The sequence below is a fragment of the Mobula hypostoma genome, chromosome 12, assembly GCF_963921235.1.
Source record: "Mobula hypostoma chromosome 12, sMobHyp1.1, whole genome shotgun sequence".
NCBI lineage: Eukaryota > Metazoa > Chordata > Chondrichthyes > Myliobatiformes > Myliobatidae > Mobula > Mobula hypostoma.
Genome location: NC_086108.1, coordinates 45,818,806 through 46,059,365, shown reverse-complemented (window position 1 = coordinate 46,059,365; position 240,560 = coordinate 45,818,806). Strand labels below are relative to the sequence as shown.

The following is a 240,560-nucleotide window of genomic DNA, read 5'->3' as shown; positions in this document are numbered from 1 at the left end:
GCCCTCTGAGTTCCTCCAGCATTTTGTGCGTGTTTATTTGGATTTCCAGCATCAACAGATTTTCTCATCTTTACTTAAATAATGTATTACAGATTATATGTCATAGAATGTGAACAGCATATGTCATCACACTGCCATGCCATACATGTCTTCCTCGCTTAAAGTAAGACCCATCCTCCTGGGCTTCTGTCTTTTTCTTGCAATTAGTTTTTATTTTCTGGAGTTCCAAAACGTAACAGAAGGAGTGCAAGCTGAGGGTGATAGGTAAAGCCAGTTGAGGGGGTGGGGTTTGAGTGAGAAGCTGGGAGGTGATGGGTGGAAAAAGTAGAAAGCTGTAGAAGAAGGAATCTGATAGGAGAGGAAAGGAGACCACGGGAGAAAGGGAAGGAGGAGAGGCACCAGAGAGAGTTGAGAGGCAGGTGAGGAGAACAGAAAAGGTAAGAGGGGAGCGAGAATGGGAAATGGAAAAAAGAGAGATGGGGGAAGGAGAGAAATTGCTGGAAGTCACAGAAGTCGGTGTTCATGCCATCAGGTTAGAAGCAAGCCAGACGGAATATGAGGTGTTGCTCCTTCAATCTGAGAGTGGCAATAGAGAAGGCCATGAAGCGATGTGTCAGAGTGGGAGGCTGATTGGCCCTTTATCTCTTTCATCAATCAACTTCCCAGGTCCTTACTTCACCCCCTTCCCCTCTCCCGGTTTCACCTATCACCTACCACCTAGTACTTCTTCCTCCCCTCCCCCACCTTCTTACTCCGACTTCTCCTCTTCCTTTCCAGTCCTGCTGAAGGGTCTCAGCCTGAAACGTTAACTGTTTATTCTTTCCCGTAGATGTTGCCTGGCCTGCTGAACTCCTCCAGAATTTTGTGTGTATTACTTCGGGTTTCCAGCATCTGAAAATTTTCTTGTGCTTGTGATATCAGAGTGGGAATAGGGATTGGATTTTAAATGGTTGGCGACCGGGAAATTCTGTTTGTTTCGGACTGAGCAAAGGTGTGCCTGTATTCCTCCCCTCCCCCCTCCTTTTTCTACCCTCTTCATTTCCGGACCTGATGAAGGATCTTGGCCGGAGACATTCCTTCCCACAGATGCTGCCTAACCTGGTGAGTTCCTGCAGCATTTTGTGTATACTACTTTGGATGTCCAGCATCTGCAGAATCTCGTGTTCAAAAAATTTTAGCAATGGGAAGTAACTGATCTAACAATTACATTTTGTTTAGATTTCATCTGCACATAATTACTTTCTCAGTACATTATCCCTAACATCTACTTATACTGAGGAAATCAAGCATTTACTGACCACAAATTTATGTTCATTAAAATCAGAAATTTGTGTATAACATATCCATAGTTCCTGAATATGCAGGACCAGCTGGCCACATTTCTGCTAGAACTTCATATACCTGTATATAAAATCAGCTCACATAATTACGGAAACCCATCATTGCCTTCTCAGCCCATTTATGCATCAGACTTTAACAGCCTTCCTTGGTAGACAGCAGTTGCTTTGAGCAAAAAAAAATCCCTGTCTTTCCCCATTACTTGTAAATGTCTCAGTGTGAATTTGAGTTCCTTCATTACAGTGAATTATTTTCTCAATCCTGCTTTATAATCCTTTTCTTCAATTTGATTTCTCCTATTCCAGATGAAAAGTAAAGATTGTAAAAGGTAATTTATTAAAATAAATGTCTTCTGCTTCAGTATAAATGTCAGTGAATCCTAAAGTCAATTCAAAGAAATGTTTCTTGAAATGCGATGCTGAGAGCACAATGGCAAACTCAATAGTATTTGGAAACGTTTCCTCATTTGTTGCAAACACACAATGGAAATGATGTAAAGTGTACTCATGCACATCACTCACACAACTAGCACACAGCTCTACATCTGCTTCTCCCGCAGGTATTTGTTACTGAAGCATTTTCACTTTAATAGGAGATGACTAAAGCTTTTGACTGGCAGGTGATATTTGTATTGTAATTAAGAATGATTGATTTCTTTTTCAATCTGTTCACTACTCTGCTTATCACTAAAAATCTTTAAAATGTTTTAATGTAACTGAACTGTTTTTCTTTTCATTCAAATTGCCTGAGTTGACAACAAAAGGAAAACAGTATAAAATACATGTTAGTTGCTACTTAGAAATATGAGACTTTCTGTGGTGTGTACTATTTCTGTAAGATGGCAAATCATTTCAGGTTGTCTTCAAGACCGGTTCTGGCCAATTATAACAATTTTGCTCTCTGCTTGTTAATCCCATTCCATGGATACATGCAAATTTGGGAATACAGTTTGCAAATGTCAGCTGCGCCTCTGTGGGATGATCACGTTGCCTATTAGCCAAAATGGATTTTGTTTGTTAAGTCATAGATTTTGGAACAAAGCCGTTTATCCCTTTGGTCCTGGCAATTTTAAAGAGCAACTAATTGGAAGATCTTTCAAACCGTACAATTAGTCCCACACATCTCTGCTTTTCCATAGCTTTGCAAATAGTCCTTGAGTAAAATTATATTCTGAACGTTGCCATTGAGCATCTGAGCTATCAGATAGTAAATCCCACATCACTATACGCAGTCCAGAAATGTTCTCCGTGTTTTTCCTATGGATCAATTGCTAAACATTAACTATTATATTAAAATATCTAATTTAATCAGAATTTCCAAATCACCTTAGTCTCTTCAGATGGTTGTATGGGTTTGCTTTACTATGTCTCCAAACACTTAAATGATTATCATTGTTGATAAACCTGTTAAAAGTGGGCACTAATTGGAGACCTAGAGCACATTTTGTGTCCAGACCTTGAAAGAATAAATTTGTTTAGTATCTGTCATTGACACTTGTTCTTCAAGTACTGACACTTTTTCAAAGAAGCCACTTTTCATTGATATCATCTGAAACTAAGTTATTTAAGCAGTGTTTTAATTTCAATAAAGTAGAAATTGTTCTAATTTAATTTATAATGTTAATTTAAAGAAGCAGGCTATCCCTCAACCTATATAATAACCTATCCCTCTACGTCAGCAAGACGAAGGAATTGGTTGTTGACTTCAGAAGGAGTAGCGGACCGCATGATCCAATTTACATCGGTGGTGCGCAAGTGGAACAGGTCAAAAGCTTTAAGTTCCTTGGGGTCAATATCACAAATGACCTGACTTGGTCCAACCAAGAAGAGTCCACTGCCAAGAAGGCCCACCAGCGCCTTTACTTCCTGAGAAAACTAAAGAAATTTGGCCTGTCCCCTAAAACCCTCAGTAATTTTTATAGATGCACCGTAGAAAGCATTCTTCTAGGGTGCATCACAACCTGGTATGGAAGTTGTCCTGTCCAAGACCGAAAGAAGCTGCAGAAGGTCATGAACATGGCACAGCACATCACACAAACCAATCTTCCGTCCTTACACTCACTTTACACCGCACGCTGTTGGAGCAGTGCTGCCAGGATAATCAAGGACACGACCCACCCAGTCAACACACTTTTCATCTCTCTTCCCTCCAGGAGTAGGCTCAGGAGCTTGAAGACTCGTACGGCCAGATTTGGGAACAGCTTCTTTCCAACTGTGATAAGACTGCTGAACGGATCCTGACCCGGATCTGGGTCGTACCCTCCAAATATCCGGACCTGCCTCCCGGTTTTTTTGCACTACCTTACTTTCCATTTTTCTATTTTCTATTTATGATTTATAATTTAAATTTTTAATATTTACTATCGATTTGTAATCCAGTGAGCGGGAAGCACAGAATCAAATATCGCTGTGATGATTGTACGTTCTAGTATCAATTGTTTGGCGACAATAAAGTATAAAGTATATATTGCCATTGTATACACCAATGGTTTGTTAATACAGTAATCATATCCATGTAGTGAAATGAAAACTAAACAACCCTAATGGTATTAAGATTAATATTTTTTAAACAGACTGACTGTCCTTCTCTTGTCTTGGTAATTTCCTTCAGTCCAACAACCCTTGCATGCCCCCACTCTAGAAATATTTCTCCACTAAGTGTATTCTGATTCAGTCCTTTACCATCAGCAGCTTTGCCTTCAGGTCTTCCTCTCTTTCATCATCTTTTCTCCTTTAAATGTTCTTTATAGTTCACTATAACCAAGCATCTTCCTTGATATCTCCTCATTCGATATTGTTTGCTTATAGCCCTGAGAAACATCCGGGGACGTTTTCCAAAGTTATGCATTGTTCTGTGATCTAAGTGTCATACTGAATAATGGTCAATTGTCTGAGCCAATGGGATATGTATTTTTAGTAAACATGCCATTTATTTTTGAATATTCCCACCAGAATTGTGGATATAAATACTGGATCCACAATGCATATTTATTCCAAGTTCGAACAGCCATTCTTCATGCATCTTAGTTTATTCTGGTCCACTCCGATCCAGTCCTCATCTAACATCCAGCAGGGATCACATCCTCCAAGACCCAGGATGAATTAACTTCACTGTGTAAAAGGTCTACAACCTAACTAAAAGACAAAGGATGGCCATATTAACTCTGGATCTTCCAGTTTGTGTGGTTCAACTAATTATCACCCTTTCCAAATCAGCCCTGAGAGCTGATCTTGCTAGGACAACAGTAGGAGCATACCTCCTGACTTGAGAAGGAAAATGAGTCTGCTGCCAATTATTTTCCAATGAGTTGCATGCAACTACTCAAGTGGAGATCATGTGAACACAGGAAAAATTGAGGGTGGAAGAGACAGGATGTCAACAACAGGTTTTTCTGGACAATGGAAGGCACTTTATCTCATTGTGTGTCACGTATCTCTTGGTCTTTTTTACTGAAACAAATTAATTAACAGGACGATAGCCAACAAATAGTCAAATGAGCATTTAGACCTTGTACATTACAACCCCGCTCAGTACCTCCTGAGACACAGACGTTGTTAAGATTCAGTGTGTGTGTTTCCACTACTGTCAGAGGGTGAAGGAAATAGGCAGACCTATGTTTGTTATTATATTAATTATTTTATTGCAATGCTTTAGTTAAATTCATCATTTGAATCATATTCCCTGCTGACTTGGTGAACAAAGAGCCAATCATTTGTGCAAATGATTGTTTCCTCTTCATGAGCTCTGAGGTGCCACAGCAAATGTCAAAGGGAAGTGTTATGATAAATACTCAAATGAATTGCTGCAAGTTGCAAAATGACTTGCTGTCTAAGTTGTTAAGCTGCACTTAGGAAGATAGAATAATGCTTTTGTAGAAATGTATTCAGTAGAGTTAGGAGCTTATTTCCGGAGAATGAGAGTTCTTATGAGGCTTCAGTTTACAATCTACCCATCGAGCATATGAGGGCATTGTGCTAGATAATGACAGGCAATATTCAGGTTGCTCCAGTGTAAGGCTTCCCATGCCTGCATCCGAAATCTAACTTTTAATTCATCCTCGTGCCTGGTTTACATAAGCACAGTCTCCCTCTTTCCCCAAGCCAGCAGCCTCAGTGTTTCTGAAATAGGTTGTCAGTGATCAAATGGACACATTCCCGGGAAACATTTGTCAAGCTAAATTTTGGTGTAAATTAAAATTTTGGGGTGAAATGCACTATGGAAATTCCTGGCATGAAATCCTATTTGTGGAGAGTGATGCGCTTTTTGTGATGTAAAGAATATTTTCTTTGACAACTTACAATGACCAATTAACTTACAATGACTAATTAACTTACAATGACCAATTAACTTACAATGACTAATTAACTTACAATGACCAATTAACTTACAATGACTAATTAACTTACAATGACCAATTAACCTACTCACTATAGGAAGGATGTGGAAGCATTGGAAAGGGTACAGAAGAGATTTACCAGGATGCTGTCTGGTTTAGAGAGAATGCATTATGATCAGAGATTAAGGGAGATAGGGCTTTACTCTTTGGAGAGAAGGAGGATGAGAGGAGACATGATAGAGGTGCACAAGATAATAAGAGGAATAGATAGAGTGGATAGCCAGTGCCTCTTCCCCTGGGCACCACTGCTCAATACAAGAGGACATGGCTTTAAGGTAAGGGGTCGGAAGTTCAAGGGGGATATTAGAGGAAGGTTTTTTACTCAGAGAGTGGTTGGTGCGTGGAATGCACTGTCTGAGTCAGTGGTGGAGGCAGATACACTAGTGAGGTTTAAGAGACTACTAGACAGGTATATGGAGGTATTTAAGGTGGGGGCTTATATGGGAGGCAGGGTATGAGGGTCGGCACAACATTGTGGGCCAAAGGGCCTGTACTGTGCTGTACTATTCTATGTTCTATGATCTATGTTCTAAGAAGATGTACGCCAAAAGTCAATGATGTGCTAACAAACATTTGTAAATTAAGCTTTTTGAAGTTGAAGAATACATGTACAGATAACTTTAAATGATTTATTTGTTGGTTTATTTGTTGAGATACAGCACGGAATGGGCCCTTCCAGCCCTCTGAGCCGCACCGCCCTGCAACCCCAATTTAACCCTAGCCTAATCACGGGACAACTTACAATGACCAATTAACTTATAATGACTAATTAACTTACAATGACCAATTAACTTACCAACTGGTATGTCTTTGGACTGTGGGAGGAAACCAGAGCACCCAGAGGAAACTCACACGGTCACGGGGAGAGCATACAAACTCTTAAACTCAGCAGGAACAGATTTTAGACAAATCTACATTTGACTGATATTCCTACCTTTCTTCATCCTTTAGTACTGAGCATGGAATCCTGGGGTAGTTCCAATTGTACCAGCCACCTCGTGTAATTGATAATGCCTTATCTAATATTTTGATAACTTCTATATTGTACAGAGGCCCCACCGTCAGTTGTACAGGTAATCTGAGGCTGTGAAAAGTACTATGTAAATGCTCATATTTCTTTCTGTTTTAGCTTGGTCAAGGTCCATATTTAAGTACAGAGCTGGGGTTACCTTACAATTGTAACAATCCAATTTATCCAAGCTGACCAAAGTGTCCCTCCAGGCTCGACCCATTTGCCTGCATCTGGCCCATATCCCTCTAAACCAGGATTCCCAACCTTCGTTATGCCACGGACCCTACCATTACCCAAGGAGTCTGTGGACCTCGGGTTGGTAACCCCTTTTCTATCCATGTTCCTGTCCACATATGATTATTGTATCTGCCTCTGGCAGTGACAGTCTTCATGCACCTGCGCTATTCTGAATAATATTACACCCAGCGATCCAAGGTGATGTCAGCAGAGTAACCAGTCTCCACTACAGGCTCTGAATGGCCAACAGCAGGGGGAAAGTGAGCTCCGAAACCATAATAATCTGCCAACTTCACACCTTTCCAGTAGACTGTCGGCTGTTTCATTCCTTTCATTTGAACAAAAACAAAACAGCTGCTGTCGTCATGGCAGCAGTGTGGCAGGTTTCACGCTGCATCTAACACTCCGTTTGCGAGATTTCAGTTAACGAGAAGAAAAGTGTCTGATAATTTGAGTAGAAACACACAGTCAGCCACAATCCTGAACCAGTCCAAGCAGTTTGATGCTGAGAACTCATCATCGTCTGACTGGAGTAGGCGAGGAAACCTTAACAAGATTATATGTGGAATATTTACTGTTCATGGTCTGAGAAAGCTATTGTGTAAACTGCGATGAATCTATTTGCCAATAGATCTGTTAGCATTCTACCAAGCAAGAAAATAAGTCCTCTTCCAGTAGTAACTGCAGAGGTGGCACCAAGCATACTTACAATGTTGAGATGGCGCCTGGTAAAGTTGCAGCAACAGGACTACAGCAGAGGAGTATCAGAGACACAAATAGTGAACTGCAACATCCCAACCAGCAGTTCAGATGAAAGCTCTGAAGTCTTGTCTCATCTAATTATGAATGGCGGAAGGCAAATAGACATCCAATAAGAGGAGACAGCTCCAAAAACAGTACCGTCCTCACAATTGGTTAGGTCCAGCATGCAAGTGCTAAGCAAATGGATGAAACATTTGCATCCATGTTCAGCAGGAATTGTGAAATAGATGAACCATCTCACCTTCCTCTTGCACAGCGCAATTTTCAGCCAATAGCATTCGCTCCAAACAATGTTGAGAAACAGCTGAGTGAAGTGGATACGGCAAAGACTATAGGACTGGACAAGATGGTGAGGAAAATCTGTGCCCCTGAACTAACTGTTCCAATTCATTCACAATACTGGCATCTGCTGACAGTATAGGAAATTGCCCAAGTAAGTCCGTTCTCAAAAAGCAAGACAAATGCAATCAATCTATTCTCAATCACCAGTAAGGTGATGTAAGCTGGTACTGACAGTGCTCTCAATAACTTACTGATACAAAGCCCAAATGGGGCATCAATTGACTCCAGACTTCATCGGAGCCTTGGAACAAACTTGGACCAAAGAGTGAATTTGAGAGGTAAAGGGAGACTGAGTGCCTTTGACATCACGGTTGCATTTGACCAAATGTGGCATTAAGGTATCCTGGTGAAACTGAATGTAAAGGACATCAAAGGGGATGGGCTAATAAACGGTAAGAAGCATGTGGCTGAAAAGGCTGGGAAATTACCACCCTCAACATGGGAATCTAACCACCTTTCCCTGACATTCAATAGTGTTACTATCACAGAATCCTTCGTCAAATTCCTGGTGGTCACAATTAATCAGAAACTCAACCGGAACAGCCCTACAAATACTGTGGCTGCAAGCAAAAGTCAGAATTTGAGTGTCCTGCTCATCTGGTATCTCAAAGCCTCTCCACTATGTACAAGACAGAGACTACTCTCCACTTGCTAACAACTTTTAAGAAACTCAACAATACATAGGACAAATCAGTCTACTTGATTGGTGCTCCATCCAACACACTAAACATCCTTTCCCTCCTCTACTGGCTCATATCAACAAAATGTACTGCAGTTACTTAATAAGGCCATACCAGCCACTCCTTCAAGGCCTAGGATTTCTACCACCTAGGCAATGACAAGACGCATGACAACACCAGCTTCTGCAGGCTCCCCACTGGCAAGACCTGGAAACATACTGATGATCAATCAGCATTACTGAGTCAAAATCTTGGAACACCAAGCTCACCAGTGCAGTTGGAGCACTTTCATCAGAAGGACTGCAGCAGTTTGAGAAGACAACTCATCACTACCTATTCAAGAGCAATTTGTGGATGGCCAATAAATGCTGTCCTTACCAACAATGTGCAGATCCCATAAAGTGAATTTTCAAAATAAAAAAAAATCAGAAATCTATACCCTTTAGGCTTCTCTTATCCACATCCACTTCTGACAATGGAAATGGTGTCTGAGTTACTCCAACAAACAAGTTTGAATATTTCTGTTGTGCTAATTTTACTTTGGTGATGGCAGCATTAAATCAAGGCGAACAGACTTACTCCGTCCAGACATCTCTAATTGTGGTCAATTATCTTTATTGTTTTTGGGTGTTACTGCTAACAAATGCTCCAAAAGCAAAATACTGCAAAAGCTGGAAACCTTAAGCACCAACAGAAAATGCTGGAAATACTCAGCAGGTCAGGAAGCATCTCTGGAGAGGAGGAGGGAAGCAGAATTAATGTTTCTGTGTGCTGATCTTTTGCTAGAACTGGGAAAGTTCGTCGTGAAAGAGGTTTTACGTTAACATTCAGCCAATAACTCCAGAAAGCTGAGAAATTAAGATGGGGAAATGAAATTACAAACCTATTCATTCTGCGATAGAGCAGTTTAATAAAATTGAACATAGACCATGAATAAGTAATTCCTCTTGCATAATAAAGAGTTGCATCATTTCTTGGATGTAATGTCACTTGCTGATATATCTATACAGTTGGAGTATACTTCAACAATTCATGAATAGAAGATGGGTTATTTCTATATGGTCTAGAATTATTGCATTTTAACAATTACATGCGGTTTTTTGTACAGAATCTAGGCAACACTAGCAAACCCAGTATTTATTGTCCATCCCTAATTGCCCTTGCAGTGAAGTTCTGCTTTGAACCACTGCAGTTCTCTGAGTGAAGGCAGTTCCCATGCACCTGCTGACTTTCTCCTTCGTGAAGGTGAAAGTCACAAGATCACAGTAATCTCTGAGGTTCTACACTGAATTTTGTGGACAATAAACACCCAAGGCAATGCTTTTGGGATGGGGGGTGAATATTTTTGATGATCGATGAGGTGCCAGCAAATTGGCTGCTGTTTCCTACGTTATGCTGGGTTGTTGGAGCCGCACTTACCCAGGTTAGTGAAGAATATCCTAGTTCACTCCTCATGATAGAAAGGGTCTGGGATGTCATTTGGTGAATCATTCACCAGCAGACTTCGGCAGAATGTTTGAGTAGCTGGCCCTGTTATTTTTCTAGTCATGGGATTGTCCAGGATGATAGCACTGGGAGATTGTGTATTCGTAAAGCTGTTAAAAGTCAAAATAGTGGTTAGAATCAAGATTCAAAAATCAAGATTGTTTAATGTCATTTCCAGCACACAATTGTAAAAGAGAACAAACTAATTGTTACTGCAGATCCGATGCAGCACAAAAAAGACACAATAAGGTAAAGATAGTGTATATACAGATGTAGATTGATTGAATGTTCAGAGAGTGACACTAGGCCCAGAAATATCTGTACATAAGGTGTCTCTGATAGGAAATGATAATGTAGCGATGGTGGGGGTGTGTGGAGGTGTTGAACAGCCTTACTGCATGGGAAAAGTAATTGTTTTTGAGACTAGTGTTCCTGCTGTGAACTCTCCCTTGTTGGAGAGGTCATTGCCAAACACTTCCATGTCACAATGGACCCACCAGCCTGTGCCTAAATGTTATTGAATTTTGCTGCACTCAGGCCTGGGTGCTTTTTCGCTGTACCTTCACAAATGGAGATGAGTATATGACAGTATCTCTATCTATTTGCACTGTTTCTATTTCACTTGACAATACCGACTTGGGACCTGGGACAGGAGGTCAAGCCCAAAGGGAAAATAGAACACTTGTGGATGGCAAATCAAGACTTTTGTGAAATCACATGTTCTACATTTGGAATGATTCTGAGGTATATAAGATGTCTGTCCATAAACTTCCCAGATAATCAATAACTGCCCTCATGTCCCATGTCTTGGGTCTCTATGGTTCTCTAACGTTCTTTCTTGGGCCCCACTTTAGAAATGTGATTTCATTCTGCTCCCTTTTCCCTGTCCAATCTAATTCCAGACAATTCTCCTTACTAATGAGAAATGAAATGTAATATTGTTCCTCCCTTTGAACTATATTATGCTCTCAGTTTGAAAGTCAATCTTTCATTGTCCTGTAATGCCCTGGTACATACTTTTTTGCTGTTTTGCTGTTCTGTATTTCATTCTGTGCTGTTCTGTGCGAGCTGCTTGTTTTCTGCATATGTTTGTGTTATTGGTGAAGGTAAGAAATAGGAGAATTGTGTGCCATCCAATTAGGATGGTCAGATTAAGGGGAGGTTTCTCTGTTGAGGGACACTAAGGTTGGGCTTGGGGCTTTTGTTAGAGAGAGAGATGATGAGAGAAGACACCAGAGAGAAGAGGTTGTAGGATTCGGCCCAGAGTGGGGCCGTGATTCGATGAAGCCTGGGGTGATGGAGGGAGGTTCGACGAAGGGGAAAATGTGAGCTCCAACATGTGCACATTAGACTGTTTCATTAAAATGGGCCCTGTTCCTTTTTTTCCTTCTTTCTTTACTAACAGGTATATTAAGAGCAAAAGGATTGTAAGGGATAAAATTGGTCTTCTTGAAGATCAGAGTGGTCGGCTATGTGCGGAACCAAAGGAAATGGGGGAGATCTTAAATAGGTTTTTTGCGTCTGTATTTACTAAGGAAACTGGCATGAAGTCTATGGAATTGAGGGAATCAAGTAGTGAGATCATGGAAACTGTACAGATTGAAAAGGAGGAGGTGCTTGCTGTCTTGAGGAAAATTAAAGTGGACCTGACAGAGTGTTCCCTCGGACCTTGAAGGAGACTAATGTTGAAATTGCGGGGGCCCTGGCAGAAATATTTAAAATGTCGCTGTCTACGGGTGAGGTGCCGGAGGATTGGAGAGTGGCTCATGTTGTTCCGTTGTTTAAAAAAGGATTGAAAAGTAATCCGGGAAATTATAGGCCGGTGAGTTTAACATCGGTAGTAGGTAAGGTATTGGAGGGAGTACTAAGAGACAGAATCTACAAGCATTTGGGTAGACAGGGACTTATTAGGGAGAGTCAACATGGCTTTGTGCGTGGTAGGTCATGTCTGACCAATCTATTGCAGTTTTTCGAAGAGGTTACCAGGAAAGAGGATGAAAGGAAGGCAGTGGATATTGTCTACATGGATTTCAGTAAGGCCTTTGACAAGGTCCCGCATGGCAGGTTAGTTAGGAAAATTCAGTTGCTAGGTATACATGGAGAGGTGGTAAATTGGATTAGACATTGGCTCCATGGAAGAAGCCAGAGAGTGGTGGTAGAGAATTGCTTCTCTGAGTGGAGGCCTGTGACTAGTGGTGTGCCACAGGGATTAGTGCTGGGTCCATTGTTATTTGTCATCTATATCAATCATCTGGATGATAATGTGGTAAATTGGATCAGCAAATTTGCTGATGATACAAAGATTGGAGGTGTAGTAGACAGTGAGGAAGGTTTTCAGAGCCTGCAGAGGGACTTGGACCAGCTGGAAAAATGGGCTGAAAAATGGCAGATGGAGATTAATACAGACAAGTGTGAGGTATTGCACTTTGGAAGGACAAACCAAGGTAGAACATACAGGGTAAATGGTAGGGCACTGAGGAGTGCAGTAGAACAGAGGGATCTGGGAATACAGATACAAAATTCCCTAAAAGTGGCGTCACAAGTAGATAGGGTCGTAAAGAGAGCTTTTGGTACATTGGCCTTTATTAATCAAAGTATTGAGTATAAGAGCTGGAGTGTTATGATGAGGTTGTATAAGGCATTGGTGAGGCCGAATCTGGAGTATTGTGTTCAGTTTTGGTCACCAAATTACAGGAAGGATATAAATAAGGTTGAAAGAGTGCAGAGAAGGTTTACAAGGACGTTGCCAGGACTTGAGAAACTCAGTTACAGAGAAAGGTTGAATAGGTTAGGACTTTATTCCCTGGAGCGTAGAAGAATGAGGGGAGATTTGATAGAGGTATATAAAATTATGATGGGTATAGATAGAGTGAATGCAAGCAGGCTTTTTCCACTGAGGCAAGGGGAGAAAAAAACCAGAGGACATGGGTTAAGGGTGAGGGGGGAAAAGTTTAAAGGGAACATTAAGGGGGACTTCTTCATACAGAGAGTGGTGGGAGTGTGGAATGAGTTGCCAGACGAGGTGGTAAATGCGGGTTCTTTTTTAACATTTAAAAATAAGTTGGGCAGATACATGGATGGGAGGTGTATGGAGGGATATGGTCCGTGTGCAGGTCAGTGGGACTAGGCAGAAAATGGTTCGGCACAGCCAAGAAGGGCCAAAAGGCTTGTTTCTGTGCTGTAGTTTTTCTATGGTTTCTATGGTTTAACTCTTTAGTGAAATTAAGGATTATAAAGCTAAATCATTTAATTGTATGCAGTGTACTGTCTTGTTTGTAACAGGGTAAGGAGCCACGCAGCAGCCACACGAATGGGGTGTCAGTGGGCTCGCACCTCAATCTGACACGTTTGGCGGGGCCAGAGACGGTCTTCCCCAGACCAACATAACCAAGGAAACCAGTGAGTTTCCATCATGGCAAATTTGTTTCCATCAACACTATTAATTGTGCAATCTTGGACCTAGAACCTTCTATTCCTTCATCTCAGTCTGTGATAAATTTACTGAGAATTTGAGATGTCCATGAAAGATTTCAGGGATGTCACCTTTCACATCCCACCCACTCAAGGCCACACCTACCAACCACTTTCTTACCTTTTGCTTCCAATTCATCTGATTGACTTTAAAAGGTAGTACTGGGTAAGGTGCCCATACTTTTCCCCCTCAGGAAACTCAACTCATGAGTGACGATATCGTGACCAGTGCCGGTGAGTGTGGGCAGACTGATGGGGGATTGTCTCTTCCTATTCTTGTATTCATCAGACTTAATTAAAGGTGCAGAGACTCCATCAGGAAGCTTTTTTTTCTTTTAGTGTCCTGTTTCCTCTATGCTTAATGATGCCACCTAACAAAGACACATAGTATACATGTTGTACAGCTGTCAGCTTGAGACTGTACAGTGTGGAGAAGGAATTGGTCCAGTTGTTGTCTGTTCTCACATTGTAGTGCTTTAAAAGGATGATAATGACTGTGGAACACAGAGTGTCATAGAACATAGAACATAGAAATTTATAGCACATTACAGGCCCTTCGGCCCACAATGTTGTACCAACCATGTAACCTACTCCAGAGACTGCGTAGAATTTTCCCAATGCAAAGCCCTCTATCTTACTAAGCTCTATGTACCTACCTAAGAGGTTCTTAAAAGACCCTATTGTATCCGCTTCCAACACTATTGCTGGCAGCCCTTTCCACGCAACCACCAACCTCTGTGTGAAAAACGTACCCTTGATATCCCTTTGGTACCTACTTCCGAGCATCTTAAAACTATACCCCCACATGTTAGACATTTCAGCCCTGGGGAAAAGCCTCTGGCTATCCACACAATCAATGTCCCTCATCATCTTGTACACCTCTGTCAGGTCACCACTCATCCTCCGTCACTCCAAGAAGAAAAGGCCAAGTACACTCAACCTACTCTCATAAGGTACGCCCTCCAATCCAGGCAACATCCTTGTAAATCTCCTCTGCACTCTCTCTATAGTATCTCCATACTTCCTGTAGTGAGGTGACCAGAACTGAACACAGTAGTCCAAGTGGGGTCTGACCAAGGTCTTATATAGCTGTAACATTACTTCAGGGCTCTTGAACTCAATCCCACAGTTGATGAATGCCAGCACACCATTTGCCTTCTTAACAACACAGTCAACCTGCACCGCAGCTTTGAGTGTCCTATCGACACAAACCCCAAGAACTCTCAGATCCTCCACACTGCCAAGAGTCTTACCATTTATATTACATTTTGTCTTCAAATTTGACCTACCAAAATGAACCACTTCACACTTATCTGGGTTGAAGTCCATCTGCCACTTCTCAGCCCAGTTCTGCATCCTATCAATGTCTCGCAGTAACCTCTGAGAACCCTCCAGACTGCCCACAACACCCCCAATCTCTGTGTCATCAGCAAACTTACTAACCCACCCTTCTACTTCTTCATCCAGGTCATTTATAAAAATCACGAAGAGGAGGGGTCCCAGAACCAGATCCCTGCGGAACACCACTGGTCACCGACCTCCATGAAGAATATGAACCATCTACAACCACCCTTTGCCTTCTGTGGGCAAGCCAGTTCTGAATCCACAAAGCAAGGTCCTGAGAAACCTTCCTCTCCCTCCAACACATGGGTATCATAGTTGAGGTTCACTGTTCTGACATTACTCAGTGTAAAGTAGTTATGATCATAAAATAGCAATCTATTGCACTACTTTAATGAAGGTGATGGTGTATTGTCATACACATTTCAAAACTAGTGATGCCTGCATCAGCATTGAACTTTACAACAAGGCTTTGCCCTTTGACTTGGGTGGGGGTGGGAGGGTCTGTGGAAGAGAAGAAACAATAATGTGCTTTTCTTGGAACATCTAACAAAAATGCAACCATACACTTTGATGGTGTATACGGGCAACAATCACAATTCCAAATACTCTTTGACAGGAGGAATGCTCAGGTGAGGAAAATCATACATTAAGATCATGTCATTAAATCAAATTAAGATTATGTCATTCTTCAAATAAATAGCTGGTTACCATTTATCGACTGTAATTATATTAGCTCCCACACTGCATTAAAGTGCTACCCTACCCAACTTTTTCCTGTAACTAAACCCACCTATCACCAATGTGACAATTATTGGTCGCCTGGAATCATGGAAATTGCAACTTACATCCATATAATATCTTTAAACATAACAAAACTTTCAAGTGCCTTCCCAGTTCCAGGCCCCAGAGTGTATCGAAGCTACAGAACCCAATGGTTGGACGATGATTTAAGCACAGGGCCAGATGGAGAAGGTCAGGGTGTCAGGGCTCAAGGCTCACTGCTGTACGACGTTTACTCAGCTCTGCACTGAACTGAGGGTCTGTCGCTTTGTGTCAGTAGACAGACTTTCTTTCGCGGATTTCAATTCTGACCTCCGTTAGCTTGCCTTTATTGTTTGTGCGATCTCCTTTTTTTCTCTCTGTACACTGAGTGTTTTACTGTCTTTTTTCCGGGATCTTTGAGGTTTCTTTGTTTTGTGGCTGCCTGTAATGAGACAAATCTGAAGGTTGTATAAAGTATACATACTTTGATAATAAACGTAATTTGAACTTTAAACTAGATAGAAGAAAGGGAATGGGTGCTGAATCATAGACTGATCAAAACTTTCATTCACAGCATGGGCTTTCAGAAAGTTTTTAAAGATTGTAAAGTGACATAAGGATTTAGTGATCTGCAAAGTACCAATGCAGCAGCCGAAGAATCTGCCATTATTTTGAGTGCTGAAGTCACTTTCCACAGTTAGAAAGTGAGAGTCAAAGTTCTCGAATCATCATCTAGCCGTGGTTTAGGTGGAGCTCTGCCAGATGCACTATAGTGCTTGACAGCAGCTCTCCTCCACCTTATCAATGACAATTAGCAATTGAACAGACCAACAGGAAGACAAATATCAAAGGTCAAAGATGTATGACCTTCAAACCCTCTGCTAAATTTTGATGTTTCAATGTTTGTTGCTAAAACAGATATAACCTTAGTGGGGTACTAACAAACATACACAAAATCATACCACTATCAGTCTGCTGGTTAATCAATAATCTGTTCAAGGTCAAACACCTATTCAAACTCACTCTATTAAAATGTAGTAATACTAAGCCTTAATAGCTGTTGAAAAGATAGGACCCTATCAGCATGGATTTAATTAATTTGGAAAACCATGGTCATATAGATTTCAGTCTTAACTGATGCCTGATGTTGTTAAAGATACTCCCCAAATCCTTCCCTGTTTTTGTATGTTACTTGAGTTCCTTGACATTAAAACCAACATACATCCTGTGTTGTTCACCTAATGTTAAACAAGCATTTCAACAATAAGAATGCAGAACAGTTGAGGAGCATATGGTTTTCCTCAACTTTATTCTTGCCTTTGTTGGCAGCCTCTTGCACTCCATTGCATAGTTTGTTAATTAAACCTTGGATCTCAACTGCTTGAGATACTTAATGAGTGCAGTTTTAGAGATGGTACTGAAACCTCTAGTCAAAATGCATAGATGTTAAGAAAAATCTGTTAGTTATGTCCTGGAAGACCTATGCCCTACTACCAAGAATTTGCTGCACAAGCAGAATCCCTTTTGAAAACTAGGTCTCCTGCTGTGTGAGGAACCAGGTTTTCTCTGAGGATGGAGGATGCTGTTTGTACTTTAGATATCCTTAGCTGCCTTTAGCCTTCAGGTTTCTTTCGATTGAGTATGCACAGCATTCCCCATTACTGTCTTACCTCTCTTAGTTAGACAAGGCCATCACTTTTATTTCAGTTTAGTTACCTGGGTTTCATGATGCACAAATAAATCTAAGTGCCACGTTTCTATCATATCTAACATGGAATGCTGGTGGATTATTGAGCAGCTAACAGGAGGAGCAGGTTGCAAGAAAATCCCAATTGTCAATATTAGTGGGGCCTAGAATATGACTTAAATCCTTGATGTTCAATGACATTATTGTCAACGAGGTTATCTCCATTGTGTCTAGAGGGAGGTGCATTAGCGATGACCATAATTCATCTGGAGCAGTTACATAGCGACTGTGGCTATAGGAACAGATCAGAAGCTGGATATGCTGTGGTACATAACTCACATCCTGACATACCAAAGCCTTTCCATCACCTACTGAGCACAGCAGCAGCTTTGAGGATAAGACACCTAATGAGGGATTTATTCACAGAGCAACTTTTGTAGAGTGTGCTGATTTAATGGAATATAATCTTACAATCTCTTTTTTAGGTGTAGGGAGAAAATTATATCTGATACTTCAGTGTTACCAGTGCTCTATATAATTGTATTAAATCTTCCTTACTCCTGTGATGTGTGATAAATGCACGTTACTCCTGTAATATGTGTCATTTACCCTCCTAATCAGTTGCCACATGTGCATGTGACTTGTGTATAAGCACCCAGTAACACGACCCAATCTTTCATATTTAACAAACACTGGTTTTCTGTGAGGTAAGTAAGGTGAATAACTGCGGTTTTGTATCACCCACCATGTTCTCATCCACCTATTTGGCTTGTATGAATTCATTTGAAGTCTTTGTACGTCCTTCCACACATATGACAATCCCATCAATTAGTGTCAACAGTTTGGAAATCTACTTCATTCTTTGGCCAATCATAAATGGCTTGGGCCTCGGGGTATCTTGTTCGTCATGCGTGCCAATCTCAGAAGTTCAGATCCATTCATTCCCAGCCTTTGCTTTTCATCCAATAACCAATTCTCAATCCATGTCAGTAGATCACTCCCAGTTCCACAAGCTTTGACCTTGTTTATGGGACTTTACTGTAAGTCTTTTGAAAAACCAAATACACCATTTTCACGGGATTCCTTTTATGCTGGTAAATCTACTATCTTACAACTCCATAGAACTCGGATCAGTCTTAACCTCTCATGGTGGTTCTGTAGGGTTTGTGTGCTTTAGAAACATAGAAAATCTACAGCACAATAAAGGCCCTTTGGCCCACAATTCTGTGCCGAACATGTATTTACTTTAGAAATTACCTAGGGTTACCCATAGCCCTCTATTTTTCTAAGCTCCATGTACCTATCCAGCAGTCTCTTAAAAGATCCTATTGTATCCACCTCCACCACCGTAGCAGGCAGCTCATTCCACACACTCACCACTCTCTGTTTAAAAAAAAACTTGCCTTGACATTTCCTCTGTACCTGCTTCCAAGCACCTTAAAACTGTACCCTCTCATGTTAGCTATTACAGCCCTGTGACAAAGCCTCTGACTATCCACACTAACCTATTCTCATAAGGCATGCTTGCCAATCCAGGCAACATCCTTGTAAATCTCCTCTGCACCCTTTCTATGGTTTCTCATCCTTCCGGTAGTGAGGTGACCAGAACTGAGCACAGTACTCCAAGTGGGGTCTGACCAGGGTCCTTTGGGTGATCTGGTTCCTTCACACATCACTCTATAAGCTAGTAAGTTAATTGGACACTGTAAATTGCCCATAGGGTATAGGTGAGGACCGGAATCTTGGACAGGATGGGTGGGGTTTGGTTAAAGTAGCGATAGTTCAGTGAGGGGCATGGACTTGGTGGGCTGCAGGGACGTCATTTGATCCAGACTCTGATATCCTATAAGATCTGCAAATAGGTTAAATGTTAGTTCTCCTTTAATAGATCCATGCTAACTCTGCCCAATCCTTTTATTTTTCTTCAACATGTTTGTTAATACATCTTTCATTTCAGATTCCAACATATATTCTTAGTAAACACTTTCCCATTATCATCACCATGAAAACTGAGGAAGGAGATGCATTTGTTTGAAGCTTGGCTACTTCCATATCCACTACCTATAACAAAGTCCCTCGGGTTGAAATCATTAACTTTGATAACTACAGTCGTCCTCCAGCTCACCGGCCAGCCAGTGAAAGGTTTGCACCTTCCTTCCCATTGACTTGAAATTTTGACCATAGACGGTTAGACGTAGGAGCAACATTCAGCCATTCAGCCCATTGAATCTGCTCCTTCCTGCCTGATTTATTCCCTCTATTTCCCTCTCATTAGCATCTTCCAGCCTTCTCATTATATCCTTTGATGTCCTTACTAATCAAGAACCTAATAACCTCTGCTTTAAATATATCCAGTGACTTGGCCTCTGTTTCAATAAATTCCACAGATTCACCACCCTCTGGCTAAAGATATTATTCCTCACCTCTGTTCTAAAGGGATCTCTCTCTATTCTGAGGTTGTGCGCTCTGATCCTAGACTCCCACACTGTAGGGAACATCCTTGCCACATGCATTCTATCTAGGCCTTTTAATATTCGATAGGTTTCAATGAGATCCCCCTTCCCTTATTCTTCTAAATTCCATCAAGTACAAGTACAGGCCCAGAGCCATCAAACATACATTAATCCCTTCATTCTTATGAACCTCCGCTGCATCCTCTCCAACGCCAGCATGTTTTCTTAAATAAGGGGCCCAAAACTGCTCTCAATACTCCAAGTGCGGTCTGACCAATCGTTTAATTTTACATTCTAGCCCTCTCAAAATGAATGCTAACGTTGCATTTGCCTTCCTTATCATCGACTCAGCCTGTGAAGAGGGAGTTCTGCTATCTTTTCCTGATGATACAGGGCTTATTGTTGTGTTACATAGTACCTATGCATTAGAACAGTAGCTTAAAAGATTTTTTTTATACTCTTAGATGTTTTTGCTACAATTTAAAATCCTGCTGCAAGGTACTATAGATGGTATGTTTGTAAGTTTGCCGTCCTTATCATTGACTCAACCTGCAAGTTAAACTTCGGGGAATCCTGCACAAGGACTCCCAAGTCCCTTTGCAATTCTGAACTCTAAATTTTCTCTCCATTTAGAAAATAGTCTATGCCTTAATTCCTTCTACCACAGTACATGATGATAGATTTTTTAAAAAATCCTTGATGCCAGATTTGTTCAAAAGCTGCTGATGGCAAGGGCAGATGTTTTCACCATAGCAGCCAACATTTTTAGACCTTAATCAAACCTAGACCGTGCACAGGTTTACAGCAAAGTAATTGACATAAAAATGAAAAAGCTAGTGGAAAATAAATGACATATGATAGAAAGGACAACAGTTTTGGTCTCTGTGATAGATTGATATAATGGTAATTAGCCACATTGGACTGACCTGTTAATAAATAGAGCATATGCTGAGAAGTTTTCTGCCAAGTTGTCTGGTAAATGGCAGCATTGTTGCTGCTCTTTAACAGTTTCCAACGACAATACACTAAAACTCTATTAATCTGACACACCTAAAACTTGGGTACCAGAACAGCAAGTTTTCTGGACTCTTGGATGTTAGTACCAACGTCCTTTTACGACACTTTTCAGATGTTGCACAATAGAATAATGTGCTTTTCCTTTGTGTCTGGTGATTTTCAGTTGAGTATGGGAAACAGATCCAGGTGAGTTTCAAAGAGAATCTTAGAACCTGAGCGTGTGTGAGTTTAAAGATGATGTGAGCACCAGGATCCAGGGGAGTTTAAAGGAAGTGAGGGAACAAGGGCCCCAGTGTGTAAAATAGATTGCGAGGATTGCTCCCCACACACTAGAAGCTGAGCTATCCTGTTTTCAATTGCGGTATTGTAGATTAATGGAGTTTTGCTCAGTTCATCCCTGTTGGCTGCGATACTATCACTTTGCATGTCAGGAGCTTGGCTAATAGGCACCTTGATGTCATTTGGTTTCAAGCTTTTTCTGTACCCATTATGGACAGTCATTCCTTGGTGTCACCAATACCAAATCAAATCAGTTGTACACTAGCTTGTACAGATAGAGTTCTTAAGAACACGTTGGGATTTTAAAAAAGAACCCTCTGTTGAATTTATTCTCTGCCTTCCACCTCATTAGAATCTTTCTTTCAACCACTTGCTCAACACAGTTCTCCTCCCCAGTCCTGATATGATAATTTTAGTTCCAGAGCAAAATGGAATGAATCTGTGTAATGGAGCATAAACCAATTCCCCTATCATCCATACGAAGGCAGATGGTCCATTGGGAGTTAATAGAAGTTTGATTAAGAAAGTGTGTCAAAGGCATATATGATATGGTCCAATCATTGCTGGGTGCTCTGCAATGAACACGAAACTCGAGATCAATAGGTCAATGAAAACTGGACATAAAGGTTACAAATCCTCCCCGCCCACACTCATATAAAAGCTCACCTCACACTATGCTGCAAGGTAGCTGTGCTGAGAATCTATCTAGAAAATGAACTCTGTTCTAACTAGAAAGCTGTGTTTGACCTCCCTTAAACCCTGTGATCTTGCCAACTGCACAAAAGAGTAAGTATATTGATATCTGTAGTGCTTTATGTATCTGTCTGAAGATCTGAAGAGTAGTGTATTGTGTGGCAATAATATACAAGCATTGACTCCTGTGAAGAGGGAGTTCTGCTATCTTTTCCTGATGATACGGGGCTTATTGTTGTATTGTATAGTACCTATGCGTTAGAACAGTAGCCTAAAAGATTTTTTTTATATCCTTAGATGTTTTTGCTACAATTTTAAAAAAATCCTGCTGCAAGGTGCTATAGCTGGTATGTTTATAAGCTTGTTTTACACTTGTATATTTCAGGGATATTTTGGATTACTTTGAGAATACTTATGATTTGGATGAAACATTGTTTAGTGCCCTCAAAGGTAAGGCTGGATATTATTCAGGGTTGTTTGTTTTTCCTCTGTCAAATGTGCTTTGGATTGTGACTGGCTAAAAGTTGAGACCTGGGAGAAGTTTGCTTTTAACAGTTTCCTTGTCTTTTTCTTTGTTTCAGTTATTTAATCAGGGGCTTTTTCACAGGAAGCACACTGGCTGTTCAACTTAGAAGCTACTTTTTATGTGTTGGTATGGACTATGGAATGTTTATCTATGAAAAATTTGAAGATTTCAGGTGATCCTGGTCTAACAGACAATAATGACACAGATTATATACTCAGGGTTGCAGTGGGAATTTAAATTCGATCTGGGAAAGCATCTAGAATAAAATAACAAATCTAAAGTGGTTGCTCATAATATTCACCAATAAATCCAATAGATAAACTGGAGAAAAGTCTCTAAAGAAAAGGATGTTGAGTCAAAGAACCTCACAAGCATTTAGTGTATGAGGCACAGAACTCTTTAGGGATAGCTGGATAGGAGAAGTTGGGGAATCAGGGGTCATTCTGTAGTTTGAAATGAAGAGGTGGTTGGAGGACCTTGTCTTTCTTTTTCAATCTTTTTATTAAGTTTCAAGATTAATAAACGTAACAATAATAGTAATGATACATGGAGATCGGGATTACAATAATAACAGCTAACATGTACAAGCACAGATTCCAAGTAACAAATATAATTTAACCTCCCAATCTCATAGTAACTGACCATGAAAAAGATATTTTAACAAAGTAAACTAAAAAAAAAGCTTGGGCTCTCATATTACATCGGCTAAAATTATTATTTGTTGTTAACTCCGCTCCTCTATACATGAACAAAAAATTACTACAAAGGATTTAGAAAGGGTCAACTTACATCATGTGAAAATATTGAATAAATAGCCTCCAAGTTTCCTCAAATTTAACCGAAGGATCCATAGTACCACTCCCAATTTTTTCCAAGTTTAGGCATGCTATCGTTTGGGAAAACCATTGAAATGTGGTGGGGCGATTAGAATCTTTCCATTTAAGTAAAATGGATCTTCTGGCTATTAATGTAACAAATGCAATTAGATGGCAAGCTAACAAGGATGAGCGACTAGAGTCTATCACTGGTAGTCCAAAAATTGCAGTAATAGGATGAGGTTGAAAATCAATACGCAGAACTACTGAAATGATATCAAAAATATCTTTCCAATATTTTTCTAGAAGAGGACAAAACCAGAACATATGTGTCAAGGAAGCTACCTCAGAATTACATCTATCACAAACAGGATTTATGTGGCAATAAAGATGAGCTAACTTATCCTTGGACATGTGAGCCCTCTAAACCACCTTAAATTGTATCAGGGCGTGTCTGGCGCACATTGAGGAAGTATTGACTCATTGAAGAATTTTCTCCCATTTCTCTGTAGATAAAGATATTTGAAGTTCTCTTTCCCACTCATTCTTCATTTTATCAGATTTACCTAGACATATTTTCATAATCAGATCATAAATAATTGCTATTAAACTCTTCTGATTGAGGTTTAAACCTAAAATTTTTCTGTAACTTCAATTTGATGCAATATAGGAAAGATAGATAATGTAGCGTTCAAAAAGTTTCTAATCTGTAAATATCTGAAGAAGTGTGATCTAGACAAATTATATTTATTAGACAACTGTTCAAAAGACATAAAACAATCATAGAACATAGAATAGTACAGCACAGTACAGGCCCTTTGGCCCACAATGTTGTGCTGACACTCAAACCCTGCCTCCCATATAAGTCCCCACCTTAAATTCCTCCATATACCTGTCTAGTAGTGTCTTAAACTTCACTAGTGTATCTGCCTCCACCACTGACTCAGGCAGTGCATTCCACGCACCAACCATTCTCTGAGTAAAAAACCTTCCTCCAATATCCCCCTTGAACTTCCCACCCCTTACCTTAAAGCCATGTCCTCTTGTATTGAGCAGTGGTGCCCTGGGGAAGAGGCGCTGGCTATCCACTCTATCTATTCCTCTTATTATCTTGTACAGCTCTATCATGTCTCCTCTCATCCTCCTCCTCTCCAAAGAGTAAAGCCCTAGCTCCCTTAATCTCTGATCATAATGCATACTCTCTAAACCAAACAGCATCCTAGTAAATCTCCTCTGTACCCTTTCCAATGTTTCCACATCCTTCCTATAGTGAGGCAACCAGAACTGGACACAGTACTCCAAGTGTGGCCTAACCAGAGTTTTATAGGGCTACATCATTACATCGCAACTCTTAAACTCTTATCCCTTGACTTATGAAAGCTAACACCCCATAAGCTTTCTTAACTACCCTATCCACCTGTGAGGCAACTTTCAGGGATCAGTGGACATGTACCCCCAGATCCCTCTGCTCCTCCACACTACCAAGTATCCTGCCATTTACTTTGTACTTTGCCTTGGAGTTTGTCCTTCCAAAGTGTACCACCTCACACTTCTCTGGGTTGAACTCCATCTGCCACTTCTCAGCCCACTTCTGCATCCTATCAATGTCTCTCTGCAATCTTTGACAATCATCTACACTATCTACAACACCACCAACCTTTGTGTCATCTGCAAACTTGCCAACCCACCCTTCTACCCCCATATCCAGGTCGTTAATAAAAATCACGAAAAGTCGAGGACCCAGAACAGATCCTTGTGGGACACCACTAGTCACAATCCTCCAATCTGAATGTACTCCCTCCACCACGACCCTCTGCCTTCTGCAGGCAAGCCAATTCTGAATCCACTTGGCCAAACTTCCCTGGATCTCATGCCATTTTGACTTTCTGAATAAGCCTACCGTGTGGAACCTTGTCAAATGCCTTACTAAAATCCGTATAGATCACATCCACTGCACTACCCTCATCTATATGCCTGGTCACCTCCTCAAAGAACTCTATCAGGCTTGTTAGACACGATCTGCCCTTCACAAAGCCATGCTGACTGTCCCTGATCAGACCATGATTCTCTAAATGCCCAGAGATCCTATCTCTAAGAATCTTTTCCAACAGCTTTCCCACCATAGACGTAAGGCTCACTGGTCTATAATTACCCGGACTATCCCTACTACCTTTTTTGAACAGGGGAACAACATTTGCCTCCCTCCAATCCTCCGCTACCATTCCCGTGGACAACGAGGACATAAAGATCCTAACCAGAGGCTCAGCAATCTCTTCCCTCGCCTCGTGGAGCAACCTGGGGAATATTCCGTCAGGCCCCAGGAACTTATCCGTCCTAATATATTTTAACAACTCCAACACCTCCTCTCCCTTAATATCAACATGCTCCAGAACATCAACCTCACTCATATTGTCCTCACCATCATCAAGTTCCCTCTCATTGGTGAATACCAAAGAGAAGTATTCATTGAGGACCTCGCTCACTTCCACAGCCTCCAGGCACATCTTCCCACCTTTATCTCTAATCGGTCCTACCTTCACTCCTGTCATCCTTTTTTCTTCACATAATTGAAGAATGCCTTGGGGTTTTCCTTTACCCTACTCGCCAAGGCCTTCTCATGCCCCCTTCTTGATCTTCTCAGCCCCTTCTTAAGCTCCTTTCTTGCTTCCCTATATTCCTCAATAGACCCATCTGATCCTTGCTTCCTAAACCTCATGTATGCTGCCTTCTTCCACCTGACTAGACTTTCCACCTCACTTGTCACCCATGGTTCCTTCACCCTACCATTCTTTATCTTCCTCACCGGGACAAATTTATCCCTTACTTCCTGCAAGAGATCCCTAAACATCGACCACATGTCCATAGTACATTTCCCTGCAAAAACATCATCCCAATTCACACCCGCAAGTTCTAGCCTTATAACCTCATAATTTGCCCTTCCCCAGTTAAAAATTTTCCTGTCCTCTCTGATTCTATCCTGTTCCATGATAATGCTAAAGGCCAGGGAGCAGTGGTCACTGTCCTCCAGATGCTCACCCACTGAGAGATCTGTGACCTGACCCAGTTCATTACCTAGTACTAGATCTAGTATGGCATTACCCCTAGTCGGCCTGTCAATATACTGTGACAGAAATCCATCCTGGACACACTTAACAAACTCTGCCACATCTAAACCCTTGGAACTAATCAGGTGCCAATCAATATTAGGGAAGTTAAAGTCACCCATGATAACAACCCTGTTATTTTTGTACCTTTCCAAAATCTGCCTCCCAATCTGCTTCTCTGTATCTCTGTTGCTACCAGGGGGCCTATAGAATACCCCCAATGGAGTAACTGCTCCCTTCCTGTTCCTGACTTTCACCCATACTGACTCAAAAGAGGATCCTGCTACATTACCCACCCTTTCTGTAGCTGTAATAGTATCCTTGACCAGTAATGCCACCCCTCCTCCCCTTTTCCCGCCCTCTCTATCCCTTTTAAAGCACTGAAATCCAGGAATATTGAGAATCCATTCCTGCCCAGGTGCCAGCCACGTCTCTGTAATGGCCACTATATCATAATTCCATGTATGTATCCAAGCTCTCAGTTCTTCACCTTTGTTCCTGATGCTTCTTGCATTGAGGTACACACACTTCAGCTCCTCTACCTTACTGTCTTTACACCATTTATTCTGCTTCTCTTTCCTCAAATCTTCTCTATATGTTAGATCTGGCTTTACTCCATGCACTTCTTTCACTGCTCTATCACTCTGGGTCCCATCCTCCTTGCAAAGTAGTTTAAACCCTCCCGAACCATGCCAGTGAACCTACCTGCAAGGATATTGCTCCCCCTCAAGTTCAGGTGCAACCCATCCAATCTGTACAGGTCCCACCTTCCCCAGAAGAGATCCCAATGATCCAAAAATCTAAAACCCTGCTCCCTGCACCAACTCCTCAGCCACGCATTCAACTGCCATCTCCTCCAATTCTTACCATCACTGTCACATAGCACTGGCAGCAATCCTGAGAATGCCACCCTTGAGGTCCTGTTCTTCAGCCTTCTGCCTAGTTCCCGAAACTAACACTTCAGGACCTCATCCCTCTTCCTGCCTATGTCGTTGGTCCATACATGTATCACAACTTCTGGTTGCTTTCCCTCTCATACCAGGATGTCGTGCAACCAGTCAGAGATATCCCGGACCCTGACACCCGGGAGGCAACAAACCATGCGGGTGTCCTTCTCACGTCCGCAAAATCTCCTGTCTGCTCCCCTGACTATAGAGTCTCCAATGACGACAGCTCTCCTCTTCTCCGTCCCACCCTTCTGCACCATCGGGTCAGACTCAGCACTGGAGGCCTTGCCACCGTGGCTCACACCTGGTCGGTCGTCCCCGCCAACAGTATCCAGGACGGTAAACTTATTATTCAGGGGAATGGCTACAGGGGTGCTCTGCACTAGCTGTCTGCTCACCTTCGCTTTCCACCCTCTGACTGTCACCCAATGACCTGCTTCCGACAGCCTAGGTGTGACTACCTCCCTGTAGCTCTCATCTGTGACTGCCTCATTCTCCCTTATGAGTCAAAGGTCATCCAGCTGCTGCTCCAGAGTCCTTACACAGTCTTCCATATCGCCCAGCCGTATGCACTTCTGGCAGATGTGACTCTGAGGGAGAGGGGCGTTCCCCCAAGACTGCCACATCTCACATGAGAGGCACATCACCGTCTCAGGAGACATTGTAAAAACTAACTGCGAGCAAGCTTGTCCTCCGCCTCTTCTCGTCGAAGCCTCTCGAGTCAAAGCCTCAAAGTTCCACTCCTTCACTGGCCCACTCACGCTCTGGCCGCTTCGCTTGAGCTATCCCTCTATTTATCTGTTTGAGCTTTTCAAAATGCTTGGTCACCTGACCTCGACTGCCCAATCAGCTGCTTTCTGCTGAGTCTGAGTTTATTCATCATCTATGAATTAATCACGAAAACATGTTATTCCCTTTGTTTTCCATAGAAGAAAAGCTTGATCAATTCTAGATGGTTGAAAGAAAAAATAGACATAATAGAACTTGACAGGATAAATTTGTTCAATCCAAAGAATTTATGAAATTGAAACCATATTCGTATTGTATGTTTAAATATTGGATTTATCATTTGTTTATTCAATTTAGTAAGTGCTAAGGGAATCGCAGTTCCTAGAATAGAAGCCAGCGAAAAACCCTGTACAGACTCCCGCTCAAGGTTCATCCATCATGGACATTTGAGTTTCGTCCAATTCTTGTGTCCAAAGCGTTAAATATCAAATGTTATTTGCCCAGTAGTAAAATCTAAGATTCGGCAAAGCCAAACCGCCTTCTTTTTTTGATTTCTGTAAATATTTCTTACTTAATCTGCTATATCTATGAAGAAATTTTAGAATCAATAATACCAAAAAAAGATATAGGGATAAAAAATTGCTACCACCTAAAATAGATACAGAAATTTAGGTAAAATAATCATCTTAATAGTATTAATTCAACCAATAAAAGATAAGGACAATGGGGACCAATTAATAAACAGTTGTTTAACATGATCATTATGGGTAAAAAATTAACTTTAAATAGATCCTTATGCTTCTTAGTAATCTTAACACCCAAATAAGTAAAATAATCAGTAACAAATCTAAATGGTGATTGTCTATAAATTGGAACTTGCATATTTAATGGGAAAAGCACACTCTTATCAAGATTCAGTTTACAACCAGAAAAACTACTAAACTGAGCAAATAGTGTTATTACTGCAGGAATGTATTTCTCTGGTTTAGAGATATATAGTAACAGGTCATCTGCATATAGTGATATTTTATGCATCCCATTCCCACAAAAAATGCCAAATATATTAGGTGAATCATGAATAGCAATTGCCAAAGGCTCCAGGGCAATATCAAAAAGTAAAGGGCTTAGAGGATAGCCCTGTCTCATACCTCGAAAAAGCCTAAAAAATGGGGATCTCTGATTATTGGTAAATACAGCAGCCAGAGGTGTACAATATATCAATTGAATCCAGGATATAAATTTTGAGCTGAAATTAAATTTCTCAAGTATATCAAATAAATGTTCCCATTCAAGTCTGTCAAATGCCTTCCCGGCGTCAAGCTAAATAACACATTCTGGAGTTTTAACTGACGTAGTGTACACAATGTTCATTAGCCTCCTAACATTAAAATGTGAGTAACGATTTTTAATAAATCCTGTCTGATCTTCTGAGACTATTTGTGGTAGTATCTTCTCTATTCTAATTGCTAATATTTTGGAAAATAGATAGATAGATAGATAGATATACTTTATTAATCCCAAGGGAAATTTCAGGATCCACATTCGACAAAGATATAGGTCTATATGATGCAGGTTGGTGGACCTTGAGAAACATAAATAAGAATGTAGACTGAATCTATATTTCGGGAGGTAGGCTGCATAGACTGAATCTCAAGTACTGACTTTTTGGGAGCTGAAGGACAGTGGTAGATGGAAATCCAGGAAATGTCAGTAGGTCCTCAACCCATCTAACTCAATTCCAGCTTGTCTGACCATTTGCACTAGGTTGAGCAAACACAGTTGATCACCAGTTGACTTCAACTCCAGAACCTACAGATACATTCTCATCGTGTAATTTGATGCATCCTAGAGTTGAGGAGACAATGAAGAGAGTATCTAGACATTCAAGGAATCCACCTCACTTCAATAACATTCTCCTGGAGGTGCTATATGAAGATCTATGCAGGGACTCTTGGATGTAGGAGAATATACAAGGAATAGTTTTCAGATGATAGATACTAAAATAGGTGGTGTCATAGACGGTCATAAGGAGTATCAGGAATTGCGCTGGCATCTTGATTGGTTGGGTATATTGGCTGAAGAATGGCACTTTTCATATAAACGTGAAGTATTATATTTCAGAAGGTCAAATCAAGGTTGGACATTGAACAGAAGAGCACTGCTTATTGTTGTACATAGAACAGAGGAGCCTTGAACCAAGCTTGGTACATTGTTCCCTCCAAGTGGAGTCACAAGTCAACAAAGCAGTGAAGAAGGCCTTTAGCGTGCTTGCCTTCATCAGTCAGGGCTCTGAATGTAGATTTGGGAGATTGTTATGATTGTGCAAGGCGTTGGTGAGACCACACAGAGTACTGTGTTCAGTTTTGGTTACACTGTTATAGGAAGGAAGTGATTAGACTGGAAAGAGTCAAAGCTAAGACTTACAAGAATGTTGCCAGGAGTCAAGGAACTGAAGTTACACAGGCTGGCCCTTACTCCTTGATGAACAAGAGACTGAGGGATGATCTCATTGAGGTGTATTAAATTATTAGGGGCATAGATAGGGGTGGTGAACCTATTTCCAGGGTTAGTGAGTCAAAAACTCGAAAACGTAGTTTTAAAGGTAGTTTTTCATTGACTGATCGTTTCCACAGATGCTGCCTGACCTGCTGCGTTCCTCCAGCATGTTGTGAGTGTTAGTTTTAAGGGCAGGGGTGAAAGGTTTAATATGATCCTGAGGGATAGATTTTTTACACAGTGATGAACCAGCTGCTAGAAGAAGTGGTTGAAGCAAATGTATACCTGCTGACATACATTTAAAAAGTATGTGGTCAGGTTTGTTAGGGAATATCCTGTATTTATGTGAATGTAGCAGATATTAAAATCCAGCAAGAACTAATATTCAGTTCTTAATGTGAATTGTAAATTGCAAGCAGTAAATTGAGGTTAAAAGCACAGCTTTGCAAATAAACAATCCTGTCCATAAGAGAGATGGTTTGCAAAATGGTGACCATGAGATGTTTGTATATACATCAGCCAAACATTAAGACAATGGGGTTGTGTTAATTGCCCTGCATCAAACCAGGCAACATCTAACAACTAAGTTATCTGCATCCTGACTTGAGTTCCAGTTGGCAGACCAGACTGATGTTGTCAATTAGCATATCAAACATGGTCACGGGTATAGGCAATCAATATTTTTCTGTACTTAGAACATTTGTTTATTCAGTAACAGCCTTGACAACATTAATGTTGGGTAAACACAAGGAATTCTGCAGATGCTGGAAATTCAAGCAACACACATCAAAGTTGCTGGTGAACGCAGCAGGCCAGGCAGCATCTCCAGGAAGCGGTACATCCGATGTTTCGGGCCGAGACCCTTCGTCAGGACTAACTGAAGGAAGAGCTAGTAAGAGATTTGAAAGTGGGAGGGGGAGGGGAGATCCAAAATGATAGGAGAAGATAGGAGGGGGAGGGATGGAGCCAAGAGCTGGACAGGTGATTGGCAAAAGGGATATGAGAGGATCATGGGACAGGAGGCCCAGGGAGAAGGAAAAGGGGGAGGGGTGAAAACCCAGAGGATGGGCAAGGGCTAAGAGGTATAGTCAGCGGGACAGAGGGAGAAAAAGGAGAGAGAGAGAAAGAATGTGTGTATATAAATAAATAACGGATGGGGTACGAGGGGGAGATGGGGCATTAGCGGAAGTTAGAGAAGTCAATGTTCATGCCATCAGGTTGGAGGCTACCCAGACGGAATATAAGGTGTTGTTCGTCCAACCTGAGTGTGGCTTCATCTTTACAGTAGAGGAGGCCGTGGATAGACATGTCAGAACGGGAATGGGATGTGGAATTAAAATGTGTGGCCACTGGGAGATCCTGCTTTCTCTGACAGACAGAGCGTAGGTGTTCAGCAAAACGATCTCCCAGTCTGCGTCGGGTCTTGCCAATATATAGAAGGCCACATCGGGAGCACCAGATGCAGTATATCACCCCAGCCAACTCACAGGTGAAGTGTCGCCTCACCTGGAAGGACTGTCTGGGGCCCTGAATGGTGGTAAGGGAGGAAGTGTAAGGGCATGTGTAGCACTTGTTCTGCTTACAAGGATAATTGCCAGGAGGGAGATCAGTGGGGAGGGATGGGGGGGGACGAATGGACAAGGGAGATGCGTAAGGAGCGATCCCTGTGGAAAGCGGGGCGGGGGGGGAGGGAAAGATATGCTTAGTGGTGGGATCCCGTTGGAAGTGGCGGAAGTTACGGAGAATAATATGTTGGACCCGGAGGCTGGTGGGGTGATAGGTGAGGACAAGGGGAACCTTATTCCTAGTGGGGTGACGGGAGGCTGGAGTGAGAGCAGATGTGCGTGAAATGGGGGAGATGCGTTTGAGAGCAGAGTTGATGGTGGAGGAAGGGAAGCCCCTTTCTTTTAAAAAAGGAGGACATCTCCCTCGTCCTAGAATGAAAAACCTCAAATGAGAGCAGATGCGGCGGAGACGGAGGAATTGCGAGAAGGGGATGGCATTTTTGCAAGAGACAGGGTGAGAAGAGGAATAGTCCAGATAGCTGTGAGAGTCAGTGGGTATCTGGCTCTCTGTTGTCAGAAGTTTTTTTTAGAATATTTGTGTTAGTTAATTTCTCCCAGCCAGGGCTTTTGAACTTCAGATGTGTCTTATCAATTACAAAGTACTTCCACTGTAAATATATACCTCAGAGGAACAATTTGTCAATGCAAAGTATAGAAGTAAACAATGTCATTGTAACTATTGAGATTGTATTAAATCACCAGCTGTTACCTTTGATCTTAAGGGTACAATATTAAAATGTGATGTGCTTTTGAGTTTAAAGAACTACCAGGAGAGTTGTGGACTTCAGAAAGGGTAAGAAGAGGGAACACACCAATCCTCACTGAGCAGTCAAAAGTGGAAAGTGTGAGCAATTTCATGTTCCTGGGTGTCAACACCTGTGAGGATCTCTCCTTATTCACAAAGAAGGCACTACAGTGGTTATATTTCATTAGCAGTTTGAAGAGATTTGGTATGTCACCAGAGAAACTCACAGATTTCTACAGATGTATCATGGAGATCATTCTAACTGGCTACAACACCGTTGGGTATGGGGGGGCGGTGCACGGCACAGGATCAAAATAAGCTGCAGAAAGTTGTAAAATCATTCAGCTCCACCATAGGCACTCCTCTCCCCGCATCCCTAGGACACCTTCAAGCAGTGATGCCTCAGAAAGGTGGCATCCATTATTAAGGATCCCAGTCATCCTGGACATCCCCACCTCACATTGATACCATCAGGCCGAAGGTACAGGAGCCTGAAGGAGCAGACTCAATGATTCAGGAGTAGCTTCTTCCTCTCCGCCATCGGATTTCTGAACGGACATTGGACCCATGAATACTACCTCACTACTTCGTTTTCTTTTTGTGCTACTTATTTAATTTAACTTTTTAAATATATATAAACTTACTGTAATTTGCTGTTCTTAATATTATGTTTCGCAATGTACAGGCTGCCATACAACAACAAATTTCATGATATACCAGTGATATTAAACCTGATTCTGAGGGTCTTTATGAGAATGTCTGTTTGTTGTGATGAATACAGACTTTCATATCTACAACTTCTCCGGTCAGTCACTACAAAGTATATGGGAGATAAGAGTGTTGAGGTACATGAGTCAAGTGTTGGGAATTGGGATTAGCCATGAAGCTTCTGTTTGGTCAGAATGGACACTTATGGACCAAAGGGCCTTACTTCTGTGCTGACTCTTATTGATAAAACTATATTGCACACCCTGACGGAATGCTCAGTTGCTCCATTATTGCTGTACAGACCATTGAAAAGAACTTAAAATACCTCTCTCCTTGCCACTGAGCAGCTGCAGAAGGAGATGTGGGAAAACAGGTCAGGGAGGAAGCAGCTATCTTGGGTGAAGCCACTGCCAATGCAGTCCTGTACGCTGTTTGGTCCCACACCACTGTCAGGTATGGCTGATGTTGCAGCATTTCGCACTGAGTCACAGAGTCATAGCGCACCACAGCACAGAAGAAGGCCCTTTGGCGCATCCCATCCATGCTGTTCTGGTCTTCTGCCTAGTCCCATATAAGTGCACCCAGACCATAATCCTTCCAAGCCTTCTCATCCATGTACTCATCCAAAGTTCTCTTAAATGCTGCAATTGAACCCACATCCTCCACTTCTGGTGGCAGCCCATTCAACACTCGCACCACCCTCTAAGTGAAGAAGCTTCCCCTCAGGTTGCCCTTAAATATTTCACCTTTCACCTGGCCAATAACCTCTCGTTCTAGTTTCAGCCGACCTGAGAACAAGCAGCCTGTGTGCATTCACCCTATCTAAACTGCTCCTCTCATAACTTTATATCCCTCCAAAAGATCGCCCCTCATTTTTCTGTGATCCAAAGAATAAAGTCCTAACCTATTCAAACTTGCCTCCAGGAGCATCCTTGTAATTTTTCTCTGCATCTTTTAATCTTATTAATAGCTTTCTAGGAGGTAGATGATGAGAACTGCACACAATCCCCAAACGCAGCCTCATCAGTATCCTATACAACTTCAACAGAACTTTCCAATGAAACCCAGTGCGGTAGAAGCTCCCTTTATAAACCTATCTACCTGCGATACCACTTTTAAGGAATTGTGGATCTGTATTCCCAGGTCCCTTTATCTTATTGCACACCTCACAGCCCTCCCATCCACTGTGTAAGTCTGAGGGATGTGCAATGCTACATTCTTTGAAGGAACATAATCATGCTTCAGCAACTAGACCAAGCAAGTACAAAGCCATCCCAAGAACCTCTCTGCTGCAAGGTCTAGTCTTTGTATTTTTTGTGCTTAAATAAACAAAGGTTGTGAGTTGCACCTTAATGCACAATAACACATGCATGAGATGTTGTCAGTGGGCGAACTCAGGGGCATCATGAACAGACATGACCAGGCCAGGCTCCTGAAAGGTGCTGAACTGAAGGGAAATGAATGGTTGCGTGATTTGACTTGCAGAAAGCTAATTTATTTGGGAATTGTGCATAACATGAGCGGATGGTTCCAGTTTCACAGCACTGTTTCTTCGTCGCTCTATCTACATTTAACAGTGACTTGTCATTGTCGCTTTTGGGTCTGATTGTTTAAATTCTAGCACGCAATGCAATTGTGAAGTGGCAGAGTCACTAATCTCAGAGCAGCCTGCCTTTTCCCACTGGAAAGAACAGTGGAAGGAAAGGCTAAGCTTGAGCTTGTATCTGTTCAATGCATGTTGGGAGCAGCAAGCATTGAATTATTTCCTACTCATATCCACGACTGACTGAGTAACAAATGCTCCCGGCTCTCACTCTGTACTATTGCTGAACCCTACATGGCAACTCCACTCAAAAACAGAGTCCAATCTGATTGGGATTCCCCAGCGTTGTGCCAGTGAGACCTGAGGAAAGATCATTTTAATTGGAATTCTTAGTCCACAGAAAAGGAATTAGTTTACTCAGGTTCAATATTTTTACTGGTTTGCAAATGTTTTAATGTGATTTAGTTAACTTCATTTTGATATTTTTCTTAACCAGTTGCATTAATTTTATATTTTTAAATGCCTGTGAATGTCAAAGATATTTAAACACTACAAAGTAGTCTTACTTACAGTATACAAGTCTACACTCCCCCCCCCCCCACCGACCCTCACCCTCTCCCCCTCTCCCCCTCTACTTTGTTAAAGATTGCAGGAGCAGGACTTCCAAGGCATGCCCACTGTGGCTTGTCATCATTGAGGTCTCGACACCCTTCACAAGTGTAGAGGCTCCACCCCGCCCCCCCCCCAGGTAAGGGCAAGTGGGTGGGGACCATAGTCAACAAGCCAGATCCAACGAGATTAGACCCAGACCGACCCATTCAACCACAAGGTTATAGGTGTAGTTAAACTGCCTCTCAAACATGGGTCTGAAACTATTTTGGTTGCATCTTTGATTCCATTCTTGGTACTGTGTTAGAAATAGTTTGCTGAGACACACCCGAGAGGCAAGGTGCATAACCTTGGCTTCCCCTCTAAGAGCCAACAGCACTAGATGACAATAAGCCAATTCTCGGATGATTTGGGTGAGATTAGAGGTTTTACTGGTTGTGGTCCAAAAAGAATGCAGTGGATAATCCCGTTTCACAATAGAGACCCGGTCTCCGGTTATTTTTCTGTCATTCAATGATTTAATTCTGTACTCAGTTTTAATCTGCAGTTTGAATTGTTTCTCTTCACTTTTGTTCACCATTTTTAAACTTACTATGATGTCCTTCTTCTGTGTTAACCGCCTGAGCCAACCCCACCTATTGTTGGTTAAAAGTGATCCCTTTTATTTTCTTGGAAGAGCAAATGTATTTCAAAAAATACTTGAAACATCTGTTTTTTTCCAGTGTAGATGTAGGATATGCAGTGAATTATTAATATTTTGTTCTGTTTATTCTTCCAGGTGAGTCCAGCTTCAGCCTGTGCCCAGACCAACTACGGCTACCTCTCATCTTCTACTTCTGCCATCCTTCCGTGTTTTACATCAATAAACTGCTGCTCTCTGGACTCATTAAGGTAAAAGTGACAGAAATCCATGATTATTACAGATCATCTCCTGGAAAACTAGAATAAATGCTCTATATGGCATTAATCTTGGACAAACACATTTAAAATCAGGTCAAGGAAAGAAATAGTATTGCATCCTTTTATTTATTTTGTCCAATCCCTTGTGCTTAATGTGATTGCTAGGTTGACATGAATAATCAAAGTCCTGAAATATTAATAATGTTGCATGGTGCTGTCAGTGAGAGAACTTGACATTTCTTTTGAATATTCTCCCTCTTGTTTTCTCAAGGCAATGCCTGCAGTCAAGGTCTGATTGTGCTGACTCTCCCATCGTCCCAGTGGTAATTTTTCCCCTAAATGATCCAGCTCTATGAATGCAATATAGAAGAAACATCACTGTAAAATCTGATCCTGCCATTAGCAGAGAACCATTTGGAAAGAAGACGATAGTCAAATGTTCATGGTTCATATTAACTGCTTCCAGGGACAATTCCAGGGGACAATTTGAGTGAGCTTTAATTTTGATTTGATGTGTCATTCACCTGTAGTTGGTTTTAGTTTGAAAATGGCATTACATAAAAATGAAAAGTGTTGCATTTCCGCAATTCCCGGATGCCCAGGACTCCTAACAGGCAACTCAGTACTTTTCTGAAGCACAGCCACTGTGAACCTCAGAAAAAAAAATGTAATAATGACAGAATAATCTGTGAATTGTCACCTGAGGTATAAAATTAGTTTGTCAACCAAGGAGAACAGTCCTACTTTTTTGAATAAATCTCAAAGGGATTTTGTTTTACATCCATTGAAATGTTTTGGCATTTTGTCTGCACGACCATGCTTTCAACTTGAGCTTCAGTATTGATTTTGGTTTCAGGCCTCTGAAATGGGACACTGGACTCTGATTTACATTCAGAGTAAAATATGCAGTCAACAGAGCCAAAGTTCACACCAAAAATAAAATGTGGAACAAAGGTTGCCTTCTCATTCTAGAGCATCAACAATAAAAGATCAGGTTGCAAATTAATAGGGTCAAGACCTCTGCCTGATCAAGTCTTTAACTGAAAGGCTGGTGGTGAGGGGGCTGACAGTTCCAGTTGTCTACTTTTGGTTTCAGCCAGGCACCAACAAAATTACTTACCTGTGCCACCTACTGCCTATCAGCCTGTCCAATTATAAAGCCTAGTCCATCCATGTGGCAATACTTTCTTTTCCTGATGGTCCATCTTTGTGCTGATTGAAGTGTGTGAGCATGGTTATACTAGAGTGCATCTGGATAAAACACCTTCCAAATTTGACTTTCATTCTCAGAATATAAAGAACTAGAACTTCCAAGTCCCCTTGCTCTTCTGATTTCTGAATTTTTCCCCCATTTAGAAAATAGTCTATGCCTTTTTTCCTTCTACCAAACGGCAGGACCACACCCTTCCTTCCAATCTATTCCATTTGCCACTTTGCCCATTCTCCTAATCTATCCAAGTCCTTCTGCAGACTTCCTGCTTCCTCAACACTACCTGCCCCTCCACCTATCTTTGTATCATCTACAAACCTGATGACAAAGTCCATCAATTCTACCATCCAAATCATTGACAAATAACATGAAAAGAAGTGGTTCAAATTATGTATATAAACCAGATGACATGAAAGTGTATAATCTATATAATTACATACATGCAGTATACACAGATACTTACACTTTCTGTCCTGCCCTGTGCGGAACAACACTAGTCACCAGCAGCCAAACAGAGAAGGCCCCCTTTATTCCCACTCTTTGCCTCCTGCTAGGCAGCCAATCTTCTATCCATGCCGGTATCTCTTTTGTGATACCATGGACTCTTATCTTGTTTAGCAACCTCGTGTGTGGCCTTGCCAAAGTACTTCTGAAAATCCAAGTAAATAACATCCACAGACTCTCTTTTATTTATCCTGCCTGTTATTTCCACAAAGAATTTCAACAGATTTTTCAGACAAGATTTTCCCTTAAGGAAACCATGCAGACTTCAGCCTATTTTTATCATGCGCTCCAAGTACCCTGAATCCTCATATTTAATACAGCACTCCAACATCTTCCCAACAACTGAAGTCAGGCTAACCAGCCTATAATTTCCTGTCTTTTGCCTCCCTCGCTTCTTAAAGAGGGGAGTGGCATATGTAATTTTCCAGTCCTGCTGAACCATTCCAGCTGCTCCCAGAAACTCTAACCATTGCTGTTCTGTAACCATCCTTAGTGTTCCCTTCCAATCGACTTCGGCCACCTCCTCTCGTGTGCCTCTGTAATCACTTTTACTCCACTGTAAGCTCATACATCTGAGTTTAGCTTCTCCCTCTCAAGGTTGTAATCACTGCTCTAAGGGTTCCTTTGCCTAAAGCTCCCTAATCAAATCTGGATCATTACATAACATCCAATCCAGAACTGCCTATTCCCTTTCCCTCTCCTGACAGTAACCTTGCTATCTGCCTCCTGCAACTTAGAGGTTGCTACCACCCTATTGCTCCTATCTATCATCTCTTCATTCTCCAGTGAAAGCCAAACGTTGGCCAGCTGCAGCTCCTGTTCCTTGACATGGTTTGTAAGGAGCTACAGCTGGATACCCCTCGTGCAGATGTAGTTATCAGGCAGATTGGAGGTTTCCCAGAGTTCCCACATCTCACATAAAGTACATACCACTGACCCTGGATCCATTGCCACGGCACTAGGTATGTAGTAATGTGCAAAGAAAGATGTAAACTTAGCTTGGCCTTTGCCTCTTCTCGCCCAAGCCTCTTGAGCCGAAGCCTAAAACTAAACACTCTAACACTGATCAACTCCAACTATGATCACTCCCACAATGGCCATTCCGCTTAAACCCAACTTCTTATTGACGTTTACCAAATGCCTAATAGATCACTATGACTGAAGCCCATCAAAAAGTCCCAAAGGGCCCTGAGCTCTTTTTAAATCTCTCATTGCTTCATTTGAACAAGCAATTGCTTGCATCGGAACAACATGGGTCAAAGGTTTCATCCTGTGCTGTACTTTTCGATGCTTAAACATGAGAAGATGTACATCGTGGTTATACAATTTGCTGTTTGTTTTGTCGTCCACAGGAGCAAGTAGAACCCAGCTTTGAAACTCTCTTTGAGGCGGGAGTGGATGAGATGTCCTGGGATGACACGGTGTGTAAAATATTTTCAATAGCGGGCAGGGATTGGGGTGCAGAAGTTTCAAATGTCAAGTTGTATTTATTTACAGTTTATTGACTGGGTTCCAGTGTGGATACTCAAAGGAGCAGTAGCATGAGGATTGGAAATTTTTCAGAATTCAGCAAAGGGAATGCCATGGCATTGGTAAGGAAATGGGAAGAATAATATGAGTAGATGAGTGAGAAGCTTTAAAACAGACTCAAATGTTTGTGGAGAAAGGAAATGATTAGCAAGAACTAATGTGAATCACTTACGGGTTGAAAAAGGAAAAAATTATATCAGTGAATGAAGAATTCACTGGGAAATTAAACAAATGTAGAAGACATAAAAATTCCCAGAACTAGTAGAGAATAGTAATTCTGGAGTGAATAAAGAACTGTAAAAGAAAAGTAACATTAGATTTCCTGGGCTAATTTCTGAAATATGGTTTGATCTATAAACCATTTATATTGGATTCTTTGGGGTTTAGGAAACTATAGGATAATCTAATTGATACAAAGGGTGGGGCAGGAGGTGGTGGTGACAATGTACTGTTGTTGTTGAGATGGTTTCACTAGTGGTAGAGTCTCAGATGAGGAAACGTCATTGCATTATAAGGAGTGATTATTTAAAACTGAGGTCCACAGGAGTTTCTTCTCACAGAGGGTGATGAGTCTCTGGAATTCTCTACACCAGCACATCATGGAGGAAGGAGCACTGGAAGCATTTATAGATGGGATGGCTAATATTTTGAAAAATTGATGTAGTGAAAGCTATGGCAATCAAGCATTGAAGGGTAGCTGAGGCCTGGGGCTGACCAGTCATGACTATGCCAAATGGTAGGGCATAAAATACAGAGTCCATCCTTCTACAGGTCATTATCTTCTAGTCTTCAAACCATCAATCAGTGAGCAGCTTCCCCAAGGGATAGCAAAACTGATCTCTTCTGCTGAATGTAGTTGTGCATAATTAAAGCAACAATTTCCTTCTTTTCTAAAGTTAAATGTTCAGATATGACAATATTTAAAACCAAACATTTTGACCTGAAGATATACTTTGGGACTCTCAAATAATCACAGTAATCCCTTTCTTCTTCTTCCATTCCCCATTCTGGTTATCCTCTCACCCCTTCTCTTCTCCTCACCTGCCCATTACCACCTTCTGATTCTCCTCCTCCTTCCCTTTCTTCTTTTTCCATTCCCCATTCTGGTTACCCTCTCACCCTTTCTCTTCTCCTCGCCTGCCCATTGCCACCTTTTGGTTCTTCTCCTCCTTCTCTTTCTTCTTTGGTCCACTTTCCTCTCCAATTAGATGCCTTCTTCATCAGCCCTTTACCTCTTCCACATCGTCTCCCAGCATCTTAATTCATTTACCTTCCTCTCGCCTGGTCTCACCAATCATCTGCCAGCTTGCACTACTTCCTGTCCTCCCATCTTCCTGTCCTGGCTTCTGCCCTCTTCCTTTCCAATCTTCATGAAGGTTCTCAGCCTGAAGCATCAACTGCTTTTTTTCCCCTATGTACTGTAGATGTTGCCTGACCTGCTTAGTTCCTCCAGCATTGTGTGTGTATTGCTCAAGGTTCCCAGTGTCTGAAGAATCCCTTGTGTTTAGGATGTAGTTTAAATATATTTCTACCTTCAGTGAGCTCGATGAGCATTTTCCATGTGCATCCAGGCAGTCTTGGCCACCTATTCTATTGACAGCAGTTCATCAAGTCAAATCTGACCCTATCCTTGCCTATCATCCACTTTCTGCTTAAGATTTCCAAATTACACTGAAAGGGTGCATCGATGGCTGGTTTTAGATCTCTGCCAATGTTGTCTCCACTCTCCTGGTGATCTCAACTCACTCAGGTCAAAGGCTGGCCATCCAGTTGTTTCAGCTCTCAGATGATATGCCTTCCTTTGAGGCCCGGTAGTATAAGTGCACAAATTGCCTTTTCAAATGCTTCATAACTTTGAAGTTTGTCAAAAGCTGTTTCAATATCATCAGGAGAATTGTCGACTGGGGGGAAGTTTCAACTGGCCTACGTTAAAGGAATGTGTTGAGTACCGGAAGAAGATACGGTATGTAGTTCGTAAAGTCATTCAGGAGACTGTACTAGAGCTTCCAATAACAATGGACAGTCCTTGGGTAAGGAGATAAATATTCTTCCATTTGATTTAAGATACAAAGAGTTCTATGGTGGAGGAAAATGTACTGTTTAGTCAACTCTGTTCATCCCTCATTCAAACTCTCTGCTACTATTAACAAAAATAAAGCAATATGGAAGTTAGGCTGAAGTCAGGGAAATTCCAGGTGACGTTATGTTGGTGGCATACCTTAGCGAACTTTACTAATAATAATTAATAATATTATATATTAACTTTATTACTAATAATAAGCCTTCCCCAGGGTGGAGAGTGCTTCAATGGACAATATAGAGGCAACTTTAAGTGCACCTTATTTCATAGCCTGAGAAGGTCTGATGTACAAGTGTAAAAGGAGGCTTGATTTTCACCCGATCCATGCAATATCTGACTTGGGTATTTGACACAGGATGGGAAAGGAGACTTGTACCGGCATTCTTCCATGCTAGCATGGGGTACCTGAAATAAAACCCTGTTCCATTCCCCACACTAATGACCTCACTTTAAAGGCTCTGGACACTAACAATGATGTAATCAACAATAAAAGCTGTTGGATGGGAGTTTTTCTTTGTGACTAAACAGGTTGTCTGTTTCTTGTAAAATGAACCTAATCAAATGTGAAACTTCAGCAAAGGCACAACTTCGAGGTTTGAAGGGCCTTTTCCTGTGCTGTAATTTTGCACGTTTTTAAGTCCCTTAACCCAGAGTTCAGCTCAGCTCTTAGAAGGGACATCTCTGTGATGAACTTTCTCCTTTTCTTAAATAAGACTATAAGACTATAAGACATAGGAGCAGAATTAGGCCATTTGACCCATCGAGTCTGCTCTGCCATTCAATCATGGCTGATCTTTTTTTCTATCTCCTCCACAACCCCAGTTCCCAGCCTTCTCCCCGTAACCTTTGATGCCATGTCCAATCAAGAACTTATCAATCTCTACCTTAAATACACCCAATGACCTGGCCTCCACAGCTGCATGTGGCAACAATTACCACAAATTCACCACCCTTTGGCTAAAGAAATTTCTCTGTATCTCTGTTTTGAAAGGACACCCCTCTATCCTGAAGCTGTGCCCACTTGTCCTAGACTCTCCCACCATGGGAAACATCCTTTCCACATCTACTCTGTCTAGGCCTTTCAACATTCGAAAGGTTTCAATGAGATTCCCCCTCATCCTTCTAAATTTCAGCAAGTACAGACCCAGAATCATCAAACATTCCTTATGTGATAACCCTTTCATTCCTGGAATCATCCTTGTGAACCTCCTCTGGACCCTCTCCAATGCCAGCACATCTCTTCTAAGATGAGGAGCCAAAAACTGTTCACAATACTCAAGGTGAGGCCTCACCAGTGCCTTATAAAGCCTCAGCATCACATCCTTGCTCTTGTATTCCGGACTTCTTGAAATGAATGCTAATATGGCATTTGCCTTGCTCACCACCGACTCAACCTGCAAGTTAACCTTCAGGGTGTTCTGCACAAGGAATCCCAAGTCCCTCTGCATCTCAGATTCCTGGATTTTCTCCCCAGTTAGAAAATAGTCCACACATTTATTTCTATTACCAAAGTGGATGACCATGCATTTTCCAACATTGTATTTCATTTGCCACTTTCTTGCCCATTCTCCTAATCTGTCTAAGTCCTTCTGCATCCTATCTGTTTCTTCAGCACTACCTGCCCCTCCACCAATTTTTGTATCATCTGCAACTTGGCAACAAAGCTATCTATTACATCAACTAAATCATTTATATACAGCATAAAAAGAAGGGCTCCCAACACTGACCCCTGCAGAACACCTCTAGTTACCAGCAGCCAACCAGAAAAGGTTCCTTTTATTCCCACCTGCTGCCTCCTACTGATCAGCCAATGTTCTAGCCATGTTAGTAACTTTCCTGCAACACCATGGGCTCTTAACTTAGTAAGCAGCCTTATGTGTGGCACGTTATCAAAGGCCTTCTGAAAATCCAAATATGCAACATCCACTACATCCCCTTTATCTATCCTACTTGTAATCTCCTCAAAGAATTCCAACAGGTTTGTCAGGCAAGATTTTCCCTGAAGGAAATCATGCTAGCTTTGTACTATCTTGTCCTGTGTCACCAAGTACTCCATCACCTCATCCTTAACGATTGATTCGAACATCTTCCCAACCACTGAGGTCTGTCTAACTGGTCTATAATTTCCTTTCTGCTGCCTTCCTCCTTTCTTAAAGAGTGGAGTGACATTTGCAATTTTCCAGTCCTCTGGCACCATGCCAGAGTTCAATGAGTTTTGAAAGATCATTTCTAATTCCACCACAATTTCTAATGCTACCTCTTTCAAGGAGTCTGAGAGTCTGAGTGGGAGTGCCGAGAAAGACATTTTTGAAATTTTCGTTATTTTTTTTCTCCAACGGTGTTCTGAGAGGCGGGACTGCGCAGGCGTGTGACGTTGGGCAGTGCAGCGCGGCAGATTTAAAAGGAACAGAGCCTCATAGAGCGGGCAGCGTAGTTTGCGGGCTGCGGAGTGAGCCGGGAGCAGAGTGAAGACTTAAGGGCTTCGGCTCAACGGGCTTAGGCGAAAACAGGTGAGGCGAGGAAGGTTTGGCATTCATTTTCTGTTGCTATTTGAGGAGAGGGGCAGTATGAGTGTGAGGGCAGTTTGCTGTTCTCGGTGTCGGATGTGGGAGGCCCTGGAGTCTCCAAGCCTCCCGGACGTCTACATCTGCGCCAAGTGCATCAAGATGCAGCTCCTAAGGGACCGCGTTACGGAACTGGAGCTGCAGCTCGATGACCTTCATCTGGTCAGGGAGAGTGAGGAGGTGATAGAGAGGAGTTGCAGGCAGGTGGTCACGCCGGGGCCACGGGAGGCAGACAAGTGGGTCATGGTTAGGAGGGGGAAGGGGAAAAGTCAGGTAATAGGGAGTACTCCGGTGGCTGTGCCCCTTAACAACAGGTACTCCTGTTTGAGTACTGTTGGGGGGGACAGCTTACCCGGGGGAAGCGACAGTGGCCGTGCCTCCAGCACAGAGTCTGGCCCTGTAGCTCAGAAGGGTAGGGCAAGGAAGAGGAGGGCAGTTGTGATAGGGGACTCAATAGTAAGGGGGTCAGATAGGCGATTCTGTGGACACAGTCCAGAGACCCGGATGGTGGTTTGCCTCCCTGGTGCCAGGGTCCAGGATATTTCTGATCGTGTCCAAGATATCCTGAAGTGGGAGGGTGAGGAGCCAGAGGTCGAGGTACATATAGGTACCAATGACATAGGTAGGAAAAGGGATGAGGTCCTGAAAGGAGAATATAGGGAGCTAGGTAGGGAGTTGAGGAAAAGGACCGCAAAGGTAGTAATCTCCGGATTACTGCCTGTGCCACGCGACAGTGAGAGTAGGAATGCGATGAGGTGGAGGATAAATGCGTGGCTGAGGGATTGGAGCAGGGGGCAGGGATTCAAGTTTTTGGATCATTGGGACCTCTTTTGGCGCAGGCGTGACCTGTATAAAAAGGACGGGTTACACTTGAATCCTAGGGGGACCAATATCCTGGCAGGGAGATTAGCAGGGGCTACTGAGGTGACTTTAAACTAGAATGGTTGGGTGGTGGGATTCAAATTAAAGAGGCTAGGCGTGAGGAGGTTAGTTCACAGCAGGGGGATGGGAACCAGTGCAGAGAGACAGAGGGGTGTAAAGTGAGGATAGAAGCAAAAAGTACTAAGGAGAAAAGTAAAAGTGGCAGGCCGACAAATCCAGGGCAAGCATTAAAAAGGGCCACTTTTCAGCATAATTGTATAAGGGCTAAGAGATTTGTAAAAGAGCGCCTGAAGGCTTTGTGTGTCAATGCAAGGAGCATTCGTAATAAGGTGGATGAATTGAAAGTGCAGATTGTTATTAATGATTATGATATAGTTGGGATCACAGAGACATGGCTCCAGGGTGACCAGGGATGGGAGCTCAACGTTTAGGGATATTCAATATTCAGGAGGGATAGACAAGAAGGAAGGGGAGGTGGGGTGGCGTTGCTGGTTAAAGAAGAGATTAACGCAATAGAAAGGAAGGACATAAGCCGGGAAGATGTGGAATCGATATGGGTAGAGCTGCGTAACACTAAGGGGCAGAAGACGCTGGTGGGAGTTGTGTACAGGCCACCTAACAGTAGTAGTGAGGTGGGAGATGGTATTAAACAGGAAATTAGAAATGTGTGCAATAAAGGAACAGCAGTTATAATGGGTGACTTCAATCTACATGTAGATTGGGTGAACCAAATTGGTAAAGGTGCTGAGGAAGAGGATTTCTTGGAATGTATGCGGGATGGTTTTTTGAACCAACATGTCGAGGAACCAACTAGAGAGCAGGCTATTCTGGACTGGGTTTTGAGCAATGAGGAAGGGTTAATTAGCAATCTTGTCGTGAGAGGCCCCTTGGGTAAGAGTGACCATAATATGGTGGAATTCTTCATTAAGATGGAGAGTGACATAGTTAATTCAGAAACAAAGATTCTGAACTTAAAGAGGGGTAACTTTGAAGGTATGAGACGTGAATTAGCTAAGATAGACTGGCAAATGACACTTAAAGGATTGACGGTGGATATGCAATGGCAAGCATTTAAAGGTTGCATGGATGAACTACAACAATTGTTCATCCCAGTTTGGCAAAAGAATAAATCAAGGAAGGTAGTGCACCCGTGGCTGACAAGAGAAATTAGGGATAGTATCAAGTCCAAAGAAGAAGCATACAAATTAGCCAGAGAAAGTGGCTCACCTGAGGACTGGGAGAAATTCAGAGTTCAGCAGAGGAGAACAAAAGGCTTAATTAGGAAAGGGAAAAAAGATTATGAGAGAAAACTGGCAGGGAACATAAAAACGGACTGTAAAAGCTTTTATAGATATGTAAAAAGGAAAAGACTGGTAAAGACAAATGTAGGTCCCCTGCAGACAGAAACAGGTGAATTGATTATGGGGAGCAAGGACATGGCAGACCAATTGAATAATTACTTTGGTTCTGTCTTCAGTAAGGAGGACATAAATAATCTTCCAGAAATAGTAGGGGACAGAGGGTCCAGTGAGATGGAGGAACTGAGCGAAATACATGTTAGTAGGGAACTGGTGTTAAGTAAATTGAAGGGATTGAAGGCAGATAAATCCCCAGGGCCAGATGCTCTGCATCCTAGAGTGCTTAAGGAAGTAGCCCAAGAAATAGTGGATGCATTAGTGATAATTTTTCAAAACTCGTTAGATTCTGGACTAGGTCCTGAGGATTGGAGGGTGGCTAATGTAACTCCACTTTTTAAAAAAGGAGGGAGAGAGAAACCGGGGAATTATAGACCGGTTAGCCTAACGTCAGTGGTGGGGAAACTGCTGGAGTCAGTTATCAAGGATGTGATAACAGCACATTTGGAAAGCAGTGAAATGATCGGACAAAGTCAGCACGGATTTGTGAAAGGAAAATCATGTCTGACGAATCTCATAGAATTTTTTGAGGATGTAACTAGTAGAGTGGATAGGGGAGAACCAGTGGATGTGGTATATTTGGATTTTCAAAAGGCTTTTGACAAGGTCCCACACAGGAGATTAGTGTGCAAACTTAAAGCACACGGTATTGGGGGTAAGGTATTGGTGTGGGTGGAGAATTGGTTAGCAGACAGGAAGCAAAGAGTGGGAATAAATGGGACCTTTTCAGAATGGCAGGCGGTGACTAGTGGGGTACCGCAAGGCTCAGTGCTGGGACCCCAGTTGTTTACAATATATATTAATGACTTGGATGAAGGAATTAAATGCAGCATCTCCAAGTTTGCGCATGACACGAAGCTGGGTGGCAGTGTTAGCTGTGAGGAGGATGCTAAGAGGATGCAGGGTGACTTGGATAGGTTGGGTGAGTGGGCAAATTCATGGCAGATGCAATTTAATGTGGATAAATGTGAAGTTATCCACTTTGGTGGCAAAAATAGGAAAACAGATTATTATCTGAATGGTAGCCGATTAGGAAAAGGGGAGGTGCAACGAGACCTGGGTGTCATTATACACCAGTCATTGAAAGTGGGCATGCAGGTACAGCAGGCCGTGAAAAAGGCGAATGGTATGCTGGCATTTATAGCGAGAGGATTCGAGTACAGGAGCAGGGAGGTACAACTGCAGTTGTACAAGGTCTTGGTGAGACCACACCTGGAGTATTGTGTGCAGTTTTGGTCCCCTAATCTGAGGAAAGACATCCTTGCCATAGAGGGAGTACAAAGAAGGTTCACCAGATTGATTCCTGGGATGGCAGGACTTTCATATGAAGAAAGACTGGATGAAGTGGGCTTGTACTCGTTGGAATTTAGAAGATTGAGGGGGGATCTGATTGAAACGTATAAGATCCTAAAGGGATTGGACAGGCTAGATGCAGGAAGATTGTTCCCAATGTTGGGGAAGTCCAGAACGAGGGGCCACAGTTTGAGGATAGAGGGGAAGCCTTTTAGGATCGAGATTAGGAAAAACTTCTTCACACAGAGAGTGGTGAATCTGTGGAATTCTCTGCCACAGGAAACAGTTGAGGCCAGTTCATTGGCTATATTTAAGAGGGAGTTAGACATGGCCCTTGTGGCTACGGGGGTCAGGGGGTATGGAGGGAAGGCTGGGGCAGGGTTCTGAGTTGGATGATCAGCCATGATCATAATAAATGGCGGTGCAGGCTCGAAGGGCCGAATGGCCTACTCCTGCACCTATTTTCTATGTTTCTATGTTTCTAAAACCCTAGGGTGCAGTTCATCTGGTCCGGGTGACTTATGTACCTTTAGGTCTTTCAGCTTTTTGAGCATCTTCTCTCTTGTAACAGTAACTGCACCCACTTCTCTTCCTTCACACACTACAACATCAGGCATCAGCATATAGCAGGTCTAAGATCTTCTTCAGCATCCAAACCACCAGCTATGCTGAGACGAGCCGGTTTGTGACATTTGGGATTAAAACCTGACTGAACTTCCAAGTGAATTGCAAAAATAAACCTATTGCATTTTTTCAGATTGTTTCCCAAAGACTGCAGTGCATTGCAATACTTTTCTTGTAAGGACAATAACAAAATGAAAGCCAGCTCATTTTTATCTTTTTTTTTCCAGTGGGCAATTTTCATGGGATTTGAACATGAGCGAATTCATTTGGAAACTTCATCCGTGCTAATTCGTCAGCTGCCAATTCACCTGGTTCAGAGGCCTCTAAACTAGAAATATGCCCCGTCAAAGAGTGGTCAGTGGATTTCTCATATTCACAGTGTAGCATTCCTAGATGGCAAAAATATCTCCCTAGGCTGGCACTCTCTTGTGTGATTGGAAGTGGCCTCTCGTGTCTTACATCTTGTGACCACACTGGACACATTAGTGAGTTGGTCATAAGGTTAGAGAGATCAGTGCCCAAGCCCAGAGAGGATAAATAAAAAGGAGGTAAAGGAAATTGTTCTGAAGAAGCTGCAAAGGCCAGCTGAGATGATGGTGGATGAGCACAGTGACAAACTAAAGTGACAAAGGACGGAAGAAGATGGAATCTGATAGTAGACTGTGGATAAAGGGAAGGATATGAAGAGGGGAACCAGTGGGAGGAATGTGTGAATGATGGGCAGATCAAGAGAACAGGGGAGGGGGAAAGAGAAGGGATAATGGGGGCTAGTGAGACAAGGGGCAAAAAAAAGGGTCAGAGGGGAGTAGTTTCCTGAAATTAGAGGAGTTGATGTTGATGCTGTCAGGTTGGAGATGACCAAGGTGGAATATGAGGTGTTGTTCTACAAAACTGTGTCTAGCCTCAGCCTGGTAGTAGGGGAGACCATGGACAGATATGTCAGTGTGGGAATGGGAAGTAAAATTTAAAAAGCTAGCTCAGGGAGATCCCGACAGGTGGAACGAAGGTGCTCAATGAAGTGATCCTCCAACCTGCATCAGGTGTTGTAGGGTAACCGATGACACATATTGTTAGTCATAGAAACTGTTCCACATAATTCACAAACACCGTCATTTCACTTCAAGAGATGACGTCTGATGTAATGATGTTAGAGGAAGGTGACTGTTTTTGGTTTGTTCATAATGGAAGTAAAGTTCTGCAGCTTTTGTTAAGCACAGAAGATGACTCTCGCATGTTTTAGCTGCAAAATCCTACAGTCTCACCAATACAGAGGAGCACCGGATGCAATAAATAACTGTGGATTCACATGTGAATAACTGCCTTTTGGCAAGAAAGACAGCATTATAATTGAACTGCAATGTTGACTAAATGCATAAATAGTTTCACAGCAGTTGGAATAGAAATGTATAGTCTTGGCCTGGTTCTACCGGAAAGCCAATGAGCGAAATATAATAGGATGTATGGAAAGAAAACATTCTTTAATGTTTTTGTTAAATTAGAAGTTGATGGTTCAAAAAGGTGTGTGGAATCCACAGTGATATTGTTGCGGAAAGAGGAATGGAACATTTCTACTAACAAAAAGTACTGAACAAATACATCCGTGTCTGAGGACAGGACTGAAGGGTGATGAGATTGTATAAACCACTGTCTGAGTTAGTGACGAAAGCAATGACCAAGTTGCTTTAGACAATGCAAGGAGTGCTTCCCCCATGACTTGGCATCAGTTCAGGTGAGATCAAGGCAGAAGCAGTAAGGAATCAGAAAGCATTTTCCTGTGGACTGTTTTAGAAACAGACTGGCAGGGGCCAGATGGCTTCAAACGCTTTGTGCTCTGGGAGGATCAAAGGAAAGAGAGGGCAGAAGGGACTCAAATAGAACAGTTTAAAAGTTGCACAGATTCGGATATACAGTAATGCTTTTGTTTTCATTGCATGTCATTATTTTAAGCAAAAAGGAAATGAGTGTTCCCGTAGCAATCATCAATTTTTTTTGATTTACATCTTCATTCTCACCTGTAGGTTTCCAGTCATTGGCCAACCCCCTCATCAAAGTCTCAGCTTCCAGAGTTACTTTTGGAAAACCAAGGAATTTCCCATCTTATGGCTGGGACAATGAATATGGACAAAAGATACTAGAGTATGTATACAAACTTCCTATTAGATAGCACAGAATGCCTTTGCACAGTCAAATTGCATTAAACACACACACACAATATACTTAGCCAAGAAATGGACAAAGAAAGGAAATCAGAAAAACCTGTCAGAGACAAAAGTAAATTGGCTGATTGCCTTTGAATAGGAGTAGCAGACTCAGGAACAGTTTTAAATATAGTGAGAATCTAGTAATTGGGAGTAACCCTTTCCCAGAAGTTATAGATGTGCACACAAGCAGCCAAATATGCAAATGAATAAAGCTTTCAAGAGAAGTAGGTGATTTATTTCCTTGATTGTTAAGTAACAGGGTATGTTCCTGTGGAACCAATGGTCAGTTTGATGAACTGCAGTAACTTGCCAGGTCTGTTTGGAGGTCAGTAAAGAACCAACATCTATGGTGTAGACTCAGAGTTCATAATAAATCAATAATAAAGACACTATTATGTCTACTGGTTCTGAATTTAGTAAGAGCTCTGAATAACCAGTCCACATCTACAGCCCATTTTCTGTCTAAAAGTGGGCTGGCTGCAACAATAGTAACAATATCATGTTCTGCCTAAAGGACACATTTTAATCAGAATCAGAATCAGAGCCAGGTTTATTGTAATGGGCATGTGTTGTGAAATTAGTTAACTTTGCAGCAGCAGTTGAACATGATAATATAGAAACAAAAATAATAAATAATTCAATTACAGTAAGTGTGTATCTATGTGTGTTTTAAAAAAAGTGAGTTAGTGTTCACAGGTTCAATGTCCATTTAGGAATCATATGGCAGAGGGGAAGAATCTGTTTCTGAATCACTGAGTGTGTGCCTTCAGGCTTCTGTACCTCCTTCCTGATGGTAGCAATGAGAAGAGGGCATGTCCTGGGTGACAGGGGTCCTTAATAATGGACAGCGCCTTTCTAAGGCACCACTCCTTGAAGATGTCTTGGATACTACAGGGAATAGTACCCAAGACAGAGCTGACTAATTTTATAACTTTCTGTAGCTGCTTTTGGTCCTGTGCAATAGCCCTCCAACACCCCACCTACCCCCACACCAGACAGTGATGCAGCCTGTCAGAATGCTCTCCATGGTACATCTGTAGAAGTTTTTGAGTGTTTTAGGTGACAAACCAAATCTCTTCAAACTCCTAATGAAATATAACCACTGTCTTGCCTTCTTTATAGATGCATTGATATGTTGAGACCAAATTAGAGCCTCAGAGATCTTGACAGCCAGGAACTTGAAATTGCTCACTCTCTCCACTTCTGATCCCTCTATGCTGCACCAGAAAACATTGTGAATAAAATTAATGTTATTCCTCTTTGTGGGAGCATGCTGCAGACAAATTGTTCGCTGATTTCCTCAAGTAAACTACATCCCAAAAAGCACTTAACTGTGGAGCTGCAGATTCACAGTCCCAGCAACCCAGGTTCAATCCTGGCCTCCAGTGCTGTCTTCTGAATTTGCATGTTTTCCCTGTGCCTGCTTGGTTTTCCTCCTGGTGCCCTGTGTTCCTTATGGATGTAAGTTGCCTCCAGAGCACAGGTGACTAGTAGGACCTGAGGGGAGTTGAGGTCGTGGATGATGGACATACAAAAAGGACCTGGGAATACAGATCCATAATTCTTTGATGTGGTACCACAGTAGATAGGGTCAAAACGCTTTTGACATATTGGCCTTTATAAAGCAGTGCGTTGAGTACGGGAGTTGGGCTGTTAATGCTGACATTGTACAAGATGTTGCTGAGGCAGAGTCTTCAGTATTATGTGCAGTTTTGGTCACCTATCTGCAGGGAAAACATCAATAAGCTTGAACGAGTGCTGAGAAAATTACAGGCTGTTGCTGGACTTGAAGACTTGAGTTATGGGGAAAGGTTGAATCAGTTAAGACTTTATTGCCTGGATCGCAGAAGAATGAGGGGAAGTCTTATGGAGGTACTGTGTACAAAGTTATGAGAGGTAAGGACTGGTGCTTCTCCTCTCAGGCTGGGTGAGAGTAGAACTAGAGACCATAGGTTTAGTGTGAAAGGTGAAATATTCAGAGGGAATTCTGGAGAGAAACTTCTTCATTCAGAAGATGGTGCGAATCTGGAACAAGCTGCTAGCAGAAGTAGCAGGTGCAGGATGGGTACACAGATGAGAGGAGATTGGAGGAATATGGTCCAGGTGCAGGATAGGTACGTAGATGAGAGGAGATTGGAGGAATATGGTCCAGGTGCAGGATAGGTACATAGATGAGAGGAGATTGGAGGAATATGGTCCAGGTGCAGGATAGGTACGTAGATGAGAGAAGATTGGAGGAATATAGTCCAGGTGCAGGATAGGTACATAGATGAGAGGAGATTGGAGAAATATGGTCCAGGTGCAGGATAGATACATAGATGAGAGGAGATTGAAGGAATATGGTCCAGGTGCAGGATAGGTACGTAGATGAGAGGAGATTGGAGGAATATGGTCCAGGTGCAGGATAGGTACGTAGATGAGAGGAGATTGGAGGAATATGGTCCAGGTGCAGGATAGGTACATAGATGAGAGGAGATTGGAGGAATATGGTCCAGGTGCAGGATAGGTACGTAGATGAGAGAAGATTGGAGGAATATAGTCCAGGTGCAGGATAGGTACATAGATGAGAGGAGATTGGAGGAATATGGTCCAGGTGCAGGATAGATACATAGATGAGAGGAGATTGGAGGAATATGGTCCAGGTGCAGGATAGATACATAGATGAGAGGAGATTGGAGGAATATGGTCCAGGTGCAGGATAGGTACATAGATGAGAGGAGATTGGAGGAATATGGTCCAGGTGCAGGATAGGTACGTAGATGAGAGGAGATTGAAGGAATATGGTCTAGGTGCAGGATAGGTACGTAGATGAGAGGAGATTGGAGGAATATGGTCCAGGTGCAGGATAGGTACATAGATGAGAGGAGATTGGAGGAATATGGTCCAGGTGCAGGATAGGTACATAGATGAGAGGAGATTGGAGGAATATGGTCCAGGTGCAGGATAGGTACATAGATGAGAGGAGATTGGAGGAATATGGTCCAGGTGCAGGATAGATACATAGATGAGAGGAGATTGGAGGAATATGGTCCAGGTGCAGGATAGGTACGTAGATGAGAGGAGATTGAAGGAATATGGTCTAGGTGCAGGATAGGTACGTAGATGAGAGGAGATTGGAGGAATATGGTCCAGGTGCAGGATAGGTACATAGATGAGAGGAGATTGGAGGAATATGGTCCAGGTGCAGGATAGATACATAGATGAGAGGAGATTGGAGGAATATGGTCCAGGTGCAGGATAGATACATAGATGAGAGGAGATTGGAGGAATATGGTCCAGGTGCAGGATAGGTACATAGATGAGAGGAGATTGGAGGAATATGGTCCAGGTGCAGGATAGGTACATAGATGAGAGGAGATTGGAGGAATATGGTCCAGGTGCAGGATAGATACATAGATGAGAGGAGATTGGAGGAATATGGTCCAGGTGCAGGATAGGTACATAGATGAGAGGAGATTGGAGGAATATGGTCCAGGTGCAGGATAGGTACGTAGATGAGAGGAGATTGAAGGAATATGGTCTAGGTGCAGGATAGGTACGTAGATGAGAGGAGATTGGAGGAATATGGTCCAGGTGCAGGATAGGTACATAGATGAGAGGAGATTGGAGGAATATGGTCCAGGTGCAGGATAGATACATAGATGAGAGGAGATTGGAGGAATATGGTCCAGGTGCAGGATAGATACATAGATGAGAGGAGATTGGAGGAATATGGTCCAGGTGCAGGATAGGTACATAGATGAGAGGAGATTGGAGGAATATGGTCCAGGTGCAGGATAGGTACGTAGATGAGAGAAGATTGGAGGAATATGGTCCAGGTGCAGGATAGATACATAGATGAGAGGAGATTGGAGGAATATGGTCCAGGTGCAGGATAGATACATAGATGAGAGGAGATTGGAGGAATATGGTCCAGGTGCAGGATAGATACATAGATGAGAGGAGATTGGAGGAATATGGTCCAGGTGCAGGATAGGTACATAGATGAGAGGAGATTGGAGGAATATGGTCCAGGTGCAGGATAGGTACATAGATGAGAGGAGATTGGAGGAATATGGTCTAGGTGCAGGATAGGTACATAGATGAGAGGAGATTGGAGGAATATGGTCCAGGTGCAGGATAGGTACATAGATGAGAGGAGATTGGAGGAATATGGTCCAGGTGCAGGATAGGTACATAGATGAGAGGAGATTGGAGGAATATGGTCCAGGTGCAGGATAGGTACGTAGATGAGAGGAGATTGAAGGAATATGGTCCAGGTGCAGGATAGATACATAGATGAGAGGAGATTGGAGGAATATGGTCCAGGTGCAGGATAGATACATAGATGAGAGGAGATTGGAGGAATATGGTCCAGGTGCAGGATAGGTACATAGATGAGAGGAGATTGGAGGAATATGGTCCAGGTGCAGGATAGGTACGTAGATGAGAGGAGATTGAAGGAATATGGTCCAGGTGCAGGATAGATACATAGATGAGAGGAGATTGAAGGAATATGGTCCAGGTGCAGGATAGGTACGTAGATGAGAGAAGATTGGAGGAATATGGTCTAGGTGCAGGATAGGTACGTAGATGAGAGGAGATTGGAGGAATATGGTCCAGGTGCAGGATAGATACATAGATGAGAGGAGATTGGAGGAATATGGTCTAGGTGCAGGATAGGTACATAGATGAGAGGAGATTGGAGGAATATGGTCCAGGTGCAGGATAGGTACATAGATGAGAGGAGATTGGAGGAATATGGTCTAGGTGCAGGATAGGTACGTAGATGAGAGGAGATTGGAGGAATATAGTCCAGGTGCAGGATAGATACATAGATGAGAGGAGATTGGAGGAATATGGTCTAGGTGCAGGATAGGTACATAGATGAGAGGAGATTGGAGGAATATGGTCCAGGTGCAGGATAGATACATAGATGAGAGGAGATTGGAGGAATATGGTCCAGGTGCAGGATAGGTACATAGATGAGAGGAGATTGGAGGAATATGGTCCAGGTGCAGGATAGGTACATAGATGAGAGGAGATTGGAGGAATATGGTCCAGGTGCAGGATAGGTACATAGATGAGAGGAGATTGGAGGAATATGGTCCAGGTGCAGGATAGGTACATAGATGAGAGGAGATTGGAGGAATATGGTCTAGGTGCAGGATAGGTACATAGATGAGAGGAGATTGGAGGAATATGGTCCAGGTGCAGGATAGGTACGTAGATGAGAGGAGATTGGAGGAATATGGTCCAGGTGCAGGATAGATACATAGATGAGAGGAGATTGGAGGAATATGGTCTAGGTGCAGGATAGGTACGTAGATGAGAGGAGATTGGAGGAATATGGTCTAGGTGCAGGATAGGTACATAGATGAGAGGAGATTGGAGGAATATGGTCTAGGTGCAGGATAGGTACATAGATGAGAGGAGATTGGAGGAATATGGTCCAGGTGCAGGTAGATGGGACTCGGCAGGAGACCAGGTCGGCATGTTAATGGGCTGAAGGGTCTGTTTCTATGCTTTCTTTCTTTTCAAATCTTTTTATTATTATTATCCAAAATTAACAAGAGTACATCGAAGTAGACAGCACTTACAATGTCTCAAGAAAAAAAACATTATTTTAAAGATTGAAAAAATTTTGGTGACAAAAAAAAGAAAAAAACTCCTACTAAGCAAGGTAAAGTGAGAACAAAACCCCCATTAGGTGTTCAACCCCGGAGCCATGCGTCATACAAAAAGCTTCTAAAGATAAACATCAAACCGCCAGCAGTCTGTTTCTATGCTATAGTATTCTACGACTGTAAGAGATAAATGAGAAAATAAATGAAGGAATGGAATTGCTCTTTAGACCAATGTAGACTTGACTGACTGGCTGTCCGACTCTGTCCTCCAGAAAGATGTGTGAGGTGGGTAGGGGTTAGTAATTGTGTATGCAATATGCATGCAAATATTTCTCTTTAACTATTCTAAATACATTCCTGTAGTGTGCCGGAGTTTCAAGCTAGCAAGTACCTGATAACAAACGGAGAATATTGGAAGTTTGTGCAGGATGGAGGATATGTAAAGGAAAACTACTGGACTAAGGAAGGCTGGGAGTGGAGGAAGTTTCGTCAGGCTCAGCATCCTACGTTCTGGGTCTGTACTAAAGGTACGAATCAGTTGGATTCTCCAACTCCGGAAGAGTTAGAACAATAGTTCAGAAATTGTACTGTTTCTTTCATTACCTGACATTGAACCTTGTGGAGCAAATGGTAAAAAATATATTAACAAAAGAAATATTTGAAATGAAACCAAAGTAAGTCAGTATTTTGACAATAAAAGGAATTAGTATTAAGCATGCGTTAGGGAACTGGAGCAGGAGCTGGATGACCTCCAGATCATTCGGGAGAATGAGGAGATTATAGATAGTAGCTACAGGGAGGTGGTTACGCCAAAGGAGCAGAGCACAGGAAATTGGGTCACTGTCAGGCGAGGGAAGAGGAAAGGGCAGGCAGAGCAGAGTTCCCCTGTGGCCATTCCCCTCAACAACAAGTATACCGTATTGGATACTGTTGGGGGGGATGACTTACCTGGGACAAGCTGCAGTAGCCGGATCTCTGGCACTGAGTCTGGCTCTGCAGTGCAGAAGGGAGGGTGGAAAAAGAGGAGAGTGGTAGTGATAGGGGACTCGATAGTTAGAGGTGCAGATAGGAGGTTCTGTGGTCATGACAGAGAATCCAGGATGGTTTGTTGCCTCCCGGGTGCCAGGGTGAAGGATGTCTCTGATCGCTTGCATGACATCCTGAAGTGGAAGGGTGATCAGCCAGATGTCGTGGTGCACGTCGGTACCAATGACATAGCAAGGAAGAGTGAGGAGGTCCTGGAGAGTGAGTATAGAGAGCTTGGTAGGAAGTTGAAAAGCAGGACCTCGAGAGTGGTAATCTCAGGATTGCAACCTGTGCTAGGTGCCAGTGAGGGTAGGAATAGGATGCTCTGGAGGATGAACAAGTGGCTGAGGAACTGGTGTAGGGGGCAGGGTTTCAGATTTCAGGATCATTGGGACCTCTTCTGGGGCAGGTGGGACCTGTACAAGAGACACGGGTTACACTTGAACTACAAGGGGACCAATATCCTTTCAGGGAGGTTTGTTAGTGCTGTTGGGGTGGCCTTAAACTAGATTTGCAGGGGATGGGAACCAGGGTGCCAGAGCTGACAGTGTGGTTGGGGTGAAAATAAATGATATTAAAAGTTCAAGCACAGCCACAAATAGAAAGGTTGTGAGTGGTAGTGAAAAACTTCTGAGGTGTATATATTTCAATGCTAGGAGTATTGCAAGGAAGGCAGACTGGTTGAGGGCGTGGATTGACACGTGGAATTATGACGTTATAGCAATTAGTGAAACTTGGCTACAGGAGGGGCAGGACTGGCAGCTTAATATTTCAGGGTTCCGATGTTTCAGATGTGATCGAGGCAGAAGAATGAAAGGTGGGGGGGTAGCATTGCTTGTCAGGGAAAATGTTACAGCAGTGCTCAGCCAGGACAGATTAGAGGGCTTGTCTACTGAGTCCTTATGGGTGGAGCTGAGAAACAGGAAAGGTATGGCCACATTAATGGGGTTGTATTATAGACCACCCAATAGTCAGCGAGAATTGGAGGAGCAAATCTGCAGAGAGATAGCAGACAACTGCAGGAAACAAAAAGTTGTGGTGGTAGGGGATTTTAATTTCCCACATGTTGATTGGGACTCCCATACTGTTAGGGGTCTAGATGGTTTAGAGTTTGTAAAATGTGTTCAGGAAAGTTTTCTAAATCAATATATAGAGGTACCAACTAGAGGGGATGCAATATTGGATCTCCTGTTAGGAAACGAGTTAGGACAAGTGATGGAAGTGTGGGTAGGGGAGCACTTTGGTTCCAGTGATCATAACACCATTAGTTTCAACTTGACCTTGGACAAGGATAGATCTGGTCCTAGGGTTGAGGTTCTGAACTGGAAGAAGGTCAAATTTGAAGACATGAGAAAGGATCTAAAAAGCGTGGATTGGGACAGGTTGTTCTCTGGCAAGGATGTGATCAGTAACTGGGAAGCCTTCGAAGGAGAAATTTTGAGAGTGCAGAGCTTGTATGTTCCTGTCAGGATTAAAGGCAAAGTGAATAGGAATAAGGAACCTTGGTTCTCAAGGGATATTGCAACTCTGATAAAGAAGAAGAGAGAGTTGTATGACATGTGTAGGAAACAGAGAATAAATAAGGTGCTTGAGGAGTATAAAAAGTGCAAGAAAATACTTAAGAAGGAAATCAGGAGGGTTAAAAGTAGACATGAGGTTGCCTTGGCAGTCAAATTTGCCGATGACACAAAGCTGGGTGGCAGTGTGAAATGTGAGGAGGATGTCATGAGAATCCATGTGACTTGGACAGGCTGGGTGAGTGGGCAGATGCATGGCAGATGCAGCTTAATGTGGATAAATGTGAGGTTATCCACTTTGGTGGTAAGAACAGGAAGGCAGATTATTATCTAAATGGAGTCAAGTTAGGAAAAGGGGAAGCACAACGAGATCTAGGTGTTCTTGTACATGAGTCACTGAAAGCAAGCATGCAAATACAGCAGGCAGTGAAGAAAGTTAATGGCATGCTGGCCTTCATAACAGGGGGAATTGAATATAAGAGCAAAGAGGTCCTTCTGCAGCTGTACAGGGCCCTGGTGAGACCACACCTGGAGTACTGTGTGCAGTTTTGGTCTCCAAATTTGAGGAAGGACATTCTTGCTATTGAGGGCGTGCAGCGTAGGTTCACAAGATTAATTCCTGGGATGGCGGGACTGTCATATGTCGAAAGATTGGAGCGACTGGGCGTGTATACTCTGGAATTTAGAAGGCTGAGAGGGGATCTTATTGAAACATATAATATTATTAAGGGATTGGACACGCTGCAGGCAGGAAGCATGTTCCCACTGATGGGTGAGTCCAGAACCAGAGGCCACAGTTTAAGAATTAGGGGTAGGCCATTTAGAATGGAGTTGAGGAAAAACTTTTTCACCCAGAGAGTGGTGGATATATGGAATGCTCTGCCCCAGAAGGCTGTGGAGGCCAGGTCTCTGGATGCTTTCAAAAAAGAGATGGATAGAGCTCTTAAAGATAACAGTTATGGGGATAAGGCAGGAACTGGATACTGATAGTGGATGATCAGCCATGATCACAGTGAATGGCGGTGCTGGCTCAAAGGGCCAAATGGCCTACTCCTGCACCTATTGTCTATTGTCTATTGTCTATTGAAGGATAATCCAAGAGCTTTTACGGGTATTTTAAGAGTAAAAGGATTGTAAGGGATAAAATTGGTCCTCTTGAAGATCGGAGTGGTCGGCTATGTGTGGAACCAAAAGAAATGGGGGAGATCTTAAATGGGTTTTTTCTGTCTGTATTTACTAGGGAAACTGGCATGAAGTCTATGGAATTAAGGGAAACAAGTAGTGAGATCATGGAAACTGTACAGATTGAAAAGGAGGAGGTGTTTGCTATCTTGGGGCGAATTAAAATGGATAAATCCCCAGGACCTGACAGGGTATTCCATCAGACCTTGAAGGAGACTAGTGTTGAAATTGTAGGGGCCCTGGCAGATAAGTTTAAAATGTTGGTGTCTACGGGTGAGGTGCCGGAGGATTGGAGAATGGCTCATGTTGTTCCGTTGTTTAAAAAAGGATTGAAAAGTAATCTGGGAAATTATAGGTTGGTAAGTTTAACGTCGGTAGTAGGTAGGTTATTGGAGGGAGTACTAAGAGACAGAATCTACAAGCATTTGGATAGACAGGGACTTATTAGGGAGAGTCAACATGTCTTTGTGTGTGGTAGGTCATGTTTGACCAATCCATTGGAGTTTTTTGAGGAGGTTACCAGGAAAGTGGATGAAGGGAAGGCGGTGGGCGTTGTCTACGTGGACTTCAGTAAGGCCTTTGACAAGGTTCCGCATGGGAGGTTAGTTAGGAAAATTTAGTCGCCAGGTATACATGGAGAGGTGGTAAATTGGGTTAGACATTGGCTCAATAGAAGAAGCCAAAGAGTGGTAGTAGAGAATTGCTTGTCAGAGTGGAGGCCTGTGATTAGTGGTGTGTCACAGGGATCAGTGCTGGGTCCATTGTTATTTGTCATCTATATCAATGATCTGGATGATAATGTGGTAAATTGGATCAGCAAATTTGCTGATGATACAAAGATTGGAGGTGTAGTGGACAGTGAGGAAGGTTTTCAAAGCTTGTAGAGGGTCTTGGACCAGCTGGAAAAATGGGCTGAAAAATGGCAGATGGAGTTTAATACAGACAAGTATGAGGTATTGCACTTTGGAAGGACAAACCAAGGTAGAACATATAGGGTAACTGGTAAGGCACTGAAGAGTGCAGTGGAACAGAGGGATCTGGGAATACAGATACAAAATTCCCTAAAAGTGGTGTCACAGGTAGATAGGGTCATAAAGAGAGCTTTTGGTACATTGGCCTTTATTAATTAAAGTATTGAGTATAAGAGTTGGAATGTTATGATGAGGTTGTATAAGGCATTGGTGAGGCCGAATCTGGAGTATTGTGTTCAGTTTTGGTTACTAAATTACAGGAAGGATATTAATAAGGTTGAAAGAGTGCAGAGAAGGTTTACAAGGATGTTGCCGGGACTTGAGAAACTCAGTTACAGAGAAAGGTTGAATAGGTTAGGACTTTATTCCCTGGAGCGTAGAAGAATGAGGGGAGATTTGATAGAGGTATATAAAATTATGATGGGTATAGATAGAGTGAATGCAAGCAGGCTTTTTCCACTGAGGCAAGGGGAGAAAAAAAGCAGAGGACATGGGTTAAGGGTGAGGGGGGGGAAGTTTAAAGGGAACATTAGGAGGGGCTTCTTCACACAGAGAGTGCTGGGAGTATGGAATGAGCTGCCAGACAGGGTGGTAAATGCGGGTTCTTTTTTAACATTTAAGAATAAATTGGACAGATACATGGATGGGAGGTGTATGGAGGGATATGGTCTGTGTGCAGGTCAGTGGGACTAGGCAGAAAATGGTTCGGCACAGCCAAGAAGGGTCAAAAGGCCTTATTCTGTGCTGTAGTTTTTCTATGGTTTCTATGGTTTCATACACAATGACAAAAGCTGATGTATTACTATCCTCAAGTTAACACATGCCAAAAAGGCAAAGTTCAAAAGGGTGAAGACTGGAGGGCTGAGAGTGCTGTATTTAAATGTGCATAGCATTCACAATAAGGTGGATGAACTTATGCAAGTATAGATTGGTTGTTATGATATTGTGGGCATCACTGAGTCGTAGCTAAAAGAAGGCCATAGATGGGAGTTTAACATCAAAGGATATACCTTGTATTGAAAGGACAGGCAGGAAGGCATAGGCGGTGGTGTAGCTCGGTTGCTAAGAGATGGAATTACATCTTTAGAAAGAGGTGACATAGGGTCAGAGAATGTTGAATCTTTGTGGGTGGAGTTAAGAAACTGCAAGAGTGAAAAAAACATTCTGGGAATCACATTTAGGCCTCCAAATAGTACCCAAGATGTGGGGTTGGGATTGCAAAGGGAGCTGGAAAAGGCATGTAATAAGGGTAGTGTCACAGTTGTAATGGGGGACTTCAATATGCAAGGGGATTGGGAAAATCAGACTGGTGTCAGATCGCAAGAGAGGGAATTTGTTGAATGCCTGCAAGAAGGCTTTTTAGAGCAGCTTGTGCTTGAGTCTACTAGATGAAAGGCCATCTTAGACTGGGTGTTATGTAATAACCCAGAACTTATTAGGGAGCTTAACGTAAAGGAACCCTTAGGAACAGTGATCATAATATGATTGAATTCATACTGCAATTTGAGAGGGGGAAGCACAAGATATATGTAGCAGTATTGCAGTGGAATAAAGGGAATTACAGAGGCATGAGAGAGGAGCTTTCCCAGGTGAATTGGAGGAGGATATTGGCCGGGATGATGGCAGAGCAGAGGTGGCTGAAGTTTCTGGGAATAGTTCACAAGATGGATATATCCCAGGGAAGAAGCAGTTCTCAAATGGCGGGGATAGTTAACCGTGGCTGACAAGGGAAATTAAGCACTGCATAAAAGCCAAGGAAGGGGCAAATAAAGGGGACAGTATAATTGAGTTTCTCAAACAAATGCAGGGTGCAATAGTTTCAATAGGTTTCAATAGTTCAATCTAAAACCAGTGTATTATGCGTTAACAATGGAAACTACAATGGGATGAGGGAGGATTTGGCTAGTGTGGACTGGAAACTCAGGCTATATGGTGGGATGGTTGAGGAACAGTGCAAGACTTTCAAAGAGATTTTTCACGGTGCTCAACAAAAGTATATTCCAGTAAAAAGCGAGGACAGTAAGGGTGGGGAGAGCCAGACATGGGTAACTAAGGAAATAAAAAAAGGCATCAAACTAAAAGCTTGTGTGTACAGTCACCAAGAGTAGTGGGAAACTGGAAGATTGGGAAGACTTTAAAAAGCACTAATAAACCGAGCAATAATGAAAGGGAAGCTGGAATATGAAAATAAAGTAGCACGAAATATAAAAACAGACAGTAAAAGTTTTTTATAATTATATAAAGCAGAAAAAGGTGGCTAAAGTGAATGTGGGTACCTTGGTGGACGAGAAGGGGGAATTGATATTGGGTAATGAGTGTTACGAGAATACACATAAAATTAAGATGTTTGCTGGCCTGGGCTAGCATCAGTGGCATCAGCAGTTGGTCTGCCACCTGCCCTCAGGGGAAGGAGAGATAAGGAACAATGGAGCAGCGTCTGGAGATGTGTAATGGAGGGACGTGGGAGAGGGAGCTGTCTGGAGCGGCTCCCCCTTTGAACCCTGAACTGTTTGAAGTGATGGACAGGCGATACCCCAGCAGGGGGATAAAAAGGGACAGGTTCGCTAAGACAGACACACACGCCACCCGAGGTAACGAGACCCTGGAAGCGGTGCGCCTCTCACGAGTGGTGAGAAGTACCGGACAACGCACAGGGTGGAAAGGTACGATCAGCGGGAACCCGGTGTGTGTCCGCCCTTGCCTGGGTGCCGGGTTCACTGCAGAGGATCGACCGCATCTGGAGGAGGGGTCACAGTCGGTGACCTCAGGTGACATCACCAAGGACCCGCCCAAAAGTTGCTCGTGAGCAATCTCGCTGGTCTGTGAGTGAAGCTGTGCTGAATGATGAGTTGTTCTCTCTGTCTCTCTTCCCCCACCTTGTCCATCGCCATGGAAACGATTACTGCGAACTGAACTTTGAGTCATTTTGAAATTTGGTCATTTACCCCTAGACAACGATAGAGCTTGATTGATGCTGTTATCTTAATTCTGTGCACATGTGTGGTTATCATTGTTGAATTGTTGCATTTATTATCCTTTCGATTACTGTGTTGCTTGTTTCTTTAATAAAACTTTCTTAGTTCTAGTACTCCAGACTCCAACTGAGTGATCCATTTCTGCTGGTTTGGCAACCCAGTTACGGGGTACGTAACATGAGGAATTTTCAGAGGCTTTGAATGACTATTTTGTGTTGGCCTTCAGGGTAGAGGACACGTCGAACATACCAAAGAGAGATGTTGTGGATGCGATGGGAGGCGAGGACCTTGATACAATAGCTATTACTAAGGAGATAGTGCTGAGCAAACTTGTGGACCTGAAGATAGATTATTCCCCTGGTCCTGATGAAATGCATCCCAAGGTACTGAAAGAAATGACAGAAGTTTTCACACCGTGAAAAATCTCTTCGAAAGTCTTCCACCGTTCCTCAGCTGTCCTACCATATAGCTTGTGTTCCCAGTCTACACTAGCCAAATCCTCCCTCATCCAATTATCAGTAAAGAGGTAATGCTGAGCAAACTTGTAGGCCTGAAGATAGATCAGTCCCCTGGTCCTGATTGAATGCATCTCAGGGTACTGCAGGAAATGACAGAAGTTACAGTCGAGGGTTTGGTGATAATTTACCAAGATTCTCTGGACTCTGGGCATGTTCCAGGGGATTGGAAGACGGCGAATATCACGCCATACCACTGTTCCAAAAAGGATGTAGGCAAAAGGCAGGTAACTATAGGCCAGTTAGTTTAACATCTGTAGATGAGGAAATGCTTGAAGCTATCATTAAAGAAGAAATAGTGAGGCATCTGGAAAGAAATGAATCCATCAGGCAGACGCAGCATGGATTCAGCAAAGGCAGGTCTTGTATGACAAACAATGGAGTTCATTGAGGATATAATGAGCGAAGTGGATAGAGGGGCACAGATGAATGTTATTTACTTGGATTTCCAGAAGGCATTCGATAAGGTGCCACATAAAAGACTTATCCATAAGATAAGGACGCATAGAGTTGGGAGTGATGTATTAGCATGGATAGAGGATTGGTTAACTGATAGAAAGCAGAGAGTTGGGATACATGGGTGTTACTCTGGTTGGCATTCAGCGGTGAGCGGTGTGCCACAGGGGTCGGTGCTGGGCCCACAACTGTTCATGATATACACTAACGAAAGGACTGTGTAGTGTATCTAAGTTTGCTGATGATACTAAATTGAGAAGAAAATCAAAAAGCAAAGATACGGAGAGTCTGCAGAGAGATATGGATAGGTTAAATGAGTGGGCAAGGGTCTGGTAGATGGAGTACAATGTTGGTAAATGCGAGATCATCCACTTTTGAAGGAAAAATGGAAGAGCAGATTATTATTTAAATAGTAAAAAAATTGCAGCATGCTGCTGTGCAGAAGGACTTGGGAGTGCTTGTGCATGAATCACAAAAATTTGGTGTGCAGATGCAGCAGGCTATCAAGAAGGCAAATGAAATGTTGGCCTTCATTGCTAGAGGGATTGAATTTAAGAGCAGGGAGATTATACTGCAACTGTACAGGGGTCTGGTGTGGCTACACCTGGAATACTGCGTGCAGCTTCGGTCTCCTTACTTGAGGAAGGATGTACTGGCTTTGGAGGCAGTGCAGAGAAGGTTTGTCAGGTTGTTTCCAGAGATGAGGGGGTTAGACTACGAGGAGAGATTGAGTCGCCTGGGACTGTACTCTCTGGAATTCAGAAGGATGAGAGGAGATCTTATATAAAATTAAGAAAGGGACAGATAAGATAGAGGCAAGAAAGTTGTTTCCACTGGTAGATGAGACTGGAGCTAAGGGACATAGCCTCAAGATTTGGGGGAGTAGATTTAGGTGGAGATGTGGAGGAACTGCTTTTCCCAGAGAGAGGTGAATCAGTGGAATTCTCTTCCCAATACAGCAGTGGATGCTACCTCAGTAAATATATTTAAGGCTAAGTTGGATAGACTTTTGCATAGTAGGAGAATTAAGGTTTAAGGGGAAAAGGCAGGTAGGCAGAGATGAGTCCATGGCCAGATCAGCCATGATCTTATTGAATAGTAGAACAAGCCAGATAGCCGACTCCTGCTCCTATTTCTTATGTCCTTGTAATGTAACAAAAGTGAATGATGATTGGGAAGCTTTTAAAATCCAACAAAAGGCAACTAAACAAGCTATAAGAAGGGAAAAATGAAATATGAGGGCAAACGAGCCAATAATATAAAGCAAGATACTAGAAGTTTTTTCAATTATATAAAGAGTAAAAAGGAAGTGAGAGTTGATATTGGACCACTGGAAAATGATGCTGGTAAGGTAGTAATGGGGGCAAAGAAATGGCAGATGAACTTAATGAGTACTTTACTTTCACTGTGGAAGACACTAGCAGTGTGCCAAAGGTTCGTAAGTGACAGGGAGCAGGAGTGAGTGCCATTGCTATTACAAAAGAAGAAGTTCCAGGCAAACTGAAAGGCCTTAAGGTGGATAAGTCACCTGGGCCAGATGGACTATGTCCCAGAGTCCTGAGAGAGGTTGTTGGAGAGATAATGGATGCATTAGTCATGATCTTTCAAGAATCACTTGAATCTGGTGTGGTCCCAGAGGACTGGAAATTTGCAAATGTCACTTCACTCTTTAAGAAGGGGAGAAAGCAAAAGAAAGGAAATTATGGCCAGTTAACCTAACCTCAGTGGCTGGGCAAACACAAGGAAATCTGCAGATGCTGGAATTTCAAGCAACACACATAAAAGTTTCTGGTGAACGCAGCAGACCAGGCAATATCTCTAGGAAGAGGTACAGTCAACGTTTCAGGCCAAGACCCTTCGTCAGGACTAACTGAAAGAAGAGCTAGTGAGAGATTTGAAAGATGTTCTCCTTTTTTAAAGAAAGGGGCTTCCCTTCCTCCACAATCAACTCTGCTGTCAAACACATCTCCCTCATTTCATGCACATCTGCTCTCACTCCATCCTCCCGCCACCCCACTAGGAATAGGGTTCCCCTTGTCCTCACCTACCACCCCACCAGCCTCCGGGTCCAACATATAATTCTCCGTAACTTCCGCCACCTCCAACCGGATCCCACCACTAAACACATCCTTGCCTTCCCCATCCCGCTTTCCGCAGGGATCGCTTGCTACGCGACTCCGTTGTCCATTCGTTCCCCCCCCATCCCTCCCCACTGATCTCCCTCCTGGCACTTATCCTTGTAAGTGGAACAAGTGCTACACATGCCCTTACACTTCCTCCCTTACCACCATTCAGGGCCCCAGACAGTCCTTCCAGGTGAGGCAACACTTCACCTGTGAGTCGGCTGGGGAGATATACTGCGTCCGGTGCTCCTGATGTGGCCTTCTATATATTGGCGAGACTCGACGCAGACTGGGAGACCGCTTTGCTGACCACCTACACTCTGTCCGCCAGAGAAAGCAGGATCTCCCAGTGGATACACATTTTAATTCCACGTCTCATTCCCATTCTGATATGTCTATCCATGGCCTCCTCTACTGTAAAGATGAAGCCACACTCAGGTTGGAGGAACAACACCTTATATTCCGTCTGGGTAACCTCCAACCTGATGGCATGGACATCGACTTCTTTAACTTCCGCTAATACCCCACCTCCCCCTCATACCCCATCCGTTATTTATTTATATACACACATTCTTTTTCTCTCTCTCCTTTTTCTCCCTCTGTCCCTCTCACTATACCCCTTGCCCATCCTCTGGGTTCTCCCCCCTCCCCCTTTTCTTTCTCCCTGGGCTTCCCATCCCATGATCCTCTCATATCCCCTTTGCCAATCACCTGTCCAGCTCTTGGCTCCATCCCTCCCCCTCCTGTCTTCTCCTATCATTTCGGATCTCCCCCTCCCCCTCCCACTTTCAAATCTCTTACTAGCTCTTCCTTCAGTTAGTCCTGACGAAGGGTCTCGGCCTGAAACGTCGACTGTACCTCTTCCTAGAGATGCTGCCTGGCCTGCTGCGTTCACCAGCAACTTTTATGTGTGGTGCTCAGTGGTTGGGAAAGTGTTGGAGTCTATTATTAAGGATGAGGTTTTGGGGTACTTAGAGACTAATGATAACAAAGTCAGCATGGCTTCTGTAAAGGGAAATACTGCCTGACAAATCTGTTAAAGTTCTTCGAGGAAGTAACAAGCTGGGTGGGCAAAGGACAGGCAGTAGATTTCATTTACTTGGATTTTCAGAAGGCATTTGATATGGCGCCACACATGAGGCTGCTTAACAAGATAAACTCCTATGTTGTTACAGGAAAGATACTGAAATGCATAGAGGAATGGCTGACAGGCAGGAGGCAGTGACTGGCCTTTTCTGGTTGGCTGTCAGTGACTAGTGGTGTTCCTCAGGGGCCAGTATTGGGACCGCTACTTTTCACAATCTTTGTCAATGATTTAGATAATGGAATTGCTGGCTTTGAGGCAAAGTTTGAGGATGAAACAAAGATGGGTGGAGGGGGAGATAGTGCTGAGGAAATAAAGCAATTGCAGCAGGACTTAGACAAGTTGAAAGGTTGGGTAAAAAGAGGCAGATGGAATACAGTGTTGGGAAATGTACGATAATGCAGTTTGGTAAAATGAACAATCGTGGAGACTATCATCTAAATGGGGAAAAAATTCAAACATCGGAGGTGCAAAGGGACTTGGGAGTCCTCATGCAAGACTCCCAGAAGGGTAATTTACAGATTGAGTCTGTGGTAAAGTTGGCAAATGCAATGTTGGCATTTATTTCAGGGGGAATGGAATATAAAAACAAGGAGATAATGCTGAGGCTTTGTAAGACACTAGTCAGTCTGCACTCGGAGTTTTGTCAACATTTTTGGGCCCCTTATTTCATTGTCATTGGAGAGAGTCCAGAGGAGGTTCACGAGGATGATTCCAGGATTGAAGGGATTAACATATGAGAATCATTTGGCAGCTTTGGGCCTGTACTCACTGGAATTTAGAAGAATGTGGGGGAATCTCATTGAAACCTACTGAATGCTGAAAGGATTAGATAAAGTGGATATGGAGAGGATGTTTCTATGGTGGGGCTATCCAGAACTAAAGGGCACAGCCTCAAAATTGAGGGATGAACTTTTAGAACAGAGGTAAGGAGGAATTTTTTTTAGCCAGAGAGTGGTGAATCTGTGGAATGCTCTGCTACAGACTGCAGTGGAGGCCCTCTGGGGGTATATTTAAAGTGGAAATTGATAGTTTCTTGATTGGTCAGGGCATCAAAGGATATGGCTAGAAGGCAGGTGTATGGGATTGAGTGGGATCCAAGATCAGCCATGGTGGAATGTGGAACAAACTCGATGGACTGAATGGCCAAATTCTGCTCCTATATCTTATGGTCTTAAATGTAATTTAAATATTCCTAAAGTTTATTGTGCAGGGAACATTCTCAGAGTATAATTTTACATGTGCCCCAATTCTCATTTGCAGTTTTGGATCAGTATTTATTACTTCAGATTACTTAGTCCACATGTCCCATTCATTTTTACCATATTAACTGTCTCTGAATCAATAGGTAATTGGAAGATTTTGGAATCTTTCACAAAAAATTTACTTGCAGCTTCCATATTCAAAATTACCATCTACACCAACCAGGTAGCCGTTTGTTTTTAAATGAACTAATCAACCTAGTTCTACGTCAGGCAATTCACTCACCTGGGATGGCACTTTGAAAATAAAATGGATATAACTGACTAATAACTTAGACACTGTGTTAATTGAGCAACTTGGTTTATTAGAATTTAGTCCATGAGCCCTCAATCCCTGTGGAAAATGCGCATATAATGGAGTTAGGTTTGAAAGTGCTATCTTTAGCATTACGACTCCAATTAGTTGCTCCATAGTCCTTGTAGGGCAGGGTCTCCCAGCCTAGGGTCCACCGACCCCTTGCTTAATGGTATCAGTCCATTGCATAAAATATGTTGGGAACTTGATGGAGAAGATCATTGTGCATGCTTAATTACTAATTTATTTTTATTATTTAAGTACAAGTTCATAAATTGTGTTTCAGGTAGACACTATTCCCTCCTGTCCTCTAAAAGCCCTTTATTCTAAAAATACCTGGCATATTAAACTGATAAAATTTACGTTCGTGAGCGAACATGCAAGTGCAAGCTTCCTTATCTAGTGTAGGTAACGTCAGTAACTCATAGTCTCGAATGTTTCCTGTGGAATTTCAGAAGCAACTGAAAGTACTGGCAATGACTGGACCATTGTTAAGTATTTCCTGTACGATGTAGAATTCCAGTTTTGCGAGACCATGGATCTGCGCCTGGAAAGTCTTCACTCTCTCTCCAGGGCGCAGGCCTGGGCAAGGTTGTGTGGAAGACCAAAAGTTGCCCATGCTTCAAATCTCCCCTCTCCACGACACCAATGTTGTCCAAGGGAAGGGCATTAGGACCCATACAGCTTAACCCAGACAAGAGAAAATCTGCAGATGCTGGAAATCCAAGCAACACACACAAAATGCTGGAGGAACTCAACAGGCCAGGCAGCATCTATGAAAAGAATACAGTTGATGTTTTGGGCTGAGACCCTTCAGCAGGACTGGAGAAAAAAAGCTGAGGAGTAGATTTAAAAGGTGAGGGGAGGGGAGAGAGAAGCACAAGGTGATAGGTGAAACCTGGAGGGGGCAGAGATGAAGTTAAAAGCTGGGAAGTTGATCGGTGAAAGAGACAGAAGACTATGGAAGAAAGAAAAGGGGGGAGGAGCACCAGAGGGAGGCGATGGGCAGGCAAGGAGATGAGGTGAGAGAGGGAAAAGAGAATAGAAAATAGTGAAGGAGAGGGGGTGGGGACATTCATCCCTCCCCCTTTAAGTTTCACTTATCACCTTGTGTTTCTCTTTCCCCTTCCCCCACCTTTAAATCTACCCCTCAGCTTTTTTTCTCCAGCCCTGCTGAAGGGGTTTAGCCTGAAATGTTGACTGTACTCTTTTCCATAGATGCTGCCTGTTCTAAATGTACCAAGCCATATATATATCAAGATTAACCCTTAACTGATCTCAGTGAGGTTGGAACTTGGAGGATGATAATTTGCCTCTTGAAGGAGCAGTGTCGCAGGGTTCGCAGAAGTTGTAGTGCGGTGGTTCCTGGGTAGGCCTTTGTAAGGAGGAAGCCAGTGTCAGTGTCACCTCTCATGTTGGAATAGCTCAGCAACGTTCTCTGTCAATGTTTGCAAAACAAGCAGTCATGTGACTAATTGTGAACAGTCCTTATCAGTCACTTCATGAATTATCACCTTCAGAAAAGGGGGAAAAAAGATTTGGATTTGGCCATTCTTTTCTACAATGCAGACAATGTTTTAACTTCATTTTTCAATAGGATGCAAGTCTGGCTGTGGTGGTAGCCTTGCAGGTTACTCTCATTGTCAGCCAGATAAAGCTAACGTTAAAGCTGTTCGCACGGATGAACCTCACAGCAACAGTCTAAATGGACACTGGAATGGTATCGAGAAGAACTGGAATGGAGAAGAATTGCCAGAGTACAGGTAGTTACCATGGAATGCAATTAATTATCACAAGTTCCTCTAAGTCTAAAGCTCCTGTCAGCATTGCCACAAAACACAAACTATTCATTCAATTATCTCCTAGTTGTTTTGACGGAATGGTCTCCACCTTGCATTTATTTCATGTTTGTGATTGCCAGTGTTGGTAACTGTGAGTGTCCCATGCAAGAGCTACATTCCTGTGGGTTCCTTGTCAGTAATGGATAAGCTTTGTGCCACAGATTTCCCCAAGCACTCGTGATAATTACAGTGCCCGCATGAGGTCATTGGTTTATGGAGGTGGGGGCACAGCTTGAATCCTTCTCGAGCCCGAATCTGGTTAGTGAATAGCAGAAAGGATCAGAGGAAGAGCAATTGAAAGTGACTAAATAAATAATTGATTAATTTGTCCAGCCCATCAACAATGACATGTTATAGTAACGGCAATGAAATCTGCATAAGAAATGGAGTGGGAGAAAGCCATTCAGCCCCTCTAGTTGCTTTTCCATTCAAGCCTCGGGCTTGCCTGTTGCTGCAGGCCAAGTGAGAGACACGGAAGCACTGAAGTGAGGTGCCCGTGCTCAGCTCGGGCCGGGCCTCTCCTCTCAGTGCTGCCTTCCCGTGTTGGAGTGGTGGAATGACAGGCTGGATTGTCTGCACATTGTACCATCGATTGTCAGATATTGTCGCTCCAGATCTCGGACTATATATATGTTTTAGTTTTTGAGTATGCTTCTATTATGTTAGTTGTTATTTTGCATGTTACTAGCTACTTTGAAGTTTGCTTGCTATTTTGAATGTTTTGCACTTTGGCCTCTCAGGAACACTGTCTTGTTTCTCTGTATCTATGTATGGTTTGAATGATATTTAAACTTGATTTGAATTGATTTGATTTGAAAATGTTAGTCTTTTACCCCAACACCATTTTCCTACCCTACCCAAGATTCTGTGATTCATTGCACAATCAGAGAATTTATCAACAACTAGTTTGAATGCAGTCAGTGACTAAACCTTAGATCTCCAGGTTGAGAACTCCAAAGCCTGTTCATCTCCAAATGAAGAAGGCTCCCCTTTCAGTCCTAAATGACCTAATCCATATTTTGAGACTGTAGCCTCCGGTTCAAAATTCCTTAATCAGAGGAAACATCCTCCTCACATTAATCCTGTCAAGCCTTCCAGGTATATTGTTATGTCTCAATTGGGTCAACTTTTATTCCTTTGTGGAGAACGCAGACCCATCCTACTCAACTCTTTCCTGATGTACATACAGTTAGTACCTAGGCACTGATCTGTGGTACCACATTAGTCCCAGCCTGCCAGTCTGAGAATGTCCGTTTATGCCTTCACTGTGTTTGTTCACTGGTAAACAGCTCCCAACCCATGCTTCTATATTTCCCCCCACTTTCATGTACACCCGTCTTGATCAACAACTTTTTGTGAAGATATATTTAAAAACTGTTTGAAAATTCAAATACAGCACGTCACTGGTTCCCCGCACCCCTCCCATCTACTAGATATATCCTCAAAAAATTCAAATGGATTTATCAAGCATGGTTTCCTTTTCACAAACCCATACTGACTCTGTTCAATCATGTCATTCTTTTCCAAGTCTCCACACACTGTATTCTGTCCTTTATAACCAGCATTTCCTGACAACCAATGTCAGGCTGACAGGTTGCTGGTTCCCTTCTTTCTCTCTTCATCCTTTCATAAATAGTGCATCACATTTGCTGCACCCTGTTTGTAGGAACCCTTCCTGCAAGTCGGTAGGATTTTAGAAGATACCTGCTTGGCCACCTCAGGGATAGATTGTAAGGCAACAGGTGTTTGGGATGCCTCAATTTTTATCCTCATTAGCATGTTCAGCAGTATCCGTTTTACCTCCCTTCTGGAGCAGACTAGAATCAGGCAATGTTTCTACTTCTAATTGTTGTTGAAAGGACACCTATTTGAACGAGGTATAGAGACCTGGCGAACCCTGGACCAAGTATGCATTTCCTTGGTGGGAAGGGAGAAACTGTGGGAAGACTATGTTAAACTGGTGTCAGAAGTTGAGAAGCCCGTTAACCTCTACAGGTATAGAGCTTTGTTTGATATCCTCCCAATGCCCTGGGATTGGCCAGTGGAAGTCAACTATCACGAAGCAAAGGCCTTTTGTAAGTGGAAAGGCAATGGATATCGCCTCCTCACTGAAGCTGAACATCATCGGATTCGATCTGGCAGTCAGGTACGCAATCGAGTTTTCTGAGGAGTTGAATATATGCAAAATAACCATGCACTTTTTTGTGTTTGTGACTTCATAAAGGATTTGCTGTCACTGTAAATACAAAGGGAGATACTGCACATAAAATTTAATCCAATAATGCCTTCATTTTATCCACTGTTTGCAAACTTCAGCCATTCTGGGTCTTCACATTTCAAAAGCCTTCCTTGTGTCTTCAGATAAATCTTTTTAATCAAAGAATCAGGGGATTTATCTTCGGATAAAATCTTCTTCACCTGTTTGTTGTTGGGCTTGACTTGGGGAAGGGTGCAAAGGTCAAATTAAATTTATTATCAAAATTAATATATGTCACCATATCCAACCCTGAGATTCCAACACCTCCCTCCCCTTTCTAGATCTCTCTGTCTCTATCTCTAGATCCCTGCACGCATGCTGAGCTCGTTGACTTCGTTAACTTTGCCTGCAACTTTCACCCTGCCCTCAAGTTTACCTGGTCCATTTCCGACACCTCCCTCCGCTTTCTAGATCTCTCTGTCTCTTTCTCTGGAGACAGCTTATCCACTGATGTCTACTATAAGCCTACTAACTCTCACAGCTATCTGGATTATTCCTCTTCTCACCCTGTCTCTTGCAAAAATGCCATCCCCTTCTCGCAATTCCTCCATCTCCGCCGCATCTGCTCTCAGGATGAAACTTTTCATTCCAGGACGAGGGAGATGTCCTTCTTTTTTAAAGAAAGGGGCTTCCCTTCCTCCACCATCAACTCTGCTCTCAAACACATCTCCCCCATTTCATGCACATCTGCTCTCACTCCATCCTCCCATCACCCCACTAGGAATAGGGTTCCCTGGTCCTCACCTACCACCCCACCAGCCTCCGGGTCCCACATATTATTCTCCGTAACTTCCGCCACCTCCAACTGGATCCCACCACTAAGCACATCTTTCCTTCCCCCCGCTCTGCTTTCCACAGGGATCACTCCCTACGTGACTCCCTTGTCCATTCGTCCCCCCCCATCCCTCCCCACTGATCTCTCTCCTGGCATTTATCCTTGTAAGCGGAACAAGTGCTACACATGCCCTTATACTTCCTCCCTCACCACCATTCAGGGCCCCAGACAGTCCTTCCAGGTGAAGTGACACTTCACCTGTGAGTCGGCTGGGGTGATATACTGCGCCCGGTGCTCCCGATGTGGCCTTCTATATATTGGCGAGACCCGACGCAGACTGGGAGATCATTTCGCTGAACACCTACGCTCTGTCCGCCAGAGAAAGCAGGATCTCCCAGTGGCCACACATTTTAATTCCACATTCCACTCCCATTCTGACATGTCTATCCACGGCCTCCTCGACTGTAAAGATGAAGCCACAATCAGGCTGGAGGAACAACACCTCATATTCCGTCTGGGTAGCTTCCAACCTGATGGCATGAACATCGACTTCTCTAACTTCCGCTAATGCCCCACCTCCCCCTTGTACCCCATCCATTATTTATTTATATACACACATTCTTTCTCTCTCTCTCCCTTTTCTCCTTCTGACTATACCCCTTGCCCATCCTCTGGGTTTTCCTCCCATCTCCCTTTCCTTCTCCCTGGGCCTCCTGTCCCATGATCCTCTCATATCCCTTTTGTCAATCACCTGTCCAGTTCTTGGCTCTATCCCTCCCCCTCCTGTCTTCTCCTATCACTTTGGATCTCCCCCTCCCCCTCCTTATTTCAATGATGGGGCGAGTGAAGTTGAGAAAAGTCGTCCCCTTTGGTTCCAGAATTTCATGGTTGAGGGGTAATAACTGTTCCTGATTCTGATGGTGTGAGTCCTGGGGCTCTGTACCTGCTTTCTGATGACAGCAGCAAAAAGAGAGCATGTCCTGGGTGGTGGGGGTCCCTGATAATAAATGTTGCTTTCCTGTGACAACAGGAAATCTGCTTTCATGTAGATGTGCTTAACAGTGCAGAAGGCTTTACCCGCAATGGACTGAGCTGTATCTGCTACCTTTTGTAGGACTGTCCATTCAAGGGCAATGGTGTTTCCATACTAGACTGTGATGCAGCCAGTCAGTATACTCTCCACCACACATCTATAGAAGTTTGTCAAAGGTTTGGATGTCATGCTGAATCTTGGCAAACTCCTAAGGAAGTAGAGGCGCTGCTGTGATTTCTTCATAATTGCACCTGCATGCTGGGCCCAGGACAGACCCTCTGAAATAATAACACCAAGGAATTTAAAGTCGCTGACCCTCTACACCTCTGATCCGCGATGAGGACTGACTCATTGACTTCTGGTTTCCTTCTCCTGAAGTCAATAATCAGCTCCTTGGTCTTGCTGACATTTTGAGTGAGAGGTTGTTATTATGTCACCACTCAGCCAGAGTTTCAATCTCCCTCCCATATGCTGATTTTTCACAACCTTTGATTCGGCCTATGACAGCGGTGTCATCAGCAAACTTGAATATGGCATTGGAGTTGTGCTTAGCCACACAGCATTAAGTGTAAAGTGAGTAGAGCAGGGGCTAAGCACCCAGCCTTGTGGTGCACCTATGATGATGGAGATTGTGGAGGAGATATTGTTGCCAATCCAAACTGAGTGATATCTGCAAATGAGGAAATCGAGGATCCAATTGCACAAGGAGGTATTGAGACCAAGGTCTAGGAGCTATCATGGTTTAGAAAGTTAAAAGAAGTTCGCCTAATACTGTTAAGATTTAAGCTGTCAGTTCAGTTCCCCTTGTGGTCCAGCTTGAAAATATAGTGTGTGTTAGATATTGAGTCATTGAGATTTCGGGAGGCCCTGGAGTTCAGGCTCTGCCCAGAATTTAATGATCCAAACTAGTTGCAGTAAACCACAGCAACCAACCTGCTGAGGAAGAAAACTGTCTGCTGGAATTCTGGCTTCAAACATCTGGCCTCCAAAACAACTGTATGGAAAGCAACACACATCAAAGTTGCTGGTGAACGCAGCAGGCCAGGCAGCATCTCTAGGAAGAGGTACAGTCGACGTTTCAGGCCGAGAGCCTTCGTCAGGACTAACTGAAGGAAGAGTGAGTAAGGGATTTGAAAGTCGGAGGGGGAGGGGGAGATCCAAGATGATAGGAGAAGACCAGGAGGGGGAGGGATAGAGCCAAGAGCTGGACAGGTGATAGGCAAAAGGGGATACGAGAGGATCATGGGACAGGAGGTCCGGGAAGAAAGACAAGGGGGGGGGGACCCAGAGGATGGGCAAGAGGTATATTCAGAGGGACAGAGGGAGAAAAAGGAGAGTGAGAGAAAGAATGTGTGCATAAAAATGAGTAACAGATGGGGTACGAGGGGGAGGTGGGGCCTTAGCAGAAGTTAGAGGTCGATGTTCATGCCATCAGGTTGGAGGCTACCCAGACGGAATATAAGGTGTTGTTCCTCCAACCTGAGTGTGGCTTCATCTTTACAGTAGAGGAGGCCGTGGATGGACATGTCAGAATGGGAATGGGATGTGGAATTAAAATGTGTATCCACTGGGAGATCCAGCTTTCTCTGGCGGACAGAGCGTAGAAGTTCAGCAAAGCGGTCTCCCAGTCTGCGTCGGGTCTCACCAATATATAAAAGGCCACATCGGGAGCACCAGACGCAGTATATCACCCCAGTCGACTCACAGGTGAAGTGTTGCCTCACCTGGAAGGACTGTCTGGGGCCTTGAATGGTGGTAAGGGAGGAAGTGTAAGGGCATGTGTAGCACTTGTTCCGCTTACACAGGTAAGTGCCAGGAGGGAGATCAGTGGGGAGGGATGGGGGGGGACAAATGGACAAGGGAGTTGTGTAGGGAGCGATCCCTGCGGAATGCAGAGGGGGGGGGGAGGGAAAGATGTGCTTAGTGGTGGGATCCCGTTGGAGGTGGCGGAAGTTACGGAGAATAATATGTTGGACCCGGAGGCTGGTGGGGTGGTAGGTGAGGACCAGGGGAACCCTATTCCTAGTGGGGTGGCGGGAGGATGGAGTGAGAGCAGATTACGTGAAATGGGGGAGATGCGTTTAAGAGCAGAGTTGATAGTGAAGGAAGGGAAGCCCCTTTCTTTAAAAAAGGAAGACATCTCCCTCGTCCTAGAATGAAAAGCCTCATCCTGAGAGCAGATGCGGCGGAGACGGAGGAATTGCGAGAAGGGGATGGCGTTTTTGCAAGAGACAGGGTGAGAAGAGGAATAGTCCAGATAGCTGTGAGAGTCAGTAGGCTTATAGTAGACATCAGTGGATAAGCTGTCTCCAGAGACAGAGACAGAAAGATCTAGAAAGGGGAGGGAGGTGTCGGAAATGGACCAGGTAAACTTGAGGGCAGGGTGAAAGTTGGAGGCAAAGTTAATAAAGTCAATGAGTTCTGCATGCGTGCAGGAAGCAGCGCCAATGCAGTCATCGATGTAGCGAAGGAAAAGTGGGGGACAGATACCAGAATAGGCACGGAACATAGATTGTTCCACAAACCCAAGCAAAAGGCAGGCATAGCTAGGACCCATACGGGTGCCCATAGCTACACCTTTAGTTTGGAGGAAGTGGGATTTAGTTTGATGTGTGTTGCTTGAATTTCCAGCATCTGCAGAATTCCTGTTGTTAACTGTATGGAAAGTAGTGTCCTCCACCAGAAGTACTCCATCAGATACTTGGGTCAGGGCAGAAGATGGTAAAGATACCAACTAATCCTGCGAATTAGTGGGTCATGGAAAGATGGCAGGGAGTGTGCAAGTCACACCGTCTGGAGCAGATCAGTGTTCAGAAAGGTTTTTGATCCAGTAATCTTTGCACCTGTTGCCTGGGAGCTGAGTGAAGACAGTGTAACATTTTATTGTAATATTAGGGAACTACGTGTACTAAGTATAACAATGCTGTTTTATGATACGAGATCCCCTGTTTTCTAGTCTACTGCTGGAGTATGCAAACCTAATTCTTTATGTATCCATCTGTCTGCACAAGCCTGATCTGAGATTTTTTATTACTGCTTTTACCTCTCGGCCTTCTCATTCATTCCCTCCCTTTCCTCTCCTCCTGTTCCTGTTACCGGGTGATTCCATCTGCTACTTCTCTCCTATTGGGTACTTTATGCCTCTCCCAATCCCAGTTCATTAATATTCACTTGTACAGGTATTCATTTTTCTGGTTCATGTTCCGGATATAAATGCCCTGTGGGTGAACTGAAGGTCACTTGCTTGGAATCTGAAGAGTTCATGGTATCACCTGTTGATGCTTCTTATAAACAGCGACTCCACATCGCCACTGCTTAACCACCACCCCTGAATCCTCACATCCTCACACGTGCCTGCACTACCAAACCTCAGCTCACCCTACACCATGACTCTTTATGTAATTCTGGACAATTAAACACTTAGTTCTCAACTCATTTCTTTTGAGAACAACTTTCCATTCACAAACAAGGCCCATGTGGATTCTTGTATTGCAGTCCAAACTTTAACTGAAATATGGCTGCCAGGTCATTTGCTTCTCGTAGATTTTTCCCTGTGATTTCACTCTCAAGTTGAAGGACAATATTTCCGAGTATTTCTGGCTGCTTCAGATCAAGGTTTATCATGTCTCCTTCTCATCTGTCTGTTTGCGTTGAGCATCTCTGCAAATTCACGGACGGTGGCGCCAGTTCTGTTGGACTAAGGTTCTACCACTAGAGGGCATAGCTTTAGGGTGAAAGAGTGAAGATCAAAGGTCATGTGCTGGCTGAGTTATTTTACTCAGTGGTAGGTGCCTAGAATGTGATGCTGGAGTGGTAGTGGAAGCAGGAACAAGAGTGGCATTTAAGAGGCTTGTAGGGAATGGAGGGATATGGATCATGTGCAGGCAGAAGGGATCAGTTTAATTTTGCGTTGAGCTCTGCACAGACATGGGGAGAATGGCTAAAAGACCTGTTCCTGAACTGTACTGTTCTATGTTCTGATGGAGGACTCCATGTAGGAAACCATTTAGGGCCATTTTCCATGCACTACATCTTGGAAGTCCTGTAATTCCCTTTTGTAAATGCACATTCTCTATGTGGACTATGCAGGAGTCAAATATTCTACCAAATGAAAGGAATTTATCAGGAGATTAAATATATGCAAGAAGGTAGTAACAAAAGTCTAGTTTCCTCTCCGGCTGTTCATCAGTTGATAGCAATTTTTAATCTATTACAAAAGGTATCTACAGTGTAAAGTTGTGGGATAGCTAACTGACCAGGGCTTGAACTCTAGGCTTTCCCCGTTTCAAATGTTCATTGTCACATTGAATAGTACTGGTAATCAAGTCTTTCTGTGAACTCAGGATATAATGCTTGCATTGCCATGAATATCAGGCTTTGTTTTCAATGACTGATGTTGTTCTCTGTGGCTGGCTGACTGAATAACTTCAAATTAACCTCATTGTGGTAATTGTGCCAAGGGTGATGATGTAAAACAGGCCTTAACCTGTTTTGGCGCTTTTGTATCAAGCTCAAAGTTATTCCTTTTGTCCTTTTATGTATGGAGTTTTAATTTCTATTTGTACAAAGCCAAAATACAGACAGTTATCCTAATAACATTCCCACACACTCTTCATAGAAGCCTTTGGGAGGTGATGTTACTTCTGATCCAATATTTTGTGATAATGTAAAGGAGAAACACAACATCAACCTGACTTTTGGATCACCAACGGTAGGTAAAACTTTTCTCCTAACCCACCTATCACTACATCCCTTGGAAATAGTGAGTTGTAGATTATTTTCTTCTCAATACTTTATGAAACTAAACACTAAATAGTCATAAGATTAACTTTTAGGAAAATTTGAGATTTTCAGTGCTAATAGTTGCAAGTTATACAAGCAAGTCCTCCAAGAGGACACAACCTTGTCACTGGGTTTGGAGGCTTGCATTCCTCAATGACCTGAAGAGCTATGCTGACTGGAGTCACGGCTTTATGCTTTGGCTCTTGGTAGGGTCACCCATGCCAACAGGTCAAAGTGCAGAGGCCAGACTAGGGGTGATCCACCGATCCTCCAGGTTCGGGGGTTCAGCTTGGGGCTAACAACGCTGACTGGTCAAACAAAGCTGTCACAGAAACAGCAATGAAGAATCCTTGTATATTCATGTGCCATGGAATTCCCAAGTCTCCACCCGGGACTTGCATGGCTGACAGTAAACTGAGAGGAACCTACTGACATGATGAAGGAAGCCGTGAACACCGCCAGAGATGGCGGCCTTTCATTGCTGCCCTAAAGGCCAGCGGTGTAACAGACAAAAGAAGATTACCACCAAGCATACATTGCTATCTGCCTGAGAGAAATGGGATTCACCAGTTAAGTGTTATCGTGAGTATGCGATTATTTTTTACTAACCCTCAAGAAGATTCGTGATGCATTAGAAATGAAGGTTCATCCAAAGATTCAGCAGCTTCAAATTCACTAATGGTGTGCTTATTCACTTCAGTGCTTTGACATCCTTCCTGTAGTGGAAATTCAGTGTGTGCTTGACGTTGTTCTTTCTTCTGTTACCCTGCAGCCTGTGACTATGTATCCACCCAACGAGACAGGCTTTCATGACGTGTTTGGTAATGTCTGGGAATGGACAGAAGATCATTTTAATGGGCTTCCAGGCTTCGAAACCACATACCTGTACGATGACTTCTCCACCCCCTGTTTCGACGGCAAGCATATGATAATTCTGGTGGGTTCATTGTTACATAAATCATCTCTGAAGGATTCATTATAACTCACCATTACATCACAGAAACCATGTAGTTGTGTGCGAAAATGGGGAGGAGAAAAAACTGCCAGTGCTGGACCTGTGAAATAAAAGCAGAAAATAACTAGGTTCAAAATAAATAGGCTGCATAATTGTTCAAAACTGGATCACTCCCATTAATTGCGTGCTTGTGGTAAATGAGATTCCTTCCCAAGGCAGGCAGATTCACCTAAAATTATGCCTATGAGGATCTCATTGTGACAATAGAACTTTGATTGAAGTTTTCACCAGGGATTCAGGAAGACCTGTTGTGGCATTCCTGATTGGCAGAATCAGATCTGCACCCATGCTCAGACAGAAAACTTTCATTTGGATGAACTAGGATGAGCAAGTGTGCAAAAGGTAAGCTACGAAATGTAACAGTGATGACAAGGCATTTTTAAAATGAAACTGAAATGCTCAAGTTAATAAAAAGCAGCGGAGCACTTGTTCTTCAGAAGAGAAGATACGGTCAAATTTTAAAAAAGTAAGGCAGAAAACCGAAGGGTTCATGGGTTCATAAACAATGAGTATTGGCTGATAGTAATCAATTTAAAATAGCAGAAATGGCTGGCTACATTACGTCATTCATTACATAACACGTAACAGATAACTGGATATTGTATACGGAGTAAATTGAACAGTATTTTAAAGCAAATAGAATAGCCAATGAGAAGCAAGTACCAATTTTGCTGAATGCATTGGATTTAAAGACATACAGTTTGCTTAGGAGCTTAACTACTCTAACTAACCAGCAGAAATGAGCTTTGCTGATATTGTAAAATTAAAGCAGAAACATTTAGTACTGAGCAACACACACAAAATGCTGGTGAATGCAGCAGGCCAGGCAGCATCTATAGGAAGAAGTACAGTCGACATTTTGGGCCGAGACCATTCATCAACTGTACTTCGTCCTATAGATGAGTCCTGACGAAGGGTTGACACGCAGGGGTTTTCAAGTAGTCATCCTCCTTCCTCGATTAGCCCACTATGTCTCTGAAGGGCTCGATGATGACTTCTGGCATCCTAGAGTCACCTCCTGTTATGTCTTCCGACTCTTGATGTAATCTTGGAGCCCAGGAGAGGACCTTTCACTTTGATCCAAAGCCATTGACTGCTTCTTACCACGCCTCTGATGTGGCTCTGATGGTTTGCTGTAGAGTCTGACCATGGATCCCGAGCATCTTCAGCAACTTGATGGTGGATGTGGCAGAGTGCTTTAGGTATCATAAGTAGAATCAAAAGGAAGAGGAGCCAATTTCAGCGTATGTGCTGAGTTGAAGGGATTGTCTGAGCTTTGTCAGTTCGGTAATGAGCTTAATGATGCACTGAGAGATTGTTTAGTTTGTTGAATCTTACAAGAAAGCATTTAAAAATGGCTCCTAACTGAAGTACAACTTACTTTAAAAAGAGCATTTGAAATTGCTGTAGTAATGGAAACAGTAGAAAGAAGTGTAATTGAGCTGTAGTCAGGAATGAAAGTGTGCATGAACAAAACTGAAATGTCTAAACAGAAACCTGCCCAGCCAAACAAATTGTGTTACCGTTGTGGCAGGGCCTCACATACACCAGAACAATACAGGTTTAAAGTTAAAACTTTCAGAAAATGCAACAAAGTAGGACACATACGAAAAGCATATTGGACAAACAAAAGTAAATGGACTGCCCGGGGAAGAGATAAAGATAAAAAGTTAAGTTGCAGTTTCAAAAAGAGCACTAATCAGCATGCTGCTAATGAAAAATCTGATAATGATGAGAATGACACAGACTATGTAGCCTTGAGATTTACAAAGTGAAAACTAACAATAGACAAGCGATAAGTTACACCAGAAATGAAAGGCAAATTAATTCAAATTAAGTTGGGCACTGGCTCAGCTGTTTCAGTCATTCCACAAAGTGAATTAGAACAGCATTTCAAAGATATTGAACTGAAGCCTGCAGGTATCCAACTAAGAATTTACAAAGGAGAATAGATAACCTCTCTGAGAATGGCATTCGTAACAGTGAGATACTATAACCAACAAGCCACATTGGGCTTGTATGTGGTAAAAATACCACATACCACATGAGGGGCAACAATGTAGGGTGTGATTGGCTGATCCATACACAATTTCCATGCCACATCCCCTGCAAAAGCATCAGCTGAAAGCAAATTAAGAAAGGTACTGGATAGGACCACAGCAGTGCTCAAGGGTGGCAATGGAAAACTTAAACATATCCTCACCAACAGGGATAGGGTTTCTCTTGTCCTTACCTACCACCCAACCAGCCTCCCTGTCCAGCACAAAATTCTCCAAAAATTCCATCACCTCCAATTGGATCCCACCACCAAACACATCTTTCCCTCCCTCCACCCACTTTCCGCGGGGATCGCTCCCTACGTGACCTCCTTGCCCATTTGTTCCTTCCTACTGATCTCCCTTCTGGCACTTACCCTTGGGAGCAGAACAAGTGCTTCATCTGCCCCTACACCACCTCCCTCACTACCATTCAGGGCCCCAAACAGTCCTTCCAGGTGAGGCAAAACTTCACCTGTGAGTCTGTTGGGGTCATTTACTGTGTTCGGTGCTCTCGGTGCGGCCTCTTGTATATCGGTGTGACCCAATGTAGATAGGAGACTGTTTCACCAAGAATCCATGCTCCGTCCACCAGAACAAGCGGGATCTCCCAGTGGCCACCCATTTTAATTCCACTTCCCATTTCCATTCCAATATGTCCATCTATGTCCTCCTCCACTGTCAGTATAAGGCCATACCTAGGTTGGAGGAACAACACCTTGTATTCCCTTTGGGTAGCCCCCAACTGATGGCATGAACATTGATTTCTCAAACTTCCAGTAATGCCTTCACCCACGCCACACCCCACCCCGTCCTTCACCATTTCCCATCCCCTTGTCCCTCTCATGTTATCTCCTTGCCTGCCCATCACCTCCCTCTGGTGCTCCTCCGCCCACCCTTCTTCTTTCTTCCATGGCCTTCTGTCTCTTTCACCAATCAACTTCCCAGCTCTTTGCTTCATCCCTCTCCCTCCAAGTTTCACCTATCGCTTGCCGTTTCTCTCTGCCCTGCCCCCCACCTTTCAAATCTACTCCTCAGCTTTTTTTCTCCAGTCCTGCCGAAGGGTTTCAGCCTGAAATGAAGACTGTACTTTTTTTTATGGATGCTGCCTGGCCTGCTGAGTTCCTCCAGCATTTTGTGTGTATATCAAGGGTAACATTGCGTTAAAAGAAAATGGCACACCCAAGTTCTACAAAGCCTGTCTGGTTCTCCATAGCCAGTGAGCTAGATTTCATGGAGAGGGGATTCTGTCCAAGGTTGAGTGGAGTCCATAGGCAACACCAGTGGTCCCAGTAGCCAAGAAGAATGTGTCTGTCAGGATCTGTGATGATTTTAAGGTCACTGTCAACCCAGTAGTGTTTTGAGGTTATAAAATATAACAAACCTCACCTGCCCCTCTGTGGCTTCCCACACCACATGAACATGGTGTGACAGTAGAACATGGAACAGCAGAGCCCTTTGATCTAACGTGGCTGCTGTGACATAATGCCAAATGAAACTACTCCCTCTATTCTCACCTGCACGTGGTTTATATCCTTCCATTCCCCTCACGTTCATGTGTTGATCTCAATTCCATCACCATTTCTGGCAATGTGTTCCAGGCTTCCACCAATCTCAATGTGTAAAAAAAATCATACCTTAAACGATCCGCCTCTCTCGTAACTATGCTGTCATGTATTTGGTATTTCTGTTCTGTGAAAAAGACTCTGACTATATACCCTATCTATGCTTCTCATAATTTTATGAACCTCTATGGGTCAACCTCAGCCTCTAATGCGCCAGCAAAATAATCTAAGTCCGTTCAATCTCTCCGTATAGCTGATACTCTCTAATCTAGCCAGCATTCTGGTGAACCTCTCTAAAACTTTAACATTCTACCTGTAATGGGACAATAGGAGCTGAACTCTACTCCAATTTAAGCCTAACATTTTGTACAGCTACAACACAATTCCCTGATTCTTGTACTCATTGCCCCAGCCAATGTAAGCAAATATACTGTGTGTTTTCTTTACTCCCTAACCTATGTGTGCTGTGGATTTTCAGGGAACTATGGACTTGGACACCAAGATCCCTATATACAACAATTCTTTTACGAGTTCTTATAATTAAAGTGTACGTTACCTCTATACTTCAGCTCCCAAAATGCAGTACCTCGCACTCGCCCAGATTAAACTCCGTTTGCCATGTCTTTGCTCATATCTACAATTCACTATCCTTTGAAAACCTTCCTTCTTATCCAACAAGTGCACCAATTTTTGAGTTATGTCTGTAATTATTTTGGCTGAAGGTGTATGGAAATTCCTGAAAAAAACATTTTACAGACTCCGTCGTCTATCTGGGCTTTAAGTTCCTGGCAATCTGCACCAATTCACATGCAACATCCTGGACGTTTATTTGAAAGACCCTGATGAACTGACCCTTCCTCTTGTTGAGTACCGCCTGGGTGACAGCTGATTTCAAACACAACTAAAGTTCATATGACAAAATTCGCTGGAAAGAAATGTTGCAGATGGTCTCACATTTCATCATAATGAAGTACATGAGGCTGATGTTTCCCTGAACAAGTAAATCATTTCAATGCGCTGAACACTTTGGAACTAGGTGTTGGTGGGATGCGGTCAAATATGGTCTTGAGCAGCATGGTGAGAGAAGGATTTTCTATCAAGTGGTGCAGGCAAGGGTTAAGTGGAGAAGTTTAGAAAATGATTAAATGTGTAATTGTTTGATTTGACAATTAAGATGAAGCAGATTACATCTGATTTGACATTTCTTTCCCTCTTTAAAAGTAAAGACAGTTTGAATTTGGTAGGGAAACATTTTAAGAGGGGAGTTGTTGATCCTTTACATAATTATAATATTCCTGTTTTTAATGTTACCACCATCTCAAGAATCAGCTGAAGTAATTGGTTCAGGTCTTGTACACAACATCAAAGCCAACACTGCCTTGCTTACCGAGTTGTGCTGCTGAGTTGATGCCTCAGGGATAAGATTAATTAACCAGTGTCACTAAGGTTACAGATATGTTTTGGGAGGGGAAGTATTTTTCATTGTATTGAGTAGTAGCCTCAAGTTCTTCCTGGTGCATAAAGGCTCTTTGCACACAATCTCACCTCAAGCACTAGAACAACAAAATCATTCTCAATAGTGTCATGTTTCCTTTTCCCATGCTTACATTTTTTGTGTTTGTCAAGTTGATGACAAATTAGACTTGTTCCTTCCTTAACACAGGCAAAAAATACAATGGAGTAATTAAAAGAACAGAAATAAACTTGTCTTTAAATTCTGTGCAGGTTTGAAATCTTTAGCAACCCACACAAAATGTTGGAGGAAGTCAGCAACATCTATAGAGAGAAATGGGCAGTCAACATTTTGGGCCAAGACCCCCTCCCCCTATATTATTATTCCGACTCTGTACTCTTCCTTTCCGGTCCTGATGAACAGCCTCAGCACAAAATGACAACTGTTTCTTTCCCTGCACAGTTGCTGCCTGGTCCACTGAGTTCCTCCAGTATTTTCCTCCACTATAAGTGTCCACACTTCATAAATATTTCAATGACTGTTTTAGTGATTTCTGATTTTGTGAGGTAACCTTGAATGCTGCAATATTTATCGTATCATAGTACCATTATTCTCTCTAATTTTATTTCTGTATTCATAGGGTGGATCTTGGATTTCAACAGGTGATGAGGCTTCAAGATTTGCGAGATTTGCTTTTAGAAGGCATTTTTTCCAGCACTTGGGCTTCCGCTTGGCCAGAACCTGCCATGGGTTACAGACTCCAGTCACAGTGGTGAATGTTGAAGGATTTGCTCCAAGGATGGCAGGTAAAAGCACACAGTAATCATAAGCACAAGAGATTCTGCAGGTACTGGAAATCCAAAGTAGCACACATTAAATGCTGGAGGAGCTCAGCCGGTCAGGGAACATCTATGGAAAGGAATAAAATGTCAATGTTTTGGGCTAAAACTCTTCACCATTCCTAATGAAAGAACTTGGCTCAAAAAGATCTTTATTCTTTTCCATAGATGCTATCTGACCTACTGAATTTCTCCAGAGTAAGTCAGGTCTCTCATCACTCTAAGCACTTCCCACGGCTTCCCTTGATGATTCTAATGCATCATGTTTGTATAAAGCATAACAAATACAATTTCAGCTCAGGTTGAGTCTTGATATCCAGAAACTATTAAGACCATTAAAACATCTCTCCTGGTTACCTGAAATTTCAAGGGCAAAAAATCATTAGATATATGATTTTTGCTTGCATAAAACAAGAGAAATTTTTTTTTCATGTAAGTGCCTGAGTCACAACAAGAAAGTCACTGAACAGAGCATCACTGGAACCAGTCTGGCCACAATCATTTAACTTCAATTCGTATCAAGGCTTTATGTATCATTTGAGAGGTATAAGAAGTTGCATTTGATAATGGGAAGTGTAATGACATGATCACATTATGGTCTGTTCTGGTGGTAGTTGCTTCAGCAGGTGATAATGATCATCAATAAATTGAGACTGTCACGTCCCTCATTGCACCTTTGACTGTAGACTTTATTCAAATATTGCTGATATGGTTCAGTGTTCCTTTAACTGTGCAAATGTTAAGCAATGTGATTAGCATTTCTGACAGGTAGTACTAATAGTTTATGAAATAAGAAGTAGCTAGCAGAGAAAAGAATCCTTTACGCTTTGAATTACAATTACTTGGCATTTTCCTCAGTAACAAGATTTCCACTGAAGGAGCTTGTGTTTTCTGCAGATAACTCCATCGCTCTCCCCAAGGAGACGGTACAACTGATACCAGTTCCCAGCAGTAACACTCAATTGAACTACGAGACAGATGTTGCTGTGCAGGTAGGTCAATCATGCATGCTTATGAGGAAAAACAGTCCACAAGGTCATTTGATACAAGTTCAAATAGCTGGATGCTCTGAAGATAAATCTTTTACAAGCTTTCTGTGTGAGATGAATTAAATACCCTCACTTCAAACAGTCCTGAACAGAACTGGTTTAATGTTAAGAGTGTTAGTAATAAGTCTTTTGGCACCATGTAGAACAACCATATATAATTGTAACACTAAATCCCAAGTGGGAAACAAAAAGTTTTGCATATTGATTCCATAGTATTTGAATTCCAAGTTTCTTTTTCCCTTTGAAGGAATGCTTCAGGCAAAGCTCACTGTAATCCTTTCATTGAACCACTAGAAAATGACACGAAAATATTCTGCTCTTACCTCAAATTTTCTTTTATTCCTTTCACTGAAGTGTGGCACACCCATGCAAAGCTCCACATAATCAGATCCACCCTCCCCATCAAACACCAAGCTACATTAGCTATTGCTTCACTCTGTGGCCAGGCTATTATTTCATGGGAGAAGGAGTGGGGTGAGTGTGGCCGAGACCCAGCTGCATTCTCACTCACTATATATATTGCCTGCAATCGCGTGAACTTGGCTCATTTTCCTGTTCTTAGCCCTGGGGTATAAGACCATTCATACTGTCACCTACAGATGCCCCAGATAAAATCAGTGGTATCATACTCACTTGAGTTCGAGGAGCCGTAACCCTAATCAGTGAACTCAGAATCTCATCATCGGTTAGCATTTTCATCAGTGTGGTAGGGTTTTCTTTGTGAAGGAAAGACAACATTCTTCCTCCGACTCTTTGGGCAAGTGAAATCCTTTAGTTTTGGTTCGGAGTTTCATGAAATAATGAACCCCGAGAAAGAGCTGCGTGCTACTGTCAGCCTTGGAAAGGGTGAGGAAGATCACACAACCCAACAGCAGCATCTTCCACTTGGCCGTTGTATCAGAATCAGCGCAAGCTTCCTTCACATAAATTCCAGTCCAGTCTTTGAAGAGCTGGAGATGGTGTGACTGTAAGCACATGTGTATTATCATCAGGGAGACATACAACAGCACTTGGGGTCAATGCTGGTAGAGAGCTAATTCTCCGTTTAGTCACCATGAAACAGCAATTATTTTGTCATTACCTTAAAACCAGATGGAAAAAATGAGAGAAAGTAAATAGTTTTAGTATATTTCATTAATGTGCTAACTAAATTATGAAATGGTTTTGCTACTACACTTAACACCTAATGCAGATTAGCATAGAACTGCAGCTAAATTAATTCCCGCTCGGAGAGACAATTGGGTGTCACATTTCTGTAGGAGGAGCTGTGGTTGGGGTGGGACTGGGCATTCCTCTCTCCCTTGCACTGGTACCTGATCTGAGGGTTACCAGCAACAAACAACTCTGACTTTAATAAACAAGAAGCAAAAAAGGTTTAGCATACCTTCTTTTGCTCTCAAATGCTTATTGTTAACTTTGTACTTAAATCCTTGTGTAAAGCCAACCACTTGACAGGGTCAGTGTTGTAAATGCCCTGCAAACCCTAAATTTTAGTCCAGCAAGTCATGAAGATGTTATTTAGATCATTTAAAAGTTTTTGAGTTTTACTCCAGGACCAGTTTTCTTCAAATTCTTATCATATTTTCAGGCCTCATAACCAGAAATTTTGTGCAGGTTTTGCTCTGATCATATTTCATCTCACAATTACACTTCATGTATAATCACGTGGGCAGGCGAGTCATTGGGCTGTTGGGCACAAAGTAGAGCAAATCGCCATCTGTAATGATCCAGCAGAGAATGCTAGTAATGTCCAGCATAGTACTGCTTCCCCCAACAAGCCTGTTCTTAACGCCAGCGGAATCACATGCTCACCACACAAACACATTTCATTTCTTACAATGAGCTCATTTGCCGAAATTAGAAATGGGGTTTAGGAGAAAAGAAAAGGTAGAGATTTTTCAGTCCATGGAGGAATAACTATGACCTTTGAAATTAATTCTCAACAAAGATTCTTGAAGCCAACCAAGATCAGTGGATATATTTCCAGAACAGTGATTCATAGGGAGGATACGATTTAGCACAATCATAAATTAATCCTTTTTACAATCTGCCCATTTTGGCGTCAGTCTGAGGCTTCACTGAATCTTGGTCAGTGATAATATTCATTCCTTGTTTAATACTTCATTCCTGATGCCAAGGAAGGCTCAGAGGGGGGTCTGAGCCTGTTATACTGCTGTTGCTGAACATTTGTGAAATTTTAGTCTAGGAAGTTCTGAAAACCTTACTATTTTGTCTGGTTTACTCAGGAGCAGTTGGATTTGGAATACAGAGGCCTGAGTGAAAGTGGTTACTGCAGCCAGGTGTTTGGAGTGTGCAAGCAGGTGATCAGGGAACATCAGCTATTTGGGACAACAGGCCTTGTCCTGGGCAGTGGAACTGGGCTCTTGTCGTTCATGTTGACACAGCTGCTTCATAAGGTGCTGTTTGAATTGACTTTATTTATTGGAATTACAAATAAATTGTTTCTTTCCATTTCAATCCTGTGATGAAGTTACTGAGGCTCATCCCATTATTAGTGGTTATCTGAACCCGAGTAATTATTCTAGAAGGTGGGGATTTGTGTTCAATGAAATTGCAGTTTTCCACAGAACAGAAAGCTTTTTCCCCATCATTAACCCTTACGCTATGGCCTGATAAACACCGGCCAATGAGGGGCAGCCGGTTGTTTGTAGATCAGAGACTGAATCCGGGACTGCCACTGTTCTCAGCTACAGCCCTTCTCAGCAATGAATGCCAACTCTCGTAGGTGGGGAGCAATTTTCTTCATTCTTCAAGCTGGACCATTGTAGAAACATAGAAAACCTACAGCACAATACAGGCCCTGCGGCCTACAAAGCTGTGCCAAACATGTGCTTACCTTAGAAATTACCTAAGGTTACCCATAGCCCTCTATTTTTCTAAGCTCCATGTAATGTCCAGGAGTCTCTTAAAAGACCCTATTGTATCCGCCTCCACCATCGTCGCCGGCAGCCCATTCCATGCACTCACCACTCTCTGCGTAAAAAAAACTTACCCCTGACATATCCTCTGTACCTACTTCCGAGTACCTCTCATGTTAGCCATTTCAGCCCTGGGGAAAAGCCTCTGACTATCCACACGATCAATGCCTCTCATCGTGATGAACTTTGTGATGAACAACTGAAGGAAATAATGGGAAAAATTATATTTGTGCATGTAATGTGATAAACTTCCAAATGTGTTTATAAAGAACATTTATACAACTTGATTGCAGGTTTTGGAAACCCCGACCATCCTAGTCTTTCAACATGAGTAAGCCTGTGAGCCAGGAATGTTTCCTCATCATGAACTGTCCAATTCTGAGTACCCAGCAACACCATTCTTCACATAGATTGTTTAAAATGTTTCTTTCATAGGTCATTGGAATAGACTACAATGGAAGGTTCATTGATGCTGCACAGCAGCTAAAACAAACGGGGCACTGGAATACTGAGATCAGGGTTCCAGAGTACTTGGACAGAGACAGGGTGATGTTCAAACAGGTAAACATTTTGAGTGTTGCAAACATTGTTTATATAAAAGTACGTATCTAGTGTACAATCGTGGAGCAGAGAATTGTTCCTTGACTCCTGAAAGCCTCTCCGCACTTCAATAGAATCATGGTATATCTAACTATCTCCTCAACTCTGAATTTCTGCCTGCCCACTCAACCTTTCACCCCTTCTGTCTCTGACTGAAAAAACAATCCACTGCCCTTTGAGAAACAAAATTCCAATGGTCCTCAACTCTCTGGGGGATGAAATTTAGCTTCAACTCTGTCTTAAACTGGAACTCTTTATGTTTTAAACAGTGACACTATGAGTGTTCGCTCCACATCTATTTTGTGTTATTCTTATTGATATACACATGGAAGTCAATCTATTTTTAAAGTAGGACTATGTGATTGCCCATTCCACAAACCCATGTACCCCATTCTGTTGGCTTTCACTTTTGACATTTCCTTTTGGATTTATCACAACTCCACTGATCTGTGCTGCAATGTTTCCTGTTTTTTGTATCCTTTGCACTGGAGAACAATTTGTCTTCTATATGTCACCCTGTCTAGCCTGACTGCAGTGGCCTCAGTGTGTAACAAGGAATTCAGTGGGTAGCTCGATCTATGAGACAGACTCCCAAGGGGGCTCCAGAGCCATTTATATGCAAATTTGTTACATTTTTAATGCAGCGCATGAGTAATTGGAGACATGACATGTACATGCCTTAGAACTTCTTCAATTAGGCAACCAGGTAAATGTGGTGCTCTATGAAATGACCCGTACTTGATTCCAAACTCCCTAGAGCCCCAATTCATTTACATTAATTAATAGAGACCAGGTCAATTCCGGAGAACTCCCTTGCAGCATGAGTGGGAGGAACAGATGACCTTGGACCTATGGTTCACCATGTAGTGCTCTTCCTCACCAATCTCATAGGTTAGTTATGGATTAGTTGATAGAGGTCGAATGCTTTGAATGTCCACATTTGCATAGTTGTTGTATCACATGCTAGTCATGACAGCAAGGGACAAAGTGACCTTTTTTGGCTCCTCAGTTTAACCTTATTCTTTTCTAGTTGCTGCAGTACTCTCACGGAGGCAGCTTACTGATAATTAGCACAATTAGGATATTAATGGAAGGACTCTTGATTTTTCAGCTTACTTGGATTCCTAATGAAGTTGGACATCATAGTTTTATACTTCTTGATTTCCTTGATCGTACCCTCAATCCCTCAGGTAAGATTTACTGAATTTTTATACAAGCCATGATTAGGACAGTGCTAATGTTATCTTAATGATGTAATACATAATGTTAAGCATAATTTATTAATTTAACAGATTGCCAAATCAAAGATCATCCAACTCTGCCACCTCTGGAGAAAACTGTTTTAATAGATTGCTTATTTCCATGAGTTCTGAAAGGTCTCTTGAAGCTTGAAATTCTGTCATTTCAAAAACAGTACAAAAATATATAAGGTTTCTGCTGTGCGTTTTGAGTTCCTCTGCTGTTGAAAGTTGACAGCAAATGTCCCCTCTGTCTCAGAAGCAGAACTTGCAGTCTCAGCATTTCTAACCGCAGGTCTTCCTTTAGCTCTGAGGATGCTGACTGGATCCATTAGGATATACACCCAGTGGCTACCTTATTAGATACACCCAGTGAAACCAGTGTGGCCTTCTGCGGCTGTCACACATCCACTTCAAAATTTGTGTGTTGTGTGTTCAGAGATGCTCTTCTGCACATCACCATTGTAACGCATGGTTATTTAAGTTACTGTCGCCTTCCTGTCAGCTTGAACCATTTTGGCCATTCTCCTCTGACCAATCTCACAACGAGGTGTTTTCACCCACAGAACTGCTGCTCACCGGATTTTTTCTTGCTTTTCACACCATTCTCTGTAATCTCTCGAGACTATTGTGTGTGAAAATTCCAGGAGGTCTCTGAGATACTTAAATTACTATGCCCGGCACCAGCAATCATCCCACGGCCACATTTTATTTGAACTGAACAATACCTGAACGTCTTGGCCATGTCTGCATGCTTTTATGCATTGAGTTGCTGCCACACAATTAGCCAATTATAAATTTGCATTAATGAGCAGGTGTACAGCTGTACTTAATGAAGTGGCCACTCACAAGAGGAGAAGCGATATTTAATGAACCAATCTTAAACACTCAGTATTCGTAACGCTAAGAACATTTTTAAAAAGTGGAATGTTATTTCACAACAAGGACCAACTTTGACCTTGTAAGCAATAACAACATTTTAAAAACATTTGGACAGTTACATGGATAGGAAAGGCTTAGAAGAATGTGGACCAAGCATTGTCAATGGGACAATGACAAAGCTTAAATGCAAATCTTGGTTGGTGTGGACTAGATGAGCCAAAAGGCCGGTTTTTGTGCTGTATTACTCTATGGAAACACTGCATTTTAGCCAGCTGTGATACCAGACTGTATGTGGTAGACTTTTAGACAGATTACTTATTCTGTATGCAACATAATATTTATTACACTTTAATACACTGATATTTTGAAACTTGCTTTGTTTTCACATAAAGTTCCTCCACTACCACCTGCAATTTATGGAAAAGTGGGTGCTACAATTAATCCCATTCCCCATTAGTGTCAAGAACTTCAACCCCTGTGGTGTTGCCAAATATACTTAAAATTGTGTGGACACATTCATTCCCTGTCTCGAAATCTTGAGGCATTTATAATATACTCACACAATGTTGTAATCTGTTTAGCATTGTCTTCAGGAGTGAGCTTCCAAATGCAGTAAACATAAATAACTTTTACTGGAGGCTAATTCCAGAGAATTATTCCATGTAGAGGCTAGAAGTCAATTTCATAAAGCCTCAAATATAACTTAAGGTACATTAGTTACAAGACTGTGCACTGCTGAAGGTATCCTTTGTCAAGGCTTGGCACAAGTCTTATTATAATTGCTAATTAGAGCATACAGTATGAACCATAAAGAGGACATTGTTCACAAACCAGAGATTCAAGCAAAACTGAAAATGGTCTCTCAGATCTGTACTCAATAAAAGGATATGCTAATTATGGTGCTAAACTGGCACTGTTATTAGATCTATTGCATTCAATATATTAGTAGTTGCTAAAATTATAATCCAATTGGGATCTAATAAAATCATAAAACATTAAAAATTTACCACTGGGTGGACCAGCATAGTTTATAAAACTTGTGTCTGCAGAATAGAAATTGACTGCCCTAATATTTGCTAGTGCTGGTTTAGCATGTCTTTTTAAGCTTGTAAGAACTTTTTTGATTAATGTCTAAACCCCACACATGCAAGGTAACCAATGAAGGCAGCTACTGAGAGGTCTGCTTCGTGGTGTGACAGTCTTTGGCACTGTGTCTTCACAAGAGAAGGAGTTAAGAAAGAAAACAAAATATATTCTATATATCTGTACCTGAGATTTATTATACCCATTTGTTTGTACTCTATGCTTCTATTTAGAATCCCAGGATCCCATGTTTTTCTAACTGTGACCTGCAGTTTCATTACTTTACACCCATGTCCCTCTGCTACGATGGCAAACCATTCTGTCTGTGTTTACCGTGTGAGCTCACACCAGGAAAATACTTAAAGCAGCAAACTAAAATCGCCTGGAATGAAAGCAAATCACTCAGACAAACTCTTGAAAAGTAATAAATGTTAATGGAGATCACACAAATTGGTAACAAACATTGCAATGGATGTGAAAGATTTAGAAATGTTTTGATTTACTGATTGTTTCTGATTCTTCATTTTAGAACAGCGTGTTGGTCTCTGAAATTTGTCTTCACATTTTGCTTAATGTTTTCTTTCCTTTTCACAGAATTTGTCAAGCCCTCTCAATTCTTCCATAAAATAGTAAAGTCATTTTGAGTTTGACCTATCTTCCCTGCAAGTCCCAGCAGAGATTTATCTTCCCTGCAAGTCCCAGCAGAGATTTATCTTCCCTGCAAGTCCCAGCAGAGAGTTATCTTCCCTGCAAGTCCCAGCAGAGAGTTATCTTCCCTGCAAGTCCCAGCCGAGTTATCTTCCCTGCAAGTCCCAGCAGAGAGTTATTTTCTCCATGTGTCTGTGTTATTCAGAACTTTGCTGTACTATTTGAATGCATCTTCACAAAGTAAACAAGACATTATAAACTGCAAATGATGGAAATACTTGGCAGATTAGGCAGCTGGGGAGAGTGAAATAGAATTAGCACCTGTCGTTGATGACTTGTCATCAGAACCAAGAAGAATTGGAAATAAACAGGTTTAATACTGCAGAGAAAGAAGAGAGCAAGCTGTGTAGAATAAACTCGAGATCACGAGAGACAGATGGTAAGAGTGGTGTCAGTGTTATCAGAGAGGAGTTGATAAAAGTGGGTAATCACAGCTGATTGCTCTGGTGGAAATGTAAATAGAGGGAAATGACTGAGAAAAAGCTAAGGAGAAAAAGCAAAACTGGAACTGTGAGACACAAAACACTATAAATCTGAGATAAAATTACAGGATGACCTTTCATTAATAACCAGTAAATTGTGACACAACTGAGTAATCTGGTTATCTGAGATTGTTATCAGTGTTGAATCCTGAGGGCTGCATTGTGCCTTGTTAGAAGGTGAGATGCTGTCGCTGGGGCTAAAATGTTGGCTTTCATTAAGCTGAAAAGGCCAATGACAGAGAACTCAGGGTGGGAGCATTATAGAGAATGAAACTGACAGGCAACTGGAACCTCAAGGTTGCTCTTGCCAACTGAATAGGGGTGTTCTTCACACTGGTCACCAAATCTGTCAGAGGTTTCTTCTTTATGGGGGGACAACAGTGTGAACAGTTTTCTCTCTGTTGTTATGTGTTGCATTGTACTGCCACAAAGCTAACAAATTTCACGACATATACCAGTGATATTAAACCTGATTCTAAATGCAGCACAACAGATTGGAATTAATACAAGTAGGTGACCTCTTCACCTGGAAGGACCTTTTGTCTTCCTGGACTGTGGAAAAGGAAGAGGCAAAGGGCAATGTTGACTCTTGTGAGATTGCATAGGAAAGATGCTCTGGGGAGAGGGCTCAGCTGGAGACAGAAGAGTGAATCAGAGCATTAGAGTAGTTGAACCTTTAGGAATGCTGTAGGGGACAGGAGAGGAAGATTTGTTTGGGGAGCCAACATATAGGTGTAGTGGAAATTGCATAGGATCTATTGAATATCGGGGTTAGAGGGGTAGAAGGTTCAGTATTTACATGGGAGAAGTGGGGTGAGAGTAACAGTAGAGGTAACTGAGTGGATACAGCTGAGAGCCCTGACATATTTAAGGAAGCATCAATGTAGACGATGTGGTCATCAGAACAGTTGCAACAGTCCCAGAAACACTAGGGAATGGAACGGGAGTTCTTACCAACCAGCACACATCTAAGTTGCTGGGGAATGCAGCAGGCCAGGCAGCATCTCTAGGAAGAGGTACAGTTGACGTTTCAGGCCGAGACCCTTCATCAGGACCCTTCCTGATGTATTAATTTCTGATGTAATGATGTAATAAATTTATTAATTTATTTATTTAAAAAGACTGCAAAGTAAAGAAAGTAAGAAGATGTTATTTCAATGCCTCATTATTTTTACTTCAGCTGCCTAAGTATTTAGTCAATAGAACCATTATTTTGGGATCTGAGCTGCTGCAAATTGAATGTGGAGATGAGATGGCATTTGCAGGGTAAAGAAATACGAAGCATTTCTGCCTAAAACATTGAGATTGTTCTCAGTCAACTACATAAAAATCCTAATCAAAAAACCACTACAATTGGATGCTGTGCTAGGTGACCATCTCCTATTCCACCATGGTAGTCCACACCAAATGGCATAGACAATGAATTCTCCAATTTCAGGTAACTTACAGTCCATCTGTTCCTTTCTCTATTCTGACTGACCCACATCCTGTTACACAAACCATTCTTTCCAGCCCTGTTACGCAGTTTCTTTCCACTCTCACACCTGCTTCCATCTGACTATCAGCCCAGTTGATCACCTATTATTTCCTACTATCATCCAGTTGATCCCCTATTACCTTCCCTACTGTGTCTTCTGCCTACCAACCCTTTCTTATCTGATGTCACTCATCACTTTCTTTTCTTATCAAATTCCATAATCTGCAGCCCATTGTCACCTCCAGGTATCACTTCCCAACCTCTGTCAGCATCTTCATCCCTCCCTACCCCATCTGTCCAACCTCTGTCAGTATATTCATCCCTCCCTATCCCATCTGCCCAACCTCGGTCAGTATCTTCATCCATACCTATCCCATCTGTCCAACTTCAGTCAGTATCTTCATCCCTCCCTATCCCATCTGTCCAACCTCAGTCAGTATCTTCATCCCTCCCTATCCCATCTGCCCAACCTCAGTCAGTACCTTCATCCCTCCCTATCCCATCTGTCTGTCAGCATCTTCATCCCTCCCTAGCCCATCTGTCCAACCTCTGTCAGCATCTCCATTCCTCCCCATCCCACCTGTCCAACCTCGGTCAGTATCTTCAACTCACCCCATCCCACCTGTCCAAGCTCGGTCAGTATCTTCATCCCTCCTTATCCCATCTGTCCAACCTCTGTCAGTATCTTCATTCCCTCCCTATCCCATGTCCACTCTCTGTCAGTATCTTCATCCCTCCCTATCCCATCTGTCCAACCTCGGTCAGTATCTTCATCCCTCCCAATCACATCTGCCCAACCTCTGTCAATATCTTCATCCATCCCTATCCCATCTGTCCAACCTGTCAGTATCTTTATCACTCCCTATCCCATCTGTCCAAATTCAGTCAGTATCTACATTCCTCCCTATCCCATCTGTCCAACCTCTGTCAGTATCTTCATTCCCTCCCTATCCCATGTCCAACCTCTGTCAGTATCTTCACCCCTCCCTATCCCATCTGTCCAACCTCTGTCAGCGTCTGCATTCCTCCCTATCCCATCTGTCCAACCTCTGTCAGCATCTTCATCCCTCCTCATCCCACCTCTCCAACCTCGGTCAGTATCTTCATCCCTCCCCATCCCACCCATAGAACCTCGGTCAATATCTTCATCCCTCCCCATCCCACCCGTACAACCTCGATCAGTATCTTCATCCCTCCCAATCACATCTGCTCAACCTCTGTCAGCATCTGCATTCCTCCCTATCCCATCTGTCCAACCTCTGTCAGCATCTTCATCCCTCCTCATCCCACCTCTCCAACCTCGGTCAGTATCTTCATCCCTCCCCATCCCACCCATAGAACCTCGGTCAATATCTTCATCCCTCCCCATCCCACCCGTACAACCTCGATCAGTATCTTCATCCCTCCCAATCACATCTGCTCAACCTCTGTCAGCATCTGCATTCCTCCCTATCCCATCTGCCCAACCTCAGTCAGCATCTTCATGCCTCCCCATCCCACCTGCCCAACCTTGGTCAGTATCTTCATCCCTCCCAATCACATCTGCTCAACCTCTGTCAATATCTTCATCCATACCTATCCCATCTGTCCAACCTCAGTCAGTATCTTCATCCCTCCCCTATACCATCTGTCCAACCTCTGTCAGTATCTTCATCCCTCCCAATCACATCTGCCCAACCTCTGTCAATATCTTCATCCATACCTATCCCATCTGTCCAACCTCTGTCAGCATCTCCATTCCTCCCTATCCCATCTGTCCAACCTTTGTCAGCATCTTCATCCCTCCCCATCCCACCTGTCGAACCTCAGTCAGCGTCTTCATCCCTCCCCATCCCACCTGTCCAATCTCGGTCAGTATCTTCATCCCTCCCAATCACATCTGCCCAACCTCTGTCAATATCTTCATCCATACCTATCCCATTTGTCCAACCTCTGTCAGCATTTTCACCCCTCCCTATCCCATCTGTCCAACCTCTGTCAGCATCTCCATTCCTCCCTATCCCATCCGTCCAACCTCTGTCAGCATCTTCATCCCTCCCCATCCCACCTGTCCAACCTTGGTTAGTATCTTCATCCCTCCCTATCCCACCTGTCCAACCTTGGTCAGTATCTTCATCCCTCCTTATCCCACCCGTCCAACCTCACCTGGATCCACCTATTACTTGACATCTCCTGCCTCAGCTCTCCGCTTCACAATCTCAGTCCTGATGCAGGGTGTTGACCAATAATATCACCTGTCCTTTGCCTCCACAGATGCAAATTTCCTTTGGCAGTGTGTTTATCTGGCTCCATATTCCAGCATCTGCAGTCACTTGTATCTCCAAAGATGAGAAAAGGATACACACTGTTATCAACAGACATATCTGTTGTGTCATGAATTTGCAACAACTTGGAATTCAAATTGAGAATACCCACAAATATAATCTGCTTCAGAGAGTGCTAATCCACTGCACTTCCTTCCCCTTTAAATAAGTTTCGTCTGTGTATTTGATCTGTGTTGTGATGTGTGTAAGATGTCTTTATAATGGTTGCACTATAGTTCTGGAAATTAATGGGCAATTTAATTTGCAACAAGGTTTTTCCTGAGATGGGAAGGAAGGAGAAATAAAATCAATAAATGAGTCTTCGTTTTGAAGACTCAATCTTGCATAACATGATCTGCATTTTACTGCAGTTTCTGTCACCAACACATTATGATTTAAATGTTTTGAAAATACATTTGCCACTTGTTCATTAAAGCAGTGTCCCTTTTAAATAGTAAAAAAGACAACTGCTTAATATTTTATGGTATAACATCAAAAGTAATAATGTGAATCAAAGAATTTAGTCGTGGACATAATTCCAATGAATTGTCTGTTAGTTTTTGATATAATAAATGGCAGTTGAGGAATTAACAATGATATAAGCACACATGATTGAACGTTTTTATCTGTGGATGATATATGGGAAAATGTATTCACAGTTCAGTTACTCCGACCTGATAAGAGACGACAACTGGAGAATGACAGGATGGGAGAAGCCCTTCATGTCACAGGAGAATGAAATTTTTCATATCATGTCTACTTTCAGCCAATGCCTATTGGTGACATTAAACAGAGCAGTGCAAGAGTCTACGAAAAACAATGATTGTGTTGTCATCTCCCTCCATTAAGGAAATTTAACTGAATAAGATCCCCTTTATCATTTGCATTAATTTCCTATGAGCTGATTAGATTTTTTTCTTCATAAACAAGATTCTTTGTTTTTCAAGTTTCTTAATGATGATGAATACCTTAAAGTTAAGTAATAATCTGAATATTTGATTGACTCCATTTCAGTTTTATTTTCTAGGCTCTTCTAGAAATGAACCAAAAAAATCAAATAACTCAATTTTTCATTAGCAAGGAGAAGGCTGGAATGACTTTTTAGAGGTGTTTAAAATATGAAAATGAGATGCCATTGTGAGGTTAGAACATGTTAGGAAATCCTTTACAGACGGTCACTAATAAGGCGATCAGGCTCTCCTCTGTCCAGGGAGAAGCAGGAACATGGTTCTTGATATCACATTGAATAATTGAGATAAACTTAAAGGGAAATCTTGATAAATATGAAAAAGGAGTATATTTGTAGAGGTTATTTTTTAGAGATATGATAAGAGGGTAAAATGAAGGAGGATATTGACAGACTCTTCAGGGGTCTCCCCAGCAGCTTGGACCAATTTGGTAGAATAATCTACTTCTGTGCTGAGAGTTCCAACATAATTCATGGTTTATCCTATTTCATGAAAAGGTGATTGAAATACTCTTTTTGTTTGAGGAGAATTAGAGTTGCCGTGGGTTGCCTTTTTGTGCTTTATTGGTCCATTCAGGGATGACATGTCATTCCATCAAAGGCAAATGAGGGAATGATTGTCAAGTCCTTTTTCACAAAAGTACTCACCTTTAAATTCTTGAAGGTATTGCTAAAGTTCTCTTTTTGTTTTATATTTTGACAAGTCTCGTTGGAGAACTAAAGACATCATTGAGAATGAAAAGGGTATTGGAGAAAAATAAACAGCAACTGACAACCAGATGCCATAGGCTTGAATTTTAAAAGCCTGTCATTTGCAAAGCAAAGACAGAAAGGAATGAAATCTGCATTTTGAAATAAGCTGCAGTGAAAGACCTTGCCATAAATATCGACTCCACCACAATGGGGATCCAAGGAGTGGGGTAGTGGATTTGGAGTTTAAGATCAAGGAAAAATTTTGTTGCAAAAACTGCTTAATGAAATGGGCAAAAATACGGTATTGGGAGTTTGTGAGAGCATTTGTTGAAGTGTTTCAAGAAGAAGTAACTTGGACTTCCAACTTACCTATTATAGATCGTTTAAAATATTTTACACCAGGTTTATTGACTTGTGCACTTCATAATTGAATGTGGAAGTCTCTTTGTCACTCCCTGTTGCTTCACAATCAAATAGTGTTTGTTTCAGGACATGGCGGTGTTTGAGTGTTGCTAATATTTTATTGAAAAGCTACCTTCTTTATTTGCCAGCTTGGCTAGCACGCTTGTCTGGTGTCGTGCAATCAAAAGGTTTGGTCGTCATCATCTCAGAGAAGTGGAAGAGGAGCAATTTGCATCAAAGGTTTCAAGAACTCAGAAAACAGTAAGTGACCAGATTATTTCATGTTGGAATGGGATGGACTTGGCTGAACTACAGAAGAAAATGGGAGCAGTGGGTGATGGGAGGCCAGGCAGGCAAAGAGGAAACTGTTAATTTTCTTTTGCAGTCTTCCTTTCCTCATTCTTCACAGTTCTGATTCAAAGTGATGTGGTCTCATAAAATAGCCAAGTGGGAAGTTTGCGATCCATTTCTTCATCTAGGTACAGTACATCACTGAGAGAGATATATTATTGGATAAAACGGTGAATAGAGGCCTCAACTACTTTCACAGGCAAAGAGGGGAAATCAAAGACAAAAAAAAATGAGGGAAATTATTTATGCCTGATGCCCTAGCCAATTTTTATCCTGCAATTGAACATCATAAAAATAGATTATCTGCCTCATTGTGACATTACTATTTGCTACATAAAAATCAGCTGTCCTTATTTTCACCTTTGCATCCCCAAGATTACTTAGGTTAATTATAATTCCTACCATTGAAGAATTTTATTTTTAAAAATATTTAAATCAATTTAGTCATAGGAGCAAAGCAGCCCTGGATTGTTTGCATAAGCTCTTCAGCTCAGCTCAGCCATTAATGAGTAGTGCTGACAATAATTCTGGGAGGTAAATCGTAAATTAATTTGGGACCAGCAGATATTTTATTCTATGGGTTGTGCTGGAAAGGGAACCTTATGAACCTTTCCTTCATTCCACAGTACAAAGCAGGGGTCAAAATTTACCTGCTCTGAGTTTCTTTTACTAAATGCCTGACCTACGTTAAATTATTATGTATATATCAGGTAAATTAGAATGCCTAACATCACAAAGTGCATTAATTTCTTTTGCCAGACCAAAAAGAAAAGTTGCATATTTATGAATTTACTGCTTCATAAATAGATCTAATAATATTTGTATTATTATAAAATAATTAATCTATTATTTCAAATATGATTTGTGTTGAGGTTCATAATATTTTTTAAAAATATGCATCATTGTGTAAGCTGGGAACTTTATTTAATCAGCAGAGTGAGTGATTCTAGTTATAAGGTACAGCTTTGAACAAATCAGGTATGTTAGATGTTCATATCACTTGTTATCCTTGGAATAACAGAGCTGTGTGGTAAGATTGGGCTAAAGTGTTTCCATCTGTAACAAGAGAAAATCTGTAGATGCTGGAAATCCAAGTAATACACACAGAAAGCTGGAGGAACTCAGCAGGCTAGGCAGCACCTATGGAAAATGAGTACAGAAAAGAACCTTCATCGGGTCTTGTCCCGAAACATCGACTGAACTCTTTTCCATTGATGCTGCCTGGCCTGCTGAGTTCATCCAGCATTATGTGTGTGTGTTTCCATCTGTCATTGCTCCTGTTGATATCCTTCTGGTAAATATAACCTTGTTGCTTATTAGATTTGCTTCTTTGTAGACTAGGCTTATGTGTAGGTAATGTATTAAAATTACTTGCTCTTGTTTTAAAATGTTTCATACTTTAATAATCAACTCATTGAGAATTATGTTTCTTTGAGACTCCATTTTCAAATTAATCTCAACCTTCCCCAGACTTTATCTTTTGCAACTAATTAGCTTCAATGATTGAAATTAAAAATAACCCCAAATAAAATTGAATACTGAGAAATAGAAGAAACTAACAGAGAACAATGTAATAGAGAAAGATTTAAAATGGTGCATGAAAAGAAGCGTAGATAAACAGATTAAGGGAATAATTCAATGGCTTTAGTCTTTATAGATTTAAGGCATAGCTATCAATGATAGTATGTCAAATGCAGAGAAGTTTAAGGTGTCCAAATGGAATAGAGATCTTGAATAATTAAAGGGGTGGAGATGATTATAGCAATAGGATTAGTTAAGGCTATGTAGGGATTTAAAAGCAAGTCTTGGAAACTTGATGTCAAATATTGATTAATTTGAAGAAAGTGAGGGCCAGTGAGTATCAGCGTGATGAGCCAATGGACATAAGGTTATGACAAGGTTATACACCAGTTTTAAGGATGGTAAAACAGAGGTCATCAAACATGCATTGGAATACTGATCTACAAGTAATATCGGCATGAGTGAGGGTTCCAGCTGCAGATAAGCTGAGGCAAAGGCAAAATCTAGAGATGCAATTGTATGATCTCCATGATAGTACAGAAATATAGTTTAGAACTCGTGTTGTTTGTGACCTCATCAGGCTTGACCAATCAGATCTGAGAGAGTTGCCTGTAGTAGACAATAGACAATAGGTGCAGGAGAAGGCCATTCGGCCCTTCGAGCCAGCACTGCCATTCACTGTAATCATGGCTGATCATCCGCTATCAGTACCCTGTTTCTGCCTTCTCCCCGTATCCCTCGACTCTGCTATCTTTAAGAGCTCTATCTAACTCTTTCTTGAAAGAATCCAGAGAATTGGCCTCACTGCCTTCTGAGGCAGAGCATTCCACAGAGCCACAACCCTCTGTGTGAAAAAGTTTTTCCTCAACTCCATTCTAAATTGTCTACCCCTTATTCTTAAACTGTGACCTCTGGTTCTGGACTCCCTCAACATTGGGAACATGCTTCCTGCCTCTAGCGTGTCCAATCCCTTAATAATATTATATGTTTCAATCAGATCCCCTCTCAACCTTCTAAATTCCAGTGTATACAAGTCCAATCGCTCCAATCTTTCAACATATGACATTCCCGCCATCCCTGGAATTAACCCAGTGAATCTAAGCTACATTCCCTCCATAGCAATAATATCCTTCCTCAAATTTTGAGACCAAAACTGCGCACAATACTCCAGTTGGGTTCTCACCAGGACCTTGTACAACTGCAGAAGGACCTCTTTGCTCCTATACTCAATTCCCCTTGTTATGAAGGCCAGCATACCATTAACTTTCTTCACTGCCTGCTGTACCTGCATGCTTACTTTCAGTGACTGATGAACAAGGACACCCAGATCTTGTTGTACTTCCCCTTTTCCTAACTTGACACCATTCAGATGGTAATCTGCCTTCCTGTTCTTGCCACCAAAGTGGATAACCTCACATTTATCCACATTAAACTGCATTTGCCCACTCACCCAAACTGGTCAAAGTCACCCTGTATTCTCATAACATCCTGCTCACATTTCACACTGTCACCCAGCTTTGTGTCATCTGCAAATTTGCTAATGTTACTTTTAATCCCTTCATCTAAATCATTAATGTATATTGTAAATAGCTGCAGTCCCAGCACTGAGCCTTGCGGTACCCCACTAGTCACTGCCTGCCATTCCGAAAAGGACCTGTTAATCCCTACTCTTTGTTTCCTGTCTGCCAACCAATTTTCTATCCATGTCAGTACCCTACCCCCAATACCATTTGCTCTAATTTTGTCCACTAACCTCCTATGTGGGACCTTATCAAAGGCTTTCTGAAAGTCCAGGTACACTACATCCACTGGCTTTCCCATGTCCATTTTCACAATTACATCCTCAAAAAACTCCAGAAGATTAGTCAAGCATGATTTCCCCTTCATAAATCCATGCTGACTCGGACCTATCCTGTTACTGCTATCCAAATATGCCGCTATTTCATCTTTTGTAATTGATTCCAGCATCTTCCCCCCACTGATGTCAGACTAACTGGTCTATAATTGCCTGTTTTCTCTCTCCCTCCTTTCTTAAAAAGTGGGATAACATTAGCTACCCTCCAATCCGCAGGAACTGATCCTGAATCTATAGAACATTGGAAAATGTAATCTCGGAAAGGGATACCCAATAGCACTAGCAGAATTTTTTTTGTTCATTTGGTTTTGGGTGGAAGAGAGAGCCAGAGAAATTTTCTGTAGTGGAGGAGAAATTGAGGTTGGGGGGGGGGGAGAGGAGGCAAGATTGGGTGATGGTAATGTAAATGCAGAAATGGGCACTGCTTTTGCAGGATGATCTTGACCAAATGAGTAATGAGGGAGGCCCAGCAGAAATCGTATATAATAGTGTAGGATTGAGCCAAGACCTAGAGGAGGCAATCTTTGCCAAGACTGGATAAAGAAAAATAATATTGAGAGAAAGTGGGTTTACTCAGCTGGACAACTGGAGAATGATTGGGGAAAGGGTGCAAAGGTTGAGAAGAATAAGAATGTTTAATTTTTGTGATGTGGCCAGCAGCTTGAAAATGAGACACATAATATTAATCCGTGCAGAACACAAAAGGCTCAAGTCCTTTAGGATAAACATCAACCCATAGTGATTCAAATCTATTATTCTTGACCCAGTGGGAGCCTCTGAATCAGAAATAGGAGCATGTAAACAAGACAGATGCATTAGAACATGGAATAGTGTAGCAAAGGAACAGGCCCTTTGGCTCGTGATGTTGTGCTAAACTAACTCAGATAATCACACCTAGTTAAAGTAAACCCTTCTACTCGCACATTAATGCTATAACTGGGGAATGTAACCGTCTGAAATTCCATATTTTGTGTTGAGTGTCCCCCTCCAGAAATCCCAATACAGCAGTTGAGAATGAACAGAGTGGTTGCCCCCAGTGTCTGAATTTCAATCCACATCACAAACAGGTTATGTTTACTGATGCTCACATCTAAACATAGGGCAGTCTGGGTAAGCATCATGCTGTACGGCTATGCTGACTGAAATTTACTAACACTCCCTGGCTGTGAGACCTTGATCTGGAAGATCAGGTAAACAACAAGAACAAGGTTAACTAGGAAGAGGTGCAGTCGACGTTTCAGGCCAAAGGGTCTCGGCCTGAAATGTCAACTGCACCTCTTCCTAGAGATGCTGCCTGGCCTGCTGTGTTCACCAGCAACTTTTATGTGTGTTGCTTGAATTTCCAGCATCTGCAGAATTCCTGTTGTTTGTAGAACAAGGTTAAAGAGCCTTTTGTCAAAGAAGGATGCCTGAACTTGCCCAGGTGCCTTTTCTGTTTATAGTTTTAAAAAAGTGTTTTAAACACAGTTTGGAACAGCTGGGGCGACTATCTGACTTATAACCAGGCAATGATCTTTATTTTGTGGAGGAAATTAAAAGTGGTGGTTAAAAAAAAACGTAATTGTAGGGGAATTATTCAAAATGCTTCTGGTAAAATGTGAACTTGTCATGTAGGTGGTCCTTTGTGGAAGAAAGGGAAATCGAGAGCAGAAGAAACCAAGGCAAAGGAGTTACTTTTGTTACCATCTGGTAGCCGCACCATCCCACAGACTCCAGTATCAGTGACAATGAAGATTAGTGACAAAGTCTCCAAGGAGCTGCTGAAAGAGTAATGTTCATTTCTGAGTATTACAGTAAATGCCTATGGAGAAATGATTTGTTTTTATTATATTCCTCCAGAATTATGTTTTGATTGAATTTTGCCTAGGTTTATTAAGCTCTCACAGAGATGTATTGTGTAAGTTTTTGGCCTTGCTGAGCATGTTCCTTTTAATGACCATACATAATACTGGTAGATGATAAAGTAGCTTCATTATTCCTCAGTTCCATGAACTTCTTGTGTGTAACTAGCGAGTTATTAACCATACACTTTGCTGGTGCTGCTTTTGGGGCAATCATCATAAGGTCTGTATATAACCAAAAAAAAAACTCATGACCATTGATATAACCTTGTTTGAAACTTCCTGCATAAATTATTTTCAACACTTAATCATCTATTGTACTTTGAAATATGATTTGTGTCCTTAAATAGACATTTCTAATTTCAGTGTACAAAATACTCTTTACTAAAAGGTTACAGTTACAGTGAACATTAATCTGGTCTGGTCTCTCATTACACCATATGTTTACCTTAAAACTCTTTGTTTGGTTAGTTATTTGCCAATGTTGCCTTAAGGATTTTGTATCTTTAAAATGATCCTAAAAAAATGTGGAAAGATTTATTTCAATTATGTTTTACTTGAAAATTCTCATCAGTACAGAAGTAACAAAGTACAGAAAGGAATCAACGATCTGTAGAAAATTAAGAATTTAATAGCAGTTCATAAGTGATACTAAATTAATTATTAGGATTAAATTAAATTCTCACGTCCTAACCCATAGAATTTTAGAAGAAACTAGTAGAGGAGATGATTACGTTGTTTTGCTCTTTAAAACGCTGTATATTTTAGGATTGAGAATAAACTGCATACATTTTGTAAGGAAATAGCAGGTACATTATAAAAATTATAAATAATTTTGAGTTACTATACCCATTAAAAGTAACAAATGCAACCTTAATTTTCCAAAGAGAGAAGGTAGGACAACTTTCCAGCACTTGTAAGTGCAAGTGCTACACCTGTCCCTACATCTTCTCTCTTGCCACCATTCAGGGCCCCAAACAGTCCTTCCCAGTGAGGCAACACTTCACTTGTGAGTCTGTTGGGGTCATCTATTGCATCCGGTGCTCCCGGTGCGGCCTCCTCTACGTCGGTGAAACCCGACGCAGATTGGGGGACTGCTTCGTCGAGCACCTCCGCTCCATCCGCCACAACAGACAGGATCTCCCGATAGCCATCCACTTCAGCTCTGCTTCCCATTCCCATTCAGATATGTCCATACATGGCCTCCTCTACTGCCATGATGAGGCTAAACTCAGGTTGGAAGAGCAACACCTCATGTACCGACTAGGTAGTCTCCAGCCCCTTGATATGAACATAGAATTCTCCAACTTCCGGTAATTCCCTTCCCCAATCCCTATTTCACTCTGCCCCCTCCCCCAGCTGCCTATCACCTCCGTCATGGTTCCACCTCCTTCTACTACCCATTGTTTTCCCCTACTCCTCCTTCACCTTTCCTGCCTATCACCTCCCTGCTTCCCCTCCCCCACCCCTTTATCTTTCCCCTTACTGGTTTTTCACCTGGAACCTACCAGCCTTCTCCTTCCCACCCTCCCCCCACCTTTTTTATAGGGCCTCTGCCCCTTCCCTCTACAGTCCTGACGAAGGTTTCCGGCCTGAAACGTCGTCCGATCTTTTCCACTGATGCTGCCTGACCTGCTGAGTTCCTCCAGCGTGTTGTGAGTGTTGCTTTGACCCCAGCATCTGCAGAGTATTTTGGGTTTACAACTTTCCTATAGTTTATTATTAATGTGTTATTAGGAACGAGTCACAGATTTCTCAGTAAAAGTTCAATACAATAAAATTGAGTTTCTTAAAGTTATGTCTAAGCTGGAGTGAAGGGTTAGCATAAAACCAGTGCAGAAATGACCGGGGAGTGTAATGGAACAGAGGGACCCGAGAGTACAAATGCGTAGGTCATTGAAAGCAAACTCTGCAGTGTGCTGAAAAAGCCATTTAGCACTCTCACTTCAATCAGTCAGGCCGTTGAGCGGAGGAGTTGGGACATTGTATTGCTGTTGTACAAGCCGTTGGTGAAGTTGCACCATGTACAGCTTTGGTCACCCTGTTTTAGAAAAGACTTGGTTAAACTGGAAAGAGGGCAGAAATGATTTAGACCATAAGACCATAAGACAAAGGAGCAGAAGTCGGCCATTCGGTCCATCGAGTCTGCTCCACCATTTTATCATGAGCTGATCCATTCTCCCATTTAGTCCAACTCCCCCGCCTTCTCACCACAACCTTTGATGTCCTGGCTACTCAGATACCTATCAATCTCTGCCTTAAATACACCCAATGACTTGGCCTCCACTGCTGCCCATGGCAACAAATTCCATAGATTCACCACCCTCTGACTAAAAAAATTTCTTCTCATTTCTGTTCTGAATGGGCACCCTTCAATCCTTAGGTCATGCCCTCTCATATTAGACTCCCCCATCATGGGAAACAACTTTGCCACAAGGATTTACAAGGATGTTGCCAGGACTAGAGGGTCTGAGAGGTTGGCCAGGCTAGATCTTTATTCCTTGAAGCACAGGAAAATGAGGGGTGATCTTAAATAATGAAAGGCCTAAATAAGGCGAATGATATCAACCTTTACCCCTGGGCAGAGGAGTCCAACACTAGGGGAGGTATATTTGCAGTAAGGTGGAAAAGGGCAAGTTTTCCCACATGGAGGGTGGTGAGTATATAGAATGAGCTGTCGGATGAGGGAGGTACAATTGTATCATTTAAGGACCACTTGGATAGGTACATGCAGTGGCAGGGCTTAGAGGGATATGGGCCGATGCAGGAATTTGGGACTCGATGGGTGGGCAACATGGCTGGCGTGCAATCATTGGACCGCAGGACCTGTACCCATACTGCGTTGCTCCAGGACGCAATGAATACAGTTTGGGCTTTCAAGTAGCGTTCAATAAGAAGCTGCAAACAAAACGTACAATCCAAAGTTAGCCTTCATGGGACTATGGAGCTTCTTATCTGGAAGTGAGGATTTTAAATAGACAGGAAAAAGTGGCTCATTTTTGAAATGACGCGTTGTAATTAGTGCGAAGAGGGCCATAGCTTGGCCCTCAGCGAGTTGATTTATTACACTTGCCTGCTGATAGAAAAACTAGATATCAAAGTAAGTGCATCTACTTTATAATGTCTTACCGGTGAGAAAGTAGGAGCATAGGGTTGAGAAGGATAATAAATCGGCCATGATCAATTAGATAGCGGAACAGAACTGATGGGCTGAGTGGCATAATTCTGCAATCCGTGTCTAATAATATAGACAAGCACAGATAAGAAATAATATACTGCTTAGAACATTAGTGGTTACGTTGTAAATCACAGGTTATGCTGAGTAATTGGGCTGGTAACTAATCGAAGTCTGATCATATTTGTTAGATCTTGCTGGATTTAAATTATGATTGGCTCTGTTATTGTGGATTTTGTACCCAAGGAGAAAACGTACTTTGATGATATATCCAAGAGGCTGTAATTTCCCCTTCACCTTTAGTACAGAGATAAGCAACATGCACTTCCTATGAGTTGTTCTTCTTATGAGCTACTACACCAAAAAAAGAGTTTAGCCAGGCTTGTTCTAGGTGACTACTTTAATGTTCTTAATCTTGGGTTACCAACTTCAAATTTAATACAAATACAAGCCATAGAAATCTGCTTTACAAGATATCCTGATCAAGGTAAAAACACAACCAAAATTCCCCTCTCAACATCAATACAGATCAAATATTACAAATATGCAAATATACAGGGAAACCAGATACAAATTTGATAGATTTCCACCTCACCTCAGAAAAATATTGTATCAGGTTTAGAAAAGAAAACCATTTTAATGCATCTCTTACAAAACCTTTGGCTATTTTAAGGAAATCAGTCTTAAAGTTATTCAAAAGGCAGACTTTTACTTGATCTGTACTGCAGATCCAATATGTACATTTTATACTAAATGTGTTTCCTCCTGACATCACCCTTCTCGCTCTTCAAACATCCCTTGAGGGTACTGAGAGATCACCCATAGCCCTTCTACCATATTTCCATTTCTCACCCATGAAACTTATCATAGGTAGAACTTTAGGCTGCACAAGTTCCACATCTGAAATTTCTGACAGTACTCACTGTGAATGCATTACGACTGATTGCTTTTTATCTCTCCTTTCTCCTCCTAAAGGGGCATTAGCCAATGCTCTGTAGGCTCAATACCAGGTTATTCCATTCTCCATTCAAATATCAGAACAGTTACATTTAAGTTATGAAATGAAAAACTTTTAACAACTGAACTACAAAAAATTGCAGAGATTTGAAAACAAAATTAAATTCATAGCAGAGCAAATATGCAGCGAGCATTCACTTATAGTTAATTGGACATTCCAGTTTGTCCCTTCAAAGAAATTTGCTCTGCTTGAGTCAGACAAATACATAAAGAAGCAAGCATCCACACATTTCCCAATTTTATAAATACATTCTCCTTTTGTATAAACATATGCAAATAAGGCTCCACTGTACAGAAAAGGCAAAATGCAGCAGCAGTAAAATATTTTCTATTTCATTTCATATGTACATAACCATGTCTGTCCAGGAAGTAAATCCATAAATAAATACCTGTTTTTTTTCAATCCTGTGTAGTTTATGCCAATGGGGAGCTTCAACAAATTAAGCTCTCAGCAAAACTTCAAACTGCAACGAGTACTGTTAAGACTATTTACAAAAAGATAGAAATATAGCTGTGAAGGGGTTCTGCGTGCAAGTGCAGCATTATTCTATACAAATGTAAGGAATTGGAGTTGACACTTATAGCCAGTGTCATTTCTTTCTGGTGTTCAATCAGTGCAAAAAAAAAGTCCCTTTTTTGTGTTTCATTTATAGTATAAAAATGATCTGCTAGTACAAAAATACACATCATTTAGATGTTAGAAATTTTCTCTCTGGTGACTGGGCATCCAATCTTGACTGGTACAGCTGCTGCATCGTTTGATGTGGGGAATCTGTAGGTCAAGTAGATGCGACACGATTTGTCTCAGGGTAATCCATCGTCCTCCATACTGAGAGCAACACGCTGTCAATGGAAAACAAAGTCATTTTTTTAAATAAAGACAATTAATTCAAATTCTACCTGAAGAGGTGATCTCCTTCTCACCTCTTTTCAGTCTAAAGCAGCAAAATTAAGAATGCCCAATTTTATTCAATTGCAGGAATAGGGCAAAATTATATTTTTTCCTGTATTTGTTAAGCCGGTTGCCTCATTCCCATCATGATTTTATTAACCTCCATTATAAATATGACCTAAAGAAAGCTGATTCTGATTAACTGTCACATTCAAGTTAATATGAAGCCCTCAAGCACACAGAAGCATTGAATGAAACAGCAGAAATAAAAGGACCTTATAAGCCATCGCATCTTTTCTGCTGTTCTTTATTACAAGGTAGATTATGCAAAAGAGAACATTAAAGCGAATATCTTACTGAATGGAGCCTCAGGCTCAGAGTGTCACGTGGCGTATTCCCAGTATTTTCAGGGGACACAGTTCTGAGTTACACTGTGAGGCTAGCAACCAGAGGGTACCACTTCCTTCTCCATTTTTCTCAGAAGTTAATAGCTTATAACAAGAAAATAGAAAATCTGGCTCGTAGCTCAGATTTAAAGAAAAACATCCATTTATTAGATATTATACAAAATGGGGATATACAGTTTTCCCTTTGTAGAGAAAATAAAATGAAAAGTTTTGAGGATGTGACTAAACACATTGATGAAGGTAAAGCCTATATGGATTTCCGCAAGGCTTTTCATAAGGTACCCCATGCAAGACTTATTAAAAAAGTAAGGAGGCATGGGATCCAAGGAGACATTGCTTTGTGGATCCAGAACTGGCTTGCCCACAGAAGGCAAAGTGTGGTTGTAGACGGATCATATTCTGCATGGAGGTCGGTGACCAGTGGTGTGCCTCAGGGATCTCTTCTGCGACCCCTAATCTTGGTGATTTTTATAAATGACCTGGATGAAGACGTGGAGGGATGGGTTAGCAAATTTGCTGATGACACAAAGGTTGGAGGTTTTGTGTATAGTGTGGAGGGTTGTCAGAGGTTACAGCGGGACATTGATAGGATGCAGAACTAGGCTAGGAAGTGGCAGATGGAGTTCAACCCAGATAAGTGTGAGGTGGTGCATTTTGGTAGGTCAAATATGATGGCAGAATATAGTATTAATGGTAAGACTCTTGGCAGTGTGGCGGATCAGAGGGATCTTGGGGTCTGAGTCCATAGGACACTCAAAGCTGCTGCACAGGTTAACTCAACACACATAAAAGTTGCTGGTGAACACAGCAGGCCAGGCAGCATCCCTAGGAAGAGGTACAATCAACGTTTCCTGATGAAGGGTCTCGGCCCGAAACGTCGACTGTACCTCTTCCTAGAGATGCTGCCTGGCCTGCTGCATTCACCAGCAACTTTTATATGTGTTGCTTGAAATTCCAGCATCTGCAGATTTCCTCGTGTTTGCACAGGTTAACTCTGTAGTTAAGAAAGCATACGGTGCATTGGCCTTCATCAATCGTGGGATTGAGTTTAGGAGCCAAGAGGTAATGTTGCAGCTATATAGGACCCTGGTCAGACCCCACTTGGAGTACTGTGCTCAGTTCTGGTTGCCTCACTACAGGAAGGATGTGGAAGCCATAGAAAGGGTGCAGAGGAGATTTACAAGGATGTTGCCTGAATTGGGGAGCATGCCTTATGAGAATAGGTTGAGTGAACTCAGCCTTTTTTCCTTGGAGTGACAGATGATGGGAGATTACCTGATAGAGGTGTATAAAATGATGAGAGACATTGATCATGTGGATAGTCAGAGGCTTTTTCCCAGGGCTGAAATGGCTGGCGTTGAGAGCGCACAGTTTTAAGGTGCTTGGAAGTAGGTACAGAGGAGATGTCAGGGGTAAATTTTTTGTTTAAAAAACGCAGAGAGTGGTGAGTGCGTGGAATGGGCTGCCGGCGACTGTGGTGGAGGCAGATACAATAGGGTCTTTTAGGAGACTCCTGGACAGGTACATGGAGCTCAGAAAAATAGAGGGCTTTGGGTAACGCTAGGTAATTTCTAGGGTAAGGTCATGTTCAGCACAGCTTTGTGGGCCGAAGGGCCTGTATTGTGCTGTAGGTTTTCTATGTTTCTAAAGGGAATTTAAATTAAGCTGAAATGAAAAGAAAACAGTGCAGAGCCAAGGAAGTGTGTAGGACTGATCCCCACAAGCAGAAGAGCTACACTTGTCCATTCACCTCCTCCTGCTCCTTCATTCAGGACCCCAAACTGTCCTTCCAGGTGAGGAAACACTTCACTTGTGAATCTGTTGGGGCTGCCACTGTATCCAGTGCTCCCGATGCAGGCTACCCTACATTGGTGAGACCCAACGTAGATTGGGCACTGCTGCGTTGAGCACCTTCACTCTATCTGCAAAAAACAGGATTTCCTGGTGGCTCCATTTTAATTTCAATCCCCATTCCCATTCCGACATGTTGGTCCATAGCCTCCCCTTCGGCCATAATGAGCTACAGTGTTGGAGGAGTTGCACGCTGGTCATCCAGGCAGCATAGTCAAAACAAAAGCATTGGCTTGAAGCTTTGTCTGGTGGCCTGTAATGGACCAGCAGATCGCCATGCACTGTTCACAAGTCGACACGCCCAGAAGAAAGGTGTCCAGAGGTGTCAAAACTAATTCCTGCAGATCCAGAGTCAATTCCTACAACCACCATGGAGGCGGCAAAGTCTCATCCACCAAGCAGCGTGACCCCCGGCCTTTTCAGGAAAGACAGTTTCCCACAAGAGTAAAAAATTTTCCACAGCAATTAAATCTTTAGGCCTGAATGGGGCAATTAAAAATTTGCTATTATATACTATATAATAGTTATACATTATATAATATATAACATTATATAGTATACTGTGTATACTGTTGAGATGTATTCTATATTGAGTTAGACTTTATATAGCTAATCAGGGAGGAGTGAAGAGCATTTAGTATTGAGTAATATTGTAAATATATTGTTTGATTAAGCATTCTTTGTTGTTTACATAATTCATTACGGGTTATATGTAAAAGTACATAAATGGCATACGTCTCTGTGCCACCAGGTCATATGAGCGTGCTTCACTAGAAGTAAAAATAAAGCGCACACTTTTTCCCTCTCTTTCTTTTGATTAGCTTTATGTTTTGGATTTACAAAACATAACATTTAGGACTGAAGATCTTGTTTGATGACTGCAGAAGGCAACGTACAGTCCATGATGTGGTTCTGACACCACAGGGAGAAACAGGAAAGAAAAAGAAACCTATGCTTCCTGGGAAAAGTTGAGCAAAATCATAGTTGCCGTAGTAATAGGTTATCAATGAGGTTGTGCAGCCAAGTCCACTCTAGTTTCATCAAAGGGCAATTCAGTTCATTTCACTCTTTGCTTTTTGCCTGAAAACACCGCACTCAGAGAGTGTAGCTGTGTGGAACGAGCTTCCAGCAGAAGTGGTTGAGGCAGGTTCGATATTGTCATTTAAAGTTAAATTGGATAGCTATATGGACAGGAAAGGAAAGGAATGGAGGGTTATGGGCTAACTGTAGGTCGGTGGGACTAGGTGAGAGTAAGAGTTCAGCACGGACTAGAAGGGCCAAGATGGCCTGTTTCTGTGCTGTAATTGTTATATGGTTACATTTATTGTGAGTTAAGACTTCTCATGACATCTCTGGCTCTTTTGTCAAATAACCTAAATTTATGCTGTCTAGTTTTTGGCCCTTCAATCACAAAACTGTGCTTTATTTACTGCATATAAACCCATCCTCATTTTTCAACTTCTCTTCAAATTTTCTATCTTTGTGCCATAAGGAGAATAACCCTAGCTTGTCCAAATAATTCCAATTCCTCATCACTGAAAGTCAACTGTACCCTCTACTTAATCTTCATATACTTCCTAGCATTAGATTACTAGAGGTTTAACAAACAACTGTGCCTTTCTCTATTTATGAAACCCAGCACTCTATATGCTTTACTAACTTGGCCTTAATAATTCTCTCTTCATACTTCTTTACAACAACAATAGTTAGCTTATGTGGTCTCTCCTCACCTCTTTCTTCTCAACACTGAACCTTGAGTATCCACCTACAGCACTAATCTGATCACCAAGCTTTTCTTTACATAACTTTTGTAAGTTTTGTAAACTCTGCATATTTTCCATCATATGGAAATTTTGAAATTGGGCCTGGTATGTTTAAATCAAAGATTTAATCTTCTTGAAGATTATGGTGTAAAGATCCTATGCTATAATGGTATTGAATATCTCTTTTCTATGCAGAAATACAGATAAACTTATTCCGTTGATACACTGTGAGAAGCACATGGTGGCCTTAAGTTTAGCACAGTAGTTACTTTCATATTCACTCGAAGGCTTGCCCTTACAGATTGCTGCTCCTTCTTTTAGGCAAACTATCAATAAGAATGCTACGGCAGGTCTTGTAATAAAGCTGTGGGCTAGTAAGTGCAATTAGGTTTTTTAAAAAAGTATTTGCACAGTGAGAAAACTGCAAACTCTCCATCTCCAGCTGCCTCTGCTGGGCCATTTCTGAGGTCAGTTCATATTTAATCACACTGGTGTGGCAGGAGGCATGTCTGGATGACCGATACCTTTCCCTGAAGGGTGTTATAGTTGATAACAACTGTCAGTTTCTGGATAGTTGATACCAAGGTTATTTTTTTAAATTCAATATGTGTGTAATTCCTTGTATTTAAATTCCCCAGCTGCTATGGGGCAGGTGGGGAACTTAGTCAAAGTTTGGGATATTACATATGCTTCTATACAGCTATTACAATGGAGTTATCTCCCGGTACACTTGCTTCTGTAATGTAGAGACTTCATCAAAACAAAGACTATTTTACTTACATTGGTTGCTGCAGGCAACCAAAAGACAGACTGATCTATAAAGCTGCTTCGAAGACCGAGCAGGCAGAAAGCTAAACAGCTAATATTAATGAACTAGAAAAAGCACACAGATCAACCTAACTAAGTGAGAAAGCCAGAGTTACATCTTTGCAATACCCCCAAATTTTTCAAAGACTTTTTATCAAAGACTGGGCCATTGTATATTTTCTATTTAAAATGGTGAGGAAAATGGCAAGAAAACTGCTATCTCTGGTGATTTTTTAGTTAAAGAAAATGTGTATGTATAACTCACTAGGTATCCCAGCATGGCCTCATTTGTCTCACTATCTTACCTTCTTGTAAAACTCAGTAGAATTAATAGCAGCATTTTGATTTTATATTTACTGCTTGCCTTCTTCCAGATACTGGGCACTAATTGGTGCTCTTTCACTTTCACTCTGCGTCATTCAAAGAGCCTTATTCACCCTCAGTATCTGTCAGCACCAAAGGGACCTTCCTCACCTCGGGCAGACACAGTATTACTTCTTTCCAGAACTTGGCACTGCCAACCACATTGAACACATTCTTGCCCAAGATCAGAACCAATGTCAGCAAAGTTCAGCAAAATCCAGCTAAATCCAGCAAAGTTGCACTCAGGTTTCAGACCACAGCTGTTAAACCTCAAAATACAAAGCTGCATTAAGAAGGAATCAAGAAGAGAGTTTGCTTCATCTGAAATGAACATAGGAGTTCCTTAGAACATTTGCAGAAGATGCCATTCTGCAGAGAGGAACGTAAGCAATTACTGAGCATTCTAGCTGGCAACCTATTAAATGACTTTGGGAAGGATAATAAAATTCAAACTTAAAGTAGTAAAACATTAGATACATGTTTATCATACAAAGCACAGTCTTGGATTTCAGATTGAAACATGTTTGAAGTGTCTGTGTTTAGATGTTTCATGAGTAGGCCTCTACTAAGAAGAAATATGCAACTAGTTTCCTGAGTGTTTTGCAGTCCAACAGCAGATCTAGTCTGTTTGGTGCAGTATGGCCAGATGTTTAAGAGGTGGGGAAAACTTACTGCAGGGTACACGTGGCCAATCTGCCCATTCCTTCCAATTTGGGTCTCCTCTATTTCTTCCTCTTCTGTTGTTTTTCTATAGACTGGATTGTCAAAGTTCATACTTTTAGTGTTCTTCTTTCTCCAGTTCCTCCATATCAGAAAGCCTCCCAGGCAAACCAAACTAATGATCACTGAAAAGAGCGATAGAAATTACAATTTAGTTGATCAGTACAGTTTATCAGTCAAAACACAGAAGAAAGATTAAGCAACACACATCAAAGTTGCTGGTGAACACAGCAGGCGAGGCAGCATCTCTAGGAAGAGGTACATTCGACGTTTCGGGCCGAGACCCTTCGTCAGAAACATTAGGCAATCGTTTCTTATTAAGGATCGTAGCTTGCTGCCCCTTACGTGCAGGAGGGAGAGGATTGGGGGGGTGAACTTTGGGGTTCTAACATTTAAACTGTCATTCAGTCTTTGGGGGCACCCCTCTGTTTTCGTGGATGTTTGTGAAGAAAAAGCATTTCAGGATGCATATTGTATAAATTTCTCTGACATTAAATGTACCTTTGAAACCTTGAAGCACTACATATAGAATTGATCAGCCAATGATGAGAACAAAATTCAAAGCTTAAATGTGTCACTGATTAATATAAATGATTGGCTCAATACATCTACTCAGACTAATTGAAAGTACAATCAACTTTTTACAAAATAGTTAATCAGACTGGTAGGCCACTACCCTCTCATTTCTGTGATCTCACTTTGATCATGGATGGGATCCAGCATTGATACACAATCAGAAAAGGAGTCCAGCCGGGGTAAGGAGAGAAGGGGAGGTGGGTAGCTGGTGTGGGAAAGAGCTAGTTATAACCATAAGGATTCTTCAGATGTAGTTTTATTTAATAAAAAACTGTGGCACCTTCAAGCAAGTCTATACCTTCTTCCTTGGTTTAACTGTTATATCCATGCAAGTCATTAAATGTCAGTGGGTCACAACCTCTAATCTAAAACTTAAAATGGGTTCTGTTTAATTCCAGTAGGAACTTCAGCGAAATTGAAAATTAAGGAAGAAGTGTTGACACTAAAAAGGAATGGAGTGACCTCAGGTTGTAAAACTGATGGTTTAATGTTGATGCCTCCCATGCATCATTTGCACCTGGTGATCACACCATAGTTCAATATGACATCACGTTCGATCTTTTCCCCCCCATTACGGGCAGCTATATATGGAGAAAATATCAAGATGGATTCTGGTATTTTTGATTTTTGAACACTTGCACATAATGTAGTTTGTTAATTTTACCAGGACGTCCCGATATTTTGAAGTATCAAGGCATCATATATCCAAAAATATTATCACTGCCATCCATCACTTGATATTACATTAGCTGACACTTCTACTTCTTTTAAGTACCTGCTGTAAAGTTATGTGTCAAAGGTTTGCATTCATTATGCCCCGCATGCATTTCTGATTCTATTCATCTGAATGTTTTTATTTGATCAGAAAAATAATCCATAGAAAGAATGTGCATTAAATTAACAGCACCAAATCTAGCCACTTGACCAAACGGCTACATTTTGTTCCACATGTCTCTGCTCCCATTACCACTTTAGCTAATCCCACTGTCATATGTTCCATTCTCTGTTGTGCAATCTGGCTTCACCACAAATGAATTTGTGTAATTTGCCAACATTATCCACGTAGTTCCACATTTTAACCACACTTGCATTTCCACCCCTTCCCATAGTTCCCCACTAAAATTATTAGTCATGAGCTTAAATTCACTATGTTTGGGTTATCCATCTCTATATTTATGCAATCAAGACCCTTGATTTTGATACTTTGACTTTTTTGATCAGTACCTCATAACATCACAAAAGAGGCAGATAATCTGGCATGAACAGAAGGCAAAAGTAAAATTATCCTTGGCCAATATTATCAGCACAAATTAATTGGGATTATATGGGTTTCTGAATCTTTTCAAGGCACTGGTTGTCAAACAAGTCTCTTCTAACAGTTACTGTTTAGGCACAGCTAATTAACTGTCACATAAGCACCAGGAGCAGGGTAGAAGGCCCTTGAGATTTGCTCCACCATTCTATATTAAAACTGATCAGATGTATGGTCTCAGCCCCATTTTTCTACCTGCTCCCTGAAACCCACAATTCTCTTGTTTAGAAAGTTATCTCAATCTTTGAAATATTCAATTACTCAGCATCCATATATCTCTGGAACAGAGAACTTCAAAGATCTGTAACCCTAGCCTAGATTGACTACCAAGGGAAACATCTTTGCGTCATCACTCTTGTCAATTGTGCTTAGAATTTCCTGATTCAGTGAAACCATCTTTGAGTATAGGGCATCTTGTTCAAATCACAAGACAACTCCTCAGTTACTCGATGAGCCATTCCATCTTCCATTCAGCTGAAGTATCACCAAGAGCATGACAGAGCGCAGATTAGTGTGAAGAATGAAGATTATCTGTCACATATATGTCATTTGCATCAAATCAAATAGGCAAGAATTGTGCTGGGCTGTTCAGAAATGTCGCTTACAGCGCCAGCAAAGCACGTCTACATCGTAATAACACTAACCCATACGCCTTTGAAACTGGAACACCCGAAAGAAACCCAGGCAGCAGCAGGGGGAATGTACAAACTCCTTACAGTGGTGGGAATCCAATCCCCATCTTACTGCCGACGCTAACCACTGCACTAACCGTGCTTCCTGTAATTCATAAGGTAAATGAAAAATATGGAATGCTTCACAAATCTGCACGTCATCTTTATGCAGGGGCCATGCTAACCTTCTCTGTATAGTTCCAACTTTAGTATATGTGCCGGCGAAGCGAAATGCTTGACATGAAGTACTATCATTCCCGTGGAGATGTAGAAAGGAATACAAAAATGGTCACAATCTTTTAATCCTCCACAGACTGCTGTAGCTCAGCTGATATGGCTGCATTTAGCACTACACAGGAATTCTCAGTTTTCAGGGAAAGAATACTTCCTGCTCCATCATAGGGACTCGATGATACAGGGAGCTGGTGACAAGTCTTTTATCTTTGTGACCTGAATTTGATGGCAGTTGTTGCAAGGTTATCTGTGAAATAGGGCACATATAAGGCTTCATTTTGCCTCTACCTAGTGGCGTCTGACAGACACATTAGGTGCACCAAGTTAAAATCTGTATTCCTCTTCAGCAAGACAAGAAAGAGATCATTCAACAAACAAGAAGCAGTACATCATAATTACCCACCTATAGGAGTGACAATTCCCACAATAGCATTGGTTGAAGTTGACTTCTTGTCTTTTCCCTGGTTGGCTGCTGGTGAGAAAAGGGAAAAAAAGGTTAGCACACACAAAGTGCTGGAGGAACTCAGCAGGTCAGGCAGCATCTAAGGAGAGGAATAAAAGGTCCGTGTTTTGGGCAGAGAAAAGGTCTATGCCAACGGGTATTTGAATGTTGGTACATGAACACTAGTGCAGAAGGAACAATTGCAAGGCCTATGCAAGTGCAGACACTGCTTTAGTTTTGCAATATTTTTGGAAAGTGCTGGAAAAGCTGTCAAGAGCGAGAGTGGAAGCAAATCGAGTAGTGGTGAGGCAACATCAAGCTTTGATCTTAAAAGCTCAGTCTGGAACATGACAGGGAAATTGAGAGGGATGACTTGTACCAGCTCCAAGGTATGGGAGCGGAAATGGCAGATTATCTGAAGAAATAAAAGTCACATGTGGAGGGGAGGGGAGGGGAGACGAGAAATTCAGTTTCCCATTAAAAGAACAAAATAGTGGATTTGAGAAGGAATAGATGCTAAAAATCAGGCCTGCCTCACACCCACACTAGATGTTATTACTTCAAATGATTTCCTACATGATTAAGCAGACCACCAAAATGGAATGTGCTGATGTCAATCCTCAGCCCCTTCTTTGCACAAGCAGAAAGCAGGTGGCCAAGTTGAATGGAGTATGAAATCAAGTTGCAAGCTTCACCTCGGTGTATGATATGAGCAGCAAATCGGAAGAGATTTATACCAATAGGACTTACATAACGGTGAGGACCTGTTACTGCGGATCAAGCTGTCTGCGTCAGTGCTGTTTGCCTCAAAAGGAAAAGGCCACTGAGGGCCTCCTGTGACACTGTTCAGAACCACTGCACCAGGCATTGTAGTTGTATCTGCAGGACCCCAGACACTGGAGAAAGGCGCGTCGGATTTTGGAGTTGACTTGTTGCTGGTCACTGAGGGAAGCCCTCCAACTATTATAAAATAAAGGTAGACAGAACTATAGACTGTGAAACCTCAACTTCAATGTAAACAGCTCAAAGCAACTACACAAGGCAAGTCGGGTTTGCAAGCAATATGAATTATATAGAATGTATAACAATGCAAACAGGTCAGTGATTTGCACAAATCATTTTCTGTTACTCTTCATCTAGCCCTTTATTCATACAACCTCCTGATTGCTGGTTTCAAGCTTTCTCTTAAATGGGAAGGTGCAAGGTGCCTTAACCTTCCCTGTGGCAAAGTTCTAACCATTCCTTAATTAATCAGATACAGGTTTACTATTATTGAAAGGTCATGAAATTTGTTGCTTTGCAGCAGTAAGTACAATATATAAATACACTGTAAATTATAATAAGAAATATATTTTAAAAGTTAAATTAGTGCAAAAAGAGTGCAAAAAAAGTAAGGAGGTGTTCATGGATTTGATATCCATTCAGAAATCTGATGGCAGCAGGGAAGAAGCTGTTCCTAAAATGTTGAGTGTGTCTCTTCAGGATTCCGTACCTCCCCTCTAACGGTAATAATGAGATGCAGACATTTCCAGAGTGATGAGGGTCTTTAAGGTGAATACTGCCTTCTGAGGCCTCATCTTTTGAAGATGTCATTGATGGTGAGGAAGCTAGTGCCCAAGATGGAGCTGGTTGAGTTTACAACTTCTGAAGATTTTTTCTGAAGAATACTTACAGATATTTCAACTTTAACAGTTAATGGGCAAGAAAATGTCAAGGACCCAGCACAGGTAAACCAGACTAAACGTGCACATAAACATTGGAGCTCATTTCTGGAGCAGTCAGGTACTTTGCTTTGATTACTCATGCACTGACCCCATGTTCTGCCAGCAGGACACCAGCCACAGTTCGAACTTTCCTCGAAGACCAATTCCAACAAACTGGCTAATTCAGGAGTATTGGCACTCCTTACTGGGAACCATTCGTCTGCGCAAAGCACTCCTGACAACGGGGACTCTCCTTCGAGTGGCATTCCGCAAGCATCTTCCCTTGTGCTCCGCTCCACACCTCCTCTTCCAACACCTCCCATCCCAAAAGACCAAAACCAGACTGCTGTCCTTCAGCAACCTGTTGCCGTTCAGCTCTCTCGAATGATCCATACCATCCCACTGGGAGAATGTTACAACATGTTACCAAGAGAAACGGAATTGGCTGACACAACATTCCCAAGTTGAGCAAATGGCTCCTCATCTCAGCTGAAGCCAAAACAGTAGTCTATGAAGCTTAACTAACAGAGCACACTCTTGTTTGCAGAAAACTGCCAAAATAAAATGCCTAACAGCATAGTGGTAGAAATACAATTTTAACCAGGGAATTACATGTATGTTGGGCCCAGGATAGATCCTCAGAGATGCTGACAACCAAGAACTTAAAAGTACTCACCCTTTCCACTGCTGACCCCTCGATGAGGGCCAGTGTGGGTCCCCTCGACATCTCCTTCCTAAAGCTGTTTATGAATTCTTTATTGCATTTATTAGTGAGTACCTTATTCAAACCCTTTAATAAACCTAAAGAATCCTGAAGGGCTTTAGCCTGTGAAGGCACTCCATTCTTAAAAGCTGAAAAAAAAGCATAATTAAAATGAGCAGAAAAGATACACATACCTCTGTAACACTTTCTCATATCGTGCCCAAGTTCCATATCGTCAGGGCAGGCACACGTGTACTTTGGAGAGTGGTTGCTGATTTGGGGAGCAGGCAAACACAGATACTGGCACCCTCCCTTAGTTGTACTGCCATGTACACAGAAGTTTACAGCTGGTTAAGCATAGAAAGATGTTGAGGTTAAAAAAAGACAAAATTTGGAAAAAAGATGCTCCATAAGATTGTATAGGCAACCACCACAATGCAGCAGTTTCAGTTACTGAAATTAACCCTTATGCAATTCACAAAATTTGGAAATACCAGGAAGTCTGGGAAATGGAATAAAAATTTGCTCTTATGAAATATATGTTGAAGGAGAAACCAGAGGGGAAATTAATTAACAGAGATTGGTGTTTCAACTCATATTTCTTGATTTGTGCAGATGATGAGATTTTGTGTTGCAGGAAGTCAAGAAACAGAGTGTTTTCTGGGAACACAACATCACAATGTGGTGGCTGCCTGCATAACATTTTGATGAAGCAGATTCTGACTGGAGTTACCTTTGGGTTGTTTTAGTTCATGAAGAATGACAACGTCGTGTACATTGTTCAGGTTATTTGCAAGTAACATAATATCTTCCCCATTCAGTCTATTTGCACAGTAGATAGAGTCATGCTCATTGTCAGTCCAGTAAATCTTGTCCTGTAACAGAAAGGTGATGTAGTAAAAAGCAGTCAAAATAAGTGAGCATGGGAACGAAACATCAAACACGTTTCAATATTGGCACGTTTTTCTTGGATCTCGTACAATGTTGCTCCAGTCATCTGCAATGCTGAGGTGCGTTCCCTCACTAATAACTAGTGGCTGTAGTTTATTCTCTCTCTTTAATATTAACACCTTCCACTACATTGATCTGAAAGGTTGAAAGATCAAACCGTGCAGAATCCTTGTGATCTTCGGGCCACCAACTGCAGCAGTTACATCTTGCATTCGCATTTCAAATGCAATTCAAATGCTGCGCCAAGCATAACTTTAAATTAGAATTGTTTCAATGTTGATCCCGGTTATGAACTGCTATTATTTTGAGATATGCAAAAACAGCACAAATAAAAATATTGTTCTAGAATCAGAAAACCACATCACCAGATCATGATGCAAAATTAAAACAGCCAATATAGTAACCAAAGTAAAAACCCAAGACATTGTGGCTCTTAAAAACTGTCTTTGAATCGAAGATAGGAAGAAATAGGAACCAAGCAGGAAAACCTGTCAACCTATCAAGTGTCACTTGCTTCAAACTGTACCCCTCCAAACAGCAGAGGAGAGGATTTGGCTACACTGTGAAACTCTCAACAATACTAATGAAATTCTGAAACCTTACTGAAATCCTCAGCCAGTCATTATCTTACAGATAGGAAAAGATGGACAGAGAAACTAAAATCTGGAATCAGGATTGATATTACTGGCATATGACGTGAAAAGAAAAACAAATACTGAGGCAGTGTTCATGGGCTCATTGTCCATTCAGAAATCTAATGGCAGAAGGGAAGAAACTGTTCCTTAAACATCGAGTGTCTCTCTTCAGTCTCCTCTCCCTCCTCGATGGTAGCAATGAGAAGAAGGCACGTCCTGGGTGATGGGGTCCTTAATGATGGACACTACCTTTCTGAGGCATCGCCTTTTGAAGATGTCCCTGATGCTGGAAAGGCTCGTGCCCATGATAGAGCCTGGTGAGTTTGCAACTTTCTGCAGCTTTTTCTAATCCTGTGCACTGGCCACTCCATACCAGACAATGATACAACCAGTTAGAATGCTCTGTACTGTACATTTGTAGAAATTTGCTAGAGTCTTTGATGACATAGTAAGTTTCCTCAAACTTCGAATGAAATATAGACGCGTCATTCCTTCTTAATAATTGCATCAATATGTTCATCCCGGATTGATCTTCAGAGATCTGGACATCCAAAAATTTGAAACGGTTCACCCTTTCCACTGCTGATCCCTCGATAAGGACTGGTGTGAGCTCCCTAGGCTTCCCTTTCCTAAAGGCCTCAAGCAATTCCTTGTTCTTACTGATGTTAAATGCAAAGTTGTTGTTGTGGCACCACTCAACTAGGTGATCCACCTCACTCCTGAACACCTCCTTCCTTGTCACCATTTGAAATTCTGGTAATAGTTGTGCCATCAGTAAATGGATAGATGGCACTGAGCTGGGCCAGGCCACACACTCACGAGTAGAGAGAGTAGGGCAGTGTGCTGGGCACACATCCTTGAGGTGCACCAGTGTTGATTGCCAGTGGGGCAATCAGACAAGACTGAATAAAGTCCATTACTTCCGTTGGCTAAAGTCCTGCTGATCAGAATTACAGCAAATCTGTGTGAGCTGTAATTATATTTAAACCCGGTAAGGCCTAAAGAAACTGACAACATATAAGCAAAGTCCAATTCAAAAATACTGTGCTTTGGTATTGAATGAAGATTAAAGAAAATAAACTAGTGATCTTTCGGCTTTGATGCTAGCTACGAGATTAAAATGACACAGAAGGTACAAGTTTTACCTCAAACACAGCAAGTGCAGATGGGTGAGTCAAGTATTCTTCTGAGAACAGCAATGTTTTTCTGTTGCCACCATTCAGGTCAACGCTGGACAGCTGGTGCAGTTTGGAGTCAACCCAATACAACCGTTGGTTCAGTAAATCTACAAGTAGATACCATCCTCCAGTTACTACAGATTTCTCAGCTCCTTTCGACAGCACTTAGAGCTATTTTCAATCCGAAATTTAATAACGAATATTGGAAAAAATATTACCCAGCTTTTGATATAGAATAGATAACCTCAGATTAAATGCCCACTATGTACACAATTCAGTATGTCTCAAGTTTCTTCAGATTATCTACGAATCTAACTTTGTTAGTTTTTACAAGTCTAGGAATCTATTGTTTACTATTTTGAATTTAATGACTGAGCTCTGCACAAGTCTGCATGGACAGTCCTAAATATTAACTAACCTTTTAGGTGGACAACAGTTCCTCCTTGTTTCAGTCTTAATCGGCCTGCCCTTTATTTTGAGATGTAACAGTTCAAAGCTCCTTAGCTAGTGTAAACACCCTTCCTGTATTTATCCCGATAAGCTCTCTCAGAATTTTGTACATTTCTATGCAGTCATTTCATTTTTTGAACAGAGGCCTAGTCTACTCAATCTCTCCTCACATGCAGGCCAACCATCCCAGGATATAGTATGGAGAATCTCTGAATCACTCTATTTATTATACCTATATATTTCTTCAAAGCTGCACAAAGCTTCCAGGTATCTCTTACCAACATCCTACTGAAGTGCAGAGACATACTTAATTTTCTACTCAATCATTTTGCAGTGAAGTATACCATACTAGGATCAGTTAAACTGGATTGGGTGTTATGTGATGAACCGGAGGCAATTAGGGAGCTTAAGGAAAATTGCAAATGTCACTCCACTCCTAGAAAGGAGGAAGGCAGCGGAAAGGAAATTATAGACCAGCTAACCTGACCTCAGTGGTTGGGAAGATGTTCGAGTCAATTGTTAAGGATGAGGTGATGAAATACTTGGTGACACAGGACAAGATGGTACAAAGTCAGCATGGTTTCCTTCAGGGAAAATCCTGCCTGTTGAACCGGTTGAATTTCTTTGAGAAGATTACAAGTAGGATAGATAAAGGGGATGCAGTATGTCGTATATTTGGACTCTCAGAAGGCCTCTGACAAGGTGCTACACATGAGGCTGCTTACCAAGTTAAGAGCCCATGGTATTACAGGAAAGTTACTAACATGGTTAAAGCATTAGCTGATTGGAAGGAGGCAGCGAGTGGGAATAAAAGGATCCGTGTCTGGTTCACTGCCAGTGACTAGAGGTGTTCTGCAGGGGTCGGTGTTGGGACCGCTTCTTTTTATGCTGTATATCAATGATTTAAATGATGAAATAGATGGCTTTGTTGCCAGGTTTGCAGATAATATGATTAATGGCGGAGAGGCAGGTAGTGCTGAGGAAACAGGAAGGCTGCAGAAGGACTGAGACAGATTAGGAGAATAGGCAAGAAAGTGGCAAATGAAATACAATGTTAGAAAATGCATGGACATGCACTTCAGTAGTAGAAATAAGTATGTGGACCATTTTCTAAACGGGAAGAAAATCCAAAAATCCAGGATGCAAAAGGACTTGGAGGACCTTGTGCAGAACACCCTGAAGGTTAACTTGTAGGTTGAGTCAGTGTTGAGGAAGGCAAATGCAATGTTAGCATTCATTTCAAGAGGCCTAGAATACAAGAGCAGGGATGCGATGCTGAGGCTTCATCAGGCACTGGTAAGGCCTCACCTAGAGTATTGTGGACAGTTTTGGGCTCCTCATCTTGTGCTGATGTGCTGGCATTGGAGAGGGTCCAGAGGGGGTTCACAAGGATGATTCCAGGAATGAAAGGGTTTTCATTTGAGGAACATTTGATGGCTCTGGGTCTGTACTCGCTGGAATTCAGAAGGATGAGGGGGGATCTCACTGAAACCTTTCGAATGTTGAAAGGCCTAGACAGAGTAGATGTGGAAAGGGTGTTTCCCATGGTGGGAGAGTCTAGGACAAGAGGGCATAACCTCAGGATAGAAAGGCGTCCATTCAAAACAGAGGCGCGGAGAAATTTCTTTAGCCAGAGGGTGGTGAATCTGTGGAATTTGTTGCCACATACAGCTGTGGAGGCCAGGTCGTTGGGCGTATTTAAAGCAAAGATTGATTGGTTCTTGATTGGACATGGCATCAAAGGTTACGGGGAGAAGGCCAGGAAATAGGGCTGAGGATGAGAAAAAAAAAGGACCAACCATGATTGAATGGTGGAGCAAACTCAATGGGCCAAATAGCCTAATTCTGCTCCTATGTCTTATGGTCTTATACTATTTGTCATCCTAACCACTTGCTGTGGCTGTACATTTATTTTCAGTAAATTGTGTACAAGAATATCCAAGTCCCTATGAACATTTTTCAATTCAACATTTTTAATTTCTCTCCACTGAATTTTCTACAATGTTCCTGAATCGCGCAACATGATAGAAATCGTACAATCATCTATTTTGTCTACATCCTCTTGAACCTATTTGCATCCTTAATTTTTGGGTCATGTGAAAACTCATTCAATGTAGATTATGAATTGTTGAGACTTATCTTTGCTTTTCAATAGACAATAGGTGCAGGAGTAGGCCATTCCCTGTGATCATGGCTGATCATCTACTAGCAGTATCCAGTTCCTGCCTTATCCCCATAATTTCACCAAAATGTAAAATATTGCTGTGGTACCACCTACCTAATGTGATTCCATTTGGCCATTCAATATTCTCCTTGACTAGAGACTGACGATCAACCCCATTTAGTCCAGCTTTCTCGATCTTTGCAGGGCTGCCCCAGTCAGACCAATACATGAACCTGATTAAACAAGAGTCAAAAGGTATGAGAGAACAAGAACAGTGGTAAGATAAAGATGGAATTAACAGCTTTACCATTACTTACCCTCGAACTGGGTCAACTGCGATGGCTCGGGGATTCTCAAGCTCGGTATTGATAAGCGTCTTCCTTTTGGTTCCATCTGTGGTGGCCACAGAGATAGAGCTGGAGCCAGAGTCTGTCCAATATATATTTTTGTGAATCCAGTCTATTGCTAGGCATTCAGGAATTTGGAGGTCTTGGTCAATCAGACGGATATGTTGGCCAGAATCACTACCTTTATCCAAAGGTGCACTGCAAAACAGATCGGGTAACAAAAGCTTCACTTAGTGTTGTCCAATGTAAGGCAAAGGGGAATTGGAGTATTTATGCTCTATTTCTGAACTGATTTTAAATATGTGACCAATGACGTTGAATAATTTCAGAGACTGGGAATGTAGTTATGAGTGAGAGGTTAATGATAATGGACATAAGATATTTGGGACAACAGATTGAAATTCCTGCTTCACCTGCATACTATCTATTCACTCTGATGGAAATCACTTATGGCTGCTGACTACCATCTTATGAAGTAACGTCACGATTTTTGCACAATATTTATCAAATACACTGAAATATTGAAACTGTTGGCATTGAAAAAGGTCCCTTGGCCCAATTTGTCCGTGCTGACCAAGGTGTATTCCTGAGTTAGTCCCAGATGCCTGCATTTCCATGTACCGTCCAAATGTCTTCTAAGTGTCGTAATTGTACCTGCCACTATCACTTTCTCTGGCTCCTAATGCCATATACCCTAAGCCCTCTGTGAAAAACATACCACTAGGGTTCCCTTTAAATCTTTCCCCTCTCCCCTTAACCTACTGTCTTCTGTTTTTATACCTTAAAACATACTGACAATCTAAGAGATGGTGTTAATATTATTCTCTGTAATTTCATCCCAGTCTTTCTATGTCTAGCCAGCTGGTGGTGTACTGGCACTCACACTAGACTTTGAGGCAAATGTTCCCCAGGTTCGAATCTGGCTGGCTACTTTCTCACTTTTCACCTCTGCTGGGTTGAGCTTCGATCTAGCAACTCAGCCTCGTTAAAAAAAAACAAGACAAAGTGCTAAAGAAACAGTAAGGTTGCCACCCGATGCGCCACAAGGCATGGAGAGGAACAAGAATTTCAGTGATGCATGTTGAGTAGATCATTCAAGATACAGAATATAAAAGTCAGAATTATTCCTTTGCAGCCTACTATACCCACATGACATAGCGTATCGCGCATTATCATCAGCCCTCCAGTCCCCAAATGGAAAGAATAATTAAAATATTTAAGGCACCATATCACTTAGGATCAGTGTAAAATGAGAATCAATCTCACTGTTAACTTGGCAGTTAAGGTATAAAATAGAATTCCAAATCAGTAAAGGGAAATCCCTTTCCCAGATACAACCTGGTAGACATTAAACACCTTTAATGCCTCTTTCAGAACATGTTTTGCAGCTAAAGATTCAGAATGTAAAAAATACAACAGCTAACGTATACAACAAAATTCCCAGGTTACAAAGCAAAATTTCCCTTTTAAAATAATACTGGGATGTAATGTCTACCTGACACAAGAGAACGTACTTCACTTTAATGGAACAGTCAAGTAGAATACAATGACTTGTCTAGGTGGAAAAATATGTTGAAAGTACCCAAGAGATAAGGTAGCTTTATCCAGCAGTTTAACAGGTTGCATCACTAGCCTAATAATGCATGCACACAATGCTGCAAAATATTTCTCTATGTTCTGAATATGATATACAGGACCAGAGCGAGATACATCAGTCGGTTGAGTGGTGTTGCAACAACAGCCTTGAACTCAATGTCAGTAAGTCCAAGGAATTGATTGTGGACTTCAGGAAAGCAAAATCCAAAGAACACACACCAGTCCTCATCAAGGAATCAGCAGCGGAAAGGGTGAGCAGTTTCAAGTTCCAGGGTGTCAACATCTCTGAAGATCTATCCTGGGCCCAACATATTGATGCAATTACAATGAAGGCACAACAGCAGCTATATTTCATTATAGGCTTGTGATGACCTGGCATGTCATCGGCGACGCTCGCAAATTTCTGCAGATGTACCGAGGAGAGATTCTAACTGGCCGCACCACCATCTGGTCTGGGGGGTGGTGGGTGGTGGGTGGGGCACTGCACGATCGGAAAAGGCTGCAGATAGTTGTAAACTCAGCCAGCTCCATAATGGGCATTGGCCTCTCCAGCGTCGAGGATACTTTCAAAAGGTGGCATCCATCATCGAGGACATCCCCTCTTCTCCTTGTGACCATCAAGGAGTAAGTACAGAGCCACACACTCAATGTTTCAGGAACAGCTTCTTCCCCTCCACCATCAAATTTCTGAATGGACAATGAACCCATGAACACACTATGTACCTCACTTTTTTTTGCTCTCTTTTTGCACTATATAATTTATTTTATATTTATAGAAACACAGAAAATAGGTGCAGGAATAGACCATTCAGCCCTTCGAGCCTGCACCGCCATTCAGTATGATCATGGCTAATCATCCAACTCAGAACCCTGTACCAGCCTTCCCTCCATACCTCCTGATCCCTTTAGCCACAAGGGCCATATCTAACTCCCTCTTAAATATAGCCAATGAACTGGCCTCAACTGTTTCCTGTGGCAGAGAATTCCACAGATTCACCACCCTCTGTGTGAAGAAGTTTTTCCTCATCTCGGTCCTAAAAGGTTTCCCCTTTATCCTTAAACTGTGACACTTCGTTCTAGACTTCCCCAACATCGGGAACAATCTTCCTGCATCTAGCCTGTCCAATCCCTTTAGGAATTTATACGTTTCAATAAGATCTCCCCTCAATCTTCTAAATTCCAGTGAGTATAAGCCTAGTCAGTCCAGTCTTTCATCATATGAAAGTCCTGCCATCCCAGGAATCAATCTGGTGAACCTTCTTTGTACTCCCTCTATGGCAAGAATGTCTTTCCTCAGATTAGGGGACCTCAGATTATATATATACATACACACATCTTTATGCAATGTACAGTGTTTTATTATTACATATTGCAATATCTCTCTCTGGCTATCCATCCCATAGGATGATGATGGTTCCTTTCAGTCAGTTAGTGGGGTTGACCCCACTCTCAGAAAGGAACAGCGTGTGCGTGAATAGATTTTAGGTAAGTAGGGGGTTGCACAGGTCCAGACCCACCCTCTCCACATCCCCTCCCGGATCCAGCAGCATGGTGGGGTCCAAGATGGCTGGGGGAAGTTCTGTTGCAGTGAGTGGCCAGACCAAGCTTTGATGCAAGGGATGCCCTTTCCGCGCTTCACGGCACGTGTTTGCTCAATGGCCGTTGACCCTCCGAGAGGGTTCATCCGCCCTTTGACAGGTCTTGTTTCTCGTCCTGCAGGGTGTTTAGCCACCCTCCTCACCAGGCAAGCCTGGTGGGGGAACCGGTTTAGTCGCCGACCACCCAACCATGCAACAGGTAGTACTGGGTTACATGGTACCAGTAGCACTCAGACCAGTGACCTGACATCCAATATTGCAATATACGGATGTGGCAAAACAAGAAATTTCATCACATATGCCGGTGATACTAAACTTCGATTCAGATTCTGACAATCATTATATAAAAAAAGAAGTCATTTACCTATAGATCACTTTGTAGTACAGGTCGATCCAATATATTTTATTTTCTTCAACATCCACATCTAGGGAGACTGCATTCTTTAATGTGGAGACAAGACGAGTGTATTCTTTCTTCAACAAATTAATCATTCTGATATCATGGCTGTTTGTGAAGAGAACAGAAGGGCTTTGACCTATCAAGAGAATGAGAAATTTACTTGAGGAACTGAGAGAAAATAAACCACAATTGTCAGCTCTGTTTATATTGCCATATGCCACAGGCAACATAACATGCACTGCAAGTACTTTACTAACAAACAAGTTGTTGGACCCCTGTGAAATGCTGCAAGAGTACATTCTGAGCTGGAAATTAGGGTTTTAGAGTAGAACAGTGTCCATCACAGATACATGGCCTCAACCTGCCTGGTACCCTCTTGCCTCCACAGATGCTGCTTGACCCACGGAGTTCTTCCAGCAATTTCTATTTTGCTTCAGAAAGACACTAGTTGCTCTTTCTCTCTTCTGCCTCCCTTTTCAAAACTGAGCAGCACACAAGCAGCTGGGGCATTAAAATTATACCATTTGCAAGAAATACCACTCCTTTTATTGAGCCCCATGCAAATAAAGGGTCATTTTCCACAGAATGTCTTTGCAAAAATGGCATTCCTTTTAAATGCATCCCATCAAAATACAGGATACATTACTGATGAGACACCATCACCACTAAAACACATCCCTTTGTGACTGGCCGTCCCACTGCCGCCATCATATGTTAAAAACATGGGTTATGACCTTTAACTTTACCAAGACAACACGATTGGAGTCGCTTAGCACTTTAGTGCAAAGATCTTTATTAGGTGCATCAAATATCAAACTTAAAATTAGTGAAAATAGTGAAAAAAATCTCAATATCCACAAAATGATATCTACAGTAATAGCTCTGTACTTATTCTTGTCCAGTGTGATCTCCTAGCAGACCCTATTACTCACCAGAAGCATGTCAAATGGTAGTTTTTGCAGTACTCCCACTTTCATCAAATACTTGTGGTCACTCAGCTCAACAGCGAGCTCTGCCAGTGGCCCAGACTTCCAGTCACCATGGAAACATTAGACAAGTGTCTGGTGACTGTAGTCAACACCAAAGGCAGGAGCAAGACTTTTCTTAAAAAATGACAGTGATCTGCCATAATCTAAAAGAGCTTAAACAGGTTTTCCATTAACTGACTATTATAAACATGGGCTCATTCTCCTCACATTCTGTTTGTTTTTCATTACCATATTACAATCATTAGTCATTATCATCATCATCATCACATACACCATCAATATACTGAGGATTATCACCGATCGGAAACATAGCTGGATATACCACATGAGAGTTATGGCTGCTGGAAAAATTTCCAAGGCTGGATATCTGGCAGAAAATGACTTGTACGCTGACACCACGAGAGCTCACCACCATCTGCTATACATAGCACAAGTCAGGAGTCCGATAAATTAGTGCAAACAAGTCTCAAGATGCTTAACACTATCTGGGACAAAGCAGTTCAGTGGATTGGCACCCCATTAATCATCCTAAACATTTATTTCGTCCCACACTAACTTACAGTGTGTTCAAAGTACACTGTTACTCATCAGGCTATTCCAACAACACCTCTCAAAATTCTGACCTCTAACCCCTGTAGTTTTGTATCCTAGCACACTCCATCTTGACTTGGAACTATAATGTCATTTCCTCACTGTCACTGAGTCTAAATCTTGGAGCTCCATCCACGCGGACTGTGGGGACACCTTCATCAGGAGAAGTAGCTCAAGGCACTGGCTCAACACTTTCTCACGGTCAGTCAAGGATGGGTAATACACAAGAGAAAATCTGCGGATGCTGGAAATCCGAGCAACACACACAAAATGCTGGAGTAACTCAGCAGGCCAGGCAGCATCTATGGAAAAAAGTACAGTCGGCATTTCAGGCCAAGACCCTTCATCAGAACTGTAGAAAATAGATGAGTCAAAGTAAGAAGGGGAGGAAGAAGTACAAGGTAGCAGGTGACAGGTGAAACCGGGAAGTGGGAGGTGGGGAGGTGGGGGGGGAGAGATGAAGTAAGGAGCCGGGAAATCTATTGGTGAAAGGCAATAAATGCTGTTCTTGCCAGTGATGCCCAGACTGACAAATAAAAAATAAGTCCCACTTGTTTCACAGCCACATTATGAAACAAAATTTGTAACTAAACCACAAGGAAGCCAGAGCTCAAACAAGTAATAACCTGGTAAAAGAAAACAAGTCATAAGATGTTTCCTGAAGGATGAAATTGTTCAATTAACACCTGTGTAATGCTGGTCTGATCTTGTGTGACTGGTCGCCGCATTCTTTATGAGGAAAATCTAATTACATAGCACCACACCAGGTTTTAGTGGGCGATCAGAAGACCTAGGTATCGAAAGGAGGCAGTGAATAGAAAAACACATACTCCTGAAGGTAAGTTCTGTTTATAGGACAAGAGAAAGTGGAAATATGTACAAAATATTTACATTAGATAGACACTTTATTGATCCCAAAGGAAATTACAGTGTCACAGTAGCATTACAGTAAGGACAACTCAAAATTCAACATTCTGTTAAGTTTCCAAATCTCAGATATCAAAATAAAATAAAATTCCTTTTTAGTTAGAATCAGTGGGAAGGAATCAGGTTTAAGGAGTGAATTTAAGAATTTAGATCTTGGGGCTGTGTTCTCCTTTCCAGAGGTGCATACATCTTTTCAAGGCTAGGGAGGGAGGGGGTCAGAAAGGAATTTGAAAACAAGATTAAATTTTTAAAAGTAAAATCCTTTTTAAGTTGAGACAAGACTGGATAGATGAAATAATAACTGGCGAATTCTAGTCTGTTCAAAGTAGGCACATTGTTCCCAACTGGCCTTTTTAACGCACAAGAGACTGCAAAATTGCCTTACTCTCTTCACCCATGACCTGCTCACCACAAACTCAAGATCATCCTACCCTGTAACAAGTTTACCATGCCCAGATTTTCTAACTTCTTTAGCTCCCTATTTCAGATCTCATGAGTTGAAGGTCAGACCAGAGTCTTGCTATTCACTTGCCCAAACCCAAATGTTATTCAGGTCTTACTGCAACTACAGATTTATTTGCAATGAAACTACAAAAGAAATTGAACACAGACTGCTTACTGAAGATTACACATTTCTCCAATCATAAATTCAGTGTGTGACCTGTGGTTTTCCCCTTTCTGGCCTTCATTGCATTCTCCACTCCCCCTGCCACATCTTAAAACTGTAGAGTCATCGATCAATAATTTAATAGCTTGGAATCCACTGTATACTATTTTCATATCAAACGCTCAGCAAAACCATCTCTTTGATCATATATGTAATCAATTCCCCTAACCAAGGTTGCTTCATCAAATGGCACTCACTTTACTTCAGTAAGTGATACAAAATAACTTGTCAAGTTAATGTCTTGAATCTGCCAATGTAGAATTAAAATCGCTGGCACTGATGGTTTTGTGGCCAAGTTTGCAGGTGATACAAAGATAGGTGGAGGGGCAGGAGTTTTGAGGAAACGGAGTGTGCAGAAGGAATTAGACAGATTAGGCAAACGGGAAAAGAAGTGGCAGATGGAATATAACCTAGGGAAGCGTATGGTCATGCACTCTGGTAGAAGGAATATAGGCACAGACCATTTTCTAAACAGGCAGAAAATTCAGAAATCAGAGGTGCAAAGGGATTTGGGAGTCTGGGTTGAGTCAGTGGTAAGGAAGGCAAATGTAATGCTAGCGTTCATTTTGAGGAAAAAAGAAAGGATGTAATACTGAGGCTTTATTGGTCAGAATGCATTTGGAGTATTGTGTGCAGTTTTGGGGCCCTTGTCTGAGAAAGGACGTCAAAGGTTACAGGAAGAAGAGAGGAGAATGGGGTTGAGAGGGATGTTAAATCAGCCATGATGGAGTGGCAGAGAAGATGTGATGGGCTGAATGGCCTAATTTTGCTCCAATGTCTAATGGTCTTGTTATCTAAGTAGGTGTCAGGGAAGTCTTAAGATGAGAGATAAGGATAAGGATTAACTGTGGTACAAAAATATACAATGCCATTGGCTGCACTGAACCTTCACTCCTAGTGTAAATGCTGAATATACAAACGGGCAGAGGCAAAAGGAAAACTGGGATTTTAAAGTGTTTAATTTTAGAAGTTTTGACTGGATATAACCGCAGAACACTGGACAAGAATGGGGAGCACATCAGCAATGAGAATTAGTGGTTGGAGCTCAGCATTTGATTCGTGGTAAGCACTGCCATCACCTGGCTTGGAGGCATGCAGCACTTCCTGATCCCAATATGCATCAGTATACCAGAGGCTGCACAAATTGGCTCGAATCCCTCCTTGGAATAGAAGTGATTGGGGATCACCCCAGTCTAGTTCAGTAACTCACTGTTGTAAGTGAGACTGATTTTATCCTTGCATTTAATTTGCAACCGTCTTTCAGTTACCACAGTATTCTGGAGAGGTCTGGACACTCAAGAGACTGCATATGCTGGAATTTGAGGCAAGAAATAAATGTTGGAAGAACTCAGTAGATCAAGCAGCTTCTGCAAAGGAATGATTGACACTTTGAGTTGAGTGTATTAGGACTGAGCCCGTGGAGGGAATATAGCCCGTGTATAGAAATCAGAGGAGTGATGAGACAGAGGCTGGTAGGTGATTGTTGGTACCAGGTAAGGGAAGGCTAATGGGAAGGTGGAACGAGGTAGGGGACAGTAAAAAATCTTCAAATTTCAAAACTTTCAATGATGATGCCAATGGGTTGCATGTAATTCAACCTCCCCCCAAACCCCCCCACCCGACCCGGCTTTCCCATTGCCTCAGCCCTTTCGCCTTCCCCACTGTCACAATGAGGCTAAACAGGCTGGAAGAACAGCACCTTGTATTCCACTTGGGTAGCTTACAACCAGATGGTGTGAACAGTGAATTTTCTAATTTCAGTAAATCCGACTCCCTTGTGCTCTGTTCCCCGCTCCTTCCAGTCCACTCCAGTTTCCTTTTTCCTTTGTTCCTTTCTTCATCCCTCCACTTCCTCATCATGACCAAGAAACATCACACCATCTGCTCTCCACCCCCTCCCCCCCAGCATGTCCATCACCCACATACTTATCCCGAGCTTCTTCTCCCTTGGTTCACCTTTCCTATCCCTTCTCCCTCTTTATCTGGTTCCATTTGCTCATCATCCCTCCCTCATCGTCACCCTCTATCTCTACCCTCCCCTCCTCCACCTGTCCATCATCTCATCTGATTCCACCCAGCACCCATCACCCTCCGTCTCACCTCTGCACAGAAGCTACCTTCCTGAAGCTCAGTTTCCGAAGGTGCCATTTCGGTGCTGTCAGTTTCTTCCTTGCTTTAACTGTACTCTGTATAAATCAACTCTACGTTGAGCAGCAGACTGCTGAGAGTCACACCTCTACCTCCACCTCACCGGCCAATGCAGTGGCGTCAGTGATTAAAAAGGTTTCACAGATCATGTTAATATCTAGGAGAAAAGACTGATGAAAGGAATTTGTGCTCAAAACCACCTACCACCTGAGATCATGCGCAAATTACCAGCAGAAATTTTCCCAGCAGTCATCTCCTTTCGTAGAGGACAAAAATGAAGCAGACTGCCTTACCCACTGCTTTACAACTCTCGGTCATTGGATCCATCTCATAACCTTGGAAGCAGGTGCACTTGTACCCTCCTTTAATGTTAGTGCAGATCTGGCTGCATCGGTCTAGATCTTCGCATTCATTTATATCTGAAAGAACCATTTCAACTAGTCAATCAACTGGCTGAATTCTATGCCATTTGTGCAACAGTGCTGATTATTGAAACGTGTGCTTCGTTTCAGTCTGCTCTTTGTTCGAAAATGACTGAGGGGAGGATCTGCCTTGCATTTTAATTACCTCCACATGTCTTTGAGTCTAGCAGTGTGTATCCGGCTGGGCATTCACATTCATATCCGACCTTCAAGTCTCTACACGTGTGGGAGCAGCCACCATTGTTGGTCAGGCACTCATTCAATCCTGGCACCAAAACAAAAATCAACACATTGACGGAATAAATTACAGAGCATCAGTGAGGAACGGCTGACTGTTTTTCCAGATCTATGCAATGGAGCGGTTGAGTAAATCCACATACACTAAACATAGCCAACAGGGCACTAACAATGAACTTAAAAGGGTATTCACCAAAATGTTAAACATTACAATTCTTCAATCACAAAATCAACAGTGGGGTTGGGGGGGGGGCGGTGGGAAATGGGGGATAGAAGTGGAGTTTAGACAGTTACTAAGTTTTGTAAACATCAGTTATAAATTAATAATTACTCAGGACATGTTGAGGCCTAATTAAAATGTTCTATTTTTGAGAAAATGACTTAATCAGTGCATGAATCACCTCCATTAGACACCTCAACACTGCAAAAACAAATCCGAAGATGGTTTGTGATTGTTTTCAAGTATACAGAACTACTGAGCTACAGGATATTAAGGAAGATAACCAAAAGCTTCGTGAAATGGGTACATTTTAAATGGCATTTGTAGGTACGAAAGAAAGATAGAGTTGGAGAGGCGGTGAAGATTCCAGACATTAGGCCTCAGTAGATAGAAACACAACTCATATTGGATGAGCAGGTTTCTGGATTGAATAGCAGTCAGAAAAACAAGTTAACAGCTATCTGAGATAAAGGGTTGGATGAGATATTATAAGTGATTCGTATAAAAAGTAATTTGTTTGTTTTATAAAATTCCTAATAGGAATGACAGGTGCCTTTAACTGGATGAATAACTGGGAAAGCATAAACTGAAAATCATCCATCCTCTGATCTGTCCAGTGCAGTCTGTGGTCTGCAGCAAAAGTTCTATTCAGTTCAAGCTCTGTGCCAGCCTCGATCCCTGGGTAGAAATCTCACCTCTAATTCAGAACAGTGCATGTACAATGAAAGCTCCTACATTAGATGTCTATCGGTTTGAGAGAAAGAGTGGATTTTTCCTCCTCATCTTGTCGAGCATTTTAACCATACACAATTTCCACCTGACTGCTATCCCAGGGCTGTTTGAGAGACCTCATGATGTGCATACCGGTGACTTATTCCTTGCATCAATGACTCTACTTCAGAAGTAGTTCTGACCTTGTAAACAGTACTACACTTCTCACAATGCAAATACCGAGAGGCAATAAGACTCTGTGCTTCATTTCAATTATCACAGAATTCAAAGGACAAGGCAGAAAGGGATTGTTAGATTGAAACAAAACAGCAATACCAAGAAACACAAAGGAATCTTCACTTCAGCCCTAGCCTACTCTCCTGAAACATTCCACTCCCTCATCACTACTGCTTGCTTGGAAAACAGGAAGGAGAATACGTGGGAGTTGTAATGCTGATAGAAAGCACCTGCCACACTGAATCCATCTTACCACATTCTTTAAGTGGTTCATCTGACCAGTCTTTGCAGTCCTTGTGAGAGTCACAGACTTTCTTTGAATCAATGCACTCTCCACTTCCACACAGAAACTTTGAATGTCCTTTACAGGGGCTCACTGTTTGACACCAAGAACAACATTATTAGATCTCAAGGGCCGCCATCACTTACTTGGAAACACGTCACTCAGTAAACAGCACTAACCAGTTTTGCAGTCTAGCTCATCGATGCGGTCTGGACAGTCAAAGACCTGGTTACACTGCTTGGAGCCATGAATGCAACTCCCATCGCCACACTGGAATTCATCGGGCTGGCAAGTTACCTTTGCTTTAAGAAAAAAAAGACATGCTTTGTTTTTAAATGTTCCCACTTTTATTGTTATTCAGGAGAAAGATTATTAAAACATCAAAAAATCTTAATGTTTCAAAAGCCACCAGGATAAAACTGAACACACAGGCAGACAGCTAAACTTGAAGAGGGTCTTAAGTGTCAAAAGATATTCCAAGGTCAGGGAAAGTACCATTCTATCCTTTTACCTCATTTTCTTTCTCAACCATGGAACTTCCCAGAGATAAAGGTATATCAGCCTGCAAACCCAAAAGTCTGACTGGTTATTGACAAAACTGTAGGCTCAAAAATCCGTCACAGTACCTGTCATGCCTATCGTTATTTGTAAATGGCACTGTTGCTATCAGGCGTGCAGAACAGGCTTGAGGGGTTCAATGGTCTCTTGTTACCATCATTGCATTCCACCACCCCGAATGAGTTGCACTGTGGGATTAATGGATATTCCTACTTTGGTCAGATCTTGCATTTACTTTTGTGAGGTAACTGTTGTCCTTTTCTACTAAAAATACTTTGTGTATGTACTTCCTGGGAGTCAAGCCTCCAAATTCTGTGGAGAATAGTGAGAGCAAATTCAGCCAGAAACTCAGAGACAGAGGTCCGAATTAACACGAGGCATTCTACAAGTCAGCATCATAGACACTTTGGACCTGATGGTACAGCTGCCTGATATTCTCCATGGTTCTCCAAGTTTTATTTTACGCTCCATAAATTCATCGCGTTGTCTATATCCTAATTGGCACAAATCCTGTTCACTCATCAAACCAATGCTCACTGTTGCCTGTAAATCCAGCATCTTTCAGATTTTAAGACCCAGTTTTTAAGGTCTCCTTGAACTTCTCCAATGCTAATTCCTGCATATTTTAACTGCTCGTCCATGCCTGCAGGCTCTTCAACTCTGGAATTACTTCCCTGAGTTTCTCAATCTCTTTCTACTCCTTTAAAACGCTCCATAAAATCTATCTCTCACTGAGCTTTATTTCTATTTTGCTGATATATCCTTACATGGACTGCTGTCATATTCTGTTTGCTAATGCTCTGAGAGTGTATCCTGCCAATAAACAAACAAACACACACACACACACACCAGCTAACTGGATAATCTAATGCAGTGCACCTGACACCTAAAGAACCAGATTCAGTAAGCATTCCAGGTTTTCTTTGGGGGTTGAGGTGAGAAATGCTTAAAAATTCTATTTGCCTTTACGTGTAATACTTTTTAATTACAGCTGGTTATTTCAGCGCGTTGTCAATTTAAACTGTAGTCAGTTAACTTAGCACAGAGCGGAAGAGATCATAGTCTCTGAACCTGCTACACATGAATTAAGTGCCTCACTACATGCACGCCACAGAGAACACCCTGAAATGACACACTCCCAGTCTGATAAACTTAGAGATAAGAGAACTTACGACAGCCAGTTTCATCTGATCTGTCCTTGCAGTCTACGTTTCCGTCACATTTCCAGTTGAAGTGGATGCACTCGCCGTTTGTGCACCGAAACTCGCTGGCTGAGCAAGCGCCCGTCGGCTTCGGAGTCGCTGAATGGCCGCAACTCTCCACGCTCTCGTCCGAGCCGTCGGGACAGTCCACGTCGCCATCGCAGGCCCACAGCTCGGGGATGCAGATGGAGCTGTTGCACTGGAACTCGTGGGCTCCACAGGAAGGTGGAGAGCAGTCTCGCTCCTCTGTGCCATCACCACAGTCGTCGTCCCCATCGCAAACAAACAGCATGGTGATGCACTTATCATTATCACATAAGAATTCATTGGCCGAGCAGGTCTTCTTATCTGTGGAATGTGGGAAGAGCCACTATTACAAACGAATTGATAAAATCTTGCACTCAATTAAAAAAAAACAATTATTTCCCTCTTTTCATCAACCCAGGCTTCAAACATCTCTTTACCATGTCTGAATGCACTGACTGATGCTGAATATCGGGCCCAGCAGTTGCAAGCGCAGGTGAAAGTTGGAACAGAGCATTGGCAGGTTATTCAGCAGATGGACCGTTACACCCGAACATAATCCCTTACTCATTGCATGTGCACTCTCCAGCAGAGTTACCGGTAGGGAATCACCCCTCTCCCTGGGGACAGCCAAATCCAATTACGGTGCCCAGCTGCAGTTGGCCAACATCACTCCACATGAGCACCTGCATCTCAATTCAGTTTACTAACGTCCAGCCTATGCTGGTTAAGTCCGCCAGGAAATCCACAATGTCAAAGACAGAAATTGTGTGGGAACTTTAAAATGACACGTTCACAGAGCAGTCAATTAATCAAAGCTAATTAATTTTACAAATTACTCCTTCAGAGGACAATTCAAAAGTGAAGTTTGGCGTCATCAACATGTGTGGGGGGGGTTTCAAAATGAGCTGGCTTTCCCCTGTGAGCGCTAGCATCCTGCTTTTGCTCAAGAAACGTGATCTCCAAGGTAAAACCGTGACAACTGTAGGAACTGCAACAAACTGATCGGCCATCTGTTCAGCCTTGGACAAAGTCAGTATGTGTTCAGTTGTTAGGAAAGGCTTCACAGAGGCCAGAGACATTATTTGCAGCAATTGTCATTTAAAAATAGATGCTTGCCTTTAGAAAAGCAGCAGCTCCGGCTGGTGATATTTACATCAGAGCCTGATGCTTGCTTGTCAAAAGACATCCCCAGCCAAAACAAATCCCACCAGCAGATATCGATATATTTTTATTTTCCAGCTGGTCAGTGATAGTGATCAGAAGGAAGAACCATGGCTTTTAATGCCCTCTCTGGCATCTCCTAGCTAAGCTGCAATGCTCTCTGCCAAGATGGGTTTCACAGCACCACCCTGCGATGGAACATGGAAACTTGAGATGTATATCAGTCAGAGCTACGCAGGGTGATAGTTCACTTCTCTTGCTGAACCTTGGGGGAAACCAGATGGCAAAGGTTAAGGTTACAGCTGGAGCCATACCCAAAACTCACCCGAAAGATGGTCACACACTCACCTTCTCTGTTTGGGATTGTTAGGTGGGAGGTATCCTTTAGGAGTTATGGAGATGGCGGCCATTAATACAAATGAGAACCAATTTTATTTAGCTATTACAAAATGTGAGCTACAAGCAGTAATTAGCTTTAAAATCAAAAGCACAATAGCATGAAAAAGCAGCACTGCCTGGAGAGAGCTGGCTATGAATTCCTAGCTGGAGGCTGCTCAAGACATTCTCGTACACATTTGCTAAACACGAAATAATGGAACTATGTTAACTGGCCTACATCGGACATTTTCAACAAAACAATTTCACAGCATTGTGAACAAGATAAGGCTTCGCACTAGTTATTTGACAATTGGTGCAACAAATATGGTAATCTGCATATTTTCTCCATCAATTAATAATCAGGATACTTGTGTACCCAGAGTGTTAAACCATACAACACTAATTTTGTGTGTTTGCCCTCAGAACCTCTTGGGACCATTCACGTGAATACCTTTCATCTCAAAGTTGTACAATGGTGGCATTACTTCAGACTTATTCCCTTTGTAAATATACAATTTAATGGAACAATCAGTATGTACCCAAGATAGTGAAGTTGTAATTACTGAAATTTACACAATCACCTGTTGTTACCTGTCTTCTTTAAGAGCATAAAACCTTGATGTATTCTGAGTTCAGAAAGATTCTAGAAGGTAATTCTCCCAGGAGAAAAAGCTTCCAAGGAGGTCTCCACCTGAATGTTTATTTGTGCTGAACAAAGGCCTTTAACATTTACAGCTCTGGCTCACTCAAAGTCACATTTGGGGGGTTGTCCAAGCTAGGATTAAGTTTAGAGCTTGAGCTGTACCTAAATCCCCCAAAGGAAATTCACACACTCACCATCTGCACAATGCAACTCGTCGGTTCCATTTCCACAGTCCTTCTGACCGTCACACTGCCACGAAAGTGGGATACATCTGTTTCTGGAACAGCCAAATGTGTCCGGTGGGCACGTAACTTTATCTGCACCACACGGGAAAGAAAAGAGTCTGAGTGCGTTTGCTTCATGAATGCGGAATTTCAATCAAGCCTCTTTGAAACCTTTGGGGCTCACATCAACCCCGGTCACTTACACAGCATGACACACTGCAATGTACATGCAGTGAAAGAAGGCTTAGGAAGGAAGGAAGGAAGCAGGACTGAACCAGAACAGAAGGCGAGGTCAATTTGGAAGCCAGTGAGTGGGAGTACCAAGCCCGAGATCAAAAGTCTCAAGGAGAAAGATAGCAAATCGAGTTTTCAGCTTTGAGGTCCCAAGAAAGAACAAATCAGAGAACTGAACTTCGACTTCAGCAAAAGTAGATGTTTTAAGGGCAAGAACAAGCACTTTCTCTTTGTTTTTGCTGCAGATGATTAAGGGTAGATAGATGCATGGTAACATCTGCTACAAATTATTCCATGAAGTTGCAAGAAACCATTGTATAGACTTCTTTTAAACTTGATCTGAAATTGTTCTTTAAAATGTTTCCATTTTTGTCATTAGCAAACAGCCAGTTTATTAATTATGCCACAGAGCAGTTTACCAGAAACCAAACGATGAAGCATCCATTTGTAAATTTGGATTTAAAATGGTTCTAAACAACAGATTCATGTGATGAGCCCCAAATGGTGCAGACACTTTATATATAAAAAAGAATTGTATAGATTTTCACAGTGAAAAATCACTGACTGCATCCAGACGTTTTAAACAATGGTGGGCCTTTAAAGATGGAGGAGGTAACCATACCCAGTACGACCATGCCCTAAAAGCAATGGGTACAGTACGGGTATGTGGTGCGAAAAAGACCAAAAGAAGATCCCAACTTGAAAACTCCTTGATCGTTTTTTTCATAAAACAGCAGACAAATGAATAATAAACAAATCAGCAGGGAAACCGGAATCAATTGATCTCAATAGTGGGCTTGATTAGATTATTTTATTCATGAACCCATTCGTCAGAAAATGCACATAAACTGCCTGATATCAGGATAAATGCATTCAGCTTATTTACTACTGCAATACATTATCAAATAAAGTTAAATTGCCACTATGTTTACAATTCAATTTAAGAATTCTCTGTCTAAAAAGACATAATGAAGGTATTGAGAGTAAAATAACAATATAGCACCCTATGCCCCACCCTCATACTTCCTGGGTAGATTCTAGATACAAAAGATTCCGAAGATGCTGGAATTCGTGAGCGCCACACACAAAATAATGGAGGAGCTCAGCAGGGCAAGCAGCATCTAAGGAGAGGAATAAAGAGTCGATGCTTCAGGCTAAGACCTTTCATCAGGACTGGAAAGGAAGTGGGTAGAAACCAGAATAAGGAGGTGGGAGGAAGTAGAGGACTGCAAGCTGGCAGGCGATAGGCGAGGCCAGCTGAGGGGGAAGCTGGGCGGCTGGGGAAAAGGGGGACGATCTGAGGAGCTCAGAGGTCATAGGTTGAAGAGGCCGAGGAAGAAGGAATCTGATAGGAGAGGACAGTGGAGTAAAGGGAAGGGGGTGAGGAATTGGAGGGAGGTGATGGGCAGGTCAAGGGAGATGGGAGAAGGGGTGAGAGGGCCATCAGAAGGGGGAAAACAAGAAAGGAGGGGGGGGTGCTTACCAGAAGTTTGAAAAATTGATGTTAATACCAGCAGGTTGGAGACTACCCAGATGGAATATGAGGTGTTCTTTCCCCAATCTGAGTTTGGTTTCCCTGTGGCAGTAGAGTAGAGGAATGGGCACTTATCCTCAGCAATCACTGTTTTGGCTCCTCACACTTTGTCCAAACCCAAGGTGTAGCCATGGGCACTCGCCTGGGCCTGAACTATGCCTGCCTCTTCAATTGGTTACGTGGAACAGCCCATGTTTCAAGCCTACACTGATAACACTCCCCAACTCTTTCTGATGACTGCATTGATGCTGCTTCCTGCACCCATGCTGAGCTCTTTCATTTCATCAGTGCTGCCTCAAATTTTCGCCCTGCCCTCAAATTTACTTGGTCCATCGCTGACACCTCTCTTTTACTCTTCTCTCCCCTTTCTTAAGTGTTCTGTCTCTACCTCTGGAGGTTATCTACGGACACCCTTTACAAACCCACTGACCCTCAGTTATCTAGACTATGCCCCTTCTCACCTGTCACTTGTAAGAAGACTATTCCCTTCTCTTATTTCCTCTACATGTGTTCTCAAGATGAGGCTTTCCATTCGAGAACACCCGAGATGCCACTTTTTTAGAAAACAAGGTTTCCCTTCCTCCACTATAGAAGCTGTCCTCACCTGTATCTTCTTCATTTCCACCCCCCTTAACCCTTACCATTGTCCTCACCACCAAGCATCCATAACCAGCACATCATCAGGTTCACAGGTGAAGCACCACTGTCTATCAGGGTCATTTATTATTTCTGGTGCTCCCAGCGTAGCCTCATCGACATTGGTGAGACCTGAAGCAGATGTGTCAAGAACCTTTTCTGTCTGCCACAAAAGGCAGCATCTCCTGGTGGCCATCCATTTTAATTTGACTTCCATTCCAACATGGCCTCCTCCACTGTCACAATGAGGACAAATGCACATTGGAGGGGCAGCAGCTCATATTCCAACTGTGTAGCCTCTAACCTGATAGTATGAATATCAATTTTTCCAACTTCTGGTAATGACTCCACTCCTTCCACCTCTTTTTTCTTTTGATTCCCCATTCTCTCATCCCTTCTCCTCTCCCCCCCCCACCCCACTCTCATGAGCTGCCCATCACCTCCCTCTGGTGCCCCACCTCCTAACCTATCCTCTACCTCTTCCACCTGTCACCTCCCAGCTTTTCACATCATTCCCCCCCTCCCCCACGCACAGACCCACCTTCTCCCTGGTCCAGTCTCACCTATCACCAGCTCACTTCTATTCCTCCCCACCCCTCATCTTTTTTTAAGCTTCAACACTCTCCCTTCCTTTCCTGTTCTGATGAACGGTCCCAGCCTGATGTTGCCTGACCTGCTGTGTTCCTCCAGCTTGTAGTGTGTGCTACAAATTTATCACCACAAGGCAGTTCATCGCTATCACCACTGCTAGCTTCAGGAAACACCATTGCTACAGATGACCAGACAACAAATAGCTTATGAAATGTAGCCAGCTGCAAAGTAGGTTGATATGCTCAGAACATTAAAGCCACTTGAGTTTATAAGAGGAGAATAAAAGGGTGGAGAGGATGTTTTCCAAAGTTTCAAACTCCTGCAAATGCATAACATTTCATGGTCCCGAACACATCCTACACAGTCAGGAAAGCTCACCAATGCCTCTACTTTCTGAGGAGTCTGAAGAGAATTGGACTACATACATTCATACCAAAGTCATTCTACATCCTAACATGTTATTTGACCTGCTGAATTCCTCCAGCACTTTGTATGTGTGGTTCTGGGTAGGAGCTAGTTTGTAAGATTGGCTGGAGATTCCAGCTGCTATCTGACTTGCCACCTTCATAATAAATTTGCTAGCATACAGGGACAGTCATCATTAAACCCAGAACAAGGTATCATACATATGGTAGTCAACCATCAATTCATGGACATTGTTTTGCCCGAACAGATTTCTACTGGCTGGCAAAGTGTCACGTGACTTTCTTCTCTGCCAGCATTATGTTAATACAGTGTTGTGCCACTGGACAGGCTGACTCAAAATCTTGGTAACTAATCAAAATTAAAAGTTCAGCAGTCCCTGGCCTTCATGGGACAGAATGTAGATGTCTTCCCTCATCAATAGCCCATGGCAATAACCACAAGGCAGGTGAATAGATAGAAGAATATAAGCTTCGGGTCATAGACAAGTACAGCACAGAAAAGGCCTCTGTATTACATACTGAAAGGGTGGAGCAAACAGTAGTTAAAGGTATTTACTGAGTCATGTTAGTAACTGTACACGCTGGCAACTTAGATCATGGGAGCAACAAACTGGGCCTGCAGAGACAAAAAGCATGTGCACTCGAAAGTCCGCGCCAACGGAGAGCACTCCCCGTGCGTAGGGGGCCCAATCGATTCACCACGCTATCAGACAGCCGCATGCATACCTTCCACATTCTCACAATTGATCTGATAGAGTACACTCTTGATTCATGCTGGTTCATTCAGGGATCTAATCTGCCCATATTACATATCAGGCCTGTACCATTCTATGCCTTGCCTATTCAAGTGCTTGCCTAAAATATCTCTGAAATGCATCTGATTTCATCACGTCTTCTGACGGCCAATTCTAGATATCAAACAAAAGCTTATCACCTTAAGTCTACTTTAAAACTATTTCTTCTCACATTATGTCTTTCTTCTTTTATTTTTGATATACCTGTAATGAGAAAAAGGTCCTGACTTTCTACTCTATACCTTCTATAATTTTATATATTTCTGTCATGTTTCCTCTTGGCCTCTTTCAGTCCTGAGAAAAAAAGCCTAGCCTATCGAATCTCACCCCATTTCTCTCCAACTCAAACATCCTAGTGTATCTCCTCTGAATTCTCTCTGGTGCAACCACAACCTTTAACACTACCATCTGCCTCCTATCAACAAGCTAATTTTGGATCCAATTAGCCAGATCACCTTGGATGTCATGTTCCTTAACCTTCTGGACCAACTTATCATGCAAAACCTTGTCCAAAGCCCAACTGAAGTCCATATAGACAATGCCTACTGACCTGACTTCAACAATCTTTAGTTACCCTACAAAATCTCAATCAAAGTAATGAGATTAGCTTTCCCTCTCAGAAATCTGTGGAGTTACTGGGGAATAGAGATGCTGCAATCTGGAGCCACAAACAATATGCTGGTAATACTCAACAAGTCAAGCAATAGCTGTAGGTAGAAAGGAAGTGTCCTCAGTTCTGATGCATGGTTTTGATCCAAGATGTCAAAAATTCTTTTCTTCCCACAGATGCTGATTAACTTGCTGAGTTCCTTATGCAGCCTATCCCCGATTAAATATTACTTGATAAAAGAGATGGAAATGTGAAACCGTATCCTTCCAAAAGAATCAATTAAAGGAAAAATTAATTTCAATAGGGTTTCCTCATTTAGTTCTTTCAAACTGGTTAGTACCATGAAAACCAATGTGTTTGTAACAGCCGCGTTGAGGATGTACTCCAGCAGAGCTCTTTACCAGCAACAGCGAAGTCATCAGTTAACCACTCAATCAGAATCAGGTTTAATATCACTGACATATGTCAGGAAATCTGTTTTGCAGCAGCAGTACAATGCAACACATAAAAAATACTATAAGCTACAATAAGAAATATACAGTATATTAAAAAATTAAGATAAATGAGCAATGCATAAAGAGAGCAAGCACAGTGAGGTAGTGTTCATAACCATGTCTGCATTGAGTTACTGCCACATGATCAGATTCAGAATCAGAATCAGGTTTAATATCACTGGCGTATGTCAGGAAATAAGTTATTTTGCGGCACCAGTACAATGCAATACAAAATAAAAAATACAATTACAATACGATATATATTTTTAGAAATTAAATAGGTGGTGGAAAAAGACAACAAAAATCAGAAATAAAACAGCGAGGTTGTGTAACCTACACAAAATGCTGGTGGAACTCAGCAGGCCAGGCAGCATCTACGGAAAAGAGTACAGTCCTCGTTTCAGGCCAAAACCCTTCAGCCGGACAGGATGTCGACTGTTCTCTCTTCCATAGATGCTGCCTGGCCTGCTGAGTTCCTCCAGCGGTTTGTGGGTGTTGCTTGGATTTCCAGCATCTGCAGATTTTCTCTCGTTAGTGAAGTTGTGTATATGGGTTCATTGTCCATTCAGAAATCTGATGATGGAGCAGAAGAAGCTGTTCCTAAAAGTTTGAGAGTGTGTCTTCAGGCTCCTGTATCTCCTCCTTGATGACAGGTAATGAGAAAGGGTCACCTACTGGGTGATGGAGGTGCTTAATGATGGATGTCACCAACTTGAGGCATTGCCTTTTGAAGGTGTCCCTGATGCTGGGAGGCTGGTGCCCATGATGGAGGCCGGCTGAGTTTGCAGCCTCTGAAGCTTTTTCCAGTCCTGTTCTGTGACCCTTCCATACCAGACGGTGATGCAACCAGTTAGAATGCTCTCTTCTGCAGTTCATCTGTAGAAATTTGCTAGTCTTCTCAAACTCCTAATGAAATATAGGATTTAGCTGGGTTGCCTTCTTTGTAATTGCATCAGTAGTCTGGGGATTAGATAGATCTTCAGAGATGCTGACACCCAGGAACATGAAACTGCTCACCCTTTCCACTGCTTCTTTCTTTCTTGGCTCCGATTGTTGTTGATGATCTTCTCCCCCTTCTTCTTCCTCATAGATCATCCCTCAGGATAGATGTGTCCACGCAGGCTGTATGAGACCCAATGTGTCTGATGAGCATGCCAATCTTCCATACATGAGGGAGGAGGTAGTTGAAGTGGTGAGGTGTTGCACTCTTCCTGCCATTTACACAGGTCCTTTGTTTAGTCCAAACACATGGATGACTTGCATTTCCTAATAGCATTCTGAATACTCCTTCTCTACGTTGAGCAAGTATGGGCCAGGGATATACAAGACATTGCATTTTGAAACTGTTTTGAATGCATTCTTTAGTCTTTTCCTCTATTCATTTGGCAATTTCATTGCATAACACTCAGGATAGAGCATTTATTTTGGGAGTCTGGTGCAGGAGGTTCAGCTACTGACCACCAGCGTGCCAAAGGAAGATTACTCAGTGCCAGCAAGGCCCTCCGTGGCATAAACATTCAAGGCTCCTCTGCAGTCAAAACCAAGAACAAAGATGAGCTTATCAAGGACGACAATACCCATTGGGAGGAACAGTCAAAGAACTCTCCATCCTTGCTGTGAGCACTCTCAGCTCTACAGCAGCCTATTCAGTGCCGTCTCACCATCACTCTGATCAGCACATTGCCAAGGCGGCCATATCCCAATTTAAAATCAACAAGGCTTCAAGAGCAAATGGTATCCCTGGCAAAGTTCACAAACCCATAACCCAACTTTTGACAACGGAGAAGTGAGAACTTTGCTGGGGTCCTCAGAGGTGCCATAATCGTGATCACTTTGAAAGAAGGAGAGGAAAGGGTGGCTGATGCTGACCACAGGAAATGCCTCTCAAACACACTCCTCCCCATTTTAAAGTACTGCTCTACCAATCAATCAGCTTGGTTTAAGAACACAGGAGATTTACCAGATGCTGGAAATCTAGAGCAACACACACAAACTACTGCAGGAACTCAGCAGGTCAGGACAGCATTTCAAGCTGAGGCCCCTCTTCAGGACTGGAAAGCAAGGGGGAAGATGCCAGAATAAAACAGAGAAGGAGGGGGAAAAGGACTAGCTAGAAGGTGACACGTGAAACCAGGTGGGCGGGAAGGATAAAGGGCAGGAGAAGAAGGAATCTGATGGGAGAGGAGAGTGGACCATGGGTTAAAGGGAAGAAGGAGGGGTTCCAAGGGGAGGTGATAATGTCCATGTCATAGCACAGCTGACACGATCTTCACCGCACATACAGGGAGGAGATTTATTGACCTTGCTAAAGCCATTCACTCGATTAGTCCAAGGGACTGTAGAGCATTCTTCTCAAAGTAGGCTACCAACAGAAATTTTCCTCCGTCTTGTACATCCTTTACAATGCTACACAAGACACGATTCAGAATCAGAATCAGGTTAAGTATCACTGGCAAATGTCGTGAAATTTGTTGTTTTGTGGCAGCAGTACATTGCAATACATAATAATAAAAAACAACTATAAATTACGATGTATATATTAAATAAAAGTTAAATAAGTAAAAGTAAAAAGTCCTACTGGCCTACTTGGTCCTACTGACACTGTGCAAGCCTGTTGTTGCAACACCACTACTCCACCTGAACGATCTCCCTCCTGCATGCCTCCTTGAGATCCCACCAACAAAAGTTGTGTCATTGTCAAATTTATAAATACCGTTTGAGCTGTGCCTAGCCACACAATGCTGGGCTGTAAACAACGAGTCTACAATAGAGCGAACCTCAGTGAAGACTGGGGTCAAACAAAGCTCTATCATTGCCTTTACACTTGTATCCCCCTATTCATTCTGCACCTCATTAACAATCCTGCCACAGGATCAGAACTAACATGAAAGTGTCGACCCACAGCAACTACATTCTGGACTCAAGTTCATCTGAACCTCAGTTGTCAGACTGCAGTACATTGTCAGTGCTTCTAATGATATGCCCTTGAGGCCAAACTCCAAGTCACAATGTTCGCTTTCACTGAAACAGACAAGAGGATGGGCCTTACACAAAAAAATCCACAGGACAAAAGGTTCTTTAACCACCTGTCCTTACCCTCCAACAATGTTTCTTATTACTCGATACAGATCACTAAGATCAACAAATTTTAGCTCCACTTCATAATTCACACTGAAAATATTCATCCAAGAGTCAGGCTGAGCCATATAAACCAGGGAAGTCCCAGAGCTGATTCCCTACACAGAATAAGATAATTCAAACCATCACTACACCTGCACAGCTGGCTAGAAGGAAAACTGCAGCAAGGGCATGCACTCCTGGTCAGCAAATCATATTGGAACTGAAGCAAAAACTGGTCTCAAATTTCCAACATCTGGAAACAGATGAAAACATTTCTAAGGATCAGTGACCTGTAACAGTGATGCTATTTTGGGAATTTCCTGCTCATTTTATATCTTGTACACAGATGGAAAATAGACAAGGACAGGAACAGCTTCAACCATAATACCACGACATGTATTGTTTTGGCTCACATGCAACACTGATATTCACAAGCTTTGACTCCCACCATACCCAAGTGTTATTAAGAAATGAATTCTACTAGATATTTACTCAAACTTCCCTCTATTTAATAGTTAAAAAATGAGCATGAATTCACAGAGACAACCAGCTATCTTGATGTTTAACACAATGTCATTTTTTTTTCCAAATTGTGGCATAATTCAATAAAAGTCTCTTTAAATATGTTACTCACTGCACAATTTATCTGCCTCATCTGAACCATCTGTACATTCTTCTTCTCCGTCACAGCGCCAGTTCCCCGAGATGCATTCTCCATTGTCACAGGTAAAATGCGTTGCGGCACAAGTGTTCTTAGCTGTTTGGTAAGCAGAATATCCAACAGTTAGCACCATGAAAATAAAAACCAAATTGAGCATTCATTAAACCAAAATTCTGGCAAATTTTCCACTGTTTCATATGCACAAAAAGCAGGCAGATACTTCATTTAAATATTCATTGGGGGAAAGGACATGTATCAGCCCAAGTTTCAGGTTTGACAGGTACAGCTTCTGAAGAATTCCCTGATGAATGGACATTTATTTAATAGGTACAAGTAGCCAATGGAGTTTGCAACATTGTTGTAAACTACTGGCACTTTGCACAAACTTTCTCCAAAAAAAATAGCATTTATGTCTGGGCAATATTCCAAAGCAGGAAAACTTTCCAATAAACTGCAAGATCAGTAATCAGTTACTTTTTCTCCTCCAGAGCTCTAACTTAAACTTAATCAGACTAGGTAACATTTCCACTGGCTCAAAACAAGGGACTGGATAACTTTATAATAAATTCAATAACATTTGTTCCTATTATGGATAACTATCAAGTTCTATACAGGGACCAGCTGCACCCACATACCAAAAGATTACAGGCCTAAGCACACTAACTGGTGAACAGTAGGTGGACAGCCTGATCTAGGGATATGTCGAAGATCCTTGGGCTACATAGTCCATGCTGGCCCATCCACAGTAAGAGTCAGTTACAGCTTAATGCTTTGCCAGTTACTTATGCAAGCATACGAGGCCTGACTTGTGGGCGACAAGTCATAAGTGTCTTGCTATTGAAGTAGTACAAGTCTGCTATATCTGATCACTCATCAAGCAAGCAGCCCCTTCCATCAGCCGACCACACCAGCAATTCCTGGAGACAACGGACAGCCACAACTCTTTAAAGGAGGTGCAGCCTGGCATCATCAGGCGGGGGTTAGGATAAGTGCTGTGAAGAATATGGTTGCAGACAGGATTCCTCTCACATTCCTCTGAGGCCAGGTTATCTGGGGACCATATCAGAACCCCAGGTCCCACATCAAGATCCACTTCTAGCTCCAAAGGTTCAAAGGTTTATTTTACTGTCAAATACAATACAACTTGTATACTTGCCTTCTCCAGATAGCCATTACATACAGAGGACCAAGGGAGTTGTTAAAAAAAAACACCAATTAACACCCACAGCACCAAAAAGAAAAAGATACAAAATTTGCAAGCCCCAAAATCCCACAATCCCTCCCCTGTAGAAAAAAAAGTGACAATAGCATCAACTTCCCTACCCCTCCCCTGCAGGAAAAAACAGGGACAATAACAATCCCCAACCTTCCCCTGCAGAAAAAAAGTGACAATAACAATCTCCGACCACCTCACTCACAGAAACAAAGAGTAACAGTAACATCAAACCCCCAAATCCTACCTCACACACAAAAAAAACTAACAGGTCACCCACCCGCCAATCAGCCATATGAAAAAAAAAGCAAAAAACTGAAGATCATCAATATAAAGCTCCAAATCTAGCTGCACTGTGCTAGTCAAATCAGACCTGTCATTGACTTACTCCCACTCTGACATTGTGGGATCTGAAGTGGCTGATGAGGCTAATATGGAAACCACAAACTCTCCCACAGCGTGGCCTGTGGCAGGTATTAGAACAGTTTATAAGGTGGATCACTTCTTCCCCCAACTACACAGAGCTTCTGCGTGCTGCCAATGCATGAACATAAAGCTCTCAAATATTCCTTCTCTATTTGGTCACTTTACAACGAACACTGGCACAAGAAAGCAGCATCCAGCATCCAAAGCCATGTTCTCTCCTTGCTACTGCCATTTTGCATTTTATCCAGGAGACTTCGAACACATCCTTGAACCTTTTTCTCTGTAACCTGGTAATCTCTTTCCATTACATAGCACAGGATGGAGAATAACAGGTAGAGTTCTGCTGTCTCAGAGACTGTAGATGCTGAGATCCCGAGCAAAGGGTACAAACAAACTGAACTCACCTGTGGAGGCAAAGGAAGAGTTGACATTGCTTGAAGAGTGCCTACATCAAGACTGAAGGTTAGAGGGAAGATAGCCAGAACTAAATGTGAGGGAGAGGGGTGACAGAGATGGGTAGGTGATGGTGGAACCAGATGAGGAGCAGATGATAGACAAAATGGAGCTCCATAGTCATTGGGGAAATTCAGACAGAGGCTGATAGGTGGAAATGGATAAGGGTGGGGAGGAATCTTGGAGAATATTAGGAACTGTGATTGAGGGCAGGCAGAGGATACAGACACAGGGCACGTGATAGGTTGAACTAGATAAGGCAGTGGTGATGAGTAGATGGGGGGGTGGGGAAGAGAAAACACAGAGAGGAGAAACATTTGGATTGATATGTGGGTGATGGACAGGTGGAGCCAGGTGGGAGAAAGACAGACGGGAAGGGATGGGGACAGAAAAATGTGAACCAAGGTAGAGACAGAACCCCTCTCTGATGGACTGGTGGGAATGGAAAAGGAATAGAATAGAGGGGCAATAAATTACCTGAAGCTGGAAAATTCAATGTATACACCAGTGGATTTCAGGCAAGCAAAGTAGATTATAAGGTATTCTTCTTCCAGCCTACTTCATTGAGGCAGTGGAGAAGGCAGAGGACAGTGTGGGAATGGGAAATGGAACTGAAATTTCAAAAACACACATTGCTGATGGGTGTGTAGTTTCTACAACAGGGGGATCTCTACTGGTGGGCATATCTCCGGTTCCATCGATCACCTAATCAGCCAATGTCTCGTCTTTCCCTCTACACACTCAGTCCACAGCAGAGTCTTAACCTGAGCCATTGAATATCCCTTTGCCTGCACAGAGGCTGCTTGACCCATCGTGTTCTTCCAGCATTTCCTCTTCTGCTCATAGTTCTGGTGATCACAGGTCAGTTGCTATACAACAATAGGGTACATTTCCACCTATTGGTTTAGCTCTAGCCCATAATGGGGTATACTACAAGTGGCCACTGATTTGTCACTGTGTAATGCCGGGATACAAAACTGATGGATATGAGTCTGTCTCTATGGCATTAAAAAAAAAGGCATCCGTTAGTCTTGTGAGACCGTGGATCTGCACCTGGAAAGTCTTCACTCTCCAGGGCGCAGGCCTAGGCAAAGTTGTATGGAAGACCGGCAGTTGCCCGTGCTGCAAGTCTCCCCTCTCCACGACACCGATGTTGTCCAAGGGAAGGGCAAGGGCCGATACAGCTCGGCACCAGTGTCGTCGCAGAGCACAGTGTGGTTAAGTGCCTTGTTCACGGACACAACACACTACCTCAGCTGGGGATCGAACTCACAACCTTCAGATCGCTAGTCCAATGCCTTAACCACTTGGCCACGTGCCCACACATTAAGGTATGCTAATAGTGGACAAGTTCTGTCAATATACATTCACTTTATTTGGTACACCTGCTCATTAATGCAAATACCTGATCAGCCAATCATGTGGCAGCAACTCAATGCATAAAAGTACGCAGACATGGTCAAGAGGTTCAGTTGTTGTTCAGGTGATACATCAGGATGGGAAGAAATGTGATTGAAGTGAGTTTGAAAAAAACAACAAAAAAAAAAATCACATGAGTGGCAGTACTGTGGGTGAAAACACCCCGGTAATGAGAGAGGTCAGAGGAGAATGGCCAGACTGGTTCAAGCTGACGGGAAGGCGATGGTAACTCAAATACCCGTGCGTTACAACAGTGATATACAGAACAGCATCTCTGAACACACAACACAACAAGTCTTGAAATGGATGGGCTGCTGCAGGAACATACACCCAGTGGCCTCTTTATTAGGTACAGCAGGCACCTGATAAAATACCATCGAGTGTGTAACAGTGCAGCACAGTATTGATATGTGCAGGGTCTCCAGCATTACTGGTATAAGGGTACTGACAGGTACACGTTAGTCTCTCCAACAACAGGTTATAACTAACGGTGGGAAATGTCTGTATTTCACTGTATTTCTATGGGATATGGTACTGACAGGGACAGACAGCATTGTCAATGTTTAACACTAGGATACACTACTGCTGGGAAAACATTTCTAAACTGGATTTGCATTTTAATAGAGCTTTCGTAAAGAGACACACCAAGCACAATGCATTGCAAGATTCACTGAGTAACCATTTGGGGCTCAGCCTGCCTCCAGACTGTCCTTGTGTCTGAGACAGGCAGGTGTAGTGAACTAAAGGGATTTACTGTTATCGAGCTGGGAAATGCAGCTCAGGAATGGGAACGTGTTATGCTTTGTAACTTCAAAACATTAAACTAATTCAAAGGAAGACATGGGAGTCCAAAATGTGTGTCTAACTTTGTGTTTAAGTGGGGTGTGCACATATCACCTAGTGAGGACGTATGCAATTCATATATACATACATTTAACCTGCAATGAATCATTTAAACAAAAGAATGCTTAACCAACCAATACATATATACAAGATTCCTCAAATATTACTTAAGTATTAAATACACAACAGAAAAGTTCGCTTATCCAGAACAAAGCATTAAACTAGTTCAAAAAATTCAGGCAGATTCAATGTCATTTTATTCTCTGAAATGGCCTAGAACACAGTTTTTAGAGTTTCTCTGCTTCAGGGGCTCAGAGTCCTTGTTCCTGTTGACTTTTGAATAGACTATTCCGATTAAAATCATCATTAGGCAGAGGCTGAAATGCTTTTCAAAATATGCTTGGAGATGTTGTAACACAAAGTACTGCAGGCACTAAATCTAACATTGTAAGACAAGGGGTGGGCAGATGGCGGGGTAGTGAACTAATGATGGGTATATTTTCCAACTTGGCCTCGAAGGTTTTGGGAAGGGAATCAGGAATTGCATCAAACTATTATTCACAAACATCAGTAGTCCAAATTATCAGGCAGGAAACAGATTCATCAAGCTTCTTCATCAGGGTTGCAGGATATTCCTGTGTCTGTCTGTAATTCACTGTATTTCTCTGGGATACAATACTGACAGGGACAACATTGTCACTGTCTAACACTGGCATACATTACTGCTGGCAGATATTTCTAAACTGGATTTGCATTTTAATAGAGTTTTCGTAAAGAGCCATACCAGGCACAATGCATTGCAAGATTCATGTTTTAATTGTGAATTGTGTAGAACTGTCTGTTGAATCTGTCAGGAAAGATACAGGCATGAAGGATAAAGTGCAAGTTCTCAGATCAAAGCCAGCTTGTACATGGACAATGTCGTCATCTTCTGCTCAGATCCTCATTAAGTTTACAGATTAGTATCTGCAACCGATTTACCTCAACAACTTGAGTCACTGCAAGAAGTACAAGGCCATGCATTATGGCAACTGGTCCAATCAATCCTCCATTCCTTTCAATGCCAAGTCTGACTATATGAAGATGTTAGGGATCTGGGTGAAACATAAAAACTAGCTGGATGAGATCAACAAGTTCAAAATAAAGTAGGGAAAATGGGAACAGAGCTTCCTCTTGAAGACAGGCAAGACCCTGGTCATCAGGCGCAAGGTACTCTCAGTGTGCTGGCTGCAAGAGAAGCATTCCCCATCAGGTCCTTCCCCCAGTCAATCTCATACATCATCTTCGTGATGGCTGCAATCAGGGAGAGATCAAGCTCTTTGTAGATTGTGCCTTGAAGAGAAGGTCTGGCAAAGGTCAAGCTTTGTCTCCAGCAGCTGCATAACAGAAGACTTTCTGGTACAAGAGCTGCTTTGAGGGGTGCACGCCAAGACAAACATCAGGTGCTGCTGGAAGATCATCAGCTCAGCAAAAAAAAAATGCACTTTGATCAACCCAAAACTTGCAGGTTCCCCAGTACAACAGGTGAATGTTGCTACCTGGTGCGTTCCAGGCTGAAGGAGGACATGCTAAAGGCTGCACTGATGTTGGGCTCAGCTAACACAAAGGCATTGTGGGGAAGCAGTGCAATCGAAGGTTCTGCCATCACTGTATACTGAGAGGCTGTGTTCTGCATAACAGCCCTGCAAACAGTTGGAGACCTCAAGTGTACATAGAATGACTTAACTTAATGATATGCCAAATGTGTAACTTGAACACAAAATAAATACGTAGCTTGGAGGACACTATGAACATAAAGACAAATACTGTTACTTTTTTTATGAAGGTTATGAAGATTGGGAAAAGAAATTATTTAAAATACTCAGTAGACAGGGCACTGTATATGGAGAAAATTAATATTACAAGGTCAATCAGCTTCCTTTAGTTCTGATGAAAGGTTTTGACACAAATTTACTTCCAATATTTACCTTATGCGAGATGTTCAGTCATTGACAAAGTGCAAAGGAGCACCAGAGATGTTGTAAGAAATCAGGCCAAAGGGTCTGCACTTGTGCTGTACGGCTCTTGGAGTTAGGCATAAACAATAAACAAGAAAGAGGGAAGTGAAAACATCCACGAGGAATTCTGCTGATGTTGGAAATTCAAGCAACACACATCAGAGTTGCTGGTGAACACAGCAGGCCAGGCAGCATCTCTAGGAAGAGGTACAGTCGACGTTTCAGGCCGAGACCCTTCGTCAGGACTAACTGAAGGAAGAGTGAGTAAGAGATTCGAAAGTGGGAGGGGGAGGGAGAGATCCAAAATGATAGGAGAAGACAGGAGGGGAAGGGATGGAGCCAAGAGCTGGACAGGTGATTGGCAAAAGGGATATGAGAGGATCATGGGACAGGAGGCCCAGGGAGAAAGAAAGGGGGAGGGGGGGAAAACCCAGAGGATGGGCAAGGGGTATAGTGAGAGGGCAGAGGGGGAAAAAGGAAGAGAGAGAAAGAGAAAGAATGTGTGTATATAAATAAATAACGGCTGGGGTACGAGGGGGAGGTGGGGCATTAGCGGAAGTTAGAGAAGTCCGTTATTTATTTATATACACACATTCTTTCTCTCACTCTCCTTTTTCTCCCTCTGTCCCTCTGAATATACCCCTTGCCCATCCTCTGGGTTCCCCCCCCCCCCGTCTTTCTTCCCGGACCTCCTGTCCCATGATCCTCTCATATCCCTTTTGCCTATCACCTGTCCAGCTCTTGGCTCCATCCCTCCCCCTCCTGTCTTCTCCTATCATTTTGGATCTCCCTCTCCCCCTCCCACTTTCAAATCCCTTACTCACTCTTCCTTCAGTTAGTCCTGACGAAGGGTCTCGGCCCGAAACGTCGACTGTACCTCTTCCTAGAGATGCTGCCTGGCCTGCTGCGTTCACCAGCAACTTTGGTAAGTGAAAACATCCAGAAGTTTAATAATTAACTTACATCCTGATGGAGATAAACTGGTGGAGAGTGCACTTGTTGAAGACAGTTTTCTCCTTTATAAGATTGCTGAGCAACTCGCGCGCACGCACACACACACACCCCCCAATTGTAAACTAATATATTTATGTGCATAGATGTGTTAAATGTTTCCTCATTAACTAACAATGTAATTGCATTTTGTTGCAACATCACTGATCTACACATCACAGGTCATAAAACAGTAAAATGATCTGTTTCCTGCAGACCTATATGCCTAACAAACTAAAGGACCCTACACACACACACACTTAACTGCTCATCAAGGTACTAACACCACTACCGATGTCCGCACTGCAGCTAGCTCACCTGCATTGAGTAGCAACAGGTTTAAGGCTGCAGCTATCATGACTGCCAAATGGGCCAGCATTGTAGGTCACTGCAGTTTTGGAGAGGCTGACAGGATTGAAGAATGATCACTGCCAGCTGCATTTTACTCAACTGATAAACACGCTGTAACTTTGCTGTTCCAAAGCGAGCGTTGTGCCCCAACAGCTCAGTCTCTTGGTTTAAGAATCACAGTCAAGCATGTCCTGGAGAGGTGAAATTAAAAAAAAACAGACTCTGATTTAATATCACCGGCATATGTTGTGAAAGTTGTGAACTTTATGGCAGCAGGACGATGAAATACATGATAAATAAATATAGAGAAAAACTGAATTACAGTGTGTGTATGTATATAATACTTAAGTTAAAATAAGTTAATAGAAATAAAAAAGTAGTAAGGTAGTGTTCATGGGCCCAATGTCCATTTAGAAATTGGATGACAGAGGAGAAGAAGTTGTTCCCGAATCGCAGAGTCTGTGTTTTCAGGCTTCTGTACCTCCTTCCCGCAAGTAACAGTGTGACGAGGGCATACCCTGGGTGGTGGGAATCCTTAATGATGGATGCCACCTTCCTAAGGTACCATCCTTGAAGGTATCTTGGATACTATGGAGGCTGGTGCCCATGATGGACCTGACTAATTTTATAAGTTTCTGCAACTTATTTTGATCTCGTATAGTAGCCTCCCCCCAACCACCCCTTCCCCAACCAGACAGTGACATAGCCTGTCAGAATGCTCTCCACGGTACACTTGTAGAAGTTTTCAAGTGTTTTAATTGACAAACCAAATTTCCTCAAACTCCTATTGAAATATAGCCAGTCTTGTCTTCTTTATAACTGCATCAATGTGTTGCAGCCAGGTTAGGCCCTCAGAGACACTGACACCCAGGAAGTTGAAATTGCTCACTATCTCCACTTCTGATCACTCTACGTGGATTGGTTTGTGTTCCCTTGTTTTACCCTTCCTGAAGTCCACAATCAGCTCTTTTGTCTTACTGACGTTGAATGCAAGGTTGTTGCTGCAGCACCACTTGACTAACTGGTATATTTCGCTCCTGGTACACCCTTTCGACAGCATCTGAAATTCTGCCAATAATGGACGCATCATTAGCAAATGTATAAATGGTATTTGAGTTATGCCTAGCCACACAGTCATAGGTACAGAGAGAGTGAAGCAGTGGGCTAAGCACACACCCCTGAGGTGCACCAGTGTTGATTGCCAGCGAGGTGGAGATGTTACTTCCAATTTGCACAGATTGCGGTCTTCTGGTTAGGAAGTCAACAATCCAGTTACACAGGGAGGTAGAGCAGCGGTCCCCAACCACTGGGCAGCGGACCGGTACCAGGCCGCAAAGCATGTGCTACCGGGCCGCTAGGAAACGATACGATTTGGCGATATGAAACGGTACAAGTCAGCTGCACCTTTCCTCATTCCCTGTCACACATTGTTGAACTTGAACATAGGGTTGCCAACTGTCCCGTATTTGCTGGGACATCCCGTATATTGGGCTTAATTGGTTTGTCCTATACGGGACTGCCCTTGTCCCATTATTTCCCATGCTAAGGTAGAGCGTTCCTATGAAACCTTTTGTGCCGAAATGGCGTAAAGCGAAGAAGCAATTACCATTAATGTGGGAAAAATTTTTGAGCATTCCCAGACCCAAAAAATAACCTACCAAATCATACCAAATAACACATAAAACCGAAAATAACACTAATATATAGTAAAAGCAGGAATGATATGATAAATACACAGTCTATATAAAGTAGAAATAATGTATGTACAGTGTAGTCGGGAAGATGAAGGCAAAACCGATTTGTGGGGGGAAAAGATTGGCACGTACGTGCATGCGCACACAGGTGCCCATGCAATGCTTCATGGTCATGGTAGTCTTTCATGGGGTAAACTGTCCCAGGATTTAAAAGCTACTTTTGTCCCTTGTTTAGGAGTGAGAAAGTTGACAACCCTAACTGTAAAAGACATGTTGAGGTGAGCTTAACCCTACTTGAGCATCCCCCACCACCCCCCCCATCCCCCGGTCGGCCGGTCCGCAAGAATATTGTCAATATTAAACCGGTCCGCGGAACAAAAAAGGCTGGGGACACCTGAGGTAGAGGACTAGATTCTGCAGCTTTTCAATCAGTACTATAGGAATGATGGTAGTACAGGTTCCCCCCACCACCCGAAGGCAGAGCGTTCCTATGAAACGGTTCGTAAGCCGAAATGTCGTAAAGTGAAGAAGTCATTACCATTTATTTATATGGGAAAATTTTGTGAGCGTTTGCAGACCCAAAAATAACCTACCAAATCATGCCAAATAACACATAAAACCTAAAATAACAGTAACGCATAGTAAAAGCAGGAATGATATGATAAATACACAGCCTATATAAAGTAGAAATACTTTTCCACAATCATTACTGAACTGTTCTCCGTAGCGAAAATCTCACACAAGCACTGTCGGCAGAAAATCTCACGCAAGCGCTGTTGGCAAGAACACTCTATCCAGTAACCTTTAAGCTATGAAGCTGCCAAATCATACCAAATAACACATAAAAATACACAGCTGATATAAAGTAGAAATAATGTATGTACAGTGTAGTATTACTTACCGGAATCAGGACAGAACCGAGCAGACTGGTGATGGTGTGTTAGGCTGAGTCGTCGCAGGCTGGGTGGTGCCATGGCCCCACCTTCCAGGCCGCCGACAGATACCGAACCCTGAAGAACACAGGGGTCCAGCGGCAGCCGGGAGGCATCCAGCACATCATTAAGAAAAAAGCCAAAATAAATATGCTAATTAATTAGGTGCCACCCGACACGTAATTGTCGGCCCAGATCAGTGCCGATTTCCGATTGCATCATCTCTGATCTGGGCCGACATTTAAGTGTGGGGCGGCACCTAATTAATTAGCATGTTTATTTCGGCTTTTTTCTTAAAGATGTGCTGTGTGCCTCCCAGTTACTGCTGCATTCTCTGCGAATCGGTACAGTATCTGTCCGCGGCCTGGGTGTTGGGGTGGTGGGACACCGGGATGTCATCTCGTTGTCTATTTCCATTAGAGCAGGCAGCTCATCTTCTCCTATGACTGCCCGCCTCGATGTCGAAGGTCGAAGTTCGTCATCTGCTGTGGCTGATGTGGAAGGCTTGCTTGACTGCTGAGCCTCGCGCATTTTTCTGTCATACAGTTCTTTGTAAGCACTCAAACCATCCTGCAAATATCTCCTAAACCTACGTACCCTTTCAAAATTAAAGTCGTACTTATCATTGCAGCCAAAATCTTACGCAGTTGCTTCATTCATTTCGCTACTGCATTCGGTTTCGATTGTTATCCTTTCCTCTTCCAATTGCATCAGCTCTTCACCTATCAGTTCTTAGTCACGGGATGCCAAACCTCTTCAACATCATGTTCGTCAGCTTCCACAAGCCAAACTCACTGTGTCCTTACTTCGTTCATCATGATCGAAATGCTTAATTATGTCTAGTTTTACGCTGTGTAACACCCTTACGAGCTCTTTTAGGCTTTTCCGACACTATAGAACTCATCTTGCAAAGGGCTGCTCGGGGCGCGCGCTGCCTTTTATCACGTGTTGATTTTTTTCACGCGCTGAATTTTTTTATCGTGTGCTGCTTTTTTTTCGTAACAGTGAAAACACCTTCTGAAAGCTGTTACGTACCCCGTAACTGGGTTGCCAAACCAGCAGAAATGGATCACTCAGTTGGAGTCTGGAGTACTAGAACTAAGAAAGTTTTATTACAGAAACAAGCAACACAGTAATCGAAAGGATAATAAATGCAACAGTTCAGTGATGATAAACACACATGTGCACAGAATTAAGATAACAGCATCAATCAAGCTCTATCGTTGTCTAGGGGTAAATGACCAATTTCAAAATGACTCAAAGTTCAGTCCAGTTTAGTAGTTCAGTTCGCAGTAATCGTTGCCATGGCGGTGGACAACGTGGGGGAAGAGAGAGATAGAATAGGAACAACTCATCATTCAGAACGGCTTCACTCACAGACCAGCAAGATGGCTCACAAACAGTTTTTGGGCGGGTCCTTGGTGATGTCACCTGAGGTCACCGACTGTGACCCCTCCTCCAGATGCGGTCGATCCTCTGCAGTGAACCCGGCACCCAGGCAAGGGCGGACACACACCGGGTTCCCGCTGATCGTACCTTTCCACCCTGTGCGTTGTCCGGTACTTCTCACCACTCGTGAGAGGCGCACCGCTTCCAGGGTCTCGTTACCTCGGGTGGCGTGTGTGTCTGTCTTAGCGAACCTGTCCCTTTTTATCCCCCTGCTGGGGTATCGCCTGTCCATCACTTCAAACAGTTCAGGGTTCAAAGGGGGGAGCCGCTCCAGACAGCTCTTCCTCCCACATCCCTTCATTACACATCTCCAGACGCTGCTCCATTGTTCCTTATCTCTCCTTCCCCTGAGGGCAGGTGGCAGACCAACTGCTGATGCCACTGATGCTAGCCCAGGCCAGCAAACACCTTAATTTTATGTGTATTCCCGTAACAAAGCGAAAACAGGGTACTAATGTAGGTCTTTCGTAACAGTGAGGTTTCGTAAAGCGAATGTTCGAAAAGCGAGGGACACCTGTATATGTTGAACTACAGTCAATAAACAGCATCCTGACATAGGTATTCAAAATGGGCCAACAGTGGAGGACACTGGGGTCGTGATCACACATACTAAAGTCACGCGTTTCCTGCTGCATTTTCCTTCATTTTGATGGCAGCCAGGGCAGCAAAAGAAAAGACTGCTGCTGGAGATGAAAGAAAATACTGTCTTAGAGCACTTTTCACTTCCCTTTAACCCAGGTCAAAGTCAGAGTACTTACAATCACTGCAGACAATGCCAGCTGTGTTTAAAACACTGTAAAGATTTTTTTTTTTAAAAAACACCCTTTAAAAAACATAAAGTCTTTTTTTATAAAATGGTCATTCCCCAATTTTCTACATCACTTTTGAGAGGAGAGGAAGGGGTTGCCTGACTTCGCAAAAGGACTAAATGTAGCATAAAGTTAACTCACAATCAGGGTGAAACCCTGCTTCAAGGCTCCTGACTGTAACTGATAACTTAAATTAGACCATAGGACCATAAGACTTACAAGCAGAATTAGGCCATTCAGCCCATCAAGTCTGCTCTGCCATTCCACCATGGCTGATCCTGGCTCCCTCTCAACCCCGTACACCTGTCTTCTCGCCATATCCTTTGATGCCTTGATCAATCAGGAAACTATCAAATTGTGCCTTAAATATAGCCATGGACTTGGCCTCCACCACAGTCTGTGGCAGAGCATTCACAGATTCACTATTCTCCGGCTAAAAAAAAATCCTCCTTACTTCTGTTCTAAAAGGCTGCTCTCAGTTTTGAGGCTGTGCCCTCTAGTTCTGGATACCCCCACGACAGGAAACATCCTCTCCACATCCACCCTCTCTACTCCTTTCAACATTCGGTAAGTTTCAATGAGATCCCCTCCAACATTCTTCTAAATTCCAGTGCCTACAGGCCCAAAGCTGCCAAACACTCCTCAAATGTGAACCCTTTCATTTCCTGAATCATTAACGTGAACCTCCTCTGGACTGTCTCCAATGATAACATATCCTTTCTGAGATGTGGTGCCCAAACCTGTTGACAAAACTCCAAGTGCAACCTGACTAGCGTCTTATAAAGCCTCAGCATTACCTCCTTGCTTTTATATTCTAGTCCCCTTGAAATAAATGCCAGCATTGCATTTGCCTTCTTCACCACAGACTCAACCTGTAAATTAACCCTCTGGGAGCCTTGCATGAGGGTTCCTAAGTCCCTCTGCACCTCTGATTTTTGAACGTTCTCCCCATTTAGATAATAGTCCACACTACTGTTCCGTTTACCAAAATGCATTATCATACATTTCCCAACTTAATTAAGAATTTAGTATTTATTGCAAAAAGATATAATAGATCCCTAAGCTGCCCATTCAGGGCTCTCAGGAAATAACAATTATCCAGGATACGTAGTGCAGAGTAGTAGCAACATCATTTTCTTTTCTCTCTTTTGTAGTTACACAATTGTCTTTTGTACTAGTTTGTTCATCCTGTTGGGTGCGATCTTTCATTGACTCTATTGTGTTTCTTAGATTTACTGTGTATACCCACAAGAAAATAAATCTCAGGGTTGTATATGGTGACATATTTTCTTCGATAATAAATTTACTTTGAATGTAACAGATTAAAACAGTCAAAAATCAGGCAAATGGAGTCAGAGCTTTCAAATGTCGCAGTTTACTTTTTGGAAGGAGATATACACTGCCCCCACCATTCACATGGAATCATGCAAGTACCAGCCAACCTGAGCCCCAGGTCATCTTCCACACACATAAACTAGGATCTGAACTTCCTCAAGGGTTTGTGGATGGTATTTATCCAGTATTTCTCCAGGATCCTGGCAATCTTTCCAGAAACCGTGGAAATATAGGGTTATGACGGGCTCCTCCTCTAAACCATCTCTAAGACCACCTCACTTACCTTTTCCTAGTTCCAATGTATTCATGTCTAAAAACAGAGGAGAAATAAGGTCCTTCCCATATCTCCTGCAGCTCCACATGAATTCCCTACGGTCTTTGAGAGGCCTTATTCTCTCAAGTTACCTTTTCCCATTAACGTATAAAATCTCTTTGGATCTTCCTTAATCTTCTCTGCCAAAAATAACTCATGCCCCCCTTTTCCCTCCTCGAGTACACTTCTGCATCTCTGGTACTACTCCGGAGATTCACTTGATTCCAGATACCTGCACCTGACACGTGCCTCCTTATTCCTGGCCAGGGTCACAAAATCCCTCATAATCCAGGATTCGCTACTCCTCACTATCACTATCTCACCTTTAAAAGCCTCTCACTTGCCTGTCGACCCTTTAGCTACAAACAACCTCCTCCAATATACTGTCGAAACACTTCAATTTGTGGATCAGTTCTTTCTCTTTCCGTAACTCTTTTAAAACTAAATAAACTATGATCCCTGGTCCCAAAGTGCTCCCCCACTGTCACCTCAGTCAATTGCTCCGGCCTATTACCCAAGTCTAGGTCAAGCATTGCCCAATCCTGGCCATTCCCCTGCTTGTCAAATCTTTTCAAGGCTGCCAGTGACTTCTGCATCACTTTCCAGTCTCTCATTTATTTCCCTGATGTTATAGATCAATCGCCTGCCAACCTAGTTTAAAGCCACCCATCCCACTTGTACAGGTCACCTCTGCCTCAGAAACGATCCCAAAGATCAAAACATCTGAATCCCCCACACTAATTTTTCAGCCACACACTCATTTGGCACTCTCTCCTACCCTTACTCTCACTAGTACTTGGCACTGGAAGCAATCAAAAGATTACTTCCCCTGAGGTCCTGGTTTTTAGCTTCTTCACCTGCTCCTTAAATTCACTCTGCAGTAACTTATCCCTTGCTCTGTCTGCATCATTTGGGCCAGCGTGCACAATGACTCACAATGCATCTCAGTTCCATCCCTGGCCTAATGCCACCACAAACTGCTGCTCACCACAACTTAATCTCAATCCAACCCAGCTACACGCTCCCCCACAATCTGCAACCCAGCCAGTGCTGGAGCTGCATCATGCCACTAAAGGACGGAAGGACTCTGTGCACAAGAGTGCGCTTCCATACTAAATGAATCATCACTTGATTGAAAATCCTCACCTGGGACCCTCACAAGAATGAGGGGAATTCCCTTACAGTAGCTTTATCCAGACCTTCCAAGCATGAGGCGATTACTAGCTTTTCTCTGCAACTGATCCTTTTGCCTAGACTAGTCAGTGCCATTAAGTATACGTTTCTTCTCAAAGCTGGTGCAGACCTCGGCAGGCTTGCAGTGGGGACATGGCAATGGACTAGCAACAGGCTCAGGTTGCACCTACAGTAGTTCCTCCCCACCAGTGTGAAAAACAAATCAAATTAGAATCAGGCTTATTATCACGGACATGTTGTCAAATTTGCTGTGTTGTGGCAGCAGTACAGCATAAGAACATAAAAATTACCATAATTAAAAAATAAAACAAAAGACAAGGAAGGAGCAGATGAAGGACAATCATAAGTGGCTGTGATAAGACCTCTCTGCCCGGTTTCACATGACACTAACATTTTCCTCTCAAATTACTAGAGGAATATCCATGGTTTCGTATCCAACCAGCATACATTTGTAATAGGCATTTTAAACAAATGTTCTAAATGGGTTATTATTTTAAGTGCCTTTTGTGGTAACTTCTACTTTGAAAAAGGCACACTCGACAACTTCATGCCAAAGAAACAACTTTATCTCGAACTTCAAAACGTTACGTACATATAGAGGGTTTCACAACCCGTACGGCATGGCGGGGACACTATGTACACGAGGGGCACCAGAAGAACAACAAACAGAAGTAGACCCCCCCCTATGATATCCTAATTAGTATTAACTTACTTTTACGCTCATATTACAACCCTTCTGCCCCTTTAAAATCCAACATCCCCAAATGTAAAACACAAGGAAATAAAAAAAACAGTGGTGTTATTAACTTGCATACCCCTGAAAACTTATACTAGTACCTTAGCAACAGTTTACCAATACAAAACATCTGGAAATCATGACAGATTCAACATTCAATCTAACAACACCAAATAAACTGTCCCATCAAAGATACAGTCTGTCAGGAGGTTTACACGTGCGCTGTGATCTGCGCGCTACTCCCAGTGACCCAGCAGGAACTGCTGGTGAGGGTGTTTTGGGTGGATCTGGTGTTGGGGGCATGAGAGGGGTCTGTGTGGCTGCGTGAGAATGTCCATCCTCCTCAGGGGACCTCGACCCCTCTGCCAGCGTCTCGCCCTCTGGCAAGGTCACTGGTGGACATGCTTCCACCGTAGTCTGTCTCACAAATGGAAACTCCATGGAACTGTCTGCCTCTGAGCCGGTATCATGACGCAGACGCACATGGTCCTGATGTCTGCGGAAAACACGCCCATCAGTCAGCTTAACAACATAGGAGACGGGACCACTCTGCTTAAGAATAACCCCAGGCAGCCATTGCTGATTATTTCTCACATAGACATTGTCATCTGGTTTTAACTGCCTCTCTCGCGCATGTTGATCATGTCCCTCCTTCTGCTTTTCCTGCTTTCTCTCCACTTTCGCCTTCATGTCCGGGCGCAGCAGGTCCAATCTTGACTTGGGCCTACGCCCCATCAGCATCTCTGCTGGAGTGCAGGCAGTCGTAGTCTGTGGCGTGAGGCGGTATTTAAACAGGAAACGTGAAAGCCAAATGCTAAGAGAATCCCCTGTCATCCACTTCAGGCCTTCCTTCACTGTCTGAACTGCCCGCTCAGCCAAACCATCGGAGGCTGGGTGGAAAGGGGCCGTCTGAATGTGATGAATGCCATTCTGCCGCATGAACTCACTGAAGAGTTCACTAGTGAACGTCGGGCCATTTTCTGTGACCAGAGTGTCAGATAGCCCGTGGACTGCAAACACTTGCCTGAGTTTGTCTATGGTTGAGGGGAAGTGATGTTGTTCATGATGTGAGCTTCGATCCATTTAGAATGTGCATCCACCATTACAAGAAACACCTGCCCCATAAAAGGGCCAGCAAAGTCCAAATGTAGCCTAGACCAGAGGTGGTCTGGCCACTCCCATGGATGCAAAGGAGCTGGTGGTGGCATTTTCTGATTAGTCTGACACTGCATGCATGATTTTACATTGTTCTCCAGATCCTGATCCATTCCTGGCCACCAAACGTAGGATCTTGCAAGGCTTTTCATTCGAGACACTCCTGGGTGAGCCTCATGAATTTCCTCCATAATCTGTGAACGGCCAGGGGAAGGCACGATGACCCTTGCCCCCCAGAAAATTCAGTCATCCTGCGGACTGAGTTCTGTCTTGCGTTTGGCATAAGGCCTCAGTTCCTCTCTTTCCATGACTCTGGGCCAACCTTGTAAAAGAAAAGTCTCGACTTGGGACAGGACTGGGTCCCTCTCTGTCCACTGCTTGATCTGGGTCGCCTTTACAGGTGTCTCTGACAACCTCTCCAATGTAAACACAGTCTCTGGAGGCACATATGTAGTAACAGGTGTCTCAGGTAAAGGTAGTCGACTCAGTGCATCAGCATTTGCATTATTCCCACCCGCTCTGTACACTATAGTGTACTAGTAGGCTGACAAAGTAAGAGCCCAATGCTTTATCCTGGCTGAGGCTAGCGATGGGATGCCTCTAGTCTCACTGAACAGGCTCATCAGTGGGTTATGGTCCGTATAAATTGTAAATACACTCCCATAAAAGTACTGATGAAAGCGTTTGACTGCAAAAACAATGGCCAGACCTTCTTTGTCCAGCTGTGAATATCTCCTCTCTGCAGCTGTCAGGGTACGTGAAGCAAAACCAATAGGCTTCTCTGAACGGTCCTCCATTACATGTGAGAGAACTGCCCCGACTCCATAGGGCGAGGCATCGCATGCCAGGGTGATCTCCTTGTCTGGGTCATAGTGAACAAGCAGCTTCGCTGACTGGAGGAGTTCTTTCACTTCCTTGAAAGCTTTCTCTGCTCTCCACCCCATTGCCACTTAGTGTCATTGTGAAGCAGTTTATACAGGGGGTCAAAACCCTTGAAAGGTCAGGAAGAGACTTGCCATAATAATTCACTATGCCCAAAAATGATCTGAGTTCCGTGACGGTCTTGGGGCTTGGGGCTTCCTTAATAGCTCTCACTTTGTCCTCCACGGGGCAAAGCCCCTCAGCTGTGATCTTGTGTCCCAGGTAAGTCACACTCGATGCCAGGAACACACATTTTCCATGTTTGAACCGTAGCCCTGCGTCTGAGAGCCTCTTCAGCACCCGTTCTAAGTTAGCCAGATGCTCCGCATTTGTAGCTCCCATGATCAAACTATCATCAAGGTACACTGCTACGTGCAGAATCCCCTGCAGCAAAGTGTCCATTGTCCTTTGGAAAATGGCAGGGCTGGATGCCACTCCAAACACCAGGCGATTGTACTTGAATAATCCCTTGTGCGTATTAATTGTGACGTACTCCTTTGAATCCTCGTCGAGCAGCAGCTGTTGGTAGGTGTGGCTCATGTCCAGCTTTGTGAACAGCTTACCCCCCGACAGGGTTGCAAACAGGTCATCCACCCGAGGCAATGGGTACTCCTCCGGCCTAGAGGCCTGATTCACCGTAAACTTATAATTCCCACATATCCTCACCGTTTTGTCTGCCTTCAAAACTGAAACAATGGGAGCCGCCCACCTTGAAAACTGGACGGGCTCAATAATGCCCAGCCTCTGTAAACGTTCCAGCTCCTCCTTGACTTTGCCTTTCATGGCATAGGGCAACGACCTGGGCTTAAAAACACATGGTGTAGCCTCAGGGTTGACATGAAGTTTCACTCTCACGCCCTTCAGTGTTCCCAGCTCGTCCCTGAAAACGTCACTGTACCGCTGCAGAATATCCTCTGTTGTGTGTGCAGACTTAATTTCATGCCAGTTTAGCCGGATTTTGCAAAGCCAATCGCGACCCAAAAGAGTGGGCCCTCTGCCCTGAGCTATCACTAGCCTGGCTTCAGCCTTCTGACCCCCTGCTGAAATGTCCACATTTAACACCCCTAAATGAAGTACGGGCTGCCCCATATAGGTCCTAAGTTTGAGCTTTGACGGTCTAATGGGAGGCAGGTTGGACCCCTATGTCCTCCTGTAGGTCTCCTCACTAATGACTGATGCAGTAGCTCCTGAATCAATCTCAAACTTAACGTCCTTTCCCCTGACAGTGACTGTGGCATAATATGGTTCAGGTGGTTCCTCATCCGTTTCCACTCCAAACATGTTGTAGGCACACGCTGTCTCTTCATCTGCATCTTCTAGATGGTGTGTGGCTGCCTGAGCCTGTTGGGCTTTCCCCTGCCCAGGCTTAACTTTACCCTTTGAACTTCTGCATTTTCTAGCTAAATGTCCCTTTTTGCTACAAGCATGGCAGACAGAGTCTTTAAATTTGCAATCATTTGCATGGTACAAATCGGAAACATTCCACCCAATTTGCCTGTTTTACCAGTCTCCCTCCTGACTTGGTGCACTGCCGCTGACTGCGACCCGATATCCTTAATATTATTAGCAGCCATCTCCATGCCTTGGGCAATCTCTAAGGCTTTCTTGAAAGTCAGCAGTGGGGTTTCCCCTAACAGGCGGCGTTGTATGTCGGCATTATTAATGCCTCATACCAATTGATCACAGAGCACGTCTTCCAACACCGCTCCGAAATCTCAATGCTCCGACAGTTGCCGAAGCTCGGCCACAAAATTGGCCACAGACTGACCTGGCTTCCTGAAACTGCTGTGAAACTTACACCGTTGGACTATCACAGAAGGTTTCAGATTAAAACGGTTCCCCACAATTTTCACTAGTTCATCAAATGGAACTTCCCCCGGTTTCTGCGATGCAGCTAAATTCCCTATTAGCTTGTAAGTCTTTACCCCCCCCACACTCAGGAGAATAGAGTGCTTCTTAGCCTCCTCCGTAATTCCATTAGCACAGAAAAAGTGTCCCAACCTTTCCTCATACTCCAGCCAGTCCTCGGCTTCTTCCAGGAATTCACAGATAGTTCCAAACGTAGCCATATTGAACACGAAAACTCCCGTTCAAAAAATGTGCTGATACGTTCACAAAACCAGTTCACCTCGTCACCAAAAATATGTGGTAACTTCTACTTTGAAAAAGGCACACTCGACGACTTCATGCCACAGAAACAACTTTATCTCGAACTTCAAAATGTTATGTATGTACAGAAGGTTTCACAACCCATACGGCATGGCGGGAACACTATGTAAAGGAGGGCCACCGTTAGAACAACAAACGGAAGTAGACCCCAACCATGATATCCTAATTAGTATTAACTTACTTTTAATTATGCTCATATTACAACACCTTTGACGCTTTGTGATTTCATATTGTCGCTAATGCTGCAGAACCAGACACTTTCAGAACCCATCTTTTAAGCTAAAGCTGTGGGATAACAGCATTTTCACAGCTGCTGATGGGAAGAGGGAATTTTCACTTCAGTTTTCTTTTAAAGGGTGTGGCAAGTTCTCATGAAACTCGGTGACCTGCTGCTAACTTCAACCAATAACAAAGCTGTTCTACTATTTCATTTATAAACAGGAAGGTTACTTGTCCAGCCCCTTTCTTTAGTTGCCCCTGAATCTTGCACAAGGGTATGGATATACTGTGCTGTGCATTATAGCTGACAACCAGAAAAATATGGCCAGTGATGAGGCACAATAAACGTGTCTGTTTCAGTTGTAGGGGTTTCAGTATTAACAACTGCACTCTCTGCTGACTCAGCACATACCACAGCTCAAACTGTGAGTCTCTCCCTCCACTCCCATCTCTCAACTTTTTCCTTGATTTGTTTGGCAATATTTTACACCATGATTTCCCAAAACCCACTCAGGAAAAGTAGGAAACTGCAAATACAGTAATATGTATTAGCATATTGTAACTGAGCACAAAGAGCTTTAAACCTCGGTCCGCTTTACAAATATTACAGCAGGAGAAATATCAGTGGGAAAGGAACCTTTCTTAAGAAAATGAACAGCGTTTACAGGTTATTACATTGCTAAAATAAAGTATAGTCTCACTAGGAAGGTCATTGATTTCATTCCAGTTGTACGTTGAGCTTGTTGAGAGCAAGTTGCAGCATACAAGAGCCACATTTGGCCTTGAACTGCAGACAGGCTTTGGGGCCGGCAGAAAGCAGGGTCTATGAGAGGCAAAAGAAGTTCATTTGAATACTTGCTATTCAAATGAAATAATGCATGAAACTCAAACGGGTCAAGGAAATAAAAAGAGGACGCATCTTTTAGCTCGGTGTGAATGTAGTGCTACATTACAATGAGAACTCCACCTCCCACCCCCCCCCAAGCAAATCACATTTCCCATTTCAAGCCTTCAATAACTGTGCGTGAACTATGTCTAATACGAGTTAAATTGGAGGCCAGAAAGCTTGACTACAGTGGAACAAATGGCACTATGGAAGCCTCACAACCTCGTGCTTAAACTTTCTGCAGCAAGGTCAGATTCAAAAGCATGTTTCTTAGCTACCCGTTATTGTATTGCTATACTATGCAGACCCCAGCTACATGGAGGCTTTCCAGTTGCCACTGTGTCACCTGGGCAACTTGGTTATCATCAGAATCCACCCTACTAGTGCATCATGTGATAACAAACATAAGGCAGCGAGCATGGGGCTGAATAAAAATAAACACACAGATTGCTGAAGAGAAGGTAACAAATTAAACAAAAAATATTTTTTACTAGTCACTATTTATTAGCCATTATTTGGTTGATTGTGGTTTCACGTTCCACTAAAATCAAACTAATCCATTCATAGAAGTACAGTACATGCAAATATCATGTCACCATTCACATTCTGACAACTTCCTAGCAACTGATTTCACAAATCTCTTATCCTTTTGGTAAAACTCATCCACTATTCCACTTTTAAAACTTGTACCGGTAGCTATGCCCTGTTTCATTGGGAAATAAATTTGGCTGGATCCGTTTTAACAAATCCCTTCAGAGTCCAGAAAATTTCAATAATACCTTTTAACGTACCCTCTTTTCCAAAATGTTTTCCCAAGACACAAGAAATCACTTTAATTACTCTATAGCCTCCCTAAGAACAAAAGAAAACCTTCAAATCAGGAGCTACATTAGGAACCTAAAAGAGACTTGCAAGCCACAAGTGCAATTATTTCATCTATTTCTCTTTTCCAAGCCACCTATCACAGTTTCATGGTTTAAGACTTGAATGTTAAAAACCCACCAAACCTGCAATTCCATAAGGTTTTCAAAAATATTTCAGTGCAGTAGTGTTAGAAGAATTGATATCATGCAAATCATCTCAAAATGTTGTTCGACTGATAGAAAATACTAAATGTCTTGATGCCTCACAGTCTGGATTGAGAAAGGATAGAGAAGTGCCTGGGGACTGCAGAGATCGGACAGAGAGAAAAACATGTATATAATTTGAGAATTACACACATTGCCCATCAGCGAGAGAAAACAGGACAGAAAATCCAACTAGAACCAGAGGTCATGTTGAAACAGGACAGAAGATGGTATTTGTTGAAAGTGAATAAAAAGGCTATGGAGGGAGCAGAAAATGGGTAAAGACAACAGACTTTGGACACTTTCAATGGTACTACATTGAACACGTTATTGTTATGATCGGCTACATTTTGGTAGCAGAACCAAAGGGAAGGTTATGTAACCCCAAGTCATCGAGGGGCAGCATGTTGACATGGGAAAGGGTGGCGTGGAAGAATCCTTGGGAAGAGGAGGTTGTAGGAGGAATTAATAGTATGAGAGAATGGCGGTATCACAGGTGTATGGGGGTGTATGGGGTGTCAGAGAGGGGTAGCACCTCTGGTGGGGGAACATGTCGCGTCCTTTTCAGGGCGGTTAGTCCACCTTTGGTCCCCACCTGGCACTCAGCTCTCACCTGTGGCTCCCCGTAGCTGTTTGCATGCGACAGCGGCCACACCCCAGGCAATGGCTTCGGCAAGCCGGCTAAACCAGGTGAGGGTAGCCAACGGGTCTCAAACCCTCGGTGAGATAGGGAGTTGTCTATCCCAGCATGTGAAGACAGACTCCGGCGGATTGAGCGGACGAGACCAATGGAAGGTCCAACGGTCAAGAAGGCGGTCTCTGCAAGCGTCGTGGAACGTGTAGAGCAGGACAAGACACAGAAGACGTCCTGGTCATTCACTGCGCCTAGTCGCATCTCCAGCCGTTTAGACTCTGTCTTGCCACTGGATCCAGATGGGAATTGGGAAGAGAGAGTGAGGCTGACGCTGCGCAACTCTCCCTCACTTAAATCCAAATCACGCGCTAGTCTCGACACCATCATAATGGTGTCAAGGTCCTCATCAACGTCAACAATGGATGAACAACATCACAGGTAGACAAGGTTGTAAAGAGAGCTTTTTGGCACATTTCCGTCATAAATCAGAGCAATGAGTACAGGAGTCGGAGCCTAAGGTAGAAGGAGATGAGTTATACAGCTCTCGTTACATGCACGTGCAGTTCAGTTCTGAGTGGTTATGCAGAAAGTGTGAAGATAATAACTGATCTCTTTCTAATCTAGGCCACGAACTTATCAATCACCCTGCTGTGGACCACTTTCTGGAGGTCCAAGACACCAACTTCTACAAAGAAGGGATCCGTATGCTCCACGACCGCTGGACTAAGTGTGTAAATGTAGGAGGGGACTATGTTGAAAAATAAATGTGTTAGGTTTTATAAAATTGACTCCTTCTACCTCAGGCCACCAACTTATCAATCACCCCTCAAAACTACCTTCCTTCATTTAGCTTCCAAAGAAGAATGATGGGGCAACTAGATGGTGGGGTGAGGGGAGCGGAGGTAAACTAAAGTAAGGAAGTTAAAGTGATCAGAGCTGTCTTTAGCAGCTATTAATAGGTCTTATAAAATAGAGCAGTCTAGATGATGGCTACATGTAGAAGAACCTAAATGAAAGGTAGCCTAGAAATTAACCACAGAAGTATATGCAAATCAAGAAATGAATACTCCTAAGGGTCTATTAAGCAGGAAGAGCTTGAATGAAGACCAAGAGGGAAAAGCAAGGAAAGCTAGTTGAACAAAGAGATAGCTTCCAAGAAAATAGTTTTGTAATTAGGATATCACCACTCTGAAAACACGAGTTAAGTAAATTATGCAAATTATAATGCTAAAAGGAGTAAAAAAAAACAAATTGACACTAACTGAGACATAATTGGCAAAGTCACAAACACAAGCACATCTGCAGATGCTGGAAGTCCAAAGCAACGCACACAAAATGCTGGAGAAAGTCAGAAGGCCAGACAGCATCTATGGAAAAGAGGAAACAGTCAACGTTTTGGGCTGAGATCCTAAAACGTGCAGCTGTTTACTCTTTTTCATAGATGCTGCCCGGCCTGACATTTGGCAAAGTGTTCACAGATTCATGCCCTGCCAGCTAGAGAATAGAAGGGACCCCATTTGCAAGAGAGATTATGCTGAAAGTGTTGCAGGCTCAAGCAGTGATAAAAGTGCTGCAAATGTCAGAGAATGAGATCACCCAAAGGGATATGAAGGATAAGAAATGAGTTAGAAAGATTAAATTCCAACTGAGAATGAAAAATGAAATGGCCTCCAGGGCTGATGGGTTAAAGTAACAGATGTTTTTGCAAACAGAACTCCAGAACCAGGCAGTGGTATGGCACACATACATTTTCAAGGCCATGGGCCCCTTTGGCAGGGAATAGTGTCTAGGAAGCATGACAGCAGAGAATGGGAGCTAGTGAAAGACAGAAGCACTGAAGGGAGCGTGGTCCTGAGAGAAGTGCCAGAGAAGTGCTTAGTCAGCCTTAGTCAGCAAAGCAAGGACAAACAGAATGACAAAAGATCCTAGTGTAAAGAGCACATGCAAGAACTAAATGAAACAGCAGAAATACTGAAAACACATTTACCAGCATATTCGTTCTCTTATATTCTGGCACCTCCCTGTGAAAGCTGAGTCAAATAAACATATAATTGCTGGGAGAGGCCTGCTACCTCAGGTAATCTGCTTAATTAGTTAAAACAGGGAGTGCTTTCCATTTCTCTCTCTCTCTCTCATACACACACACACACACACACACACACACACACAATTTTCCACATTCAGAACCAGATAACGATAGAGGTATAGAAAGCAATTGTCACCATAAAAAACAGACTGTATGTAGCAACGTTCTCTTCAAATCAATAATTTCTTCTTTACATCATAGTAGATCAGTTGCTTATTAAGAACAAAGTTTTATTACAAACACACTGCATTAAGTTATCAGTGGATTGTTAGGAAAATAATGAATAATTCTTTGTATGAGAGCGGATGGTTTATCAATAAACATCTTTATTTCCTACCTAATTATCTGACTAAAGCAGGAAAGGTATCAAAACACTTGCTAGTTTGAAGACAGAGCATGGAGATTCTGCCTGGAAAGTTGCTACAAGCATTAGTCTAAATAATTGTTGACCTTTAACATTATAAATAAATTATCTAGAAAGGAAAATAATAAATTGAGCTTTTTTTCTCAATGCTATATGACGCACAACTTCAATGTATTAAAGTACATCCTGACCATGACATGCATTTTATTGACTCCAGGGTAAATATCAGCAATGCTTAAGCTCCACTCAACTGTCTTAAATTTGCCACTTGATCATATAGTCATAGAAAAGTACAGCACAGAAAAAGGCCATTTGGCCCATCTAGTCTATGCCAAACCCATTTAAACTGCCTACACCCATCGACCTGTACTGGGCCCTCCATACCCCTACCATCCATGTACGCATCCAAACTTTGCTTAAGTGTTCAAATCAAACTCCCGTGCACCACTTGTGCTAGCAGTTCATTCCACTCTCATGGCCCTCTCAGTGAAGAAATTTCCTCTCATGTTCCCCTTAAACTTTTCACTTTTATCCTCCCTATGACCTCTGTTTGTAGTCCCACCTAACCTCAGGGTAAATGCAAGCAAGCTTTTTCCACTATCTATACCCTTCATTTTTTAATATTATTTTATATCTATCTATATATCTATATCTATATACATATATATCAAATCTCTTCTCAGTCTTCTATGTTCCAAGGAATAATGTCCTAACCTATTCAACTTTTCCTTATAACTCAGGTCCTCCGGAACCTGCAACATCCTTATAAATTTTCTCTGCACTCTTTCAACCTTACTTACACCTTTCCTGTAGATAGGTGACCAAAACTGCACACAATGCTCCAAATTAGTCCTCACCAACATCTTATAAAACTTCAATATAACATCCCATCTTCTGTACTTAATACTTTGATTTATGAAGGCCAGTGTCTTTACAACTCTATTTCCCTGTGACGCCACTTTCAACGAAGTCCGGACCTGGATTCTCAGATCGTTTTGTTCTACAACATTCCTCAGTGCCCTCACTGTGTAAGATCTACCCTGGTTGGTCCTACCAATGTGCAACACCTTACACCTGGCTGCATCAAATTCTATCTGTCCTTTTTCAGCCCATTTTTGCACCTGATCCAGATCCCATTGCAACCCATGATACCCTTCCTCACTGTCCACTACACCACCAATCTTGGTGTCATCTGCAAATTTGCTGATCCAGTAAACTGCATTATCATCCAGATGGCTGATATAGATGACAATTTGAATGAAAGGACTGACATGTTCTTGCTAACTTTGCTAATGGCATAGAGATGGACAGAGGAGCAAGTTGTGAATGTAATATACAGAGGCTGCTAAAGGGATATCGGCTGAGTGAGTGGGTAAAGATCTGACAACTGAAGTACATGGGAAGATGGGAAATAGTTCATTTTGCTAGGAAAAAGAAAATAACCTAAATGATGAGAGACTGCCAAACCCTTGAGTTGCAGAGATACATATTTTTAGATTATGAAGACACGCAATCCTCTTTTACTGTCATTTAGTAATGCATGCATTAAGAAATGATACAATATTTCCTCCGGTGTGATATCACAAAACACAGGACAGACCAAGACTGAAAAAACTAATAAAACCACATAATTATAACATATAGTTACAACAGTGCAACAATACCATAACTTGATGAAGAAGTCCATGAGCACAGTAAAGTTCAAAGTCTCTCAAATGTCCCACATCTCATGCAGATGGGAGAAGGAAGAAAAACTCTCCCTGCCATGCCCAACCACAGTCCGACTCTGAGTCATCCGAAAACTTCGAGCCTCCGATCAGATCTCCGACACCTAGTACTGAGCGCCATCTCTGTCCGAACGATTTGACCTCAATCTCGGTCGCCAAAAGCATGCAAGGCCGGGGATTTTGAGGCCTACCCTCCAGAAGATTCCCAACCACATAGTAACGACAGCAGTGAACGGGCGTTTCAGAAATTTCTCCAGATGTTCCTCTGTGCTTTCATGTCCATCTCCATCAAATCAGAATTGTCCACAGCCCCTATTTAACGGATACGATATCATTTTTCACCGGACGGCTGCGCACGCGCAGCGCGCTGCTCTCTCTCCTCCCGCAAAAAAAATCTTCAGGTGGACAATTCACAAGAGCAAATACTTGGTCAGAAAATTATATCAGGAAAGCTAACAGAATACTTTAGATTCTTGAGATATTTAATTCAAATGCACCGAGGTTTTATGTCAGTTGTAAAAGGCATTGGTAAGTCAGCAATTATTAGTATCATTTAAAGGAGGAAGACAGTATATCAAAAAATAGTTCAGAGATTGATATCTGGATCACAAACTGCTTAGTTAGTGTATATACCCAGATTTTTGATCACTGATGAAATCAGGTGATGCATGACAAGAAACTGATATGAAAATTGAGCAATGATCTTATTGAACGTGCATAGGCTGGAGGAACTGCATGGGCTATTCTTACTGTTCTTAAGGCAATCATATTTGTACTTGGAGGTGGTAAATTGAAAATAAGGAAAGATGATATAAAAAAGCTGAGAAATCAAGATATTGATTGTGACATATTGCCATCTTAGTGGCAACCTACATGTCCCTTATAAAATAATACATCATTCGTGAAGACCTTCTGGATACTCTAGGAAAAAGGCTCAAAAAGGTACAGTGATTCAGGCTGCAAGAATCTCTTAAGGGACAGGGAGTGTCTGAGAGATCAATGTTTAGATAAATATCCTGTTCCAGTGACTATGATTCAATGTTTTCAATTGACCAAGTCAAACCGGAAATAGAATTTAAAATCAGATGAAAAATTCCAAAATACCTTGATCACTTGATACAAGTTTGCAAGTATTTAAAAACAATGCAAGAAAAACTTGAACTTTTTTTTAATCTTAGAAGAATGACAGGGATCCCATGAAAACCTACAGAATACTGAAAAGCCCATCCAGAGTGGATTTGGAGAGGATGGTTCCTATCTTTGAGAGTCTAGGATGAGGGGGCATACCCTCAGAATACACAGATGTTCCTTTAGAACAGTGATGAGAAGGAATTTCTTTAGCCAGTGTAGTGAATCTGTTAAATTCACTGTCGTAGATGACTGTAAAATATATCCGAGACATCAGATAGGTTCTTGATTAGTAAGGGTATCAAAGGTTACCAGGAGAGGGCAGGAGAATGGAGGAGAGAAAATAAATCAGCCATGATCGAATGGCAGAGCACTTGATGGGTTGAATGGACTAATTTCTTTTCTTGAGTCTTATGGTCTTTTTTCCACTGTCAAAGTGCAGAAACGCCTCAGGATGGACAGCAGCTGAGAAGCAATTAACATTTCAGGTCCACGACCCTTCATTAGAACTAAGAAACTAAGTGATTATATGTTGCAAAGGGGAAGAGGGGGAGCTATCAAAAAGGAATGTCTGATAAGGTGGAGTTGGAGAGATTGAATGCTACAAAAGGTATGCCACAATGAGTCATAAATATTCCTTTTGTTCTTGCCACTGTATACGGCATTTTAAACTGCTCTACCTTTTTATAGTTCTGTTGAAATCTTACCTGCCTCCCCCACTTCCTCTGGCAATCTTACCGTGTACATACTATCCTTGACTTGTCAGAGTTAAGTTCCATCTGCCTTTCCTTTGCTCACTTTCCCAGTTGATATAGAGTATGTTGTAACTTTAGACTGCCTTCTTCACTGTCCATGACCCCACCAATTTTGGTATCATCCACAAACCTACATTTACAATCTCATTTAAACCACTAATGTATATGAAAAACAGCACTGATCCCCGTAAAATTCCTGTGGCAAATCACTAGTTATAAGATCCAGTGAGAAAAAAAAACAGCCTCCAACTACTACCCTAAGTCCTCACATTGAGCCAATTTTGTAACCTACTGAACAGTTCATCTGGATCCTCTATAACCTCATCTTCCAGACCACTCTATCATGCAGTATCTCATCAAAAATTTTGCTGAAGTCCAAGAAGACATCTACCTACCTGTTATCAATCCTCTTGACCATCTCTTCAAAAAAAAACTCAATTTCCTGAGACAATTTCCCATGCATAAAGCCATACTCACTATACCTAATCACAAACCAAGAGAAAACCTGCAGATTCTGGAAATCCAAGCAACACACACAAAATGCTGGAGGAACTCAGCAGGCCAGGCAGTATCTATGGAAAAAAAGTACAGTTGACATTTCAGGCCAAGACCCTTCAGCAGGACTCCTTGTGGCCCGAAACGTTGACTGTATTCTTTTCCATAGATGCTGCTTGGCCTGCTGAGTTCGTCCAGCAGTTTGTGTGTGTTACTAACTATGCCTAATCAGCTTTTGACTTTCCAAATGCAAACAAGCAGTCTCTCAGAATCACTTCCATTAATTTACCCATCACTAACGTTAGGCTTACTGACCTATAGTTGCCAGGCTTGTCCTTATAGCCCTCCTTAAGTAAAGGTACCTTTCAGTCTTCCAGTACATCCCTTATGGCTAGGGAATATATATATAAAAAAATCTCTGCCAGGACCACAGTAATTTCTTCCTTTGCTTCCCAGAGCATCCAAGTAACACTGTCAATTCTTGGGGATTTATCCACATTTGTTCACCTCAAAACCACTACTTCCTCTTTCACATTATTCCCTTCCATGAATTTCTAGCTTCCACAAGTTTCTCGGCAGTAAAACCGGACAAGTATTCATTTAAGATTTCCCCCATTTCCTGTGACTCCATGCATATACATCAACACTGATCCTCAGGGGGACCTATTCTGGCCCCCGGTTGTTCTTAAGATACAGTACAGTCGGCCATCCTTACCCGCGAGGGATTGCTTCTGGGACCCCTCGCGGATACCAAAAAACATGGATGCTCAGTCCCTTATTCAACCTGTCTCAATGCGGTGGATCTTAGGACCCAGCGGAACCCCGGACCTTATTTAACCTGTCTCAGTGCGTTGGGCATTAAGACCCGGTGGCGGAGCTCTAAATCCGCAGTGTTTTTGTTCACGTAAATAATCACGATCGCGATTTAAGGTAAAGAGGAAATAATAAGGCGATCAGAAAAAGGTGAAACGCCATCAGTCATCGGAAAATCGTTAAGCCACAGTCGGTCAACGATCGGAACAATTTTAAAGGATAAAATGAGAAGGCCCTGCCCGATTAAAGCTACAATTATTACGCAGCAATGCAGTGGTTTAATTATTGGGTTTTGGGTTTTTGATCCTCCACGTCAACCCGGCAGGGATGGACAGCGTGTCCGGGAGCGATCTGTCACTGGATCAAATTCCGGAACTTCCATTCCCGAGCCCGGCGTTGAAACATACTTTTCTCAAGTGTTTTATATGCATAGAAAGGTAAAATATATACTATATACTAAGACAAATGTTTGACTAACTGACACTAAATAATATCGGATGTACCTGTTCCGACTTACTTAGTAAGAGAACTTACGGTTTTTTTTCGATCCCGACCCACGATAACCTACGCATATCCTCCCGTATATTTTAAATCATCTCTAGGTTACTTACAATACCTAATACAATGTAAATGCTATGTAAAATAGTTGTTATACTGAATTGTTTAGGGAATAATGACAGGAAAAAAACGTCTGTACATGCTCGAACAACAAGTGCTGGAAGAGCACTTCCGGGTTTTCTCGATTCACGGTTGGTTGAATTCGCGCATGCGGAACTCGCGGATAAGGAGGGCCAACTGTACTCATACAATCTTTTAGGATTCTCCTTTAATTTATCTGCCAATGATATCTCAAGCTTCTTTTTTTCTCTCCTAATTTTATTCTTAAGTGTTCTCCGATATCCCTTATGCACCTTTACATCTCCTTGAGAACAGGAATGGAGCCTTGAGTAAAGTGACAAAGCTTGGGGAATAAGTCAAAGCATCTGTGGGTTGACACGGTTCTGCAGAAGTTGAACACAGCTGGATCGAAACATATAAGATGGATGCTGAGTTATGTCTCTGATGATGGTTTGTTTTCTTACATGATTCAGTGAGCAAGTTTCCAATCCCTCTGACCTTAGGCCCTGAACGTGCACATTCATAAGCATGTTTTACTCGGACTGAAGAAGGATGATTGGTTCTGGAGTGGAAATCAATATAGACTGATGAATTTCCCCATCAGTCATGTAGGTTAACTCCACCCCTGCAAGAAGCCTGGTGGTGAGAAGTAGCACTGGGACGAGAAAGACTGAGGAAAATATTGGGATGGTGACACCAGTCCGTACTGAGGTCAGCTTGTTGTAGACTCACTAAACTCCATCAACGTGCTCCTGCCATATATCACCACTTGGCAATGAAAGGCCCGTGAAAAGATGCTGGAAAACATGGACCACTTCTCAGGAGACGCAACATGGCAGGCATTAGTGTCCGAAGATAAAGCCTGATGGCTGAAGCCTGGAGACTGGAAGTTTGTCTTGGACTTGGAGGACTGTCTGTGTGCGTGGGTGGGTGGGAGGTAGAAAAGGCCCTTGTTTTGCTGTTGCTGTTCTGTTGATGGTTGTGTTCTGTGTTGTTCTGCTGAGCATTGTGGGTATGTTATGTTGGCACTGGAATGTGTGGTGACACTTAAGGGCTGCCCCCAGCACAGCTCTAGATTGTGTTGACGGTTCATGCAAACCACTATTATGCTTTGATGCGCATATGATAAATAAATCCGAATCGGAATCTGATCTGGAATTAACCATTACATCTGGGGCATCAGGACCATCTTCAATTTTGTTAAATGTTTAAAGACCCAGCACAAAGGTCAACCAAATAGCACTAATCACTGTTCCGGGACATGGACTTCCTGTAGCAAGGACCTCAAAACACTGAAGGACGTTATTACTGACAATGACACCATTAAATATTCCACATCACCAACAAGATAGGAGACAAACATCAACACCCTCCCACAGGCAGAACAGCAACATTCAGTGACACAAAACCATTTATCATGAATGGGCAAATGCACTTTTGGACAGAGGGAAAACTGCTTTTTACTGGCCCACTAAATGCCTAAAGAGTTTACCTCTGGAGAGAAAATTAACTTTGATACCCACTAATGATCCAACGCCTTGAGAACATTCATTTTGTAAGAGGCAGAGATAAAGAGGATAGGCAATCAGTAGGCTAGGCCAGAGGAGCTTGGCGAAACAGGGTAGTGTTGTGAAAAAAAAACTTGAGAAAGATGATTTGGCAATTTTGAAACCGTAGTGTTTTTCAGTACTCATTCACGATGACTGGAATTCTGTTACAATGTTAAACTAATTGTTTTAGGAGGAGAAAAAAAAATGAAAAAGCAGATAATTAAGAGCTTTGGTCAGCTAAGAAAGCAACAGCTTGATTGGGATTGGAAACAATGCTGGAAATATTCAACTCAGGCAACATTAGTGAAAAAGGATCGAAAGCTTTCCCGGTGTCCATGGCGAATAGACAAATATGCTAATGTTTGGTTTGACGTCCAGCACCAGTACATTGCTTCACTTCAGTTTTATAGAACCATTTCCTCTTTTTAATCAGTGCAGTCCCCTTCGGCCCACAACATCATGCCAACCTCTGTGGCAACTTAATCTACTGAAGGAGAACAGATGGATCAAACAGGTATAAGCAGCTCGATCAGATGATTCCCAGGATGATTACAAGGGCTGCGGGAGTCTACTCAAGGAGCAAATCAGAGGGGTGAACAAGGGCAAGAGCTAGATTTAGCAGAAGATCAAAAGGGGAATTCAAAGAGATTTTGTGTATATTATGGGGAAAAGAGCAACTAGAGAGAAAACTAGGTCCCTCAAAGACCAACGTGGACAACTGTGTGTGGAGCCACAGAAGATGGTGGTGTGATCCTCAATGAGTATTGCTCCTCTTACTTTACCATAGGGATGCTCATGAAGACTTGAAACCTTGAGATAGTTAATGGGGGGAGGGTCTTGGGGATAGACTACATTACAGCAGAGGTGGATTGAGGATGTCTTGAAACAAAGACAGATAAATCTCCAAGAGATGAGCAAGTATAGGTATATCCAAGAACACTGCATGAAACTAGAAAAGAAATTGTGGGAGCCCTGGCTGAGATATTTGTATCATCATTAGTAACGAATGATGTGTCAGAAGACAGGTGAGTGACTAATGTGCCAAAGGACTGCAAAGAAAAATCTTGGAACAATAGCCTAACATCTGTGGTAGACAAGTTACCAGAGGAGATTCTGAGGGAAAAAAAATTTATACAGTCACTTGGAGAGACAGGAGTTGATTAGTGAGAGTCAGTATGGTTTAACATGGGGGTGATCCAGCCTGACAGATCTGTTAATTTTTTAAGCAACCAAGAAGGTTGATGAGGGCAGGGTGATAGCTGTGATCTACACGGACTTCAGTAAAGGTTTTTTTAATACAAGGTTCCACAGGGAAAGTTAGACTGCATGGGATCCACAGACAGCTGGCTAATTGGCTTGATAGTAAAAAGCGGAGTGTGATGGTGGGAGGTTGCTTCTCGGACTGGAGGCCCATGACCACTGGTATCCCCCTGGGCCAATGCTAGGCCTATTGCTAACTATTCAGACAATACCCTGGTGAATATATTCTTCACCTTCTCCTCAGACCCCACATCCTTCCTCTTATGCATCAAGCAGAACAGCTCACACTTCCCAATTAAAATCCAACTGCCATTTCAAACTGACCTACTAAGAGACTACTAGACAGGTTTATGGAGGAATTTAAGGTGGGGGGTTATATGGGAAGCAGGATTTGAGGGTCAGCACAACATTGTGGGCCGAAGGGCCTGTACTGTGCTGTACTATTCTATGTTCTGACCTATATCCTTTATCATTTGACAACCTTTCTCACAACTCAACAAAATTCTGTGTCACCTGTACACTCACTAATCAGTCCACCTACATTTTTATCCAAATCATTTTTGTATCACAAACAACAGAGGTCCCAACACTGATTCCAGCAAACCATCACTAATCACAGCCCTCCAGCAGAATAACACCCCATTCACTACTAACCTTTGTCTTCTTTGGTCAAGCTAGCTTGGAATCCAGTTACAATGGATCTCATGTGCGTTAATCTTCTGGATCAGCCAAGCATCAGGGATCTTCTCAAATGCTTTACTAAAATCCACATCTACTACCCTACCCTCATCAACCATTCTCATCACCTCAAGAAACTCAATCGTTTGTAATACATAATTTCACCACACAAAGCCTCACTGATCATCCTGATTAAATTCACACTTTTCCGGATGTAGAGAAGATACTTGAGGATAAGTCTACTCAATAACTATGATGCAATGTTCATTAGCCTATACCTTGTCTGGATGGACTATATTGCCATTTTTTAAACCAAGGAACAACACTGGCTATTCTCCTGTCTTCTGGTACACTGCCTGCTGCTAAAGAGGATCAACAGATCTGTGTCAAGGCTCAGCAATCTCCTCTCTTTCCTCTAGGAAAGATCTCATTAAGGCTGGGGAACTCATCCATATTAATGCTCTTCAAGGGATCAACACTTCCTTTTACTTGGCAACAATTAAAAAAATTAACAACTTATGAGGTAATGGCAGGATTTCTTTCAAACCTCTGCAGCGTATCTATGATGGGGTATGAAATGAAAATAATTAGTCTTATTTGATATTATTCCCTATTATAATTTTAGTTTTTACCTTTTTTTGTAAAATATTTTACCACAAAATCTGGAAGATAAAGCTGCACACTTTTACAATTATGTACAAGATTGAATTGAAGAGTGGCAGGTTACATAAAAAAAGAGTATTTAATATGCAAAAGGCGTATTTCTCCTCGACGTCCACGAGGCAAAATTGCATTTTTGTGAGCTGTAAGAACCCTCAGTGATTCTGAATTTCCATGCCATGTATACAAATAATACAAGATAACTGAGCATCATATTAATGAAGGCATTGGCCATCTATAATTGATCTGCCTACTTTGCACATTTCTGGTTGTACTCATTAGTGTACAATATTGATTGCCGTCAGTCATATTCTAGAATTTAGTGCTCCTGCTAATGGTCCCTCCTAAATGTACAAACCATCAAAATGAACTACCAAAGCTTTTTAAATGGGATCATTAACTAATTAACAACACAATAGCACAGCAGTTAATGCTGCTGCCCCTCAACTCCGCTCCCAAGGTCTTGGCTTAATACTGACCTTGAATGCTGTCTAAATGGAATTCACACAATTTTTCTGTGACTACATGAACTTTCCCACAGGTGCTCCGGTTTCCTTCCAGAGGCATGAAAGTTAAGTTAATTGCCTACTGTAAATTACTAGGGTAAATGTGAATGACCCAGTGGAATTGCGGGGGGCTGGGGAGGGTGGATCGGAAAAAGCTGCAGAAAAATGTAACCTCAGCCAGCTCCATCATGGGCACCAGCCTCCCCAGCATCAAGGACATCTTCAAAAGGTGACAACTCAAAAAGGTGGCATCCATCATTAAGGACTCCCATGACCTAGAGCATGCCCTCTTCTCATTGTTACCATCAAGGTGGTAATACAGAAGCCTTAAGACACATACTCAACGTTTCAGAAACAGTCTTCCCCTCCACCAGTTTTCTAAATGGACAATGAACACTCCCTCACTATTTTTTTGCTCCCTATTTGCACGACATATTTTTAATATACTCTTCTTATTGTATTAAATCTTTTATTATTATGTATTGTAAAGTAATGCTACCGCAAAACAGCAAACATCACGACTAGTGATGCAAAACCTGATGCTGAGTTCTTGGAGATTTGTGAGTGGAAATAGGACTGATGTAGATAAGTGCTTGGCAGTCAGCATAGATACAGTGGGGCAAAAAGCCCGATTCTAAATGAACACTTGCAGCTCAATTTCTTCTGACTGTTGCCTCCAATGGTTGAACCCTTTGGCGTTTTCCAGGATTTTTATTTAAGCCGCTAAAGTTTGCACAGAATACTGCAGAACAATTGGTTGGGTCAGATGGAGCAGCGCTTTTAGCGTGCAGGAGAACATACAGCAGAGCATGGCGTCTTGGAGGGAGAAAGGGGAGCCAAACTGGGTTAGCAAAAATGCAACCTAGCTCTCTGCAAGTTACTCTGTTTGAAAAATCTGTGTTTTTGTACAGATGTTCTCAGATGAAATTTCTGCCCTCTGAAATCTAATCTCGGAATAGCAGAATGGCATCAAGGTGAAACAGTGACAAACCTTTAATGCATTAGACATTTTACAGGTGTAAAACAAAGTATATAAACACCAATAGAATGAACATCATGTTATGTAGTTTGTGCTGAGAGAAACAATGGCATAAAATTAAGTACTGGACACACTCTGTGGGTCAGGCAGCCTCAGTGAGGTCAAGGGTGTTAAAGTGCAGAGAAGAGGAACAGAAACACAGTGGATTCCAGTTAATTAGGACACATCAGGACCAGTACACTTTGATCCAATTAAGCAGCTACCCCAATTAGCCAAAGCTTCTTGGAACTGGTTTAAAAAAAAGGTATATGTAAAATGACAAACTACTGTTTGACTAACACATTATGTATTTAAATGAAATACAGAACAAATTAGGACTGTTGGTACTGTTTTGCACCTTGGCCTTGAGGAATGCTGCTTCATTTGGCTGTATTCATGAATGGCTGAATGACAATTAAACTTGAACTACCAATCTGACTATGGTACTATAAAACTGTTAGTTCCTAATGGTTATTGAAGGAGGAAATCATCTGGTGTATGCTGCCATGTTCTTTTGATTGACTGTAAATGAACAAAGTCAGCAGACACCTCGTGCAGATAATAGACTGCCTTCATTGTCTTCCTGCATGAAGTACTGTCAAAAATCACGGCTTTTCAATTCAGCATCCGTCAGCCCATATGAATAACATAACACAAACACACACAACTGACGCTATTTAAAAACTCTTTGTTCCAAGCACAGTGTAGTATCTAACCAACACACAAATGCACTTGAATTTGAAAGTAGAACACTACCAGTGCCACTACAGCACTATAACACCACTGGGATTGTGAAACAGGCCCAGCAGAGATTGCACTTTTTGAGGAAGTTAAACAAGCATCACTCCCCACTAACGTCTTAACTACATTCTACAGAGGCGTGGTTGAGAGTGTGCTGACCTTTTGCATCACAATCTGATACTCCAGCTGCAGTGCTGTCAACAAAAAAGCCTTGCAGAGGGTGGTTAGGGGAGCAGAGAAGGTTATTGGGGTCTCCCTACCTTCTGTCCAAGACCTCTTTCAGAGTCGATGCCTCCAGAAGACTCGGTACATCATTAAAGACCCCTCACACCCTCTCCATGAACTGTTTGTTCTTCTGCCATCAGGCAAACATTACAGGAGCATCAAAACTAAAACCACAAGGCTACTAAACAGCTTCCTCCCACAGGCAGTCAGACTGCTAAATAGCTGCTCTACCTGACTCTGCTTTGGACACTTTTAACTTGCACTGGACACTTATAACTTGATTTTAACTGACATGTGGCTGTTGTGTTTTACTATTTATTGTTATGTTTATTATTTAGTGTTGCGTTTGTTATGTTATGATTGCACTGCCCCTGAGAAACGCTGTCTCATTCTGCCCTGCAGAGCTGATGTATGGTTAGAATGACAATAAAGTTTTTTGAATCTTGAATAAAACTATGTAATGATTCCTAATGGTTATCAACAGTGGAACTGACACTACTTACAAACTGGCAACAGGCTCCTGGCTCAGTTAAATGGCATAGCATCCCAAATAAAAGAAGGGAATGCCAGCTATTTTCAATTAGTTATTGTTCTTTCAGAATTGTCGCAAATAAGCAGTTGCTCTGATTAACCAATGGCCACTGGTATGTTCTTATCTGGAAAATAATTGCACATCCATGAAATGACATTCCCTTGTGAGGGTGCAGAGTTTTGCAGATATTGTAGTTTCCTTACACTTCCTAAAGTTACAAAGTTGGTAGTTTAATGGGCCACGGTAACCTGCCTTGTGGAGGGGTGAGTCAGACAGAAAAGTAAAATGACTAGGTGGGTGTCTGATGGTCAGCAAGAAATCTGTGGTGGGGGGGGGGTACTGAAAGACTTGTTCCTATGCTCCACACAGAGAGAAAAAAAAATCAAGTGTCAGCTTTAGATTTAAAAGCTTGTAGAAAGAAGGGACAGGACTTCAGAACAGGTAAGCCTATAACAAAAATGATTGAATGTAAGGAACGTTGACTGCAAGAAAGAAACCATGTACAAATTACTAAAAACCAGTAGAATGCTGAAAAAGACAGTAAACAGAACTTACCCTGAAAGCAGAGCAATTACAGAATATATATGGGGGGGGAGGAATGGTGGTGATGGGCAGAAGTGTTCGCAAACATTAAGATGATCACTTTTTAGAAACACAAGCAGCAGTGAACGGTCATTCAAAATGGAAGGGATGGTAACATAATGGTCGAATTGCTGGTTGAATGTGCAAGTAAACACTGAGGAAATTCTGCCCTTCATCGTCAAGCGTCCGGTGTTCATGACAAGCAAACAGTACATGGGAGTAAGGATGTTCACAGTTCTTAGCCAACACACAAAGACAAAGTTCAAAGTAAAATTTATTGTCGGAGCACACACACGTCACCACATACAGCCCTGAGATTCTGTTTCTGCAGGCATACTTTGCAAATCTGTAGAACAGCAACTCTAAACAGGATCAACGGACAGCAAATTGTGCAAATGCAAACATAAATAAATAGCAATAAATAATGAGATACAGAGTCCCTAAAGTGAGACTATCGGATGTAGAACACCAGAGGTAGAATGGGTGTAGTTATCCCCCTTGTTCAAGAGCCTGATGGTTGAGGGGGTAGTAATTGTTCTCAAACCTGGGGGTGTGAGTCCTGAGGACCTTGTACCTTCTAGCTAGTGTCAACTGCAAAAGATTATTTGATAGATCAGGATATCAATGTTCCCAAACATGATATCAGCATTCATGTTGAGAGGACTAGAATATAAAAGCAAGGATGTAATGCTGAGGCTTTGGAAGGCACTGGTCAGACCACACTTGGAGTATTGTGAGCATTCTTGGGCCCCTTATCTTTACTGATATTGGAGGGGGTCCAGATGAGATGCACAAGAATGATTCTAGAAATGAAAGGATTAACATACGAAGAGCATTCAAAGGCTTTAGGCCCATACTCACTATAGTTTAGAAGAATGGGGGGGCGGGGGAAGGGGATCTCATTGAAGTCTATTAAATATTCAAAGGCCTAGATAGAGTGGATGTGGAGAGGATGTTTTCTATATGGGGGATTCTAGGACTAGAGGGACAGAGTCAGAATAGAGAGATGTCCATTTAGAACAGACATGAGGAATTTCTTTAGCCTTAGGTTAGTGATTCTGGAATTCATTACCACAAACAGCAATGAATTCCGCATATATTACCCATTGAATTGTGGAGGCCAATTCATTGGACATATTTAAAGTGGAGCTTGATGGTTCTGGGTAAGTGAGGGTGTCAAAGGTTACAGGGAGAAGGTAGAATGGGTTTGGGGGGGGGATTAAAAAAAAGGAATCTGCGATGATGGAATGGCAGAGCCTAATTTTTCTCCTATGACTTATAGTCTGATGGGAACCAATTCACCTCCCACCAATGCTTCTCAGGCTGCATGCATGTACACATACACTTGTCCCCCACAACCTGCTCCTTCAACTGTCCTGGTCAGTCTGAATCTGGAACATGGGGCAAGCGATCCATGGGGCATCAAGAACAGCCACGTGATTTACAGGGAAAGGAGCAGCTTTCTAGGTAACAAACTGCAGCAACACAAGACACTGAACATTATGCTACCTCCAAGCTCACCTTCAAGGATATTACATAAGGCACTAGAATATACAACTTTAGACAAACGTCATGATGTTTCATGTGAGATGGTAAATTTTGCTTTGTGTTAAAGCAGCCAATACACAGGCAGTTCTGTCTCACAAGGCAACACCAAACATTTCACACAGATTAAGTACATTCTCATTTAAGACCAACAAAATATACTTCATTGCAGAGGCACAAGGCATGTTGGTTCGGTAGTTGCTGGTGCCACTACATTTCCTGACATATCTCATCTAAAAGGGTTGCCAATATTATCCATACCCACGTCGGTATTTACCAAGTTATTTCCTTCCCTGTTGTACAAATGTGCCACAGCAGCAATCTTATTCTGTTAATTACTCCCCAGGACTTCTGAAGCTGATTACCATCTGTGTCTTATTTTCTGATCCTACTAATTATGGTCATCCTAAATAAGGGGTTCCCATGAGAGAAATAAGAAATCCAATATGACAAGTGAAATACTTATTCAAAAATTACATAGAGCATCAAGAGGCTGAGGTGATGGGAGTAGGTAAGAGTATTAGTGCTTTAAAATATGACACTCCTCCAAGAGGACCACAGCCTTGTTGTAGTTTGGCTTGACTGTCTCAATAACCAGGAGAGTTATGTTGGCTGGAGTCAGGGCTTTATGTTTTGGCTCTTGGTAAGTCACCCATGCCAAACAGTTCGAAGTGTAGAGGCCAGACGAAGAGTGGTCCACCAGCTCTCCAGGTTCAGGGGTTCAGTTTGGGGCTACCAACCCTGACCGGTCAAACAAAACTGCGACGGAAACAATGAAGCCTCCTTCTACATCTGCATGCGATGGTATTCCTGAGCCTCCACTGTGACTGGCACGTCTGACAGCAGTGAAAACCGAGCTACTGACACGATGAAGGAAGCCCTGAACACTGCCAGAGTTCAAGGACCATCATTGCTGCCCTGGACGTCAGCGGTGTAATGGGCAGTACAGTGGAGAAAACATGACACTACATTGAATGGATCCAGCCCTTGCAAGCTAAGAGAAGCAAATGCTTCTACCACTGAAGTTCAATTTTGCCCATCTGTGCAATTTGAAATGTCCATAAGACATAGGAGAAGTGGGCCATTCGGCCCATCAAGTCTGCTCCGTCATTCAGTCATGGGCTGATCCAATTCTTCCAGTCATCCCCACTCCCCTGCTTTCACCCCATATCCTTTGATGCCCTGGCTAATCAAGAACCTATCTATCTCTGTCTTAAATACACCCAATGACTTGGCTTCCACAACCACTCATGGTAACAAATCCCACAGATTTACCACCCCGTGACTAAAGTATTTTCTCCGCATTTCTGTTGTAAATGGACGTCCTTCAATCCTAAAGTCGTGCCCTCTTGTCCTAGACTCCCCTACCATGGGAAATGACTTTGCTATATCTAATCTGTTCAGGCCTTTTAACATTCGGAATGTTTCTATGAGATCCCCCCTCATTCTCTTGAACTCCAGGGAATACAGCCCAAGAGCTACCAGATGTTCCACATACGGTAACCCTTTCATTTCTGGAATCATTCTCACGAATCTACTCTGGACCCTCTCCAATGTCAGTATATCCTTTCTAAAATAAGGAGCCCAAAACTGCACACAATACTCCAAGTGTGGTCTCACGAGTGCATTATGGAGCCTCAACATCACATCTCTGCTCTTATGTTCTATAACTCTACAAATGAATGCCAGCATTGCATTTGCTTTCTTCACCACCAGCTCAACCTGGAGGTTAACCTTTAGGGTATGTGGCACAAAGACTCCCACGTCCGTTTGCATCTCTGTGTTGAGAATTCTCTCTCCATCTAAATAATAGTCTGCCCGTTTATTTTTTCCCACCAATGTGCATGACCATACACTTTCCAACATTGTATTTCATTTGCCACTTCTTTGCTCATTCCCCTAAACTATCTAAGTCTCTCTGCAGGCTCTCTGTTTCCTCAACACTACCTGCTCCTCCACCTATCTTTATATCATCGGCAAATTCAGGCACAAATCCATTAATCCCATAGTCCAAATCATTGACATACTTCGTAAAAAGCAGTGGTCCCAACAGTGACCCCTGTGGAACTCCACTGGTAACCGGCAGCCAGCCAGAATAGGATCTCTTTATTCCCACTCTCTGTTCTCTGCCGATCAGCCAATGTTCCACCCATGCTAGCAACTTGCCTGTAATTCCATGGGCTCTTATCTTGCTATGCAGCCTCATATGCGGCACCTTGTCAAAGGCCTTCTGAAAATCCAAGTACACCACATCTACTGCATCTCCTTTGTCTACCCTGCTTGTAATTTCCTCAAAAAATTAGATACAAGATGTAGGAGCAGAATTAGGCCATTCAGTCATAGCTGATCCTGGAACCCACTCAACCCCATACACCTGCCTTCTCTCCATATCCTTTGATGCCCTGACTGATCAAGAAACTATCAACTTCCACCTTAAATATACCCAAGGACTTGGCCTCCACCGCAGTCTGTGGCAGAGCATTCCACAGATTTACTACTCTCTGGCTAAAAAAAAAATTCCTCCTTACCCCCCTGTTCTAGAGAGTCACCTCTCAATTTTGAGACTGTGCACTCTAGTCTGGATATCCCCACCACAGGAAACATCCTCTCCACATCCACCGTATCTAGTCCTTTCAGTAGGTTTCACTGAGATTCACACTCATTCTTCTAAATTCCAGTGAGTACAGGCCTAAAGCTGCCAAATGTTCCTCATATGTTAATCCCTTCATTCCCAGAATCACCATCATGAACCTCCTCTGGACCCTCTACAATGACAACACATCCTTTTCTGGGATATGGGGCCCAAAACTGTTGGCAATACTCCAAGTGCGGCTAGTGTTTTTAAAGGCTCAGCATCTTCTCCTTGCTTTTATATTCTAAAAATCAATTGGTGCAAGGACTCAGTATGAATCTCAGTAAGATGAGGCATTTCTAATTGTTCTTTGGCTTGAATCGTTAACCAGGCTGACGATTGGGATACAGGTGTCCCCCGCTTTTCGAATGGTCGCTCTACGAAACCTCACTGTTACGAAAGACCTACATTAGTTACCTGCTTTCGCTTTCAGAAGGTGTTTTCACTGTTACAAAAAAAAGAAACCCGCGCCCCGAGCAGCCACTCCTCCCCCGAATTCAGAACTGCATTCTCACTGGCATTGCTTAAGCACGTGCCTGTGAGCAGCCGTTAGGAAGATGAGTTCTATGGTATCGGAAAAGCCTAAAAGAGCTCGTAAGGGTGTTACACTTAGCGTAAAACTAGACATAATTAAGCGTTTCGATCGTGGTGAACTAAGTAAGGACAAAGTGAGTTTGGCTTGTGGAAGTTGACGAAGATGATGTTGAAGAGGTTTTGCAATCTCATAACCAAGAACTGATAGATGAAGAGCTGATGCAATTGGAAGAGAAAAGGATAACAATCGAAACCGAATGCAGTAGCGAACAGACCGAAAGTGAAGTCGTCCAGGAACTGAACGTGAAGCAACTGCATGAGATTTTTGCTGCAACGATAAAGTACAACTTTAATTTTGAAAGGGTACGTCAGTTTAGGGCATATTTGCAGGATGGTTTGAGTGCTTACAAAGAACTGTATGATCTAAAAAATGTGCGAGGCTAAGCAGTCAAGCAAGCCTTCTACATCAGCCACAGCAGATGACGAACCTTGACCTTCGACATCGAGGCAGGCAGACATAGAAAAAGATGACCTGCCTGCCTTGATGGAAACAGACGACACCCCAGTGTCCCACCACCCCAACCCCCGGGCCGTGGACAGATACCGATCCGCGAAGAATGCAGCAGTAGCCGGAATGCACCCAGCACATTTTTAAGAAAAAAAGCCGAAATAAACAAGCTAATTAATTAGGTGCCGCCCGGCACGTAAATATCGGCCCAGATCAGAGGCGATTGCTGATTGCATCGCCTCTGATCTGGGCCGACATTTATGTGCCGGGCGGCACCTAATTAATTAGCTTTTTTCCTAAAGATGTGCTGGGTGCATCCGGGCCACTGCTGTACCCCTGCGTGCTTCGCGGATCGGTATCGGTTCGCTGCCCGGAGGGTGGGGGCCACTGCACCACCCCAACCTCCGACAACTCAGCCTAACACACCATCATCAGTGTGCTCGATGTCTTCCCGATTCCTTTAAGTGATACTACACAGTACATACATTTTGGTATGATTTGGCAGCTTCATAGCTTAAAGGTTACTGGAGACAGTGTTTCTGCCGAGAGCGCTTGCATGAGATTTTCACTACGAAGAACAGTGCAGCAATGATTGTGGAAAAGTATTTCTACTTTATATAGGCTGTGTATTCATCATATCATTCCTGCTTTTACTATATGTTACTGTTATTTTAGGTTTTATGTGTTATTTGGCATGATTTGATAGGTTATTTTTGGGTCTGCGAACGCTCACAAATTTTTCCCATATAAATAAATCAATGGTAATTGCTTCTTCGCTTTACGACATTCCGGCTTACGAACCGTTTCATAGGAACGCTCTACCTTCAGATGGTGGGGGAAACCTGTACTGAGTTGGTGTCAAGGCAGTATTAAGGAGGTCACTTATTTTGGAACGGCAATAATTTTGTAGGTTCTTTGTGAAAATATTCTTATGAGGAAGTCCCTTATAATCCACACAGTCAACACCCATCTGCTCCAGCCAATTGAGAAATAAAGCAATGGACGTTAAACAAGAACTTCCCTGTATTACTACTGTAACAGTGAAAAATTTGCCTTACATACTGTTTATACAGATCAAATCATTTGGCAATGCATTGAGCTAGCATTAGGCAATAGCATTAGGCAATGCTATTGGCTCAGGGTCAGACACCCTGAGCCAATAGGCTGGTCCTGGACTTATTTCCTGGCATAATTTACATATTACTATTTAATTATTTATGGTTTTATTACTATTTAATTATTTATGGTGCAACTGTAACGAAAACCAATTTCCCCCAGGATCAATAAATGACTATGACTATGACTAAGAATAAGGTAAAACAATAACATTGCTGAACAAAGTGTAAAAACTGCCGAAAAAGTGCAGTGCAGGTAAATAACAAAATGCAAATCATAATGAGGTAGATTCTGAGGTCGAGAGCCCATCTTATTGTACAAGAGGTCCATTGGAGAGTCTGACAGCAGTGGGAGAGAAGCTGTCCTTCAGCCTATTGGTACTTGCTTTCTGGCTTTTGTATCTTCTACCCAATAAAAGCAGGAAGAAGAGGGTACTTTACGGAGGTAGCGAGAAGCATAGACTGAGTCCTTAGAGGGGAAACGGGTTCCTGTGATGTGCTAAGCTGTTCCACAACTCTGACTTTTCTTGCAGTCTTGCACAGAACAGTTGCCATTCCAGGCTGTTATGCATCAAACAATGTCTTCTGTGATGCATCGATAAAAAGTCATAAGAATTGTCAGAGCCTCCTGAGGAAGTAGAGGCATCGGTGATCTTTCTTGGCCATGACATCAACAGGGCTAAAGCAGAACAGGCTATTTATTGGTGATGGTCACACCTAGGAACTTGAATCTCTCAACCTCCACAACATTTATGTAGACAGGAGTAGGTGCTTTTTTGAGGGGCAATGACCAGCTCTAGTGGTTTTGCTGACGTTGAGAGAAAAGTTGCTGTCGCGGCGCCATGTCACTTGATCTCCTTCTGTACTCAAGGCTCATCGTTATTTGAGATGTGGCCCACTACAGCGGTATCACCTGCGAACATGGAGAGGGAGTTGGAACAGAACCTGGCCACACAGTCATGAGTGTACAGGAATTTCCTGATCCTCAGAGCTTCATGCTCCTCCAGCAGCTGTTTTTAATTGGCAAGGTTGCACAGCAAGCAATTCATCTGACTGACGGAATCTCAACTTTAGAAGAGCCTCAGTCGCATTTTCTACTATGACTGATAGGTTGGTGATTCTTTTTCTGTTGTGCTGGAGGGTGCACTGGTGAGCAATGATAGAAATAGACTGTGTGCATTGCTCCAGCCACAATAATAACACAGATGTGAGGAAGAGGAATAGAGTTGGTGGCAAAACAAAATACAATATTAATATCGTTTACTGAACTCAAAGTGTGTACATGACTGTAAAAACCTCAAAGCAGCATGGTGACATCGTGAACAATATAGAACAACTGCAATTAGTATTATGCCTTGAAATAATTCAGCTCTGGCAAAGCAGAAGCTTGGGCCATAACAATGGATACCAGTATCTCTGATTTTCTGAGGGGAGGAATCACCAGTTTTGCATTCATTTCCATTTCCCCAACAGGAAACAGTGACAAAGTTATTATACAACCAGAAGACACAAGAGCAGAATTAGGCTATTCAGCCCATTGAGTCTGCTCCATCATTCCATCATGGCTGATTTATCTCTCTCAGACCCATTTCTTGCCTTCTTTCCATACCTTTGGCGCCCTGCTTAATCAAGAACCTTTCACCCTCCACCTTAAATATACCCAATCACTTAGCCTGCACAGCCGTCTGTGGCAACTAAATCCACAGATTCTCTACCCCATGGCTACAGAAATTTTTCATCATCTGTTCTATATGCACATCACTCTTTTCTTAAGCTGTCCTCTGTTCCTAGACTCCCAACCAGATGTGGAAACATCATCTCCACATCCACTCAATCTAGGACTTTCAATATTCGATAGATTTCAATGAAGCTCTTCCTCATTCTTCTAAACTCCAGTGAGTACAGGCCCAGAGCTATCAATTGCTTCTCATATGCTAATCTTTTCATTCCCAGTAGCCAACCACAAAAAGGCCTCATTATTCCCACTTTTTGCCTCCTGCCAGTCAGCCAATCTTTTATCCTTATCAGTAACCTTCCTGCAAAACCATGGGCTCTTTTCTTTTTAAACAGTCTCACGTGTGGCACCTTGTCCAAGACATTCTGAAAATCCAAGAAAATGACATCTTTGATTCTGTCACCCTGCTTGTTATTTCTTCAGAGTTCCAAAAGATAGGTCAGGCAAGATTTCCTCCTAAGGAAACCGGGTCACTTAGCTACCTTCAGACTTTGCAGCTTCTCCTTAGTAATTACAGTAGCACTCACTCCTGCCTCCTGACACGCTTGAATTTCTGGCATTCAGCTCGTGTCTTCCACAGAGAAGACTGATGAAAAATACTTTAGACAATACTCAGTTTGTCTACCATTTCTTTGTCTCCCATTACTACCTCTCCAGCAGTCTGATATCCACTCTTGTCTCTTTTACTCTTTATAAATATGGAAAAACTTACTTATCTTCATATTATTGGCTAGCTTACATTTATATTTCATCTTTTCTCGCTTTATGGCTTGTTTTGTTGAAGCAATCAATGCCCATTGATCAATGACAACCAATTCCAGGCTGAATTTTACTAATTGATCATTGTTCCAATTAACATCTTGAATGTTCTTTGAATAAATGATTTAAATAGTTATTTAAATGATTTACCCAAAGAATATTTAAAATATTGATTAGAACAATGATCAATTAGTGAAAGTCAGTCTGGAATTGGCTGTCAGTTGACTAATAAGCATTGGTTGTTCTGGCTCGCTGTAACCTGTTCCTCTTGAAGATGTTTAACTGTAGGACTTGAATTGAGGGTTGATCTGAATTGGAACACCCAGCTTACATTGGCGCTCAGCCCTTAGTGGTTGTAGGCTGTCACTTTCTTGTTGCGATGTTGTTTGCATGTGTTGGCACTGGTGGTTGGTTTGGTTGATGTAGATAGTCATGCTTTGGGATGTACAATTCAGTTTGAGATTTGTATTTGCATGGTTTTACTGAATAAAGGAGGCTTTCGAGTTCCGGCTTTGTCCTATCTCTTGGCTTCGGGTCTCATCAGTAGTTATAGCTACAAGTTGGTTTTTAAAAGCTTCCCACTCCTCTGCTTTCTCATTAATTTTTGCTATATTAAATGCCCCCTCTCTTGCTTTTACGCTGTCTTTGACTTCACTTGTCAGCCACAGTTACCTCATCCTTCCTTTAGAATACTTCTTCATCTTTGGGATGTATCTTTCCTGCACCTTCCGAATGGCTCCAAGAAATTCCAGCCATTGTTACTGCCATCGTCCCTGCTAGTGTCCTCTTCAAATCTAGTTAGGCCAGCTCCTCTCTCATGCTTCTGCAGTTATCCTTATTCAACTGATACATTTGAATTTAGCTCTGCCTCTGAAACTGCAAGGTGAATTCTATCATATTATGATCATTTCTCTCTTAAGGGTGCCTTTTCCTTAAGCTCCTAGAACTGCCATTCCCTAGTGGGCTCAACCATGTACTGCTCTAAAATGCCAGCTTGTAGGCTTCTACAAATTTTCTCTATTAGGATCCAACACCATCCTGACACACCCCCCCCCAACCCCCCATATACCAGCATATTGGAATCCACCATCTCTATCACAACATAGCCCTTTTTACATGCCTTTTCTATCTTCCATTGTAATTTGTAGCCCACATCCTGGCTACTGTTTGGAGGCCTGTATGCAACTTGCCATCAGGGTCTTTTTACCCTTGTAGTTTCTTAACTCTACCTACAAGGATTCTACGTATTCTGCTTCTATGTCACCTTTCTAACAATTTGATTTCTTTTTTTAAAAATCAACAGAGCCACCCCACACCTCTGCCAACCTTTTTGATACAGTGCGTATCCTTGAACGTTAAGCTCCCAACTATGATCTTCTTTCAGCCACAACTCAGTGATGCCCACATCATACCGGCCAATCTCTAACTGCACACAAGGTCATCTGTCTCATTCCATATACTGCATTGACTGGAATACAACACATTCAGTGATGTATTCAGCACCCTTTTTGATTTTGCCATTACACTTTAACTCATCCCACTGAGGGCAATTTTGACCCACCATCTGCCTGTTGTCCCTCCGTCTCACCACACACTGCATCTAGCTGTATACAAACTGCCCCGTCCTCAGCCCTATCACTCTGGTTCCCATACCTCTGCCAAATTAGTTTAAATCCTCCCAACAGCTTTAGCAAAAGTGCTCACAAAAATATTGGTTCCCCCCCACCCACCAGGTTTGGGTGTAACCCATCATTTTTGTACAGGTCATACCTTCCCCAGAAATCCCAATTACCCATCAAACTGAAATCCTGCATGAATTCTTAAGCCACACGTGCATCTGCCAAATCATCCTATTCTTACTCTCATTTGCACGTGGCACAGGCAGCAAACAAGATTATCACCCTGGAGGAAATACTTTTCAGCCTTCTACCCAACTCCCTATATTCCCTTCAGGACCGCCTCCCTTTTGCTACCTTTGTCATTGATGCAAATATGTGCCACAACTCCCGGCTGTTCACCCTCCCACTCTAGAATGCTGTAGATCCAATCAGAGGTATCCTTGACCCTGGCACCTAGGAGGCAACGTACCACCCAGGTGACACTTTCACATCCACAGAATCTGCTGTCTGCTCTCTTAATTATGGAATCCCCTATCACGATTGCACTCTCTTTCTCCCCCTTTCCCTTCTGAGCCACAGAGATCAGGTCACTGCAACTTCCCCCTAGGTTGTTCCCCACCAACGGTATCCGAAAGGTATACTTATTGAGGAGAATGGTCAGTGGAGTCCCCCGCTTTTCGAAAGTGCGCTTTATGCCACTTCGCTTTTGCGAAAGACCTACATTAGTACCTGTTTTCGCTAACTGAAAGAAATCCGAAGAGGACTTTCGCTTTTGCGAAAATAGCGTACAGCGTTTGTTTTGCAGCGAGCCGTTATAGAGGCACTCCGAGCAGCGAGAGTGGTGCCACCAAGCATCAAGCGGCCATAGCTGCGAACTGTGTCTGTGAGCACCTGTGCTTCATCTCCACTTACTTTGTGCATCCGTTAGCAAGATGTGTCCTAAGGTATCAGAAAAGCCTAAGAGCTCAGCGTAAAACTGGACATAATTAAGCGTGAGATTTTTGCTACGATTGACAGTGCTGTAATGATTGCAGAAAAGTACGATTTTAATTTTGAAAGGGCACGTCGGTTTAGGGCCAGTTTGCAGGATGTTTTGAGTGCTTACAAAGAACTGTATGATAGAAAAATGCGTGAAGCTAAGCAGTCAAGCATACTGTCGTATTTCAAGCCTTCCACATTGGCCACAGCAGACGACAAACCTCAACCCTCGACATCGAGGCAGGCAGACATAGAAGGTGTAGACGTTAGTGACCTGCCTGCCCTGATGGATTCAGATGACGATGAGATGTTAATAGATGACCCTCTTCCCCTCTCTCCTACACCCCAGTCTCCTGTACCACCCACCACCGCAACTTCCGACGACTCAGCCTAACACACCACCACCACCACCTCTCAACCTTCCAGTGTGCTCGCTGTCTTCCCAATTCTGGTGAGTGAAACTACACTGTACGTACATTATTTCTACTTTATGTAGGCTGTGTATATATCATATCATTCTGTCCAAGACCTCTTTCAGAGTCGATGCCTCCAGAAGACACGGTACATCATTAAAGACCCCTCACACCCTCTCCGTGAACTGTTTGTTCTTCTGCCATCAGGCAAACGTTACAGGAGCATCAAAACTAAAACCACAAGGCTACTAAACAGCTTCCTCCCACAGGCAGTCAGACTGCTAAACAGCTGCTCTACCTGACTCTGGACACTCTTAACTTGCACTGGACACTAATAACTGATTTTAACTGACATGTGGCTGTTGTGTTTTACTATTTATTGTTATGTTTATTATTTAGTGTTGCGTTTGTTATGTTATGATTGCACTGCCCCTGAGAAACGCTGTCTCATTCTGCCCTGCAGAGCTGATGTATGGTTAGAATGACAATAAAGTTTTTTGAATCTTTGAATCTTGAATCTTTTACTATATGTTAGTGTTATTTTAGGTTTTTTGTGTTATTTGACATGATTTGGTAGGTTATTTTTTGGGTTGGGAATGCTCAAAAATTTTTCTCATATAAATTAATGGTAATTGCTTCTTCGCTTTACACCATTTTGGCTTACGAAAGGTTTCATAGGAAGGCTCTACTTTTGGATAGCGGGGAGTACTTGTATCCCCTTTTCCTGACACTCACCCAGGTACCTGCCTCCTGCAACTTAGGGATGACCACTGCCCTGTGGCTCCTATTATTTTCTCACTTGCCTGTACAAGCCAAAGGTCATCCAGCTGCAGTTCAGTGCAGTTCATGCAGATGTAGGTATCAGGGAAACTGGTTGTCTCCCAAAGTTCCCACATATCACACAAGAAACATTCCACTAACTCTGGACCCATTATCAGCATACTAGCTATGCATCAACAGAAAAATTTACTTGGAAACTCTGTCTGTGCTTGCCCAAGCCTGCTGAGCCACTTAAGCATTGTCCACTCACAGAATAGCCGCTCCCACAACAGCCACTCTGTTTACACCTTGCTTCTTTTTCAAAATGGCCCCTGCCAAGTGCCCAACAGATCAAATTATCTTACAATTATCTAAGAAGCTGCACATTTTTAAACCCAAAGTCAAAAATAATGAATAAATGCACTTAATCAGTCATACCAAATTAGCAATTTCATGCAGGGACTGACTTTCGTACAGAAAATGGAACTTTGCACAACCAAAATAAATGTCAACCCATGATGGATATGCTAGGAAAGTTTTTTGAAAGCACTAGTACTAGGAAAGTTTTATAAGCTGAGCAAAGAGCTCAGCTGGATTCAGGAAAGGAACAGTAATGTTCTGACATGATGAAAGGAAAGAATGCCCAGAAGCCAGAACAAAAAGAGTATTAGAGGAGACACAAGCTATAATGAAATGCATATATCAGTGGTACGAAGGAAGGATTAGGATTAGAATTTTGCTCTGCTGCATATTGAGTTAGCTAGTAGAACTTAATGAGATCAGGAAACAAGTGACAGATATTTTGAACACATTGTTCGAAGGTTTGAGAATGGCAAGGTGCTCCTGGAGAAATATTTTAAATCTTTTACAGATAACACCCATGAAATTTAAATAAGATTTGGGGTGGAGGCAGATTGTGGGGGGGGGGGTGGGGGAGAGGTGAGAGAGAGAGGAGTTTCCACAACAAAGAAAAATTTTGGTTATCAGTGCGGAAGTAGAACTTGGTGAATGAGATTAGAGTTTGAAAAATACTTCTAAGGAAGAGGGAGTCAAGATTTTGCGTGACCTGACTGAATAAGTATGCCAGGGTGGATGTACATGGGCAAGAACATTAATTGGAATCATCAGATAGAATCTTTGTTTTTTTTCTAGAATTAATATTGGCATAGTGTGCAATATTTCTGCTTTAATTAAAAAGGCTTGATTCTAAAAATGATCCGTATTCTCCAAATGAAATATTTGAACTAGTTAGAAGCCTATCCTAAGATTAGAAAAACTAAAAGCAGAGAATGCTATAATTGCCTAGTTGCAGGGTCACTGTTTTACTCTTATTAATATACCAATTACGATATTAAATTACTCTGCACCAGATTAAAAGTTAATATTTTCTCCCAAACTTTAAGATTAATTTTCCTCAGTACTATTGGCAAGTTTTCTTTCAATACACTTGAGCCAATAAATGAAACAATAACAGAGTCCAGATCAGCACTTCAAATTGCATGTACCAAACACAACTGACATGCAACTGACATTGGTAACTAATGCCAACCATTTTCATTCTTACACCAGCTATATTGTCTGCTAAAAAAAACATCAAGTGACCCAAGAACCAAATCAGTAAGAACACACAACTAGTGATTTCAGAGCTAATGTCCTAAGCAAAACTTGGGCAAGTTTGTGCACCATAGTGAAGAGCATTAGTAGCTAAACCATGGAACAAAACCAAACACTTAGTGTTCTGGCCTCGAGAGGAGTAGCTCATTTTATATGAGCATCACTTCCTGTACCCAAGAAGATATCATATCCTGCGAGGGTTAATTTTTGATCCAATTTGAAGAACGCAGTGGAAAGACATCCATTTCCATCCCATCTTTATTTGCCCTTGAAACAGCAATACCTCTTCACAAGTAAGATCTCATTAAAACCCTGAAGAAAGCGCCCATCTTGGGTGATTTTTGAGAAGGTGTTTAACTCTCTGCCTAGCTTTGTACATACACACTATGAAGGCAGTAGAGTGAAAAGACAGCATATCTTCAAAAGGCATCGCCCGCGGACTGGAGACACGGTTGAATGCCATACACTACAGTGTCAGCTTCCCACCCGAGCAACGGTGATCATCAAGACATAGAAGCAACCATAGAATGTGGCACATTTATCGCCTCTTCGCGATGCTCGAACAAATCCACTATTAGCACAGCTGCAACATCAGCCTGTGGCAGAGCTGAAGAAGTGGCTAAAATAAGAGTGGCTTATGCTAGATTGAAATACAAATGAAGAAAGGTCATCGAGAGAGCACGTGTAGAGGGTGCATTAAATGTGCTCAAAGGAGAGTGTGAAGTTGAGGCTGCCTCAGCGGAGGGAAAGGTGTACGAAGTAGCAGCTGACTTAGATAGCGGTGAGTCTATAACTGGAATCAGTCATGTTTTGCCATCACAGCAACCAATACATCTAAAGAATATGTCCAAACACATTTTGGCCATCAATAAGACAGTGCACCAGCTCTAAAAGGAGAGGGTGCCCACATCACACAGCCAATGTGCCTTTCACGTAGTCCAGGTATTGACTATCAAGGTCTACAGCAGCTAAGTCCCACAACACCCGCTTCGGCAGATCCACTCAGTCAATCTCATCTGTAAGAACATGGACAGACTAAGCTTCCATCTATCCCAGGACACCTATTTGGCAAACCAGTCTCCACAATGCTCTCATTCAGGAGCCACCATGCATTAGATTTGGCTTGGTATCTGGCTCATCAAGACCTATTCACAGCTGGACTAAAAGTGTTCCACAATCTGCCAGTTATCTGTTTTGGAACTAAAGCTTTCGCAATGGTGTTTAAGGAGCAAGTCTCATACATGGTGAGCAGCTACACCTTTTCCGCAAGTGGCTTGATGGGGAGTCACTGCAATGTGCAAGAAGGGTTCGAGCAGTGCACTTAGTCATCCAGTCATGAGTTTACAAATGCTGTGGCAGAGGCTGGACAGGTGCTGTGATTCCCCAGAGGCAATCAAAGAGTCTCTCTCCAAAAGGCTTGATAATTTCCAAAGCTCACACAAAGAACCGCAGAAGCTACAGGAGCTCACAGATCAGTTGTCAGAACTGCAAGCCACAGAAATCAAGGGTTACCTAACTGGACAGAGTGTCTTAGACACTGCAACAGGAATAGACTCTGCAGTGCAGAAACTACCAAACAATATCGCAGAACAGTGCAGAACTGAAGGTTTAAAGTATAAAATGAAGCATCAGGCCAACTATCTGCCATTTTCATTCTTCGTGGAATTCATCTGCCACCACATAAAAATGAAAAATGACTCCAGTTTTGTGCTCTCAGCTTCCAGCAACACCTCAAAGACAGGTCCCAGCAAAAGCATGGAAAACCAAAACACTTATCGTGGTCAACAAAACTGAAGTAAAAAAACTGTCACACACCACACCGAGTGTAACAGTGACTAGCACTTCATTCAGGGGCAGCACTCAGGGCTGCGACTGGGTCCAGCAGAGCATGGCGGGAAACCAGCTGAGCACCTATCTTCTTAGCTACTTCCTCATGCATGGGAGGTATGCGGGAAAGGGTTCCAAGGCAAACCCTGTTCTAAAGTGTTTAGCCAACATCTACCAGAAGGGATATCCTGAGCAAAAGACTGAAGGTACATGAGATATTGAATGATTAGAGCAATGTGTCATTGGCAAAAAAAAAATTAACATTCTTTGACACATCCAGTATTCAAGGGAAAAACACACAGAGGAACTCAGGAGGTCAGGCAGCAACTGTGGAAATGAAACAAAAAGGTTGACGGTTCAGGCCGAGACCCTTCATCAGGATGGGGAAGGAAGGGAGGAGATGCCAGAATAAGATTGTGGGGAGGTGGCAAGGAAGGAAACCTAGAATTCGATATAACACCTTACAGTTAGGGAAGGAAGGAGGAGGTATGGTTCTTCCTTGCCTGAGAAATTATTTTTATGCCTCACAGATAACCCCTCTGTTATATTGGTGTAATAGGGAATATAAGGCTAGATGGAAGGAAATAGAATTTGGATTAGTTGACAGTTTTCCTCTTCAGGCCTCAATAGCTGACAAAGGATTGATGGCCCAGTTGGAAAAATTTAATAATGCTTGGATAAATCTTACATTAAAAGTATGGCAGAAGGTGGTTAATTCATGTGGAATTAATAACATGTTAAAACTCTTTAGATGGTGTGCATATGATACCAAATTCCTTCCCAACAGAGGAGATAAAAGATTTGAGCTATGGATAAAGAAAGGTCTTACAACCTACCTCTCATTTATAGATAAAAGAGTACTACAAAGTTTCCAAATCCTGCAGGACAAACATGGCCTAGAACCTAATGACTTTTTTAGGTACCTTCAAATACGAAACTATGCTAACCAGAGTTGTAGATATACAGACCTATCAACAGTAGAATTAGAATTTTTCAAGATTCTGAATTCGGCTTGCAGTTCAATACCTAGTAAATCAGTTTCTCGCCTATATAATGCAATCTCCCATGCTAAAAATGTAAATACACTGTATATTAAAGAGAAGTGGGAGAAAGAAGCAGGGTTGGTACTTTCAGAGGAGGCTTGGGGGAAAATCTGCAGCTTTCAATGGTCCTCGACTAATTCTTTGACTTGGAGAGAACATTGTTGGAAAAACATTATAAGATACTTCAAGACCCCATATCAGGAAAAATATAAAGATACAAATGTGATGTGTTGGAGAAGGTGCGGTTCCAAGGAGGCAAATCATTTTCATATTTTCTGGGATTGCCCTAAATTAAGTCTATTTTGGGAAGGTATTCATAGAACATTAGTTAAGGTACTTAGGTCCCAGATACCTCTGAACTTTGAGACGCTCTATTTGGGGCATGTATTGTTCCTTGAACAGAAGGAAGATATAAAGTTGCTGCAGGCCCTCTTAGTGGCAAGTAAGAAATCAATCACTAGAAAATGGCTAAATCCAATACCACCTACATTAGAAGATTGGTACGAAATTATCTTGGAAATATTTAAAATGGAAAAGTTGACTTACTCCCTGAGAACTCAAAAAGAAACATTTTATCAAATCTGGAATAAATGGATTGAATATATAACCCCAATGCGAGCAGACTTTAGATGACTCTCCTAATGATTTATATTGCTCTTCTCATCAACACAGTAATATTGCTAACGTAAGCACCCCTAGTCTAAATGTTTGTTTTTTTTTGGAAAATAGAGAATTAACACAAGTAAAGGGAAAGATTTGGGAAAGGGATAAAAAAAATGAAAAAATTAAGTAAATAAGTACATAGGGATTGGATAATTATGTCTGCGGGCAGGAACAAGCACGAACAAATTGGGATATAAACACCTACAATGGTTGGTATATAGGCTTGTATGCAACATTTTGGACCAGTGGAAATGGTTCAGAAGGGTTGTATGGAAACTATTATTACCATTTTTCTTAACAACTAATTTCATTACTTAGCCTAATAGGTTAGATTTACCACAGTACATAATTATCTATTTAAATGTTTATTTTCCTTTTATATCATCTCAATGTGTACTTAAGAATGTATAAATAATTGTAGTTTTATACATATAAAAAAATGGAAAAGGTTATATGTGTGAAAAAAGTACGTGATAATTGTGAATTCCTTATCCAAATAAAAATAAAATTAAAAAAAAAGATTGTGGGGAGGAGGAGAATGAGGACGACATGCTAGAAGGTGATTGGTGAAGCCAGGTAGGTGGGGATGAAGTAAGGAGAATTCAAAAGTCATTTCCCCATACACTCTAAATACATGTTCTGGAACATCAGAAGTTGCCAGAAGAGCCAATGGATTTATTGTGATGTCAATAGGAGGGGAGGTCGGCTTACCCTTGCCAACCCTCATTTAGTGCGGCCATATTCTCAACAACAGAGATGATATCCCAACCCCTGAAGCTGCAGGATATAGCTGACAAGATCCCTCTCTTGACTCTTCTGCTGAGATTCTCCTGTTGCTTGGTAGGGACACCATCTATGGACATAAAGTATGTGAACATTGTAATGGTTGGCACAATGCACCCTATGACCAACTACTGGGCCTGGGTTGGGTCACGGTGGGTGAAGTCTGCCTCAGTGGTGCGCATCAGCCTACTGCCAGCACATTTGAAACTAATTCTGGAGAATGGGTGCCCAAGTCATTTCAGACCCTGTGAGTAGAATCTGTATGAAAGAGAAGATTCTAGATAAGCAAACCAAATGTTCTGACGTGCTTTCCTCTGCCCTCTGCTCAATCAGATTTAGACAAGCTGGTCTTTTGTCACTCAAAAAATGATTATAAACTGACACCTTCCATTGAAGATGAGGTCTTCCTTTGAATCATGAACAAAAAGATTAGCAAAAACGAGTCAAACAGCTGGGTAGCTTCCCTTCCTTTCCGCTCTCCAAGACAGTTCCTACCAGACAACAGAGAGCAGGCTCTCAGTTGACTCATGTCCCTCAGTCACATTGAGAAGGAAACCAGAAATGAAAGATCATTATGCAGAGTTCACGGAGAGACTCTTCAGAAACAATCACGCTGAGTTAGCACCTCCACCAGATTTCAACAAAGAAAACTAGTTGCCCAACTTCAGTGTTTACCACTCCCAGAAACCTGCACGAATACAAATTGTCTTTGATTCAATTGTGCGGTTCAAAGTCATATCACAGAGCAATGTGCTCTTGCAGGGTCCAGAACTCAATAACCTTCTCCTCGGGGTCCTCGTGCTTCACAACGGAGTCCGTCGCAGTAATAACAGACATTGAACAAATGTTCCACAGCTTCCTAGTGAGAGAGGATCACCGAGACTACCTCAGATTCTTGTGTTTCATGACCACCAACTGGACGTCGAGATTCTAGAGTATCACAGGAGAGTTCATTTATTGGGTAACTGGCCCAGCTGTGGCATCACTGCCTTAAGAGGGCAAGATGGAAAATCAGAACTGAAGAACAGAGGTATGTAGAAATGTACTTCCACATGGGTGATGGTCTTCAATCGTTTTCTGAAGCAGAAGAAGCAGTCAGAATAATCTCAGACTGCATAAGATCGCATCCAACAGTGCTTAAGTCATGCAACATTTCCTATCTGAAGATCTGGACAAAAGGGGTCTACAGAATCTTGCCCTTGGATAGGACTTGCCTCCTATGCAGCACATTCTGGCCTTGGATGGTACCTCATTACTGACACCATTACTTTCTATGTTGCTGATACTGAAAGACCCTTTACACAGCGTGGCTAGCAACAGCTGATGTGACCCTTGTGGATTTGCTGCTCCAATCAATATCCAGGGACACTTCACGTTAAGGGAGTTGACCAAAACAGTTGATCTCGGATGCTCGTGGATGTAACGTCCCATTCGCTAAAGAGAAACATGAGCAGTGGCAGTAGTGGTGTTCTTCCCTTCGGGATCTTGAAGCTTTGAAGATTCCACTGCAATTCCACTACTGCAGATCAAAAGAAAAGAGGAACTGCACCTTCTGTGATGTGTCAACTAAAGTTATTTTGTTGCTTTTGCATACCAGACGGTCACAGACACTGCTGGATATGGTGAAGGTGGACTCATCCCGGGGAAGGCAAAGCTTGCTCACAAATCACTCTCACCATAGCAAGGCTTGATCTCACTGTTGATATTCTAACAACCGAGACAGCAGAGACGACAGCTGAAGAGCTGGACACAGAACTAGATGATATCAAGTTCTTTACCGGCAGCAAGGTTGTGCTCAGTTACATATTATGAAAAAAGGAGATCCTATGTTTAAGTGCATAATAGAATCCGACGTATCAGTTTATCAACCCAGAAAAGCCAATGGGTATACTTTCCTACTGATCTCAGCCTGGCTGATCATGCCTCAAGAGGATTCCAAGCTAATCACCTCAGAGTCTCCTCATGGAGAACTAGCCCAGCACTTCTTGCTTATCCCCACAAGGAATGTCATCAAAGCCGGTATTTTCGAAGAGAGAAGGGTTTAAGATGGCGTAGTAAGATGTTTTCAAGACAAGTCTCCAAGACTATCCTTCTTTTGCCAAAGACGTAATGAAATGATCATTGGACTTTCGTTTCAGTAGTCAAGTTTGACATCCTATGGGTGCCGGGCAGGGAGTGTCCTGCCCTCTAGAGGTGCAATTCTTATTGTATGATCAACACTTCCTACACAGATTAATTCTGATTCTATTTAAAGCACACAGTGGAAAGACATCCAACTCCATCCTCCTTGCCCTTGAAACAGCAATATCTTTTCACAAGTAAGATCTCAAAAATCCTGAAGAAAGCTTTTGTCTCAGGGGATTTTTAAGAAGGTTTTTAAACTCGCTGAGTAGCTTTGTACATATGCACTGCAAGGGCAGTAGATTTAGCCTGGCTTGTTTGATTGTAGATGATTATAATCTTTGCTTCTTTGACAGAGGCTGTAAAATTACACTGTCCCTTTACATTTTGCACCATGTAGAGAAGTCCTGACTATCAAATAAACAAAAATCAGACAAAGTCCTTGCCAAAGGCCTAAAGCAGAAATAATTTAAACTTGAAGCTATAAACATTTATTGATTCAACAGTTGCAGCATTCAGCTGCCATTGGTGACATCTGTGTGTCCCCAGCAGTTAAGAATATATTTATATTTTTAATGTTATACATAATGCACAATATTGGTGTTGAAAATCCAACAGGTCCTTTTGCTAACAACCACATATAACTGCAGGCCTTCTCTTATTTCTTCAGTAAATAAAATCTTCATTTCCACCTAGTTGTTTTGCCTTATCCATTCACATTTTTACTCCTGCAGTTCACTTCCTCTCACCACTACCCATTATATCCAACAAACAAAATGGATTGCTACACGGCTAGATGCACCTTTTGAAAGTCATGGGTCACATTCTAACAAAGTGACGAATATTCATAGTTGTTACTGCCAGCTGAGTTTTAATCAATTTTACCAGTAGTTCTTTGAGGTTTTATTCTGCTTTATTATGCAGAAAAATTCTTTGGCACAAATTAGTCATTCCAACCAGCCAAAGACACTGCTGTTACTGCTTTAGTCCACCCTTAAGAAGAAGAAAGCCCTTAACTCCGAGTGGAGTCATCGGGACGGCATCATGATGGCGTTTTTTTTTAGCAGCTTTTCTTATTTTTACAAGGCCGAGTTGCTAGCTCGGCACTCAACCCAGCACGGATGGAAATCGTGCAAGGGAGCCGGCTGGATTCGAACTCGGGAGCCTTTGCTCCGAAGTCCGGCACTGATGCCACTCTGCCACCAGCTGGCGTAGGGAAAACAAAACTAGTACTGGATTTCTTTGGAAATTGTATTACAGTGTGGTGGTACAAAAGGTTACAGATTACAATTAGACAAGCACCCAGCATTCAGATTCCTGATAAAAGTCAAGATCAGAGTTTGTCAGGAGGTTGCAGTTAAGATTCAAGGTTAACTCAAATGTTTCTCTTGTTCAGCACGAAACACCTTAAAATACAGCGAGTGACCTTTGCTCCATGTTGACACATTAATCAGATGCCAGATAGAAACTCTTTTTTAAAAAGTTGATTCAATGATTTATTATATTGCCCATCAGGTTTTCAGCCTTCAGTGGCAACCTTCTTAAGGTATTTATTTTCCATCGGGACTAAGATTTATCAGGACAGGATTAAGAAATAAAAAGAGACACACACGTGGTTTCAGTAATGGTGTTAATGAGTAGAACTATTACATTGGAATCAGGAGCAGCAAGGTTGGAATCTCTCTCCATTAAAAAAAATCTCAACATGTTTTAAACCATGCTCCATGTGGCACAAGGATCCGCAGATGCTGGAATCTGGAGCAAAGAAATAAACTGCTGGAATTCAGTAGGTCGAGCGGTATCTGCAGAGGCACAGAAACAGATGACATTTCAAATCACGACCCTGCATCAGGACATTGAGCAAGCAGAGGATAGCCAGTGAGAAGGAATATGACACAGGTTGGTAGGTGATAGGTGGAACGAAATGGGGGGAGGGAGAAAAAGATTGTCAGATGGAACTATATGTAAAGTGGTGGGGGGGGGGTGGGAGAGATGAGGAGAACCCTGAGACAGAACAAGATAGTCATGGTCATACTTTATTGATCCCAGGGGAAATTGGTTTTTGTTACAGTTGCACCATAACTAATAAATAGTAATAAAACCATAAATAATTGAATAGTAATATGTAAATTATGCCAGGAAATAAGTCCAGGACCAGCCTATTGGCTCAGAGTGTCTGACCCTCCAAGGGAGGAGTTGTAAAGTTTGATGGCCACAGGCAGGAATGACTTCCTGTGACGCTCTGTGTTGCCTCTCGGTGGAATGAGTCTGGCTGAATGTACTCCTGTGCCCACCCAGTACATTATGTAGTGGATGGGAGACATTGACCAAGATGGCATGCAACTTAGACAGCATCCTCTTTTCAGACACCACCGTGAGAGAGTCCAGTTCCGTCGCCACAACATCACTGGCCTTACGAATGAGTTTGTTGATTCTGTTGGTGTCTGCTACCCTCAGCCTGCTGCCCCAGCACACAACAGCAAACATGATCACACTGGCCACCATATGATAGGTGGCAACACAAAATGAAGTTAGGTGGATGCAATAGGTGGGAGAAGGGAGAGACAACTGCTAATATGTGATTGGTGGAACCTTACCAGGAAGGAATGATGGGCAGGGACCTGAACAGCACTTCCAGGATGAGGCAGAGGTTCACAAGCACCTCTCTAATATGCTCAATTGCAATTGGCGCTCTCTATGTGAGCTTCCCTGTATTGGGGAGATCAAGTTTAGGCTAGGTGACCATTTTGCAGAACACCCGGTTTCTTCTCTCTTGGTTCAACTTTCCAATGCACTTTTCCACCCACTCCATCTTCCCCCTCTTATCTGGTACCACCCATCGCTTCCTAGCACAGCTCTTCCTCCTCCCTGATACCAGCCTCTGTCTCACCCTTCCCTTTCACTTCTACACCACTCCCTTGCCTCCACAAATACTGCTTGATACACTGAGTTCTTCCAGCAGCTTGTTTTCTCATGTCGCCTCGAAGCCTCTTTGCATCCTCATTATTTACATGTCACATTAGATTCCAAAGTTAATTCACAGTTTGTGAACAGTTGGGTCCTAACTGGAATATATGACGACGCAACATGGTGTATTCCAAATAGTGCTGAATCATGGTTATAATCTTAAATGCCTTCAGGCACTGTGGCAGCAAAAGCAAGAAACTTGTGCAACAGCACAACGTACCCTGGAAAGAGTCATTCCATTCCTAATCAGTTCCATGATTAAACTCCATTAACAATTGTTTGTTGAGGGGCTGCCAACAGACTTAATTCAAAGTCATCTATTGAACAAAGAGCAACAGTAGACAGCATCTTACGACACAATATGGTTCAAGTACAGACTCTAAGCAGACTACCTGCTCTTTATCAAAATTCTATTTCAGGGTCAAATAGTTTTTAATTTGATGTTCCAAGACTATGAATCACACAATTACCATTCATCTTCTCAATGTCACCAATCCGGTTCCAATGGATAATTGTTCCATAGCTGCAAACACTAATAATCTTAAGACCTTGCTTGCAGAAAGGAAAGCCAATACATCTCCACTAAGAAGGTAAGATGATATCAACAGTATTTCTGCTCATTACACAGTTTTTTTTAAATAACCCCTGGTGAGTCCTCTGCAGGTGAACTAATGTTAAGGGCCAAATTGCAATTTTCAGAAAAGATCCACTATCCATTTGCATACATCATAAAAAATTTTTAAAAAATACATTTCCTTCTTCCCACCCCTTGCTCCCCACCCCCCCCCCCCCCGCCACATACACATTTTTTAAAGAGCAAATTATATTCTCTACAATTTTGGGCTGCTGATTTGTGAATTCTTTAAGGGCAAATTTCTGAAACCCAAACAGGGGTCACCAGTATAGAACATAGAAATTTACAGCACATTACAGGCCCTTTGAGCCATAATGTTGTGCCAACCATGTAACCTACTCTAGAAACTGCCTAGAATTTCCCTACTGCATTGCCCTCTATTTTTCTAAGCTCCATGTACCTATCTAAGAGGCTCTTAAAAGACCCTATTGTATCCGCTTCCACCACCGTCGCCTGCAGTGCATTCCATGCACGCACAACTCTCTGTGTGAAAAACTTACCCTTGACATCCCCTCAGTACCCATTTCCAAGCACCTTAAAACTATGTTCCCTCATGTTAGCCATTTCAGCCCTGGGAAAAAGCCTCTGGCTATCCACACAATCAATGCCCCGCATCATCTTATACACCTCTGTCAGGTCACCTCTCATCCTCTGTCGCTCCAAGGAGAAAAGGCCAAGTACACTCAACCTTTTCTCATAAGGTATATCCTCCAATCCAGGCAACATCCTTGTAAATCTCCTCTGCACTCTCTCTATAGTATCCACATCCTTCCTGTAGTGAGGTGACCAGAACTGAACACAGTAATCCAAGCTGGATCTGACCAAGGTCTTATATAGCTGTAACATTACCTCATGGCTCTTGAACTCAATCCCACGGTTGATAAATGCCAACGCACCATATGCCTTAACAACACTGTCAACCTGCGCAGCAGCTTTGAGTGTCCTGTGGACACGGACCCCAAGATCTCTCGGATCCTCCACACTGCCAAGAGTCTGACCATTTATATTATATTGTCTTCAGACTGGACCTACCAGAATGAACCACTTCACACTTATCTGGGTTGAACTCCATCTGCCACTTCTCAGCCCAGTTCTGCATCCTATCAATGTCCCGCTGTAACCTCTGACGACCCACCAGACTGTCCACAACACACCCAATCTCTGTGTCATCAGCAAACTTACTAACCCACCTTCTACTTCTTCATCCAGATCATTTATATTAAAAAAATCCACAAAGAGGAGGGGTCCCTGAACAGATCCCTGCGGAACACCACTGGTCACTGACCTCCATGCAGAATATGAACTACCTACAACCACCCTTTGCCTTCTGTGGACAAGCCCATAGGTGAAAATTTATTCTTCTAATAATCAAGTTGATACTTCAATATCAAATCCATAATCAAATAATTGCTAAAGGCAGTACTTCCATCACAGCTGTGTTTTGGATGAAACACACTCTTAAATGCCAAATCCATACTGTGTAACCAGAGTAGTGGAATCAGATCAAACTGTCAAGTTTACACCAGAAGTCAAACCCTCACATTTGGTTTGCAGCTGGCCCCTTCTACCGTCAGTGCGAGACAGGCAGTAACAGGAGCTGCAATAGCACTTAACATGGCAGCCAAGTATTTCCAAATGGCCTTCCAAAAATCTCTGTGCTGAACCTGCATCCCAATAAACACAGTACCTTCCTGTAAAATATTTCAAAGTAAAATTCTTACACTCGCAACACGTGCTAACCAACTGAGGAATGAATGATCAAAAAGTCAATCACACAATCTGCTTGGAGGTTTTTAAACACTTGCGAAATAAAGATGGACTTCCAGGGCAGCATCACCACCACCTTACTCAGGATCATCCCTTGCAAGGGGCAAAGTAAAATCCTATTTTCATCCTGCTACAAAAGGGATGTGTTGTTTTAGAATAGGAACATTATCTAAAATGTGACAGAGGAAAAGCACAAGAAAAAAGGTGAAGAAAGGCAAATACAAGAGATACAAGTTTATTTCATTATAAAATGTGACAGATAAATTAAAATGATTTAATCATGAGGGACTGACATCAGCCCTTGGTCAAGAGGACTTTGTAAATAAGAAATTTGTGGCTTCCAAGACCAAACCTAACAATAAGCCCGTCACATCAGAGCTCCATTGTCACTGTTTGCAGATTCAGCAGCCAGACACCCAACAAACTTTGCCAAGTTAAAGTTCTTTTTTCAAAAAAAGCATACGTACACACACTGTGATGCCAATGACATCATCAGAACAAGAGTTTTCTATCTGGCCCCAACTGCCTAGCAGGTAGTCTCAAGGTAATCAAAAACTGTTGCATGTCAAATATACCAGGAGCTACAATGGTTCACTATTCTCATCAGATGCACTGGGTTAAAATTATGCCAGCTCCCGGATCCTTTCTGGTTGTTTGCTCAAGGCAGCAGCAGGAAAAACTCCTTCAAACAGTTTCAGCTAAGTATCAGACTACTGCTTCAAATCATTAAAATCAAATTGGCACTTGTTTCCCTTCAACAAACCTGGTTAAAATAATAATTCAGTGAAATGGTACACCGTGCACTGGGTTAGTAAAACAGGCACTTATATCTAATCAACATAGAGGCAGCAGCTAAACTGTCACACCCTTAAAGTGAAAAACAACTGTCATATTTAACTTGCAGCATTCCTGGGGTGATGCTGTTACTAATTCTCATTGTGCTACAATTATCAAATTGAGCTCAAGTAATGAGAACACTCGCCACTTATTTCATTCAAGTGTTGAACATACAGGTACACTACTTAGTGCTCAGAAGAGTGGTAACACTTCCCTGCCCTCCCTGTTACGGCACACTGCTCTGCCAAAAGCCCAGCGTGAATTACTCCATTGTTTGTTGTGAAGAGGCCGTCCCCGAGGGTGGGGGTTGGGTTGTCTGAGCCAAACAGTGCACCTATTCAGCATGAAATTACGTGCCCTATTGTTGCACACTGGCAGGTACAGCGAATGCTGAACATTGTTGGGGACAGGCATCACCAGTTGTACATTCTGTCAGAACACCAGGATCCGATGATCTCCATCACCACCTCCTGAGAGATGAGCTGGATGCTCATTGCTCATCTCTCCTTCCTTTCAGGAGACTCAGCCCGGAAATTGAGCTAAAAATAAATAAATAAATAAATAAATAAATCAGGAAGTCAGGTTAGGTACCATCTGTGGAAAGGAAAATGCTGCACTTCAGCTGAGGGGGAAGGACAGGAATAAAAAGGTATGAATTGAGAAGCTAGGAGATAACAGGTGAAAAAGGTAAAGAACTGAAGGAGAGGACAGATGACCAAGGGATAAAGGGAAGGAGATGGGGAGATGGGGAGGGAGGTGATGGGGGGGTCATGAGGAAGGAGGAGAGAAAGAGGGTCACCAGAATGTGGAAAAACAAACTGAGGAGTTTACAGGGGGAATGGGGGGGGGGGTGTGGAGGTGGGTTACCAGAAGTTACGTTCATTTTGAGGTGAAAGTTAGAAATAATGCATACGATATAAGGAATATCTCCAATAGCACTACACTAGTGTTGTAATGATAAACAGTTGGAATCACCCAGTTGATAGATTAGTGAGAAAATTTACAAAGAAAACAAAGAAATTCAAATGCTGGAACATGTAGAGGGGAAGCCCCAATTAGGGAAGACAACACCATCAGACATTACTTTCCAAAGGGATGTTCACTTCTTAATTGCTCAGCCCACTCTTTCATCTACACTAGTTATTCCCCGAACAATGAAACCTCAAGAGAGGCAGCACCCATCCTTCTACCATCCAGGAACTCGAACAGTCCTCTGAGGTGAAGCAGCAATTCGCCTGCACTTCTTCAAATCTAGCAAAATGCACTCATAGTACAGGCTCTTCCTCAATAGGGAAAACGTGTGCAGCTCCTGTGACAGCTTTGCAGAGAACTTGTGTAGCGTCTTCAAGGACAGTTTGAGCTTCCAGTTACCTATCACATTAATTCTCAACCCTACTTCAATAGACAGGTTGGACTCTTTCACAGTTCAAGTAAGGACCAATGCAGAATTGGGGAACTGCAGTTCATCTTGTGGTATGGGCTGCCGCAGTCTTCCAGACTCAACATTTAATTCAACAATTTCAGGTAGCAGGCTTTCTGCCTACTCCATGCTCTCTCGAATTGCCTTATCAGCAGTTCTGACAAAGCACTTTTGACCTGAATTATTAACAGATGCCCTTTTCACAGATGCTACCTGATCAGCTGAGTGTTTCTGATATTTTCTCTTTTCATTTCACAATTAGAGATTCTACACGCTTTTGAATTTCACACCATCATAGCAAACAGCAGGCAAGGTAGAGTTTTGCACCAGATTCTCAATGCAGTAGTGTGAAGCCCAAATGAAGGCCCTCTATGGACAGGGGAGTCCATGTACCCGTGAGTGCTGGAACTGGAAGACCAGGAGCTCTATAGCACTGAAAGTATCAGTGCACAGCCAAAGTCCTCTCACGTTTTATTCATCAGGAGGCTAAGGATTAGATATTTAAAGTATCTGTGGAATACGAGGGGTTGACTTCTTGTGCCATGCATCTGGGAATTTTGAGAGGTGGGTGTTGTTAGGAAGTGTGGAAAATTTCAGGGATCATGGCACTGATGCTTGTGGGAGGGATCACAGACAGTTCCTTTGTCATGTGTAAAGGAAACGTGCAACCTACCTTGCACATACAGGGGCACAGCATATGCTACAAGTTAATTACCCGTCCTAAGATGATAATGAATGCGGTTTATATTGCCCTATATTAGAATACATTAATTTCAAAATTAGAGGTCATACTGCAGGCGATTTAAGGATTAAATTTAGGTCACCTCAACAGAGTCATAAGAGGATTGAAATCATCCAGAATAGACAGATCATTTAGCAAACTTGCCGTTGAACTCAATATCTTCTCTACAGGGGCAGCAGTGTTTATAGCCTCCTTAAAAATAAGTTTTATTTTTAAATGATTTCAACAAATAAAACAATTTCATTTTAGACTTTGACTTGTATTGAGGATTCAGACCCTCGCAAGGTTTGGTTTACGGATTTTTGGGGGGTGAGGGGAGAAAGGTGGTTAAGAATCAATAAACATTATTTACAAACCAAGTTCCAGACAAAATAAGTGTAGATATCAATCATAATCAATTAATGCAGTTTCATTTGTTTGGGAATAATATTAAATCCATACAAAAAAGATTAAAAAGTTCAAAAAAAAAATCACATCTTTTATTAGTGTTACAGGAATACAGACATTAACTTTCCATTACTAGCAATGAAGAACTCTTTTTAATGACCTACAAGAGTTTGGCAAAATTGCCATTTATTGGTGAAAAACAAAACTAGAATTTTGCCAAGCTCAAGTTTTTATCTTCAGGAAGCAAGGTATAACCAATGACTTTAAACATTAACTGTTTTCTCTCCTCACAGGTACTAAATGACCTAAAGAGAAGTTTTGGCATTTTCTGTTGTTTAGGATAAGACCATAAGACATAAGAGCAGAATTAGGCCATTCAGCCCATCGAGTCTGCTCCACCATTCCATCATGACTGATCCTGGATCTTACTTAACCTCATACACCTGCCCTCTCGCCATAACCTTTGATGCCCCGACTGATCAGGAAACTATCAATTTACGCTTTAAATATACTCATGGTTTTGGCCTCCACAGATGACTATGGCAGAGGGTTCCACAGATTCACTACTCTCTGGCTAAAATCATTCCTCCATACCTGTTCTAAAGGGTCTCCCCTCTATTCTGAGGTTGTACCCTCTAGTTCTCGATACCACCGCCATAGGAAACACCCTCTCCAAATCCACCCTATCTAATCCTTTCAACATTCGGTCGGTTTCAATAAGATTCCCCCCACATTCTTCTAAGTTCCAGTGAGTACAGGCCCAAAGCCTCCAAGCTCTCCTCATATGTTAACCCCTTCATTCCCAGAATCATCCTCGTGAACCTCCTTTGGACTCTTTCCAATGACAACACATCCTTTCTGGCCCAAAACTGTTGACAATACTCAAAGTGCAGCCTGACTAGTGTCTTATAAAGCCTCAGCATTATCTCCTTGTTTTTATATTCTATTCCCCTTGAAATGAATGCCAACATTGCACTTGCCTTCTTTACCACAGACTCAACCTGTAAATTAACCTTCTGGCAGTCTTGCATGAAGTCCCTTTGCATCTCTGATGTTTTAATTTTCTCCCCATTTAGATAACAGTCCGCACTTCTGTTTCTTTCACCAAAATGCATTATCATACATTTCCCAACACTGTATTCTGTCTGCCATTTTTTTGCCCATTCCTCCAATTTGTCTAAGTCCTATTGCAATCACATTGCTTCCTCAGCACTACCTACCCCTCTACCCATCTTTGTCTCATCAGCAAATTTTGCCACAAAGCCATCAATTCCATTAACTAATTCACTGACAAACAATGTGAAAAGTAGCGGTCCCAATACCGACTCCTGAGGAACGCCTCTAGTCATTGGCAGTCAACCAGAAAAGACCCCTTTTATTCCCACTCACTGCCTCCTGCCTGAAAGCCGTTCTTCTATCTATGCCAGTAATGCTATAGGATGTTATCTTGTTAAGCAGCCTCATGTAAGGCACCTTATCAAATGCCTTCTGAAAAACCAAATAAATGACATCCACTGCCTCTCCTTTTCCACCCTGCTTGTTACTTCCTCGAAGAACTAACAGATTTGTCAGGCAAGATTTCCCTTTACAGAAACCATGCTGACTTTGACTCATTTTATCATTAGTCTCCAAGCACCCCAAAACCTCACCCTTAATAATGGGCTCCAACATTTTCCCCACCCACCGAGGTTAGGCTGACTGGCCTATTAATTGTGCGCATGCGCCGGCCGTGCATGCAGCCTGGCACAGCCGTTCTGATCTATTCTTACTTTCTTCTCACCTTTTAATTTACGTTATTTTTTGTATTTTTTTTTCTCTCACGGTAACACGTCGAAGCTGCGCCCTCTCTAACATGCTGGTAGAGAGAGTTTTATTTGGGTTTTCTTTAGTGCTGGAAATGGTTACATCCCGACACACGGGATAGAAGCAAGGTCGCATTGTGTATTCCACGGACCAGCAAATACCAGCCGGCTTAGCAAACAGAGCGGCAGATACACCTGCTGAAATCCAGAGGAAAACACACAGAGGGGGATCACAAATCTGAGGAAAGAGGACCGGGTCGAGACAACAGACACTTTTGGAGAAGAGGAGTTCGGTGGGTAACACCGTTCCGGCTGACCGGAAGTGCACTGAGAGCGGTAAGCATAAAGGAGTTGGGTGCTTACTGTTCTGGTTAACAACGGATGGTGCAATCCGGGGCATATTACGATCGAGGAACGTGTTTGTAGACTGGATATTGAACTCCTTACTGTTGGACTTCGGCCACATTCCACCGTGATACAACACTTGGCGGCACGGGAGGTCGTTCCTGCCTGTGGCCATCGAACGTGCAGCTCCTCCCGTGGAGGGTCAGACACCCTGAGCCAATAGACTGGTCCTGGACTTATTTTCCATCTGGCATAGTTTGCATTTTGGTGTTTGATTGTTGGGGTTTTTTGTATTGCTATATTTACGCTCTATTCTTGGTTGGTGCGGCTGTAACGAAACCAAATTTCCCTCTGGATTAATAACGTATATCTATCTATCTATCTTATTTTCTTTTGCCTTCCTCCCTTCTTAAAGAGTGGAGTGACATTTGCAATTTTCCAGTCCCCCGGGACCATGCCAGAATCAAGTGATTCATGAAAGATCATGACCAATGCATCCATTATCTCTTCAGCAACCTCTCCCAGGACTCTGGGATGTAGTCCATCTAGTCCAGGTGCCTTATCCACCTTAAGACCTTTCAGTTTGCCTAGCACATTTTCCTTTGTAATAGCAAAGGCACGTACTCTTGCTCCCTGACACTCATGGACATCTGGCACACTGCTAGTGTCTTCCACAGTGAAGAGTGATGCAAAGTACCCATTAAGTTCATCTACCATTTCTTCAACCCCATTATTACCTTACCAGCATCATTTTTCAGTGGTCCGATATCAACTCTCATCTCCCTTTTATTCTTTATATAACTGAAAACACGTTTTGTATCCTGTTTTATACAGTTTACCCTTCTTTGTCCCTTTGCAATCTCAACCCCGCATCTTGGCTACTATTTGGAGGCCTATATATGATTCTCATAATGTTTTCTCACCCTTGCAGTTACTTAACTCCACCCACAAAGATTGAACATTCTCTGACCCTATGTCACCTCTTCCTGAAGATGGAATTCCATCTCTCATCAACAGAGCCACACCACCACCTATGCCTTCCTGCCTGTCCTTTTGATACAACATATATCCTTTGATATTAAGCTCCCATCTATAACCTTTAATTGGCCATGCCTCAGTGATGCCCACAATGTCATACTGACCAATCACCAAATGCACCACAAGCTCATCCACCTTATTCCAAATACTACGTGTATTTAAATACAGCATCTTCAGTCCTGCATTCTTCACCCTTTTGAACTTTGCCTCTGTGGTACAATTTAAATCTTTGCACTGTCTGTATTTGTACCCAATCATTGGCTTGGGCTTCCTTACATTCATATTACCCCCATCATTTACTTGTAAACCTGTTGGCTCATCCTCAACTCTACCATATTGATTCCCATCCCCCTGCCATATTAGTTTAAACAACTCCCAACAGTTCTAGTAAACCCACCCGTAAAGATATTGGCCCCCCTCGGATTCAAGTGAGGGTTGTTTGCTTTGATTCAGGAAACTGATGGGCGACTGAGTTGAGAACTATGAAATCTGTATGTTAAAAAAAGCTGAAGACCAGTTAAACTAAGAAAGACTTTTATTCTTTATCAGAGGGGTCAAAAGCCAGGTAGAGGCATGGGAATGACTAAAGAGGAAAATGGGTAAACAAACATTCACTCAGAATGATACAGGCGCTTGGAACTCAGTGCTTGAAAAGCTGCAAGAGGCAAAAATGCTCACCGTATTAAATAATACTTGCGTGTGTACTGAGAATAAAGGTGACATGCAAAAATCACATATGAAACTCAAAAATATTTCCAACCTGCACAGATGTTATGGGTCAGGAAGCCTACTTTATAAATCATATGAAGATTAATTAGTGCAATGTAAAGAATTATTTTTCCCTGCTTTACCCTTCTGTACTATCCATGCTGACAGCCACTTCTTTGATCCCACTGAATATCCTTCATACATAACTTGGACAGCTATTGCAGCTGTGCAAGGCGCTGCAGTCAAGCTCGATTTTTCTCTGCAAGAACATTTCATTCAGGTGCCTGGATAATAAACACTAGTAGTACATTCCCATGTCACAGACCAATTGCAGTTTCTTAACTCTCCAGGCTTTGGTCGGGATTTTTTCTTTTGCTAATCCAATTTAGTGTATTGGTTCAGCAGGTCAAAGGAAATTTCACCAGGGGGTATCGGACAGCCCGGCATTGAACCCTTTTCCCAGATTCCTCTTTCCAATATCCCTGGTAAATACACAGATCAATTAACTTGGTAGGTAACAGATCAATTGGGGTGTTTGGGGTGTCAGGGAGGGTGAAGGGGCTTGTCATGTCCATTCCAGGGCAGCTCACCCCCTTTTGGTCTCCACCAGACACTCAGCTCTCACCCATGGCTCCAAGTAGCTGCTTGCGTGCGACAGGGGGCACACCCTGGGCATACCACTTCGACAGACGGGTTAAACCAGGTGAAGGTAGCCAGCAGCCTCATACCTCAGTGAGACAGGAACATGCCTGCCCTAGCATACGAAATCAGCTCCAATGGACCGGGCAGATGAGATCTACGGTGGGATCCAATGGCCAGGAAGAGTGTACTGCATCGCTCCGTGGAGAGCAAAGGGCATGACAAGGCACAGAAGATGTCAGGGTCATCCACTGAATCCAAAGACCCCAGTTTGTGACGCTTGTTCATACAATTAGACCCAGACTTCATTCGAGAGAGCGAACTGGCCCAGTGCAACGCCTTTTCCACCACGAGAATGCTCCCACACACATTTCCTATCGTCGCCGGACATGATGGACAACCACCAACAGATCAATAAGCACAATTGCATCAAGGAGACTAGAAATATGGTACTTCACTCAACTCAATAGGGGCCAAGTTTATTCGACTCTACAGCGAATATGGGTGCCAATCGGGCCAATGCAATTTCATAATTTTAAAACCAAAAACTAAAAGCATTCTTCATAAAAGGAATGGAAAGCAGTGTTTAACAATTAATGAAAACCAGAGATAAAAGAGAACATTACATGGCTCTCTGCAGAATGATTTTTCTTTCAGCAGGGAGGATTAGAAGTAAACGTGCAGAATTTTAAATTTGTCCTGAGAATCAAAGTTTATTTTAAAAAAAGCTCAAGAAATCCATGTTAAGTCCTCAGCAATTGGAATCACTGAAATCCAAACTCTAACTCAGAAGATTACTTGTATGTTAACTGCAGCCTTTATATCTGAAAAATGACTGACAGTCAATAGGAATTCGGTGGATGCAGTTTATCTAGATTTCAAAAGAAATTCCAAAATGTACCTCATAATAAGAGGATAAGACCTGGGAGCCAGAACTAAGCCATTCAGCCCATTGATCCGCACCACAGTTTGATCATGACTGACTTATTTTTCTTCTCAGACCCATTCTCCTTCCTGTAAAGTTTGATGCCCTTATTAATTAGCCTTCTATCGGCATCCACATTAAATATCCCCAATGACCTGGCATCCCCAGGCATCAGTGGCAATAACTCCACAGATTCACCAGCCTCTGGCTAAAGAAATTTTTCCTCATCTCTTTTCTAAAGGGACATCCTTGCATTATAAAGCTGTGCCCTCTGGTTCTAGACTCTCTCACTGTTAGAAGCACCCTGTCCACCTCTGCTTTATATAGGCCTTTCAATATTCGGCAGGCTTCAACGAGATCCACCCCCCCTTATTTTTCTAAACTCCAACAAGTTCAGTCCCAGAGCCATCATTCCTGCCTCATATGTTAACCCTTTTGGCACTGGGATAATGCTCATGAACCTTTTCTGGACTCTCTCCAACATCAGCACATCCTTTCTTAGATATGGGGCCCAACACAGCTCACATTACTCCAAATGTGGTCTGACCAATCCCTTAAAAAGACTCAGCATTACACCTTTTCTTTTATATTCCAGTCCTTTTATATTTCCAGTTCCAAATGCCAACATTGCATTTGGCTTCCTTCCCACCGATTCAACCCGCAAGGTAACCTTTAGGGGAACCTGCACCAGGACACCCAAGTCCTCTCACTTCTGAATTCTGTGTTTAGAAAATAGTGTATGCCTTTATTCCTTCTACCAAAGCACATGACCGTACACTTCCCTACATTATATTCCATCTGCCACTTCTTCGTCCGTTCTCCTAATCTGTCCAAGTCCTACTTTCAAGTTTGAAGAATGCAGAGTGCCAGCAGAATAGGTGGTTCATTTGTTCCAAAAAGGGGAACTGTTCAAATGGGGGCTGTTCAGAGGAGGAAATGGATTGTGGTATTCCACAAGGATCGGTGCTGTGTCCGCTGCTGTTTACAATTTACTTTAGTTATCTGGATGTCAGGATCAAAATCTTGATACTGAAGTGGGATGAGAAAGCTCACAAGGACATTAATAAACATGCAAATTGATAAATCGTTGGCAACTGTTCAACACAAAAGGGAGTATATTTTGTAGAAAGGTAATTTTCTTATTTGGAAACTTCAAGTCCTGATGGGGGCAGAGGAGCCAAGAGACCTTTGGAGTACTAATATTGCACTTCATGAGCAGAAGCAAAACACAAGGGTTTATTACTAAAAAACTGAAAAGCTGGGAACTTCATAGTAAAGTTGCACCAGACTTTGAGTCAATCACATTTAGAGCTGCATACAGTTCTGGTTGTCGTATGATCAGAAGAATAAAGGCAGAGTAGAGAAGATTAACAAGGAAAATAATAAAAACAAAGCTATACTTATCAAGTAAAAGATGAGCAGTGGGAAATCTAATACAGTAGTGGGGAGATGTGAAATTACTACAAAAAGAGTGATTATAACAAATGGTTTAACACTTTTAAAAGATGTAGAATATATGAGGGAATGAAAATTTGCACTTGGGCTTAAAATGAAATTACTAAAAGTGGACATGAAGCTTTTGGACAGTTGTGACGCCAAAAACAAACAAACATTTTGATTTTACTCACACTCAATCACAGCAACCCAAATCTCCCGGCAATCAGTCTTGCATTCCGAAAACCTAAGCAGATCAGCCCATTAAGGGCTTCAGATCTACTCCATCATTCAACATCCTGACTGGTCTTCCACCTCAAACACACCTTACCCCAAAAACAACCCGGACCGAGCATCCAGGTTACTAAATTCTAAAAGATTCAGCACCCCAAGTACTCAGACATATTTCCTCATGTCTCACACCACTTAAAAATTCAGCAATTCATAAACACAAGAGGTTCTGCAGATGCTGGAAATCTTAAGCAACACACACACAAATTGCTGGAGGGACTCAGCAACTCAGGTCACATCTATGAAGGGAATAAATAGCTGACATTTTGGACTAAGATGATTCATCATAACTGGAAAGGAAGGGAGCAGAAGCAGAATGAGGTGGGGGAGGGGGTGTAACCGGATGGAGCACAAGCTGTGGCAAGTGATTGGTGAAACCAAGTGGGTGGGGAAGGGGGTTTGATTGTAGAAGCTGGAAGGGGATAGGTACAAGGAGTAAGGGGCTGAAAAAATCCAACAGGAGAGGGCAATGGGAGAAAGGGAAGGAGGACAGCAACCATAGGGAGGTGATGGGCAGGTGAGAAGAGAAGGGGTGAGAAGGTATCATACAAAATGCTGGAGGAACTCAGAAGGCCAGGCAGCATCTATGGAAAAGAGCACAGTCGACGTTTGGGCTGCCTGGCCTGCTGAGTTCCTCCAGCATTTTGTGTGTGTTGCTCTGATTTCCAGCATCTGCAGATTTTCTCTTGTTTAGGGTGAGAAGGTAACTAGAATTGAGAATGTCAAGAAGAGATGGTGGGGGGGGGGGTGGTAGTTGAAATTACCAGAAGTTAGAGACATTGATGTTCATACCATCAGGTTGGAGACTACCCAGGCAGAGAGGAAGTGGCGCTCCCGAGTTTGGCTTCATCACATCAGAACAGGAATGGGAAATAGGACTGAAATGGGTAGCCACTGGGAGATCCCGTCCGTTGCAGCGAATGGAGTGAAGGTACTTGGCAGAGCAGTCCCCCAATCTGTGCCAGGTCTCTCTGAAGTAGAGGAGGCCACATCAGGAGCAACAGATACAATAGATGCAGGTGAAGTGTCACTTCACCCAAGGACTGCTTGGGGAACCCAATGGTGGTGAGAGAAGTGGTGTAGGGGTAGGTACAACACTTGTCACACTTGCAAGGATAACTGCCAGGAGGAAGATCAGAGGAGAGGAATGAGTGAACAAGGGAGCCACGTGGAGAGTGATCCCTATAGAAAGTGGAGTGGGGAGGGGGAGGGAAAGACGTGCTTAGTGGTGGGATCCTATTGGACATGGTGAAGGTTATGGAGAGTAGAGGCTCGTGGGATGGTAGGCAAGAACAAGGGAAAAATGCTTTTTCTCCTCCATGGATGCTGCCTGACTTGTTGAGTTCCTCCAGCATTTTGTGCTCATTGCTAAAAAAAAAATCAGCATTCTTGTTGCTATAATGGACAATCTTTTTTTTTAGTTAGGGAACCATAAATTTCTTATTCCGATAATTTAACATTATTTCACTGCTAATTTCCTCCAGCATTTTGTGTGTTACTCTATTTCACCAACTCAATATGCTCTTTAAATTTTCTCCCTTCTTTTCCACACTAAACACACAACAGATACGGGCCACTCTTCATGAAGGTTTATATTCCATTTGAATATGACATTTGAATTCCCTGATAACTAAGCAACACTGACCAGTGAGCAACGAACCAACACGCACTCCTTCCTTTGAATTAGCTGCCGTCCCTGAGAAACTCGATTGGGTCCCGCGACGGCATGGCTGATTTGGCGATGATGTAAAATGCTAGAGAAAAGTTTAAGAATGAACGCCACTGCTCCAGAACAATTTACTGCCGTGTTAATTTTTTTTTCTTTGCACGAATTCTGTTTTTGCTCCGCTTGTATTTTATGTAAGCGACACGAATCATGCAGTTTTGGAGCCACACACTTCCTACTCCTCCCAGGTCATCCAAGAGTTGACCTTACACTTAATGAATGAACTACACCTTACTGGCGGGGCTTAAAAGGTAAAGAGGCGTGTCTAAACTGGCATTGCCTATTGGTGGTTTACAGCCACGTGGTATATCTGCTGTTCCATCGCCAGCCAACGACTATATTGCCTTGCTTCGAAACACAAGCCGACACATTTCCGCTCATTTACAACGCAACCCGGGTAAAGTTACTGTCATCCCACAGCGAAGCAGCCGGTGGTGGGCATGTGTTGCCCTGCCAAATGGGCCTGATTGGTCCCAGTGCAGTCTGGGGTAATTCACCAAGCACCTTGGCTGCGGGCCACAACGTGTTAAACCACCTCACTTCCCACTGGCATTTCATAATCTGATGGTACTCACGGCAGTCGTCCTCATCGCTGTTGTCCATACAGTCGTCGTCTCCATCACAGCGCCAAAGTAACGCGATGCACCGATTGTTCTTGCATTGAAACTGACCCTCGTCACAGTGCAGCCGAGTACCTGAACGGCGGGGTGGGGATCGGTTTTTATTTACACGGTTCAAACAGTGCAAAAAAATAAAACAAAAACCCAGCTATAGCAATGCAAAAATACACGATGTGCGCCCCGCACCGAGCTACCACCAGAAGTAGCTCCTGGTAAGGCAATACTGCTAAAACCTCATATCATTCATTAAAAAAATTACTATACCAGGAAATAGCTGTCCTGCTCAGCAGCTGTAATAAAAAAACTGCAAGTGTTAATTACCAAAATATTTTAAAGCCAAAAAAAACTGGCAATGAATCGGATACACGTTTACTCTAGCGTTTTGGCTGGAAAGAATACGGATGAAAATCAATACCCTTCGGCATGCCGATTTATTTCAACTCTAAACACCATCACATTCAATGGACTGGCATGAAAACATGACCCACCATTGTCAATTCCAAAATACCTATTAAGATTTATTTTTTTAAAAACACATGTACTAACCTTCAAGCACGTGCAAATTCAATAATAACAACGCAAACGAAAGAATCCACATTGTCTCCTTTGCTCATCCCCTGACGCTGCAACCTCTCGCCTTGAACAGCACTGTCCCTCGTAGGAGCGAAGCCAAACGGCAGCTCCTGACGTAAGTACTAGAAGGAGGAACGTAAAGTTAAAGCGCAATCACATCACATTCCCGATTTCGCAGCAGGAGCGCAGGTTAAGCGAATGGGAATGCAGAAATTCAACAGGATCGAACGACAAAATTCACTGGGATGTGACCTGCCTCCCCGTACCCACTCCGAGCCCAATGTTTGCGGCTGTCATTTAAACGCACACGGAAGGCATGTGATAAAATTCCTATGTGGGAATATTACATGAATCGGAATCTCAAGGAATAGACGGCAAATCACTGACCTAATTAGGAAATTTAATTGATTGTTCACGACCCCAAATGATATGTTTTAGGGGTGAAACAACTCACCAAACACTGGTATGATGAAATAGAAACCCACATTTCCAAGTTTGCTGGCAGCAAAAAAAAAGGCTAGGTGGTATTGCAGGTGTCAACAGAAAGACTGCAATACAAAGGGATATTAATAGATTCGGCAAATCGCCAAAATTGTGACAAAGCAACTTCAATGTTGGTAAAAAGTAGGTCTTAATTTTTGGATTTAAGTTATTTCAAAATGATCAAAAGACAGGATCCATGAATGCCTTATTAAAGAAAAACAGGTGCAGGCACGTTTTTTTTCCCCAGCAGCTAAGACTGGAGCAAAGTAATGAAAAAGGGTGTTGAGCTGAATGATCTAGAGCACTGTGAGAATATAAGTTATGTTCCTGCTCTATCAATCTCGTAGATTGAGAAAGAGTTTCTTCAGCCAGAGGGGGTGAATCTGTGGAATCCCTTGCCACAGCTGTGGAGAAAAATATCTTTAAGACAGATCGAAAGGTTCTTGATTAATAAGGTTGTCAAGGGGGAGAATGGCTTTAAAATATCAGCCATGATCAAATGGCAGAGAAGACTAGATAAGGTGTCACTCCTGAGGCTGCTTAACAAGCTACAATCCCATGGTATTACAGGAAAGAGACCAGTATGGATAAAGCAGTGGCTGATTGGCTGGAGCCAAATAAAGGGAGCCTTTTCTGGCTGGCTGCCCGTTGATACTGGTGTTCTACAGGGGTCAGTGTTGGGGCTGCTTCTTTTTACATTATATGTCAGTTACGTTGACGATGGAATTGATTGCTGTGTTGCAAAGTTTGCAGATGATGCGAAGGTAGCTGGAGAGGCAGGTAGCTTTGAGGAAATAGGGAGGCTACTGAAAGATTTGGGCAGATTAGGAGAATGGGCAGAGAAGTAGAAGGCCAAATACGGTGTCAGGAAGTGTATAGTCATGTACTTTGGTAGACAAAATAAAAGGATAGACTATTTTCTAAATGGAGAGAAAATTCAAACATCTGAGGCACAAAGTGACCTGGGAGTCCTTGTGCAGGATTCCCTAAAGGTTAATTTGCAGGTTGAGTCTGTGGAGAAGAAGACAAATGAAATGTTAGCATTCATTTCAAGAGGACTAGAATATAAAAGCAAAGGATGTACTGTTGAAACTTTATAAAGCACTAGTGAGGCCTCACTTGGAGTATTGTGAGCAGTTTTGGGCCCCTTATCTTAGAAAGAGTGTGCTGAAATTGGAGAGGGTACAAAGGAGACTCACGAAATGATTCCAGGATTGAATGGCTTGTCATATGAAGAGCGCTTGATGGCTCTGGGTCTGCATTCACCAGAATTCCAAAGAATAACGGGTGCATAATTGAAACATCGAATGGGGAAAGATTTTAATTGATTAGATGTGGAGAGCATGTTTCCTATGTTGGGAGAGTCTAGGACCAGAGGACATAGCCTCAAAATAAACATAGAAAACCTACAGCACAAAACAGGCCCTTCGGCCCACAATGCTGTGCCGAACATGTACTTACTTTAGAAATTACTTAGGGTTACCTGTAGTCCTCTATTTTTCTAAGCTCCATGTACCTATCCAGGAGTCTCTTAGAAGACCCTATTGTATTTGCCTCCACTACCGTCACCAGCAGCCCATTCCACGCACTCACCACTCTCTGCGTTAAAAAAAACTTACCCCTTAATAGAGGGGTAGCCTTTCAGAATGGAGATGAGGAGGAATTTCTTTAGCCAGGGAGTGGTGAATCTGTGGAATTTGTTGCCACAGGGAGCTGTGGAGGCCAAGTCTTTATGTATACTTATGGCAGAGGTTGAGAGGTTCTTGATCAGTCAGGGCATGAAGGGATACGGGGAGAAGACAGGAGACTGGGGCAGAGAGGAAAATTGGATCAGCCATGATGAAATGGAAGTGCTGACTTGATGGGCCAAATGGCCTAATTCTGCTGTCATATCTCATGGTCTCAGAAGCCCAATGGCCAAAAACTGTTATATTGTAGAGTCACCATGTAGTACAGCATGAAAACAATTTTATTGGCCCAAGTGGCCCATATTGTTTCTGCTAATTCCTGATACGCCTATATCTTGTCATAATGATAATTCTGACATTACATCTTGCATAATAAATTGCATGCGGTGTCAATAAAACAGTAATAATAGGCTCAAAATGTTAATTATGTTAAAAGATTACATACATTAAGTTTGCAGGCCCTGTAGTTTACAAGCTTATAGAAAAATTTGACAGAAGAGGAATGAGTAGTATTATTTCTGGAGATGCCACAGATTGCAGATACAGGAATCTGGAGCAAATAAACAAACTGCTGAAGAAACTCAGAATGCCAGGGATTGAGCAGGTGACATTTCAGGTCAAGCCCCTTCAACTTAATGGAAAAAGTAGGGGGAAGGTATAAAGATATGATGGGGAGATGCGGGGCAAGAACTGGAAAGCAATGAGTGGATCCAAGTGACAGATGGTTGATTGGCAGATAGTTGGGAGGGGGAAATCATAAAGGCTGGAAAATGATACTGTCATTGAAAGCTGCAGGTTGTGGATTCTGATAAGGAAGGGAGTTGAAGAGAAACCAAATTAGTATAGTGAGCAAATCGGAACAGTTGGCGGGGGGGGGGATGTCAGTGGTGGGCAGATGGTGTGGATGGGAGAATAAACTGGGAGATCGGGGTGAGGTGGTGAAGGGCTGGAGTTTTGGCTTGGAAAGAAGGGAAGCCCTGAAGGAGAAGAAAGGGTCAGAGGGGAAATGGTTTCCTTGAAAATCAGAATTCAATATTCAGTCTACCCAGGTGAAACATGAAGTGGTGTTCTTCCAGTTTTCATCTGGTCTCACCCTGGTAGTGGAGGAGGCAGAGGACAGAGAGGTCCATGTGGGAATGGGGAGTGGAATTAAAACAGATTGCAACTGGGGACTCTGGATGGCTGTGGAGAACAGGCACAGGTGCTCAGTAAAACAGACACCAAGTCTGTGCTTGGTCTCACCTAAGTCATTACCAGTATTGGTTAAATCTCTATTTGAAAATTAAAACAAGACCATTTTGACAATGCATCTGAAGAGGTAAAATACGCCAATGCCAATCACTTTCAACACCCAAATGCAATGTCCATTTGTCCCGAAAATACTGGTCAATATATTGACTAAATTTCCAACCAAACTTTGATTTGCTGCTTACTAATCCTTTGAATGAAGAAGTACTGCTTCTTCATTCCATTGTTATTCTAGACAACTCCTTCTTCTTAAAAATGTGCATATGTTCACTCTGTTTCTAAGAAAGAATGATTTAATTAGCCTTCCATGTCCTCTCTTGATTTATGTCGGTGTTTTCTGATGTTCGGGACAATACTATCATTGTAAAGTAACCCAGAACTTACAGGTTTAAAGATAATCATACCTCATATGGTTTTTAATCAAGTTGTCTCCATCCTGATATTGCTGAAAGTGTTTCCATAATCTCACTCTAAATGCTCTGATAAGTTGATTGTTAATTATCTTGGTTAACCTCAAAGTTGAACATACTATATATTTCTAAAGTTACTCTCATATGGTCTCCTGTCAAAGCTATGTTTGTAGTAATATAGCTTCTTCACCATTTGTTCTATCAGTGCTTCACTTAACATATTATTCAATTCAAACACACACACAAAACACTAGAGGAACTCAGCAGGTCAGGCAGCATCTATAGAAATGAACAAACAGCCAATATTTCAGGCCAAGACCCTTCTTCGGGACTGGAAAGAAAGAGGGAAGACACCAGGCAGGGGGAGGGGAAGGAGGACTTGCTAGGTGAAGCCAGGTGGGTGGAAAAAGTCAGGGGCTGGAGAAGAAGAAATCCGAAAGGAGAGGAAAGTGGACCATGGGAGTGTCATTCAAGGGTGTTGGGAGCGGACCCAAATGCAAGACACAGACACTGAAATACTAGAAACAGGACTAGTTTTGTCAAGAAAGCAAGGAAAGAAATGACGCTGGACTTTGACACAGGCCCTGGACAAGACAAGGACACACTAGGAAAGCGGGACCAGGACAAGGAACTTGGAGCTAGGAGCCTGGGCTAGTATTCCAAACCAGAGACTGGACAGGGACCCAGAACCTGGGTCTTCACTTGGGCTCGGACCCTGGATCTAGGCGAGGATGAGACGTGGCAACAGGACTGGACATGGAACTCCTGTACAGGACGAGGCACATGGACAGAACAAGAACACAAAGTCATGACTTGGACAGGATGAGGTTCTTGGACGTGGCTTGGGCAGGACGAGAGACTCCTGGACAGGATGAGGGAACTCCAGCATCGGGCTGAGCAAGATACTCCTGGGCTGGGCGAGGAATCTCCAGCACAGGACGAGGCTCTTGGACTCGGCTTGGTTAGGCCTTGGGTATGGAGCCAGGACTCCTCGTTGGATGCAGGGCCGGGACCCTTCCTGGGACGCAGGGCCAGGACCCTTCCTAGGACGCAGGGCCGGGACCCTTCCTAAGACGCAGGGTCGGGATGACTGCCGAGGATTCGGATGGGGACGATCCAGCACAGGACGAGGAATCTCCAGCACCAGGCTGGGCGAGGAACTCCTCCTTGGGAACAGGACATAGGGCTGGGACTGGTACACAGAACATGGATACTAAACATGGGGACACAAAGAGACCGTTCCAAACTCAATGATAGATAGTTCCTTCTCTTGGCATGGCAAGGCTCCGGTCTCACTCCGGCAGTTGAACTTGATGGGGATACTGACAAGGTTTCAGGCGGGAAGGGAAGGGAACAGTCCAGCACCGAATCCTTGGTCTGCAAAGGTATTTATGTGCCAGCCCACAATGAGAATCAGGTGCCTTAATTAAGGCACCCAACAGAACAAGAGAGCAAACAGGAAAACCCAGAACAAGGATCCATGGACCGAACTGTGAACCGGAATGTGGACTTCACGGACTGAACCATGACAGGGAGAAAGGAAAGGAGGAGAACTGCGGGGAGGTGATATGCAGGTGAGGAGAAGAGGCAAGGAGCCAGAGTGGATAATAGAAGAAGATGGAAGGGGAGGGGGAAATTACCAGGAGAAATCGATGTTTATGCCATCAGCTTGGAGGCTACCTAGATGGAACATGAAGTGTTCCTCCTCCACCCTGAGATAGCCTCATTGTAGCAAAAGAGGAGGCTATGGACCAACATGTCAGAACAAGAATGGGGATAGGAATGAAAATGTTTAACCTCTGGGAAATTCTGCTTTCAGCAGATGGAGCGGAAGTGTTTGCCAAGTGCTCCCCCAACTTACATTGGGCCTCGCAATGCAGAGGAGGCCGCATCAGGTGCACTGGATACAATTGATGATCCCAACAAACTGGAGGTAAGGGAGGAGGTGAATGAACATGTGTAGCATTTTTTGTCACTTGCAGAAATATGCCCCATGAGAGAGATTAGTGGGGAGGGATGAATGGACAAGGAAGCTGCGGAGGAAGCAATCACTGCGGAAAGCTTGGAGGTGGGGGAAGGTAAAGATGTGTTTGGTGGTAGTATCCCACTGTAGATGGCGGGCGTTGCAGAGAACGATGTATTGGATGCAGAGGCTCATGGGGTGGTAGGTGAGAACAAGAGGAACTATAACCCTGATATGGGAAGTTGGGGTAAGTGCGGACATCTGGAAAATAGAGGAGATGCCAGTGAGGGTAGCATCAATGGTGGAGGAAGGGAAACCCCTTTCTTTGAAGAAGGAGGACTCCTCAGATGCCCTGGAAAGGAAAGCCCCATCATGGAGACAGGGCGATAAGAGGTATTATCAAGATAGCCGTGTGAATTGGTTCCAGAGATGAGATTAAGAAAGAAAGAGGTGTCAGAAATGGACCAAGTGAATGAAAGGGAGGGTGGAAGTTGGAGTCAAAATTGATGAAATTAGTGCAGGAAGCAGCAACACTGCAGTCGTCAATATAGCAAGGGAGGAGTTGGGGAGCGTTACCAGGGAAGGCTTGGAGCATAGACTGTTCTACATCGCCAGTGAAAAGGCAGGCATAGCTGGGGCCCATGCAGGTGCCCATGGCTACCCCTTGAGTTTGGAGAAAGTGGGAGAAGCTGAAGGAGAAATTGTTGAAGGTGCAGACCAGTTCTGCCAGACAGAGGAGGGTGGTTGTGGATGGGAACTATCATTCACTTATTCAAGTGTTTCATAGATTCTTCCCTTCGCTAGTCTATTCCTACTTAACAGCATTAATCTCCTTCACTCTTTGCCCTGTCCCAGCTGTTTTTATTGATTTCACTGTATTTTCATCATATACTGTAGGTCATTTCACAGTTGTACTGTAGGTGATTTTTCAGTCAGACAGGAAGTTGGTTACTGTTTTAGCACAGTTAGTACTTTTACATCTGATGTGTAATGAATTACATCAATTGTTTTAATTTAATATTGTGTTATATGGATCAAAATAAAACAAAGGCAGATTTCTATCATCATTGTATTTAACTACTGGGTTATTCAGAGCCAGGATACTAACTTGCTTCCAAAATGAATAATGTAGTTTGAGATTTTCCTTTGTGTGCAATACTTGGCAAGTTACATTAAACATGACTTTAAACCACATTTTTTTCTCCAATTTGAAACTAGGATTTAATTATTCATAAAAAGTACACAAATATAAACAAAATATAGTAGAGGCTCCTGATTAATATAGTGCTTGTGAATGCCTTTTTACATTGATAATTAAGAATTGTGCCACCGAGAAAAGGGCATGTTAAATATTTTTAAAACACGAGAGATAAGTTTTATGTATTGTGTTGGAGAAAAAAAACTAGAATATTTAAATGACACACATCAAAGTTGCTGGTGAACGCAGCAGGCCAGACAGCATCTGTAGGAAGAGGTACAATCGACGTTTCAGGCCGAGACCCTTCGTCAGGACTAACTGAAAGAAGAGTTAGTAAGAGATTTGAAAGTGGGAGGGGGAGGGGGAGATCCAAAATGATAGGAGAAGACAGGAGGGGGAAGGATGGAGCCAAGAGCTGGACAGGTGATTGGCAAAAGGGATACGGGAGGATCATGGGACAGGAGGTCCGGGAAGAAAGACGGCGGGGGGGAACCCAAA

At 42.5% G+C, this 240,560-nt stretch overlaps 3 protein-coding genes and 1 non-coding gene across 8 annotated transcripts; 2 read left to right on the top strand and 2 right to left on the bottom strand.

Annotated features, from left to right (window-relative positions):
* Positions 1 to 21,932: 21,932 nt before the first annotated feature.
* LOC134354760 (uncharacterized) lies at positions 21,933 to 64,555 on the top strand. Of its 2 annotated transcripts, XM_063063975.1 has the most exons (9): positions 21,933 to 22,051; positions 22,344 to 22,408; positions 36,524 to 36,636; positions 39,712 to 39,780; positions 41,779 to 41,919; positions 48,975 to 49,101; positions 50,766 to 50,883; positions 56,918 to 57,081; positions 64,452 to 64,555. In XM_063063975.1, exons 1-6 carry the CDS (start codon positions 21,978 to 21,980, stop codon positions 49,077 to 49,079), a joined length of 567 nt encoding a protein of 188 aa, XP_062920045.1. In that variant the 5' UTR covers positions 21,933 to 21,977; the 3' UTR covers positions 49,080 to 49,101; positions 50,766 to 50,883; positions 56,918 to 57,081; positions 64,452 to 64,555. The 2 variants fall into 2 exon arrangements, with proteins under 2 accessions (XP_062920045.1, XP_062920044.1); XM_063063974.1 differs by lacking the exons at positions 21,933 to 22,051; positions 22,344 to 22,408; positions 36,524 to 36,636; positions 39,712 to 39,780; positions 64,452 to 64,555 and having other exon boundaries at positions 41,784 to 44,479; positions 56,918 to 61,509.
* Positions 64,476 to 108,372, top strand: LOC134354759 (uncharacterized). Its single transcript, XM_063063972.1, has 12 exons — positions 64,476 to 64,608; positions 71,558 to 71,723; positions 73,797 to 73,947; positions 80,485 to 80,577; positions 81,421 to 81,585; positions 87,358 to 87,523; positions 88,454 to 88,548; positions 90,852 to 91,022; positions 91,980 to 92,105; positions 93,256 to 93,334; positions 102,529 to 102,640; positions 107,721 to 108,372. The coding sequence occupies exons 3-12, from the start codon at positions 73,825 to 73,827 to the stop codon at positions 107,797 to 107,799; spliced, it is 1,209 nt and encodes a 402-aa protein (XP_062920042.1). The 5' UTR covers positions 64,476 to 64,608; positions 71,558 to 71,723; positions 73,797 to 73,824; the 3' UTR covers positions 107,800 to 108,372.
* Positions 108,373 to 111,487: 3,115 nt separating this feature from the next.
* Positions 111,488 to 233,193, bottom strand: lrp8 (low density lipoprotein receptor-related protein 8, apolipoprotein e receptor). Of its 4 annotated transcripts, none has more exons than XM_063063968.1 (19): positions 233,046 to 233,193; positions 232,455 to 232,574; positions 154,600 to 154,722; positions 145,498 to 145,620; positions 143,065 to 143,442; positions 141,514 to 141,636; positions 141,305 to 141,427; positions 139,792 to 139,911; positions 139,518 to 139,643; positions 133,867 to 134,038; positions 130,279 to 130,506; positions 130,076 to 130,194; positions 127,315 to 127,454; positions 125,317 to 125,458; positions 124,778 to 124,930; positions 122,928 to 123,137; positions 122,139 to 122,207; positions 118,895 to 119,067; positions 111,488 to 112,982 (listed from the first exon to the last, which is right to left on the bottom strand). In XM_063063968.1, exons 1-19 carry the CDS (start codon positions 233,095 to 233,097, stop codon positions 112,944 to 112,946), a joined length of 2,733 nt encoding a protein of 910 aa, XP_062920038.1. In that variant the 5' UTR covers positions 233,098 to 233,193; the 3' UTR covers positions 111,488 to 112,943. The 4 variants fall into 4 exon arrangements, with proteins under 4 accessions (XP_062920038.1, XP_062920039.1, XP_062920041.1 ...); XM_063063969.1 differs by having other exon boundaries at positions 122,139 to 122,204; XM_063063971.1 differs by lacking the exon at positions 141,305 to 141,427.
* LOC134355290 (U6 spliceosomal RNA) lies at positions 121,629 to 121,733 on the bottom strand. Its single transcript, XR_010020014.1, has one exon. It is a non-coding gene; the product is annotated as a U6 spliceosomal RNA (small nuclear RNA).
* Positions 233,194 to 240,560: the final 7,367 nt, after the last annotated feature.

What these genes read in the sequence shown, in the direction of transcription:
- LOC134354760 (XM_063063974.1), top strand. Translation starts at nt 58,391, where the DNA reads ATGAAAGGTGGGGGGGTAGCATTGCTTGTCAGGGAAAATGTTACAGCA.
- LOC134354759 (XM_063063972.1), top strand. Translation starts at nt 73,825, where the DNA reads ATGCCCTGGGATTGGCCAGTGGAAGTCAACTATCACGAAGCAAAGGCC. An exon ending in ATTTGCTCCAAGGATGGCAG is followed by an intron (nt 87,524 to 88,453) that starts GTAAAAGCACAC and finishes TGTTTTCTGCAG; the next exon opens with ATAACTCCATCGCTCTCCCC. An exon ending in TGACACAGCTGCTTCATAAG is followed by an intron (nt 91,023 to 91,979) that starts GTGCTGTTTGAA and finishes TTTCTTTCATAG; the next exon opens with GTCATTGGAATAGACTACAA.
- lrp8 (XM_063063968.1), bottom strand. Translation starts at nt 233,097, where the DNA reads ATGTGGATTCTTTCGTTTGCGTTGTTATTATTGAATTTGCACGTGCTT. An exon ending in TACTACAAAGTGATCTATAG is followed by an intron (nt 130,507 to 133,866) that starts GTAAATGACTTC and finishes TCTGTTTTGCAG; the next exon opens with TGCACCTTTGGATAAAGGTA. An exon ending in TTGGCCACGTGTACCCTGCA is followed by an intron (nt 112,983 to 118,894) that starts GTAAGTTTTCCC and finishes TTCCATTGACAG; the next exon opens with CGTGTTGCTCTCAGTATGGA.